Consider the following 288,358-nt stretch of genomic DNA (forward strand, 5'->3'; position numbering starts at 1 on the left):
CTCTTATTGATGGGGGTAAAACTTTTCTTTGTGAGTACTGGTAATGGACTTTTTGAGCGCAAAGAATCCATCTGAGTGTTAAAGATTGGATTATGTATCCTGGTTATTTCACAATTAGAATCGAGGCAGCTATGGCCATGAAGCTTCAGTGTATTGTCTTTATGCTACATATGGGGGCATCATTAGACTTAAGAGTGATTCACTTGCGTTGGAGAAGCGCCAATGTATCACTAATCCATAATGGTTGTTCCTAAGAACGAAGTTAGTAACTATTGACTGGTCACACCGATTTCAATGGTAGTGAACATAATGAGGGTAACGATGAAGAATGCAATACAGGATCATATACATAGGAGTAGTTTTCTGAATCACAGTTTTGTAAAGGAAAATTTTGTTTAACTAACTATTATGATAGTGTCACCCATGAGTTTGTTGCAGGAAATAGTTTGAAATTGTTTTATTTATTTAATTTAAATTTTAATTTGAACTTTAGTACACCATTTGACCCGGTCCCGCACGAAGGATTTCTAAATAAACTGGAACATTATTGGGGTTCTTTTGATGGGTTACTGGACGTTGTAATTAATTGTTACTTATAATGAAATTATATTATAATTTATGCTTAAGTATTTATTAATTATATATTATATAATAATGTAACTAATTAAATTATAATTAGGCATGTGTATTGTACGCTTTTTAGCCAATTGTTCTGTTTGCTGGATGAAAAATCATTCTTTCTAGTATAGATAAATGTTATTTTTTGAGAGAGAGTGAGAAAAGTAGAAAGGAATCACCAAGAAGGAGAAGAATGATGACATCCAGCTCAGGACCCTGGGTTTGCCAAGCCCATGCTCACCAGATGTGAGCCCCCTGGGGATATTTAGGAATTTGTTAAAAATGTTTCTAAGAAATACTTATAGATATTTTGTTGTTTATTTTAATAACTGTAGACATCGAAAATCAGTGAATAAAGAATGATTAGTTTTGGAATATATAAATATTAATACGTATATTAATATCCGAGTACCAAGAAAGTTTTATAATACAGCACTAAATGTGAAAGAATGAAGTCTAAGAGGATTTTCGTTTTGAGAAGCATGTGATTGAAAGCAAAAACAGAAAGCAAAAATGCAGTAATACCCTTGTAGTAAATCATAAAAAAAAATAAATATTTTATGCCCAACATAGTTTATGTATTAACTTCGAAAGAAACGTATGTTTAAATTCTAAAAATGGATAAAAGACAAAGTAGATTTAATACACAGATAACTATTTCCGGTTTGACGAAAAAAGTTTTAATCTTTCTCGTTGGCTATTTTTCTCTGACTTTTAAGATGTTCCTGTTGTCGTTTGTGGTTTACGAAAGGTAGTTTCGGATTGGTGTCTTCAGTCAAATGGTTGTTTATAAATAAGGTCTGGTTTCGTTTTTTGACATTTCTGAAAAAAATAACAAGATTTTTCTGTTTGGACATTGATAAACATTTCCTTCCAGTTAGAGTAGTCTTCCATAAAAGTATATTTATACTCCATCTAATAATAAATCCGCTTTTTTGGAGGGATCTGCAGTACATACCAAGATATATTGCAAAACCCTTCCAACATTTCTTTAGTCCGACGACCATTATATGTGGTGCAGATCGAAGTCACTTTTAACATTTTTTATATTAGAACACATGCAATTTTGAGTATACACTGAGCAATATGGCCTTAGTTGCTGATGCTCCCAAAACCCTACAACAACAACAGCTCCAGATCGCTGGTTCTTGGTCATTTTGGTCCACAGTTGTCTTCACACTACCTTCCGCTTTTAAGCACACTCACAAAATTCCAATTTACTAAAAATCATTCTCTTAGCAACAGTCCCATCACCGTATTCAATGATGGTGCCAAAATCTTCGAGACATTAATTTTCAAGAATTTATCTACTTCATCCTTTCATCGATAGTCACCATTATAATTTTCTTTCTATATTGGTAACTTCCAATTCCGCTGTATTTATTAATTAATACATATTAGCCTTCATAGGAGAAAACAAATTCCTCGATATATTTCATACATTTGATTCTGTTCATCCCGATATTTCCCCTTTAATCATTCTATCTATCTTTCTGATGTATGTTTATCATTATTGAATCTAGCTACCTAAAGAGCTGCTTAGCATCCTCCTTTATCTGTTAGTGTTAAATGAGAGGTCTCAATTCCTTTAAAGTCCCACAAGGTTCTCCTTTAGGACCTCATTTGTTTATAATATATCTAAAGGATTTATCCTTCGTGTTCCGGTTTGCCAACAATTAAAGCAAATGTTTCTAATTGATCTGAAGCTTTACAAAGCGCAGAATCTCAAATTTATAAATTCTTTGAAGTTTTCCCTCATTAAAGCTATAAAAAAAGTGCAAGTAAGCAAAACTTTACTCTGTTGTTGGGGTGGAAAAAAAACGATATAACTCTCAGCGCACACGACCTACAACTGTGACCAAAATGTACTCAGATTCCTCTTGGCCACTGTAAATACCCAGCATGCGGAAGTTTGATTTTTTCTAATTTAATCCAATATTTTTTAGAATTATTTTTCTTGACATGATGTTGTTCTTCCTGATGAGATTTTAAATCCTCCGCTTAATAAAACATACAGATAATCCATCACAGTTTCATCTAGGGTTTCAATAGGAGACCGGTCAGAATATATTAAATAGGACAGAAAGACAGACATCAAGATAAACAAAAGAGAAAAAATAAATAAAAATAAAAAACCACATGTTTGCCAAAAAAATTTCAGATTCCCTTTACTGTTTATTAATGAAATCTGAGCGAAATCTGTATGATGTGACGTTGCTATGGCAGCCGCCATATCAAAACACGCGCAGCGTGGCTGTCCTCCAAGTAATTAGAGAAATAAAAAGAGATATTGCAGAAAGAAAACAAATGTTGGCTAGCTGTTGGTGGAGTGGATGAAAGCGCAACGCGTGTCCTTTTGTTCAAAAGGTTTCCTTTTTCATTCTGCCAGTTTAATAATTGAGCAGAAGGTTTGTTTTGGAAGGAATTTTACCTTAGCAAACTTTGCCAAACAGATAGTTCGCAGAGTCCCATGGTCGTAGGCGTAATTTACCTCCCCTGAGTGCATCTTTTGCTCTTGAACTTTCTTTTATTATCATATAGGTTGCCACTGATTATTTTGTTGTTGTTGTCCTCCGAAGACATATTGTATGTATTCTTTTTACGTTGGCAAACAGATTGTTTAGACGTCCCTTGTCACGAGATAATAACACGGTACTGAACCAGCTCTCGAAACACACTAGGATGTAATTATCTCTGGAGGCAAACATCGCATCCATAATTAGCTCTCTTTCCTGTTTCCAAGTAGCATCATTCATTACGATGTTGGTCTTCTGCAGTGTTTTGATATCACTTGGGATTAGAGGATAGAGAAAGGTGGACCGCAAAAGGAATGCTGTTTAGTTCGGGTTTATGAAGGTTTCCTTTGGCATAATAAATATATCGCTTTTCCAATTTTTTGAGACAACTATTTGAAGATTCGTATATCGTTTCTTTTGATTTGTAATGCTCGTGATATGATAGTAAATAAACGTACATAGAAAGGTATCTGTCATGATTTTGACGTTTTTATAGGTTGGGAGACTGTCAACGAAGATGGCATTGGGTATGAGGGTTGAAGGGGGTTACTTCTGAGTGTAGTTGACGTAATGAGACTTTTTTTGTAGTTTGGGAAGAAAATATAAGTTCCATTACCTCTATGTATGGATGCTTTTGCTGAATGTTCTTCTAGAAGTAATGGAAAGCAGTCCAAAAAAGATGGTATTTTATTTTAGAGAAAAATTGAGACTTATACATTTTGGATGAACGAGTGGCAAAGTTTCTGAAATAGCGTTTTGTTTCGTATGAAGTGAAACAAGGAGTTATGGCTACGTGCATCTCAGGGAAAGTTGCATGGTGAGGTGAAAATGTTCATTATATTAAGGAAGGCGAGCTGAAATTTGGTTAATGGTTTACGTGAAGGACACGAAAGCATATACCTGTATCGTGTTCTGTTTGCAGAATATCTTAAAAACTGTTGTCAGTTAAGGAGCTACAGTTCTTTTGGATAGCAGTACTAAGATATTTCAAGGTTAGACATTTCCAGAAATTTGTAATCTTTGTTAGACTTCTTGCACAGGGTCAGTGATATCCACATTCTGTCCACCTTCTTCCAGGGAGCTGTGCACTTAGTGAGATTCAGTTGGGGGTCTCAGAAGCCACATAGCAAAGTTTGAAAGCTTTGAATGGGAATCAGGTGGTAGGAATTGGGAAGTTGATTTGAATTTTGAATTCGAATTGAACTTTGTAACATAATCTTATTGAAAAGTTGTATAATATGACGAAATATCATGATTGAAATGTAGAATCTTGCCTTTTATATTCTGTATATTTGTTGATTAATTAATTTATTTTATCTGTTTATTAGGGATCACCCAAGCATAGCGATAAAGGCTAGGAGGGTGGATGGTTAGATCGATATGCCTTCAAGAATTTGAAAGCACGTAGATTACATACAGAAATAATTACCGTTCTACTATTCCCTTTCTGGACATTCTTCTCTCTTTTTTTTTGCTTTGCGTGTGTGTGTCGGAAATGTTTTTGCGAACCTCAGAACGAAGAGACGATCCTCAAAGAACGTCCATTAGAATGACACCTAACCAGTCACGCTAATAGCAATTGATCTGCGTCATTGAGAGGCAACATGAAGACGCTTTTAGTGTGAGTAATGACAGATTAGTTCTATCACATTTGGCAACGGTACACCGCACGTAAGATAGTGTACCGATTGGTCCTTGCTGCATTTTCTCATGAGTATAATCCAGTGGAGTTGTAATAGGAATGACTGCAGCGGAAGGGGTGATTTTCATTTTGCAAAGTAGGGTGATGCAATCATTCTTTACCAGTCTTGAATAGCATTGGTTGCTAAACATCGAGTGCTTCAATCTTCATCATATGCAACGCATGCCACTTTCCTGCACACAGGAAGAAGAAAGCCACTCTCAAAAGCGACGTTAAGTTTCTTAGCAAACGTGCAGGACAAAGCAAGTTCGGAATTGGTATTCGAAATTCATTTTGTACAACAGTGGTGAAGATATAAATTCTCTAAAATCCCTACTTTTGACCATTTATATATATATAAAAATACTTTTAACAGTTACCTTAGTAATTGGGCTTCTTTGTGGTGTATGGTGGTGTCAATATTGTATTCGGTTATATTTTAATAAGTAGTTAATTATTTAGAAGAAGTAGGATGTCATAAACAATGAATACAGAAATTTCATGTATTTTGTAATTCTGCTACCCGAATTACAGCCGTACACGTCGTGGCAAGGATTCAATTTGATGTCTGAGGGAGTCTAGCTGCAGATTTTACCATTCTTCCATCAGGATATTTGTCAGCTTTTGTATTGTGGTCGGTGGAAAACTGTGGAGTCGAAATGTCCTTTCTAACATATCGCAGATATTCTCAATTGGATTCGGGTCTGGAGAATTAGGCGATCAGGGTAAATGCTGGAAATTTTGAGAATGTTCCTCAAACCGTTCGGATTCAACTTTTGCACGAATGGATAGTTGCATTGTCGACTTGAAAGAATTTATCGTGCACGTAGTGGTCTCCTTCACCCAATGTTAACCCATTTGAAGAATATCCGAATATCATCGTATCTTGCAGGATTCAAATTTTTGATTATGCTGGTAGTTTACATCGGCTATGGGCTGTTCTAAGACAACAATACCACAGACTACACGGCGTGATTGTGCAGGAGTTGTATGTAGAGCATTCCACAGGAATTCTTCCATGGCATGCACAATCGTCGTACATGAATTTCATCTAGAATTTTTAGGACCGTCTGGAAAGATGCAATCCAGATAGGCCTCAGCAATCAAGAAATCTGACGAGTCTAACAGTTATTTTCAAACAGAAGTGGAATACTTCGCTATTAATAACTGCACCCACGAGTCGAATCCATTACAGGCAGGAGTAGTTATTGGACTACTGTTTTGGTAGGGTAAAATTACTATTTTGGTAGGGTAGTGTACATTAAGGAATATGTGAAAAATATTTTCATTTTCAGCCCTTTCACTTACTTTCAAGAGGTATTTGGCCTAATAATGCCTGATATATTTTTCACGGCCTATACAACTAAATTATATAACGATAGCGTCACTTGAGCTAAGCTTTTACTTTCGCTTTCAAATCACCCCAGGGGTGCGGTCGCCGTAAGGGGACACCACAGTGACGTCACCCGTTCTCCTGAGCGGACAAGAATGTTGATCGAACGCAAAGGTCCGAAGAACGGCGAATTGTTATATGAGTAGAAATTACCAGAACAAGACACAGCAGGTCTTGCATAACAAGACCTTTATAAAGATATTAATTGTCACTACGACGCCGTGCATGGTTCAGTATCAATTTATTTCTCACCCCCCCCCCCGAAGCGATGCAGAGATATATATATTTGAAGGGGAAAAAGAAAGGGGGAACAGAGGCACACAGACAGTGATCTTTGTGCAAGACATGACTGAAGAAAGAGTAGTGATACGGTTGGCCGATTTTTGTCATTGTGTAAAGAAGATGTAAATTAATAATTACGAGGGAAAAGATGAGAAAAGAACTATATTGATGTCTGGAACAGATTCCCCCCCCCCCCGAGGCGTTGCAGAATATTTTCGGGTAAGACAACCCTTATTGTTTAATAACAAACTGTATTAAATCACCCAAAAGCCAACCTATTACCTGCATACGTTTTAATGCATTTATAAGACACCTTTCCTCACATAAATATACCCCGACAACTGTATTATTTTCTTAGTATTCAACTTTAATAATAATGCGACTTATTAATTTAATTGTCAATTACTAATTATACTATTAAGATAATATAATTACCTGTCTCATATTTCGAACAGTGGTATGTTAAGACAAACACTAATCACATTGTACTTGCTAAGGAATTAGTGGAAAAACCATATGAAGAATATTACAACATTGTAATACAGCTAACAGCAAGATAATGCTTGCATTCAATTAATTTGTCTAACAATTAAATACCAATTAATCTACTTTATTTACCAGTTATATTGTACTCATTTGTATACATATATGTTAAATAAACCTTATTTTGTTTGTTATTATTTTGCGTTCTGATCATTCTCTCTAAATTACATAAAATTCACTGAACAATCATTTTTAAAAGAATCATTTATGGCGGCATTTCGAACCAGCCCTTAGCTAAGAGTTGTTTCGGGATGAAAAACACAACGCAATTCTGTCGCTGCGAGTACGCTCACTGTGACATGTTGAGTGAGACTTGAGGGCGCAGGATTTTGTCCTAATTTGAACCACTAGATAGATCATTCGAAACCCAGGCTTTTCTGGAATTCACATGATATTGTGCTGACTTGCTATAGCGAGGATTCACGAGTATATTGATAGGCAAGAGCATAATATGACGGAAAAGCCTGTGGAACACTGGTGCTAATCGTGACCAGGATGAAATGTGCTTTTGCGGGATGAAAAACCTCTTTTTTTATATATGAAAGCTTGTGAGTTATGAGGATTACTGTAAACTGAAGAGCAAAGCACAACAAGAGTAACTAGTGAATAGAAGACAAATAAGGGATTAATGTGGTAATAGAATAAAAGGGAAACGTCTAACACTAGTGATTTTGTGTGTATACAGAGAATGGTTAGAGACATTTTATTATTATTTTTTTTCTTTTTCAGCAATACAAATAACATAGTCCTCAAGTACATACACAGTAGTAATACATACAACTAGAAGCATTTAGTAGTAGTTAATTGATTTGTCAAAACAAATAATAATAATAAATTACAAAAAAAAAAAAAAATTCTAGTTGCTATATGTTAGAAACTCATTTTGTTTTTAGCATTGCTCAGTACTAACTGTTTAGTTCTGTTTCAGCTACGTAAAGGTAAGTACACTATTTTGGAGGGACCTTTCCACCCCAAATTTTACTCAAATATTAATAGAGTCGTCTAATTTAACATAGACACTTATAAATCCAACATGGAAGAACAAATCCCACAAACTTCAACCGACCTTTCTGCCCCATTGTTTGATACGCAACAAACACAATCCCCTCCCGGATCTGACAGACCGCAAGTGGCTAATATCGCAGGTTTTCTTGGCCTTGTGCCTACTTTTTTTGGTACAGATGAAGGTCCATCTGCCCAATATTTTTTTGAAACTTTAGAAAGCGTAGGGGAACTAGCATATTGGCGTGATTCCGAACTCATCTCGATTTGTCGAGCGAAATTTCGTTCTTTGGCCGCGGAATTTCTAGCACAATCCATTGAATTACGTAAGGAAAAAAATTATAACGTGTTCAAAAATGCTTTCTTAGCTCACTTTGAAAAAACGGAACCTATAGTCACTTGTTTAAGCGAATTCGCTAATACTGTGCAAAAACCTGACGAAAATGTCGCCAGCTTTGGAGCCTGAATTCAAAACCTGGCAAGAAAGGCGTTTAAAATACAAAATGAAACCCCTGAAGCAAATTCGATTTTAGATCAGGCAATGTTAGCCCAATTTCTTAAGGGTGTTTCAAATAAAATTAAACGGATAGTCTTGTCACAAAACCCCCTCACTTTCCATCAAGCAATTATTATTTCGAAACGAGAGGAAACAAATGAACTTATTACAGAAACAAAACATAAACCAGTTAATGCCATATATTGTCAATCTAATAATGAAGTCGATAGCCAGCAGGAAAATTATTTCGAAAAATTTATTAAACCTTTACAAGATCAAATACTAGATTTACAACAATCGTTTAAAGCCTTAGCTGTAAGTAACGCGACTTGTAATAATTTACAAACGCCAATTTACGAAACGGAACGATGTCAAAATTTTGATACTGCAGCTTATCCATTTTTTCCTTCCTACAATAACAGAGCGCCCAGTTTTACGTATTCGCAGTCTGAAGAGCGAAGAGACGCTATGCCCTCAGGCGTCAGTAGCAATGAACTCGCCCAGAGAGAGAGACGCGATTTTACACCGTGCGATGCTGGGAAGCATGTATACTGTAACCCTACATACGAAGCAAGACAGTCGGAAAGACGCTATGCCGCTTGCCGTCGTCCGAGCAGCTCCCGACCGACGCCAACTTATTCTAACCATCCGTGCCCGAGTCGCGGAGCGCGTGAATACACTGCGTTACCAAAATATCGGACGCCTTATGTTAATACACAAAGTTGCAATTTTAATGGAAATGGGGTGAAAAATGCAAACCAAATGTATTATAATAATCGAAATAGGACAGATATGAACTCTTACACGGGTGCAACAAAAGAAATACCTAGCAATAAGTTTAATCAGGGACAAACTCACCCTAAAGCGATTTTTGGTAGGCAAATTAACCAGGTAGATAATGTAAGTTACAGACAAGGTAGAGATAGGTATTTCTGACATAAACGGATGTCAGAAGGAAATAGAAGGGACTATCTGCGTCATAGAAATGTGTTACCAGGTCAAAATTATTATAGAGGAGCTAAATCGTATGCCAACCACAAAAATGTGCAACATGGAGTTTATATCTTAGATAACGATTCTCAATTGCCGTTGATCATGGGGTCAGTTCAAAATGTTGAGGCTAAATTTTTGGTAGACTCAGGCGCTAGCGTAACTTTAATTAATACAGACTTATTTAATAAAATTAAACATGATAAGTCTCTAAATCCAAGAACTCCAAACTTGACGGTAACGGGTGTATCTGGTTATGTAGTACCGATCCATACTGAAATTACAGTAAACATTAAACTGGATAATGCAAGTTTTCAAGATAATGTTTTGGTAGCTAATGGAAATTTCACCGGACAATATAATGTTATATTAGGATTGAATGTTTTGAGACGTTTTTCGTTCATAATTGACTTAGGTAAAAAAATGGTTCGCTCAATCCCATTGAATATTTGTTTAAGAGAAGTAGGTGTTAGGGAACAAATTATGAGTTCTAAACCTGTGGTAGCTAAACTCACATGTAAACATGTGCTACCTGGATATTCCGAAAGGGTGGTGACAGCATATTGTAACCAGCTTGCTGTTTCCACAGAACAACTTGTGTTAACAGAGCCTAATTATAACCTTGGTCGTGAGGACTTAGCTGTCCGTTGTTCAGTGGACAAAGTACAGGGCGATGGATTAGTATCAGTCCTAGTGGCAAATTTGTCAACTGAGCCTTTATATCTTCCAAAGGGGATGGGTATTGCTAGTTTGGAAAGGGTTGAAATTAATCCAGTTACTCTTGCAGGTAAGGAAGTAGAAGACAATAAGACATCTCCTGTGACTTTAAGTGATTTTAATCTGGATCATTTGACTGGTGATCAGAAACGTAAACTATCAGACTTGTTGTATGAATATAGAGACATTTTTGCCAAGTGTCCAGCTCAGCTAGGAAATTCAAAGGTATATAAACATAGAATTAAATTGACGGACAGTATACCGGTTAAGCAGTCAGCTTATAGAGTTCCTTTCTTGTTGAAAGATGAAGTTCGAAGGCAGGTGAATGAACTTTCGGAGGCAAACATCATTCAACCCAGCAACTCCCCATATTCAGCGCCAATTGTTTTGGTGCGCAAAAAGGACCAATCATATAGGCTGTGTATTGATTTTCGGAGATTGAATGCGAAAACGGTTTCAGATGCATATCCTGTCCCAGATTTAAATGAAATTCTCCAACTTTTAGGGAAAGCGCGCTACTTCTCTTCACTTGATTTGCGAAGTGGATTCCATCAAATTGAGGTGCACCCAGCTGATCGTCACAAAACCGCCTTCACTACTGGAGAAGCCTTATTTGAGTTTTCTCGAATGCCACATGGATTAAAGAATGGATTTTCGTCATTCTTGAAAGCCTTATCATTAGTGCTTCATGGACTCGGTGAAGAATCAATTTTCGCTTACCTTGATCATATAATTATTGCATCGCCCAACCTTAATGAGCATCTCTTGAGGTTGCGAAAGGTTTTCCAGCGTCTGAGAGAATACGACCTTAAGCTAAAACCTAAGAAATGTGAGTTCCTGAAAGAACAGTTTAAATATGTTGGGCATTTAGTTAGTTCTGAAGGCATCCGTCCGGATCGAGAAAACTTAGTCGCCGTTCGAGACGCACGCCCCCCCCGGTCCGTAAAACAAGTCCGATCATTTCTTGGAATGGCAGGTTTCTATAGGAAATTTATTCCCAATTATGCAGAGATAGCAAGACCTCTCACTTCGCTAACAAAAAAAGAAAAACCTTTTGTTTGGGACTGTTCCACGCAGCACGCTTTCGATCAACTGAAAACTGCCTTGACAACTGAACCTCTGTTGGTTTTTCCTGACTTTACAAAACCATTTCTCTTATCTACTGATGCCTCAGCGTACTGTGTAGGGGCCTGTCTCGAGCTTCAGATGGATGAAGATACAAGACAGCCAGTTGCCTATGCTTCTAGGCTATTAAAGGAGTCAGAATTGAATTATAGTACAACAGAGAAAGAAGCTTTGGCTATTGTTTTCGCAGTCTCAAAGTTCAGACCCTTTTTAGTGTCCAATCATTTCACTCTGATAACAGATCACCAACCCTTGAGTTATTTGCTCAATCTGAAGAATCCTTCCCCCCGCTTAGCGAGATGGAGTATGCTTTTACAAGAATACGACTTCCAAATTCAGTACCGTCCTGGTAAAGTACATTCAAACGCAGACTTTCTTTCAAGGCCAGTGTTAGAAGAGGATGAAAAGAAAAAAAGGCCAAGGAAGCCTAAAACAACTGAGTTAGTGGCTCCCATATCAGCTGATTTAACTATGGAGTCATTGGTGATGCCCCAGCAACAAACCAGGAATTTAATTAAAACCCTGCAAAGAGAAGATCCAATTTTGCAAAACTTAATTGAACAATTGGAAGGAATACCCCAGGCATCAGCAAAAATCCCCGATTCCTTCTATTTATCTAAAGAGGGAATACTATATCATTACACTTTATCTGACCCTGGAGCGACAAGAGAAGAGCCAACAGAACAATTAGTGGTCCCCGTTGGCCTAAAGACAGAGGTATTGAAAGCATGCCACGACAACGGAGGCCATTGGTCTCTACAGAAGACATTAGAGAAGGTAAAAAAGAATTTTTTCTGGATTGGGATTTACAGCGACATTAAGAATTATATTGAGTCATGTCCATCGTGTTTGGAACGAAAAGGATACAATCCGAAAGCTAAAGCAGCTCTGATGAGAGTTCCCAGTGAAAATTCACCTTGGGTGCGAGTATCATTAGATATCCTAGGACCACTTCCTATGTCCTTGAGAGGACACAAATATTTATTGTTAGCAGTGGATAATTTCACGCGTTATGTTGAAGCAGTTCCACTCAAAACTCAGAAGGCAGATGAAGTAGCCACAGCATTTATAAACAATGTGATAGCGAGACATGGAATTCCTAAATACATACTCACAGATCAAGGTACAAATTTCATGTCCTCATTATTGCGACAAGTATGTGAAAAATTGAACATTCACCAAATTCATACCTCTCCGTTTCATGCGCAGTGCAATGCCAAGGTGGAACGGTTAAACCGTACCTTAGCGAACATATTATCCCATGTCATAAATCAGACTCAGACTGACTGGGACGAAATGATTCCATTGGCTGTGGCTGTATATCATGCTGCAACTCACAGTTCTACTCAAGAAACACCCAACTTTTTAATCTATGGCAGAGATTTAGTGTTACCTTCAGATTTATGGCATGCAAAATTAAGGCCAAGTTACGCATCCTTAGAGAACTATTCAGAAGAAATGTGTGCACGACTCCGTAGAGCTTATGATATGGTCTCTGAACATTTAGAAGAAGCAGTGCAGAAACAAGAACAACGTAGAGCAGCAGTGGCTGTGGATAAGAATATTCGAGTAGGAAGTCTTGTTTACCTTTTCACTCCTAAGGTGAAAGCCGGTACCACGAAGAAACTGGCTCGATTGAGTACAGGACCTTACCGTGTGATCAATCAGACCTCTCCAGTCAATTTTGAAATACAGAATATAAATAAACCTAAGGACAAGCAGTTAGTGCATGTTGACAGATTGACAAAGGTGGTAAATAGGAAAGTGTTTCCTGAACTTAGAGTAGAAGAGTCAGAAGAATCAGAAGATGGTGAAATACAAGATCAATCTGGTACAGAGACGGTGCCAAAAGTGCCAAAAGAAACATGGATCTTTGATGACCCCATAATAGAAGAATGTGATTTAATCCCACCCATAGACCCCCAACCTGTGTATTTGCAGCCAACCAGAACTGCACCTATTTCAGAACCTATGATGATGTCTCCAAAAGAGAACCAAAATAGGCCATCAGTGAGAAAACAGTCTGAGGAGACAGTTGAATCTACCCATAGGCCAGCACAGACACATGACTATAATTTGCGCAGTCGTAGTCGTGTAACTCACACACCATATGTGGTAACCCTCAATCCACCGTCACAAAATGAAGTGAGAATTCACGAATCAGCTTCTGACAGTAGAGTAGGAACAGAACATGGAAGCTCCTCTCATGAAGCAGAGATGCAGAGAGGCGAATCTTCTGATCAAAATACAGAAGAACATGGAAGTGCAGATCACGCTGATCAACCCAGTGGATTAGATAGGACTATTCAGTGGATGTTGGGAAGTCCACTTACCGCGAGGTTAAATACACCAAATGATGACAGAGGCCTTGATTTGGCAGGTCTTATAAGAGATGCGTGGAGAGATTAAAACTATAAAGAAGCAAAATTGAAATTTGTGAGAAAGAGAAAACAGTATGAGGAAAAGTTTGTTATTGTGTTTCCTCCATCTTTAAAGAAAAGAAGTCAGTTCTTTTGGAGAGGGAAAGTTATATAAGAATAATGATTCCAGTATCATGCTAAATTGATGCATAGTGTCATGAGATGAATATTGCATTCGGTTGAAGATGATTTGATTATAAGCTAAGAGATACATTAAATGAAGTTTCTGATTAATTAGAGTATCAGACCCATGAAGTTTTTACTTATAAAGGGAACAGAAAGGTTAGTTCTCATCAAACTCTATCATTGTGTTTATCAGCAGTTATGTTAGGGATGATGTAGTGAGCACAGAGAATTAAAGGATACAGGTAGAGAACATGGAAAGAGAATCTGGATTTCAAATAAAAACAAGAGTTATTTTCAGGAGTTGTTTCACGCCAAAAAAAAAAAAGAGAAGGTAAAAGAAGATAAATACTAGAACTCTTATTCAAATTTGACCATTGAGGAAAATATTTTCTTATGGAACCTATATTATCACCCTCATTCCACAAAACATGTTGCAATTGTATAGGCCAATTTTGAGAGGAAGGTTGCAGTGGATACTAGGGCCTTTTGGGTGCACCCCCTAGTTTCTTTTGTTTTCTCTCTCTCTCATTGCTGACTAAAATTTCACTACAAGAGAAAAGATTCTGGAAAAAAATATAAATATGTCTATATATATATTTAGGCTTTTTCTTTTGAAGATCGGATGAAATAAGTGGCCTGAGGACGGCTGGTTCCGCCCAGTTACTGCTTGTTTTGTCGTTCCTCCGAAGAGAAGAGTAGAGTGTAATAAATAGTAACACCTGTGTTTCTAGATGAAGATAGGAGAATCTTTCCTTGTACCATTTTGAAAAAGAATACTCAGCCTCATCCTGAGTTAAAGTTGAAACAATATAAATCAGAGTAGTAGTTCCATAAATAATTATTTTTTTTGAAAAGGAGTATATCCACTAATTACAGTTGTATCACATATGACATTAGAAAGGTTAATGATATTGTATTAATGTAAAGAGAGTTTGGATGGTATGCATATTTAGACTATATCAACTGCAATAATGAAAAGAGAACAGAAAGCAAACTGTTGAAGTATCAATCTTGTGCTCTTGCCTTTGATAATCCAAATAGCTGATGATTAAAATAGTGCACTGATTGAGAAGATCAGTGCTCATTTTTTCAAGTTTAGAGATTGGTTACCAATTCCTTTTTATGGGAATTTTGTTTATCTGTCATGAGTGACTTGTGTGTTTCTGTTTTGGAAAATAAAGAGAAAAATCCATTTTTTGAAAAGAAGTGAAAGGAAATAAGGAGGTGACAGTTTTGGAATGTGATTAAGTACAAGAAAAGTGAGTGGAAAGGTATAGATGAAGGGTAAATGGCATGAGACCTCACCCCCTCTCCTACAAGTCAAAACAAATCTGAAAAGATGAATAAAGTTTGTGAACCTATCAGTTGAACAAATTGTCCAGAAAGAAAAAAAGAAAGACAAAAAGAGAAAATGAGATCCACTTAACATTTTACTATCTTCTTGCTCAGTTGCTTAGAGGATATTTTTTTAGGAAGTCTCAGTTTTATGTGCATGATGGTTGTCCTTCCTCTGAAGGCATGCAAAAAGTTCTCCCATTCAGAACTGTAGTGAACATTTAGTCTTTCTCATGCTCTGACATGGTGTTCCAGTTAATAGTGAAGGACTATCTCCATGAAATCACTCAAGGAATATGATGCAGTCTTCACAGCTGACAAGTGTAATCAGTGGCCTTAAACTTTAAGGATTTGTGAACCCAAGAACTCTCTCTATGTCTGGAGAGTTAGTGAGATATTCTCCACAGATGATGGTTGCACCATCAGAAGGTGCTGAACAGTTAAAACTATACAATTGGTCAGTTGATATAACTGCCTAAATTTTTACAGTTTAGTTTGTAGTCTTATAACTTTGCAAGAATAAGTTAGTACTTGTAGCCATATTTATTCAATGTATTCTTTGATTTTTTGTTCTTATTGCAAATTCTGTATATTAGTTGCAGGAATTTAATTATATTTGAGGATTTATATCATATAATCATTTAATGTTTGATGTCTGCTATGTTTTTCTTTTAAAAAAAAAAAAAAAAAAAAAAAAAGGGGTAAATAAATAAATAAATAAGATAGAATAAGTAAAATAAATGTTCACCTGTTAGAAGAATATTTTTTTTTGCTGTTTACTTGATATATTTTTAAATACATTTATTATAAAAGGATGTCATATGTATTGAACATTTGTGTTGTCTCAGTTGCTAACTGTCATAATGAATAGTATATCTAGTGTCATATTATACTAATTATGTTAAAAAGAATAGATACAGATTCTTTGATTTTTTTGTTGCATGTAATACTATTGTGCGGAGTCAATGCTGTTATAAAGGAAATGTGACCAAAGAATTCTTTGAGAAGAAGTTTCAGTATTTTTCCCTGACCAACAATGAACAATCCTATCAGTATTCCAGTGCTTCAATTGTCCAGTTCAGACGTTTGTGTAGAGAACATTCAGTGCAACATACTACAACAATTTGTGTTAATACAAAAATAAATAAACATTGCTACAATATAGACATTGCATATATGATAAACACCTCTTGTGAAAATTTACTTGCTAATATGGGATTTTGTTTAAGGTCTGTGGAGACCAAGTTGCGGATCAACCAAGGTAGGGTTGTTGAATGTGAAAATTTACATAAAGTTATCATTGTTGTTATTAGAGGACTCAGAAGATTTTGAAAATTGTATGTAGACACATTATTTCTTTGTGTTTGGGGTACCATTTATCATAGTGGAGAACAATCCGAATTCTGTAAGAGGAAAGATGTCTGCCACTTCATTTTTTTTTTCACACCGGTAGAATTCATGTTACACGTTTTTTTTTTTTAAAAAAAAAAGAAACTTGAGAAATTTTGAGCTTGTGAAATTCTCGGCGCTCAGAATTTCTTATCCGTAGGGGGAAGGTGTGTGAAAAATATTTTCATTTTCAGCCCTTTCACTTACTTTCAAGAGGTATTTGGCCTAATAATGCCTGATATATTTTTCACGGCCTATACAACTAAATTATATAATGATAGCGTCACTTGAGCTAAGCTTTTACTTTCGCTTTCAAATCACCCCAGGGGTGCGGTCGCCGTAAGGGGACACCACAGTGACGTCACCCGTTCTCCTGAGCGGACAAGAATGTTGATCGAACGCAAAGGTCCAAAGAACGGCGAATTGTTATATGAGTAGAAATTACCAGAACAAGACACAGCAGGTCTTGCATAACAAGACCTTTATAAAGATATTAATTGTCACTACGACGCCGTGCATGGTTCAGTATCAATTTATTTCTCACCCCCCCCCCCCGAAGCGATGCAGAGATATATATATTTGAAGGGGAAAAAGAAAGGGGGAATAGAGGCACACAGACAGTGATCTTTGTGCAAGACATGACTGAAGAAAGAGTAGTGATACGGTTGGCCGATTTTTGTCATTGTGTAAAGAAGATGTAAATTAATAATTACGAGGGAAAAGATGAGAAAAGAACTATATTGATGTCTGGAACAGATTCCCCCCCCCCCCCGAGGCGTTGCAGAATATTTTCGGGTAAGACAACCCTTATTGTTTAATAACAAACTGTATTAAATCACCCAAAAGCCAACCTATTACCTGCATACGTTTTAATGCATTTATAAGACACCTTTCCTCACATAAATATACCCCGACAACTGTATTATTTTCTTAGTATTCAACTTTAATAATAATGCGACTTATTAATTTAATTGTCAATTACTAATTATACTATTAAGATAATATAATTACCTGTCTCATATTTCGAACAGTGGTATGTTAAGACAAACACTAATCACATTGTACTTGCTAAGGAATTAGTGGAAAAACCATATGAAGAATATTACAACATTGTAATACAGCTAACAGCAAGATAATGCTTGCATTCAATTAATTTGTCTAACAATTAAATACCAATTAATCTACTTTATTTACCAGTTATATTGTACTCATTTGTATACATATATGTTAAATAAACCTTATTTTGTTTGTTATTATTTTGCGTTCTGATCATTCTCTCTAAATTACATAAAATTCACTGAACAATCATTTTTAAAAGAATCATTTATGGCGGCATTTCGAACCAGCCCTTAGCTAAGAGTTGTTTCGGGATGAAAAACACAACGCAATTCTGTCGCTGCGAGTACGCTCACTGTGACATGTTGAGTGAGACTTGAGGGCGCAGGATTTTGTCCTAATTTGAACCACTAGATAGATCATTCGAAACCCAGGCTTTTCTGGAATTCACATGATATTGTGCTGACTTGCTATAGCGAGGATTCACGAGTATATTGATAGGCAAGAGCATAATATGACGGAAAAGCCTGTGGAACAAATAAATAAATTTAAAACTGTTACGTCTTTTTGTGGGAACCACGTACCTCTTTGATTTTATTCGAAATATTTGTCAATAAATTAACAAATCGATATAAGATAATTATTTAATATAACTATCAATAACTGCTAATAAGTCAGGGCAACATAAATGCGTGTTTGAGAGCATATTTGCATGTTTCCGGGATGAAAAACCCGGAATACTTCCTCCTCAAATTAGTTTATCACTGTCTCTATTGAAGAGGACGTTAGAAATTTAAGTACTCCACAGGATTTGAACCTAGACCACCCCGAACGAGATTAAGTCATCACAGAGGATGAGAAGGAGAAGGCATAAAGAAAAATGGAGCAGAAGAGTATAAAGAACACAAAAGCCAGAAAGCAAGGAGAGGAAAGCTATTGGTCTAGAGACCTCTAGACCAATAGCTTTCCAATAGCAAAGGAAACTCAGACCACAAAGTGTCAAGGCCTTTCTGGAACTATTCTAAGTTCCTCTTTCTTCAGGAACACGGAAAAAATCGCCTGGAAAATCCATTTGTGGTGAACGCTTGGGAAATAAACTAGCACTGCGTTCGCTACCAAAAAACTAAGTGTGTCAAGCGACCAGCGGTGATTTCCAATTATACGCTTTTCTACCCACTGTTAACACTAGACGTCATGGAAATTGGATTCAACAACCGCAGAGATCGTGAGTGTTAGGGTGTCCGCCACCTGAACTGTTTACATTTCCACCTACAAAATTAGGGATATAAATTTCCATCTTCTTACCACGTTCTTGCTGTTTCGTGGGAAGATCTAATGAACGTTTCTTGCGTGCTTAAAATGTAAAGTATCCCGAGGCAAAAAGAAAGGATAGAAAAAAAATAATTGCGTAATAGGTTCAGTAGAAGTAATTACAATCTACCGTTGTCTAAATTAATCATGTGGATCGATATTCTGTGACGATCGCAGAAAATCCACCCTCCTACTGTTTCTTGAAGGGTAGTTACTTGGAGAACTTTCAAGGACTACGGCGGCCGCGTGCATCCCAGTAATCTCTATCGCCATAGTTCAAATTTTTAATTAAATAACACATTCTCTCGAAGAAGGACCTGAAAGTGTATTAAACTCCCAAACTTGAGTTACCAAAATATGCAAAACTTTCCATTGTAAAGTATCAACTGACTTTGCAGGATTAATCTGTCGGGCACAGATTAATTTGATAAACAAAATTACCAGAGATATATATTAATTGAGAAAACCTTAATTAAAATAATAATTATTGAATATAAAATAATACAACATTTAAACTTTTATTTAATTAAAATTAATTTGATAAAATAATGGGTACAAAGGAAACAGCATTAAGTTGCTATAACGGAAGATGGCCAAACTGTGGTCCTTTGATATTTGAGGACATGATCTTGAAACTATATCTTGGAAGGCTGGTTGGTTGTTGGGTTTTTAGGCGCATCAGCAGTTAGCCCTATTGCGCCGTATATAATATATCTGTAAATTGTTAGTGCCGTGTGGTCGATTTGCTGTTTTATGGACAAAAAACTATGCTACCATCGTCTGAGACAAACTAACTCAGCCAAGCTCTGAAAAAGGCCCATAAAAATTCCTCGCATCACTGGCTGGATTTAAAAGAACTCAGGTCTTTTCCACCCGGTGTGGGGGGGGGGGGAGGATGATGATAATACCAACTATGCTACCCACGATGGAATGTCTTCAAAGCAATTCAACACATCATCTAGAGAATCCTTGTACTCTGTTGTTGATGGAATAGATTTCTTCCTAATCTTATGGATATAGAAAGTTTATATCAAGTTAAAATAGGATTGGATAAATACTTTAAAGAAATATGTAAGTAAAGGGAGTAAAGATTATTAATTGGACAATGCTATATAAAAGTTTTGCTTTTTGCATCATAATATTTCGTTTTTGGACAGACTGATAATGATACTAAGAAGGATTACATATCAAACTTGATAAATCTAAACACAACTTGAAAATTTGCATATTAGTACATTGAGAGAAATGGGAAAATAAAAGAAAAGGAACAACTCAGTGAAGCGAGGGAAGATACATCACCAACCATTCTAACTTTTCAAAAGGAAATTGAGAAATAAAATTGTAACGAAATGATAAGTTCGCGGTACTGAAAGATTCAACCATATCTTTCACATTTTTGAAGATGTGACAGACTAAAAAAGAAGCTCAAATTGGCACATGTTTAAATCACGTGTTGTTCCTCACCACCGGATGTAAAGAATACATTGGATGGAATCCAGAAGGGGAGAAGTGAATGGGAATGCGTGCGTTTAATATTGACCGAAAGTTCGCTGGAAAGCATTTAATATTCAAAGTTTCGTACGTTTGAAGCACTTTTCTAGAAGGAAACCGGAGGAATTGGTCTTAGAAATATTAGCAAAACGAGAGCCAAGTGTTATTGGAACACAGGACTACTTTTTTCTATGACTACTACAGTAAAGTCCTGTTACAATGAATGCCGTTTTAAACAAAATTTTGCCATAACAAAATATTTCTACATCATGGCGGACCTTCCTTATTATTAGTGCTTTATTAGCCTGGTTTGAACGAAATACACTGCTCGACAAAATTAACAGAACAAAACGTTTTTTATTCATGTCTATAATAGGCATCCAGGCATGCAAATTCCGATATCCAATAGAAATTGATCTACCATCTTACAGAACCGTATATTATGCAAATTATTCATGCCTATAAAAACACGGGTTGCGACAACATCACTCCATTCCCATTTTTGGCTTTCCGAGTGGGATAGCCACATCTCCAGTACTCACGATGGCAAGTCATCGTCGTTTAGATGATTCTTTCAGATAGTGGGCAGTCGCAGGCGGAGATGTCACGTTGGTTTACTGTGTCACGCAGTGTCGTCTCGGCACAATGGAAGCAGTTTCAGGAGACAGGAACCATTACAGGAAAAGCTGGTCAAGGTCGCTGGAGGACTACGTTAACCAGAACAGATCGCTATTTAGCTCTAACAGCAAGACGGAACCCCACGATGTACTGTCATCGTGGGGTTCCGTCTTGCTGTCATTGAGGTTGATGCGCCCAGATGTGAAAACATTTCCAACCGGACTGCGTTAAGAAGGCTCAAATCAAGTGTACTCTACGCAACGAAGCCAGTGGTTTGTATCCCATTAACTCCAGACTACCGCAGAACTTGTCGAAACCGGTGCCGTGAGACTTGGAGTCCTGACAATTGTGGCACAGTTCTGTTCTCTGATGAGTCCAGTTTTAGCCTACAAACAGATTCTCGACGTTATTTTATTTGGAGACAACGAAGAATGCGGTACCATCCCTCCAACATCAGATTAAGAGATACTTACGGTGGAGGAGGTGTTCTCGTGTAGGGCGGAATAAGGATCAACCATAGTTAGAATACTGCAGGGAAGGTTTAAAACTGTATCTTTTTCAATTGCATTTTTGAAACATTTGTTGGTAAGATGAGATCTATTTTCAAAACTGTGCTGATGTATTTAATTCTGCTTGGTTTGGTTTGGTTTGGTTTGGTTTTTTATGGCGCATTGGCAGCTAAGGCCATAATGCGCCAAGTCAAAATTCTGCTTGGAAATAAACAGGATTCGTAGTGTATTTGAGGCTCAGAGACCAAGAATTCTACTGTCATTATCATCTTGTCCATATATCTTCTGTAGGAATCATTCTCGCACATTAAGAATTTACGCTGAGTTGGCTTTGCATTAGCAACCTTACGTAATTCAGCCCGTTCACGTCTTGGCATGGACTGTGTTACAAGAGGTGTCCTTTGGTAATGCTACCGCCTGCGTTGCACAATGTGTCCGGTAATGTCGGCACATTGTCAAGTCTCAAACATCCCCAGCTGTGTTAACATCGATTTAGATGGGCGACCATTGGACGGTGGAGAATTCATTGTCATGTTTCTGAAATCATTTAGCAATCTGTTGGACGTTGTGGCATGGCGCGTTGTCTTGTTGATAGACACTGGATTTGCCTCGATATACTGTCATCATGAAGGGGTGTACTTGCTCATCGACTATAGAAAGGTAGCCGTTCCCATAGAGTCATTAATTAACGGTAATCAGAGGACCAGTCTATGCCACGAAATCTATAACACCACAGCCTCTAGTCTGCCAAATATGAACAGTGTATCCAGATGCTATGGCTTCATGTTATTTTCTGCAAATGCGTGTACTCCCATTAGTGTGCTAGAGTTGGAAACGAATTCAGCAGACGAGGCGAATGATTTCCTCATGTCGGTGGTCCAGTGTTACTGCTAATGTACCCATGGAAGTCGCAGTTTCTTGTTTCTCGCAGTGAGTCATGGGTACACATGACTGCTGTCGACTGCTATAGCCTACATGAGCTAATATCCGGGGAGTGGTCCAAGTGGACAGTGGTTTTGCTTTTCTTACGTTGCACTTGGTAGTAACTGAGCCAGTGTGCTGCATCGCTGCTGTTTTACAAGACGAGATACACGACACTCATGACGGGCATCGACCACACGTGGTTGTCCCACGTATGACCTTTGGCTGGTTGTTCGACTGCTGTTGAGCCAGTCGCGGTACACTCGGTACACCACAGAACGCGAGCACACAAAACCATTCCACGTTAGACATTCAAAAACTGATCGGCAAGTGTGCGAACCACAATCTTATATCAACTGTTCTTAACTTTAAGCCTTCACCAGCGTCACAGGCTAATCCATTCCTACACAAGGGGTGTGCTGCAATGCCAACTCGGTATAAATACGATATGTTGTTTCCAATGGACATTCATAAAGGCTGCAATGTTTGGCAACCTCCACAACAACACCATCTGTGGGAAGATGTCATCATTAGCATAAAAAAGAGAGATTCCCTGTAAAGCTTAAAGCAGTGCTTCGGGTCATTGTCCTGTTGTAATATAAAATTTTTTCCACATAGTCGAAGTCCAGATGATATTGCTTTATGCTCAAGAATGTTTGTATAGCCTTCTTTTCTTAAAATTCCTTCATTTCTGGCGATGTACTCACTCCAGAAAAACAGAAGGAATCCCAGATCGTGATGGAACTACCACCGTACTTGACTGTAGACACTAAACGATTAGGCGCCATTTTTTTTTTTAGTTGATCGTTTCGTCTCGCATAAACTCTATGCTTGGATCCAAAAATTTCAAATTTGGATTCATCCGTCCACAGTACGTTTTTCAACTCTTCAATTGTCCGATGTTAATGGATCTTAAACGAAGCCAACCGTTTCTTTCGATTTTCTGGTATCAATAAAGGTTTTGGACGACTACACGACCATGAATCCTGCTTGCTTAAGGCGAAGTTTTAGAGTGGATGTAGACACAGAAGTTTTTCTATTTTTTCCTGAACTTAATGGTCCCACCATCGCTGAGTTAGTTGATATACTAGAATTTGCGTAGTTTTATTTTCCAAATATACTAGGAGTTTTGTCCAGCAAAACAGACAAACCAACCTAAGAACACACTAAATTACAAATAAAACATATCGATACCTCATATGCTTCTATGACTTTGCGGATAAGGGCACCAGGTCCTGTTCTATCTACCTGCTTTACAAATGTGACATTTTTTCCATCTTCCAAGAAGTTTCCAGGATCCATTCTTATAATGCAGAAACACGGGTGATCTTCCTCTTGTAAACATCTTTTGATAAGATGGCGAATAAGAATTTCCTGAAGAATTCCAGTTTCATTGAGGCTAAGGTGAACTCAGGCCCTCTTAATTTCCGAAATAAACGTCCATTGTTTTTTTTTTTTTTTTTTTTTTTGGGAAGGACTGACATCGAGCAATTTCGAATTTCGGTAACACAATGTGATTCATCAATGCATTTTTGTTAGGTTGTTAAGTAGGCGTTCGTCATTCAACAAAAATTGGTTTTCTAGAATAAAAAAAATAAAATAAATAAGATAAAATTAAGAAATTTTTTTCTCCTCGGAAGTGTCTTTTATGGAAAGAATTAAGGTGAAATTTAATTACGTGTCGAGGCAACTCAAACTAAGGAAGAAGAACAGCAAAAAAAAAAAATAAAAAAAAAAGGTTTTCAGATATGCAAAAAAGTAACAACATTTTTCCTTAAATACTGGGTTAAAATTTTCTTAAGAAAGCGTTTGTGTACAACGCTGCCGGTTAACATTCTGTTACAGATTATGTTTTTCTTTCCTTGGGAGTTTTAAGGAAGTGTAATGAGCATTTTGCTTTCAACACAGCCTCGTGATGGTTCTGTTCTCGCTTCTTTTATTTCACGCTGCTCTACTTCTTTCAAATCATTCAGTTCTGGTGTGTGTGTGTGTGTGTGTGTGTGTATGTGTGTGTGTGTGTGCGTGCGTACGTGTTCACACGCAAAAAATAATTCGTCATTTAATTGTTGGCCAAGTGGTGGTTCATATACAATAAGGAGACTGCAGATAAAAGGATAAAAACTGCGAAGAGTAAAATAAGATTGCATTAACGAAAGAGAAAGATGAGTGCAACAGAAATGGGGAAAATGAATAAATAAATGAAAAGACGAAAGAGTGCGAAAATGGGGGGAAGAAGGAGACAGAGAGAGACAGAGACAGAGACAGAGAGAGACAGAGAGAGAGAGACAGAGCGAGACAGAGAGAGAGAGACAGAGACAGAGAGAGAGAGATAAGGTAAATAGATAACACGGTAAATAAGAGTGAGAAAAAAAAAGGAGAGCATTATAGATAGAGACAAAAACAGAGAGCTTGGTAGATAGAGGAAAAAAAGAGAAAGAGAGAGCATGATAGACAAAGAGAGAAAGAAAGAGAGAGCATGATAGACAAAGAGAGAAAGAAAGAGAGAGAGCAAGAATGAGAGAAAGAAAGAGATAACACGATACAGAGAGAGAGAGAATAATAGAGAGAGAGAGAGAGAGAGAGAGAGAGCTCGTAATACATAGAGATAGAGATAGAAAAAGACTGCATGATAGATAGGGAGAAAGAGACGCAGCATGATAGAGAGAAAGAGAGTGAATGAATGATAGAGAAATTGATAGAGCATGATAGATGGATAGATATTTTATTATTATTTTTTTTTATTAAAACGTGTCTGCTCTGCAACTTCCTCGGTAGGCTCCACTTCAGATGTTGCGCCGATGTGTCGACACTCCTTCTCGTGTGCTTCAAGTAGAAGTCGTAAGCCGCAATGAATAGGAAGTTGCAGGTGGTGTGTGCTGTCTGCTCAGAGTGGAGCAGACAGCACACACCACCAGTAGTCCTCCGGAGTGTGGGCGTGGTTGCAGACAAGCTTTTCTGCATCCAGTGCATATTTGATCAGTTCCTTGTTCACCGGGCATGCCAAGTATGTGTGTTCCAGGGTACCTGGAGTGGCGCAGAAGAGGCTGTAATTTGAGGAGCGTAACCCGAAGATTTGTAGCTTGACTGGGGTGGGAAGGATGTTGTGCCACAGTTTCCACTGGATGTCTGCGTCCGATTTGGAACATTTCGTCCTGTACGGAAGGTACCACTGAAAGTTTGATGGTGGCTTGTGGTGAGTGGAGAGGGGTGCAGGGATAGCTTGGCAGGTGGATGACGGGAAAACCGTGGTTGTATGGCGAGACATGATTAATTGATAGACTTTTTTGGAGGGTGCAGGGGACAGAGGTACAGTGTTTTCTGGTGTTGTGATGATGAAGGTTGGTGCTGGTGAGGATCCGGCGATATCTCCAACCTCTATAGCTGTGGTGATGTCTGGAAGAGCTTGTGCAATCGCTGATTTTAGACGTCTGTGTTTCTGCTTTGCATTTATGGTTTTAATTGGCAGGTCTTCGGAATTTTTCCATTTTAGGTGAGGGGTCAGGAGGTCGGCTATGGTCCTAATTCCTGCCCAGTTCCACGTAGGAAGAACGAAGTGGTCGGCCTAGATAGATAGATAGATAGATAAACGGATAGAGAGAGAGAGAGCGTGATGGGCAGACACAGAATGAGAAAGCATGATAGATAGAGAAGGAGATTGCATGAGAAATAGGGAGAGAAAGAGATTGTACGATGGATAGAGAGAGAAAGAGAGAGAGAGAGAGATGATAGATAGAGAAAGTGAGTGAGCGTGATAGAGAGAGAAGGAGAGCGAGCATGATAGAGAGAGATGATAGAAAGAGAGCGAGCATGATAGATAGAGCTTGAGAGATAGATTTTTTTCTTACCATTTGACCAGTCACTTCTTAAGGCCACACGTTCAATGTGATGAACTTTTCAGTGATGGTGAAGATGTGACCCGCACTGGTCCATTCTCTGTTCACATCAATGAATCCTTCCTCCCGGTCTGTGAGGGTGCGATTCGAGCACAATTCTGCCCTGCAACTTCGTCCATAGGCTCCACACGAGATCTTGCGCTGATGTCAACAGGAGGCACGTCGACCCTGCTCCTTGTGTGCTGCAGGTGGAAGTTGCAAATGATGGCCAGAGTAGCAATTAATAAGAAGTTTTACGTGTTGTGCGCTGTCCATTCAGAGTGAAGCAAGTATGTACTGGCAGTTCACCAGAGTGTTGGCGTGGTAACAAGCGAGCCTTGCAGCATCCAGTTCGTACTCGATCATTTTATTGTTCGTATGACAAGACAGGTACGTGTTTTCTAGTTTTTCTGGAGAGGCGCAGAAGAGGCAATAATTTAAGACGCGTAATCCGAACCAGTGTGGCCTCACTAGGTGGGAAAGAAGATTTGCCACAGTCTCCACTTGATGTCCGAGTCCGATTTAGCACATTTAGTCCTGCACGGAAGGTTCTACCGTGGCTTAAAGGCGTCAACACATCACCTGTAGGTCTTAATCCTGCACAGTTCCACGTAAGAAAAAGGAGATGAGATCAGTTGCCGGATCCATTATGGTTTTATTACAGAAAAGTCGTTCAAAGTACAGCAAGAAGTGATGCTCCAACAAGGGTGTGATGAAGATTTGATTGGTTGTTATACGGTTTTAGGCGCATCGGCAACTTAGGCCCGGTATATAATGTCTGTAAATTGTTGCTTTTTGGGGTCGATTTGCTGTTTATTGGATGAAAAACACGATTTTTTGGAAGAAAAATCCACGTTACCCTCGCCTGAGTCCGACTAACTCAGCCACGTTGTCAAAAAGACCCATAAAAATTCCTCGCTTCATTGACGGGATTCGAACTCACGTCTTTTCACCCCGGCGTTGGGAGGACGATGAGTATATCAATTGTGACATCCACGATGGCGATGAAGATTTATCTTCTTCTAGCGGTTCAGTGCGTTTTCGTAGAAGGAGGTTAGTGGCGTGGTGGTGAAGTCACATCCATACTTAGGAGTGTTGATAGAGTTAGCCTCCTAGTGGCTGTTGTTAAGAGTTTATTCGTAGTAACAGAGTATGTCTATTTCATTTGCAGTGTCTTAGAAGAAAAGTGGTCCGGATTGCTATGATTTTGTCTTCAAAAGAGACCAAGATCCAGTTGGTTTTATTCCAGAGGAAGCTTCGGACGGATGCTTGGAGTGGATGGAGGAAGTCAGTAGGTGGAGCTAGAACTTTGAGAGTGTGCCAGAGCACAAGTACCGTTGGTTGGAAAGTAGCACTCTTTCTCTCTCTCTCTTAGTGAAGATGTAGCACACACTCTTCTCCATCGATACATTCCCAAACATTTGTGTCTCTCTCTGGACTATGTGCATTAATTGCGGAAATCGGTTCTGGCTTTCCAGCTCATAGACCACTGTCTTAGAGTCGTTTAGTTTTGCAGCCGAGGCTTCAGCGTAGCAATCGTAGAAGAAAATAGAAAGAAAGATAAAGAGAGAGACAGAGATAGAAAGATAAAGAGAATAAAAGGAGAGAGACAAAGAGAAAGACAGCTGATGAAGCAGGGAGAAAGAGAAAGAAAGGGGTGAAGCAGAGAGCAAGATGAAGAGAAAGAGGAGAGAGAGAGAGAGGATGAACGAAAGATATACAATAAAGAAGAGAGAGTAAGATAGAAGAAAGAAGCAGCAAGAAAGAGAGAGAATATTTTGTGGAGCCTTTAAAGCCTGTGAAACGCATTACTGCGAGCATGTTTTCGCTTTAAGACAGTTTAGTGTGGTGTTCACTGCAAGCACTTACCACTTTCTTTACTTGCGGAGTGGTAGGAGCAGTAGGAACTCAATATCACAAAGCATAAAGAAGATGGCTTTATGGATTTCTTGCATCTTTACACTGAAGTCTGCGTGCATTGCTTTGGCAAGCAGGGGGTGGGACTATACACGATTCGGAAAGAAGAAAAAATCTTGCTCGCGACATCGTCGAATGTGCTGCAGACACGACCCGGAAAGATGAAGAAGCAAACGTTACATTTTACCAGCCACGTCAAAACACATTTTTTTGTCAGCCGATAAGTCATTCCGTCCTTATACGGGGAAACAGATTTAAAAGTGTTCTCCGTACATCCACCACACACTGCGTGATAGCCACACGGGCAAAGAAATCGCTTATTTTTAGACTGGAGGCGAAAAATGGGTGGCAATAAACGCATTAAATTTGTATCACTAAACTCTCCTTCACTAGCAAAAGTTAAACTTTTAAAGCGGGGCACTCTTTTCTGCATTTCTGCAGTTGAAACATTGATTTCGTCTATAAGAGAGGCAAACCTACATCACTTTGCTTCAAGTTCCAGTTGCTGATGCAACACTGGCAGACTCACTTCAGACAAATCACAAAATAATTCCAGGGATTTATCAATTAATTTATTGTTGGTTGACTTTCCTCATTAGGCCAATTGCTCACAGTGAAGCCAGTGAAAGCTATCATTGACCTTCGGAAGCGTCCATCTTTTGGAAACATTTGATACCAAAAGAGAAGGTGGAACAACCAAGTAAGTTTTCTCAACTGTAACCAATCAGATTTATATTTCACGTTTTGCCATTGCTTTCACAATTGGTGTTTAACCAATCTATCAACAGTGGAATTAGTTTTTCGCACACTGGTGTCTTTCTAATTGTCATTAAATTTCTGTATTTGCAGGCCTTACCATCTTACCATTCCTCGAGCCAAGCAAATTCAAAAACAGAAAGGAAAGGGCAACTCCAGGCAGAGACCACAACGTATCCATCATAGACGACGATGGAGGTCAGGCACTGTTGCACTCCGAGAAATACGTCGATACATGATGTCTGGGGATCTACTGATCCCAAAAGCGGCTTTCCAATGATTGGCCAGTACCACTGCCTCCAGAATATTTGACGAACCACTTCGTTTCTAATGTGCTGCAATGTCGGCCCTACAGGAACTCGTCGAAAACCTCGGCGTGGATTTGTTGGCAATCACCAACAGGATCACGTTGAATGCAAACTGTCTCACGGCAAACGCTGAAGATTTGAATCTTACTAAGGCAATCAGAGATATATTCTGGTTTCGGATCTCAAAAATATTAATTTTAATAGAAATTCTTATTGTTAACCCATTTATGTCTGAAAAAAACCTAGGAAATATTTAATTAGCCATGTATGTCTTAAGTCAAATAAATTATTTGTTTACATTTATACAGATATTTATTCGATTCAAATAAATCTTTCTCTCGACATGAGTGTGCAAAAAAAAAAAAGAGCCCCGCACTCTGACACAAAGCTAACTAAAACTACAGATGGAAAAGGGACATTTCGTGGAAATAATAGGGGATAGGGAGGGGAATTTTTTTTATATCTTTATTCTGTAGAACAGTGTTTCTTAAGGTGAGGTCCTCGAACCCCTAGGGGATTTTGCACAGCTCTTAACGGAGGTCCACGAGTAACATTCTTTATTTATAAAAAAAAAAAATATTGAATACCTCGGGCATCTCCATATCGGAACCAGCATGTCTTGTTCGTTGCTCACATCCCACCATGGTTAAGGTGCACAAAGAATGGTGTCGAACGGTTCAAACCACCACCCACCGGCAGAACTTTACGCAAGGTCGTGGTGAGCACCTTATACGGCTCAATGGCTGATCACTATGTGACAGTTGACATCGCAATACAATATCTCAGTATATTGCGGTATATCCTCTAGAATCTATTAAGTAAGGATGCCTCGAGAAGTGCATCTATAACGATATTGCACTCGCAATCTTTGCACATAGGCCCGATCATACCCATTATGCCATGCCAAATAGATCTACTGTTACCTGTCTGTAGTGCTTTTCTTTCTTGATCATTCCGAGCCCCACTACAGCAAAATGACACTGACAATGACACTTCCCAAATCACAATAAACAAATAATCGGGAAATACTTCGAAATGTCGTGCTCTCCTATGCCTTGGAAATTTGGTCGACCGCACCTCCCACCAGCCTCAAGAAACTATGGGGTCTAGAATTCTGGGTGCTGAAGTGGGTCAACTTGTGGCCTCACCAGATCTGCACCACATCCAAATCTGTACTCTGCTCCAACTTGCAATACAGTCTACAGAGCCCATGTGAGTGAAATAAAGGCATTCCTTCATTTGTGTTCATCTAAGCATGATTACATGAACATTTGGAACACGGTTGGTTGGCGTTTGCCAGGAAGACACATTTGCAGTACTCGCTCTCTGCGCTCAAGGCTACAGAGTTTCAAGCGACACTTTCCAAATGTGACTTTGGACCCTCTCAACTCACTCAACATCGACATTGACCTATTGACAAGTGATATCGAGATGACATTTTGGCCGATCTTACTGTATGTAAAGGACAGGTGTGCAAGTGCCGGTCCTAGTATGCTGATGTCATTTTATATCATTCTGATATTTTGTTTCTAACGGTTATTTTGTAGCCGAACTTTGTATTTCTGTGCTTGGTTACTTGTATAGTTAATGTTTTGTAAGATTCCTCTGGTTATGTGTGCATGGAATCACAAATGTATATGATTTAACTTGTTAAAGAATATTATTATTATTATAAAGAGAAAAAGAGGATGAAAGAGGGGGAAAGAGACAAAGAAAACGAGAGAGGATGAGTGAAAGAGATAGACAAAGAGAAAGAGAGCAAGATAGAAGAAAGAAGCAGCGAGAGAGAGAGAATTTTTACTGTTGCACATTCCTGTAGTTTAGAAGATGAGATTCACTTAAATAGTTTCGAATTGAAGCCCAGAGTGTGATGGGCTTTGAAGTGAACAAATCTATCTCTCTGAATCCTTCCTTCCTTTTTGCATTGCTACAAGCGGAGCCTTTAAAGCCGGTGAAACGCATTCCTGCGAGCATGTTTACGCTTTAAAACAGTTTTAGTGTGGTGCTCACTGCAAGCACTTACCACTTTCTTTACTTGCTGCAGAAACTCAATATAACAAAGGATAAAGAACACTTGGCTTTATGGATTTCTTGCATCTTTACACTGAAGTCTGCGTGCTTTGGAAAGAAGGTGGTGGGACTATACACGATTCGGAAAGATAAAAAAAATCTTGCTCGCGACATCGTCGAATGTGCTGCAGACAAGATCCGGAAAGATGAAGAAGCAAAATGTTACATTTTAACAGCGACGTCAAAACACATTTTTTTGTCAGCCGATAAGTCATTCCGTCCTTGTACGGGGAAACAGATTTAAAAGTGTTCTCCGTACATCCACCACACACTGCGTGATACCCTCACTGGCAAAGAAATCGCTTATTTTTAGACTGGAGGCGAAAAATGGGTGGCAATAAACGCATTAAATTTGTATCACCAAACTCTCCTTCACTAGCAAAAGTTAAACTTTTAAATTGACTCTCACACAAAGCATTATCCGCCTTTCAGAAGAATCTGCTGCGAAGTTCTTCAGGAACACGACATCAGTTCAGTGGCCTCATCAGTACATATGATTAAAGTCACAGCGATATCACTAAATACAATAAAATTTCATTTTTCAGTGTTGTGATTTACTCTGTTCCTTTGTTATTGTATATTTTAACACATAATTGTAATTTTTGGTATATAAAGTTGACAATATTTGCGCAGCAATCGTTTTTGTAAATGGCGATCTCACTTTCGTTTGTTGTCGTTTGGTTTGGTTCCAAACTGCTTACGAGGACCGTATGTGTTTGTAAATTGTCTATGGTCGGTTTGTCTGTTTTGTTGTGTGAAAATATTCATCTCATCCCAAACGGGATTCGAACCCAGAATTTCATTCCATACATTGCGAATGCACGGCAATCGTAACCACTGTAATTACTCGCGAACTTCCCTCTCTCATATTATACGAGGGGCGATCATTTAATTCGGGGACTGGTGCAAGATCTTATCTTAAATTTCATCATCTGAATCGTCTGTGCATTTCTCCTTCTCGAAAAATCTCCCTTGAACTTTAACACTTTCGCCACCGTCGTACCCACCTATTAAATGCGTCTTGCAAGCCATTTTTCGAAAGACTGCGAAGTACTTCCGTTTCGGCTCTGCGAGCATCGGACGCAAAACGTTTGCCTTTGGGAGTTTTCTTCAGATGTGGCAACAGGAAGAAATCACACAGCGCTAAGTCCTCTGAACAAGGGGGCTGTGGCAGAGCCTCGGCAACTATGGCAGTGATCTCTTCGTTTTAATATTATTTAAAATAAAAGCATTGTCTTGATGGAGACAACCACTTCACACCGGAAAGTTTGGCCCGTCTGACACAATAACGAATCACATATCGCTGTTCAATCTGTATGTCCGACATGATACATGCTTCAAAACGATCATCGGTGACACGCGGCTAAAAAAAACTCTTCACGCAACACTAGCTCGACAAGTACTGGCATGCGCGCACAGTCTGCTCAGTAGCGATCAGGAAGAGCGCCTCTGGCGGCAGTTAATTAAAGTTCGAGCTGTAAACATAAAATCTTGCACCCACCATCAGTCCACGAATTAAATGATCATCCCTCGTACATCTCAACAGTAAAGTACCATGCGAGTTCGACTCTCTAATTTTCAATTATGAAGGAAATAATCCTATTTACAATTAAAGTCGTGGTTTAACAGTAATTCATCACTCTTTCTCTATCTGTGATCAGTCTCCTAATCAGTCAGCTGACCTCTGTGCACAGTAAAGTACTTCTCAATCAGTATTATAAATTAAATCTTTGTGCTCGTTGACAAAGCCTTTCCAGTTTTTTAGATTCTTGTAATCCTCCAGCATAATTCTTTGCTTAAGTTCCACTGTCGATGCAAGTTGAGCCATCCCCTTGAGCGCGAGCTCAAGAAGACTGTGAAATACCTTTTCGACATGTGACAACCACTAACTACACGGGGCTTAGAAAGACTTACCAGTTTTCTTTACTGGCTCAGCAAGTACTTCATTGTTTGATTCCTTTGCGAGCTCATAATCTCCACTTGTAATTATTCAAGGGATCATTTACTTAGCATCGCGCCAAAAGAAAAATAATCACACCAGAGCCATTCGACAATACCCTCTGGCAGAAACTTTTAATTAAATTTAAAAATTTTCTTTTCGTTTCAGTGTTTTTGATTTATTGTGACCTTTAATGCCCTTGGAAATGCATGGATCGTTTTCCACTGATGTTTCATTAGTTGGTAAATGTGTTACATTCTTTTTGTTAATGTTAGCAATTTTCAAGCATCATTATTAACGTATGCAAATTTCTGACAGCAATATTAGAAAATTGTATTTTTAGAAAAAATAACGTATGAGAAATTTACAGTTATGTGTCATAGAGGGCGCTGTGATTAAGCATAAGATCAAAAAAATTAAGACTTTTATAATTTAAAAAGCTTTAAAATGGTAATTATAAAATATATTTAAATATCAGCATATTTATTTGTTTATTTACTTTATTGACTACTTTTTTTATTTATTTACTACTTAAAGTAGAATATCAAAAAATTAATGAAAAAGGAACATTTTTTTAAAAATTCATTATTTTGCCGTTTGCTTCACAATGCATATATAAGATTGACACTAGATGGCAGCACTTTAATTATTGTACTTCATGCGCGAATTTATAGGACGGTTTTTTTTTTTTTTCTTGTTTGTTTTCTTTTCTTTTTCATTTTTTTTTTTTTAAATACTAAATGAAGACATGAAAGACGAAAATATAATCGAATTGTAAAAGCACTTTAAGAATTGTTTTGGCTTTTCTACTGATTGATGTGATAAACAGATGTTTACGACTTTTGGCGTTATTAAGACCAAAAGTTAAGGTACAAATTTAAATATATGAAACTGTAAAATTTTAATGTATTTTTTGAAAATATTAAATTTTATTTATAATTAGGATGTCCCATAAATATTTTATATATTAAAGAATATGGATTCTTTGTGTGAATTTTACTGAATAATCCTTCCTTTGAATGTTATTTAAAATTATAGCGAAAAAAATTCCTAAATGCATATTTCAAAAAAACACAAAAAACATATATATATATATATATATATATATTTTTTTTTTTTTCGCTGAAAAGTATTCACCCATTCACTTTACCATTAAATGCTTCTCATCTGCGACAAGCAGTGTGTGTGTCTTGCGTATGGAGTTTAACAAAGAAGCAAAAGGTATTTCAGTAAAAACAAAAAAGCCCTCAGGAAAAAAAGTAATTTTACTTAGTCATTAAGTATTGAGGACCTTAGAGAAATTTCAAGGGAAGTTGAATTACAGATTTATGTTTATATACACATAAATTTTATGTCTTTATGTTTATATACACATAAATCTGTGTGTATGTCTGGTTCAGTCTGACCCCGAAGCTGATGATAGAGTAAAGCTACAACAACTAAATACGTTCAAGTCAATCGCTTATCCTCCACTCCTGCAACAGAAATATGGGCATCTGCAATACCCCACCGCTATGAAACCAATCTTCGCAGCATAGAGTGATTTGACGATGGTGACTGGTTTTTAAAATAGGCCAACTACAAACGCCGACATCTTCCATCAACCTCAAACTACAGAATTGGCAATTAATCTTACCATACCCTGCCTATCCGTCTTCATCCAGACACTCTTACTTCCAATTACAGTTGAGCTCCTATTCTGGGATTTCTGTGGCTGGAGAATCCCGCTTGCATTCCTTGGAACTAACTAGAAACACTTCGTGGTAAATAATCGCTAAGCGTTCCTGTATAAGGTACACCGACAGGTTTGTACCTTATACAGGATGTCCAAGCCCTTGATGCTGACCTCGCCCTTTTTTGACAAAGACAATGCATATAGATATAAAATTCTTGACCCGATCTACCCTTCTTCGAGTATTCGCCGCTCAAGTATTGGTCTACAGATAGTTGCACAAAGCTGAACTATAAGCCATCATCCAGGACAAAAAACTTGATGAGCCTGCGTGGTTACACTGACGAATTTCAGATAACGCCTATGATTGGGAACGTGACCCTATTTTATTGTTTAAATTGTTGGCTGGCAGTTTTCAGTTCAATTGTGTCTTATTGCTTTTTCTTTCTAAAATAATTTATACGTATAGCACGTTAATGTATAAAGTGTCAAAAGTGTCACAGTAGATCAATGTTTAGTAATGTAAACCGAAACGTAAACTATATGAATGTTAAAATTTATTTATGTAATAATCATGGAAATATTACACTCACTGGCCAAAAATTAAAAGCTTTTATTCAATACGTAGTAGAGCTACCGTTTTTAGAATTTCAGTCCATACGCGTCATGGCATGGATTCCAGAAAGTGTCTGAATGGGTTTAGCTCCAAAAAAAAAAAAAAAAAAAAATCATCTATCATCGTTCCGCTATTCCACGGGTCGTCGTATGAAGTCTCGCCACCATGCCTTGTCCGTGTACTTCTCTCCGTCGTTGATTTCACTCCAGTTTCCTCTCTTAATGACATCGGTCTTCATCATGTCCTGCCATCTCATTCTTAGTCTCCCCCTTGGTATTTTGCCCCTTAATTGTAAATCAAACATTCTTCTTGGCAAATGCCTCTCGTTCATCCTCTTGACATGTCCAAATCATTTCAAACGGGACCTTTCAATCCTATTCTGGAGTCTTTCAACCTGAATTCTCTCTCTCATCACATCATTCCTGATTTTGTCGCGTCTTGTCTTTCCGGCTATGCTCCTCACAAATCTCATTTCTGCCCACTGAATTCTGCTTTCATCCTTTTTTCTCATAGTCCTCATAGTCTTCTTACACTTCAGTGGTATGTTCCTGTTGCAAATAAGATCTCTTGTCTGCCTATAGAAATTCCCACCCGCCTGTATCCTTCTACTTTTTATTTCTTCGTCTATTACTCCAGTCTTTGTAATGGTGCTTCCTAGATACTTGAAGTTGTTAGCTGTTTTAGCTGTTTCCCTTCCATTGTAATGTATCTGTCAAGCTCGTCACTCCTCTTTAGACCCATTACTTCACTCTTCTCCTGACTGAAAACCAGTCCAAATTCATTGGCCGTACTAGCCCATATATCAACTTGCCACTGCACTTGTTCCCTGTTCTCTCCCCATATGCAGAGGTCATCTGCGAAGAGCATGACTTTCATCTGGTCCTGCCCAAGTTGTTCCACCACTCTACACTGCACTGCACATCATTCATGACAGCTATGAACAGTAGTGGTGACAGGACGCCTCCTTGCTTCAAACCTGATGTTATTTCGAAGCTCTCCATCAACTTAACCACTGTTCTTACTTTGCTCGCTGTATTGGCGCACATATTCTCAATTCTCTCCACAAGATGTTCCTCTATCCCCAAGTTTCTCAAAACCTACCACACTTTCTCTCTCTTTACGGCATCAAACGCTTTCTTTATATCCAAAAATGCCATCCATAATTCTTTATTGTGTTCATAAAACTTTTCCATCGGTTGCCTGATGCAGAAAATTAGATCCACCGTCGATTTTCCAGGCCTAAAGCCAATACTGTTCCTCGGTCATCCTATTTTCAATTGTTCCTCTTATCTTCCGCTCTAACACTCTCTCATACAGCTTACTCACATGTGATGTCAGTGTGATGCCTCTATAAATGGAACAATTTTCCTGTTTCTCCTTCTTGAACAACGGGATGATCAAACCTTCTTTCCAGTCCTTCGGCACCTGTCTCTCATCCCAGATCTTACGGAACAGTCTGTATGTCCACGCTATCCCTGCCTCGCCTGCAGCCTTGAGCATTTCTCCATTTAGCTCATCCATACCAGCAGACTTACCTGTCTTGATGTATTTCCATGCCTGCACTACATCATTCAAAGTCAAGTCTGTCTGCACTCTCTCCGTATCTTCGCTTTCATCCCCTCTTTTATGATCAACCGTCTTTGTCCCTTTTGCTGGCTGTCCTGCACGTTCAACAGATTTTCAAAATACTTCTTCCATGTTCCTCTTATCTCTTCGTCCTTGGTTATTAGGTTCTCATTCTCATCCATTAAGTATTTGCTCTGTTCACCCTCTCTTCTCCTTTACCTCACCATACCGTACAGCGTATTTTTATTACCGTCGATATCTTGTCGTAGAGTTTTACTCCATTCTTCCAACCACTGTCTTCTTTCCTCGTTAACTATCCTCTTGGCCTCTCTCTTCACAGTTTCATATCTCTCTTTATTATCGTAATTTCTGTTCTGAAAATAGGTCCTGAATGCATTATTCTTGATTTTCACAGTCTCTCTCGTCCTATCATTCCACCATGGGATTTCTTTCGATCTCCTTCTATTGCTTGTCCTTCCAGAAACCTGCTCTGTCAGTCTTTGAATGCTTTCCATTCTGATTCCACGCTGTTCACCACCTACTTAGGTACAACCTTCCTGCACTCTTCTCAGAACATCGCCCCTTTTTCCTCTTCTTTCAATTTCCACACCCGTAGTTTTCTCTCTCTCTTGTTATTTTGATCCTCTTCAATTTAGGGAATCGTAAAACTCCAAAAACTAACCTGTGATCACTACCCAAGGAGACACTAGGAATGACCTTGACGTCCACTAGTCTTCTGTGTCGCTCTTTATCCACGAGTATATAATCAAGGAGGGATTCTTGTTGATCGTCCCAACCGTATCTTTTCACTTTGTGACTCTTTCTCTTCTTGAACCAGCTGTTTCCTATGACCAAGCTGTTCCATAAACAGAAATCCAACAGCCTGTCGCCATCATCATTCCTAGTCCCCAGCCATGCGGACCCATAACGTATTCTAGTCCTTGTCTCCAGATAACGCCTTCAGTAGATCTCTAAAATCATTCCCGACGCTATGTGGACACTGATATCGAGAAGCATTAGCATCAAACCACTTGATTTTTACCTTAATTAAATCTTATTAACTGCTGTTAAAATGGTTAACTTAATCACAACCTAGCTGTTGAAGTCCAGACTTTTTTTTAAAAAAGAACTCTAAGGAATGGGATCAGAACATGAGGTTTGCTGTTCTAAAATGAAGACATTTACGTATCCAAAGAAGAAGAAGAAGTGTTAAACTACTTTTGAAAGAAGAAAATCATTACTACGCGGACTTTTATGCTGACATTGATTTCCTAATTAACTTCTCTTTCTAAAATGACATTTTTAGAATGCTTGCTAACATTCTAAATTCTTCTGTACATGGCAAAGAGGATATGTTCTTAAATTAAAATAGCAAAGTTAACGCGTTCATCTAAAAACATAATCTGTGCTAGAAAGGCTGAATAACATCAACAATCACGTTTTTAAGGATGGTGAAATTTTTTCAACTTTGGATCGATCGATTTTTGTCATTGAAAAATAATTTTCAGGAATACTTTTGCGACAATTTAGATCAGTTCAACTGAATTACTTAAAGTCATTCTACTTTACCATTTTTAAGTTGCATTGATATGCTTTATCAGTGCAGATCCCACCATCTCCCGACTAATTTTAACTGGAAAGAACGTGCCATAGTACAGAGGGATGTTAAGTGTAGCTAGTCTCTATATTAGTACGTGCAAGTGTTGTAAAAAAACAAACAATAATTAATTAACTTGGTTTGTAATTATTTTCTTAAAGTTTCTTAAGAGTTAAGAATTAATTATCTTTGTTCATTAATTACTCAGGGCTGCGATTTAAACTTTTTTTAAGAATTGTTTTGGTTCTAATCAGTGATTTTTCGTAATTCAGCTAGCTGATTCCGAAAATAGATTTAATTTTTTACTCTCTAAGGAATATTTACAAATTGGCAAGAGAGAAAGCAGTAATATAAATTTAATTCTTATATTTTAACGCAGCGAGAATTTTTATCATAATGCAAAATAATAATCGTTTGTTAAAGCAAATACAAAAATAAAACCTTTACAAAATAAAAGAAAGGTGCTAAGTGTGCATATATTGCAATTTCGTGTGTTCTTTAGTTGATTTGTCTGTTTATTTGGCAAAAAATTTAAGTTTTCGGAAGATAAAACCATGAAAGTTCCGTCAGAGACCGATAAACTTGGCCACAATTGGAAAAAGCCCATAAAATTCTTTTTGGACTTCTTTTGGAGGAACCAATAAACATTTTCCACTGAAACTCCTTGCTCATTAATTAACTTAAAAAATATTGTTACAAGAAACCAGTGAACCATCTAGATAGAGAAAAATATGGCATGAACGGTTTTTCTATCAATAAAATGCATTTCTGCACCAGTGAAATGATCTTCTTGGGGAAAGTAAATTCTTAGACCGAAGTTTGGACTCAAAAATTTCTGAAGAATCCGTTGGAAGACTCAAATACCTCACAAACTTCCCAAGTTCCCTTTGTGTTAAAAATTGGGGTTCATCTGACGTTCCAGGTAGAAACATTTCTTTTCCATATAATCGTTTCTGTTGACATAAAATACAGAAGCAGATGAAACTGTATCTAGATTCATCGGTGGAGTAGAATGAGATTCATCAGGGCCACGAAGCTTTTGGCAGACTGAAAGTCCGAATAAGAAATTTCCTTTTACATTAAATGAGTAAAAACAGTGTAATAATAATCTTCTAATCTGATACTCTCTGGATATGAAAAGGCACCTGGAAGTGTTGCTTAAAGTGTTGTGAACACGAAGTCACATATAATATGTGACTGTTTCTAAATACTTCGTTTCTGCAGGTTTTCAAAAAAATCACTAGATGTCTAGGGCTTCATTGGATCTGAGTAGAGATAGATGGGCTGCTTTTGTCGACTGAATTTCAATTCCTCAGGAATATGTCGTGATGTGGAAAAAATAAATAGTAAATGTAGCAACAGCAGTTGTCTGTTTATTTTGCGCAGTTGGAAGTAGATCGTGGGAAGGCAGGTCAGTTACAGATTCGGCCGCAGTTATCCCCTGGAGAGAAACTGCTGGCACAAACTACGCAGAGGATGTTATGATAGAACGGTCTCTCTCTATACCTGTCTATCTATTTGCCGTCCGCATACAAATCTGTTAGGTGTATCGTTCAAGACCTGAACGATGTTCTGTAAGAACAAACAAGTTTCTTACAGCGAGATAAGACTTCTTGGAATTTCTTTAAGTGTTTTTAACCCTTCTTTATGCAAATGTTGTCAGTTGGTTGTATTACAACACTAGTCTTGGTAAATTGTTAAACTGTGGTGAAGGAAGAGGCTCTTCGTATGGTCACCCGTCTGTAGGGAAAGTATTCTTTCTGTGTCGACTCATTTCTATAAGAGCATTCATTTCTCTTTGGTCTCTATGTTTATCATTTGTGCTCAGGTGACTTTGTGAAGCCACTCTACGTTTCTCAAGTTAACCTTAGGTTTTTTATTCTGCTCTCCCGATGATGTCAGATAATATTGGTGTAACATCGTGAAAATAGTATTTATATGCAGATGTAGTGCAATTATTTATATCATTATAAGCGGTTAAGAACACACATAAACACAGCTATAGCGGTAGCACAGCGAATATAAGTACCGTCGTCCCCACACTAGATGGAAGGGTTGCCCTGGCGTGTGGCATAGTTCGTATAATCATTGTCCTCACTACACCGGGAGGAAAATACCTGAGTTTGAATCCCGTTAATGACACGAGGAATTTTCATGGATCTTTTTCACAATGTGGCCGAGTTAGTCGGTCTCAGGAAGGAGGGTAGAATAGAATCTCCTGGAAATTCGGCTTTTTTCATCAGCAAATTTACCATAGAACATACGCAATTTACAGACATACTATATAGGGCATAATATGGCCTAAATTACTGATGCGCCTAAAACTCTACAACTACAACATAGGCGCGATATAGCCTATGCAGCCCTTGGGCCCGAAACTCCCACAACAACAACAACAACAACTGCAACAAAAACTGTCCAGCAGGCCTTATCTAAAAACGTTTTAAAAAGCTTCGTTGGGAAACTAAGTTTTTGGGGGACAAAATGCGTGGGAGGAAGCAAACTTTATCGATAGCCAACCGGTATTTTGTGTAACTTACACTTGCAGAAGAAGGATTGAGCATACTTATTACATCAAGAACGATTTGCCGCGCAGAAAGCTCGAGAAAACAATAGTACCAAGTCCGTCCTGTGCTGCTTACGACACGTTTAGACTACGTAAAAGTTGCCAGTTCTTTCTTAACGGTTCCGAAGAAAGTTGATAATGTTTTCCTAGAATGCTCTATTGGTTTCATAACAATAAAGGTTCAGTGGACAGTGAATGACTGTTTGTATTTCAATTACGATGCTGGCGAGCAAAATCTTCAAAGGAGCAGTCTGAAAAGTTATCCTAATGGGGGGACTAATAAAAGGGAAGGTGGTATGGGAGCATCAAAGAATCTCTTTATGGACTCTTTATTTAAGGTAAATAGCAAAATAGATTAAAGTGCAGAAAGAACCCCCATCCTCTCTCTCTCTCTCTGTTTGGCTATTTGCGTAGGTTTATTTCCACGTCGCAATGAACCTCTTTGATATTTCAAATAGCGGTCATTATTCTTACTTTTATTACTTAGATGACATCAAAGAGCCACGAGCGTGTCTTGAGAGCAATAACACACTCCTATTCTATGCGGCGTCCCATCAAAATACTTAGCGAACCCATTCCACATGACAAATTCGGGGTCATTTTCTTTTAAGAGAAAACTTTCATGTTATCTCGGTCTGCAAGGAAGGCAGCAATTTAGTGCGTTGAGGTAAAAGAAATAACACATTTGCTAAATAGGGCATCCATCTAGTCAATGAAATAACTCAAATGTTAGTCCAGGGATGAAAAAAGAAGAGGGCAAAACCTTTTGTTCGAAGAGACCGTTTCCGTGTTAAACAGACCAGCAAATTGCTAAATCAAGTAGAAGTTCTTGGAGAGGGAATTGTAACGTTTAACTTTTGAAAACGCTGCTAGTAATCTGTGTACATCGAACATCGATTATGAACTATGTGGATTATTAGTGACAATCGATTAAAAAACAGCTAAGCATCAGTCAAATTTTTCTTCGTTTTTTTCGGCTAAAACAAGCAAATTGGCAGCGCTCTTACTATGCCCGTGCAATCGCCAGTATTAGTCCACTCGTTTTCATTATCTACTGTGATTTAATAATCCAGTTAAGAGGTTTAAGCTCATAGCGTGATCAACTTAACACGTGATATGCGTGCTGTACCAAATTGCGATCCGAAATATTAATAATCGTAGTCATTAAGACTGAACTACATAGGATTAAAAGGACATTAACATATGTGTGTGTGTGTGTGTGTGTGTGTGCCCAGACAGTTGCAACTTATGCCAAGTAAACCTACTTTTAGTTTAATTTCTTGACACTCTATAAGCAATATGAAGGGAAGAACATTCTTCTTCACGCAAAGCACTCTTTCTTTGTGGCGTCAACTGGACGTAACTCGCCATCCTGACACAAGCAAGGAATGACTGCAACTCTTGCAGAGCGTGCTTATATAGCTGAAAGTAACAGCTGATGCAATATTACGTCATCACCTACGCGTGTCGATCTGATCTGATGCAATCTGTAAGAAATATTGCCATATACTTACGTTATTTGGACGACAATTACAATTTTAAGGGGTGATGAACTTTCTTTGAACATCAGTCTATATAATATAGAGAAATACATTGTATATCCACTGTAAAGTTTTGAGTTAGGGCTCATAGGATAGAAGAAGTTCCGAGAAGTGATTTGGAAATGAATTGCTAAAACATAAAAAGGAAACTAAGAGAAGACTTATAAAAATGGTAAATTTCTGTGTTAGATTTTCCTACGTAATCTATTACTATCTATTATAGTTTACTTGCAGTTTGATTTCCATTCGCTCCAGAGAAGGATCGATCAAGGAAACTTAATCGGACTGAAAACAGTTTCTTCCATCCTTGAGAGAAGATTTATTGTATGAAAATGTTCTTTTAATATTTGCAAAGAACTCTCGGTCCTTTTATAAAATGGAAACTCGCCCAAATCAATGGTATGAATCTTTAAAATGATTCGTGCAAGGATGAAAGTAGATTCACTTAACACCTGTTATACAGTAAATGGAAAAATCTTATTTTTGTCGATTTTTATAGATTCCGAATGGATGGTTTTGCACATTTGAGTGATAACGGTTGAATTTAGCACAGACAGAAAGAACGTAGTGATAAAAGAAGGAAGGCGTAAGAAATATGACAGAATTCCAAAGAGTTGTTTTTAAGAAATACGCTTGGAACGATCGAGGATTCGATCTACGTTTTGTACACCTACACTCCAGAAAACCAATTCTATCTTAGAAATGATAATAAAACAGAATTATTGCATGTGATTGGTAGGACTGGTTTTCTGAGACGTTTGCTATCTGAACGATCCTTAAAAATGTATGCTTAATTTCCATCACCTGAAGGTCTTCTTTCCTTATTTTTTTAAAGCTAAAATTTCTCTCTTCCTTTCTCGGAGAAAGATTTTGCCTTAGAATATATAACCATCTTTCTTGGAAAAAGAGATGACTACATATTATTGGGAAAAAATGATACACCTCGTTCAGAATGGAAACTTTTAAAAAGTAGTTCTAAGGATTAAACTCTTTTTATATGGCGATGCACTTAAGGCCCTGAGGAATCCCAACTGTCTGATTCCGAATAAAACAGATACTATCTCAGAACTTTTGAAGGTCCTAACTAAAAAAAAAAAGAAGTTTATAATGAAATACCACACAGCTGAGGAAAATCTACTCCTCTTAGTACTTTGATGGTAATTAATTTTAGCTTTACTGTCTGATATTGAAATTTATTTTAAGATTGCAGATCGCAGTGATTTTAATAATTTACATAAATTATAATTTATCTCATTTGTATATCGATGTTAATATACATCTAAGCTGGAATGCATTCTCTGTCTCGTATATATTTTTTAAATAAACGAACATGTAGTCTTTAGAATGATTGTTATTCGTAATCTGAATGACGTTATTCTAAAGATCACGCAATTTATACAATGGATGACATCATTTTATTGATTAACGTGAAAAGAATGCATTCATTGGCATTGTAAACAATAATCTCTGACTGGAAGAAAATACCTTTGTATAAATCAAGTCTTGGGCAGCATATAAAACTTCTCTTAGACGAAGTTTATGTAATGTCATAAACAGCAGCTTATACGATACATTTTATTAATTAGATGTTATCGTACGTATAAGGGTATTGCATCGATGGCTAGGCTTACTGCAAAAAATTCCATCAGGCCAAGAATCGAAAAGCTTTGCGCGATGAACCATCTAATAACCACAAGCGGAAAAGTAAAGAAACATTTCTCCAGCCTCTCTCTCTCGCTTGGTAGAATATCGGCCATTCGTCACTGCTCTGATTTCATCGACTTCCATTGCGACCACCGTTCGCACAGGAACTTTTACTACTTCACCGTTTCTTTTAATAACGCAGAGCGAAGCAATGTACCTATGACTATGTTCATCGACCCTGGACTGAGTTTTATCGAAAAAACTAATAACAGAAACTATACGTTACTTTGCTTAGTTGGAGATCGTGTAGTACAAAACCTTTGATTGAAAAAATAATTTATTTTTTTACCACATACGGCTTAGTAAGAGATTATTGACATCCATAAATTACCACATCTGATTTCCATGTGGTAGTTGCTTAACAACTTGACACCCATTTGAAAACATCGAATTTCTAACGGTCTTTTCACTCTGGCTTGAGGTAGTCTCTCTCAAAGAGAGGCGCGGGTTTTTCCCTGCTTACAAATAAGCAACTGACCCTGAACACACGCTCTTATATTGCTTTCTAGGCGCCTCACACACACAGGCGCAAAAGGCAACCAGAAATAAACGTATATAAAGCTACCTTCTGGCAGATACTCATCATCAATTATTGTCATCTGTTCTTTATTAGCGATTCGTTTTCAATAACCTTATACGCGGCCTCGTAGTAGCTCATCGCTAAAATTAAACGGGTAACAATCGCACGTTGAAGTAACTTCTTATCGTTGTCAAAACTGGAAACGAATAGATATCACACACACACACATCAAACAGCACAACTTTCAGTATGAGCCACTGACTGGTATGGTATCAAAGAGAAATTTGTAAACATTTACTTGGAGAATTGCTTGGAGATATTTCCTTCCTGTTGAAGCAATAAAGTAAAGAAAAATCATCCACTTTAAACTTTAAAACAAAACGGCAAAGTTTTGCACGTAAGATTCCCCTCAGAAAAAGACATTTAAGTGTTCTAGTTGAACGACTACGGTGCTTTCTTTTCCCAGTGTGATGGGGAGAACTGTTATACGTGAGACTGTTAATCCTTGCCACATCTCTCAAGATGTAGAATGTTCTCGGACTTGTTTATGAGATAGACTTTCTCAAAACTGCTAAAAGTTTCAGTAACTGACGCGAGTATTTAAGTACGATACCATAAACTCTTGAAGGGAGTCTCCACTTGCTTCGGGATTCTTTTGAATCGTAGTTTCAAGGTGTTAGTGCACAGTACTTTTTAGAAGTCTACAAATGAACTGTAAATATAACCGGAAGACCAGCTCTATTCAGTCTCTTAAGGAGAGTCTGCAGATCTAAAGGGATTGATGGAATTAATACGGCGTGTAGTGCAACTCAATAAGAGCGAATTTTTTCGTATGTCAGTGATACTAATGATGATTATAAATCCTAATGGATTCAAAATTATAGTGAAATCGTATACTTTTATGAATATTCATATGTTTTGATGATTTTACGATTCTTAGAGTAATCTTAATGTAATTTATTCCCAACAATAATTTTGTGCGATTTTCGAACGAGAATTTATTTCGTTCAGTTATTAAACATCAAAAGCAATGTATCAGGATGTTTTTGTTTTAAACATGATCGCTGAATGGCTAGTAAAGAGATATTGCTATTTTAATGTCCAGTTTCTTCATGTGTGTATGAAATATCAAAGTTTCCAAATCGGGACTCTGACGCATCATTATAGTATGTCTGTAAACTGTGCGTGCGTATTTATGGGATGAAAAACACGAATTGTTAAGAGAGGAAAAAATCCTACACTCCACATCGTCCAACTGGAAGAAAAAACCGAATAAAGGAAGAATGGGTTTCGAAGACATTGTTAATCAAATTAATACAAATTTCTTTTTTAATTACCAGAATACCCTAATTATTCGACGAGTATTTAGTATTTTTAGCATGTATAAATAATAGACCTATCAACATCGCCTCTTACATCAAACAGTATGGACCCTCAATCAATCCTCAAAAAACAAAACTAATGGTGTTTTCCCTCGAATGGTGTTATCCTTGCAATAATAGCCCCAACATTCGATGGAATTGTAATATTTGCCACTCCTAACCACACAGATTTGGAAATAGTATTTGACCCAAAACTTCGCTTCTATGCTCGTGTAGACAAGCTGACGTCCAGAGCAACCTCAATTCGATGGAAAACTAAACAGCAATTAATCTATGTCAAGGATCCGCAAATAACTAGGAAATTCATTAGGACGGAAATTTATTCTCCACTCCTCTATGCCGCTGAAGTGTGGGCATCAGCAGCTACTACAACGAAGAAACCAATCCTCAATCCTCGCCGAAAATTTCTGGCTCCTTAAATGGGCTAACCGGAAAGCTTGTCTCCCACCTCAGCATAGAACTACATCCTTAGCTACTTCACTGGGGATGCAGCGACTATCTGATATTATTGAAGTACAGCAACTGGTAGCCACAGTTAAGATGGTTACAGACCAAATCTCAACACCGTCCATTTGGGATTCATGTTACTGGCAAGTACCCAAGCCAGAACTTCGGTCGAACCCGATCCTCTGCTCGAAGCATCGGAGACTTTATATCTCGAATCGCTTCTTTCCAAATCAAATGCTAACGGATGTACAGCACCTCGATACCGACTGGAACAAGTTCTCACGAATAAAAGCTACAGGAAAAGGTCTTAGCAGCTCTCTCGAATCACAAGCTCGTGCTCCTCTTTACACCATCTTCCACGTTCTCCTGTGATTCGAAGAAATTCGTTAGCTATGTGTGGGGCAAAGTCTCACCATATCCACGCGTCTTTAAACAAGTGCCCATCGATGCGTCTCTACAGAGAAGGTATAAATGCCATTCGTGTACAGAATATTATTGTAAATTTAACCTTACGTGATGCAGCACGTAAGTGTAGTTTATACTGCATTATGTAAGGAATCATAATAATATGTTAAATTTTTTAAAAAATGTTTTCTGTTTATATCTGTTTATGTTCACAATTAATTATTTAATTCTGATGTGAGCCCCTGGCCTTTGGCCGTGAGGGGACAGTTGCAACTTTACTTATCTATATTGTATTCATCTAGTTGCAATAAAGATTTTTTTTCTCTCTCTTTTATTAGCCATATAGGGCAAAAAAGCCACAGGCTTTTGCTGCATGGAAAACAAAAATGAAAACTAATAATAAATAAATAAAATAAAATAAAAATAATAAAATGAAACTAAATAAAATAATAATAATAAAATGAAACTACATAAAATAATAATAATAAAATGAAACTAAATAAAATAATAATAATAAAATGAAACTAAATAAAATTATAATTTGAAATGCGTTCAGTAAACGATTACTTATTTCCAGATAACATACTTAGCCTTAACTATAGCCGCCTCTCTAAGTCACTTTTCTCAGTTCCATTCGTTTAACTGGATTACAGAATTTTATTTTTCCAATAATAGCATTTGTACATTATCAGAATGGCGATAGCAGCGCCCCTCTGTGGGCTTTATCGGATGGTAAGAGAATTTATAAAAATATTAACGGCTGTTATTAATCAACGAAAAATGTCAGGAATTCGTAACTATCTGAGTGTTTTAATTTCTTCCAAAATCTGCCTTTAAGCAGCAAGAAAGAATTCGATTTAAAATCTAGCCACAGTTTTATTTTATTTTATTTTTTAAAATTACCTATTTGTTTTTTATTTTATTTTTCCGATAATAGCATTTGTACATTATCAGAATGGCGATAGCAGCGCCCCTCTGTGGGCTTTAACGAATGGTAAGAGAATTTATAAAAATATTAACGGCTGCTATTAATCAATGAAAAATGTCAGGAATTCGTAACTATCTGAGTGTTTTAATTTCTTCCAAAATCTGCCTTTAAGCAGCAAGAAAGAATTCGATTTAAAATCAATCCAGCCACAGTTTTATTTTATTTTATTTTTTAAAATTGTCTATTTGTTTTTTTATTTTATTTTTTAAAATTATCTATTTGTATTTTATATTATTTTTTAAAATTATCTATTTGTTTTTTATTTTATTTTTCCGATAATAGCATTTGTACATTATCAGAACGGCGATAGCAGCGCCTCTCTGTGGGCTTTAATGGATGGTAAGAGAATTTATAAAAATATTAATGGCTGCTATTAATTAACGAAAAATATCAGGAATTCGTAACTATATGGGCGTTCTAATTTCATCCAAAATCTTCTTTTAAGCAACGAGAAAGAATTCTATTTAAAATCCATCCACCGTGTTTTTTTTTTTTTTCCTTGTCAGAATTTCAACAAGAATCTCTTTAAGAACTTAACGAAAGCTTCCTTAAAACTCTCGTCGAAGGACATTATCTCTTCTCCCTTGGATAACACAAACAAATAGTTTTTGTCATGTTTTTGCCTTTACGCCTTCTTTTTTTTTGCGCCCACTTCCAACTACTTTACCTGCGCTATCGTACTAAATACAAGGACTGATCCATGGGATGCGCTTTTTCCCAATAAATCAAGACTTCCTTTTCTATTAGGTTTTCTTATTCTCTAGAGCCTGTCGCGAGAGGTTTAAATACGAACAGGCGAAGCACTACTACGACGACAATTGTGTCAAGTAAGGAACGGCGCGGTACAGAGATAAGATCCTGCCGACAAGAAAGTTTATTGTCTGCAATTAGAAATAAGTTGATTTGTGAGAAAGGACCGTGGGGAAATTGAAAAAAAATGGAACGATTCTAACACTAGAAAATATTTATTTCATATCAGCGTATCGGTAAGCAAAGTAACTTTAAAACGATCAGATTTACCGTCTTTACTCGCGCAAGAAGCTCATTAATTTATGTTAATTTTAAAATTTAAATTACAAAGGCTTTTTTGTTTATTAACTTAACTGGATTTAAATAAATAATCGTATAGTAATTAAATAAATCAAATAAAATAAAAACCATAAACAATCTCTTCGACGAAATTAAATTTAATTATTTCATCAACTGCCTGGTTTACGAATCTAATGCTAAAGGAATCTTACGATTTCAGTAAAGAGAATGTGATTGCAGCTGTCCTGGCATGACATTACTCGCATTTATACGTATTGCTGTTGATGTAATGCTGAAGACAGAAGTCCATTTTTCATGCAAAGGTTTATAAATGATTTGAAAGTGACTCGTCTGTACTAGACCCCTTGTCTTCTTTGAGCACTTATAAAGCATTGCGTTGACAAGGAATTCCTCCGGGGTATTATCGGAGAGAAAATAATGCCTCTTTAGCGTCAAACCAGGCCTTTAATGACTGAAATGATTTATGGCCGATATCCTGCGAATAGCATGACGTTGTTCAAATTACGATTTCAGAACGTATTGGTGAAAAAGATGAAACAAATTAATTTTCCAGATGCCGATAATATTTTATACCACAGTTGATATGAAAACAAGTTTTAAACATTAGTTTTTCATACGGAAGACATAATTGACCGATGGAAAGAATGGAAAATGGCTAATATATTGCGCATATGCAGTGATCTGTCAAGGGTATCAAGGATTTATAAATCTCCCCAATGGCTGTAATTAACTTAAGTTCTTAAAGGTCAGTTTTTTCCACAGTTTGCTTGCAGGAACAGCATGTTACGCGCACCCATAATGCAAATTATAGAAAACCGACAGCATCAAAAATATTTCCCCCTGGGGAAATTATCTATTTTGATTTATTATGCTTATGAAGTCTAGGGTAAGGCATTGTTGTTATTTTGCAACACGAATCATTTGCAACTCGTGCTATAGGGTGGCAGAAGATGTTATTTCATTGAAAGTTAACTCCATCGTGCTGACCGGAAAACTTAGGTAAGATAAGGAAGGCTGATAAATCGGACCTCGTAGCTCTGGCTATTAAGATGATAATTTAGTTGACGATAACTCTCATTGGAATTGTTATGACTAGACTGGACAGTCTCATTAAAAAACAAGCACGGCTTCATTATTCCATTCTGTGCTGTCCTCGCTGGTTAGGCCCATTTTGGAATCTTTAGATTAATCCTCCAGGTGGAGATATAGACATTGATTCTGCTGTCAGAAAACACTCAACTGCTTCTGTATTTAGCTAGTTTTATAGGCTGAACCTGAATGATGTTATGAGCGTACAGGATCTTTGTCGATAGTTAGTATTATTAGCAATAAGACCATCTCTGCCTTGAAGAGATTATTTAGCGAAGTTCAAAGGAAACTTAGACCATTATGCTCCAGGGTTTTTCTATTTTGCGAAATACAAACCTGAGTTTTCCAGGAAAAAACTCAGGTTTGTACTGAAGACTGGTTACTGATCAAGAATCTCATGGTATGATCAGGAGGATATTGGTGTTTGAACAAGGCCATCTTCGACAACTGAACTGATTCAGTGAAATGAACACGTAAAATAACATTCATGTATCTAGTTGGTTGGTTGGTTGGTTGTTGTAAGGCGTTAAGCTCGTCAGCGACTTAGACCCTTATTGTGTCGTATATATTATGTTTGTAAATTGCGTGTTCTGTGGTTCAGTTGCTGTTTGCTGGATGAAAAACCAGAGTTTCCTGGAGGAAAAAACACATGATTGGGTTGCATCTGAACCCTTCCAAATCTGCTCAACTACTGATAACCAAAAAAACAGTTAAAAATGATGTTCAAATCTTCGTTGGCGAAGAAAGGGTCAAAGGGTAACTTCCCACACAGACCTAGGCCTCACCTGGGATGTTGGACTCACCTTCCAGCCTCACTTTGTCAGGATGAGACGGAAGACGTACGCGGCACTTTGGGCAGTGCGTCAGGAGCTCGTTGGTGTGCATCAGCCAGCGCTGCTTTGTCGGTACATCCTGAGGTGCATTACCCCTATCCTTCTCTACGCATCTGAAATTTGGTCATCTGCTCCTGCCTCCCACCTAAAAAAGTACCTCAGTCTGGAATATTGGTTGCTCAGATGAATGAACAGGGTAGTGGGTCACCCTTTTACTATCTCTAGATCCATCCTCCAAGCTAATCTAGGGACCACTCCCTGGAGACTGCTCATTACCACAAGAAATGCACGCATGCTAGCTCGGCTTATCACAGGCCGAATAGATGCTCCATCTGTATCCACGTTAATCTCTGGCACAAAGAAGACAAGAGGTGAAGGCCGTGACTCCTGCCACCCTCTCCGGTTTACACTTACAAACATTGATTTCCTTAGGGGCATGTTTCCGGCCAACTGCCTCTAAATCTGTAATAAACTAGGCATCAACCCTGATAAGTTCTGTGAGGACAAGCTCTACAGAAAGGAATGCCTCAAGAACTGTTACCAACTATTGAACCTGTGAAGACCGCCTACACCTGGACTTTATGCCTGCTGCATTTTTATTTTCATTTTTTTCTATTTATTTGTTTATTTTTTATATTTTTTAAATTCAGACATCTATTGCTATAAACGTACAAGGGTACATGCGTGCTCGGGTCGAGCACACATGTACTCTTGTACACTGTACATGTGGTTCCTCGCACCTCAGTATGTAAATCTCACCCTCCTGGCACACTGCTATTCCGGGGTGACCCACTGTGTCTTGCGGTTAATAAACGGATAGTAATAATAATAATGATGTACAAAATCATCCTCATTTCTCACAACTTACAGTTTGTGTTCGATTTTCGTTTACTCTTTATTCAGTTTACTGAAACCAGATGATTTTTCTAACTGCCTCCGGAATGGAAGTGGTGGGGGGGGGATGGGGAGCGATTTAATTTTAAAATAGCCCAAGAATGAAAAATTCATATTTTTTAGCATTCTTGAAAAGAAAGTAATAGTTTCTTTAAAGAAGTTTACAGGAATAAATAACACTTTTCTTGTTTTTGTTTTGATAGTCCAGTAATCCGGCGAGTTGGCAAAAAAGAAAAAAAAAAAAAGATCGTTAAAAATCCATTCATCCTTAATGGAATTTTACATAAAAATGTGACTATTAATTCTCTATTGGCATTATCAGCATTTTTCTCCAAAAATTGTATTCAATGTTACGTCTGTTGCTTAAAGCATACGGGTAATTGAGGTACACTACACTGTCAAAAGTTAAGGCGCAATATGATTTTTTTTAAATTATTTTTTTACCAAAATCCAGAGCGGAGAGAAGATTAAATCAACTTATTTTATTGGCTTTGATCATAGCTCAAAACTTGCCTATATTGATATTAGTTCCAATTCGTGATTAACTTTTTACGAATACGTACAACTTTTTTCTGGATTACAACTGCTTTTCTTATTATATCTTTAATCTACTTTCCTAATAGTTTTTCCTTAAGCCTGTTAGCCGAAAGCCCTTTTTTTTATTGCCTAAAAAGTAAACTCCTCAAGTTTCTTCTACAGCTAACCGAAGTCAACTACTGAAGGCATTTTTCAGTTGTATTCAGGGTCAACAAAGCACCGAGGTTGCCAATTATAAAGTTTTTCTTCGCAAAAGATTTCTACACCTATTAGTGTGACTCCATCGCTAGTATAAAAAAAAAAGCTTCTGATTTTTATTAATCCATTTTTTCTTTTTTTTCCTTTTTAAAAAGAGAGGAGTGATGTTTATGAGCTGTTTTATACTGGTCTAATATTTGAACTTAATCCTGTTGAGAAAGAACTTTATTTTCTTCTGAGCAAAAAATGATTTTTTCTATTTTTAGTAGTGCGCAGCTATTATCTGTGAAGGATTACGCACAACTCAAGATTTACTACCTGCCAGATATTGGTCCAGAAATCCATTAGTTCCAGAAACTTTCAAACTAAGAAAATAATAGTGAGAGCAACTTATTCACTGTGCTTGTTAAATTCCACATTCGGTAAAGTTTACTTCTTCTGAAATTAATCTAAATGTTGGTATAAAATAATATTCTTTCATCTTTATAGAATACTGTAGAATTGAACAAAAAGATTTTGATATTCTGAAAGTTAATCTGGGAAGTGTAGACAATAATTTGAAAATTAAAACTGTAACCGAGATTAGATTGTTGGTGTAAAAGGCACCAGAAACGGACAGTTCGTGGAGGAATGTAATCCAGAAGATTTTTCATCTCCAGAAATTCTCCATTTGAAAATTTCGAATAAATTAATTTTCTTCTTTCTTTAAATTCCTTTTGCGAATTCTAGATTACTTAGTTTTGTGATGTTTGGTTGCTCACCTGGTACGCTCGGCTTTAATCCAAATCCGTGTGCTTGGGCAGGTGTGAAACCTTCCAGTGTTCTAGCCTCCGAGGTATACTGTCGTATACCTCTGCTGTAATCACGTGATGGAGAGCGAGCAAATCGATTTTGGAGATAATGAGACCAGAGGACTCCTAAAGCAAACATCAGTTAATTGTTGAAGTCATGTTTGCCAAATAGGCAACTCGCATGATGTAAGAGGCCATTACTATTCTCTCCACTATAATTAAACATCAAAACAGCCACACTGTGATGACCTACTTACCTAAAACTTCTCCTTAAAGGTAAAGCAGTTGATTCTTTGGTAAGCTAAATTTACCCTTTGCCTTCAACCCATGGTGTTTCCAGACTTGTAATTATAACAGTTTCTCTTTAAACTACTAACTGAGGAAAGTTTGTTCTTCGAAGCATAGTGCACGCACACAGAGCCCTGTTTTATAGCGAAAGACATTGCCACAAATCATTGGGTTGATTTTATCGAGGATTTACTAAATTTCCTCCCCCTCGTGATGAAAATTTAATAGGATTTGATGATTATAATTGTCACCTGTCATGCTATTAGGCCTAACGACTATTCCCTAGAAAGGTATAAGGTTTGATCAAAAGGTTCGGTTTTATAATTCTTGATTCATTAGCGGTCGCTAAAAGACTGGATGAGGCTTAACCATACCTTTTGAGATGCGTACAAGTTTTAATTTGTTTTCTGTTTGCTGGATGAAAAATTCGAGTTTACAGGAGAATCGAACTCAGGTCTTTTCCACCCGGTGTGGGAAGGACGGCGATCCTATCAACTGTGCTGCCCACAAGGGCAAGGGGTAAGAACGATGAAACGAGTATGTGATTGCAGAAGATTAAGAATAATATTAACAGTGTACACTTATCAGTGAATGAAATTAATATTTTTGCAATAATCACAGAACTTTTTTGATCAAACTTTATATTTTAAGATTGGAAATTTAAATAGTGGTTAGATCGTTGGTGTATAAGAAAATACTTCAAATTTTTGATATATATATATATTTATATAAATTTCTTTGATTCTAAAGTTGTTGACCCCCTAGATTTTATCGCTTCAGTATTTCGATTTCAATCTCGTTTTGGACGATTTTGAGTTAACTCCAGTTGTATATTTGTGAGAAATACTTAATTTACAATTCATTTCGAACATTAAATCTCACATATGTTATTCGCGTGCATACGTTGTAACAATTATAACTGCTGATGTTCTAGAGTTCCTGAAAGAGTTCATTATTAGTTAGATTAAAATGTGCCCTACAACATGAGAGTGTAAAATTTTAAGCAGGTGAGAAGGTAAAGATTTAGAATGGAAATTGTACGGAAACATGCAATGCGAACAGAGTAGTTAAGCTTCATTTACTGCAAATATGGACTAATGAGGAAATGGCCCATTTCTTCAGCACGCCACATGAGCAATTGCCTCCTTTCACGTTATGTTATACTTAAACAGTCCCCAAGTTAGGCGCGTGGCTTAGTTTCCGATGATTAACGCGAGAAGAATTTGAAATAAGGTCGAGTCTGTCTGCTTACCAAAACACCATTTCCTGTACGACCTTTCATTTCCCGATGATGAAAATCTCCTTCAGATACGTGCAAGTAAAATGCCTCGAAGATTTGTTATATTTGGAAAACATTTCAACCAACTTCCATATCTGGTAACATCAGTATCGATGTTGATATTAATTCATCACCGCCCGCCTCCAAGCTGTCACTCACCGTCCTCCATCCATTATCTGAGAACTGTAATCCCTCCAGCCAGTGAATATGCAGATCTCATAGCTTGTTGTGTAGTGGCTGAGTTCCCCATACACATCGATGATAGCTTCTGTTGTGTTTGATGGATGGGAAAACCATTCGCTTACAAAGCCAGATCAAAGTTAAACGTTAGCAGGAAGAGGAAAAAGCTCTCTATTGCACTTTAGAGTGAATTCATTCCTCAGCAATGTTTGAATCTATGCAAATTAATATGTCCTGGTGGAGAGTAATTTTATCTCCGATTGCTCTCCATCGACTTGAAATATTAATAGGGAAATTCCATACAACAGTGTTTATCAATTCCGATTTGGCTGTCCTAATAACTGGCTACTAAATATCCTTGAAGCCATCATCTAATAGTGCTATCTGCCTGACATCAAGAGTATAACGGAATGTTGAATAACATATACATTCATCAAATCTTAATAATTAATGATGCAACTCAAACTGTGTCACAACTTACTCCCTGGAGAAACAAATTAGGCTATTGCATTAGCTGAGCATTTAGAAGTGGCAATATCTATCCATCCAAGGTCTCAATGGATGAAACGTACTAACATGAAAGTTTAGATGATCAGCAGAGGGATTATCAACTTGCTAATTAAAAGCAATTTTGTGATTGAGAGTAGTTTGTGTACGTAATTGTGCCACTCTTGTAATAAGAATTGCACAATCAATTGTAATGCAAGAGAAACTGATTGCTTCATCGATTTCCTCGGAGGGAGGATGGTTAATAATGTACCGGGGGGTTCCATTTTTCTGGAATATCTTGATTTCAGAAAAAAACTGTTTCAATATGTTTTTATTATAGTAACTATGAGCATACTAACTCGTATATACGCTGCCATACCAAAATGTTAGATTCCAGAAGAAGGTTAATAGCTAGTTGGTAATTAACTTGGCGCTTAAGGGTTTTTCCAACCAATAGCAACTGATTATAAACACTGGGCACAGTTTGGATCGATACTAACTCACATCGGTTGCTCTTAGAGCTGCTCTCACTGCACGAGCACCTACAATCGCTTTCAGGAATTCGTTGATATCGTCTGATGTTCCCAGATGTAGTGGATAACCTTCCCTTATAGGTTAATGAAGGACTGCTCGATAGAAGGCGCTCATATATTGGTGTGTCTGATTCTCTATAGTAAAGACAGGTCTGTCATATTAAATTACGTTCTACATAATAGTCTGTAATATTATATTTGTCCTACAAAATGTCTTTTTAGTTAATATATTTGTATTTTGTTGACGATACGTGTAATATATGTCAATTCAGATTTTCAAGTCTGCATCCCTTTTACCTGGAAGTACCATTTCCACCAAATAACACATCAACTACTCTTAGCCGCAATAAGGATCCTGAGCAGTATGACTTATAAGGTTTTTAACTATTATATGTATTATACCCTCACGTGTCAGGAAAACTGACGTATCCTAAAAGTGTAGATTGGATTATCTGAGCTTTGGTTTGTAAACAGGAAGGGATAAAATAAAAAAATAATCAAAGCATTAGAACTAAAGAACTTTATTTGATGTAGAAATCATCAGGTGACGTCAGAACGAAATTACTAATTTAGGTGTCTTCAAAATGAGTCAAAAGGGATCCTTATATCATCTTGAGAAGCATTCATCCATATTTGGGTCACTGTTCCCTTGGATTAATGGTTCTCCACTCTGGGCTAATTGAGGCACGGATTCAAGTTGATATTCCATCATGTCCCAGATATGCTGAGGCAACTCAAGAAGCTTAACAGACCAGGGAAACATGTCGGCATTGCAGAGAAATTCTTTAACAGCATTAGTGGTTTGAGACCGAGAACAGGTTCAGTTAGAAACTTGACTAGCCCTTTATTAAGAGATATACAGTATATAAAACTACAGATCTAAGAGCAGCTTGAACTGCAAGATTACTTGAACAAAAACAAGTGGCGAATGACCATCATATTCTTCTTTCCTGAATTAGAGATCCCTGTAATCTTTCTAGAGCGTTCTGGGTATATTGCACCTTTATACAATTTTCTTCAAAGGATTGGCTCTACTCACAAAGAAAAATTAGCATCATCATTCTCAGGCAAATCAGTCACCTGCAAATTTCTTGTAAATTATTGGGTCATTATGTTCTAATGTTTGTCTGACTACTCCCAGAAAGTGGATGACGGCTGTAGTCTGTTCAGAATTAGTGTTCTATTGCCCATTATTTTTGCTTCTAATGTATATCGATAATGTATAATCTTCTAATGTATAATCGATAGATTATATACAAATAATCAAACGGGATATTGCTCACCTCACCTGCCACGATAGATCACTTCATGATCTGTTGTGGCAAGTGAGGTGGGCAATATTACTACTATAATATTGCACATTTCAACTGCCAGCTTCAATATCAGCGCTTTAACAAATTACGTATGTTGATAACCAAAACTAACTCAAGATATTTGTAGTAATATAAAATTTTTGAAGTTTTCATAAGATTCCTTTTCTCCAGTAGGTTTTTGTCACGAGACATAACTTAGCTCAGCATTTACTGATTGATATCAATAGGCCGAAATAGGAGAGTCATCCTATTTGAGAGCCTAATGGCACACGAAGTTCGTTGCTGAGATCGATTAATAATACACAACGAGGTTCGACACCGGAAAAGGATATTTTTTTGAGTTCAGACAACAGTGTTTATTTCTGGTGGAGTCATGCACAGGTACTCATTGATCTTTAACGAACCCGCACTTGAGTTTTAATTTAGAGAACTCACTCCATTAATGCGTTTAATTTGCATAAGGCAAATTCGTCCCCGAGCTCTTCGCAAACAAACTATGCAATTAACGAAGACACGAAGCGTTGCTAATGATTCAAGGGAATTGAGATGTTTTACGGAAAAAGAAGGTTTCAGACGAGCCTCTCGAGGCTGTCCTTATGTCACTGTGTCGTATCATGTGATGAGATGAAGTAGCTTGGCCTTACCAGATTGGTGGTTTGTTTGTTTGTGCAATTGCGACCAAATGCGGCTGAACTGTTTTGATCTGGGAGAATTGTTCAGGCATTGTGAACTATTTCGGTTTGTTGAATCCCCCAAGGAATGTGGGATTCTACAAAGGCTGCTTTGATTTGGTATATTTTTTGGAGGAAGAGGTTTCGGGAACCTCTTGGGATTTGTTGATTCTTTTATAACGTCTTGAATTCGATTTATTTTTACTTTAGACCGTTATTGAGTAATTTTTGGCTTTATTTAAGGCATCGAAAACATGGCAGCTGATTCTTCAGGTAGTTGTTTACAACTAAATTTAATAATATCTTTCTGAAAGGATATTTCACAAAGAATGCGAAATATTTTTTAAAAAAATCGTTGGCACTCTTTTAATTTCACTTATCTATTAAGCAAAATGAAAGTCTATCTTTAAAGGTAAGATAGACATTGCATCACAAACATAGGCGCCAATAGTAGGCGTTAGAAACCATCATCTCGTTCAATGCCATATTGTTCCATCGGGACAAATACGAGCAGGTGTGCGAATTGTAATCTTCCAGGTAAGGAATGTGTATTGTGCAGTTCACAATATGTGCTGCTTGGAAGGTCTACATATCTTAGAGTTCAGCAGCTACTGGAGCTTCCATCTGAAAATCGATTTTAGACCAGAGAGCGGAATTAAAGTCCATTGAGTACTGTGTTGACACTCACTAATTACACACAACGCAGTCCATCATACCCTTTCTGTAGATTTCAATAGAACGTCGTGTTTGTTCAAAGAGGGTGAGCCTGCGAACACTACAACTAAGTCAAACAGTGCGCTACAAACACAGAACCACAAGTGTCCCCGGCTCATTTCCTAGAATTAAGCCACGGTCAACTTCTGCACGCTGCGCCTTCGAAGTTTCACATTTTAATTTGAATACGTCCATCTGAAAATCGATTTTAGACCAGAGAGCGGAATTAAAGTCCATTGAGTACTGTGTTGACACTCACTAATTACACACAACGCAGTCCATCATACCCTTTCTGTAGATTTCAATAGAACGTCGTGTTTGTTCAAAGAGGGTGAGCCTGCGAACACTACAACTAAGTCAAACAGTGCGCTACAAACACAGAACCACAAGTGTCCCCGGCTCATTTCCTAGAATTAAGCCACGGTCAACTTCTGCACGCTGCGCCTTCGAAGTTTCACATTTTAATTTGAATACGTTATTAGTTAATTGGATTAGATTATGAGATCGGTTGAAAATCGATGCCGAACTTAATTAGAAAGCAGTAGCATAAATATTTGACTGAATACACAAGAAAGCTGTAGTTCTTACTAGGATTTATCAATCACCACCGCAGAAAACGATCAGAAATAAATACGTGGTCTTTTATTAGCACAAACACGAAGAGACCTCCAATCTTTTTGTTTTATCCAGGTAGGACATATTGGCAATTATATGAGGGATTGCATTAAATTAGTAAATCGGGTTTTTCATCCAGCAAGCAAGAAAACCAACCGGAGAATAGACCCAATTTACAGATATAATCCACGGGTGCCTCATAGCCTTGATGTTTTATCTGAAACACGCAATTTTAGATAGCCACAGATCATTTTCATTCCCTTCACCAATCCTCAAGATTTCAAAATAAACTGCAACTGTACAAGATGCACATACATTTGTCTGATTGGTTTCATCATTCCAGAATATTCGACGAGTGCGAGTTTTTTTAGCGAGGGGAGATAAAATTAGATAAATTAAGAACTTATCTAATTTTACTTCCCCTCGCCAAGAAAACTAGCATGATTATATTTTTGAATTATCACAGGGAACATTAAACTATATCCAATAAGTTCAGCAACCAAACAGTTAAGGTATCAAACTACAATTACTGTGCACTATCATAAGTGCACTTTCAGGGACCCTTATTATACGCTCCTGAATCTGTATTTACAGAATATTATTATTTTCCTACCTCGATCAGAAATGATATACTCAACATTTGAAAGATGTACGTCTCATATATGGGAAAATAAAATGTTCCAGAAATTTCCAATTTCCAATTATATATATATAAAAAGATGAGAAAGATTAGGTACAAAATTTCGGACCAGCCATGCTCTGAAACTCCTAGATTAATATCTGACACAGAGGCAGTAGTAGTGTACCACAAAATATCTGTCTGTTTAAATCCAATTCAACTTGCTAGTGGCATTCGTTGATGTGGGTAAGCAGTAGTCAATCTTACGGACTATAACTATGTTTCCATGGCACTTGATACGGACAACCAGCTCGATATGTTCGAAATCGATTTGTCTGGCACTTTCGGTTGTCCATGAATTACTTATCAATAAATTTCAGATACAGGAGATTCGCGATTTCCTACTCTTCTATGGATCAAAATCAATTTGACTGACCGCTCCTGCAATTTAATCTTTTAGATGAAATTCCATCTTCTCCATTTACCTGATAGACTGGCGTTCCTCAGAGGTCATCTGTGGGACCGTTGCATTTTAATGTATAAGCTAATAATTTAGTTTATGCACTTACTGGTCAAAAGATTAGAAACCTTTTACAATTGACGTCAACAGATAATTAAACCTACGGTATGCTCACAAGTTCTTTAATATCAGATAAATACTGTACTCGTTCCTGGGGCTTCTTAATAGATCTCATCATGTGAGGAGAGGTGATTTTCCGATTTTCAGAACGGTGTTATTGTTGGAGCACGTTCAACAGGAGCCACAATTGCAAACAAATAAATAAATAAACAAAGGAAATCACTGGTGTGTATGTGCAAAGCAACCATCTGCAAAGTGTACAATAAGTGAAAGGGTAAAGGTGAATGCAGCTCTAAAAAAGGAAGAATGCGGCAGAAAATTGAATTGGTACTCTAAGAACAAGATTGCAGGAATTTAAAGTGTATTGTGAGTCACAATGGAAGGTCCGGTATGTAGCAGATGACTGAAAAAAATTAAAAAAAATATATTCGAAGAAAGACCCACCTCCAACCAAACTATGAGGGGGTATTGAATAATCTGGGATTTGGTAGTTGTGTGTCTTTATGAAACCCACTGTTTGTAAGATAAAAAGAAAAAAAAGAACGAAAAATTCGACTAGAGTGGTGCCTCACTGCCAAGACTGGATTCTGTGGAACAATGGAAAGAGATTATATGGTCTGACGCGTCTTGATTTACAAATTTTTCCACCAATAGTAGGGTGAAAGTGTGGCGTGAACCTTATGAAGCCAGACTGTCTCGTGTCCATCACTCTGAAGATGGTATCATTGTATGGGGCATGTTCTGTTGAGATGGACTGGGCCTGTTCATACCATTAGAAGGCTGTGTTACCTCCAATGAATATTTTTCTGTCGTATCAGAGCACGGTACTAAGTACTATAGGTTCCATACCTCTCGTGTTTGGGGTTTACATAAAAAAAAAAAAACTTCGCCCTGCAGTGCTTGACTTTTACTCGGATTTCAATGGATTCTTTCAAGGTGATGTCGCAACTATCCACAATATAAACTGTATCTAAATGGTTTGAGGAACGTTCTAAAATTCTGGTGTCTACTCTTGGCCGCCTAATTCTCCAGGTCTCAATCCAATTGAGAATCTGGGATTTGTTCGAAAGGGCGGTTTGCCTACGCAGTCCTCTACCGGCCACAATACAACAGCTGACAAATATCCTGAGGGAAGAATGGTCCCATTTGAATATAAACTCCCTCAGACGCCTAGTGAAACCTATGCTATGACGTATTACGAGCTGTAATTGGGCAAAAAGGTAGCCCTGCTAGACATTGAATAAAGGTTTCTAGGAACATTTATAGGTTTCTAATATTTTGACCAATGATTGAATTTGACATGAATGAAAAGTACACAAAAATCCTTCGATAATTTATTAATCAATGAGCAGCAAAATTCGAAATATTTCTAAACATACGAAAATCCTTTTTTGCTTAATATTCTGAAACGCTCGTACCACCATAATTAAATCAACGATCCACAGATGCGTTTTCTAAATGGCGCGGACCTACTCGTTCATCTTTAACTGTCCATAAATCTTTTACTACCAATAAGAAAACAAGTCGCAAAAAATCAAACAAAAAAAAAACAATAAACGTTAAAATAATCAACATAATAAGCTATCCACAGCCCTTCAACGCTCACCAAGAAGTGAGGTAAGAATGACTACCAGTTCTGACAAATATAAATGCACCATTAAATATTTATAACTTTTAACTGCCAACAATTTCTTTTAACATTGGCTCTCATTATTGCAAATTCTATAACCATTTAACTTTGACGTTAAGTAATGCACGCCATTACTGGCAGTTTTCAATGCTTCTACAACATCTCATTTGAGTTCACATTACTACAATACGTCACTTTGTCTAACTAATAAAAAATATCTCCCCTAATAGAATTTCACTTATACGTGCTTCCGGATGAATATTTTATGATTTGTTTTCAGTGCAACCATTTCTGAACAGAGGTACGTTAATTTTGATGGACGACAGGTTTTAGTTTTCTGCTCAACGTTTCAGTTTAGATGTATGGCTGCTGTCGCTTGATGTAGCCTGGTAATTCAATTAATATGCATCGCATTTTCCAGTTAATACGAAATAGAAGAATCGGAAATGGGCTAATTTATCAAAGGTACTTCTGTTGCAGATGAATTTTGTAACGTTAAGAGATCGGATACAAACCTGACTTGCTCTAAAGAGAAATTGTAATTTATAAAGTCGCACTTGGAACAATTGCTCTACGTTTCCGGATTCACAAATCTTTCTGTGGACTTTTAAGAATGGACTACTTTCGAAAATTAAGTAATTTTCAAAAATGTGGGAGAAGATACCAAAAAAGAATATATGCATATTAAGGATTATGATTATAAATGAAATTTTAAACATTCATGTTAGTGTTTACGATGGGATATCCAACTGAGCATTGCATTTCAACTTAATTGATCATCTGATTGGACATTCTTTGCTATCAGATTGCAATAGCGCTACTAAAATCTTTTTTAGGCAAAACACATACTGCTCAGTTGTATACGTCACAACTATTTACTTAATTTTCGTTAGAGGACACCACGAACCCAGTAAGTTCATACTTTCCGAGAAACCAAATTAATTACTCATGCAATTTGAATATTTAAAAAGACCATCGAAAGGTAGCTCTCTAACTTTTGGATGGTCCTGTATATGAATAACAGCTCTATCTACGAGATTAGCACTCTCTTTCTAAATATAAAACAACCTAGCTAGATGGATTGGTTTAATGTTTTCTCGAGCATTCAATTAATTGAGTACTGGATGAAAAACCATAGGATCGTTAAAAATTTCTGAGTGCTAAGAAATCAAAATTAGTGTCTTTAGAACATTTATTATTTTAAAAATATTTTATTTAATTATGGATTTAGCTCTAGTACTGAAGAAAGAAGTTCAGATTGCAGGTAATACTATATTTAATTAATCAGATAAATAGACACATTATCTAAACTTACGCATGTTAATGTAAAATTTATTTTTTGGTATGACATTATCCATATTTAAGTACACAACCTTGGGAGACTCATCTATTAATAGCACATTAAATGGTATAATACATAAAATTGTTTCTTAACACGTAATTCAAAAAATATAAGAATATTTACACGTTTTCCCACCCTTTTGTGGTTGGGCCAATAAAATGCATGACAGTGATCCAAAAGTATGACTTCTTTAAACTTCAGAACCAAAGCAACGATGCCCCACTGTTGTGTTGGGATGTTGCGTATATGATTCGTTACACCTAAGGTCACGAAGGATGAAAAACTGACTGTTTTTTGGGATTAAAAATCCAAGTTTCTTTAAAGAAAATATTCTTCACTTAGTCCTGACACCGACTAAATAGGCCATGCTTGAAACCCCTTGAAAAGTGTCCACCATTATAATATGGTAAAATGTTCACATGAAACTGAAATAAAACTGTAGAGTAGAAAAAGAAATGAATAAAAACATTGTACCGAAGGGAAAAATTTAAGATCGATTCTTTGATTTAAGGGAACAGGTGGATTAGATCACGCTTGGACAAATACACCACTTTCTGTATTTCCTAAACTTGCCATTATATTAAGATATTAGGTGTAGCTGTTCTTTCTTTTAGTTGGTGAAAAGTGAAGGATATAGGTATCGGCGTTTCTGTTTTCTTTTGCGGCCTGAAGGCGAATTGACTCGTTTTACAATTTCCAGGTTGCAGTGCATATTTCATAAAACATATTGAACTTTGTACGCAATGTTTTAAACCCAAAAAGGATTATATGTATAGCAAGTAGATATAAGTTAGCGATAGCAGTTTGTTCAAAGTTTGAAGGCACTTGGTATAGGAACACAAGGCCCCCATGGACACATTTGCAACGGTCATAATTAATTTAACTTTTATTGTATTTTCTTTTGAGGATTTTTTCTTTTAAAACTGAGTATACAATTTTAGTTTAATTAAAAAGTAGATGGATATGATTTTTCAACATCTTTTAAGACATCCCAAAATGACTATTAGGATATCCGACCGTCTGAGTTCAGGAAGTGCTGAAGCAAGGATCGATCAAATGTTGCCAAATATTTTCCACTGCTTTTAAGAACAACAAGCGAAAATTATCTATTTAATAAACCAGGTTGTATTTTTAATATTTAAGAGTCAGGTTTACAAGTGATTAATAAATGGTAACATTTATTGGAATAGGAATAGGAAAACTTATTGCTGCTAAAGGAAAGAAGGAATTTTATAGAGTGTTATCAGAAAATGGAGAAGAAATTACAGTTACAGCTTACAATGCAGGAAGATTTTATTTGCTTCCTGTTTGTATTTTTAAAGGTGTCAACAAAAGACTACAATTTGAAAAAGGAATGACTTCAGGGGCTGTGATTTACACGAATAAAGAATTAGGACACACAAATTCAAATTTATTTGTAATATGGTTAAACGAACACAATTCCCCGTGAACCACCTGGAAAAAGTTCTTTTCAAATCAAAGTAGTTTTTCCAAAATTAGCAATAGGTGGTTTGTGACTATCAAAGGAATGAAAATTACCATACAGTTTGGAGGATTACTGGGAGTACATTGAGGCAGAGCTGCTACTGTAGGTAATGTTGTATATGCTTTCAACGCAGAGGAATGTTTCTTTATAGTTCTCAAATCAGATCGCATCCCAAAAGTTTCAATTGTAGTAAGCCTGAAAGAAGACACAGTCGTTGTGGAATCAACCCCATTGATCAAAATACCGATACATCCTCAAATCAATTAATTCCTGCTGAATTTCAAGAAGAAACAACAGCTGGGACTAAGCACCACAATACGCGAGGCGAGCACAACTTTTATCGAATATTTTGCCTCTAGCTAAGCTCACGACAAACAAGGAAAGAATGGGAGTAACAAGTTCTACAGTACATATAGACATCAGAAAATTATATTGAGAAGAAAAAGGCACTGAATGTTGAAGTTAAAAAAAAAGTAAAATAAACCACAAAAAATAAAACAAAGTTCATAAATGCAAATGAAAACATTTATTTATTTATGTTTAAAATGATCTAATGATCTCTCTCTTCAGGGTTTAGACCAAACAAAAGGTACGTCCGATGATATCAATGCGTGCAAAGAACGAAACATAAACTACTTTGAAACAAATTTAAAATGTGGATGAGCACTGTCTGTTATTTTTTAAAGTGGTTTCATGAAAAGTGTGCAATCCTTACGGAGTATAGTGAAGAAGAACAGAAGAGGGGAAAAACTCTTTGCTACGTAATATTTTCTAATGGCTTTTCAAAGATCACAATGTTTGTCTAAAATCTAATAAAATTTGTTTAACGTTTTCGTTATTATTTTTAAATTTAATCGGTGGGACATCTTTACCAAATGTGAAAATGTTAGAAGATTATGTTTAATCTTCCTTTTAGTAACCTCAGGTCACTAAAAGGACATCTCTGTCCTTTTAAGTGATCTTAGTTTTATCTATCATTTCATGTTAATTTTTAAATTTTTTCCTTATAAAAATTCTAGAGTAGATAAAACATATCACAGAATACATGGCTACAAGTTTAATACACTTTTATTAATTAGAAATTGATCATCACTCATTTTGCATTTTGTTCTGTGTCGATGACTATGGCATTTGTAGCCATGTCTACTGCTCGTCGTGGACTTCTATAGATTCATGCACAATTCACGGACAATTCAAGCTCATTGGATTGTCGTATTAGCTCGAAATGGTATTACAAGGTACGCGGTTAGCCCACCTTTTTATTAAACACCAGGCACAGATTGATTATCGTGATGTGGTTCTTTCTCATAGGTTGTTCGATAATCGAATATCAGATTTGGAAAGTATAAACTACTGAACGTGCTCAACCTTGACTTCGTTCAACCCATCAATAAAACTTCTTTAAACGAAGCCATAAATATAATTTTTCTCTGATTTTGGATTGAGGGCGATCTCAGGTGTTACTACTTACTCCTGGAGTGAGTACCCGAATGGTAGCGTGGCGTAGTGGAACCCGTTAGTACCATGCATATTTACAAGTATACATAGTACGCTGTCTTGATTTCAGAGAGGTACAACTTCTGAAGGACTTTTCAGTCGATGGCCAAGTTAGTCGGTCTGGTGCACAGTTGCTGGACTCTTTCTTGCGAAAAGTCGTATTTTTTATTCAGCAAAAAAAAAAAAAAAAAGGCCGTGAAACTTCCGTAATTTTCAAGCGTGCTATTTACTCAGCCCCTGCAGCTTTAGTTCCTTCAATGCTTGTCTAAATCAACCCACATCAGAGGTGTCTTGACTATTGCATTACCATGTCCTCAGTCATTAGTAGAATTCGCCTTTTAAAATTACCACCTATTTAAAGACAATATCACGTGGTCCCACTAATGACACCTGAAAACAACTTATTCAAATAGGACTGTATGATATTTTCACATGTAGTAGCGCTTCGGTAAATATTTAAAGAAATACTTCTAGTGGAAGTCGGTCGTTTTGGCATTTGTAAATTGACAGAAGTCACTTTCTGTCAAGGACCAAAATCACGAATGTGTCCTTTGAGACGCAGTGAAACTGTTTTTATTTACAGAGATCGTATGCAAGCTAAGTTGTTAATGTACGGAGTAAGTTCAACGATCCATAAGGATTTAATTAGTTCTAAGACATCCCCGGCGTCAAGTTTACCTCATTAACAAGATACGGTCTTCCAGATCCTCAAAGTAGTGACGGTAATTATATTTAAGCAATAGTTTGTTCTCATTAGTGTAGCGAGTGTAGTTCTCTGTACCTTTCAGGTGGAAAGGAAGGTGCATATTTTTGAAAAGATTGTTGAGGCGATACACTTCAAGGATCTGAGATTTTATGATTGAATTCACCATGGTATCATGAGTACAGTGGTGTTCAAAAGTAAAGTTACAACCATGGTTTTTTAAGTTTTAAATGCAAGTGAGTAAATTTTTTCAAGGAAATATTTGACGTCCTCATAAATATGACACATCCGAGTACGATCAGAACATGAGAGCTCCGAAACATGCAAATCGGCATGATTATAAAAGTGTGGCCTACAACAGTTTCTTTCTGATCTAATGCGATACCAACGAATTTGATTATGTTTTATCTTTTTTTTTTAAGTGCAAGGGTAGACGTTTGAGATAGTCTAAGTGATTAATGGCTATTGGTAGGATGATGGTAGGATAGGATTGCAAGATGTATTGGTCCAGAATATTAACAGTGCCAAGAATGACAATTTCAAAGAATAGCAGAACGTGGTTCAAAATCCACGTGATTGCTAAATGCGGCAATGTTCTGTTATTCTTTCTTTTGTAAACCCTATTGACTATATGTGTCAGTCCCGGAATTTAAAAAAAAAAATCATCATTGACACGAGATAGGTGTTTTCAAGAAATTTAACGGTTATTGAGTAAACTAGAGCACTCAGCGACTACAAAAGCCGTAATTTAGAACTGTGTATAGAAGGCTTCAGGAAAGGAAGGCTATCCGATTTTAAGGTTGTAATTTAGCTTAAATAAATAAATAAGATGATTATAAGGAAAGTTTGAAATTGGGTGTTGAATATCTTTGGTCATAAATTTGAAATTTCGAAGGTAAGGTTATGGGAAAAGTGCTGGAAGATTCTGTTTTTTTTTATCCAATTGACCACTGTTCTCAACAACCCTTATTTGCTAGCCATATTACTGTGCAAATAAGTCATACAGTACCGAGCACTGCTCCTTGTAATGTCTTGTCAAGAGGTACTCCTTGGAGATGCGATGCATACTGTAGTCTCAATGAAGACGATACACTAGACGTTACGAAGGACACTGGACTTGTTTCTTAAAAACCTTTCAGACTGTCTGTTGACTTGTCACAATCATCAGGAGACCTATTGTTTGATACGGTTTTTCTGATTTGAATTGGTTCCACTCGTAATATTGAAAGCTGTATTATAAATGCCATAAGGTTATTATGAAGTTATCAGTTAGAGACGTATTTTCATTAACGGAATTTTTTTTTATAAAGTTTAGGTATGAGTTATTGAGAATGAAACACAGAAAACTGTTCCAGTCAAAATAACAGCAATTCCGGTATGTTAAACTGGTATCATTATGAACCAGTTTGATGATAAAGCTGAATACCAAATACCAAACGATTCTTAGCGTATATACTCAGTGATCAGTCAATTATGACCAACCACTCCATTCGTAATGGACTATGCCGCATAACTCGCAATATAAAAAGCCGAACTGCTTCCTACACAAGACAGTTGTAATTTGCATCTGGTCGTGCAAGTCGAAGTATAAAGTAGCAGTTATGGAAAGTAGCAAAGATATCACGGAATTTCGAAAGGGCACGATTGTGGGAGCTCGTGCGTCAGCCTCTTCCAAATCGGTCATTCGAATTGTCATGTCATGGCCCACTGTGGTTAAGGTGTACAAAGAATGGTGTCGAAAGGGTTAAAACACCTCCAGCCGACAGAACTATAAAGGATTACGCAAGGTGAATGTTCTTGGTAAGCGAAGGGGTCAGCGCGTTATACGAACTCAACAGCAGGTCATTGTAGGACAGTTTGCATCGCAATACAACATGGAGAATGCAAGAACAACCTCCCAAATTACGGTGCGCTATGCGAATGTTGTGGTGCCAACAACACGTTGATTAGATATTGGAGGTCTGGAAACGAGTGTGCTGGTCGGATGAGTTCAAATGCATGGTGCAACACGCCGACGAACGTCTTCGTGTGTGGTGCAAGCAACAAGTATCCATGAACCCATCATGCATGGTGCCCACTATCCAGGCAGCTGGCGGCGGTTGTTTAATATAGGGCATGCTTTTCTGGTAAGAACTAGAACCCTTGGTGCTTATGGACAAACGTTTCACTGAGGTCTATCAGCAGCTTTTGGGAGACCCTGTGCACCATGCATGTTGCATTTTTTCCCGGACAGAAACGGGACCTTCCAAGTTGATAATACGCCGTGTCGTTGGGCCGCACTGTGCACGAATGGTTCGAGGAACACAGTGAAGATATCACTCATCTTGATTAGCCTCCAAACTCTCCTGACCTCAGTCAGTCCAATTGAACACCCGTGAGATGGTTTGGAATGAGAAGTGAGATCTATGGATACACAATCGTATCTATTCTGACACTGTGGAAAGTTTTGCAAGCAGCATGGTTGTAGAATCGTACGGACGTCTTCATACATCTACTTGAGGCAATGCTTAGATGAATAGAGGCTGTTATCCGTGCAAACCGTGGCCCAAGACGGTATTAGGCATAGTAGGTGGCCATAATTCAGTGATCATTCAGTGTATATTTCATGTTATTAAGTTGGGAAGAGTAAATTTTTAATGTTTTCCTATAAATAGATCCTCAGTAAAAAAAAAAAAAGTAAGTGTAGTGAAGAAATTTAATGGAGGTTTTCATACCTTCACTGACGAACGGTGTTAATTGTGATAAAAGGCAATGATGCTACTTCATCCACTCGTCCATTTTAAAAAGCAAGTGAAATACGCAACTACAAAGGTTTCATTAGCACATTTATACAAACAACAAACTTTTTTTTTCTACAGTACACAGCAAAGGGTTTTCACTACTTTATACGACAAAGCATATGCACATGAGGGATTTCGTGCAAAACAACATTTAGACGCTAGCCAAGCCAGAAAGCTGGCCATGATTATACGATTCAAAAACGCTTTGTTAAAACATGATTTTCATTCTTTCGTTTGTGTTTTGGGTTTTTTAAATAATTTATTTGAAAAACAAGATACGTCAGGCAGCTCATTGTTTTAAAAAAACAAAAAGCGGTTCAAATCTTGATTTAATAGCAGAAATATATTAATTAATTGACAACTTTGGAGTTATTTAACATTTGAACGCAAGAGGCACAACTTTAGTTAAAAAGAAGTAGACAACTGCTTTATTTGTCAACAGTCAAACTTAGAATCTTCACGATTATTTAGGATTCGTAATGGGATATTGAAATAGTTGTTTTCGTGGAGTTGCAGAACTGAATAATTCATAATGTATAATTAGAATGTTGTATAGTTATGCATTCGAACAATCATGGCTAGACTGGCATGGCCAATAACAATGGGAATTCAACAGCAGAGGAACACGGATTGATTGCAGACCCCGCATGTCAGAGAGCTGTGCTGGAGTACATGGAAGGAGAGAGGAGATAGCTAATAATTATCAAGTAAGTGAGCAGTTGGTGCTGGAACTTGACGCTACCAATACGTTAATATAATAAGAAAAGGAGCATTAGCATAACAGAACTTGGCAGAAGGGATACAGGAGACCAAACGTAGGAGGGGCAGAGAGCAGGGGGATGCAGGAACACAAGCTCGTGCACAGGATCACACGGCATCATCGCCCAGTGCGGTGGTGACAGTTGTTGTGTATCTGGTTGGCGCATGCGCCCTGGCTTCTTTCCCTAAAGGGATTACAAAAAGGTAACAGGTTAGTATGCACAATACAAACAACATGGCAGGTCAAAGGATGACACAAACACAAACATTCTTTTCCTCATAAAAAAAACTAACCTAAGTAGACAATGTCGATATACTTAAAATGTTAATATTTGTTTTTTTTTCTTTAACGTTTAGATTTCTTAAAGAATTCTAATTGATTTTTTTGACAACTTTGACTTTTATTGCTTTGAATGGATTGTTTATCATTTTTAAAAATGCCATCTTTTTTTTACTCTTTTATGATTTTTTTTCCGGATATTTGCGTTTTTTTATTTTATGATTTTGACTTTTAGCGATAATTGGCATTTATGACTTTTGTTATGCCAGAAAGTTTTATGACTTTCTATGACGTTTCATGACTCTTATTATGCAATCAGTTAATGACTTTCATTATGCGCTAAAGTTTTATGACCTTCTAACATTTTATGACTCTTATTATGCAATCACTTATTTGATTTTTATTATGCGTTAAAAGTTTTATGACTTTCTATGGAATTGACTTTCTATGAAATTATGACTTTCAATGGAATCATGACTTTCTTTGAAATCCTATGATTTTTTTTTTACGCAATCAATTTGACTTTAATTATGGATTGACATTTTTCAAACTTTATAAAATTCAATTTTAATGACTTCCATGATTTTTATGCATTGCGTTTTTTGAATTTTTATGAGATTTGACTTTTTATAAAATTTTATTTTTTAAAATTTTTATGGCCAGACATTTGACGTCTATTATGAAAATATTTTCTAGTTCACTTACTTTTTATGAAATTCATCCTAAAATATCTTAGAAGTAATCTTGAATGTTAATACAATTCTCCATCAAAAATCAATAATTTAAGACATCAAAAATTTTATCGTGATATCCTTTTGAAGAGTTGTTAGAAATGAACGAAAGAGAAAGTTTAAAATTACATGTTGGATTATCTCTAAGCAGACAACGATTTCTTCGATGTAAAATTCGCAATACCAGTTGTTTTGACAAGATTCTTGTCCTGGGCATTTATTCATTAAACATGGCAGTCAAAGCGAAATTCCATTTACGATGTCATGAAAACACTCGCGGTGTTCTGAAGCAAATTAGCTCTTGCAGACAAATGTTAGGTCTGACAGCTAATGGAGGGGGGTTAGAAGGGGAGGCGAAGTTAAACTGAGGATAAATTTTAAAAGTAATGTGAAATTGGAGCTCGTGTTTGTACGTATTTACGAAGTTTGTCAATCAATTACTTTCTGAAATAAGTTTTGTCGTTTGCACATAATAGTTATCGGCGTTGTATTTATTGGATTTTGTTCTGGTACAGTAAACATTGAGTAACGAACCATTAGTGTTTGCATTAAGGTCCAGTACTTGTTGGGGCCGATCAGGCGAGTAAAATTCCATAAAACCAGATGACGGAGACCCGGAATTTATGAATATTTTTCCACTCCTAACGACTAGTTACAGTCAAATGTAGAAAGTTCTCAAGATTTATGACCACACAGCCAATAATTTTTCTTTTATTTTAAAGGGTTGGTGACCAAGTATTGTTTTAACCTTTCAACTTTTTTGCATGTGAACTAATGTTGCCTATAAAGTTCCCATAGCCAATTCTAACTATTAATTATACACCAATGTTTCAAAATATTAGAGAATAATCATCTAGAATTCATTATGGTTGTTTCAAACGAAGATTGGTAACGTTGAGTATTTTCATTTATTCAACACTGGTTCACTCGGCCTGTGCTTGCGAAGCATAGCTTGAAAATAGGCTCTGATACCTTAAGGATCCTTATCTATTTCTTCACTAGATGCCTTTTTAACTGGCAACGGACTCTAATACCTACGATATCCAGAGAAATAGAGGACGAAACTGATCTTCATCCAAGTTTCTCTATTACTTCCGTGTAGGCTTTCAGGATAGTTTGGAAAATCATAGGACCTTCTGTTCAGCAGGAGTTAATGAAAAGTGGGTGGATCTCTATTCCTCGTGTATATTCACAATATATCCAAAAACCACGTGGATATATAAATCGCGAGAAGCTAGATGTACCAAAATATTGGAGACTATGCCTAGCAAGGACCATTAAGTAGACACAATTTGGCCATGAAAGCACTTATCTCGTTAATCCTAACAAGAACAGAGCAAAGATCCAAAATTAACTTAAAATGCCCTCAGCTGCTACAGGTACCAGCTATGTACCACCAGCGGCAACCTTCGAAGGGTGGACGCTTGGCTAATGCTTGGTTCATGGGGTGAATATTACATTTTTGAAATCAGGAACTACCTGTGGTTAGTTTGAAAAGATGGGCGTACATAGGGTGGTTGAGAATTTTTGAAAATTAACTGAAATGCATGCACCTCTGTATGTAATTATTGTTAGCGCCATGCCATAACTTGCCAATTACTGGTCTACGCCCACCTCCTTCCTCCTACTTGTTTAATCTCCAGATAAAGAAGATCACTTCCCTTCGTGTTTTTGATGGCTTCATTTCTGTCGAATATATTACAGCCCTCCTAAGATAATACAGATAAAGCACTATATTTTACACAATGAATTTGGAAGAAAAGTCAGAGGTGGAGGAAAAGCGATGCGATTTTACCAACTAAACCATTTAAGGTACTCGTATGTGTTACAGACAGAAATAAATAAAGTTTTTGATTCACTATTACTAAAATGATAATAGTGAATAAAATACAGAAACCAGAATTTACCGGCTTATAAACCAGAATTTATAGTCCGATGGCAGGTACCATAAGTATCTTCCTGGGGCTACTAGACTTCGATACTAAACTAGTTTTAATTGGAATTCATCCATTTTTAAGTACTAGTTTTAATTGGAATTCATCCATTTTTAAGTACTGAATCTTGACATCATACTGCTTATGTAAATCTAATAAGTGATATGACAAATATGGAAAAGAACAACCCTACAACTGGATTCCAGCGAAAATCTATATAAATATGGCGGTTGGGTTGGTGATCAAGTATTGTTTTAACCTTTCAACTCTTTTGCATGTGAAATAATGTTGCCTATTACTTCTACGAAAAATAGCAGCATCTGAATAAATAAAGCAAAACAAAAGTTACTTGGAATTTTCTTAAATATTATAGAACAATAAAGTCAACCCTCATAGAAACTGAACAATATTCAGCAATGAAAACCCTTAATGGTAAAACTGTCCTCAATAAGTGTCTGTTGATGCAGAGACAGTTTTTGTTTGCTATTTAAAAATGGCACAGACATTTTTAGTATTGCAAATATGTACAATTATTAAAGTCAGTTTAGAAGTAAGGAATATGCAGTTTCTTGGATGCTACATTTAATAAATTAATTTGATACACAGATATATAACAGTGCATACGCCTAATGAACAGATGAGCAAATCTCTGATTTGATTTAAAATTACATTCACCATAAAAGATATGTTTCTCTGGTTGACACGAAGAGCGATTGAAATTCCCATACTACATTTCCAATAGAAACATATACACACATACAACAAAATTGACAGCCATATTTATTGGAATACAATCGCCCACTTCTGAAATCATATTTTTAAAACTACCTATGCCTGTTATGGAAAGCAAACACATTTGTTTAAAGACATTGTTCCAGCTTTTTCAGCGCATATTAGAAAAGATAATGCGAATTAGGATTTTTCAAATAGCTTTTTGGGAGTTTGTTATTCCAAAATTTGGAATTCGAGATTTTCATTATAGCAATAGAGAAATTACTGAGATTGTTCTTGTCCGGAAGGAAACACACAATTAGGTCCTGAATTTTAATTGTATTTTCCTAAATTTGCATGTAATTCTTTATGGATGGAAGTTAAAATTCAAATTTATTCTCACAAAAGGGTTACCAAAATTGGTCTTCACAAGACCCGACCATGCCTTAAACTTCGACCTCACATCTATCCTTTATTCTCCGATGCATCAAAGTTCTTCCTTTCCAGCACACTGATTAAATATCAATCGATATTTGATCCCCGAGATGTGTGCTACCATCTTAGGCTTCGTAGCGCCAGTAAAAGAAAGCTGCGCTATTTGAATTAAGGTAAAGCTGTCTCAGGCATTTTATTCCTCTCTAACGAATTCTTCGATTTTATCTTAGCGTTACTGTACCTTTTCTGCCCCTTTCATTTAATATTCAAAGCAGTTTTCCTGAAACTTTTGCCAATTATGTCAGTTCTGTGATGGAACGTTTACTCAAGCCAGACTTGTTAAAATCGTTTCAAGGATAAACATGTCTGTTCTAGTTGGGTGCAGTTTTTATTGATTGCCATTGGTTTCTCATGAACAGAAGTTTTAAATTGGTATCGTGCTTGATGTTTACATCCATATACCACGTAGATCACTTATATAGCGAAGATGCTTGACTGCATGTCCTTGGTTGACTCTTCTCTACCAAAGGTAATTAATTTACCATAGGAAAATATATCGAAGATGGAATAAACATTCTGTAACATTCTATAATAACTTGATGGCGTGCGGGTACATGAAGGAGATGTGTGCAGTATAATCCTCTCGGAATTATCAGAGCTTTTGCTGAATGAAAGTTTAGAGAAAAATAATGGGACATAGCTTTTTTCTTATCTTCAGGTATAGCTGGTTTATACAACGGTTACTGAACTTATTTTGAAGAATGAAGAGAACTTTATACTTTACATGCTCAGATAAATCTCTTTTATGAGTCCAGTTATGGAGCAGTATATAATGCTTCCGAAACTTATTTTTTTATATTTCTTTCTGTTTTTCTTATCATTGTTGATTAAAAAATATAAGTACCTTTATTGATAATGAATATACAAGACACATATTTCTGTGCTATACGAATTCAAATCATCATTGTACGTTTTTCTGTTCTTCAGGCTGAGTTCCAGTAACGTATAAGACTGGCAGACAAAATAATTGGAATCATAATTGGTCCATGGATCATGGGGCTGGGAGGGGACTATGGAATCGCAATTAGTCCTTAAAACTTCCCAGGGACCAACGAACCATACGTTGAAAATTTGGTGTTGCTTAGATTTATCTGAAGATATTCAAAACAGTAATCAATGATTAGATGAAGTTTCTCAGGAGAAGTTATGAAACTTCCTTTGAACACACAAAGTTCAATAACGGAAGTTATTCAACTTTGGCTTATTTGCTGATCAAATAACCGATGTTAATTAAAACCCTATAGTGATTGTTCCTCTTAAAGAAATAGTTCCTCTAAAAGATTTCTCGAGCCATGCATAACTTCCGTATTTGTAATTAAATCTCTTAGGGCGTATCAACGCTATCACAGGGTTGTCTTTATGATATGGTATCTTAACCTTCCAAATGATATTATCATAAGATGTGGACTTTTAAGATGAAAGTAACAGTGTATCGTTTCCATACCGTAACACACACCTCAAAGGTATAATTAGGGTGCCCACGAACTACAATACATTGACGTAAGTTCCAAAAATATATATAGCACACCGATTCAGTGCTCAAGAACACTCACGCCATACACCCACACCCACACACACACACACAGACACACACGGCTAATCAAAGTAATTGCTGCATCTGCTCTATTTTACATGACGTGGTGCGCGTGGCCGTAGTGATCATGCTTTGGTTATGACGGACCGATCCGGCCACGCTTGAATAAGGACCCCGGCAGTGGCGTTCCTTCTTACCGCAGGATAACATCCTCTTGAAGGCACGCCTGAACTTCACTGACATGGCGTTGTAAAGGATTGGGTTGATGGCGCTGTTGATAAAAATCATCGTCTTGCAGAACATCAGAAACCATAGCTCCATGTAGCGTTCCTCGGTCAGAGAGTTGTATACCACCAGGACTCGATATGGCAACCACAAGGTGGCAAAAACTGCCACAACCACAGCCAGCATCTTGACCACCTGAAAAAAATAATATAAAAGTGTGAGAGAGAGAGCAGTGAAGTCTAAAATTAGGATAATAGTGTACATGCAACAAGATAACCAGAGGATGAACAAGAAACACGAACTGATATTAGCTTTCTTTTCCTTTGATGCATCTATGACTTTAAAGAAGTGTTATCGTGTGCGATTTCGTCAATTTAACAGTCTAAAAGGATCGAAGGATATAACGGATCTTTAAGATGTTTCAGGAATGGGAAACTGATAGGTATTATGTGCAATTTTTCGTGGGATCGTTAACAAATTACTTAAGGCAATGAAGAGTGGGAGGAATTCAGATAAAATGTTATGATGAGTTACGGTTTCACAAATGTCACGCAATAGTCTTTTAAATAAATAAATTAAAAAAAAAAAAAAAAGAATGACCATCGCAGTATATAATATATCTGTAAGTTGTAAGTGTTTTCTGGATGAAAAACCAGAATTTCAGGGTTTAAAACATGCAATATTCGCCCGAGGCCGACTTACTCAGCCACGATAAAAATTACTCGCATCGTCGACTGGATTCGAACCAGGACCTCTATCTTTCAGTGTTGGGAGGACGGTGTTTATATAATTGTTGTTGTAGGATTTTAGAAGCATCAGCGAATAAGGCCATATTGTTCCATGTATATTGTCTGTAAATTGCGTGTGTTCTGAGCTTGATTTTTTGTTTGCTGGATGAAAAACCCGAATTTCCAGGAAAAGAAACCGTGCTACTGCTCTCCTGAGACCGACTAACTCGGCCACGTTGTGAAAACGGCCAGTAAAAATTCCACCCATCACAGACGGAACTCGAACTCGGGTATTTTCCACCCGGTGTGGGGAAGACGGCGTTTCTACCAACTGTGTTATCCACGAGGGCGTATAATTCGTTTAATTGAAACAGCAAACTCATTGAACTCATTGTTTTATTTATCGAAAGAATCAAAAATAGGGGATAAAACGTTCCTGTTGTTCAAGAACTTTCAAACGATACGTCTTTGTAGATGCCAAATAAAAGACACATCTTTAGTAATATAACTGGTATTAATTTATCACATAATAAACAACATAATATACACTCACATGTGGCTTTACTTTTAAGGTAAATCCGTTTATCCAATTATTCTAATAAATTACCAGTGTATTATTTTTGATCGAGTACTCTGTGAAACAAAATGACTGAATAAAATGTAATGCTAATATTAGATCCATGATAGCTTTCTAGCTATGCCCTCAACAAAGAAGCCATTTTCTCAGTTGACGTGTGCGAACTTCGCTAGAATAAACAGCTCCGGGTTAGTTGGTTGAAATTTTGTTTATAGAAAGGTAAACACTAACCATGGATTTCCGAACCAAACACGACATAGTATAAGATTAAACCCTGTTTCTAGCTTACAATCAAATCTTTGGTCATAATTTTTTTCCAGAGGAAACATTTCTTTTTTTATCCACAGGATTTTAGACTGTCATTCTTATAGCTGCTGCTCCAAGTGCTTAAGAATATGGAACGCTGATAGAACTCTTGCCGCAAGCCATTACAACGTAAGCACTCTACAAATGGAAGGGATATCGATTGCAGAAAATCCTTTTCAATTTCGTGTTCTGCTTCTGGTAGGCGGCGTGATATTGGGCGTCTAGAAACTAAAGTTTATCTACAGCTTATCAATAAAAGAAAGCAGTAGTTCAATTTTATGCACCGATGATACGTAAAATTAATTTCTACATTAATTTTCCATAGTTTTATTCCAGAATTCTATGCAGGTCATTTCAGAAGTTTCCACATGCAATCGGCACAAGCTACGGAACACACGCAATTCATAGAAACGACGTACTAAACGATATACCTCACGTCGACGAGCTTCACTCATCGGTGAGGCAGGCGATCAATCGCAGCTGTAGTTGGCGATACTCGAGAGAGGTCAGTCGTGTTGACGATATTTACGATTCAAGCCGGTGTCCAGGAGGGAGGTTCTTTCACCCGTATGAGAAAGAAACAATGACGTGGGGATAGATTCATTCACTAAGGCTGTGCGCTGACATCTTCGAATTTCTCTCTCAGTTAGTTCATGAATGAATCCGAGGTAAATGTTATTGTCCAGTGAAATGTCAAGTTTTGACTCTTTACACACATGGATATCCTATTAATGAACTGTTCGCGGTAAGATCCTCTGTGAAATTTTTGTTTCTACCCGGTAAATGTTGCAGGAATAAGAAGGCGAGTGCTGTAGTAACTATGAGAAGGAGATTTTTCCTAAAATTATCTTATGGGGAATTTGAAGGTCTGGAGCGTTCGTTTCGCTTTGAAGAGTAGAGCTTGAAATGTTTGGGTGATACTAAAACATTGATATTTAGGAGGAAAATTCAGTCTTTGAAAGTACTAAAGTTTTAAAATTAAGAATGTGATCGTAGAAATTAAAGGTGACCGTTTTACAAATCTTGTCTGCTTGCCTAAAAATACTGGCGATCGATGTAATTTGTAAGTTAAAGTTCATTCTAAAAGTAATGCTTAAATCAGCTTGAGAGAACTTTGTTGATAATATGATGTCGAATTGTGTAACATTTGATGCATTGATTTTTCTTGGTTCAGTAAAGGACATTGAAACATTTCGGGGGATTGACTTCAAGACGATTTTTATGGACAGTTAATTAAATTTTGGATGATTCCATTGTCACTGAGTTTATTGATTGCTTAATGAGATTAAGATTGATTGATCAAAATCTTTAACATCATTGATAAACACAGATATATAATATCATTTGACTGTCAATGTCATTATTTCCAAGGTTATTGATAAAGACGTTGAAAAGTAGTGTCCAAATGGGGAACCTTGTGAGACTTCACACCGAAGGCGAAACACAAAGGAGGTGTCAGGGATTCTTAACTAGAGAGGCTTGCCTCACTTTCAAAGCTCTTTGACTGCAATGCCCAATCTTCATGGTAAGTTGGAAGACCGTCAGTCAGCAGCACTTTGATGCATGGAACCATAAAGCCTTCCTTCAATAGATTATGACACTCACATTGAGATTTCCGATAATACGTGAAACTTAATCACTGCTTAATATCCGTAATTGTGAAACTCAGACCCTTTCACAATCCATGTTGAACACTTTAATGAACACATTTCTTCCAAACCATTATAGCAATGGACAGTCGCACCACACCTAACGGGAGTTCACTTGTGCAAACCATTACACACTTCCATACAGGCAACGTGTAATAGTTTGCATATCCTTTGAAACCTTTCTCGTATAACCCGTTTCGCTTTATATACGCTACTCATAAAGCTTCTAATTTAAAAATTCCCTTAAGGAAATTATGGTATTATTTCTAAAGTAAAATTAGAGGCGATTTTTTTAAATTTAAAGTCCTTTTTCTAGCCTGTGCTCACACAAAATTCGGCAACAGATAAAATAAACTGATATCGCTACAATTGGAGATAGATGATGGTAATGGCACTCAATTTGTTTCTTTCGCCATACCAGTTGTAATTATTTATTGGACTGAAGCCACATGCTATCTCTAGTCGATGAAAATCGATTGCCATCATAACACGAGGGAAAGAGAGAGATTATAGGCAAAAGAACATGGGTTAGTAGCGCTTGATCGAACAAAATGGCGAATATAATTGCATTTAAAATGTATCACAAACTCGAGGAGATAACAGAAAGCGGTCATTTGAGTCCTGAAACAGAAATAATAAACTCCTGGGGCTGACGGTGAGTGTCAGCTTTCAAAATTTTATACATATTTTTTTGTTGTCCTCAAGGCTGGTTAAATAGAGAGCGAGAGAGAGAGAGAGAGAGAGAGAGAGAGAGAGAGGTTTCTCCTTATCTTCTATGTTTATTGGAAGAAAAATTTCGTCAGCTTCTGCCAAAATGGTGTCTGATAACGTATGGAAATCGAATTCTGAGTGCATTTTATGACGAATTCCCATAAAGTTTGTTCTCTGAATCATACTTTGTCGCATTCTAGTCTCCAGAGGTTGCAGTTTGTTGTTTTTCCGGTATTATTTAATCAGCATTGTACATCTGGGTACGTTTTATAACCTTTTAAACTATCCTGTCTCTTTTAAGTAAATTCACTTTTTGTTTATCATTAATTTTAAAAGAAGTTCGTGGATATAAAAAAATGTATTCAAAGTACAAACAAAAACTTAATTTAATTTTTGGATGGCCGACTATGTTTTTGCAAGTGGTAAACAAAAAAAATCTTATTTTTCTTTTCAGACTCACATCGCAAGAGGCTCTGATAATAAATACAGTCAAGCTTTTTAAAAAAAAAAAAAAAAAAAAGAAGAGTGACACGTTTCCACAGAAAACTGGAAGCAAAGTTAATCTTTCGATAAGCAACACTGACTTAGTTATAAATGCCGGAAGTAAACCTCAATTAAAATTTCTCGCGCAGTTTTTTTTTTTTTTTAACCATTTAAAAACACATTTTTGGATGATTAGAAAAAAGAATTATTGGAATTGTTGAAAACCAGCAGCAATTCAAGTAATAATAATCAACTTATACATAATTTCTATACAATTCGATAAATATGAATTATTTAATAAAATCTACCGGAAGTAAACCAAAATATCAAAAACAATTATAAAAGTTTGAAGATTTAAAACTATATAATTAAAAAGAACAAACGAATAATTATACAACTCATTTGCTGTACTAGCGCCCTCTAAGTTTTAACAGTGAGTTCGAAATATAAATTAAATTCAAAAATAAATAAATTTCTGCAAAAATTCAGCGCCTTCTGTTGTCAAATAATCGAAGCATATCGAAAATATAAATTTGTGTTTCTTTTCATTGATAGCATAAGAGATGGTATGGAATTGTTTAAATTTCTGCAACATAAATTTGAACGAGTTAACTATAAAACCTAAATTTAACTTTTATTCTAGGAAAAAAAATTGCAGTGGTGAAAGGCAAAAAAGAATTAGTTTCTTATTGCATCAAAGATCTGAAACAAGTCTAAGGAAGTTTTTAACAGTCATGTTTGAAAGCTCAAGGGAATTAATACCTCGATCAGTCACAAAAATGTCCAGATGTTCGTTGAAGGCTCTATAGCCAGAGAAATTAATATCCCTCCACAGACAATTCAACCAGACGGATCAGAAATCACTTGTCAGTTCTCGTATGGCAAAGGAACAGCAGCAATCTGAACAAAAGATTTATCTCACCAAAGAGAGAACTTGGAGAAAGTGTTAACTTAAGAAAAAAAATCTTTCTAGTTTTTAAATTGGATTAATAGTTTTGATTTCGTAGAGAGAGAGAGAGAGAGAGAGAGAGAGAGAGAGAGCGACAGCTTGATTGTAAAAGGAGTTTTAAAATCTGCCAGGATTGATCGACTGATTTTCTATAAAATATTTAAGTTGCAAAATATCTTATTAAAGAATTGGACACCCGTGACATTCGAAGATGAGATGAGCGCTACCTGGTGGCATAATCACTCTTCGATCTAAACTAGACTGTTAACGATCTTGTGGATCGGGGGAGTTCAATCCTCAAAATATGATAAACATACAACAGCGAAAGAGGGATTTTCAAACAGCATTGTCCTGGGAAGGAAAAGAATTCGAAAAAGGGGCCGGTGAAAGAAATTTTCTATCCTTAAAATAAATCCAAATCAGATGCAGTCTCGCTTTGAGTTTATTTATTTTTTCCTGTTGGATCTGCGTGTCGTGACATTTCAGCGTTGGTTCTTTGAGAAGATTTTCAGTTGGCGATGGAACGGGGTTTGGAGGAGGGGGGGATTCATCTCATCTAGAGCTGTGATAAGATCTCCAAGTAATTTGCATTTATCGATCGGCAGCCTTAACTTGGTGAATGCTTTAATGAAAATAGAAGACGTCAAGAACGAAAGGGGGGCTTTCTGTCTTGAGAATGCGTCTCTAACAGCGTAAAATTTATAACGTAGTAACAATAGTTAAGGAGAGGCTGTCAACTAAAATCCTTTTTGGATTTCTAATTAGCAAAAATTAATGTCCCGAAGCCATTCTCTTATCACAAAGTAATCCATGGTCTAATTGGCTTCTTTAGAAAGGACAAGTGAATTTTTTTTTCATTCTAATAAGCTTTGATACCCTCGCAGTTTTCAAAACTACGTGACGAGGACAGGTGGTTGTATTTTGTTGATGTTATGATATTTACTGAACTACCAGCAGGCGCATATGATTATAATAATTTATCAGCAAAATTCGAGAACATTCATACGAAACTGTTGCAACAGGATACTGTTTTTGGAAATTATAATTACTGTTATAATTTCACTTTGTTTGGAGTGCGATTTAAAATAAAAATAAATCGCTGTGGTGAATATAAATTAAAAATATTAATCCAGGTTGAAAGCTACCTAATCCGCGTTAGGAAATATTTTCTTAAGGAAGAAGAAAAAAAGAATATTTTTCTTTCTTGTCGTGGTATTTGTGAATAAGTTAAAGAACTTATGCTTTGCGTAAGAATAAAAATTTTAACAACTACAGTAATTAAAATGCAATAGCAATGTAGAGAGATTAAAATCACGGCATATTTCCAAAAAGAAACATAACAAGGTCTCTTTGTTACGAAACTGTTCAAGTTAATTGATAATATTTATTTTACTTTCTATTTGCTCTCTTAATTTTTCTTATAGATAAAAAACTAACTTTTTTAACTTTTATAAATACATAAAAAAATTAACTTAGCTTATCCGTGATATTACACAGAAAGGATAGAATTCATGGGATACCTGGTTCCTGGGCAATGCGACGCTGTCACCCCTCTCGCTAGTGGACGAACCCACCGCTTGGCAGGTATATAGGTACACTGCGTTCACGTAGACGGTAATCGATGTCAGTATGGATAAACGTCGTGAGCTCACAGACTTTGAAAGACAACGATAGTGGGTGCACAACGCATAGGGTCATCTATCGCGGAGGTGGTACAGAAATTGCACTATCCCCGTTCGACAGTATCAAGAGTGTATCGGGAATACGCCATTTCCGGAATAACATCTCATCGTGGACAGCGCTGTGTGCGGAGAAAGGTGGTTGATGAACTTGGCCGTCGACGTCTGTCTCGCATTGTTTCAGCCAACCGGAGAGCGACAGTGGCACAAATAACCGCCGACTTCAACAAGGGAGGTGCCAGAAACGTCTCCACCAAGACCATCAAATTATTATTATTTTAGGGTTGCCCGTAATTAAATACATTAACCCGTATTTGTGTCTGTAAATTGCGTATGTTCTATTGTTGATTTGCCTGTTTTGCTGGACGAAAAAACCCCAGTTACTGGGGAGAAAAACCTTGCTATCTACGCCTGAGACCAACTAACTCAGCCACGGAGTGAAAAAAGCCCATTAAAGTTCCTCGCGTCATCGACGGGATTCGAACCCAGGCCTTTTCCACCCGGTGTGGGGAGGACGGTGACGATACCACTGTGCTACTCGCGTAGACTCCACCAAGACCATCAGTCGATCATTAGCCACAATAGGTTATGAGAACTGCCGACCCACCAGAGTCCCATTGCTAACACTACGACACAGGAGGACTCTACGCCTCAACAGGACGAAAGAACGTCGGCACTGGACCTTGGACGGGTCTCCTTCTCCGATGAGTTCCGTTTCCAGTTATTTCGAGCGGATGGGAGCGTGCGTATCTGGTGGAAATCGCACGAAGCAATGCACCCCTCGGGTCAACAAGAAACTGTTCAGACAGGTGGATGGTGGGTAAAGGTGTGGAGTGTGTTCAACTGGCACACGTTGGGACCTCTGGTACATCTCTGAACGGTCCAGGAACGGCCCATCCTTGCAGACCATCTGCATTCCTTCATGGTCATCGCGTACCCACAGAGGGAAATTGACTCTTCCAGCAGGACAATTCGCCTCCCCACAGATCCGTGGTGACTGAACATGGTTCGAAGAGTATTCCGCGGATTTTACTGCCATGGAATGGTCTCCCCGTTCACCGGACATGAACCTTGTGGAGCATCTTTGGGATGCTGTGAAAAGGTCCGTTCGAACTTTTGATCCTCCAGGAATACCTGTGGAACTCTTTCGTGAACTAGTGGACTGAATGACTCGCCGTGTGACTACGCTTATCCCTTGCGAAAGGTGGGCCTACCCATTACCAAGTAGGTATCCCATGATTTCTCTCCACTCAGAGTATTTGAACACCTTTGGTGTTCAAATACGACTTCCATTGCTATTATAACTGAAACCAGTATATTTCAAACCTAATGCGTCTCCTAAATTAAATAGACATCTTCTACACCATTCTCTTTCTTATAGATGACATATTTTTTTAATGGAAGTGAATAAAATAATTTTTTAAAGTTTAATTCATGCATATTTAAACTTAAGTATCGTTATCTTTATTTAACTGTAGAATGCAGTGTGTTTTTACATAAAAAATTATCTCTATCTCCGAAATCTCTTCAATTTTGGTTACTAGGGACATTTAAACTTTTCATTTTTAAAACCAGTTACCCTAAATTCTGGAAAATTGATTATGCTATATAATTAAATAGATAAAAAATTAAGTTCTCATCGCTTTTCAGTGCAAATGCATCTAGCGATACCAATTACAAAGAAGCTAATGCTTTATTTCGCGTATGATAGTAAAAAGTGATTAATTTGACCAATACAGGTAAGGAAAATTTCCAGCCATTTGATAAATATTCTCTGAAATTTAAAATCGATTTAAAACTATTTGAAAATCTTAGAACCATCTTATTTATCATACTTTTTTGTCGACACATTCTACTTTATTTATAATTCCTTTCTGTCCTTACAACACGTGAGGTTCTTCATCACTTTAGCGGTTTATCGGCAGTTTCCAGTTTTTAAAAAGAAATCAGCTGACCTCGTTAAGACCCGAAGATGCGGCTGACAACTTAAGACATCAATCACAGTTTTCCATCGATGCTCTATTGTTTTGTCATTTTGTTTAAAGGAGCAAAACATCTCCCGGAAGGCAACATCTACTTGTTTCTTCATTAGAATGCATCAATAAAACAAAAAAACATCCACTTAAGACAACTTTGTCTTCTCGTAACTGTATCTGCTATTTGTTAGCCGTCAAAAACACCTTTAAGCGTCTTTGAAGGAGTTTTAAAAGGGACTAATAGACACTTCAAAGAAAGCTAATGGAGATAAAATCAGCAATTTTTTCCTTAAAAAACAATACGCCTTTTTTTGACACTCGACTCTACAGCTGAATACGCTATTATAGTAACAGTAAGAAAAAGAATGTTAATTTTGTCAAGTTTCTTCCTAGAAATCAAGAATAAACTGAAAATTATTGAATTAGTATTTAAAAACAAAACTTCTTAAAGTTGTAATCGGTACAACTATGGTTGTTTGCTTTGTTTTTATAAAATAAATAGCTCCTTTCATTCGTTCCAAACTTTTTTCCATCTAAAAATGGCCTCATGGTTTTCAAAAATGACACATTTAATAATTTATCTCGTGCCATCAAAGCGTTTAGCTGAGAGGGCGCCAGTGGGAAAACAATCAAGGTACGTTGTACATATAAATCATTTGTCTGGCTAACAAACCACAGTAAATTTTAAATAACAAACAAAGATGTCGCTCTGGGAATGCTCAAAGTGGCCACAAAATTTCGTGGAATTCAATGAGCGACGATGGGACTGTAACATATGGCCATGACGGTGAGTTCAGAAGAAGTATTGTCCCTGAAATGGAATCGTTTAAAATAAGTTTCTATACATTTGTTTGATGGGAAAAAGTGAAGCGAATGATGTTCTATGTTAAGATGTCTTCTAGAAAACAAACAATACCACGTACAGTTTTTGAAATAAAGAGCGCAAGCGGTAAAGACATTGAGTGTGCTGTTGGAAATGAAAGACCAAGTTTGTTTCCAATGAAAACAACCAATTTTATTATGAGAACGAAGAAGAAGAAGAACGATGGAGCTTTGTATGAGTGAGAAGAAAGAGGCTAGCCAGGCCTTAGTAGTACTATAATACATTTGGGATCCTTTCTATTGTTAATACTCTACGTCAATGGGTTATTTGTTGAAGTACACGTTCTGAATACGTTTCCTTAAAACACAGTGACTTAAATATTCTATTGGAGAAAGAAAAGTTATAGAAAGAGAACTGACAGATGGATACATCTAGATAGGGATTGCCAAGTAAGATGAGGATGTATAAAAATAACAAAAAAACCTCTCTTTTTGTCTGCTTTTTTATGTTTAATTTTATTTGAGTGCAACTTTAAATCTGTATGAAAGTAACATTGTTTTCTGCTATCATATAATTTTTCGGGTCTTCAGAAGCTAATATTATTGAAGGCTAAAAGATGCAGGGAAGCTAGGTTTTAGTTGCATCCAAAAATAAAAGAAAACTTTGTCTATACAACCTTTCATTATACTCTTCTCGAGAAGGTAGCGACCTAGTTGCTCCTTAAATCTCACCAAACCGTCAACTTCAGCATCCCCAGGATAACGGTTTATTCCAGTGATCGACAACACGCTCAGAACAGGTAAACTTCTGGAGCTACAGTCTTTTCAATTTGCACTTCTTCTCCTTTTTGTCAGTGTCTGATACCCCTCAACCAGATGCCCAATATTCCTTGCTTCCAGGTTCTATAACTGTCACCTTTGTAATTTATTCTTATATGAACGCCGCTTTGCTATTCTTAACCGAGTTGCCCGTCTTTGTAGCCTTTCAAGAAATTCAATATCTTTTCTTAAATGCATCCTCCAGACCTGAATACAGTATTGCAAATGCGGTCGAGTAACAAATGTAAACAAAAATGTACATATGTGGATGAGGCGATAAATAAGGAGAATCTTTCTTTTATTTTAATGGACTTGGGTACTCGTCATATATAAGGGCTGTTTCTAAAAAGCATTAAAGCTGTGGCTTAAGAATTAGTACTTCAGAGAAGATAGCAAAGAACGTGTACGCAGTTCAATCGGGCTATTTGGTGATAGAATTGTCAATTGTGAGCAAACATCGGCAGCATGCAGATATGTTTATTTTCGCCTACATCAGTCCACATGGAATAACATTGTGCGATCGAGTTATGTGTTTGCTACAGGTAAAGTGCAAGAGGAACACTCTGTGATGCGTGAAGCCCATGGCGAGGAATATACGACATTTGCTACTGTATTCTATTGGCATTTTCTGATGGCAGGGAATCCATAGTGGACGAATTTCGAAGAGGGCGACCTACAATCTTTACAAAGGAAGGTTTAGTGTACACAACCGCTACCTTTTTGAGAAAATTGTCGCCCGGCTGATCTCAGACTTTCTGTTGAGTTATTTCTCAAAGCTGTAAAGTAGTACCAATACAATCTTGAAAGCTTATTTCGGAATTAATATCTTGGGTGTTTTTATTACCACGCAACTGCCGAATGACAAACAGCCAACGAAAAACTTCCATTTTTCTTATCCTAAACAAAACATCAATATAAAGTGCTCTTAAACATCCACTCACATGCAATGCCATAACACCTGGGTCAACGTATTTCCAAAAACGGCATCAGGATTATACCGCATCCTCCCTGTAGTTCATATTTGGTACCTTACGATTGCTGCTCTTTCCAGAATTGAAGAAAGATCTCAGGTGCAGTTGATTTCCATCAAAATAAGCATAAGAACGTGGTGCTGAAGAAAGCTGGTGCTGAAGGAAGAATACCAGCTGATCGTGGACCAAGAGATGAGATAAGCGTATAACGTTCCAAGACGGATACCATAAAGAGAAACACATTGATATGGATGACTAATTATGATGTGTAATTAAAAACTACTTGGACTGCTACTAGATTCGTTTCCAAGAATCCTAACAGGGGACCAAAAGAAAAGACGCATTGAAGTCTGAGGTATTGCTGGAGAGAGCTGAAACAGCTCTGTAATCGTCCGCAGACTGGAATTATCAATGCCCTCTTTTAAATTTAATCTTCAGACTGCGTGCTAACGAAATTAGTAACGATCTACTTGTTGATAAGCGTAGCTGTTCTCCCGTTATCGGTATCATTGTCTGAACTCTAGTTCCTTGGGTCAAGATGCTGCTAGCTATTCAGTTACTTCGCTAGTCTCTAGACGTTTATTTATATTAATTATTCGGGTTAGCACTAGATAGCGCGCTTTACCCTAATGGAATAAAAGGAAAATATTGCATAGTCATAAACTAAACACGGAGCAACTGAACAGCAGGCAAAGTTCGCACAAAGTCGCTGTTATTGTGAAGCTTCGTAGAGTTTTGTTCTGTGCTAATACTAGTTGATCTTTAAGAACCAAAGATGGATAGAAATCGAAAATCTTCTTAGTATTTGTTGCACATATGTTTTCTTTCTTTTTTATCTTCTGGCAGACGCAAGAAATGGTTAAAGTCATATTGGGAAAAAAAGCCTGACTAAGGGCTTTTAAATAAATACCAGATCAAGGTTTTTTAAATACAGTTTTTTTTTTAACAGTAATCCCAAAACATGATAGGTTGTTGGAACTTACTGTACTCACAGTTGGGCAATAAATGGATGTTGGCTGGTTGAAGGTTCCAACTGGCATGAAAGAAACACATTCTTTCCACACATCATTTTCTTGGCGTATGTACGAAAGTTCGCCTATATGAATGCATCACCAGGGCTTGTAGTACGGCTTCTATAGAGGCTCTTTTGGTGATTTCTGGAAAATTACCTGCAGACTTACAGATTGTATTGTCTGCTTTGATGAGCGAGAAATAATATTAGAAGGTCTGTAATAAGCATTGAGTCTTGTCCTGATGAGGGAAGGCTTTATATGAGATGTGAAAAGTGAAAAAATTAGGATAAAGAATCTCTTGATGTTAGAGTTGCAAAATAGAATTGATGAGTCTGACAAAGGACGTGTTACCAATATGTATCTGCGAAGAGTAGATATTTTCAATATCAAGAAAAATCCTTGGGAGCAATTTGGTTTACATGCTACCTTCCTTATAATAGGATCGGACTGGCAAAAAGACTATTTGAACTGGAACTTGCTCAGAATGATTTGTGTGATTGCAGTGAACAGGAGACCACTGAACCTATAATGTTGCATTGCAGTTGTTATATGGACTATAGGGGCTTAGAGGGGAACAGGTATCCTGTGTGTTATCAGACACTCAGCCTAAAACACTGATGGATCCAAAATCTCTCTATTACAGAAGATTTAGGAGAAGTCCGGTTGGCCTGCCTCCCTAAAATCCACTCATGCACACCTTCTCGATGGTAAGCCCTGTTACGTCACTTAGGTGGCAACGAACGTGTAGAGTGGTTCTCTTCAAGACGCCTGGTCAGCGTGAAGAGCAAAAGACCAAACCCTACAGCAATGAGAGCACAACAATACAAATGGCCCTCAGTCCCCAGCAGCTTTCACTCTCCCTCTTACGGCAGCGAGAGGATCAGAGTGGAGGCAGAGGGTGCTAAGAATCTCTGGGTACGACCAGGCTGCCATGCACGGAAATTGAACTTGGCCTGTTATAACGTACGATCACTCATCGGTGAAGACAGGATATTAGAGCTGGAAAAGGAATTAGAAAATGTGAATTGGAACATCATCGGTTTGGCTGAAACAAGAAGAAGAAATGAATCACTTATAAGTTTATCAAGTGGAAATCTGCTGTACACCAATGGAAACAGTGAAAGGAGTGAAGGTGGAGTTGGGTTTCTGGTCCATAAAGATTTTAAAAACAACATTTTGGAATTCAAAAGTACATCACCAAGGGTGTCAAGACTAATACTCAAGATTTCTAAGAGGTACAAGCTAAAGATTATAATGATTTATGCACCAACATCGAGCCATGATGATGAAAAGGTTGAAGAAATGTACACTGAAATTGAGAGTCTTGTAGATGAGCAGAAAACCCACTACACTATTATCATGGGGCACTTCAATGCTAAGGTTGGAAAAAGGCAAAACAGCGCAGAAAGAGGAACTATAGGAAATTTTGGAATTGGTGAAAGAAATAAAAGAGGTGAAAGACTTGTGGAATTTGCAGAATCTCAAGGAATATCAGTAATGAACACTTTTTTCAAGAAAAGGGTGAACAGAAAGTGGACATGGAAGAGTCCAAATGGATTAACAACTAATGAAATCGACTTCATCCTCACTAACAGAAGATATATTGTGAATGATGTTACCGTCCTGAATAAGGTAAATGTTGGAAGTGATCACAGAATGGTAAGATGTACACTTGATATAGATGTAGGAAAGGAAAGGAAAAAACTGACTCGAGTAAATAATACAAAGGTCTTTGAAATAACAGAGGAGGAGAAAAAGCAGTATGTACTGGAACTTAAGAACAAGTTTGAGCTTCTGCAGACTGCTCAGGACCAAGATATCGACGAGGAATATTACGACTTTCTGAAAGTGATAAAGCCCAAGAAACCTATAGGGAAACAGAAATCCAAAGAAGAAAAAATTAGTCAAGAAACACATGTCATGATGAACCAAAGACGACAAATGAAGAGCAAGAAAAACACTGACAGGGAGAAAATTGAGTATACTGAGTTATGCAAAGCCATTAGAAAGAGACTCAGAGAGGACATAAGAAGATTTAACACAAGAAAAGTAGAACAAGCATTAAGGGAAAACAAAGGATTTAAATCAGCAGCCATGAGCAGTAATACAGAAAGACAAATGATACTGAAACTGAAGAATAGCGATGGTGTACTTATAAACAGCAGAGAAGGCATAATTCAAATAGCAGAAGACTACTATAGAGAATTATACAAGGAGCGAGGGAATGATACCAGCAGTGGGGAAGATGGATTGCAAAGTAGCAACACATACGACATACCCGATATTCTTCCTGATGAGGTAGAACATGCATTGAAGAAAATGAAGAATCGGAAAGCCCCGGGGGAAGATGAAGTTACTGTAGAGTTGTTAAAATTGGGAGGAAGAGACATAACACAAAAACTGGCAAGGCTCTTCACAAAGTGCATTAGAAAAGGTGTGATGCCTAAGCAGTGGAATAATGCAATCATAGTTTTGCTGCATAAGAAAGGAGATAAATCAGAAATTGGAAATTATAGACCAATTAGCTTGTTATCCCATATCTACAAGTTGTTCACAAGGGTCATTACTAACAGATTAGAAAGAATACTTGATGAGAATCAACCGAAAGAGCAAGCTGGCTTTAGGACAGGATTCTCAACTATGGATCACCTTCACGTAATATCACAGCTAATGGAGAAAGCAAATGAATATAAAACACCATTATGCCTGGCATTTGTGGATTATGAAAAGGCATTTGACTCCATACAGCATAAGGCAATGTTTCGGGCACTGGAAAGACAAGGCATAGATACTCCATATATTATGATTTTGAAGAAAATATATGAGAGTGCTACATCCTTTATTAGACTAGACAAAGACAGTAGCAAATTTAAAATCGAGAAAGGAGTTCGACAAGGAGACACAATATCTCCGAAGCTGTTTACTGCTGCCCTTGAGGAAGCTTTCAGAAGATTAGATTGGTCGCAGAAAGGAGTCAATGTGAACGGAGAGTACCTAAACCATTTACGATTTGCAGATGACATTGTGGTCATAAGCCACGATCCCAAAGAATTAGAGGAAAATCTTAATCAGTTATGCACAGTTAGTAAGGATTGTGGACAAAAGATGAATATGGCTAAAACAAAAGTAATGATGAACAAGTATGCCACGGAAATGGAAATAATGATTGAAGGAGCAGTAATTGAAAAGGTGGAGCCATATACTTATCTGGGACAAGTTATTAGCTGTAATAATGATAAATGGCTGGAAGTCAAGAGAAGAATAAATTTTGGATGGATAGCATTCAGGAAATATAGTCACATACTGAAGAGCAATATCCCAGTTTGTCTGAAACGTAAAATAATGAATCAATGTATACTCCCCACCATGACTTACGGAAGTGAAACTTGGGCACTCACCAAAAGAATGGAAGAGAAGCTGAGAACTACACAGCGAAGAATGGAACGAATCATATTGGGAATCAGACTGTTAGATAAGAAGAGAAACACATGGATTAGGCAGCAAACTCAAGTAAAGGACATTCTTATCAAAACTAAAGAACTAAAATGGTCTTGGGCAGGACACATAGCTCGAAGACATGATGACAGATGGACTAAGAAAATAATGGAATGGTACCCAAGAGGAGCTAGAAGAAAACCTGGAAGACAAAGGCGGAGATGGATAGATGAAATTCATGAGTTTTCGAGTAGTAAATGGATGGCCAGTGCTCAAAACAGAAGGAACTGGAAAGTTGCTGGAGAGGCCTTCATCCTGCAGTGGATTGAAAATGGCTGATGATGATGATGATGATATGGACTATGGAAAAGAATTGGAGATTTATATTGGCATGCTGGAACGACAACATCTATGGATCATGTTCATAAACAGAGGCAACTTCAATAAGTTTGTTAGTTCTGTGTTTAAAAGGAGAGCACAAATTAGGCTAGATAGTAGCTTCCCCGCTTCCCCGTGGCTGGGGATGGAAACACGATCCATCAGATTAGGTGAGTGAAGATATATTCTAGCTAATACTGTATTCTCCTTTGTCATGGCCAAGAGGTATATGCTCTCCAATTAATTTTACTAATATTTTGTGCTTTTTGGAGTTAAAATAGTTTGAAATGAAAATTATGTTTTAATAATATATGGAAGCCTCATTCAGAGATTCTGTAGTGCTAAAAATGTGAGAAATTACGTGATTTCCTCTCTGAATCTTGCCTGAAAAATTTTCGATTTAATGTTTTCTTATTCTCACCTTTTTTATCTATTTTATTTTGCGTCCCTTCATAAACGTATTTACACAGAACTTTAAAGAATTTCAATTTCTCAATGTCTCAAGGTCAGAATTTATTGGAATTCGAGTTTCTGAGTTTTTTCCAGAACAAGTTCCAATTCTTAAGTGATTTTTAGATCTATACTAATATAAAGCGGAAAGTTTACGTAAAGAACAAGAAGTCCGATTTTCCCGAAAATTGGGGACTAGATCGGATATGTATTGGAGTAACTTCCAGGCAATTTATTTCCCTGTTCGCCAAAAAAACTGGCTGCCCAGAAACTTATGGCCTTCCCATATAATGGCTTCTATGAATTCTATTGCGAATAACCGGCTAACGTACCATTATTACGCCAGCAGGAAACACATTACTGGGTAAACAACGGATAACGGATGGAGAATTTCTCTGGAAAAACAACGGATAACAGATCGACAAACACCCATCAGATAAACGATGACCACGTGATTACAAACACTTATGAATTTTTTTCGACTACCGTCTTGAAACATTGGCGGACAGCTAATTCTGATGCTGGATCGATGGCCGCTTTGGCGTTCCAGTAATAACAGTAGCCCCAAATTCATGGGAAGGCTAGTCGCACCTTGCAAATCAACCCAATGTATAAAACTCTCTTTGTTAGTTCCAACTGCCCAAACTCGAATGCACGTCGAATGATATTTAATATAAAAATCTCCAACGGCTGCTCGAGCTCAACTGTGAGCTGCATACACCAATCGATCACACGTTCCCGTATTAATCCATCTCCCCCGTATACAAGAATATCAAGGAAATTGCCCTGATGTATCTTTAGGCTTCGTCTTAAAGCCTTACGCCAATAGCCCTTTCTTACCCCATTCTTAACGCGGTCCAGGAAGGAAGGAAGTTACGAGAGTAATTTACCTTCAACTGCCCACATTACAGTGACGTTATTATCTGCATCATGCAATCAACAGAAACTACGTCATAGAATAGAAATCAAAGCCGACACGGACACCTGCTGTCTCTCCTGCGATCCTTATCTACTTATATAAAGTACTCTTCAGTATCTTAGCTATATTCCAGTCTGGCACATCAATTCCAACGCTAATTGGAACTTAATTCTAAACAGATTTAATTCGTGACGTCATGCATAATGATTTTTATGCTTTTGATTGTTGCGTGTGTATAACGTATATGTAAACTTTTCAAAATGGATAGCAATTATATCTTTAATTAGTCCAGGACCACGATTATGTATCATTTTAAGCGTGTTTTAAAATTCAGCCGCAAACAAGAGTTATTGCAATAAGGATAATCGATGCTGTTAAAGCTGCATTACCGCTCTCTGTACAATGAAGCATTAAAGAGTTTGCAGATGGAAGTGTGGTTTCGAGGCACGGTTGAAACAAGCTGGTGGAAGAATTTATTGCTAACGGCATTGGGTTATTTTAAATGGCTTCTCCATTAAGGAGTGTTTATCCAAAGATTTCATTTCTGTGCACAGAAAATTGATTTTGATTTCCCGTGTTGGTATATTGAATTTGATGAGAAAGTTTGGGTATTGCCATCAGTTAAAAATGCTCATCGACCTGCACAAACTGTTAACTAACTATTAATCAGCTTTTATAAATTTCAGTTAGGAAAACGACGAATGATATTCTTCTACAATGACCACAATAAAGAATGAAGGATCCAATATCCATCAAACACTCTACAGAATTTGTTGATAATATACATTGCCCTACTATTCATATCCGGATACTTGAATATCTACAAATAACCTTTATTTACAGTAAAATAATGTGTGTCGAAACCTTTAACCTTTATGACAGACAGCCTTTAATCTCCATGGAACACCCAAACACTCTTTTTGTAAATGTCCTCCTACATTTTCAACGATTCGGTCTCCAAAGCGGCAACTAGGTCAGGGCTGTTTTTTGGGCAGTCTCTCCTTACGCGCACCCGATGATCCAATTCATTGCACAGATTTCGACACGATCATCCAGTTCAGGGTTCGAGACTGGACACCAACTTTTCGATGCTCATATCCTCAAACCAGTCCGTCACAACGTGAGATGTTTGACAGGGAATGTTGTCCTGCTGACACTCGTATGGGCTCTTCCCCACGTGCTGCCATAGAGCATTATTGTCCAGGACGTCTAGTAGACCTCAGCATTGATGGTTTTGTCAAACTACTAACGATCCCATGCTAAACCATAGTTTTGAATTTGAAGGTGTCGGAAATTCTGCCAGACACGATAGGAGGGAGTATATGATGAGAGCCATGTCGATCAATTCGGCCCTGGAGAGATTGTGCAAGGAGGCTCAAGGGGTAGAATTTTTTTCAGCGTGTATGTCTGTGCTTGTTAACAGGGGGGACTACTTCTACAGGGATGGGATACACTTGGATAGAAGGAGTGCAAAAATATTTGCTGATGCTAACGAGACAGTGTTAGGTGGTCGGAAAACAGATAGCTTTGGGGAGATACACAGATTAATAGATTAACAGTGGCCGCAAGCAGAGGTGGAAGTGATTCTAGCACTGCTTCTATTGGAATGATTAGCAGCCTGGAAAGCAAGTTGCTCGGTATTTCAAGAACTGCTGGGAGTCATGAAACAAGTAAATACATGGGCTGTGTTAGAGTAACTAAGAGTAAGAACAGTGCGCGTGTACTTGCATGTGCACTAATACTAGGAGCTGATTAAGTCGTCGAATGCAGACATTGTAGGAATAGCAGAGAGGTGGTGCCACTCAGATATAAGTGATGTTGAATTTGAATATGGGGTGTACAATGTATACAAGAGAGATAGAGGAGCTATGCTCTTAGTTAAGACACATTAAATCTAAGGCAGTGCATCCAGTCAACATTGGTGACCAGTGCAATGCTGAGTCTGGTGTGATATAAGCACTGGGAAAACAAAATTGAGGGTAGGAGTGTGTTATATAGGCTTAATGACTTTGATGAGTACAATGAACAACTGTACAGAGAAATAGAGTGAGCTAGCAAATCAGAATGTCGTATAATGGAGGATTTTAATTTTCCAGATGCTGACTGGAGTTTGTGGTTTGGTCACTCACACACTAGGAAGACTTTTGTAGATTTATTGGCGAATGTTTTCTACTGCAGCATGTTGAACAGACAACAAGAGGAAGCAATACCCTTGACCTAGTTATCAGCAGTGATTCTTCATGCATTAAGAATCACTGGGTCTGCGCGGGTAGTACAGTGGTATCGTCACTGTCCTCCCCACACCGGGTGGAAAAGGCCTGGGTTCGAATCCCGTCGATGATGCGAGGAACTTTAATGTGTTTTTTTCACTCCGTGGCTGAGTTAGTTGGTCTCAGGCGTAGATAGCAAGGTTTTCTCCCCAGTAACTGGGGTTTTTTCGTCCAGCAAAACAGGCAAATCAACCATAGAACATACGCAATTTACAGACACAAATACGGGTTAATGTATTTAATTACGGGCAATCCTAAAAAAAATTTAAAAAAAAAATTAAGAATCACTGGGAAGTGATTCTTAATTTTTCACTCAAAGAAGAAACCATAGAAACTATTAGGCTTTTCATACCAACGAAGATACGGTTTTCAAGCCTTTTCATAGTTTTCAACCTCAATGGATGTCAGATGAACTATTAAGTCCAGTAGTAGAGAAGAAAGTGCATGGGATGCATATAAATTATTAGGTGATACAGAAGCCTATGGTACATACATTGGTGTGCAAAACTTAAGGATCAGTCAGGTTTTCACCTGTATCTTCTCATAGGAGCGGCCTGGATATGGGAAAAGCACACCAAAGGAACCTCGTGTGGTACAGAAATGATGAAGGAAACAACACCGACACAACAACGAAAACAAAACGGTACAGAGGGACTTTATTCAAAAATGGCAACATAGCACTGGCTGCCATGATACAGATGCATCACTGCCAAAGATGGAACACAGGGAAGAGGTGGTCCTCAGTAGGAGATATGGCCACCCCTAATGTCGATGCAGGCTTTACACCGCCTGTCCATACTTAGAACAATGTTGTTGATAAGTTCTTGCGGTAACATCGTCCATTCCTCTATCAGCGCCAACTTCAGCTGGTGAACATTTTCTGGTGAGTGTGGACGTGCTACTAGACGTCTTCCCAGAGCGTCCCATATGTTTTCGATGGGATTTAGATCGGTGGAATGGGCAGGCCAATCCGTACGAACAATATCCTCACTTTCCAAAAGCATATCAACAGCTGCAGTGCGATGGGGTGTGGCGTTATCATCCATAAACATGAACTCGGGGCCAATGGCACCACGGAAAAGACGCACATGGAGAAGGATTACCTCAATACAGTAGCGTGTACCGGTTACAGTACCACCTTCCAGTATCTGGAGTTGTGTACGTCCATTCAAGATAACGCCTCCCCAGACGAGAACACCTCGACCGCCATATCGATCCTTTTCAGTGATGTTTTCGGGGTGATACCGTGTGCCAACCTCTCGCCAGATTAGCTGACGTCCAGAATCGCTGGTGAGACTGAATCTACTCTCATCAGTAAAGAGTACCTTACCCCATTGCGCTGCTGTCCAGTCCTTGTGTTCGATGCACCACTGTAAACGGTGTCTCCGATGGGCAGGTGTTTCTTAAAGCACAAACGCCAAGAGTACAACTTTGCAATTTCTAAAAAGCTTAAACAGTCTAAAAGAATCAATAACAACAAGAATACCAACTTCACCATGGATGAAACTTTATTTAGGGAATGGGCGAACAGTACCTTCGGAATCTCTCCAGACCCTAATTTAAAGAATAACTCTCTCGTACCAGACAATACCAGTTGGCTGGTAAATTACATGAATAACATGACTCCATCCGGATCCAATCTTGATATCAGACCTCTACTAACAGAAATCACCATAACCAAAGAAAATGTAATTCAGGCATTAAATAGTCTCCCAAATAAATCCACTTCTGGCCCTGATATGTTCCGCCTCTTCATCATGAAAGTAAGCAGTCCATCGAGGTCTTGCTACACATATTTAGAGAAACCCTACACACTGAAATTATCCCTGAAATATGGAAACATTATATTGTAAAACCCGTGCCTAAAGTCAAACATCCGAAAGACAAGAAGGATTTTCGTCCAATCTCTATAAGCTGCAATTTACTAAAATTGTTCGAGAAGACTCTGCTGCCAATTCTTGTTATGCATTTTTTCCATAAAAGACCACCATATTTACACACTGTGATTCCAAAGAGATCAACTGTGACTAATCTAATGGACACCCTATTTCGGATCCAAATGACTCTGAACGCCAAAGAACAGATTGATGTAGTATTTTTAGACATTAAAGCTGCTTTCGATAATGTCTCAATCAATTCCTTGATGCCAATACTTGAAAGGCATTTCAGAATACAGGGAGGCCTATTAAAAGTCATCGTTTCCATTCTCAAACAAAGGCATTTGAGAGTAGAACATAGAACCTTCCAATCGAACCACGTCGTCTACAGAGGAGTCCCCCAAGGTGGCGTCCTTTCCGCACTAATTTTTGCTGCCGCTTTGGACCCCTTCCTCTCTACGCATCCTGACTGCAGCTCTTACGCAGATGATATAAAACTCTTCATCTCGTCAAAACACGGTGACAAATCTGAAGCAATCAACGCCCATGCCACTGCCCTAATAGAAGAACTTGACCATTATCTTGAGAATATTGGCCTATCCATAAATCCGACCAAGTCAGCACAAATGTCTTTCACCAACCTGAAGAAGAAGATGAACATAAACATCTACATAAATGGTATTAGAGTGCAAAAGGTTTCTCATCACACTGATCTAGGGCTCACCTGGGATGAAGGCCTGACCTTCCAACAGCACTTTGCCAACACTAAAGCAAAAACTCTGTCAGCAATGTGGGCGATAAGACAGGAACTTACTGGAGTAAACAACCAAAAACTTGCCACTCACTACATACAAACATGTCTTGTTCCGATTCCCATGTATGCCTCGACGATCTGGTCCTCTGCTTCCCTCACTAACATCAAAAAATTCATGGGTATCGAGTACTGGATTTTAAGGTGGTTGAACCGTGTTAATGGCCTTCCTTTCACCATCTCGAGATCAATCATGTATGCTAACCTTGGTTGCACCCCTTGGAATCAGTTGCTCATTACAGGAAATCTGCGTAATCTCTGTCAACTCCTCACCGATCGCTTTGACGCTCCAAATGTCCATAATCTTGTTGCAGGTCCTAGGCTTTTCCCGCGTCCTTTGCAATAGTGCATGGATTCCCCTAAGAAGCTTATTACAGAATTTAACTATGCTTAGAAGATGTTTTCCGTCTAACATCCTCCAAACGTACAACAGCCTGAAGATTGATCCCCACAAGTTCTGTGATAAGAAAGCGTACAGATCTGAGAAGATACAGGACATGTACCACCACATAAAACTGTAGAAGTTTCCTGATTATCTCCTTCAGGATGGAATCTCCCATGAACTCTACCTTTGCTGAAGAATTAATTTGTTTTAAATCATTGTGTTTTGTATGTATATGTATTGGCTGTATATGCACACATTAGGACGCGTATGTGTTTATATGTCTCTACATTTTGCTCGTGTCACTGTATATATTTTTATCTGCTATATTTGCTCACTTTAGATGTTATTTTGCTGGATAAAGAAACTAATGTTTATAATATTATACAGAAACTGTTTCTATAAAATAGAAATAATAATAATATGTGTAATTTATGTACGACTTCTATGTTTGCTGTCTAAGTTATAATGTACAAATGTATATAGGCACCCTCCTAGCTGAAGGCTGTTCAGGGGTGAAGCATATGGAATAAATTGAATAATAAATAAAAAAATAAGGTGTTAAAGGGACACAGCGTACTGGCCGTCGGGCAAATAGTCCACCCTTGTGGAGTCGCCTGGGCACAGTAAACCTCGATATCCTGTGTCCTGTATTCCTGTGCAACTGGTTTGCAATGGATCCCACTGTCTGGTGTTGATCCCTCTTGGCCCATAGGAGTATGTAGCAGTCATCATTGGGCGTTGTTTTCGTGGAAGACCACCACAGGTCTTTCGAACAGCTGTACCTGTCGTTCTGGCCGACCACGCACGTGAGACCATGCTATGGGCGATACCGAACTCTGCAGCCACACTCCTCGCACTTCGAGCTTCCCAATTATTCGATCCCGGGCAAAGTCACCCAGATGTTGTCTACTGGCCATTTCGTTGTCTGTAGCACTGTATGAAACCAATCGAACGTCTGTACTAATCGTGCTCACCACTCGGTAATTTGCACATAACTGCTGAACTGCTGCTTTTAACTGTTTATGTGAGTCCTCTCATCACGATTCAAATTTTTGCATGTGCACCAGCTTTCCAATGAACGGCCACAGTTATGCAAATCGCCACAGGCTGTTTCGTTTGATTTTGTGGCTGTAACCTTTAGAAATAGTTTTGGTCCTTAACATTTGCACACCAGTATATAAATTAGTCTAAAATCAAATCACAAAGGAAGTTAGGCAAACTAAGGTAGATTATGAGAAGTCTTCAGTAAAGAATGGAAAGACGTCTATTCTTCTGTTAACAGTAGAAGGAAGGGTTTGAAGCACATTAGGCCGCTTGATGTCAATGGGTTGTGTTGATGGCTCTGCTCACGTGTGGCATTTATTTATAGTACATGGAACTGGGTATCTCCGGTGCAATTCAATTTGTTGTTTGAATAAATTCAAGGAGAACTATACAAATTCTTGCAGAATATGGATGGATGAAGTGAGCAGTGTTTTTTTTTATTGTCTAATGCTATATAAGATTGCTTTCTTGCATCATTTGCTGCTACTACTACTACTATCTAGATACTATCAGGTAGGTTCCTTTTTAGCATTCAGAACAGCCAGGATTCGTAGTGGCATGGACTCAACAGTTGTGACAAAAGCACACTACAGTAATGCTAGTCTGTATTGCCTCAGTTGCTTCTCACAGTTGTTGCAAATTGAATGGTTTCAGAACGCTACTTTCACCTCGTCCCACAGGTGCACAATTAGATTAAAATCTGATAACTGCGGAGGACATCATAAAAAGCTGAATCCACTCTCATATTTCTGAAGCCATTTCTGTACAATTACAGCCTTGTGACATAGCGCATTATTCTGTTAGAAGAATCCATGGATTTGTACTGTTCTGGTCGTCACATCTTAGTGGAACAATTGGGGTTCCTCAGACCAGGCAAGGTTTTTCCACTTCTCCGCCATTCAGTGTTGACGTTGCCGAGACCATTCGGGTTCGAATTCTGTCAATGACGCGAGGAACTTTATTGGCTTTTTTCACTCCGTGGCTGAGTTAGTCGGAGAGTAGATAACAAGGTATTTTCCCCTGGAAACTCGGATGTTTCGTCCAGCAACCGGGCAATTAGACCAGAGAACACAACTCACAAACATAATACACTAGAGAAGGTGAATGAGTATTCAAGGTGGCTCTAGTGTGGCATTTATTTATAGTACATGGAACTGGGTATCTCCAGTGCAATTCAGCTCCCATGTATCTCCCCTGTACTTGTGTCATTTTCTATGACCTCCTTAAACTCATGGCTGACAACCCTGGATGAGGACACGGATGGAATATATGCAATTCCTATGGCCAAAAAGAAAAAAAAAAACAACAACTCTGAACTCTTTTCGTCAATTTCTGTGGTCTATCTCTCTGAACGTTTCCCAGCTGTACAGTAGTACTAGGACGTTTTCATTTGATGATGACGTAAGCCCCTGTTGATTTAGAACAGTAGTTTCCAACCTTTTTATTTTTACAAGAATATGATACAAATATTGCGCATCGTTAATGGTTCATTCAATTTGCAACAGCTGTTGGGAGTAGTTGAACCAATGTGATTAGCATCCCTCTGGAATGATAGTCCACGTTGCTTTCGACACCTCATTGAGTCCTTGCCAGTAGACAATTATTGGCGACATGACACATTCGTTCAATCTTACCGAGTCGTCGTCGTATTTTTGACCCCCAAGACTACCTAAATCAAGCATGGAATTCTGGCCTGGCCTGGCCTGGCAGTAGACAGTCAGACATTAAGGCCTCCTTCCGTATCTTACAATTTTGTGTTAGTTCTTAGTTTTAGTGTTTCACGACTGAAAACGCAGTCTATCATCGAAAGGAAGTTCAGAAGGGTAGCAAAATATATATAAAAAGCTCATTGAGATATTGCAGAATATTCTTCCACAGTTAGAGAAAGAGCATATTTAATTCTAAACATTGTCTCTCAAGATTTATCTTGAGTTCGTTAAGTCCTTCCATTTCTACAGTACCGAGATTTGATGCATTTTTGGAGAGATTTTGGAAGAACCGCAGAGTGTAAACAACCACTCGAAGTCCTTCATAGAATTAATCGGAAAGTTACTGATCAAAGCAGACTGCAGAGACAGACAGGCCTCTAATAATAGATTCTTTCAGACAAAATTCCTAACAGCATTCTGTCCATCTAACTTCCTTTGTTTTACCGAAAATCTGTCTGTCCATTACAAATACAATTAGATCATGAAATCAAGAATAATAATGTTACTGATACAATGCTGGTACAGTTTCACATTTATTCTATACAACTGTGATAGGCTTTTCTAATGGATTTACGTCTTTCTCTTTGCAACGCTAATACTACAGAGAGAGAGAGAGAGAGAGAGAGAGAGAGAGAGAGAGAGAGAGAGAGAGAGAGAGAGAGAGAGAGAGAGAGAGAGAGAGAGAGACAAAATTCTCAAATGGACAAAGATATCTTAGTTAATCACACTGCTTCTAAAACTCAGTCCTGTCTTATTTCCCAAAATAAGTCTACTGCTTCTATGATTGTCTTCCATAACATTCAGATTTCTAGACCTACAATTAATATCCGGACAACTGCCTTTAGACAAAAAAAAGAGAGCGTTTATTGTGGCGTTTAATATTTATGCTGAAACCTTTTGCTTTTATGACGGCTTCAAACCTTTGCGGCATACTCCCCACCAGCTTTTTATAAATGTCACGTGATACGTTCCTCCACTCGGTCTTTAACGCAGCCACCAGTTCCACCTTGTTCTTTGGGCGATCTCGACGTGCACTTATCCGACGATCCAATACATCTCAAAGGTGCTTGATAGGGTTCAGATCGGCACTCTGGGCTGGTCAATCCAACTTTTCCACACCCATGTCCTCAAACCGCTCTGTTATGACCCGAGCAGTATGACATGGCGCGTTGTCTTGCTGATACAAGGTATGGGCCTTCCCCGAAGTATTTCCGTAATGTTGGAAGTGCATAATTGTCCAGGCTGTTCTGGTATTGCACAGCATTCATTAATTGTTTTGTCGATAACGACTAATGGGCCCAAGCCAAACCATGAAAGGAGCCTCATACCATGACACTGCCTCAACCAAAATTCATTGTTGGGGGGGGGGTACAATCAGGAAGGAACTGTTCCCCTGACACTCGCCACACCCAGGAACGGCAATCAGATTGGTAGAGTGCGAACCCCGACTCGTCTGTCCATAGGACTGTTTTCCTGCTCTACAGTCCACAAAGCTACCCACCCTGTACAAATTTCAAACCCGCCCTATTATGGAATGTTGTTCCCACATCTGGGGCGGTATCTCCCACACCCTCTAAGGTTTCTAGACTCTATCCAAAAGAGGACAGTTCCGTTAATTAATGTCCCATATTTTTCAGTGTCTCTCCATTCTCTGTCTCATAGACGTTCTGTTTCTCCTGCATGTATTTCTTCCATGGTCACTGTTCTTCTGAAATTATTATTATTATTGCCCTTATATTATATTATTTCTCAATGACTGTGGTTTCCGCCTCGTCACGGGTATTGCTACCGAGTACACTGGTGCTACTATTGGTCGAGGAACTCTCTGACTGCCTACAGGTGTTCAGGATTGCGACTTTCTGGAGTTCCTTGTAGGTGTTCGCTGGGACACCTATTGCTGCTTGGCTGTTATGCAGGGTCTTTGGCACCATACCAGTGGTTAACACGATTATCGGGATGGTCGTAACTTGTTACGTATGCCACATCTCTTTGATCTCCTGTCTTAGGTTCGTATACTTCCTGATTTTTTCCCCATGGGTTTTCTGCAGGTTGCCAGTGTTGGGTACAGCTATGTCAATCAGATAGGTAGCCTTTTCCTTCTTGTACACAAGGGTTATGTGCGTGACGGTCTTATCCGTTATTATGGCGCAGTCCCAATACAGCTTGTGGGTTGGGCTCTCTAGTACTGTCAAGGGATCATAATTGTAATAAGGTACACTTTGATTACATTTCCTTGCTAGCTTCTGATGTATTATCCTGGCTACCTGGTCGTGTCTATGAGTGTACTTAGTCTGGGTGATCACCTTGCATCCCGCTGTGATGTGTTGGATCGTTTCTGAGGCCAGGTGACATCGTCGACATGTGTCATACACTCCGGGCCCCTTGGCGATGTATTTTCTATAGTTCCTGGTGTTGATTACCTGCTCTTGAATGGCGAGCATGACTCCTTCAATCTCGGAGAAGAGCGTCCCGCTCGTGAGCCATGCATTGGAAGCAATTTTATCTATGTAATCTTGATGGAGATCGTTGTATAGTTTGCCATGGAGTGTTTTCTCTGTCCATCTTTCTAGCTTCGTTTGTGCCTCCTGTTTGGAAAGAGACTCCTCACTTAGGTTGAGTGGGGTATACCACTTATCTATCTTCCTTATGGCCTGGTGGAGTGCTGCTGTGTGTTTCTGGAAGTAATCCTTCAGGTTAACTATCGCTGTCTTCTGTTGCTCGATGAGGTCTATTAGGCCCTTTCCTTCTTCTTTCCAAGCAATGGTTAGTCTCTCCACCGCTGACATCGGGTGGTGTTCGCGGCTCTTGGTCATCATTGTCCTTATCTTTCTCATGCTCTGTGTTAGTCCAATCTACGAGCCCGAAAGATTGTTATTATTTTATTTCGACATCAGTGAGCACCTCTTGAACAGCCTGGTTTGGCTAGAAGGATGTACATTATGCAAAATCCAGTTGACTACATTGATTGGAATTGCAAGAGATTAAAACAAATTAATTGAAAATACAGAACAAAATATAAAAATCAATAAATTAAATAATAAAAAATAAAATAAATAAATAACAAACAATAAAAAAAACATAACGGTGGATCCAGGGAAGCCTTTGTAGGGAATTCTTTTCACATAATGCTTATTGTTCCTGTTTATAGAGTTCTTTCACTGTCCTCTCTATAGCACTTCGAGCTGCAGAATGATGAGGTATCAATTTCCTGGGTGCTATAGATGTACTGTATATTCCGAACGTATTCGCTGGAAACACTGACCTAAGGTATTGCATGTTTTGCAGAGAGGTTTTGTAGCGTGCTCTATGCCAAGGTTTGAATAGAGCACGCTCCTAGAGATGGTGAAAGGGTAGCCCATTCCCTGTTTAGCCATCTCAGGAGCCAATATTCAACCCCCAGGAATCTCTTTAGTTGAGTAGAGGAGGCTTCTGACCAGATTATCGAAGCGTAGCGCGGTATGGGTATTAAATTTCTTCGAACGTATTCCAAAAGGAACACTCGAGGCCTAAGACCGACCAACTCCTGCCGGATTGCCCAGAACGCCGCAAGCGTTTTTAGCCTGGCCATCTTGAAGTGGTCTTTGAAAGTAAGCTCGTCATCCCACTTCAATCCCAAATCCGTGTGGGTGTGAACCTTTTAAATGGCGGTCCCATTTATTGTGAGCACAATTTAATTAATAGTCCTGCTTTTCGTGGTCATCTGAGCTGCTTTCTGAGGTTTCAGTTTAAGTCCCAGACGTCGTAGATAATCCTTGAGTTCAAACAGTACTATTTGATTTTCATAGGGGACTGTCTCAGCTTTTGTTGGATCATCGGATTTGAACAGCATTTAAGATCAGCGTATGAAATGAAGTTTGGGTGCTTCTCAAGGAAGGGCTCTAGTGTTGCGGCAAAAAACCATGATTAAAGAACTTCCCCTGCTGGGATGCCGACAGAGGTCTCCAATCTATGGTCATATTTAATAAAGATTTGCCTGTTGATGAGGGGCTGATGAAGGACACCAAGAAGATTACCTTCGATTCTGAAACATTGGTTCAAACTTTTAACTAGCTCTGTTGTGCTGAGTGTGTCAACAGCTGCTTGTATGTCTAGGAATAAGATTTCAAGTTGTTTCTTAGGTTTAGGGCTTTTTGGATTGCCCAACTGGTCATTAGTAGATAGATTTGAAACCGTAGACCTTTTAGGAATAACAGTATGAAGATGCTGAGGACTCCCATTGAAGCAGTGATCGACTAACGTGGACTGTATCGTTTTTTCGAACACTTTTAGTAGTCCACGGGAAATTGAAATTTCTCTGTAGCCTCTGGGATCTTTTGGTTTATTAGTTTTTGGAATTGGTAAAACATTCCAAATTGTCGGTGTGCTACCAGTCTCGAGGATACGGTTGAAGATGTGATGTAACAGGTCAATCACATAGAAACTGCATATTTTTAGAATAAAAAGGGGAAATACGTCGAGACCAACTGTAGATTTATTGGAAAGGCTGTGCTGGAGGATCCCCCAATCAGCAGTCCGCTCCACTCCCAAGCTTCTTGTTCTTCCGTCGAGGTTACATTTTAAAGATCGGTTCTTCCCTTAATCAGAAGCTCCATTTGGCTCAGTCATTGAACGCCGACCTGTGCAAAATCATTGATGACAAAAAGTACAGACGGCGCATCCTACATCTGCATGTGTCTTCCACAACTATCAACTGATGTGAGATTGCTCCAGCTCGGCAAGATTTTTAAGGGAAACTTGAATTCAAGAAAACTGTCCAGTGTTATTTTAATTTATTTTATTATTTTAATTTGATGTATTATTGTTATTATTGTATTTTATTTTTAACTAAATTCAATTTGCTGTATGTTATTTATTTATCCTATTATTTATTTATTACATTTCCGGCGAGGTGATATCTCTGCCGCTTGTTAACCCCTGGCTTAGTGCCGTGAATGGTATTGTAATGTCTGGGTACCTGCGTGTATCTTTGCATCTTACAAATGAAGATATTAATTAATTAATTAATTAGACCTGACTAGGTCGGTTGAAAACGTGGTTATTGTATGTACCAGGTCCGTGGATGTGGTCCCAGCGAGGTGGGAGGTGGTCCGACACGAATTTGGAGTTATACGAAATGATTTATATTTGTTCCAAATTGTGGTAGATGCTGTCCAGGATTTGATTTCCTCTGGTCGGTGGTGTATTCAGTGGGATGAGCCCCCAGATCCGCATGGTATCTTCCATGTCTTGCCTTGCATCCTTGTACCTTGGCAGAGGCAGGTTGAAATCTCCTAAAATAGTTGTTTGGATATCGGGGCGTAGGGGAGCAGACATCCATGAAATAAGATCCTCTCTGACTGATGGAGTGTGTCCTGGTGGGAGATACACAAGGCACATTTGGATCCTTTTTTCATTTTTGCTGAAAATTGCAGTGATTGCTTCGTAGTTTGATGTATTACTGCTGTAGACATGTATCTGCCTGAAAGAGGTCTTGTAGAAGATGACAACACCACCTCCTCTTTTATCCTTCCTGGCGTTTGCAATATATTTATAATGAGTGGACGAGAGGAGCAATTCAAGTTGTTTTCCCTCATAAACCCATGTTTCCGAGATGAAAATGAAATCAATGTCTTCCTGGTGGAGCAGGACTTGCAAAGTATGTGCAAGCTTGTTAGGAAAGCTCCTAACATTTTGTAGAAAAAATGTTACTGGCGTTTGCGTTACATCCATTTGCCTCTTGTCAATTGATTGGTGTACACTAGGGGCCTTGTGGTTGGTATCTTTTTTTGTTTCGATGAATGGCTTAATTAAAACACCTGCCGGCCATACTGTTGGAACGAGCACCTCGTGGTGTAGATGTGCCTGAGGGCAAAACAGAACAAACGAGGAATATGATGGGTTCTCAAATTCCTTACTCTCTTCCAAACCATCCGAACACATTTCACAACCAGTCAGCATCCTGTCCAACTTCAAATTCACAGAACCAATTTTTCTTCTTTGTCATGGATCCCTTCAAGTTCTATTTTGTGAAACAACATATGTTCGTATGTATTTCGTGAAAATTACAATCTGCAGAAATTGAAGTCTAGTATCAGCAAGTATCTTGAAGTTTCTCAACCATCAACCGATGCTGGGTACTTTTATGCACTGTAGATTCTAATACCTTTCGTATTTGGGGTTTTAATAAAAAATACAGCAAGAGCCACCTATAATCTCCAAAATGAACTACTTTAAATTATCTTCAATGGCGCGCTGTATTCAGTTATATCAGAAAGAAGAATCGGTATGCATTCTACAGTTTATTTCTTAACCTCGTACTTTTCCACCACTGTCTGCAATATTTTACCAACAAAATTAATCGTTGTGTTTTGAGGGAAACTGATGCAATTCCACGTGCGCTTCAACAGTCCCTACGGCAATTCCTGATGTTTCTGCGTGTGATTGCATCCTTTTAACCGGAAGTTGGGAATATTATTGGTGAGGTGTGGAAATTAAAATAGTTCAGCGAACTCTCGTGTGAGATCTCCCAACTGGAAGTCGACGCAACTTTTGACTTTAAGAAAATATACAACTGCGGGTGATTGTGAACAGCTCGAATTGAACTTCTCGAGATTAGTAATGAACTAATGGAAGGGTGGATGTGGGTTTTTCTGATCTCTGCATTGGGTTTTATACTGTAGAATGGTAAACAAGATTGGTAAACGTAACACAAGAAGTAAGACCTGCTTCTGAATAATTAAATTTCTTGTTTATAGAATATGTTAAAACAGTTACTATTAAAAAGCGAGTACTGTACAAGATAAATAACAATGCCCAATGTTAACTGAAAAAGGATTAAGCGAAACAAAATCTCTGATTTAAGAGTGTAATTTGTGTATGACAGTGAACATTGTGATCAAAAATTCTTTCAATGCCTCGATGTATTTCTTCAACGACTTTACTTCGGAACAAGGTTAAGCTAGGTCTCTCTGTTTTCTTTGTAAAAACTTTTTGCTTTGTTTATCTACACTAGTAGAGATTAATTCACATCCTCTTTTATGTTCAAAATTGGGAAAAGGAAGGATCCATCAGCTTCAAACGAGCTGTGATCGTCAATGCCTTTCTAGAAGGTTCTACAGTACAAAAGACAGTAACCCTTGTTGGATGTTCCAAAGACGGGTCTTATCTGAGAATTGCAACAGTGTAGAAATGTGGAGTAAATAGACACCAACAGGGGCAGTTGGGATCGCAAGTCTAGGGTAAGGTATTCGCCATTTCGCGATGTGGAAACCTTGAAATACCTATCCTTTTATAGTCATTCGAAAGTGGTTAGCCAGTTCCTCTGTGAATTTTACCAAAGTTGCCAGATTTCGTGAACAAGGAATGATGGAGCTCAAGAAGGTAAACTTCATGAGATTTTTTGGGCGTTGTCTGTAGACTCGAACATAATATTCCAAATGACGAATACTGTCTTGTGTAGACAGACGGGAACGTCGTTTTCCACTACCTGAAAAGTGTCCCATAAATCATAGACAGGACACTATGCGTCTTAATAGTCACCTCTTTACACTGCATAGCAATTCTAAATCTTTTTCTACTGGACAACTTTTAATTCCTTCGTCCCTAACTTATAATATCTGCAGGATTTTTGTTACACAGGTGCAAAAACTTATTTTTAAAAGCATTAAACTTCATTTGACAGTTTTAAGATCATATATATGGCTTGATTGGTCTTTAACCACTCTTCTTAACTTTAAATCATCAATAAACTGTAACAGCTTCCTCTATACACCTTCCTGCGTGGAATTTAGACATTTGCTCTGGCAACCACAGTCTCAGATTAACGTAGCATCGATAGAATGAATTGAGGAGATCTTGATGAGCACACCACTCTCTCTACTCATTTCTGCAACAATTATAAAATAATGCTTTATTTCTTCTTACAATTTTCCTCCTGCTGCCTTTAAGAACCTCATGATTTACTGCATGATGTGCCAATTCTGGAGAAAGGTACACTGTTATGACGCGCTCCTAATAAAGTGTCCAATCAGTGTATTTACATCTCCTAAAGAAGATAATAAGCTTAAGTTAAGGAAGCTGAAGGTTTATTGTCGTTTTTTGAAGCAATACATAAAGATCAATAAAGGATACAATCTGTCCCTTGCAGTCGTCCGGGTCATTTCCAGGATACTGCAACTCAAAAGAAGGCAGATTGCACTTTTATGGTTCCACTGAGCCAGAATGAAATTTTTACTTAGTTTTCCTTTTCGTCTATTTGCACGTGGAGGAGCTTAACTTCGTAATCGGTGTGCATAAAACCGGAAGTCGGAAATGGTTTAGGAGTTACTCAGAAAACACAGTGCACCTACTTCCGACATTAGATAAGTACGAATGACATCCCTTGGCTCGCACGCAGGCAGCTCATCGATCTGCACCGTCTAGCGTAGATTTTTTTTTTTTTTTGTTATTTTCCCCTTCCCTACCCCCATTACCACGAACAAAGCCGAACTTCTCTTATGCCTCCATTTGGTCTTTTGTCTCTGCGATAGTAATGGAACAAGGAGGCGAATGTGGCTACCAATTAAAGTATCAGAAAAAGGAAATCGCCATTTGATTGGAGTTATCCACAAAAAGAACTCCAAATGGCCAAAAAAAAAAAACAGGAAAACGGAGGGGAATTCTATAAAACAGTTTCATTGCTTTTGTCGCAGTTTCTTTTTTATTACTAGCAATAAAAGGCTTCACTTTCAAGGACATCACGAAATTCACCTACAATAATACGCTGCTCGACAAAATTAGCAGAACACGTAGAAAAGGTGGTGTAACTCGTGCAGCTTGTGATTAAACGGGACAGAATTTGGTATAGTGGTATACCAAAGAATAACAGTATGGTCACATGACGGCTTATGATCCCTTCCAACAGCTAAACAGGACTGACAGCGAAGAACCATACTCAATATGAGGGTGTTTATAAGATACTGTTGCAATGGATCCCATTCTTCCACCGGCGCGGACCATAGCTCACCATGTGATTGAAGAGTTGGTTGTCGGTGAGCGATGCGACCCCCAAAGGCCTCTGATTGTTCGATCGAATTTAAGTCTTGTTATCGTGCTAGCCACAGCAGTCGTTGGATATCTTCAGTTTCAGGATATTCCTCCACCACTTGAGCTCTTGCAGTGGCGTTGTCGTGTGTGAACAGAAAATCTGGGCCAACTGCACAGCTAAAAAGTCGCACAAAGGTTTCGAGGATCTGTTCTCGTACCTCTGCGCAGTTGCGGTACGCTATCAAAAATATGAAGAGGAGTGCTGCAGTTGATCATTATTCTGCTCCGCATGCGAACATCGCCTCCACCGTAAGTGTCCCTTTCTCTGATGTCGTAAGGATGTTACCGCATTCTTCGTGGTCACCAGAAAAAATAACGTCGAGAATCTGTTTGTAATCTAAAACGGGACTCGTCAGAGAACAGAACTGAATCCCATTTGTCAGGGCTGCAAGTCACATGTTCATGGCACCAGTTTCTATAAGCTCTGCGATGATATGCGGTTAATGGGATACAAACCACTGCCTTCCTTGCGTAGAATCCACTTGAACTGAGCCTTCTTAACACAGCCCGGTTGCAAATGTTTTCGTCTGTGGCCGCAGCAACCCGAAGAGACAGTTTATTGTAGGGTTCTGTGTCTTGCTGTTAGAGCTAGATAGCGGGCTGTTCTGGTTGACGTAGCCCCCAAGAGACTTTGTCCAGCTCTTCTTGTAATGGTCCCTGTCTACTGAAACTGCTTCCATATTGCCGAGACGAAAAAAAACGGAAATTAAGTGATGTGGTCACAACCTGTGTGAATAGGCATGAATAATTTGCATAATGTGCGATAAAAGGTAGATTTCTATTGAATACTCGAAATTTGCATGCCAGGATTACTATTATATCAAATATTCGCCTTCGGTGGCATTACAATAAAATATTCATGAAAAACATTTTGTTTTGTTATTTTGTCGAGCAGAGTATTTCATTTTAGCGAAGTGTACATCGCCCAACCCAGTGAATTCTGTGAACTAGTTTTTTTTGTTTTTTTTCATACTATTAACAACACAGGTATTTTCCTTTAATGTCATAACAAAAACCTACTAATACTAATAGGAAAACACAGGCAGAAATGTTCCAGACAGTGGTACAGCGACCGAGAAACTGTGGCATTTCTGCTATACACAGCTGAAGTGCCACAGAAACAGACAGAATATAAAATGTTTGCTATGAACGAGACAAACGAAATAGTTTCAATCCTGGATCAACTTTTTTTGTTACAGTAAACGATGTCAAACTGATACAGAAACTAAAAATAAAACATCGAAAATGTATAATGGCTAACAGAACAGCTCCTCGTCCACTTTAAGCACTCATCGAGAAAACTTGAAACGGGTTCCTTACGAAATGTAGTGGCAAAGATCTTTGTCCGACATTGACCAAATAAGGCGATTTGTATTCAATGATTCGTTTACAGTATTTCTAAAACAACGCGACAGTTATTCACCACGTATGCTTCTTCAACAGAGCGCACTTTCACCTCAGTGGCAATGTCAATAAACGGAATATTCGAGTGAAATTGAGCATCACACCGTACATTTTTCAGGATGTGAATGTGTTTCCATGACTATGCTTTGGTGAAAATCCTTCTGCAGCTATGGAGACGCTTTTCTTCCTGAAAAATGTACGGTGTGGTGAGCAATTTTATCAGTTGGAATCTCGGACCGGTTTTCCTGGACGACACAGTTAATGTGGCACGCGATCTGAATGCATGGAAGTGAAGAAGAAAGGAACATTTTCCCAGCAAGATGGGGCAAGACTATATGTTGAATGCGATTCTTTATTTCCAGAAGGAACATTTTAATCAAATGGTCATCTCTAATCAAACGACATCGGATTGGATGGCATTGATCACTAAATGCCTAAAGGAATAATTTAGAATTTAAAGAAGGCGAAATAGGAGCTGTTTTGGAGGGCTTCTCTGAAGAAACATAAGCGCTGATTTGGTAAACTTTAATCGACGTCTAAGAATGGTTCTGAATGTCCAAAGATCATATATTGTACGTTTTTGGTTTAACAATAAGTTTCGGCGTCCTCAGTGACACAGGGACTTAATAGTACCAAACTCGATAATGACATCAGCCCAATACGCACATTAAAAATATAGATATTCAAAACTGTTCCATCTTTTCCTGATTGTTGTTGTTGTTGTTGTTGTTGAGTTTTTAGGAGCATCGGCAACTAAAGCCATGTTGCTCTGTGTAACTGTCTATAAATTGCGTGTGTTCTGAGGTCGATTTTCGGTTTACTGGATGAAAAACCGGGAGAAAAACTATGCTACCGTTGCCTGAGACTGACTAACTCAGCTGAGTTGTGAAAAAGACCCATAAAAATTCCTCACCTCATCGATGGGGTTCGAACTCAGGTCTTTTTCACCCTGTGTGGGGGAGGATGGGGATCCTGCCAACTGTGCCACCTACAAGGGCATCTTTTCCTGAAGGTCCTGTATACACGTAATTACATAATCGAAATGCTAGTAATTTGATAAAAATTATATAAGGAAATGATGGCCATATTATCCTACGTAGGCCAGAATTGAATCTGGTCGATACATTTATTCTTGACCTTAAATTCCAAACTTTATCGCAATAGACTCAGCCGCAGGGAGTGCTGTTATGTTCAAAGAGACAGACAGATGGATAAATCGTTGCTAATAGGAGCTGACCGAGTACTGTGGAACCCATTTTGCTCCAATGCGGTCCATGGGAGGAAAATCATACATCTAACGTAATTTCCGATATGAACACTATCCGTTCAAAGTAACACAATCATTTCCCAAGTGCAATCTGGTCGTCCAGAAATACCACAAAAGGCGAGGCCTGCAGAAAAAGGTTATTCTAACAATTCTAAAAACGAAACTTAAGCAGATCTAAATCAAGACCATATTGGCCACCAGAAACAAGTAATGGAAAGACAACAGCAGGCGGCTACTTTGATGCTACCACTGTCGTAAGACGGCATATTAAATAAAACGAGCTTGGAGAATTACCAGCTACCAGCGCTCTTTGAAGTAATGTCCGCAATAAAAAGAAAGAATCTCCCAGAGAGAATTATGACACTCAGCAGCGAAGTATTTCATTACCCAACGGGAAAAGAACACGAACCACAGGTGGTAAAGAGGTGTGGAATAACTATTCTTCATTAAAAAAAGAGAATCACTTCATAACTTCAACGATTTTTACTATAAAAACATGGAATTCGAAAAATGCTTTAGATTTCCAATGGCAAGAATGCTTTCCAAAAAGAAGTACAAAAATTACCACGCGAGAATCAATAAAGTTACATCGTTATTCTGATGCATCATTACAAATGCTTTTACTGAATTGAAAAACAAAAATCCAATTTTATTTCCTTCGTAATCAGATTATCTTTCTTAAAAGGCTCTACAAATAGTAGAGAGCAAGAAGGAGTAGCTATGATTCTTAATTAAATCCTTTCTTAATTTTGAATTTTGTACCAAAGAAATGACCAGATGTCGCCAGCGATAGTTATCTTTTAGCGAGATTATCTGAGATATTTTTATCGTAATTTATAAGTGGTAATTTTTCTTTCACTTTTGCAAGCGAGTCTTTTTTGAGGGAATAACCTTTGGTCTTCCAGCTGTTCCTATCTAACAGTTTTTAATGCGCGCCAACGCTGCAGAGTTGCTGATTAATCTTTCTTTCGGATTGACAAATGTGGAATATATTTGCTGGTAGCGAATCACCACCTGATTAAAATTAAATGGCTGATAGTCATTAGAGTAGCGTATAAATACATTGCTCTAAAAAATTAACAGAACAAGAAGGAAACGTGGCATAAATGGTGCAGCTTGCGATGGAGAGGGAGAAAATTTGGTGTGATGGTGTACCATGAATAACAATGAAATTCTATAAGATTCTGTGGCAACAAATCTCATTCTTCCACCAGGCAGACCTCAACACACCAAGTCACCGAGGAGTTGGTTGTCATCGTGCAGTGCGACGTCCAATGGCGTCCCACACTTGTTCCATCGCATTTCAGTGTGTTGATCCTGCTGGCCACGGCAGTCGTTGGATAGCTTCAGTTTCGAGTTCCACCACTTGAGCACTATGTGTAGTGACGTTGTCGTACATGAAAAGAAACTCTGGCCAACGGCACTCCTAAATTTTGGCAAATGTGTTTGAGGATCTGTTCTCAGTATCTCTGCACAGTTACGGTACACCTATCAAAAACATGAAGAAGGGTTCGGGCATTGATCATTATTCTGCACCCACACGAGGACACCGCCTCCATTGTAAGTTCCCTTTCTCTGATGTTGGAGGGACGGTACCGCATTTATCTTTGTCTCCATATGAAATAACGTCTAGAATCTGTTTGTAGGCTAAAACGGGACTCATCAGAGAATAGAACTGTACCTCATTTGTCAGAGCTCAAAGTCACATGTTCATGGCACCAGTTTCAACCAGTTGTGCGGTCAGTTGGGATTAAGGGGATACAAACCGCTGGCTTTCGTGCGTAGAGTCCACTTGAATCGAGCCTTCTTAACACAGGTTGGAAATGTTGGAAACTTGTGGCCGTAGCAACCTCAAGAGACAGTTGATGACAGGACATCGTACGGTTCCATCTTGCTCTTAGAGCCAGATAGCGGTCTGTTCTGATTGACGTAGTCCTCCGGCGACCTTGGTCAGCTCTTCTTGTAATGGTTCCTGTCTCCTGAAACTGCTTCCATAGTGCCGAGATGACAATGCATGATACATTAAGCCAACGTGCCATCTCCACCTGCGACTACCCATTTCAAAGAATCATCTAAATGACGATGGCTTGCCATTCTGAGTACTGGGGATGTGGCTATCCCACTGAGCAAGCCAATCAACGGGAAAGAAGTGATGTGGTCGCAACCAGTGTTTTTAAAGGCGTTTAAAGGCCGGTCGATTTCTATTGGGGACTCCAAATTTGCATGCCAGGATGCCTATTATAGCAAATATTCGCCTTTGGCTCCAATGTTCCCAAAAAGATATATTGGTGAAAAACATTTTGTTCCGTTAATTTTGTCGAGCAGTATATAAGCCATGTTTGTAGTGGCACAAAATTATGATTAAAAAATAACAGCGGATGTTCTTTTAATAATCTTTCTCTGGATGCAAGCAATTGACCTTGGTTGTGATCTATCAAACTCCGCAACATGCACGTTATCCTTATGCTTCTTTCCTCGCTATTTAAAGAATACTTCTCCGTAAGTCATACCATAGCAGCGCTAGTTTCTTGTGTGCGGTTGACAGGTGAATTTAATCTTTTCACGTTTGTTTTCCAAGTACAGCGTCCTACTAGATTAAAATGAACACCGCGCGAGTTTCATACGTGTGTAAACGAGATTTAGAAACATCGTATCGACTTAGTATTTAGTTTTTATAGAGGGAAGATTTTCATCACGGGTACGTCCACTTCTTACTTTTCTTTCTTGCAGATAAGAAGATGTTGTTCTAAAAATTCTGAAACTTCGTTTTTAACCAGCGATATCTTACCGCTTTAGTCTTGCGATGAATTTATTCAGAGACCTTTTTTTCAGAGATAAGATGGCTCCTCTAAGATAACTGCGCGTAATATTTTGATTAACTTAGGTTGATCATTAATTACTTGGTAGGGTGTTCAACGTGATTGTTCATTATTATGTTAATGAATTGATAGACACTGGAACATTATATCAGGTGTAGATTATGGAAATGATTCAATTTTAAAGGAATTGAACCACCTCAATGTTAAACACTTGCACTATTTATGGTTACGTTTCGGGAACTCACTGTTTCCCGTCTTCGGGACTATGGGGAGAGATAAGCAAGCATCTTTTTGTCCCTTGCGAATATTTTGAGGCTTTTCTCAGAATTTGGAGGATTGGTTTGATGTTTAATGGCGCATTATCAGCTGAGGCCATAATGCGCTAACTTGGAGGATGTCATTTTATTCTGCAGTCTCTGGCCCTCTGGAATTCATGGCCTCTCTAGTTTTCTGTTTCTATTGAGAATCATTGGCTACCTGGAATATGGCAATTGAGTGGATCAAACGTTCAGTTAGTTTAATTGAAAGAAAATTAAAAACAAATATCACAAAAAGGTACCAAAAAACCAAATCTCAATTTATTTTTGTCATAGCCAGTGTTATTTGAAATTATGTGTATATTCGTCAAAATAATTTGTTGAAAGGAGTACCCGGATGGAAACGTCCTACAATATTTGAGGCGCTGAACCCAAAGAGGAGTAATTCTTCTTCCAAGAAAAGGTCAAATGAAGAAACGGATCAATTAGCAATTCGATATTCAACAAAGTGTGAAATTCCTTTCGCTTGCAAGTCAACACCATTGTCTGTTATGTGTGAGTGGTAGGTGGATATTCTTTGGTCTTGTAACGATAAATTTTCCTTAATGCGGGGCCACATTGTGGCGATTAAAAGCTGTTGCACGCAACGTGGGATTAAAAGATGAAGTAGTTTATTGAAACCATCGCAGTTGTAATTCCAGCTCTGTTTCGCTAGAGAAAGCAAACGGGTGGACAGAGATAACTGTTCAATGAGGTTATCCTTCAAACACACGCACAACCTCCCGACGCACGCACACTTGTAGAAAGTGGTGTTTGTGCGCGGAAGCGTGTTAACTAAGTAGATTGTGTTTCTATCATTATGCTTCCAAACACATCCGTCTCTTTAATCATCTTATTACAACCTAATGAACGTCAGGTACGTTGGAATGGGCAGCCAATCCTACAAGCGTGTCTGTCCTCGAGGTTTCATTATCCAAGAATGCATCCAATTTTACCTCGTCTTGGGGAAGAAAAAGAAGATCCGAGAAATAATGACCTCTAATTCGGATGTGACGTCATTTGAGCATTGCTGGCTCGAATTTCTGGATGCGTTCTTCTTATATTTGCATATATCGGGATAGTTTGGGCCAATGCCAATAATTTTGAAGAAAATTGATTCAGAGTAGTGGAAGGTTTGACTATAAATTCGTTTATTGTCAATTCAGCGTAGCTTGCGCTTTGGCCGGAAAAATATCGAGAGTTTACTTTAATAGGGAACTATAAAAAAATGTTCGTTTGCAGTTAGGGGGTTAGTACGACTGTAAAATATTTTCTACCACAACTGCACTTATATATCTCTCTCTCACTATCTATTTTCTCTTGCACATAAATATTTTTATTATTAAAGCGATCGCTGCAACAAAGTGTCACTTTTTATAGTCTAAACTTCCAGAGCTCATTTCGGTTACTAAACTAGAGCGAACCCTGGAAGGGAAATATAAAACTGACGATCGACAGGAACCCAATGGATGGAAAAATATTCATTTATCACATATTTCAACCGAGCTGATGTAGTGATCCTTGAACGATATCCGGTCTACCTTTTTTCACCCTTGAGGGACCATTTCTGAACAATTTGGTGGCGCCTGAATATAGTTCGATGGTAAATAACTGGCATTATATTTAAAAATCACATAACGAACCGCTGTCCAACAGCAGTTCGTTATTTTTAAAAGTGACTTTTATATCTTAGAAGATGTGTGTTATGAAATGTAGTAATAATGGTTTCAGCACTCAGATATCATTGAATTGTGACCACATACTAAATACGGTGTTGGACCATCGTTCGCATGGATAACAGCCACCATTCGTGGCTGAAAGACGTTCGTAGGGATCTGGAACCATACTGCGTGCAAGGCTTTCCACAGTGTCTGAATAGATTATGATTGCAAGTCCATACGCCTCATTTCCCTTTCCAAAATCCCACAAGAGTTCAATTGGATTGAGGTCAGGCAAATCGAATTTGTAAGCTAATCGAAACGAGCCATAACTTCCTCGAAACACTCGTGCACAGTGTGGGCCTGATGACAAGGAGCATTATCGTCTTGGAAGATCCCCTTCCTGTCGGGAAAACATCGTTGGTACACATGGCCTCTTAAGAGCCGCCCGTTGACCTCATCATTGAAACGTTGGTCCATACGTACCAGGGTCTTAGTTGTTAATGACAAAACATGCCCAATATTAAGCAACAACCGCCACTTGCTTGGATAGTGGGCACCGTGGACAACGAGTCCAAGGATAAGTGTTGCTTGCGCCACACACGATGGCATCCTTCGGCATTTTGCACCAGGTATTTGGATCCATTCGACCAGCACACTCTTTTCCAGTCCTCCAGTGTCCAAACAGAGTGTTCTTCAAACCGCAGCTTTGCTGTTGGTGGTGATCAGAGGTGAAGAGAGAGTTTCTTTTTGATCGTCTGCTTTGGGACCCCCATACGTCTGAATGTTTTTCGCAGAACATTCGAACATCAATATTCAATTCTCCTAATGGGACATTGTGTGCTGGTTTTATGGGAAGCAGAATACAATATTGGCATGTAATAGATGGGTGTACTATGAGCGATTGAGGCTTCGAAGGGGTACAATGAAGAGAGGTGGAAGAAGAGTTAATACAGCGTTAATACAGTGGCATAATGGTTTAACTAGATTACCGAAAACTGTAAATAAGATGCGTAGGCGTTCCCAGAGAGCCAGAAGACGTGGATTGGAAGAATTAGACGAGTTAAGGCAAGCGTATATAGAGTAGAAGATATTATCGAGAGATATGAAGGAGAAAAATAAAGTCTGGAGAGATTTTGTGGAGTTGCAAGGGAATCGTAACCCTTGGGATACGCCTTACAAATCAATTATGGATAAAATAAAGGTTAAGAATGTGCGGTATTCTGTTATTTCATTCTCGGTGGAGACACTGCACTGGGAAGATTCCGTCTCTAGGATTCTGACTGAGTTGTTTATTGGTGGTGACCTTGAAAGAGAAAGTGAAGTGTAAAAAGATATAAGAAGAATGAATTATGTGTATCAAAATGATCTGGGAAGGCCCCAGGTGAGGATAATATTGTTGTTGAAGAGGCAAAGGTCTTTATCCAGGAATGGCTCCAGGTAATGTTATTAATGAATAACTCTTGTTTAAGAGAAGGATGTTTTCCGAAGAAGTAGAAAACTATTTGTAGTAAATTTTTGTTGAAAGGAAAGGATAGAGCAGTATATAACCCAAAGTCCTATAGGCCGATTGCTTTATTGTCTGTAGTAGGTAAAGTGATGGAAAGAATGGTTATGGAAAGATTGAATCAGTATTATAGAAGTTAAGGAATGGAATCAGAAAAGCAGTATGATTTCCGGAGGGGCAGGTCTATTGAAGATACGATCTTTGAGGTGTTAGAAAAGGTTAAATATACAATAAAAAAGTGTGCAGTAGGAATATTTATTGACATCAGAGGAGCCTTCGATCCTTTATGGTGGGATAGTGTGATGTGTAGATTGTGCCAGAGTCAGTGTCCTGGAAGTATGTATAGACTTATGTGACTACTTTGCCAATAGAAGAGTAACAGGAACAAGTTTAAGATAGTGGAAAAACAAGTAAATAGAGGAGTTCAACAGGGATCCATAATTAGTCCCTATACGTGGAACTATGTAATGGATGAATTGTTGGCACAAGAGTGGGGGAGATATTAACATAGTAGCTTACACAGATGATGTACTGATAGTGGTGAATGGAGACTCAAGATTAGAAATAGAGAAAGAGAAAGAGAGAGAAGCAGAGAAAGCATTAATCAAAATTCAGGATTAAACGGAGATTCATAAGCTGGAAATATCTGCTGATAAGTCGAAGTGTCTGTTTCTGAAAGGAACATTAAGTGAGACTAGATCGAGACTAGACCCACCGTAAGATCGAGAAGTCTTGTTTTGAGCTTTACCTCTGAAGTCAGTTACCTTGGAGTGGTTTTAGGAGCCAGGCTGTTTCTGCCCTATGTAAGTTATCTAAGGTAAAAAGATATACTGGAAAATCAGAACAATCGCAAGAGTAGACTGAGGAGTTAAAGGAAAATCCCTTGATTTGTTATATAGATGTATTTTGTAATCATGTAATATGTAATCATGTGACATATTACATGATTCTTGAGATGAATCATGTAATATGATGTTGTTGGTTCTCCACGTGCAGCCAAAACAGCTCGAACCCGGCGAGGCAAGGACGCTACAAGATTTCTAAATGTGTCTTGTGGTATCTGGTACCAACACGTAACCAGCAGATCCTTTAACTCCTGTAAGGTTCGTGGTTGAGACGCCTTGCAGAACGCAGTTGCTGTTCCAACGCAAACCACAGATGCTCGATTGGATTGATGTCTGGGGAATTTGGAGGCCAGGGCAATACCTGGAAGTCTTCCTCATGATCCGCGAACCAGTCTCGAAAAATCCGGGCTGTGTGGCATGGCGCATTATCCTGCTGAAGACGGCACCGCCAGAGGGGAAGATCTTTGCCATGAAATGGTGTACCTGGTCAGCAATGATGTTTAGGTGTAAGGTATGTTGATGTCTAATGGCTCCTGAGATTTCTTCCATCTCCGCGAGTGAGCTTTGTATTGGACCAGGGATTTTGAGGTGTGTTGGTTATGTGCTATGTAGTGTGTTGTACCCTTCGTTCATCCGGTCCATTAGCCACCGGACCCCCAGTGGGACCCGACGTTACCACACCTTGCTTCGGGGAGGCTGACCGGGTGTACCATTGTTTCTAAAGTACTCTGGCAGGTCCTGCCACCTACTTTCCTGGGATTTCAGTGGCTAGGACCTAAATAAATGCAATGCAGGAAAACTATGAAGAGTAGACGTCAGGGAGGATACTTAGTCGCTGTTTAGAGGGGCTATAAGGGGACAATCGCTGAAAGATGATACATTTTCTAATAGGTCGGGCATAAATTTTGATGTTTTTTGAATTTTGACATGTGGGATGGACGCTGTATAAGAATAAAGTGTGTGGGGGGAGGTGGAAGGCGGGGGGGTTGGAAGTAAGGGTAGACAGGGAAGGTGACCCCGGTTTGCCAGTGGGGCATGCCCATGCCCCACAAAAAAAAATAAATAAATAAATAAACAAAAAAGGTTCGGTTCAAGGGAGTGCGGAAGTAAGATCGCCCATTGAGCAAACGAGGAGCAGCGGTGCTCCAGGCAATTCAGGGCAGTCGACTAAGCTACCAGATGTATTTTGGGTGCACAAGCACCCCGGAGTCATTAAGTTGGTCACTTGGTAGTTATCGTAGGTTTATCATAAGAGTTTTCCATAATTGATGAGATCTGGTTATTTTTGACTAGTGTTCCAGGCTCTGGACTTATGGTGAAGGAAGAGTTCTTCTTCTTCAAAAAAGCTTCTGGGCAAAACAGGAGAAAGCATTAGGTTTCTTAAGATTCCAGGAGAAAATGCTCCTGGTCTTTAGGGTTGAATTGGATTCTTGTGATTAGGATGCACCTTAGGTCCTCATAGATGGGGCAATGATATATCAGATGCTGCCATGTTTCCGGGAGACCGCAGGAACAGGAAGTGTTTTCCGTTAATCCCATTGTGATTAGCTTCGCTCTAATGGCCCCGTGCCGGTAAGAAGATACGAAGTCAGAAGACTTTAAGAGAACCATGGTGGCACGTCTGGGTGGGTTCTTCGAAGTTCGGGTAGGAATTTCTTTGTTATGGGACGTTTGTTGGTGTCATGCCAGCAGGACAGCCAGGGGTTATGTAAATAGATGGTGAGGCGTCGTTTTTCCCCATCGTAGCTGTTTTATGGATTGGTGGTATAATACCAGAAGGTAGTAGATACCCCTCTTTCAAGGTTAAATAGAAGGCCGCAACGGGCAACCTCCAGGTCCAGGGGGAGAGTCCCCCCCCAGGACCTGAAGGGTATGAGTGCTGACCGTGTAGCAAGCACGGTAAGTGGTCAGCAGGATTATTCTTTGAATGGTGTCCAGTTTTTGTTGATTGACAACTATGTTGGCTTTGTTGAACCACACAGGGCAGCATACGTGATGACAGGTAGAAAAACAGTTTTATAGAAGAGTCTGAGGGTTCGTCTCTTAAGTCCCCAGTCCTTTCTGGTAATTCTTGTGGTCATTGCAGAGTAGTTTTTGATTTTTCTGGGAATTTCCTGTAGATGAGGTTTGAAGGACAGATTTGAGTCCAGTTGTACACCTAAGTATTTCAGTTGTGTGTTCATACGGATTGTAGTGTTTCCGATCTTAATTTGTGGAGATCGATTTGGGTGAAGGTATCCTTTCAAGAGAATGGAGCTAGTCTTGGTTGCTGATATTTGCAGGTTATGATGAGTGGCCCATGTCTGGAGGGATTTCAGGGCGCTGTTTCCGGTGGTTTCCAGGTTTCTTCTGCTGTTTACGGCCAATATAAGGACGAGATCGTCGTCGTAGGCTAGAGAATTAACGCACCGCAGGCCTTGCTGAAGAAACTCATCGAGTATCATGTTCCAAAACATGGGACCCAATATAGATCCTTGGGGACAGCTTCTATGAACTTGGCTATTGAAAATAGGGTGCTGTCACTGGTTGACAGGTATTGACTTTTGTATAAATCTGCAGGAAGTTTTGCAAGTCAGAGTCTTCCCAGGATGCTCGGCCACCACAGGGTGTCGAACGCCCCGGCGAAGTCTATTGAAATGACCAGAAAGTACTTCTGGGTGCAGGCGTGGTGTAATAATAATATGATGTTTAGGTATAGATAGGTATAGGTATGTTTGGGTCTAACGGCTCTTGGGATTTCTTCCATCTCCGCGTACGTACCTGTATCGGACAAGCCAGGGATTTAAAAGTATATGGGTCATGTGGTATGTAGCATGTTGTGCCCTTGTTCATCCGGCCTGTTAGCCGCTGGGCCCCTAATGGGACCAGACGTTACGACACTTTGGCACGGGGAAGCCGGCCGGGTGTTATCTGTAATATATAGAACTCTGGCGAGTCCTGCCACCTACTTTCCTGGGATTTCAGTGGCTAGGACCTAAAAAATGATCGCGGTTAGTCATTAGCTTTTGTTAGAATAATTCAGAAGAAGTTTGCGAGGGGCTATAAGCTGGAATATTTTCTATATGCATAAATGGGTCGGGCAAGAAATTTTGATGTAGTTAAAGTTGGAGACGTAGGGCTGAAAACGCTATGAAACTCAACAGTAAAGGGGAGGAGGCTGAAGACTGGAGGGAAGAAAAGGAAGTAAGGGGCCGGTAGAGAGGATGGCCCATCGTTTGCAATGGAGCAGGCCTGTGCCCCACCAGAGGGAAGAGATTTGGGGAAAAGGAGCAGTGTGGGGAGGACAAATCACCCCTCTACCCACGGGAAGGGAAAGAAAGCACCGTTAAAGAGAGAAACAGTGTATGATGAGTCATAATATGACCACCTTGAAAGGTGATAGACGTCAGAGTGCTCGGCACATGGTGACTGGACCCAGAGTATCCCAGCAGAACATCGCCCAAAGCATGACACCGCCGCCACCAACTTGTTTTCGTCCCACGGTGAATCCAGGCGCAATCACTTCCCCAGGTAAACAAAGAACACGTACACAGTCGTCCACATGGTGGAAAAAAACAAAAACAAACAAACCAAGTTATGATATTAGGGGTCCCTGTAAATGATTACATCTATCCATATATTTATTTTGTCTGTAAATTGCGTGTGTTCTCTGGTCGATTTGCCAGTTTGCTGGACGTAGATAGCAAGATTTTTCGTCCAGTTTCTGGAGGAAAAATCTTGCTATCTACTACTGAGACCCACTAACTCAGCCACGGAGTGAATCCACATGGTGCAACAGGAAACGTGATTCATCAGACGACCTTCTTCCAATCACTCAAACACCAGTTTCGATGCTCGCATGCCCATTGTAGGCGCTGTCGCCAGTGAACCCTGGTTAGCATGGGCACTCGGAGCGGCTTGCAGCTACGCAGCCCCATTTTCAGTAGGGTTCGATGTACTGTGTGACACATTACTCCCGTCACCACCATTCCAATTACCGGGGAGTTGCACCAGAGTCGTCCTTCTGTTGCCACGTACCATCCTGGAGAGCCTTCGCTCACCTCTCGAGCATCGATGAGCCGTGATCGTCCAACACTCACCGGCGGTTCGTGGGTTTCCCCTCCTCGGACCACTCTCGGTAAGTACTAACGACGGCTGACCGTGAGCATCCCACCAGCCGTGCCGTTTCGGATATGCTCTGACCGAGTCTTCTGGTCATTACAATTTGGCCTTTGTCAAACTCGCTTAAGTCTGCTGCCTTTCTCATCTGAAGAACACCACCTGCTTCGATTTGCCTAACGACTCGCTGTTAATGTTTTGGCTCATCGGTGTAGATCTTGAATTACTGCGATGCCAACTGTCGCACAGTGACCAGCGTTGAGCCCGTACAACGCGCTGCAGACTTCTCTTACCAAGAACGTCCACTTTGCATAATTCTTTACAGTTCCGTCGGAAGGAGGTGGTTTAATCCCGACATCATTCTTTAAGAAGAAGAACTCTTTATTGCATACAAAACGCACACATCGTACACAATACTCTACACGGTTACAAGTCAGGGGTACACCTTACACCTTAACTTTGCACACCTTAACGGGTCATGAGCAACCGACAGTGCCGTTTCCGATATGGAAGACCTGAATGAACCCCCAAGCTGGAATTTATTACTCAGAGTTTGGCAGAACAGATGGAATTCTACAGAAAAAGGAGCCTTTACCAAAAAATTCATTTGACCTAACTACACTACTTCCATCATCCACCAGAAATTTTACAAAATTTCTGGCAGTTTTTCAAAAACATACAAAATTTGTACAATGAAGGTTTTAACAGATGTTTCCTTTTTCTGGCTCCTCCATTATTAACACTCTTTGCACAGTGACATCGTCCTTAACCAGTGACTTCTGATAGCACCCCAGATTAACGGATTTACATCTAGAATTTGTTCCTGCCTTGCTGATCTTCTTTTTGGACAACTTTACTGGTGCTCTTTGACTGAAGACTTTTTCTCTTTGTGGACCACTTCGGGCAGCATTGGATAAAGACATGGTCGAGGAGTATCCTTTGTCATACCAAACCTTTTTTTCCTTTATGCTATTTCTTCTTTATTTCTTCGTCTTCTACTGTTCTGTCTATTGGGTGAAAGGGAATGAGCGCTGTTTCCTGCTTGTTGGCACGGAGTTCTTTTGAATGCTTCCAAACTCGCTTTGGATATTCAGTGGGTAACTGTTGAGGTTAGCCATGGTTCTTGCACAGCTGTGACCTACCTCCCCGTGGTGTAGATGGACACTGAGCACGCTTTCCAGCTGATCGCTTTCCTGGTGACAAAATGGCCAGAAACAACTAAACAACAGAACAACCCACACATTGCGCAAACATAACATTTTTGACATTACGTATTTTTGACCTTTACAGCGTTCTGTATTCATCACAGTGTACCAAAGCGGAGTTGAACTAACATTCAGGTGCCGCCCTATACAAGATACTATAAATGTTCACATGGAAGCACCCAACGCACGAGCTCCCACAATCATGCCCTTTTGAAACTCCGTGATATCTTTACTTCGACCCATAACTGCTACTTTATCACTTTGACTTGCAAAACCAGATGCAAATTACCACTGCTCTAGAGTAGGAAGCTGTTCCACGCTTTTTATACTGAGAGCCATGCGATATAGTCCATTACTGATGGGGTGGTCACAATTTAGTAAACACTGAGTGTATACGTACGACTCCTTATGTCTGAGAAGCATGAAATTCGCCAATTAACTGCTTCTCCCTCGTGCATTTAAGATATTTGGGGGTTGTTTATTTTATATCTAATATTTTGTAGAGGACGGCAATCGGATTTTGAAAAAATATCATCATTTGTCATTTGGACAGCTTGTGAAGAAGCACCAGCAATTTAATGTAAATAAAGGAGCCAGTGATGTCTAAAATCGAGGGGGTAAGATGGACGAATGGATATCTCAGAGGAAGAACAATCCCATACTCAGCCATCTTCTATTTTGGTTCATCGTATCACTCCTGAGTATACAGCATACGCGCTCCTTTCCCGGACAGGTATTTCTCTCTTATCCTCTCTTTTTATCTTCCTTGATTAAAGAGTATACACGTGTCAAACGGTTAAGGAGCAAACTCAGACAAATCTATCTCAAAATGCTTTCATGTTTTAACAGTTATCTTTCGATGGTGGTGTGTTTTTAATTTACATAAAAATTGGTTGTTGATTTCTGGAAAAATCAGGTGCACATCAGTAAAAATGAATAAGAAAAAGTGAAATTTAGAATGATGGCCTTGCATGCAGCACAGTGGATTGCCCCATTACTCTTCCACAGCTCGTGAAAAAAGTCTAGGTTATATAGAAAACTGAACCTGTCTAATAGCATGTCGCCAAATTTGCAAAATACTGTTGGACAGGACGAAAGGAACTTTTAGTGGGGTTTTCCACACCGTGGGCAAGTTAGTTGAACCGAAACCCTAAAAACAGATGAATTCATCATAGAATATTTGCAGTTCAGAGTCATGATATACTTCATTCCTTCAGCTGGCTCTTAAAACTGGTAACTGGGGGTCTAAATTGTTGGTGGAAGTGATATTTAGGTGACACTTAGTGGATCGAATTTCAACGATGTCCAATCGTTTTGCCCCAAACGATTGGACATCGATTGGACAAACGATATTGTTTCCCAACCAAATCCAAATGCTTGCAAGTTCATGGTGGTTGGGCCGTTAGTAACTGTGAGTATAATCCCAGTGTGCAAATCTTGAAACAGTGTACCGGACGGGACTATCCAAGTGTGTGTGTGCCAAAGTAAGCATAGGTCGAGGTACACCACTTGCTAGGTGGCAATACTAGGTGGTAGATGACTCATCAACCGGTGCATTACCACCACTTTTCTTATTGGAAGATTAATTTTTTTTAATGAAAACCCTAAACACGAAAGGTAATAGATCCTACAGTATTTTGTACCGTGCATGGCCTGAAGATTGAGAAGATGCAAGCAGATACTTGCTGACATTAGACTTGAATTTCTGTAGATTGTAATTTTCAGGAAATACTTATGAAGGGAGGTTGTTTCAGAGAACAGAAGTTGAAGGAATAAATAAGGAAGAAGAAATGTTAGTTCTGTGAGTTTGAAGTTGAACAGTAAAAGGATGTTGACTGGTAGCGGCACGTTTGGACTGCTTTGGAAGAGAGGGGAATTAGAAGTCAATTCAGAAGAATAGTACCCATGGAAGTATCTGTAGAAAAGGCATGCAACAGAAACAGTACGTCTATGAGACAGCGAGTGGAGAGACTCTGTTAGAGATGAATCATTAATTAACCTAACTGTCCTCTTCTGAATGGAATCAAGAAGCCTGAGAGAGGTTTTGGGGGCACCACACCAGATGTGGGAACAATATTCCATGGCAGGGCGGAGTTGCGATTTATTCAAAGGGAACAGCTGTTTGGAAGAAAAGTAACGGCGAGTGCGAAAGAGAAAACCCAATTTTTTAGATGCAGAGGAAGCAATATTTGTAATGTGCTTCTGCCAAGAGAGATTAGAAGTCAGGGTAATCCCTAATAGAGATATGTGATCTTGCCTAGAAATCGGAGTGTCATCGAAGATAAGCATAGGAGCAGAAGAATCCGTTTTGCGAGATATAAAACAGGACTGAGTTTTAGAAGGATTTATGGCCCTTTTTCACAACGTGGCTCAGTTAGTCGGTCTAAAGTTAGGATGCATGGTTTTTTCTCCCAAAAACAGAAAATCGACCACAGAACACTCGCAATTTACAGACAGTATATACGGAACAATATGGCTTTAATCACTAATGCTCCTAAAACCGTACTACAATAACAACAACCACCCAACCAATCACTGTCCAAAAAATAGTACCAAGTTCATAACTTTTGTACTACTACACCAGTGCTCTCAAGGTATGGTTATAATCACACTGGGTGGTAAAGGCCTGAGTTCTAATCCTGCAATGGCTTTTTTTTAGAGTCTGATTGAGTTAGTCGGTCTCAAGGATTGCACGGGTTTTCTCATACCCTTATAGCCTCAGTTTCTTTGGTACTTAACACAAACACGCACACAATTAATCTCACTTAACTTCTCTAGTCAAGAACAGTTAAAAGAACAGTTAGGTTTAAGTAACTCTCCACAACTGTAGGAGTTGCTTTAAAGTAACGTTAAGTAACTTAAATAAAAAAATAAAAGACCAGTATCTTTTAATCAGAACAAGAAAAACTGTTATCTTACCAAACTAATATGACACAAAAGCATTGAAATTAACCAGAGTTTGCTTCTCTGAAAACTAAAAGTTTCAGAACCACAACAACACGTTGCTGTTGAGGAACTGAACGGCAACATGTAGCTACTGGCTTTTTAACACTGTGTAGTCTTCTTTTCCTCTACCATCACTCTCCCTACCAATTCCCAAAGGATGTATCATACCCGACACCAACAGTTGTATGCACCCTGCTGATAAACAAAAGTAGATCACGTCACCCACACATCCAGCACCTTCAAGCTTAGTGCCTCTTCACCCATATTAAACTCGTGCCTGTCTCTCTCAGCCAGTATTCATCTGACAAGGGGATTTGTTCCGTTGCTATGGCGACGAAACTGACAAACAACGGAAACTGTGAGCCTCTTTGAAAGTCACTTCGTTTTCGAAGAAATTTTTTTAAAACAAAAAAAATGTTTTGTTTTAAAGTCGACCGAAAATATTTCTGTCGATTTTAAAACTGGTTTCTTTCTTAACTTTTTTTCTTGAAAGCGAATTGTTTCTCTTCGAAAGTTTCAGCAACACTTTTAAAGAAGTTTTTACCTTTCAAATACTTTAAAATTTGATTATTTTTGAATTGTTGCGAAAAAACGTTTTTATTTTTATTTTTTTTTTAAGGGAAAGATTATTGAATTTCTTGAAAATATCGATTGGGTTGAATTTTCTTGACACCTCGCTATAGGAACATAACTGACTTGCACTTAGCCCTCCTTGGTAGCTGCACGAAAGTTAATTTGACCGTGATCTTGAGCAACTCTTCGTGTGTTCTTCAACAGGGGAAGCTACTTCCTAAACCTCTTGTGGAACATCCATTCTACAATGTTTTTGAAATCCTTCACGCGGTATTCTGTTCGTTATGAAAGCGGACAACTTTCCGTTCCGATAACATATTTGGTTGTTCAAAACTTGAAAAACTGATGAAAATACTTCCTCTTGGTGTTTGCTTTCCCTTCAATGGAAAAAGGAAAGATAATGACTAACATCAACTATGTTCTCTCGAGTATTAGTTTTGTCCACGTTCCACTTGTCCACTAGACATTCTCCGATTCTTCTGTTTTGTTTTCAACAATGTCTATCTTGTTGGCAAACCGTTCTTAGGAAAGAAGAAAAAATCACAAAAGGCCAAATCGGGAAATAGGGAGACTATGGTACCATAGAACGTGATGTTTCGTCACATATATCCACTTCAAGCTGCCCTTACCGGCAACTGTCACCCTAGACGAACAATGCAGTCTGCACCTCACATCCTAAACTCCAAGGGACACATTTTAAGATTGTCCTGGTTCAACTAAAGATAGTGTTTCGGTTTCCTCTTAACCGAATCACGTTTAAATCTCTAGATACACTGTCCGATTAACCCTCAAGAAGGTACTCATGAAGAATTCCTTCTCAATCGATAAATGCCAACTACATCACCTTAACATTTGCTCGTTCAGGTATTGTAGTTGGAGCGGTCAAAAAATTTAGTTCTTTGACTTTAGTTTAGTTTAGTTTAGACTTTGACAAAAAATTTAGTTCTGTTTGTAAAATTTTACGCGCTTCTGAAGAAGTTTACCGAATATAATGCAAAACATAACAAATATGTAACAAAACATAATATAAAAATCTTCTCTCTAGGAGAACGCTCCACTTCGCAGGTAATAATAGTACAGTCTGTGGAAGCGTGGATGAATGCATCCCACAAGGTGGTTCTCTTTCGGTCCTGCTATTTGCTGCAAAATTTGTTCTACTCATGGATCAAATTCCAGCTTTCTTATCATATGCTGATAATATTCTGTGTTACTTGCCCTGCAAACTCCAGGTTGGTGACTCACAAGCAAGACAAAACTCCTCAGAAACTGTATCTTAATACATTCTGCGAGTATGCTAAATTTTTTGCCCTCTCAGTAAACCAAGAGACGTCAAGCTATCTCACTTTACGCCAAGCCAAATGATGTCTGCTGATATTGCATCATCCTTACTTCCGGAATTAGCAGGAAATGTTCTGACTCCCAAAAACAGTGTCAAATTCCTAGGAGCAATCCTGGATGCGAACCCAACAATGACAAATCCAAGCTCAGTATTCCAAAGCTTTGAGAGCATTTTGGGGAATGAAAATAGATTTGTGCCATGAGCCCAATAAACAACAAATAATCAAGAAATACAGTACTTCCCAACCTATTTCAGTAGTGTGCTCTCTTATGACGCAGAGGTATGGTCTGCCGCAGCTCCCACCAGCCTCAAGAAAATATGGGGTCTCGAATTCTGGGTGCTGAAGTGGGCTAAATTATGGTCTCACTAGATCTACACGACATCCAAACCTGCATTCTACTCCAACATTTAATACACGCCCACAGTCCACAGAGCTCATGTGCTAAAAATAAAGGCATTCCTTCTGTTCTCATCCGAGCATGATCACATCAACATCTGGGACACGGTTGGTTGAAGTTTATCAGGAAGCCCCCGCAGTACACCCTCCTTGTGCTCGAAGCTCCAGAGATTACCGAGTTTCAATAGACACTTCCCAAATGTGACTCTGGACATTCTCAACTCCTCAACATCGACATTGACCAATGGTCTATTGGCAAATCATATCGAGATGACATCTTGGCTTATCTTTCTGTATGCAAAGGACAGGTATGTAAGTACCGGGCCTAGTATGCTGATGTCATGTTATGTGCTGCAAGTGGTCCGATAGGATTACCTAATCGCAATATTATCGAACATGCGAAGTCCATTCTTAGCATGGACTTCATGAAATTACACAACAGTATTTTCAATTTATTCGCAGCTTTTCGTAGTATTTGAATAAATAATCGTGCTCGGAATCTTTTAATAGACCTTAGTAGGTACACTGATCTGGCTTTGTCACCTTTTGTTCGTAACACAACCCGTATCCGCCTTGGAATGGACTCCACATGAGTTTCAAGGTGTCTTGGGTTCCATAATATGTCATGTAATTCCCTCACATTGTCAGATGCATGGTTGTAGCATGCATATCCTTTCCTAGTAGGTGCAAAACATGCTCGATTTCGGTTGAGATCCTTTGAGTTGGATGGCCATGGGAGGACAGAGAATTCATTATCATGTTCCCGAAACAGTTAGCAACCTGTCGGACCTCGAGGCATGGCACGTTGTCTTGTTGGTTGACCTCGGAGTTGTCTTGATACGGCGGGCATCGGCCACATGCAGCTGTCCCACGTGTGACCTTTGGTTGGTTGTTCGACTGGTGTTGAACCAGTCACGGTGGATTCGTGACACCACAGAACGGAAGCACTTAACCATGTTGGCTGTTGTTGAGATACTGGCACCTGCACTTCTTGCCCCCACAATCATTGCATGTTTGAAGTCGGAAAGATCCCAACCTCAATCCATTCTTACTTGCAGACGCTCAAAATACTCAAAAATATCAGCCATTCTCGATTTTTAGTCTTCATCAGCGCACAGATCAGTCCATTCCTACACAAGGGGGTGTTGCTAATGTGGCGTAACTCAGTGTATATTAGCTCTCACATTGCATGGGTTGTAACTGAATAGAATTTAGTTGAATACACAAAGATTTAGGAGAAAAAATTATATAAAAATAACAACATTTTCCAGGACATAACGGTTTATAGAAATGTTATGCACGTGTTCCACATTATTGATAATAAACAAATCGACTCAGATTACGTTACCGGTATTAGGGAATATTTCTAGCACGTACAAGCTTCAAATTGTTCCCTGATGGCCATTATAAGAACTAGATTTAATCATTTATGCAAAAAACCACCCAAAATCTCTTAGCTACTTGTTCGTGACCATCTCACATCTTTATTAAAGTGATTTCAGACTTCGTAATCTGCCTGTGTAATATATGAGGAATAAAGAATTCGTATCTTTGACAGGCGTGCGATAAAAATCCCAATAATCAACCGGTGAACTCGCGTGTAGTCTCGAGAGAGTGTCATCATCATCATCAGCCATTTTCAATCCACTGCAGGATGAAGGCCTCTCCAGCAACTTTCCAGTTCCTTCTGTTTTGAGCACTGGCCATCCATTTACTACTCAAAAACTCATGAATTTCATCTATCCATCTCCGCCTTTGTCTTCCAGGTTTTCTTCTAGCTCCTCTTGGGTACCATTCCGTTATTTTCTTAGTCCATCTGTCATCATTTCTTCGAGCTATGTGTCCTGCCCAAGACCATTTTAGTTCTTTAGTTTTGATAAGGATGTCCTTTACTTGAGTTTGCTGCCTAATCCATGTGTTTCTCTTCTTATCTAACAGTCTGATTCCCAATATGATTCGTTCCATTCTTCGCTGTGTAGTTCTTAGCTTCTCTTCCATTCTTTTGGTGAGTGCCCAAGTTTCACTTCCATAAGTCATGGTGGGGAGTATACATTGATTCATTATTTTACGTTTCAGACAAACTGGGACATTGCTCTTCAGTATGTGACTATATTTCCTGAATGCTATCCATCCAAAATTTATTCTTCTCTTGACTTCCAGCCATTTATCATTATTACAGCTAATAACTTGTCCCAGATAAGTATATGACTCCACCTTTTCAATTACTGCTCCTTCAATCATTATTTCCCTTTCCGTGGCATACTTGTTCATCATTACTTTTGTTTTAGCCATATTCATCTTTAGTCCAAAATCCTTACTGACTGTGCATAACTGATTAAGATTTTCCTCTAATTCTTTGGGATCGTGGCTTATGACCACAATGTCATCTGCAAATCGTTAATGGTTTAGGTACTCTCCGTTCACATTGACTCCTTTCTGCGACCAGTCTAATCTTCTGAAAGCTTCCTCAAGGGCAGCAGTAAACAGCTTCGGAGATATTGTGTCTCCTTGTCGAACTCCTTTCTCAATTTTAAATTTCCTACTGTCTTTGTCTAGTCTAATAAAGGAGGTAGCACTCTCGTATATTTTCTTCAAAATCATAATATGTGGGGTATCTATGCCTTGTCTTTCCAGTGCCCGAAACATTGCCTTATGCTGTATGGAGTCAAATGCCTTTTCATAATCCACAAATGCCAGGCATAATGGTGTTTTATATTCATTTGCTTTCTCCATTAGCTGTGATATTACGTGAAGGTGATCCATAGTTGAGAAACCTGTCCTAAAGCCAGCTTGCTCGTTCGGTTGATTCTCAAGTATTCTTTCTAATCTGTTAGTAATGACCCTTGTGAACAACTTGTAGATGTGGGATAACAAGCTAATTGGTCTATAGTTTCCAATTTCTGATTTATCTCCTTTCTTATGCAGCAAAACTATGATTGCATTATTCCACTGCTTAGGCATCACACCTTTTCTAATGCACTTTGTGAAGAGCCTTGCCAGTTTTTGTGTTATGTCTCTTCCTCCCAATTTTAACAACTCTACAGTAACTTCATCTTCCCCCGGGGCTTTCTGATTCTTCATTTTATTCAATGCATGTTCTACCTCATCAGGAAGAATATCGGGTATGTCGTATGTGTTGCTACTTTGCAATCCATCTTCCCCACTGCTGGCATCATTTCCCTGCTCCTTGTATAATTCTCTATAGTAGTCTTCTGCTATTTGAATTATGCCTTCTCTGCTGTTTATAAGTACACCATCGCTATTCTTCAGTTTCAGTATCATTTGTCTTTCTGTATTACTGCTCATGGCTGCTGATTTAAATCCTTTGTTTTCCCTTAATGCTTGTTCTACTTTTCATGTGTTAAATCTTCTTATGGCTTTGCATAACTCAGTATTTGGACTCTTCCATGTCCACTTTCTGTTCACCCTTTTCTTGAAAAAAGTGTTCATTACTGACAGTCCTTGACAGTCCACAAGTCTTTCACCTCTTTTATTTCTTTCACCAATTCCAAAATTTCCTATTTCCACAAATTTCCACACCGAGAGGGTGTGGAAACATTTTAATATCTGAAAATTCTCGCAAGGGTAACTTTTAATGGATTCAGTTTCAGTTTTGTATATTAAATACACAGCTTGGTTCAAGAATCAAAAGCGGTTTGACAGAAATCATTGAGACTCCAACACGAGTGACAAATGTGAAAATGAGTATATATGGAGCTCAAAGGTCATTCGTTGAGCAATCTTTGTGGTTCGGTACGCAAAGAAACGCGCTTGTAATATTTACAATTTTGCGAAGTCATTCTGATACTACGAACTCAATTGGCTGAACTCAAGTCATGTGATCTATTATCGATTGGTTATCTGCCAAGTGAGGTCATCCAATATAAAATCCATTAAGGAGTCACTCCTTTGTCAATCTATTGATTTCGGAATCTAACTACGATATTTTTTTTCTTTGGGGGAGGTTATGGGGGACAGTGAAGAAAGGATACCCTGGAGAAAGCGAACAAGGAAAAAATATAAATGCCTATATCGTCGAAACCCACCAATCGATGGTTGCTATGTCCTGTCAGATAAAACGATGGCTTGCTGGAATGAGAGGTAGCGACAGAGAGATAGAAAGAATCAGTTATTTGAAGACATCGGGCAAATGCACGATCTTCAGGAAGTTGTTCATGAAATTAGATTTTCGTGTAACACCGGGCAAGGATGATTACGGAATATCTTGGGAAATAGTTGTCTAAGAAATTTTCCTTAAAAGCCATTAGAAAGATCTCGATGCCATCTTTGAGTCACTGAAATTACTTTCGAGTTTTACAGAATCTATTTCAGTGTTCTTGTAGAAAGCTTTCTAAAGCAGCAAAATAAGTAACTTTATGGAAACCATTTAAAGATACTATCTTTCTAAATCGAGATACCCAAAAGGAATTAAATATTGTTGGAATTAAATGTTTATGGAGAAAGGAAAGTGTATCTGAATTGCTTTTAAGGCGCATTGACTCCATATTAGAACCCATTCGGCAGTGTTTATCCTACAATATTTATTTTGGCATCATCTTCAGAGCGCAGGTTGAGCTGGCAGAAAGCAGTAGCGTGTCTTCACGCTCTGCATCTTCGGTGGATCGGCTGACTTCTCGTTCGAAGCACAATGAGAAGCTGACATCGGCTTTCCTATCAGCTGTCACATATTGCGTCATACGCGTGCATATGGCATTCGATTGAAATGCACTCATAGTGGAGGCAGTGAAGAGAATGGTAAACTACCTACCTCAGTGTCTGTGCGTGGGGGAAATCGCGTGATATTTCCACAGCCAAGCGAATGGCATTTTGTCGAAACTTAGAAGGGGGGGGAAGAAGTAACAGGGTTACCAAAGATGATTCTTCGCACTCTGTCTTCTCTGCTGATGGAATTTTGAGACTTAAGATGATTTAGAAGGCTTTCAAAGCATCCGAAGTTTTCAGAAACAGTCTAAAACTCTTAGATCGAGGCGCTCTTCCTTTCTGTTCAGAAGATGTGCATGTTTCTTCTACAGCTTTTTGGAAGGAGTGAAATTGTTTCAGAAGATTTATAAAATAGAAAGGATGAGATGTAAGCCATTTGATTCTTTAACATATCGGTATTGCAGATTCTATTGAATCAACGGAAAAGAAAGTGTGCCTTGCTTTAGCGATGAGTTATCCTGTTAGTTTTTTTTTGGGGGGGGAGGTGAGAGGAGGGGACTATTGATTTTTTCATCGACTACGAAAACCGGATTTTCTACTCGATGGAATTTAAACTGTATTTTAGAACCCATAAAATGTGACCTTCATTACACTATGAATTCACCATTTTCTGCTTTTGTGCTGTTATTTTTCTCTTAGAATCCAATTTGCTTAATGCTACAGGTTCTTCTTAGAGTGCACAGAACAGAGAAAACAAATCGAGGATTGGGATGGATGTCAGCAATATTCCATAATTCCATATTCATCTAGAAAGAATAAATGCATTGAACGAGCTCTGTTTGCTAATCGGAGTTGTATTTTCTATTTTTGTGTTTTTCGATGGCAGAAAAAGTCTTATAAAGCAGACATTACGTAGCACTCGTACTAAGGCTCCATCGTACTGTGCCTTTGTTGAAAGTCGTGCCAATCCATGCGAGATGCAGACCACAGCGATTGCTAAAAAGGAGAACTGGTAGTTCATGCTCACTGTCGCTAGACTGACCTGTCAGACTCTAGTCGCCAAGCTGGATTTCTCTGTAACCATGACAACCATGGAAATTGTATTTGTCCAGCCCTGATAAGTATAGTAGTTGTCTAAATTTTGGTAACTGTTCACATGGTGGCACACAGATGACAATTCGGAGTAGCTTGGAAATTTTGTTACATCCCCATATTCTCTAGAGTTTGCCCCCTTCGTTTGCTCATTTTTGAATTTTGAGCTGCCAGCCTTTTCTAGAGGATGACAAAATGATTTCTGAGAATGAGTTATGGTTTCAGGGGAAATCAGCAGCGTTGTACAAAAATGCTCTCCAGAAGAATGTGTCTTTTTCGATGGTTATGTAAAGTAGAACTAATAAATGAGCCTCGCTTGAACTGAGTGAAGGGTTCTCGGCGAATACGGTTCTTTACTGAACCTCCCCTGCCATCTGCTGTGACACGTTTCACGTGATGACTTGAATATTATGCTGTGTGATAAACCAGGAATAATCATAAAGAGAAACCTTACTTCCTCAGCTTCAGATCGGCTAACTATAGCGTGAATTTAAGGGGACTTTAGAAATTCTTCCATTCATCAACTGAACTCGAACCCAGACTTCTCCAAACGAGTAACAAGTGGAGAATCCACTACATCATCATCATGGAAGACTTTATGTGTATGTGTCACATCACTAGGTGGCAGCGCTAATCAGGCTCTATTCAGGTGCTGGTGACAGGTTTAAATTTATAAAGCAACTAACAGGGTCTACGCCGGAAGTGGTACAAAGTGTTATCGCTTGTTGTTATTCATATCATCACGAACTGAAATAAAATTTAGAGGGAGTAAATTATATAATATTAAAGGTCTTCTTATGGAGAATAAATGAAAATGTTTGACGAAGAAAAAATATTTAAAAAACTTTAAAATTTCTCAGGTTTTTTAAAAAATTTTGAAAGATTTTTTCCTCATACCCAGTCGGTGGCAACAAGAATACTTATTGCGCTATACACAGCTTGGCTTTTTATTGGTTGAAGTCTTTCATCTGCAGATAAAATGAAAACAATCCATAAGAATTCCATGAACTATTCATTTGAAATGTTCCCACGATAAAGAGTCACGGATTTAAATCCAGTGAAAAGATTAGCCAAACAAGAACTCTGCCATGAACTTCAGGAAATCTGTTTGAGAGCACCCGCTTTACACGGTGCTTGCTGTAACAGGCCTTTCTCTTGATGGCCGGAATCAAGCGTCATAAATATCATTGGGTGTCACCGAAATCAAAAGTCATCTGAAAGCTCAATGGCAGACATTAAACGACTGTCTCTTCCGATGTCACTTAAACGGGTTACCAAAGCACTTATAAGTCTACCCCATACTGTTGTGATTAAGTTAAGTTCAGCAGTTTTTCTAAGCGTAGGTTTGGAGGGTTGTAAAATGAACTAGATCTTTGGAAGCTAAGAGAAAAATACAGATCTTCTGAAACAATCAAATTAAAATAACACACTTTAGATGAGATGGTACAAAATAAAGTATTTTGCAGTTGTTCCCTTATCACTGCAATTATATAACGAAGTTACATGTTGCCACGTTGCTTCTTAAACAAAACCTAAAAGTCCTTACATGTAACACGAAAGGACAATAAGAAGAATGGTTAACTTGTCAACAGTTAATCTGACTTGTAAATGATTATAAAAGACATCAATCTTTATATGAGATTTCATTGTTTTTTTTTTAGTAAAAAGGCTTTACATCTGACACCGATTCAAATTTGTTTAGGCGTCTGTATATATTTTGTCTGTAATGGCGTTTATTCTTAGCTTGAACTCAATAACTCGGCCACATTGTGAAAATGGTGATAAAAGTTTATCTAGTCGAGACGAGTCTCAAAACTCAAAACTTTTCCACTCAGTGTGGAAGGAGAAGATCGCGACTGGATTAACCATGAAGGAATGTTTTTGGTTACGGTAATAGATGCACGTGGGTGTACCATGGACTTATTTTTGTTTGTTGTTTCTTAAACAGCAAAGGTATCATTTTAAGTTATAATAATGTACAATATCCTTGAAAATTTGAATGGTCGCATTTTTAGGATAGCATTTCACATTGCCATTACAACTGCTTCTGTTTCTTTTAGACTCGTTCCACCTTCCTGGGTTGGCCTTCTACCAACGAACCTTAGATTGCAACGGGTATAATCCTCCGTTCTTTCTGCTGAACATTGACCAGTTGAGTTACCGATGTGGGACGTGTTGCCCTGGCCCTCACCCGACGTCTCAATTCATCCTATACGTGTTCATTTAGGGTTTTAAATTGGGACACTGAGCTGACCATTTCAACTTTTGTACTTTCATGTACCGGAGGCATGGCATGGGGCATCATCCTGTTGAAACAAACACGGGACTGTAACAAAGACCTGCCACAATGCAGAGAGCACTGAAATGGTCCAAAGTGTTAAACTAGGCGTCGTTGTTCGTGGTCCCCCTGCACAACCATTAAAATTCACAAAATCTCGAGTTTCTGGGAGGGAGGGGGACCGTTATGTCCACGCCTGAGACCGACTAACTGAGCCATGTAGTGTTTTTCACTAGCGCGTAAAATTTCCTCTTTCCTCGCGTCATTGACGGGATTGGAATATGGGCCTTTTCCACCTGGTGTGGGGAAGGGATGGTGCTTATAACATTATGCTACTCGCGCAGAGTAACAGGGTATTTATGGAGGGTAGCATACAGCGGTGTCTTCAAAGATGTACTGCTTATTGATTAGATAAAATATGTTGAAATTCCATAGCGGAAGACGCTGCTTGTAACGTGGTGTGGGATATTTAGCAGGTAGATGCGAGATAATAGCTCCCCACCGATTAAAAAATTCTGGCAGGATGTAGAAGAATTGTATGGATATTTCCAGTGATTTACATGGACCAACATGCAGATACCTTTGAGTAAATTTAACTCTTCTATCCGGATTGTCTTCATTAACTGCGTTATCCAATTTAGGAATGTAAACCTCTTACTTGAGTCTTTTAAAATTCTTCTTCTTTTTGGATTCTTAACTCACTTGAAAGCTTTATTGTGTTATGCTTGAGTGAAGAGCTTACTCAACACGTGTGTATCCTTTATTTTCCATTCGAGATAGTCTTCCGCTTCTATGGACATTATAACACTTCTTATCTTCAAAAAATGCTTAATTATTTGATAGATAGGATGATTGAGGGCGATGGAGAATTAAGAATTATTAAGATTCTGTCAAGATTTATTATAAACATTCACATTTGAATGTTTATAATACGGTTTAAATGCAAGAATTCTACCTTGCGTTATGTCACCAACCATGCGTATAAAACTTTACTTCTTCCTGCAGTTTTCAAAGTTTTTTAAATGTGCACTCTGACTTTTGACTCACCCTATACGTAGCAGTTAACTTTTCAATGAAATTACTTATAAATTTTTGTACTATGACAGCTGACATATTAATTTTCTGGAAGTCAGGCATACGAATAACTTCAGATACGCCTCTCACTAATTCGCTCTTTGTACGGCACCATTTGCCACCTGGCGTGTTCTGTTTACTCAATCCCTCTGCTCATTTTTACTCTTATAGACTCACTAATACTCTGAACAACGAGATTCATCTCGGACTGTTATGGCTTCCGAAATACCTTCGCAAACATCCCACACATTCCACACACAGAATGCGGAGAAATTCTTTGGGATGCTTCAAGAACAAAACAACTCGGGAGTAAAATTGTTTAGTCATCCGCTGGTATTAAAACCCTTTGGCTACAAAACGGGAATTTTTCGGAAGAGACGCGGAGGCAAGTTAATAAATGCGCGCACTCGGAACCAATCCCGAAAGAAGTTTCAAAAAGCACGTCTGTGCAGTATATGAGACAGAGAAAGGCGGAGAGAGATGACAGAGGGATTTCCAATCTCCTTGAAATAACTCATTTACATACATACATACATAAAGAGTGTCGGCTACAAAATCACATCGCATGCAGTACTTGAGAACGGGTATTGACTTCCTCAGTAGAATTTCAATCAGAAATTGAAAAGAAAATTTATTTAGAATGAGTTCTCCATTGCGTAAGTTGAAAGCCTTAGGGAACTTTTCATAAAAGACTCAAAGAGGAGTACTTAAGATTATTCGCTTCGTAAGTTTATAATGTTAGGATACTTTACTATTGTTACAGTAAGAACTCGAATAAGCAATGTCTGAATGAAAGTTTTTTTAAAAGAAATTCTGAGGATCACAGTAAATAAACAAAATTTTTATTTTTTGCTGGCATAAGTACTAGTTATACTTGTACTTATATAGCTGAACTTCAGTTTGGTAGACTTAAACAACGTAGCACTTGATGTCGGTTCGTAAGTTAAATACATATCTGTTCGTAAGTCGAGTTCGTAAAATAAATACGTCAGCATTTGATATAATTCAACTGCTGATGTACTTATTTGGAGGAAAGGCTCCCTGAGTTTGAATGAAGAACACAACAAAATGAATATCAACCTGCAGTTTGATTAAAAAGCCTCTCTAACAACAGAACCCAAATCAGAATAATATTCGCATCCAGACAAGAAAATGCATCCAAAAGTGAAAATTCGAGATCCTACCGCAGTAGTCAAACATTCCTAATCTTTCACCTTCTGATTTTCATATGTTTAGGCCACTTGAAGATTTACTTTAGTTACAGAACTTCTTGGATAATTCAGATGCGATGCATAATTCCCAAAGCTGTCAACAAAACACTTTACTCTCTGATTGAATCAGAAATGTTGTCAGTAGCTGAAATACTGTAATTGGACAGGGTATGTCAGACAACAGAAACATTTTGTTAGTGTTTTCGACATAGAAGTTTCTTCTTTAAACCAGACTGCGTAAAAGTTAGGGAGATCAGTTAATTATGGAAAGTTGGAGGACTGAATATCGTGTTTAATGCGTATAGATGATTTTCGAAGAAAATGAGTAAAAAAAAATGGTGGAATTCCCTTTTTTAAACTAATTTTTATATTAAAAGCATTCCATTCTTAAATATCGCGGTGAAAATTAGCTAAGCAGCGACTTTTTGCTGAAAAAAAGTTATTATTATTACTCGCAACCATTTGCTCGGTATGCATATAATGTATTCTTAAATATCTCAGTTTTTATAGCGTAGGTAATTAATGTTAGATGTCTCTATTACTGGAAGTATCATTCGGTAATTAAAAAAACCAACAAACAACAATCTATTAATCTCTTTAAACAGTGTGGCACTTGAAGTTTAGTAGTCTTTAATGGGATGGTGGATAATTAACACTTTGCTAATTTTCTACTGGGGATGTTAAAGAATATTTTAGTAATTAGCTCAAATGCTTTCTCAGAGATGCTCAGTCAGCCAGAGTACTGATAGATGGTGTATTGTAGTGGCTAAATTCCTCTAATGTACTCGAAAGAGCGCAGGGGGTGTAAAATTAGAGTTTAGTGTGGGGAAAGTCGATATTGGTACGTGCCTCGCATGTTTCTTCCGGGGGGATCTTTTAAATTCTCCCAAGCGTTGTAATACTCTCTCTAGAAATTCTTGATGGAAAAATGAATGTTTTCTGTGTAGTTGGTGCATTTGAATTCGGTTAGCAGAAGACAAAATTCATTCCCCGGATGTGGTAGCGAAGTGGAAATGCAAATGGATGCTAAAAGTGAAACAACAGAAAACATGCTTTAGTTTATAAGATATATTGATTGAAATATTGCATTATAACTGCACTGGAATAAAACTAAAAGTATGTTTAAAAATATAAAAAATCCTCGTGAAGTTTAGGATTAGCATTTTTATTAATTTTATATTTGCAATAATAAAATACTTTCGGATTTACCGAAAAGGAAAAGTTTTGCACACTTTGTTTGATCCGATTAACAACTAGGCTTCATTTGGTGATGAGTATTAGAACCGGTTAACCGCGCTCATAAAATTCGAAGTTTATGTTTTTAATAATCCAAAGAAAGGCCTTGGCGTTGTGCCACCAGTTGTTCACTTCAACTTTAAGGTAGCTAAGAGGAAAGAATTTTACTCAAACAACAAATCAGTTTAAAAGAAACGTTGCACGGAAACTTGTAATTATTTTCCAAATATTTAAACATTTGGAAAAAGATTCGCGTAATACAGTAAAATTGACTTCAAATGATGTCCCTAACCAAAGAAGTTTTCTGTCTACGATGTTTACTTTTATTGATTCATAGCGCTCCATTTAAAAGATTCCCACATTGTAAGATTTTCCATGAAAAAAATGCTTAAATTTATCCAGAATTTCATTTTACTACTTAATTCTTTTAAAGCCCAGTTCAAACCTATTCAAAAGTTTACCACTTCTTCTTCTTGTTCTCTCTTTCTTCTGGTGACTCATCTGGACATATTAGCGCAACAATCAACTGTTTATCAGCACTCAGTGTGAATTAGGGAACGTTCAATAGGTGTTTCATCGCATTTCAAAAGGATAAATTTTGTTGAGCGTCGAATCTGCATCAAATATCGTTCCAAATTAGGATAAAGCACGATGGAAACTCACGAAATGTTAAAAGCAGCTTTCGGAGATGATGCTATGTGTCGTTCAAAGACTTTTCAGTGGTTTGCAAAGTTTAAAAAGGGTCGTGTGTCCGTCGAAGATGATCCTTGCTCTGGCTCTCGCTCTTCAACACTTCAAAAACCAATGATTGAATCGCTAGTATTCGTGATCTGATTAGGAGTGATCGATGTTTAGCTATCCGCGAAATTTCTACTGAAATTGGATTTATTGTGGGACATGTCAATCAATTTTAAAACAAGATTCGGGAATGCGACACGTGTCAAGCAAGTTTTTTGCCTCGCATCCTCATTGATGGTCACAGAGAAAGACAAGTTCTCGCATGTTAGGATTTCCATAAACCTGCTGCAGACCTACGCTTTGTTTCTTCCATCATTACTGGTAGCTGAATCGTGGGTGTTTGGCTGTGATCGGAAACTTTGCTTTCGTCTTTTCCAAGGCCCAAAAAAGAAAGATAATCTTGATCACATCTGAAGATCATGTTTATAGTATTTTCTCATTCACAGTGCGTTGTTCATCATGAATTTTCCCGCATGATCAAATAGTAACCCAAAAATATAAAATGATTCTAGGACGATCGCACGGTACCGTTCGGAAAAGAGGGTTTGAGGGAATTGGCACTAACATCATGACACTGCACACTTAGTGCTTTCCATTCAGGACTTTCTTGCAAAACACTCAGCCACTTTGGTCTCTCGCCTGCCATAATCTCCAGATTTAGTTCCCGATGATTTTTTTTTTGTTCCCCAAGCTTTGAACCCCCTAGAAAGGTCAGGGGTTTGCAAGACTGTTGAAATTGTTCAGAACGCGACACAAGAATTATTAGCAATTCCAAAAGAAGCCTAAAAGAATGGTTCCGGAGGTTACAGAAACGTTGGAGTCAGTACATACAGCATCAAGGAGATCCATCCGAATAGCTTCATCATTTTCCAAATAATAGTTCAATCTTGGAATGTTTTGATCCCACCTCGTAGTAAGTAGAAAATTATTCAGCGAGCTTCTTATCTCCACAACATGAACTGTGACTTTCAGCGATCCATTGTCACACGAGTTATGACAGAAGGATTCAATTTGACATCGCGTAACTATTCTTTGAAAGGTACAATTTCGTTAATATGTTAAGGATCAAATTAATTAGTTGGAATTAAAAGAACTGGAGAGAATGAAGAGAAAAGGGTCGGTCGGTTACTTTGAACAACATCTTCGGGGACTTTATGGATTTCTCACTGTTCTGGAGAAGGGACTCATTTTAATAGAATGAAGTAGAGAAGCGACACTTAAAAGCCATCTTAATTGTAGAGATGTAAGAACACACCTTATCTGAGTAATTTTAATCCAACTAATACCCTATTTACATCTTGTTTCCGTCTGCTTTTTTTTTATTTTAAATTTGGAGCTACAGAGAAAAGATTAATAGTCTTCTAATTAATTACACGAATGTAATTAAAGGTTACATAAATGATGATTGCTTCGCTCGTTAAGAGAATAATCTTCTTTGTCTCTCTGCTAACACTAAAGTAATGAACAACTACAGATAAATAGAAGTGCTACGTTTTAAATTAGTCAGTGGTGACAGCCGCACTCTTTTCAACAGACCCGTACGTTGTACGTTTGCGCCTGCAACATCTGTTATTTGCACGTGCACTTATAAAGCTTTCTCTCCCCCTCCCCTACCTCCCCCACCAACTTGAACATCCTTGTCATTCAAGATTAATCGGACACATTGAGAAACGGTAGAGTTCCCGTATGTAATTATCTCTCTTCTCTATTGGAGAGTCGGATTTTTTTTTGTTTTTTTGAATTCAAGCGTGGAGTTTTCTTTTGATTTTTTTTTTTTTTTCGCGCAATAAGTCTGATTTCACACTTTCTAGAAACCCCTTGTTTCCATGACAACGCATCATCGATGACCCGCCGCTACATTTGTATTATTAACTACGTTAAAGGTCGATATTGCTCCAGATTACAATCGTTTTGTTTTGTGAATTACTTGGGAAGCTGCTGTATTGAATAAGGGCTGTGGGACAGCTAAGGGAGGGCAAAGCATTCTTGTTTAGTTGTCTATGCATTTTCGGCATATGGAGAGTACGAACTGTTGCAAGAGAGTGTTTTGGTATTGCTGTCGTAATCGTACGCGATCAATACACTGTACTTGGTCAGAATAAATAAATAATCATTTTACTAGAATCTAGATTTCTATAATGACCACTCTTATACCACGTGAATATTAAGACAGTTTATTTAGTTATTAACTAAATCACTATACATTAAGGTAACGTTTCGGAAACCTTGCTGGAACTGATCCTCAGACCTCCTATGCTTAACTTTCTGGCCCCAACTCCATAACAGTCTGAGAAACGTCTGGGATGACCAAGCGAGGGATTCCATTAACCTCACTTCCATACAGTTAATTCGGAACACAGAAGTCAACAATTTAACAACTTGAAAGAAGAGCATTAATGGACGTGAAGAAAGACAAAACCATCTTCATATCAAAAGCAGATAAAGGAAATACCACAGTTATCATAGACACGAAGGATTACATCGAGAAAGTTCAAGGACTGCTGAAAGACTCCGACGCCTACAAAATATTGAAAACGATCCTACCAATCGGATTGAAAAGAAAGTGAAACAGAAAATAAAATTTATGCTCGACCACAAGTATATACATGAAGAATTTTACAAGAAATTGAATCCCAACAGCTCAGAAGAACCATATATTTACAAACATTCAAGTCCACAAACTCGGTTTCTCAGCCAGCCCAATCATCAGTGGCAAGCTTCACCTTGGACAGAAAATCTAAAAATGGCTTGTACAACTCTTCTCAAAAATAATATCGAAGAACCAGCACATCTTGAAAAACAACCAGGACCTAATTTTCAGATTTAAAGAGGTAGAAATAAATGAAAATGATATCTTGGTATCGTTTGACGCAGATTCTATATTCACAACAATACCTCTGGATGAAGCGGTCATGCCTTCAAAAAGAACTAGACAGCCACATGTACCCTACTACTCCTTCAACGGATCGTTCTATCCACAGATCTCGTGCCTTTTCTCCTCTCGTGGCAGAAATATTCATGACCCACTTAGAAAATGAATTTTTCGTAAAACAGCTCCTTAATCCAAATTTCTAGAGCCGATACGCAGATGACATAGTTGCAATCTGAAGCAGCGGATCTGAAGAGCTGCAAAAATTTTATGATGCGCTCGACAACTACCACCAGAAGATAAAGTTCAAAATTGAAATAGAAGACAAAGGCAGCCTGCCTTTCCTAGATATCCTAATCACAAAAAAATCTACAGAGTTACAAACGGAAGTTTACAAGAAACCAACAGATACAGGAATCATACTTAATTATAAATATTGCCACCTCCAATCAACTAAAGTCGGAGTACTGAAATCGTTTATCTTAAGAGCTTACCGGATCTTCAATAAATAAAACCTCCAACAGGAAGACTAGCCCTTAGAAACAGATACCCCATACATATCATTAAGAAAACGATAGAGGACAGCGCCAAATCCTTGAACCAACCACAATCAAGTAATAGTAAGAGTCCCACCATCTGCATACCATATATACCCAACATTAGTATTAAGATAGCAAAAGAAGCAAGGAAATATGGAATCAGCACTTTTTTAAAGGGGTCGGAATCCGTAAAACAGATACTAAAATACCAGTACAACTGTCCCAACAATCCAAGGAATCCTGTTTACAAAACAGACTGCAAATGAGGCAGTACAGACGCAGTAGACTTAGTTCCAGAATTAAATAAAAAAAGACGTACACTATGGGAGGATACAAAGACCAGACACAGCCCCTGCATGTGTTCCAATGTGGGGACTGGCAGTTCTATAATACTAGAGTCCTTTCCACATACCACCAGTACAACAAAAGAAATTTTAAAGAAGCATTCTTTATAAAAACGGCTGAGACCATTCCTGTAAACAGAAAACCAGGGGCTGAATTCAACAAACAATATTTAAACACATTGAAAAGACAATAGAAGAAGACCTAAAGAAACAAGAAAGAAAACTCAAAATACCGGAAAAACACTAATCTCAACCCACCCCCACACTCTTCCGAAAATAAGCAGCACAACAATCCGAAATGGATCTGAGAATGAGGTTTGGGTCCATCCACCAATTCACGAAAAAATCATTGAATCCAGGATAATATCCTACTTGGAATCCTGCTATTGGATAATTAATTAGAAAACTTCATGTATAAATAAACTATTGACAGCACCTCTTGCCAGAACGTGCAGTCTGAATTGTGACATTCGTCAAGCACGAGGCTGGCAAGAGGTAAGAAATTCTGATTAACTTTAATTTCGAATTATTCAAATGGAATAAATTAGGTAAAAACTAATAATATATAATGTAATAAATAACATGTAATGTACTACGCATAAATTGTATGTAGTAATTATCCACTAGGAGTTTTGCATATGTAGTATTAATTTTAACTTAATAAGTAATTTGCTTATTCTTTTTCCTTCTGTCCTTAAAAAACAGCCATGTATGGTCTGAAGATGGATTCCAGCAAGGTTCCCGAATCGCTACCTTAATGTACAGTGATTTAGTTAATAGCTAAATAAACTATCTTAATATTCACGTGGTATAAGAGCAGTCATTATAGAAATCTAGATTCCATGGAAAATCACCACGTAATGTCCTTATCCAACTATATTAAATCATTTTATTGCTACAGGGATATAAACAACACCTTCACGGTTCTGAGTTCTAGAAGCAGCAAGTTATCATCTGCTAAATGGGTTTGGAGGTGGCTTTGGAGTCTCTGAATTTTGATATCTGGCTGTAGGCCTGGATTATCTATTGTTTCGAGATCTAATTGGTCGTTAATTCCTTTTTTGCCATTGTATTAGTAGTAGTTGTTGTTGTTGTTGTTGTGCATTGTCCTTCATTGAACAAACTGCTTAGAAGTAGGCCCGAGGATTGATTCTCGATAAATTTTGCAGTTTTTGGTGCTGAGGATCAGTATTCTTGAAGTTAGTTGTAGTTCCGAGTTTAGGAACAGTCCCTCCATCTAGTGGATTCTTGTGAAGTATGTTTTTTAAAGTAGGTGAGTCCTTGAGTCGTCTTTGGCAAGTACTCGGGTGATGAACTGCTTATATTTGGTACGTTGATTATCTGAGAGACGAGTTTAGCCAGCATGATGTAATTTCGCAATCTCGTGTTGTTGTTTTAGTTGGTAATAGTCAGCCAAGTAACCCAGAGGGGAGATCTGTGTTTAATGGTATTTCCGTGTTAACGCAGGGATCATTCATGGTTTCATTCATATATTCATGGTTTGTCAATTAAACGGACACCAGACTAATCACTTAGTTTCTAGTTTCGAGCGTAGAAAGTTTTAAAAATCAAAACTCAATGATTATTAAGTTGAAGTTGACTTCGCAAGAATCCACTAGATGGGCAGACTGTTCCTAAACTCGGAACTACAACTCACTTCAAGAATGATGATCCTCAGCACCAAACAACTGCAAAATTTATCGAGAATCAGTCCTCGTTGCTACTTCTAAGCAGTTTGTTCAATGAAGGACAACACACTACAACAACAACAACTACTGCTACTACTAATACAATTGCAAAAAAGGAATTAACGGCCAATTAGATCTCAAAACAATAGATAATCCAAGCCTACAGCCAGATATCAAAATTCAGAGACTCCAAAGCCACCTCCAAACCCTTTTAGCAGATGATAACTTGCTGCTCCTAGACCTCAGAAAAGTGAAGGTGTTGTTTATATCCCTGTAGCAATAAAATGATTTAATATAGTTGGATAAGGACATTACGTGATGATTTTCCATGGAATCTAGATTTCTATAATGACTACTCTTATACCACGTTACCGAGAAGGCTATATCACCTCAGTAACTTGATTTCGCGTCAAGTGACTTGGCTTTGGGGCATTCTGTAGAACAGCATCTATCTTGCCAACGCTGACAACCTGATGAATTCGAAAGGAAGTCATCTGAAATTCATACCACTACGTCTGAAAACATAGTTTTTTAGCTTGAAACGTTGTAGATCACGAAGGACAATACATTGAATAATTCCAGCTTTAATTCTCTTTCATCATCAGCATCTGTGGTTATTTTTACCCTACTATCAGCACCACATGCTTCCTTGGTAGCGACTTTTGCAACTAATTTGTAGCTTTCTTAGCGTGTGGATTCAATCGTAGCAATTCTGTACTTTGACATTGGTAATCCATAAGTGGTTATGCTTTTTCTTTCATTCGCCATCATAGCCAGAGAAATTACTTAAAAAAAGTGTTTAATATTCCAGTCGTCTCGACAAGATTTATTACATTTCATCATGTGACAAAATGCTTCGCGATTAAATTACCACTCTCTGTAAGTTGCCCAAGACCATTATCTCAGTACGCATTCAATGTGTTCGAATATCGTTCGCACTGTTAGTTTAAGAAATACGTGACTACATGGATTTTCAGGCTTTTTGAGTCCAGTCACGTTTTAAGTTTAAACATTCGTGGCTACTCAGATTTACCGAACGTGCCAACATCACGCACAGTAAAGTATGCTTTTATAGGAAGCCGTTTAAATAGAGAAACTCATGGAATGGACTTCTATTTTTTTCTTTGGTTCTGCTTCGAATAATAATCCTCCTGTGTTACACGTGCCAAAATACAAACAGCCTTTAAAAAATAATTCTAAGATAATTTAATTGGACTCTTGGAACACTTTTGTTGGTTTTATGTTATTTTTTTATTTATTTATTTTTTTTTGTTTAGTTTTGTACGTAATGTCCATAAAATGGACATTAAATTCGGTTACTATCAAACAGCAAGTCGCGCGCTGTTCGAGTCACGTGACAAGGCCAAATTTTGAGCGTTGTTTCTATTTTGAGCAAGTATTCTCGCTGGGTTTAATGCGCTTCATACGCGTAATTCAGTTTGGTTAATATTTGAAAAAAAAAAGTGCAGGTTTATTTTATTACAGTAAATGCAAATGTTCTACACATGTTTTTCAGTAAATATAAGCAATTCTTTACTAAATAACTTGAAGAATCGAGTTTCAGGAAGGGAGATTTTTGACATAAACTTAGCCACGCGTGCACCCTTTTTTTTACCGAAATCGTTGGTGTTTTTTCTATCAGAAAACAAGCCTTTAATGGTGTTTATCAATGCACACCTCTTGCCGAACGGATCACTTTCATTCCAATGAGGAAAACTCTAGAGCAGGACGCTGTTTCCTTGGAGTGAACAGGGTATTTCTGAGAAAGGAGAGAAGAACTAAAGCAGTTCAAGTGACGTAAGAAATTTTAAAATCGTGACAAAGAGAAGTTTTGCGTCTGTGTAAAGCTGCTTGGTTTCGAGGTAATTTTTACAATTATAATTCCTTTCAAACGGTTCATAATGGTCAGAATTCATCACGCAAAATATTATATTATTCCCTCAGCGTATATTTAAATATAAGTCTCAGGTGAAATAGGCAAATTGTTTATTCTTCCCGGGAGAGGGTTGACTTTTTAATATCAAAGTCGGTTTACCTGGATGAAAAACCAGTTTCCAATCGAATGGAACTCAGACTAACAACTCAAACTCAACTCTCCCAGAGCTTGCTCATTCGCATTGCGATAATAGTTTCAGCCAAATTCGAATAAATGGTTGTCTACTTTAAAATCTAATAGCAAATGTTGACAATAGACCCTAAGTTTTTAATATTTTGGTATTACAAGGAAGACCTGGTCACAATAATTCTAGATTTTAAAGATTATTAATGCCACTTGTTGTTTTGAAAATGAACCTAACGTTCTGCTCTGAGTCTTTCACCTCAAGTCACAATCATACGGACAATATTCTACAAATTAGAAATAAATAATGTTCTTATCTTAGCAAACATACGAATAATCCTTGGCGAAATCAAGTATGACTATAGTTCTTGGAGTGGAAATATTGTTTTCAATGTATCCTAGCAACACTTATTAAGTGTTGATTAGGATGCATTTCACTGGACAAAGACATACATAATTATAATTAATTATAAACAAATCTAACTACCTTTAGTATTGTAACAGATAAGATTCATTCGCATTTTTGATTGTGGTAGTCGAGTGTTGTCTACAAATCAATATTTCTTGCTCTTTCGAGAATCTAACAAGTCTCCCCCTTCCCCTCTGTTTTCTAGCTGCACAAAGATTACAAACGTTGCTCTGTTGCGTTTGATTTGTTTTGTTTCCTGAGCTGATATGATTTGTTGTAGATGAGGGAGATAGGACTGAAAGCCATTTCGTCGCACGTGCCCAATTCATATCAATTATCAGCTCAAAGGCTTTTGCCGGTGTTTAGGTAGGTGGAAGGTGTGGTAGTTCTGACATCAGCCACTCCTACTTGGAGATTGAAAATGTTACTTGTAGACAGAATAGAAAGGGGATTTTCCACAAGCCATTAGCCAGTTTCGTCGGGTGTCACGGAACTGTCAGTTGGATAAAGGTAACCTATTTAGTACTTTTACACTTGTGTCTAGATAAATGAATGAGAAAGAGAGATATCTTTTTGTTGGTTGGATGGTCAGCCCAAACAAAAGGAAAAACGTAGGTAATAGAAGAACATAATTTTGCCAATTGGTTCTTTCTTCTGTGAATTAATAACAAATCAAAACACTGTTCATGTATCTGCATGACGAGAGCGATCTACATGATCCTTCGGTTATATATTTCCAGTCACAAAGAATAAACAGTCTCGAGACAAAAAAACACAATAATAAGAAAATGAAAAATAAAATAAATATTGGTATTAAGAGCCCCCAAGCGTGCGCTCATCGTGGTAAATATATATATCTGTAGAAGCGTGTGTTCACAGCAGATCTACATGTTGTGCGGGCTGAAAAACCATACGTAATCCACCTGTGATCCCCTAATTACAGCTCCGATTGAAGATGATTTTAAAAATTCCTTTATTCGTTGACGGGGATCAAACCTAGGCCTTTCCAAACGAGTGGTAGACGGCAATGCGCGTGCCGACTATTTAGTCACTGATGGCGTGTACCGAGACAAACAGATCAGGAGATCAGAGGTCGTTTTCTTGATCAGATACAGAGCCCCCCCCCCCCCCCCAGAGATCAACCGGCTTCTCTTTTCTGCAATTCATGACAAGCGTCGTTGAGGACGTGGAGGCAATAATGTGATCCATTCATCTTCCTGGTTGTAATGCTAAGACTGCTGGCTGTTCTTCTCTTGCATGTGGATAGTTCTTAGGCGCTTTTTTTTAGGGGCATTCGCATATACATATGCGCCTAGTGCCTTCACCATGTCCGTCCGCGATAGGATTCAGATCAGCACTCTGAGCTGGCCAATCCAACTTTTCCACACCCATGTCCTCAAACCACTCTGTTACGACCCGAGCACTATGGCATGAGACTTTGTCTTGCTGATACAGTTATGAGCCTTCCCCGAAGTATTGCCATAACGTTGGAAGTGCATCCAGGCACGGCATTCATGGTTTTGTCGATAACGACTAATGGGCCCAAGCCAAACTATGAAAGGAGCCCCATACCATGACACTGCCTCCGCCAAACCTCATTGTTGGGAGGATACAATCAGGAAGGAACTGTTCCTCTGGAATTCGCCACACCCAGGAACAGCCATCAGACTGGTAGAGTGCTCGTCTGTCTATTGGACTGTTTTCCACTGCTCTGCAGTCCAGGATTCGCGCTCCTTATACCATGTTAATCGGCGTCTAGCATTTGTTGAGGTGATCAATTCTGTTGAACGTCTTCGAAGAGTCATTACAGGCTGTGCAGTATGCCATGGTGCATTATGATGCTGAAACAGAAAAGTTCCCTCCGCACACTGCTACCACAGTACGAAGAACGTCCAAAATGTCAATGTATCTCATGCTATCCATTGTTCCAGGAAATTTTCCGGACTGCAGTTAGCATCATGGCGTTTCTATTGATGATGACATCAGCCCCCATTGATCTGGGCAGGGGGGTTACAGTTTTGTTGTAATGGCATGACAGGTTGATTGCTAATATGGCATTCTGTGATGATTCGCCTGTTTTAAGTCACTAAACGCAGCGCCTCTACCCATCTACTGTGTTTGATTCATCTGTATCTTTCTAGAATGAATTTATTCTAGCTTTAATTCATATCCTTTTAGCTTAATTCGTGTCACGTGGTTGGGATACGCATAATTTTTCCTAAATCCAAGGAATCTCCTGATGCTTTTGTTAATATAGTGTATGCGGAACACTAGTTTATATTACTACGCTGGTCAAGACATTTCTGTGATCTTTCAACGCGATTGTCACAAGCAGAATAAAGAATGTTTAGATATAAATACTTTTTTTCGTGTTAAATCCCCAGAACTTGATATTATTGCACAACTACATGGCTGTGTACAGCTCGTTCACAAGTAGAACGAAGAAAAGTGTGAGTGGAACAGAGAATATGGCTGGACGGATAGATAAAGATGGTGGTAAGAATGGTGAACGAAGAAATTGACACGTGAAAAGTGTGGCGAAGATAAATAGGTATCTTTATGGAGAAGGCTTACAAAATGAAGATCTGTGTACGTGGCATATGTACATTAGAAGAGCAACAAATTTTTGGGCTCTATTGATATTTTTCAGTTCGAGGGACAGAAGAAGGAATAAATAATGATTTATTGTCAATTTGATAAAGAAAAACCTGTCAAGGTCCTATCGGGCTACGAGAAAGGGCTACACGTGAGCGAGCATACTTGTAGATTGGGTTATATTTTATTCAATTGGTGGGATACGAACTCATGTCTTTGCCACCCGGTGTAGGGAGAACGATGATTATACGAATTGTGCTTCTGGGGAGGGCACTGTGTGGTGATCTCCTTACTGTTTTGGCTAGTGTTTGTGCTGAAAGTATCATTTCCTTGGATTGAAATTAACTGATCTGTTTCTTGGGTGGTTCTGATGATGTCCTTATTTCTTTAGTTGGTAATAAAATAATTTCTGATTGTAAGAATATGCAATATTTATTGTTGACGTCAGAAATATTCCAAAGGATGTGGTGAAGATAATAGCAGATGGCACGCCACCTAGCAGTACTCTAATTGCGTTGAGTTTAAAGATATTTTTCATTGAGATTGTTGATGATATTTGAAGACAGTATGAAGGCTTTCTTCTAGTATTTTATTAATTTAAAATATTTGGAAGGATATTTATGGTTATTTTTGTAAGTCTAGAATGTCGAATTGAAGAGTTATTTGTGAATACACGAAATCACATTTGCTCTTTATCTAGAATGCTTGTTTATGGTAATCCTTGTCCCTTTATCATGGACGTCTTATAAAACGGATTACTGATATACATAAAATACAAAACCAGAGTAGAGTAACATTCTGTAGTACTATTACTTTCTCATTAGCTCGTTATCTGCAAGGTGATTTGATTCAGAAATTGTAGTTTCAGTCACTCTGATCAGCGTATAAGACACGTTTTCCAGAAAATGGCTTCATTAGTGCGTTCCATAATAACATCGTCACGTGCATATCGCCACGTAATTTGAGGTAAATGTGGCGTGACTCAAAACTCAGAAACTTCTTTGAATGACTTTAAAATTATTAGCTTGGGACCAGAAATGGCACACACGACTTGCCATTGATAGGATAAGTTGACAAGCGCTGGTCCCGCTCCAGTGCTTTATTTAATGTACTGCAGACGAAGGCATTTTCTTTTGCAGTTTATTTTCATTTGGCAGTGATTTGCTTCATAAAAGGGTGTTGAGGGTGTGTCAAACTATATAAGCGACACACCCTTACAAACAATGAAACTAATTATCCAGATTTATGTGCTTGTGATAGATGTTATCAGTTCCAGAGCCCATAAGAGCAACCTTATGCGAATATCGGAACCTAATTAATTAAACAACTGTAATTAGACGCCTAGAGATCCGCGTGCGTCTTGGATGAGCAACCCCTCCCATTACCCGGTTGTTTATCTAAATAATTTTGACATTTATAGACCGATGAAATTGCTGGATTTAGTTTCAATGCAATTTGACTTGGAAAATCGATACAAATCATTTAACATCTTGCAGAATAACAGAAATAAAACTACACTGGGTTACTATGAATCTCCAGGGTTTCTATTTTTGTATACAAAAACAAAAAAGGGCAACTTCTCAACAGGAGGTTGGCTACTTAGGTTTACCACCTGCAACTTGAATTCAGACAGCGAAAACAAATTTATATTTTTACCACGGATATTCCAAGAGAGAGACAGAGATGAGAAGGAGGAGTTACGAAATGCATTCAGTGTACAAATCTCACAGATAAAAATTGGAATTGCAAAAATACAATTTCCATGGCACACAAGAACGAAATTTTACATTACAGCAGTTTGAAATCACTCAAAGAAAGAATGCAATTTATAAACGCAATAAATGCGAGTGTTTTTTTTCCTACCACAAACAATGAGAGAAAATGTCCTCTTTATTTTTATAAATGGACATTTTTTTTCACGCAATGGAAACTTCCATCTATTTATTGAGCATTCAACTTTATAAATGGGCAACAGTTAGAGAATTTCATTGTATTGATTTTATTTCAAAAACTAAATTTAAATTCGAAAATAAGTGTTTCTAAATATTGACATAAAGCATTTTAAGAAGCAAAATGTAATTTTAAACTTACCTGTACTCTAGCATTGGTACTACTTGATTTCTTTGATTCAGGAATAGTTTGTGTGCCATTACTTTTTCCTGGTGTTTTTGGAATGTCACTGGAAAAAAGTATCCTGGCAATAAGTCCGTACAGGACACAGGATAGAAGCAGAGGGAAAACATAAAACAGTACGAGATCTGCAAAAAAATAACCCAAATAGTGCTGTCTAGTAAGAGCAAAGGTACAAGTTTCTACGTTTTTATGTCCTTTGTAATAGACGGGCTCGGTCTTTGTCAGAAGGAGCCAGGGTGAACAATAGATGCACCCAAATATCCACACACCGATAATAATCTTCTTGGCTCTGTTGACGGTGCATACCAACTGAGCTTTCATAGGGTGGCAGATGGCTATGTAACGTTCAACCGTAAATGCGGTAATAGATAAGGAGGAGACGTTGATCCCAAGAAACTGGAGGAAGATAAATATCGCACATCCAACCCTTCCCCATATCCATTCATCTCCAAGGAGATAATAAGCAATGACCTCATTCGGAACCGAAGAAATGAGCACCATGAAGTCGGCTATGGATAGACTCACCAAGTAGCAGTTCGTTGGGGTATGCATGCTTCTGGTTCTCATCACAACAATCACAACCATGATGTTCCCAAGCACCCCAACGATAAACACAATCCCTTGGAAGATCGTACCAATGATACGATAGTTCATCGAATAATAAGATGGATCCTTATAGATGATGGATGCGTTAAAGGTTTCATTGCCTATCATGTTATCTGCTAGAATGGAAGTGCAGTTACAGTCTGTCATTGTAGATTCGCCGTGGTAGATGCTGCTGTTATGGAAACCTGGTTCGAAATCAGAACCTGGGAAAAGCGCAGGAAAGGGAGTTGTTTTGGCCATCATTCTATTTTTTTAGAGATAGCTACTGGAGCTAGAGTAAATCTACTTCAATATTTACTGGGACGAACATCTTGGTAGGTTATAAGCCTTTTAACCAAACAGTTGAACATCAGAGTCTCGTTGATAGAAGGTTACCATTTCAACACCGCTTAATTGACATTCTCAAGAAAGTACCCAAGAAAGACAAATCTTAACTAAAAAACACATTTGTTTACTTACATCTACCTGGCACCACAAATTCTTACTGTCCACAGATTCATGCGACACCAAGTCGTGTAAGACGTAGCATTACGCACTTGTTGCATTCACCGTCCACGAGATCAATTGAATTTCACTTCAGAACCTTTTTTTTCTTGAGTCTTCCGCACTCATCAAAGTGCACGATTCCCCGTGGCGTTCCATATTTGGATAATGAGCGAACACCAGCCGATCTTTCAATAGTGCATAGGGGCCTGTGTACGGTGTGCGAGTATGTGTGTGCATATGTGTGTGCGCGTGGTGCGCATGGTAGGTGATCCGCTCTGCTCGAATCGGCTGCCAGCGACTCCCTTTAACGGCTCCGGGTGGTTGAGATCACCGGCGTTGTCATGACAACGGAAGCGACGCCTCGCTGGTTTGCCTGCAATAAGAATAGAGAGGGATTTTGAATTAAAAAAAAAAAGACTGGAGTTTAGAAAGACTTGCTGGATTTTATGTGGTTGTTACAATTTATTGCTTACAATCAAGTTATTTTAATACAGAAGAGTATATAAAAAAGGTTGAGTGTATCTATGAATAATAAAGATTAATAATTCAACGCAATAAGCTTTATGAGAGAAGAGTTCTATCCCATACACGGTAGTCTTACTCTGTAAGTGAAAAGATTAGGTTAGACAGGTTTCTTTTTCATTTTTTCCCCTCCAGTTAAAAGGTTGAAATAAATTTTAACACGAAATTCTCGATTGTGCGCATGCCTTCTTATTTATGTATGGATCTAGGTGCTTAGATTTTTGTAATTCCAGTCCAGACGAACTGCAACATGTTTATGGCTTGCTGAGCACTGATTTTGGGGCATAATACGAATGGGTTCTTGTTGTTGTGGAAGAGTTTTAGGAGCATTAGCGACTAAGGCCATATTGATTCGTGTGTACGGTCTGTAAATTTTGCTCTTTGATCGATTTTCTGTTTGCTGAACGAAAAACTTCAGTTTCTAGGAGTTAAAACCACAGTACCCTCACCTGAGACCGATTAACTTGGCCACATTGCGAAAAAGGACCATAAAAATTCCTCACGTCATCTAGGGGACCCGAAATCAGATCTTTTCCACCTGTTGTGGAGAGGACAGTAATTCTACCAATTTGTGTTACCCACGAGGGCATACGAATGGGAAAGAGCTACTTGGCATGTTCGAAAAACCTTTCGCATATTTTTAAAATCGTTTATAATATTTAAAATATTTTTAATAAAAATAGTTTGTTATTAATAGCCATGAATATCATAGAAGTGAGTTTTAATTTATCTTTTTATATGCGATAAGTCCTTCATAGGCGTAGTTTAAACACGATTCTAGATTTAAATGGCGCCGGGTGTATCATGTCATGCTTTTAATTAAGTAATTAATTTTTTAGTATAATATTTTAATACTCCCTTTTAATTAATAAATATTACTAGTAATATTGAGAGGTTATAAGTCACAAATGTTTTTTTTTTATTCAGGAATAATATTACGTACTTTAACGAAATTTATTAATTAAAAACATTGAGCCCACATTTGGTCTAATGATATTAATTTTAATTTCATTGAATAAAAAGAACTGTCTCTGAAATTCGACATTCGGCTACGTCTCTGTATTATACGCTAAATTTTATTTTCAAAGATTTTCAAGAGGAAACTACACGACCCTCGCCTGAGACCGATTAACTCGGCCACGTTGTGAAAAATCCAGTTACATTCTAAACACGAAAATACAAAATTATCTGCAGTAGTTAATTATTTTTGTAATGCTTGTTAAATACTAATTTTGCAATTCAGAAATGGAGTAAAATACTGTACATGTTTGACGTTTAATGGATAATATTTATTTTTGTTTATTAAATATTGATATATCACTTAAAAGTAAACTTTATCCGTTTTTTTTTTGTTTTCTACTTTAACTGTTGAGAAGTGGTTTTGGTCTAGCGCTCAGAAATCTAATTTATTTCCATGTCTTCCATCTAATTGATCACAGAAACTAATCCAAGTGAATCTAATGGAAACTGTCACAGGATATGTTTTTATTTTGGTTTGTATTAAATATTTTTGAAGAAAATGAATTGGTTGAAATGAATGCGTATGTAGTTCAGTATTATATACTTACATCATTCAACATTTTAATTAAATAGGATTTTACTTGAAGCATGAATAAAACGTTGCCTCAGTGAGGACTTTTTCTACAGGTTAATCTTCTGGAGCAAAAGATATACAAGTCATCGATCTTAGCCCTCGGTATAGTTGAACGAAAAGAGAAAAAGAGATAGAGAGATAATTTTTTTTTTTTTACCTTGAGAACACATACCAACTTGTTGCTATGGTTACAGTATCGCCCAAATTGATTTTTCTTTCGTTTTATTTCCTGTCCATCTTTTGTCAGTTTTCTCGAGATTAACTATTTTTGTTTCATATGCGGGGAGTTTAACATTTCCTTTTGAAACTTTTTTTTTTTTAAACGGATTTCCTCTTCTACTCCTCTGTTTCGTATTTAATTTTTCATTATGGAAAGTGTGAAAAGGTTGTCGGGTCTCTGAATAACCTCTGAAACGATCAATAAAAAGATTATGACTTTCGAATGGCAGGAAATGTGTGGTAACACAAATACGAGGTTTTTTTATAAAAAAAAACAATAAAAAGACTTTCCCCGAAACGATTTACTTACTTATTTTTTAGAAAAACGCAGTTAATTGCGTTTTTCTAAAAAAAATTAAGCACTCCTCTCTTGTTTTGTGTATATTTGCTGCCATTATAACTATTGTAAATAAAAGAACAAAAAGAGGTAGTTTGAAACTGAAAGTTATCATAGTTTTATCACAGCAAAAATAACTCTGACAATATCCTTTTTTGACAATAATGATGGCTGTCAAATAAGGATGCTGTCCTTACTGGTGGACTTTTGGTAACTTTGCTATGTTTATCGACTATAAAACAGCAACAGTATTTGCTATTTTTACAAAAATATGATAAAATTCGTAATTTGCGAGTGATTTATCATTCAATAAAGGCGGCAGTATTTGTGATTTGCAGAAGTGACAACATTTATGATTTGAGGAAGTGATAATATCTGTGATTTGCAAAATTTGGTAGTGTTTTTGATTTGAAAAAATCGATAGTATTTGTGATTTGCAAACAATGACAGTATTTATGATTTGCGAAAGTGATAGTTTTGGTGATTTGCGAAAGTGATAGTTTTGGTGATTTGCAAAAAAAAATTACGCTGTTTTTGATTTTGAAGTGACCGTGTTTGTGATTTGCAGAATTTTGTAGTGTTTTATGATTTAAAAAAAAAAGTGATAGTATTTTTGATGCGAAGGAATTTATATTTCAAAAAAGTTATAGTATTTGTGATTTGCAAAAAAATTATTGTATTTATGATTTGCAAAATGTGGTAGTGATTTGCAGAGCGTGATAAATTGTGATTTGTAAAAAGGATAGTACTTGTGGTTTACAAAAGTGATACTTTTTATGATTTGCAAAAGAATTATAGTGTTTATGATTTGCAAGTGATGGTGTTTATGATTTGCAGAATTTTGTGGTATTTATGATTTTCAAAAAGTGATAGCATTTTTTTTTTTTTTTTTGAAAAATGTGGTAGTATTTTGATTCCAATGAATTGATAATAGTCTTGATTCGCAAAAAAGTGATAATATTTGTGATTTTCAAAACGTGATAGTATTGTGATTTGCAAAAAAAGTAATTATATTTATGATATAATTAGGATTCTTACCGAAGGGAAAAATTACTCTGAGCTCTCATATTCAGTAAAGGGATATCAGTTTGTCTCGTTCTCTTGCTCCTGTTGTCTTTTGGTAATCGTGTTGAAAACGAATCAAAATACCACGTCAGAGAAGTTATATTGGACAACACAAAAACTGAAAAATACTTTATTTGCAGCGCTAATTAATTATTAGCATCTGCAAATAAAGAATATTTGCAGATGCTAATAATTACACTTCAGCGAAAATTAAATTTTACTCTATTTTAAGAAAAATTACACTTTTCAGGGACGGTGCATTGGTTTCGTACGTATGCCCTCTGATATCGTGAATATTTGATCAAATGTTTTATTATTGCGACTCTCTGGAGTATAATGTGCTCTCCATCCTTTTATACAAGCGAAGTCGCGCAACGCACAGTGGAGGTACGTAACTGTCGAAACCAGATCATGTGACATGGCCTACCACAGACACTCCGCGACGCACACGAATATTCTACGCAGACTATAATTTTTCATAATCTTGTTCGTCCGCCCTCTGAATGATGTATGAAGTCCTGGGATCGTCCAAAACACGAGATAAGTTAAAAAACGCGCGCATCAAGTAGGGTCTGGTTTCTTCGAGAATTTTAAAGAATTGTTTGTGGAGAATAGGCTCGAGTCTAAACCATCTCCACCTCTTATTTACATCAAACAACTGGTATAATTCTTCTGGTGACGTCATATGTGGACCACATTATGGATCCAACACGTTATTGGTTTCAATACTTATCACTTATTAATTGGGTGTGTTCTACGGTTTATGGGATGAAAAATCCAAAGAAAATCATGTAATTCTCTCTAGTTCGGACTTGGGCTACCTCCGAATCGAATCCGTGTCCTAGTGGCCGATTTGAAATTTTGAAAGGGGAAATGTCATAAGGAGAAAATCGACCTTATCATTACCCAGACTTCGATCGAAAGAGGTCAGAAGGAAAAAACGGGAGAAAAAAATAAAAGATAAGAAAATATTAAGTAACCAATATTCAAAGTTTGATGTCCTCCAATCCATCTTTTTCTTCGTTCATTCATCAAGCATTTAACCTAAATGAGACCTGTCAGATTACTTCATTTTTTGTCGGGCTCAACGTCAATTACCATCCCTTTTACGTAACATCTATCGAAAATTTATCGAGATTAAAACGGAAAAGTATTCCACAGCAGAGCTTAATTGGCAGTTTGAAAAGACCGCATTTCTTCGAAGCATTAGGGGACCATCCGGTGATCCATTTTCTTACTGGAAGCGATAATCACGCATTCAAAGAGCTGTCTTTATCACACGAGACATCGTAGTTGCCCGAAAGCATAAAATGACATCCTTGGTTTTTCAATCATTCTTACATTTTTATGTGACACGAAATTAAGGTCAAGAAACCCAATTTGAAAAAAAAAAAAATCAAATCTTTTCTTGGTAGTCTCGAACTAATCTATAGAGAGGAAACATGTTATGTGATGCTTATCCTTTTATATTATCTAGATGGCTTTTTAATGTTCACTTAAATTATTTGCTGACACGTTAGCGTTCTCAGAAAATGCAATCGATCCTTTCCAGAATACAATGGACATCGTATACTTTCAGTACATTACTTATAAATAATTACTTTGTGTGCGAGAGTTGTTGAAAAAGGCCTGCGCTCGAGATTTGTTTACCAGAGAAGCAAACACTTTGTTTCATTTGAAAGTTAAAAATATTCCTCCACTTTTTGCCTTTTCTAGTTCTGTAGAACATTTCTTTTTGGACTTGAAAGACGAATTATTCTAACATGGTAATACGATCTTCTTGAACACATCAAATTCTTTCAATTTTCGTTAATCTCAATCACAATTTGGCAGTGATATCGGCTTAATGGTAACTGCAATCAGAAAGGAAAAGACGCTGAACAAGTCATTGTCTAGAAGAAGAAGAAATGGCAAGCCATTCTTGGTCTTTTTTGGTTTCGGCCTGTAAAGCAATTTCGCTTTTAACACCCACGTAATAAAGGCTATATAATAAAAAATAGTTTCATTTGCAATTCGCTGTGTCCAATCACAAAGCTAGCTGGAAGAAAAGAACATGGTGCATTCATAACCTTGATTCCCACTTGACTTTAAGGATCGTTTTTGTTTTGCTTGTTTAGTGTGGAGAATTCAATTTTGTTCTTCTACCTATCAGCAGTTCCAAGGGATGGTGAATGACCTCTCTTAACGTAGCTGATATTAAAATATGAGAACAAGGAAACCTTCGCAACAGACTTTCTTAATATCCGTGATGAAAAACAAAATCTTTTCTCTTTAAAGTATTAAAAACCGCCTAACGAGTTAGGTAGAAATTGCTTTATACACTACTGTAGCACAGTAATAGAAACACACACCTATTAGCTAGCAGCTTCATCTTTAGTGGAAAGGAAATCCTGATTGGCATAGATTCGACAGGTGTACGCAGATGATATTTTATACATCTAAGAGAATGGTCAATCTGCCACGTGTGCCACATCAGTGTGCCACAAATGAAAGGAATATAAATTATTTTCTCTTGTCAACCTTAAATGCAGGCGAATGTCTGTTTTGTGCCTTCCTAAGTTTATCCTCACTTCACTTACCTCCAGTTTAGAAAGATGTGAATTCGATTCTTGTGACAGAAAGGGATGATTTATTACAACACGTGACAACTGGAGCTTTTATAGTTCTCTCTCAACTAGTGGTCGAACTAGTCGGTCTTGTGCAGAGTTATATTTTATGCTAGATCAGATTTTTCTTCCTTGTAAACCGACACAATAATGTAGAGGACGTTACAGTAGCAAATGGGTATGAATTGTACTGCATCTTAATCCCATTCCATAAAACGTTCGTGCAGACTGTGACAACATTATTCGTGGAATTTTTCGATAGATGGACTGTCTCGATTGCAACCGATATTATTTATTATTTATCAGGGCTACCTCCCATTCTAGGGGTTGGAAGTGCATTCAATCAATCACTCAGAATTCATTTGGTTCTGTTTCTCAGATTCAAATAAAATTGCAAATCCTCTGGCAGGTACGAGGATAGAATTTCAAGCTCCAGAGAAACTTTTAACCAACTCAAATCTGCTTCAATAAAGAATCATATAGAAGTTACATTACTTCATCAAAAGTCATGAGAAAAAAATGAATAGACCCACTTTTAACCATAATGTCTGCCTCAATACGTTGTGAAAGACTTTTTAGCAATTTCTGAAAGAAAGCTGGAGGTATTGTATTTTACTGGTCCTTAAATCAAGGTGGTTGGGTTGAAGTAAAGAAATGCTGTTGGCACTGGCAGCAGTATTCATAAAAGCATTACACTTTGGATACCCTCGGAGATAGCACAGTTGGTAGAATCGCCGTCCTCCCCACACCGTGTGGAAAAGACCTGAGTTCGAGTCCCGTCAATGATGTGAGGAATTTTCATGGGCCTTTTTCGCAACGTGGTTGAGTTAATCGGTCTCAGGCAAGGGTAGCATGGTTTTTTCTCCCGAAAACTTGGGCTTGTCATCCAGCAAACTGAAAACTGACCACAGAACACGCAATTTACAGACAATATGCAGGGAGCAATATGGCCTTAGTCACTGATGCTCCTAAAATCCAACAACACTTTGGACCAAGTCACTGCATCCAGTTTTCCTCTTAAATCTGTAAAGGGGACCTATTTGCGAATAGCCATCCTAAATTTTTTTTCTGGCTCAAGGATTATTACACCCGCAGGTTCAGAAATACTCTTTTTATGGCTTTAATTTCACTCTTGGATGCTGCCATCAACATGTCACAATGCTGCCGTCACAATCACTGTTGAATATCTTATTCCAGAGCCAAGAGAGCTGATGGTGTCCAGTGCATACAAACCGCTATGCATTACAGCTAAATTTGCTTGATTATGACTGCGCACAAAAGTATTAGAACACCAATAATGTTGGGCCCACCTTTGACTTGGCTTTCAAACTTCGTAGAAAATTTTAAACCAGCTAACTGGAAGTTTGGATCTTTTTCCTCATTCAACATAGTCGCTGCACTGAGGATTTTTGGTACTTGGGCCAGTATAGCTGTTGAAGTGAACTTATTGGTCTCGCCCTGATGCGCCGTTCTATCTAGCCTAAAATATTTTCGTGGTACCGCGTGACATTAAATGTGGTTATTAGTAATAGTCATTGTCAAAACGATAAGTTGTAGAATCCACTGACTTATGTTCCCCAGCCAGAGCTTGGGATCTTGGTTTCTGTACTACAGGGTAATCCTGTAGTACAGAAACCAACGCCCTGTATCTCCAAAAAATACAGGGCCTTTTTCTGTAGTACTCAAATAATTAATATAAAAAAGCACGAATAATTAAATGTAGCGAAGAGGTATCAAAAGGATTTCACATGAAACAGGAACAAAAAGATGACAGAAAACGATCAAAAATTTGGTCTAAAGACCAAAAAATTCAATAAGAAGAACCTTCAAGATTTAGGAGAAGGGTTTATTGGATCAGCTGTTCTCTTTTTTTCTTTGATCGGTTTTTAGAAAGAATTTCGAATGACTTTGATCCGCCTATTGAAATACTTCCTACTAAAACATTAATTGAAAGTGTGGAAAAAACTAAGTGTATTTTGTACTAAACGTTATTCGATCTGACATGGATTCACACCTACATCATGTCTTTAAACTTTTATATTAGAAGTTTCTTATTAGAAAGTATTAAACTCCAAAGCAACTTTCACATCTGAGATAATTGAGTCATCACTTACACGAAATAAGACATAATTTTCTACAAAAGAAATATTTTTCAATATTTCTCTTGCAATGCTTGTTGGAGTTGTCTGATTATTGTACCAAGTCTTGGTGATGTACAAGTGAGGGACAGTTATCCCCGTTAGACCACCATAACGTAGCTTTCATGGCTGTGGAAGGAAACGTTATTTTCGTTTAATAATTCATCGTCCGATCGACGTGGAACTGGGAAGTTCGCCTGGAAATAGGGCGGGTAACAGTATTACTCACAGCTTTCTAGTTTCTCGGTGGCTAACGGAAGACTGCTGTAATTAGATAGGCAAAATTCTCATACATTATGTAAAGATAACAGAATGAAATTTGTAGAAGTTCTGCATTCCAGCCCAGGAAGGTTTTCTTTTCTTTTTAGTTCCGAGAAAGATTAAAGGTGCAATATTCAATCAACTTATCGTACATGCTTTGCGTATTAATATTTTCGTGTCTTGTATCAAAAATAAGGAACGTGAAAATTGAAACTTGGAAGCTGAAGATAAATATACGATATGTGAAAATAAGGGAAATAAATTACTCGAGTTATTGTTTAACTTTCTTGTTAATTTAGATATTTTCTATCACGCATAACACATTAGCAATGTGGAGAAGACACCTTTACAGGGGGAATGTAAAAATATCCAACCAATCTAATGGTATTTATAATTAAGAAAATGGATATAATTAAAGAAATGAACCTACACAGACCTCTGAAAAGTTTTCACAATAAAGAGAAAATAGTTTACTGACTTAACTCGAGTTTTCTAATTTTAAGGAAATGGAAGAGGAGGAAATTTGTTCAAGATAACGTACGATTAAAATTTTTATTAACAATGTTAGCTCCACGTGGTCATACTTTCTTGCCAGAAAGTATGTCCAAGTGGGTTGAGGCTGTTATACAGCCTCAACCCACTGTATAGTATTGGGACATTTGGGACAAGTACCTTTGGTAGGATAGTGTATATATTATGATCATCTTTACCAGCACTATAATTTTCTAATGTCATATACATCAGTATGATTCACGGACGCTATAACCTTTCTCTTACATCAAATTGTACTTGTTAACCTTTGTGTCCACTGTGACCTTTAAGCTTTCAATTGAGAGGTGTTAATATTTTACCCTCGTACTAAATAAATTAATTTGCTTATTAATATCATCAGATATGTATCCTCATCCGTTTAATCCTTAAATGCAATTATATGCAATCAATCTAATTATCAATCTCTCTACTTATCCCAAATTATGCAACTCTTCAGATCATGCAAATGAAGGTTTAAACTTTCTCTAATGAGATCCTTTTGCTCCTGTCTTTGTCTAAAATTTCTACTTAGATTACTGTGTCTATCAGTTATACGATTTCAATAACTTACGTTTATCATTAGTCACATTCTGTCATTTCCAGTTAAATTCAACGTTATTAGTGCCAACTAATCAATCAATAAATCCTCACTTCTGCGTCTTGTCGAAAGTTCCTTACTAATTAAATTTGCGATTATGTACACAGTTAACCTAGGCCTTTTATTCGTTATTCTTCGTCCTCGTATCTCTTCCTGATAATATTCTACAATATGATTAATTAACTGTATTATTTCATTCTCCATTATTTAACTACAGATCGTTTCTCTAAAAAAGATCATCTAGTATTTGCCACATCAGTAGTATAGTAATTTTTCCTTTATCATTCTTAATGAGCTATATGTTTCTACATTTCTGAATAAGATGAAAAGAAAATTCTGATTTTGAACTTCATTATCAGTCTTCGTTCTCCTTTCTAACGCATTTACAGCAGTTGTATATTAACTTCCCTGAAGGCTTACACTGTGATTACTCATTCCCTTATGGTATAGAGAATATTAATTCTTCCTCTCGCTCATTAATGGTACTTAGAGTCTTTATCAATCATAAGCATAATTTAGTTAGTCATTATTCGTAACCTTAGCTGTGATATGAACTTAAGGTCTTTCTATTAATTAAACTACTAGAAAAAAAATAGATAAGTAATGTTTGTAGGTTGTAAGTGACCACTGTGGACTCTTTTCTTTTTTGTTGGCAGTCGATTTGTCTCTTAATTTTTTCATATTGGAGTTATAGACAGTCCTACTGAACATTGCGTCATTCACAATGTATTATGAAAGATTTGAAAAAGAACAGAGCCAAAAATAACAACGCAGATATTGTTGTTCACGATACCCAATGCATTACTGTAAAAAATTACATTAGGGCCACCCGAGAACGATCTCATCTCCCCAAGTATATCATATCCATGAATTGCGTGTGTTTTTGTTGTTCTCTGTTCAATTTTCCTCTTTTACAGGACCAAAAACCGAGTTTGGGAGAAGAAACCTCGCTGTCCTCGCCTGAGACCAACTAACTCAACCACGGGAGTGAATAAAGCCCTTACAAGTTCCTCGCGTCATTAACGAATTCGAACTCAGCACTGTGCTACATGCGAAGACTCTATCACTGTAAGTTAAACCTTTGTTCTGGTGTGTCTGTGATCCGTTCTTCATTATGTAGAAATGAGTTTGTTTTCCAGAAATAAGCTTTGAAAGTTTCATCACCTAAGTACATTTCACGTGTGTACAATACCTTTCACTTTTCAAAGCTTATGCTAGAAGCAATGAATTCATTTTACTGTCTCTGTTCCCTCTACTTTGTAAACTATGTCTACTTTTTTGAAGACACCCAAAATGCGTTGAAGTTTCATCTCCTGCAAATCCACTTTGATTCTTTTCATTATTAGTTCACCAATGAATGTTGAGATTTATACTGCTTCTCATCATCGCAAGGCACATTTCACGTATTGCTTTTTTTTATTTCATCATGTGTAACTATGAAATTGGGATTCATTCTCATCTTGGACTTGTCTTGCCTTTTATGCTGCCAACAACGCTGTGCGCCCATTTATACCAGCGAACACAAAATAGCCGACACCGAGCCACCTTTAAGGGATTTTTTATCTTGCATCATTCTGATGTTTTTCTGACTCCTTTGTGTAATGAACAAAACAGTTATTTACAATTCCAACAGTGTCCCTATGTCACCAGTTTCATCGCCGAGTTCGAATGTTTGTAACCAATATTTTTTAGTGTGTAGTGTTCTATACATTTAGAAAACTTCCCGTGTTTTTGTATACTGTTAAACTCATCTCTTAATGTGTCTTAACTTAGAAACGTATCTCATTTTACACATCATTTATCTATTATTTATTTAGTGGAATAAAAGTATCCAAACAAAAATATTAAATTTCAGTTAAATTTAAACATTGTGAGAGCGCTATCACAGAAAATGAAACATCGATGATCTTATCTTGTAGATAAACAATGAATGGATACAAACGTATACAGGGATTTGTAGAGTGTTTATGGTTTCTCAAACAAGGAAGAGAGTAACTATGGATTAGATTTCCACTCAATGGAAGAAAATCACTAGCGTACAAAAGAAACGTAATAGGTGAATAACAGAAACCTGACGTACTTCACCAGTTGAAATATTGAAACGTTAAAGTAGAGAATCCTCAAACAGCAACCATAATGAGCAGCAAAAGAGAAATTTGTCCATCGAAGTGGTAAAAGAAGAAGATAAACTACAGGATGGGAAGATGCTTTGAAAGCTGTTAAGTCAAAATAACTATCAGATGCTTTTGAGATATCTAGAACATCATCTGCTTTCTTTAATCTTTACCGTGGAAGTTGTATAAAAATGAATAATCTGTGCCAAGAGATCACTTGTGGAGCTGCAAATCCATACTGAGTGGGATGTGTGGAATTTGAATTTATTCTTACCTTTGGGAAAGGTATTGCATTTTTCAGCAGATGCTATGATAAAAGACAAGTTCAGAACCTGAGATATAAAGAAGGATTTCAACTTTTTTTACTCTTTAAAGCGGAAGAGGAAAGTCCTTACATTTTTAAAGTATCTCCTACCGAAAATGGTTCTCCACCAGACCGTGAATAAAAAATTCTTCACATGAATAATTAAGGTTGGCGTACCACAGGGTGCGGTTCTATCGAGACTCCTCTTTATTGTTGTAAACCATCCATATTTAAGCAATCTTAACAAACAGATTTCATCAGCTATGCTGACAGCCTCTGTATCGGATCAACGAAACCGACATCTCAAATACTGCCTCCTCTCCCACATTCAACAATCTCCTGAATTCGACAATATACCTCTCACAGTTTTCCTTAAATACAGAAAAATATTCAATAATGATATTCTCTCTATAATCATATCCAACACAGTTGAACACGGAAACCCATGGAACTCCCATCCCACCAGTCACGAAGCACAGAGACCTTGGGATAATTTATTGACTCAAGACTCATTTTTTAACGTCATCTAGCAGACATCCAGATCTTCTACAGACCTTGTTGTTGCCTTTTACGTGATGGCGTCTCCATACTTCAAGTGTCCTTCCAAGAAACGCCTTTCATACGTCAAGCCATCTGGTCTACAAATATCCTGTTGTGGATGCCTGCTACATGGTGTTTAAAGCTGAGTTTTGAGTCAAAAATGACCAATTGTTCAGCCTGTCATTACCTACTGAGCTGAAATCTGGGCGTCTGTACCAAAGAAAAAAAAAGGTGAAAACATACAACGAGTACTAGCTACTTCGATGTATTTTGATCACAACAATAAAAATAAAAGCGAGCGAAATAAGTACCCCCAATTTTTAACAACTATGCCAATGGAGAACCCCCCTCCTCACATTCGAAGAACCCTTCCTACTCTACTGACTGTCTCATGGAGGCTTAGAAAAGTCTACAGGTTCCTGCCAATAGAAATGCTACACAACGTACAGAAACTTGAAGCTGATTACAAAAGATTTATTGATGACAAAGCCTGCAGAACGTATAATCAGGGAAAAGTTCTCTAAAAGGCTTTCAAGAAATACTGTATATAATATATATGCGTTCAGATATCACGGAATTGTGACCTCCTACCTAATACAGTGTTAGGCCATGGTTTTCACGGATAACAGCCGCTACTCGCCTAGATATTGACTCCACTAGATGGCTGAAGACGTCCGTAGGGATCTGCAGTCATGCTGCCTGCAAGACTTTATACAGTGTCGGGGAATGGATGACAGTTGCGTGTCCATACACCTCACTTCCGTTCCAAAACAAACCACAGGTGTTCAATTGGATTGGTCAGGCGAATTTGGAGGGCAATCAAGATGGGTGATATCTTCACTATGTTCCTTGAACTACTGGTGCATAGCGCGGCCCCGATGACACAGCACTTTATTCTTGGACGATCCCATTTCTGTCCTGGAAAAAAATGCAGCATGGCAGAGTACAAATGGTCTTCTAAGAGTCGCCGGTAGACCTCACCAGTGAAACGCTGGTCCATAAGCACCAGGGGTTCTAGTTCTAGGCAGCAAAACATGCCACATATTCAGCAACCACCACCACCACCACGACCTGCCTGCGAGTGATGCGCATAATCCTGGGGTGGTCACAATTTAGTAATCATTAAGTGTAAAGCTCTAGAGATGATTTTCATCATCAATAAATAATACTACATATTGTTTTCTTGGTATTGCATAAAGAAAAAACTATTACAATTTAAGGAACACGTGGAATTTTATTGATAATTCTGGAATTATGAATGCGATAGAAACAAAAAGATAATATTATTCCATATATGGAGCAGATAGCGCTCCATAGTTGGTATTATATTCGGAACTCTTTAAGGAACGAAATAAATTTACTTTTCAGCAAAAGCAGCATAATTTATTTTGAACTCAATTCACCATCCAAATTGATTTAGCCTCGTTTTCCACATTCCAGTTCACTACACTGCTGTACCAGAAGATGAATCAAAGTAATTTATTTACACTTAGTCTTTTATAAAACCAGCCGTGAACCCATGAACTCGTTCATGGTCTTACAATTCCAATCTCATCAGACAAAATTTTGTTTTTCAATGGCTTGAGTCCATTAGAATAAGAAAATCATCTTTCGCTGAAAAGAAAGAAGAATATAATTAAAAATACCCATTTCGTTTGCCTTCTGTGAGTGCTTCTTTCAATTACATATTCATAGAAAATTACCGAAATAAAACTACAACTCGCATTGCCCATCTCGGGAGATAAAATATAACGTTAATAAGTTTGTTACAATGTCAGCAGAAATAACAAATTTAAATCTTTAATTAAAATTTCATTCAATACTCGCATGTACAGAAGCTTTTGAATAATTTCAGACATCAAATTAACTGATAAGAAAGGTACATTCTTGTTGCTAGGTTATTCAGAGAGATATTTCATCAGTGGTTAAAATTTGAAATAAATTTTAGATAGATTTAAGATTCTTTTGACAGGGAGTGCAGCTTACCCCCATTCTATATTAAAGTGCGATGAAGGATTTGGAAAAGGTGCGGATATCTTAATTTAAGTGTAGATGGTGTTTCCGATCGTGTTTTTCTTTCTTTAAGCGAGCAGGTTTGAGGTTAGAAAGTGCAATCGAATTGTAAATATTTGCAGAAGTACGAAAGATGAGCTGCATGCGTTTATTGAGGACTAATGTTAATCGCCTTGTTACCACTAAATGCTTCAAGTTTGGTAATCTTCTGGGCAGAACGGTTGCTTAATAATTGAAGCGATTTCTATCCATTTTCTCCTGTCTCTCTTGTACGTCGCAAGATGTTTTATTATTCATACTATCCTGCCAACTGGTGTCAGACAATCTCTCCCTGCAGACAGGCGATCTTAATGTCACGGCAATAGCTGTATACGATGTACTTCAATGGACCGAGACTAGGGGGATTACTCTGAGTGCACGCTAGAAGATGTTACTGAAATGCGACCTAATGGGGTCTTAGAGGAACGTGCTAGTACCTGACTAAAACACTAACACTGTCCAAGACCATTTTCGTATGAACTATAGTCTTCACGAGTTGCACATTTTAAGAAGTTCTTAGGGCAGAAATGGTTGTTTGTTATAACATTTATCCTTGCTTTATATTTCAATATTTATGAACATTTTTGAGTTAAAAGAATCATCTTCACTTAAAACTTATTAAAATGTTCGAATGAATATTTAAAAGAAAATTCCTCAAAGGCTGCTTTATCCGGAGATTAAAGATAAGAAGGACTTCAAAATCTCGTGCGGTAACTGAGGGATTTTGAAAACTTAAAGTGGTCTAGATATTTCTCGCTAGAGAGAACAATCTTAATTGTATTTCATTATCTTAATATCTTCTCTATAATTGAAGGCTAAGTATTATCATAGGCATCTTATTGAAGCCCTCCCTCCCTCCTGCGTTGCGAATGAAAGCATATTAATTTCCATAAGCGAAAGGGGCTGTAAACAAGAGAGTGTTTGTTATATTGAGATGCAGAAACTGACAAGCCCAAATCAAGAAAGTTTTCATAGTTGCGGATGGCTCTTGCTGGTCCCTGTAGAGGGATCCAGAAACCAATCAAAAGATACCCCATTATCGAAAATTAAAACAGCCAGTTGTGTTCATAACTGGATACTTCGCAATATTCTTAAATGAATCTTTGCACAAGGTCACTATCCAAGAGAGTGGATCTAAATTTACTTGCAGCGGTATCAAAAGCGACCCAAATGTTCCATTATTCTTCCACCTCTTTCCAAAGCTAAGTGAAGCGACTCCTTCCCATCGACCCCTTCTTTGTCAGTGGAGCATGAAGAATAAACAGGTTCTTTACGAAGTCTCAAACCCCATCATGGTGACATATGGAAGCCAGAATGGTTCCCAGTAAAGTTTGTAAACCACCACATGGGTGTGTATTTTATACTCTAACTCAGCGAGGGTGAAGGATGTGAGTTCGAGCGTCAAAGCTTCACCATCTGTTTCATAAAGTTGATTTCACGGTGAATAGCAACAAATAAGTCCATTAGTGAGTTTATGTATTATTCGTTGTAAAGGGTTGGAGAGTAGATGGTTTTAATTAGCTGAAATCCGCTCCGTTTGAAGAGATAGGGTGTTTCCAAGAATTTTCAGCGCCATAAAATGTTTAAAAGGCTATTATCGGGATTGTATAATGATGAAAACAACCTTCCAGCATTGACTATCACGCCGTATTCATTTAACCAGGTGGATAATAACACACAAATGTCTTCTTCCATTGGAAGCACGCGTATCTCGCTCTTTAATAATAGTAATTGCAATAGCGAGTTTTAGGGCCCCTAATAAATCTTTTATCTAAACAGCGCTCCTTTTGTGTATTATGAAAACGTATACTCGTAAATAGTAGATGAATAAAATACCGGGAACTCAGTCAGTTGTATTGGTAAGTAGAGCTTTAAGAGGAACACATATTTATTCACTCCAGACACCATCACAAACTTTTATAAAGGTATAAAGTCAGCCAATGAAAGTAAAACTATGAAAATAATTGGAGTGCATAAATTCTAAAGATTGTCGTGTACTGATCTCACCGAGGTGTTGCTGTGGTTATCCAACGCCAAGGTCTTGGCCTTCCATTAAACGATCTTTGGAGTTTAATTAAACCGATGTTGATTACTTTTGGAAGTAACTTTGGAGGTTTTAATTAATACATACGACTTACGAACAAAAGATTACCTTGACATCTGTCAGATGTACTTTGGAAACTCATCAATAAATTATGAAACCAATTCAAGGGAAAAAGGCCGATAGCAACGGAGAACAGAAACAGTTCTGACTGCAAATTCAACAGGTTTAGAAGCATATATTTTTATATATAAGGGTATTCATACTTTTTCCCTCCAAGAATGAACGTTGAAGAGTCTGAATAATGATAATTAGATGGAATAGTGTGGAGAGTTTGGCTGAAGAACTTCCCATTTCACGGTCAGAAATTCAATTTGAACAATTTTTACCATATGTGATCTTTTAAGGTGCTTTCGGGATTACTAATGATCTTTGGATCTTGGTTTAATTATTTTAGATACAACAATTTCAATGTTTATCCCCTTCAAAGTACTCTCCAGCCGCGCATATGCAGCGCTACTTTCGCTAATTGTAGGATCTAAAACAGCAGGAGAGGTCTTCGGAAGATACTGCCTTTAATTGCTGCGTTGTGTTCTTCTGGATGTCTTCTAAGTCCTCAAATCGTTTTCCTTTGTGATTGAGAAATAAAGATCTCAAAAGTGAGAAATACTTTTTAATATGACTATTCTGGTCTCTCCACGTTTGGTGAGGCCAAGGTCCCATGAAAAATAGGGAATTAGGAAGGAAAAAAACAATAAATATGTTAATAAAATATATTTGAGTTAGTCGATCTCAGACGAAAGTAGTATGTTCTTTTCTCCTAGGAAAACAAACATGTTTTTCATCCAGCAAACAGGCAAATCGACCAAAGATTGCTCGCCAGGAAAACAAACATGTTTTTCATCCAGCAAACAGGCAAATCGACCAAAGATTGCTCGCCATTTTACAGATACAACACTGGTGCCTCGTGACTTTGGATTCAAGTATCATGTGTCACGTGGATTGCTATTGGTTTTCATAGCAATCACGTGGTAATTGCTATTCGTTAAAAGCAAAATTTGATACGATCCCTTCATGGACTGATATTAAGATTGCATTCACGATAATCTCAGTTCTAAAGAAAAACATTAAATTCAATTAAATTGATAGGTTTAGAAATAACCAAAAAAAAAAAAGTAAAAATAGGAAACCTGATCTTGAAAACGGACGAATTCAATAGTAAGAGGAGAATTCAATTTTTCTGTTATATTCATGAAAGACAACGTTTTATAGATAAAATATCGCGCAGGAAGATAATACGGGCATTTCGGATTACGAAGAATAATTGCTTATAAAATAAGATAAGGGAGGACACGAGATACGAAACTAACGAGCAAAAGAATATTTACAATAAAACAAACAACATTTCGAATGATGCGGTTTAAACAGTCTTTTAATTTATTAGTTTATTACTTTTATTATAAATCAATTTTCAATTTATTTACCTTCTGATTAACCCCTGTACAGCCTGCTTCGCTAACAGAGTGTGCATAAATCAAACAGATACGTGAAAACATAGATAATGTCCATTTTCTGACTAAAAGTGTGGGTAGCGATCATTGGTACACAGGAGGCACATGCAGGGCATTTAAAGACGTCAATATCTGTATGGTGGCTGAAGAAGATTCTGCTGTGCATTGCTTCAAGGTCTTTTCGAAGTTCAGGTCCTCACAAACAAAGTCAGGTTAAGAACAACATTCCTTTATGACCTTGTGGACTGAGTGCTTGGGGCGGTGACCCACTTTCTTCTTGGAGTACAGCGACAACGTTTTCCCTGTGAAGCTTTGTGCGGCCATGGAAAACATTCATCAATGTTTCGTTTGATTAAATATAATGCCTTTAGATATATTTTTTTGAATTATTATTAGGATTTTCTTATTGAGGATAGTCGGTTTAATTCTCTTCTCATAGTGGTATTTTGTGCGATTTATTAGTATTCTTTCATAAGGTACAATCATAACGCTTTAGTTTTAAATATTATTTCTTATTTCTTATGGGTTAATCTTTAGCGTGCCCTAGAAATACTACTTGTTATTTCTGTTAATATACTTTACTTATTCTATAAATATGATTCTAATACCAACAAAACTGTTGGAGAGTCCCCACCAACTCAAGATCATCAAGCTACTTGTGCTTTTAGCACTGACCCTGATAATGACGCTGCTTCTGGTGATGTTTCTTCGGCCAGCACCACTGTTTCTCCTAATGCGGAACCATGGGGTCTTCTGAAAAAGTTGGGGGTCTTCAGAAATTGAGTTTTAAATTCCCAATCCAACATTTGTGCCTCGCTTGCACATTCTCAATCTGTCTGCGAGACTAATGCTGATTCTACCGGTGATTCTTCGACGCCCGATAACTGTGCTTCTGCCACGCAGCCTGAATTTTATGGTTCTATAAGTATTGATTCCATTTATGATACTTCTATGCAACAATCTACTGCATCCTCATGGAGTGCTGATCCTATAATTTCTTCTGAAAATAGAGTATTCGAAAAGGTCTCGCCTATACCTTTGTGGATGCTCCACCAAGGAGGCATCCACAAAGCAGGTGAAAACTCTAATCTAGATACCAGTCAAGATGTTAAATCGTAAGTGACGAAACATTGAAGAAAATTTTAAAGACATTAAAATAAAAGCTACGAGGCTTACTGGTAATAAGGGCGTTGTTATGGAAACCAATTTTGAGGCTGATACAACGAAGAATCCATCCATATCATCTCTGTCGAATGTGACCTTCCTGTTCATCAATAAATTAGATCTCCGAACAGGGTCTATGTTACTTCTGAATCTACTCATTGCTTCATCCAGGCGGAAGTTGATTTGAATTAGACAGCTTTTCTGTCCTTTGGAAGATGGCATTGTTAAAATTAATTTCCAAACCTGGTGCTGCTACTTCTGCTAAGGCCTATCGTCCTACTGCGTTATTGTTCAACTTGGGTAGCATCCTTGAAATCCTTTTTCACTCGTTGAGTTAATCGGTCTCAGGTGTGGACCAAGGATTTCCTTCCGGAAACTCTGGTTTTTCATCCACAAAAACAGGCAAACCGACCAGCGGACACACGCAATTATGGACATATTATGAACGTATTAGACATGAGCAAACGAGTTATTTCCCGGTTTCTATAATATGACATTTTTTCGTACTTATTGGCGTAGGTATTTACAATAATCAGCCAAAGATATGACACGTACGAGTGCTAACAGAGTTCTTTGGTTTTACTCAATCACGAAGGACGTTTAAAGAAGTTTGCGGTATCTCTGGTTTCGCGTTCATTTAAGCAATAAATTTCAAAAGATTCTCACAACAGCACAAAACTCTGCGATAAAATAGGAAAAAAAAAAGTAAATAAATGTTTTTCCTTAATGGTATTGAATAATTGCACCAAATTAACAACGAAGGTCAAGTTCCAGTTTGTCCTAGAGGGCGCTTGTGAAGAGTGAAGTTTGATGGAAACGTATGTGTGTCATTTGTAATCTTTTATCTGTTCTAACAACCGCCATTATTCGCTTTTAGAGAAGCAGCGTGTCAACTGACTCATAAAATAAGTTGAAGGTATTATGACATTTCCGGAATTAGCCACGCTACAATTAATGCATTGTGGAGTCTCTCCTTGATGCCTAAATTCTCTCTATTCAGTAGTTAATATCAATTGTTGTCACAAGCATAATGGGAAAGAGACATTCTGGGAGCCATTTGATAACAAATACACCCAAAACAGTCGGGGCTGCATAAAGGATGGTGTTAGTTGAAGCTGCGTTATACTCACATCGGCTCACTTAACTTTGACCTCATCTATTGGACGCGAGCACACTTGCATCCTAATTACAGTAATTGCATCAACCGTCCTAGTCAAGGTGATGTTACCACACGTCGCAGACACACGGTTAATTCATTATGTACACGCTACTAATCATTTAGAGAATTCTAAACAGTTACGAATTACTATCATTGATCCTTTTCGATATAGAAAGACATCATAAATCTAATTAGAAACACAGAGTATATTTTTATGCTTCAAGATCAAGCACAGTCCTTCATCTCTACTCCGACATCCCTACATATAAATGGGTTACCCTTCTGGGTGCTAAATAAAACATTGGAACTCTAGAGGAAATGTGTTTAAGGATAATTACAGAAAGAAAAATTTTTGGAATTCCGAGCTGTCCAAATTCTGAGCTGTTCATGGAACTGTCCATGGTTTCGATGACTCAGTCCACTCTTAGTTATAAAGTTAAGTATTGCTGCCAAAGATGTGTGTTAATTAAAGATATCTGGAATTACGTATTTCGTCAAATGATTGCCAAACTTCGAACAGTAATCATGGTTGGAGAAATTTTAAAGACAGTTATCAGTCCTGAAAGCCTCTTAACAATATTCAAGAACTCGCTTGCCGAGAATTGAACCATCAACTCAAAACAGAGAGAAACCATCAAGTATAACTGGCGAATTTCTTATAAGTTTTAAATTCTGGAATGTCAATAAGTTTGTCGCATGAGGTAGGAGTGAGAAGTATATATCTAAATGCTAGGAGGCCCAGGTTATTCTATGGAGGTCCAGACGCAGAAACTTTAGTTGGAGGTGAGATTTTAGAATAGATGAGTTTATTCAACAGTTTAGAAGTTAATATCATGTCACTCATAGGACGTCATGAAAGATTACTTGCTTGAAATATGTGAAAGAGAGAGAGAGAGAGAGAGATTGAAGACCAGCTGTTATGCGGATAGCATTTTCCAAAACTGACTCGAAAAAGTAAGAGCTATTTGATTATTATTCTTACGAATGAGGAGTAATGAGGAGACAGCGAGAAACTTGGGATAGGTATAAGAGACATTTATAGAGGTTCTATAAGAATTACCAGAAGTGTCACAATACAGAAGTCGATACAAGATGCTCAAAAATATCGCATGACGTCAGTACGGCATATAATCCCCTCCAACGGCTAAACAGACCCGACAGCAACGCACCATGCTCAATATAAGGGTGTCCATAAGGTTCTGCGGCAATAGATTATATTCTTCCACCAGCGCAGACCTTAGCTCAACAAGAGACCGAGGAGTTGGCTGTCGGCATGCAATGCGATGACCACCCAAGGGTGTTCCACACATGTTCGATTGGATTTAAGGCCCGTGATCACGCTGGCCATGGCAGTCGTTAGATATCTTCAGTTTCAAGATATTCCTCCAACGCTTGACTTCTATGTGCAGTGGCTCTGTCCTGCATGAAAAAAAGAAAATCTTAATCAAATGCACCCCTAAAAATTCGGACGTAGGGTTGGAGAACCTATTCTGGATACCTCTGCCCAATTACGGTATCCCTATCAAGAACATGAGAAGGGATGCAGCAGTTGATTATTATTCCGTCCCACACAAGAATATCGCCTCTACCGTAAGTGTCCCTTTCTCTGACATTACCGGATTCCTCGTTGTCTTCAGATGACATAGCGTCTAGAATCTATTTGTAGGCTAAAACGGGACTCTTCAGATCATGGAACTGAACCCCATTTTTCAAGACTCCAAGCCACATGTTCATGTCATCAGTTTCGACGAGCTCTGCGGTTGTTTGGGATTAATGGGATACAAACTACTGACTTTTTTACGTAGTTGGAAATGTTTTCACCTGTCACCGCAGCTACTTCAAAGAGACAGTTGATGAGACGACATCGTAGGGTTCCGTCTTGCTGTTAGAGTCAGATAGCGTTCTGTTATAGTTCACGTAGTCCTCGAGTGACCTTGGCCAGCTCTTCTTGTAATGGTTCCTGTCTCCTGAAACTACTTCCATAGTGCCGAGACGACACTGGCGATGTGGCTATTCCACTGAGCAAAAAAAACTGGAATGAAGTGATGTGGTCGCAACCCTTTGCATGCCAGGAGGCCTATTATATCAATTTGCCTTTGGGAACACTGTTCACAATTAAATATTCGTGAAATAAATTTTGTTCTGTTAATTTTTTAAGCAGTGCATTTAGTCTACCATATAGGACCGAGTTAAAGGATCGAGACAGAACTGCGAATGAATCTAATGGGAACGGCATCAGATTCATTCAAAATCTTGTCTGATAATACTTTAAAACTTAAATAAAGCGTAAATTACTTATGTCTCAAGGTTCCAGAAAATGATTCAATCTTATAAATATAACAACTTTTATTTCGGATTACTGTTTTTTCTACTCATGTGTACAGATATTCTTCTCTAAAACGTTTAATCGATTGGGCCATGTTTATTCCATTAATTAATAAAGATTTATAAATTTTTGTGCAATTGGTCCTTAACGAAACTTGATGGAAAACTCATCTATCACAGCTAGCTACATACATTAATCTTCACAGTGTTATTCCTGTCCATGATCTTCATAAAGGACCTTACACCTTTCATCTACTGTACAACGTATGGCCAAAGAAACTCTCAGATGAGATTTGAAAACCGTGCGTTTCTCCATTTGATTCCCTCTCTCTCTCTCTTTCTCTCTACACAAATTCGAAATGTTAAAACAAAGGAGTCATATAATTCATGTTCTGGTCCCGCTTCATCCAACTGCTTGTTGCCCAATTATATTTTCATCGTGAAATGAAAGCAAAGAGGCCAAATAATTTCTTAAATAAGGAGGTCCAAAGGGGCCAAATAATGTTGCATAATTTTGCTGGTATAAGTTAAACCATCACTGATATCTAAACCTTGTGTCTGCAACTACCAATATTATGACAACAATTATAATGAGCTGCAGGAAAGAAATCCGGCTTAAATTTTTAAGGATTTTAAATAAGAATTATTAATGGGTATCAAACTAGTCATTATCATCTAGATCAACCTTCTTTCAGTGCTTAATACTATAACACCAATTTGTATCCCAGACACTTAGCGTTCTCTCTCTCTCTCTCTCTCTCTCTGTCTCGATTCTTTCGTTTAAAAAATCCATAAAAAGAAATTTAATGGGGCAATTCTGTCTCTTGTCAGTTACAAAAAACGTTAGAGTTCATTAGGCAAATCCGATTATGTTCTCCCTGACAGTATTCCAGTGATAATCACACGTGTTTTCTAAATCGATCTGAAGAGAATGGTAATCAAGGTCCTCTTTATGTAAGGAATTCGTAAGGTATCCGCTTACTTATAACTACACTTTTCTATTTAAATTTAATGTTTAAGAAAGTATGTTAAATTTATGCATCAGTAAGTTTAATGAGGACACACACGAGCGATTTTTTTGATAATAAACGTCCCAATCCGCTTAGATATGTACCGGTCCAACCAGTGTGCTTGAGCAAACAGAGATAATGTCACAAATTGGATGTTCTGTCTGTTTTGTGATTATCATTGACTCGCTTCGTTTAATAATGTTTTTTTTTGTTAAAGCCTTGAGTTGAGAGTGTGTTAATAAGAAATATCAGAATTTATATCTTCGATATATAATCCTGGGGTTGTCAACTATGTTGTTAGCAAAGTTATCAGGTGATTTGCAGCCTTTTCTTCTGATTTTAATGTTCGAAACTCGATCGGTAGAGTGCGAAGTTTTGCAGCGAGTTGAAAAGATTGACGGTCCACGATATAAAAATGTACCCCACTGACATAAAAAGCACTGTTCCAAGTCTTTGTTTAAAAAAAAGTAATGCCCTTAATACCTGTCCTTGTAACTATATTTCATTCCATAATCCTCTGCACTGGCCGTTGAGTTTGTCGGTATACTATTCCGCTACATTTATTATGTTTGGTGTAGAAATCCCCCTTAATGCACTCTTCTTGTATCGATGGATTTTTTCCTAACTTCATTGACTCTTGGGATTCATTTACATCTCAGATCTCCTCATATATTCTCGCACTCGAGCTTCCAGAAATATCCGGGTCTTTTTTCAAGACAGATTTATCTTCACCATTAGTTTTATTCTTTCTCCAATCACTACGAAAAGTGGTGATTTCAACTGATTTATTTTTGAGTTTAATACGAAACTTTTTTTTACTTTTCTGGGGGCTTAAAATATGCATTCTAATTTCAATGCCTTGTAATAGAAACATTTTCCTAATGATGTCGTGCCTATCTAAATAATTCTGTTTTCTATCAATGATTTACACTGGAGGTGGTACAATAACTATCGAATGATTCTTGGTGAAGACCAAGCATCACCATCATCATCATCATCATCATCATCATCATCCTTTCAAGGATTTAGTCCAGATGGCCTGTTCCGGTCTCAGTCCATCTTTTCTTCGGACGTCCGGGATCTCTTCTTCCAGCTGGCCGGTATTTCTAATCTTATTTAATAATCTTGCTGGTTGCATCCTGCTCAAATGACTAATCACTTGAAGACCAAGCAATTATCTGGAACTGTATCTTTTTTATATAAATTTGTTCCTACTAGGATTTGTAGGGCGTGGATAAAAATCAAAAATATGCGATTAACAATTTCTCTTAAGTAATCCTAAATGTTTCTAAAACCATGAAAAACACAGATGCGCCACGAATAAAACATTAACAATCTCTCTCTCTCGCTATTTTATGTCTCCTTGATTCTGGTAAAATCAAATTCAAACTAAAGGCCATTCATTTGCCTGCAATATTACAGTATACTTCCTCCCTCTTGTCCGTGTGGATTTTTCTGGATTCTTCTAGTTGCTTCTTCCCTTGTTTATCGATCTCTTTCTCTTCCTCTCTCTCTCTCCCCATACACATAGGCACAACCACATAAATAATACGGTGGCACTCTAAGCAGTAAATCTGAATACCGTTACTGAACTGGTGGAGATGTCTGACATGCAGGAGTGGTTTACTTTTGTTCATATAATGCACGCAGATGTGGTTGGATATACCCACAGGGTAAGACGAAAGATGCATTTTTCATTCAAACGACTTGGATATTGCTCCAGGACAGCACATTCTCGGTTACAAATCAGTGTGACATAATTCCCTCCTCTTTCTCCCTCACTTCCCCCAAAGCCAGCCAGCCAGATATAAATATTTAGTTCGTTGGAAGCGTGTTCCCAATGACCTGTCGTACTCCGAAGATGACACCTACATGCGAATATCCACGGGTAGGTTCTTTTCCTAGGAGATTTTACTCACTTTTCTGTAATCGATACGCCTATCCAGTGACTGATTGCTTCACTCCCCATCGAAGATCGTCCTCTCCTTTGGGAGCAATCGATGGCCGATATTCTGCAAAATGTTCTGTCATGATTTCCCTCCTAGGCATAGCGAATTTATCTCCATTTTCTAGAGACAGCCACTATAGCCAGCCTCTAGAGACTCCCCCCGCCTTTTAGTGACTCCAGGACCATTCATTACCCTATAATGATCGACAATATGGTTTAAGTTCATTGTAGTTGATTTATCTGTGGTCTTATGATTAATCGGAAATACAAATTGATCCACTTAGCGTTTTATAACTATACGATTGATTAATAATAAGAAAAACGCAAGTAGAATCCTCTGAGATCATTGGGATACACACAATGGTAAATAGAAACCATAATGCATTGACAACAGCCTAATTTTCATCAACCGCCTACTGATGGATATTTAAAGAGATAATGGCTGTGTTCAGCGCAATAATCAAGTAATGGAAGGGATGTGCCGGTTGGAAATCATTTGTAGCCTATCAGAACGTAAATCGTTTATCATTTCTCGTGTCAAATAATTTCTCTGATGACAGTTCCTTCTGCTGTCATTTCTAATTATTTGTTAGTGGCAAGCTATTGCTGTAGAAGTGTGGAAACTTTTAGTTTTCTGTAAAAATTGTAGTACTTTAATTATTCCTTATTAAGAGACAGTTAATTAAGTTCAAGCGTTCTTAATAGGTTTACGAATAGTTTAATTAGGGATTATTCGGATTCCGTAATTTCATCTTCCCTAATGGTAATCTTATGGGTTTAATTGAGCGAACAGAATTCAAGGGGCTTTGGTAATTAAGATGGCAGTAATTTTTAAGTTTAAGAAATAGGACTAAGCTTCCATAGAAAAGCTGAGAAAGTCGTTTAAATATACTGGTTAATTTGTAATACAGTTTATCCGATGTCCTCAGGTACTTATTGAGTCAGTGTTTCTTATTAGCCATGCATTCTGTGTCTCTTCCAAGTATATTTAATAACCAAGTAGTACATCAGCAGGCAAACTCTAGACTATGAATTTTATTACTAACACATGAGGTATTTTGCTGAGAACACTACATTAATTTGCCGATAACCACTACGTGTCGCTAGAGTAGTGGGAAAGGGAGTTTCAATGGGGAATTGCGAACGGATTCGTGAGTGGTAAAGAGAGAAACAGCCTGGAGGCATTTGGGAGGACGACATCTCTACTGACCCATCGATATCGGATTCTGTTCCCTCCAGACGACACTATGGCGTGCGAATAACTTCTCCAATCTCTGGTTTGCACAGATGGCATCACAGAACAGGTAATTACACTCACGGATCTGTCACTGAGTTCTAGCGGCACTGATGCGAATTTATTATTAATAAAACAGTTCACAACGATTGAAACTCTGGCAGAACATTGCCAGACTTCGCACCAACTGATGCAAATATACGTGATAATACACATAAATCACACGATGTTAGGTATAGAAAGCCAAGCAGCGAGGAAGCAGATAGCTTTAATAATACTGTGTGGTGTATTGGTCGTCTATTAACCAGTAGTCAATTCATTAGCTATGGAAGGATGACAAGCGTCAAGATATTCCCCCTCATATCCACACAACTTTCAGTTCTGGGGGAGTGAAAATCCTCTTGAGTTGATTGGACATGAAAGCAACAGTCTCAAGGATTGTAGCTTCTTTTGTTTTCGATATCGCTTTGCTGCAATATCGGGATAATCCAAATATGACGTTCAATAAGATGGAGGGATGAGGGACTCTGTTGTTTAAGACAGTAGAAGAGCTCAAGACAAGGATCAGAGAGGCTTCTCCATAAATTGATCAGAATATTCTCCAAGAAGCGTAGCAGGAGGTTGAATATCGTTTCGCATTGCTCAAGCCGTTTGTGGCTCTCACTTATGTGGAACTTGTCAAAATCTGTCGATGATTTAAAAGTAGAAATGGTGGTTAATGAACCAGAGGGAGGTATATTTTCACTAGTAGAGAGAGAAAAAAGAGGGATACGAGTGCAACATTTTGAAGAGTAATAACAGAAGGCTGAAACTCATTTGTAGATCGTTGGAACCAATTTATTTTTAGCGATGGGGAAGGTATAAATAATAGAAATTTCCTCTTTTTGGTGAAGGGAAAATAGTTCTTTATCTGGCATTATTTATCCATCATAAGATTTCGCTTTTCTGATAGTTTGTATTTGTTAACTTGACCGACATTTGAGGAATAAATTACAACTGCAAAGATCATATACACCCAATCGTGGCCTCAAAGAAATTAGTTCTTCGAGACATACAATACAACTTATCATTGATAAGCATTTCTTATCTATGTTCGAATTTTTTTCTTATAATCTTTTCTTGTTTTGTATCGTTATATGGAACACGTGGTTTCCTCAGTAGAACTGTTTTTTGTGTCCTCAATCTTCGTCTTTTTCAGCTTGTCAGAGAAATGTTTGGAACCATGACACAACAAGCCGTTTTTTTTTTCCATTCAAGTAATGCTGGGAAATCTTTAATTAAAGCTTGGTTAGAGTGTGGGTCAGCTAACTTTTGCTCTCTCTCTCTCTCTGTCTCTTATCTTCCCCCTTTCTTATTTGCACTGCATACACAAAAATTAAAAGTCAAGTTAATTAGAACGCTGGGTTAATTACAATGCATTTCCTCCGCTGTATGCCTTATAATTACCGTTCTTTTGTAGCCGAGGAAATTCCGTGGACTTGTAGAAGTCACACGAGGGAGGATATTCCAACAAAGAGAAGGAAACACAAAAATTGTTTACAGCTCCCATTATTATCTGTTCGCGCGTGCTTCCAACCTCCACCTTCTTCGATGTCATTCTTATCGGTAATTAGTGTCAGTCGCGAAAGAAACTCCTAACTGCGATTTCCTTTCAGTTTGTTCCGATGATACACACACACACGCATTCTGGATTGGTGGATGGGATGGGGTGGGGAGAATATTTCCAGAGGATAAAAGATGAGAAGAACGACAAAAATCCGTATTTGCGAATAATTAAGTGGAAATAACAGATCCGGAGACAATTGCTTTTCTTTACTTGTGCGAGTGTTCCTGATGGTTACAAATAAGACACTTAAAATATCCGTAGGTGGGAATTACATCGCGTGCAGCGGGCTGCTTTGAACGCCCTTTCAGGATTTTCGGTAACTCAATCATTTAAATAAAGATCCCTAAGCCCTTCAGGCATTTTGGGAAAAAATTAAATACATTCTGTAGCTTGGCACTTTGTTCGCCAATGAGAATTCATCCAAAGGATTAACGTTGTTAGATGTTACTTCTTTTGCTCTGTTTATATTTGTAAGATAAATTAATTCCACTTCGAACATATCTGATTTAAATAATAGAATGTCATAACAGTCTTATTAAGATGATTACCGAGACCTCTTTTTCAAATGTGTTATAAATTACAGCTTTCTTTTGACTTTAATTCTTAGGTTAGCCTGGAATTGAGTTTAGTACGTACAATTTACCAGAATATCTAGACCAACTGAAAGAGAAAAAATTTATAAATTCAATCGTTATAGAATTAAAATTAGAAATTTAGGATTTCGTCTTCGCCATCAAGTTCCAAGAGTTTTGTAATCAATTGGAAGGATCTCTCTGTTTGGATAATACAACAAATCTTTTCTCAAAAAAGAATTACAAAAGTTATTTAACAATTCATGATTCCAATGAACATCCCAACAGTTTTCTGAAATCGATGCGTGAGTTTCATAATCAATTGGAAGGATCTTTCTCTTTGGACAGTACAACAGATCTTTTCTCCAAATGAATATATAAAAGTTATTCAACAATGTATGGTTCCAATGAGCATATTTTGGTCGATTTTATGAGTTTCTTAAAATAATATTTAAAAATCAATGTTTCATTCTGTTTTTCTCGATGTCTGGAGGAACACAATGGAAATGGTTTCAAAGAAACACAGAAGACAGGTGGATAAACACTCAGGAATTTTAATATAAACTGGAATATAGATAGATGGGTGTGCTTTAATATTTGAATTCATGAATAAGAAATGTTTTTCAAAAATTCATATTAAAACTCGTTTGGGAAGTTTATTAGCGTATTTTATAAAATTTTTCCCAAGTATTAGAGTTTCAATGTTCGAATGAGTTAGCCTTCTCAGATCATTTCTATGGTAACAAGACTGGTAATAAGAATGATAATAAGGCTTGGCGCGTGGGTACTCCATTTTTTACTCACAAATCAATAATGCAGCCTTTGTACACAGTATTCTCGAACTTTTTTTTTATCCAGCTTACGTTTCTAGAAATATATTCTGGCTGTGATTAATAATGCTGCCAAACTGATTAAAATCTAGCATATTTTTCAACTAGAAGATGCTTAATAAGCTCTCCAGCCATAAATCACTTTGTTTATTAAATAAAGAAAATTTAAAACTTAAGTTTTCAGGTATGGTTTATAAGGTTGTATTTTATAATCTATTCAATTTTGGAAATTCCATGAACAAGATGAGAAGCCGGTAATCGATTTGTAATGACTTAAAAATTATCAATAGAAAGAAAAGGGAGCGTGAATCTTCTATTACTAACTCACCACCGGAAGATAAAGTGATGGCTATCTTTAGATATAAAAATCATTAAAGAAAAATCTTTCTAACATCTAGGTAATTTTTACTATAAGATCAATAACTATTAGCTTGGAAATGTATAAAACTAACAGCTGGTTCTCTTCTCATAAGTAGTTTTTTTTCTTTCTTAATCTCAGATCCGTTGGTTGGTAGGCCTTTCAGGTCTGAAGCATAATTAAAAATATGATTGCTGATCTCTCGAAAACCATATATCTGTTCACGTCATTTACACCCCTACATGTACATGTGTTGAGCTGAAGCTTTTTGAGGATATTTTCCAAGAAAGATGACAAATATCCGAGAAATTTCAGGTATATTTCATTTTTCCTCAGATCTCTGGAGTTTCCGGATATTTTTGGCAGTATGGTGTATTTAGTTTGGCTTTTATTTTGCCTTTGTGTTGTACTTTAACCAACTGTTCATTACACTCGATATATTTTAAAATAATTGAGAATTATAAGAGTTACTTCACGAGTCAGATTTCTCTACTATAAAACCGAATTTCCCTTTTATTTTCCCAAACAGGTTTTCTTAACATCTTTGGGGGCTTTTAGGATTCTTTTTTAGTAGAATAGTAAAATGTCAGGGGATCCGGTGTCCACATTCATAAAGTTAGAACTCGCATAAAATGGTAATTTTTCGAATGGGAATTTTGGAAGACAGTCTACATAGCAAATAAGTTATGGATTTCTAATTTTTAAAAGCCAGTACGAAGAAGATAATAAAACAGAATAATATTACTTGGCAAAGACAATAAAAAGGATAACTTTTTATTGTCTTTTCGGCAGTAATGACTCTTTCTTTACAGCTATTAAACCAAAGTGGAGAAAAGAAATGGAGAAGGAGCCTTTCAAACGTACAGTTAAATGCGGATATTTGGTTATGAAATATTAATGTAATGTATATATGTGTTCTTATACGTCTAAGGGTTATGCCTGTGTTTCAACTTGAGCTGAGAATTTGATGATATACGAGGTATCGTTTCAGTGGTTGCCCGTTTGCTGTCATCTTCTCGAATATAATGAAATTATTGAGTTACAACTTTGTAATCATCTTACAGTGTGGATTATCAGTCAATGTAGGACTTCGCGTATGCGAGAGACTGAATAAAGTATAGAACCATAATGTTGTCTAAAAAGGATACGTCCAATTTTCTTAGGATCATAGAAACTTCACGATGCTCTCCTGTAATTTGGTTTATGGAGGTTGTAACAATCATATGCCCATTCCTGGAGTATTTATAGCCTATATCACATAATTTATAGAACAGTTTTCAACTGAAACTGTCTAGTATAGTTTTAATTTTATTTTTGGACTAAAGAAAACAGTTTCGAAGCTAACTGTTGAAATTTCTTAAGTAGTTTATAAGATTGATTAAAGTTTTAACTTGTAATCGCAAACAGAACAGTCATTTTTAATTATGAATGTGCTCTATCCAAACTTTCTTATTTAAAAGAGTTAGTCGCTGAGTTAGTCGGTCTCAGGCAAGAGTAGCATGGTTTATTCTCCTGGAAATTGGGGTTTTTCTTTCAGCAAACAGCAAATCGATCAAAGAACATACGCAGTTTACAGACATATTGTATACTAGCAATATGGTCCAAGCTGCTGATGCGTCTAAATCTCTACAACAGCCTACAAGCTTTCATTAATCATGGATTGCAGTCTGTCTTTCCAGATATCCTCTGACCACTCTCTGCAGGTGATGGTAGATGTTTTTATCCTTTAACTTCTACTAACAGATTTTTACTAACGTTCAGTTTTTTATCTAACTCTTTTATTTTGTACATGAACACCCTTCTATATGACCTTCTTCCGCAAACTGTGAATCCTATTTATAGTTTTTCTGATGATAGACCACTATATTCCAGCCTCCAGTTTGGGGAACCTTGCGTTGCATAAATAGCTTCAATATCTCGAATATCCACCACCGATTCGTTAAAAGTTTATATCCAGACTATTCTCCAAGCCTAAAACTACTCTTATCTTTTTCTATAAATACGTCTGTGGTCACTGGTCTTCCGAATTGGCATCCGAAATTTAGTTTGCTGCAAGAACAGAGTCCTTCTCATATAAGAGGGCTATTGGTTGTAAGTCCCTTAACCTCGATCAGCGACTCCACTCGAGCTCAACCTATTTCTACTCAGTGGGAGAATGCAGATATGCTATCCACCTTGTAACCGGTGAGGTCTTCAGAGAGTGATTAAATCAATGAAAGCTGTATATGGTTAATTTCAGCAACGTGATTGTTACGCTGTCTGGGAAGTTATTGATTCAAATAACCGCATTCTTATGAAAGGAAAATAAAATTTGTACTCGTCTTTCAGCTTAATCGATTTTTAATTCTTTTGTTTTTTAAAAACCTTCAAAGCATTTAGACGAAGACTACTTATTTTTGGTGGCGTGTCTTAAGAGCGTCTTATTTTAAATACTTACTTTATTATCAGCGATATAATTCCAAAGAAAATTCAGTCTTTTAACAGCTGTACGCAACCTTCCATTCTTATCAAATGACTTGGTACCCAACAATTCTCGCTGTTGCAGAAATAATAAAATTAAACCGAGCTGGGCTTTCCCTGCTCTGTCTATCTTTTATTTTGTTGCTTTTATAGGCAAGGAAGCGCTAGAGTAAAGCAAAGTCATGTGAAGAAAGACTGCAGGATTTAACCAGCAGGTGGGGTCAATCCATCATGTTTTATCTTTCTCTTATCTCTACGTCTTCCAATCTAATAGTTTTACACTGTTCTTGAGCTCGCTTGCTTAAGAGAATGCTTCAGCAAATGCACGAAGCGCCCTCTGGTAGCACTTATACACCAGATTGCATCAATAACTGACTTGGAAACAGTATTCTTCAAGTTAACAAGATGAGCTATTAGATGTTTAAATTAGACTGACGGATGATGGAGATTTCTTTATATTTTCTTTGGAGATATGCAAAGAAAACATAAAGATACGTGAACTTAAAAATGATTATTATTATTATTTAGTTTCGTTTGCTTTGTCCAGTTTCTATTGTCATATGCTCAATGCCGGACTTGGTAAATTTTTTTTTCAGCGAAATGGGACATTTATGACCGAATAAATTTCAGTCTAGCTCGCCTTTGGTCTTTTACGATCTGATTGACTGCTCAACTGCAGTGTCCACATGGCGATAAATTCAGAGGTAAAAATCACAGGAAGGTCACATTCATAGAATACAGGAAAATCTTTTATAGCGTCCATGAAACAGTTTCAAAAGCTGAATAAGTTAGGACACTCCAGCTATTGAAATTAGAAGACTCTAACTATTGAGACTAGGAAACTACAGCTATTGAAATTGCTTATACAGGGAGTCCTAGCTAAATAAGCTAGGACACTCCTGCTATAAACAATTTAAGCCCAATTTGAAAGCAAATTTTAAAACTGGCAATCGTGCATTTTCCACAATGGTCTCTTCAGATACTGCGATGAAATTCGGAATTTTTAGTCCACTGAACACGTACTTAGGATTAATTTTTGAAGGAAGTGTGAAGTTTTCCTTCCTCAAAAGTTTGGGAAACCCTGGAAGTTTAACGAGGCGACTGACAATGGATGAATTTAAATAAGAGATAACCAAGAAGGAAGATAAATGATTTCTCTATTGAAAAGACACGGATGGAATCGAAATGTGCACCAGAAGTTCTTTGAAATTAATTGATATTCTACGTATTAAAAAAAAAGACCCACGCGTCCAACTGTAAGCGCCATCTGGCTCTCTTTATTACAACGATACGGGGAATGGTAAAACTTTTTAATTTTCTCATCTTCCTGCACAGGTAGTTGATAGAAAATTATCACAAAAATCCTTAATTAGTGTATTTATATTCCATTAATTCCATTAGCGTGTCTGGCTGAATTAATTACGTGGTGGCAGAATATTTGGTAGTCGCTACCTGTTCCCTGTATCTTATCAGCTGACTTAATGAACAATTTAAATATATATTTCATCATAATTAAATCACAGAACTAATTTGACACTTCTGGTTGCGCACTTTAATCTATGGACTTACATAGAAAAGGTAAACTTCAAACAGAACTCTCGCGCTGGTACCCTGGACGGAACGTGGAATTAATTTTTCAGTTAAATGTCTTTTCTGCATAATTGTGGTGTGTAAATTATTGGAGCGTGAGACATACATTATTTGCCAAGTTAATAATGTAGTCATCGTTTAAATAGCTTTTTTTCCAAGGGTCTTTTACCCTAGGGGACTATTTCATTCCATTTATAATTCTTTGAATAAGAAATTTATTTATTTTTCAATTTAAAAGAATGATTAGAAATTCGGAGTATTGTCTTTTTCTAAATTTTCACGTTTGAATCATAATTTGAATCATTGTCAGTGGTGATTAAACCATCGTAAATTTTAATCGATTCATTACCTTTCAGAGAGATCTAAAGGACAACAAGGCTTCAAACGAATCTCATCTTTTTTTTAATAAACTCGTCTTGAATCGAGAGATTACACTCCAAAGTATTCATCAAAAGGACCCTCAGATTAACCCAGAAGATTATTGCCATAATCCGTACAGCGATAGCTGCGATTTCAACTTCTTAAAACTCGGAGAGATTGAATACCCCATTCCATCAACTTTATATTCTCTGCTAAATGATGCAGAATTCACTTAGCTCACTTTCCGAATCTTAACTCCTAAATGACTGAATTATATTTAACCAACAGTCTTAGAACGGTCGAATAATTTCCTGATATTGACATATCTGTCCATCCTCGTGCTGGTCTTATCTGCCACTGAAAAAAGGCTGTTTGGCTGAATTTTGTAATGAATGTATTCTACGATCAGATTTCTGGAGAAAAAACTATGAAGGCCGAGACCGACTAACTGGGCCACTCTAAAAAAAGTTGATGAAGGCCTCTCCTGTTGAAATGGGATTCAATCCGAGATTTTTTCAGTGCGGTTCAGAAGAAGAGCGATTGGAATGACTGTGTTTGCTACTGAAGCACGCGGAAGAAGGCTTTCCAAGTCAACAGCGATTAGATCCCTCCTTGGAGAGGTATTCAAAGACAATTCTTCGTTTTAGCTTGATATCCATGGTTAATGTTTTTACAACTAGAAAGGAAAATACAGTTTGATGAAAAAAGAATATGGAGTTGATGGTTCAACAACCATTTTTTTGCGAGTGAATTCATTTCAGGTGATAAATGTCCAATCTACAGTATAACCAATTCCCTGCAGTAATCTTGAAATTTTCTCTACAAGTATTAACCGATTTCTTACATTTACCAAAGCTATCTATTCTCTGCCTTCTTCCCAGCCAGTGGAACAATGAAAGAAAATGAACAAAGGGAAAAATTTTTTGACATGTGACGATAAATGAAGAAACTTCATTTCCCTTTTTATATTTGCAGTCGAAATAAATACTTCCAGCGAGTTTTGATCGTTTCGCATTGTGTTCAGAATAATAGACTATGAGACGTGTCTACAAGACAGGCTCATTAACTGCAAATGTGTGATCACCCACCAGTGTTTTCTTCTCTAACCAATACTTGATGTGAAAGATTGCAGAGACTTCGCATTTGGCAAAGTGCCCAAAATTGCTTAACTCATCTAGCGCCTGCGCAGTAGACGACAGCTTGCTAGTTTAGCTATAATGCACACTGCAGTAACATCTAATGCTTTCAAACGTGTTTTCTTGATTTGTTTTCCAAATATGCCGGTCGGTTTATACAGAGTACGTACCTAGAAATTATTGAATAATTAATATACGAAATGAAAGTTTTCACTAAGAATAGAAAACAGCAATTAATATATATATATATATACTACTTTCAAATAAATTCGTGCACGCAAAATTTATTATTAAATGTAAGCGTGTCTCTAAGTGACAGAGCCAAGAGAAAATTAAATCTTAATATAAGAGTTTGAAAGGATCTTCTTTAATTAAAATAATTTATTCCACTTCTAAGAGGAAAATACCGATATTCAGAAGCTTGAATTACTAACGTGAAAGATGCAATAAGTATAATAACTTACTGCAGTTGTCTCGATGTGGACGATAAACAAAAAATTAAAAATGTTATCAAACAATTTCCATGTCGTCTTAGAGTGGAATGGAAGTGGAACAGACGAGAGTGAAACAGAATAGAGTGGAACAGACGCATGCGTCTGTTTATACAGTATACCTTGATACAGAGAACCTGCAATTGTGACAAATACCTGGACATGACTAAACCACTGAGGGAATTTGGTCTCCCAACCGTTACCTGCACATCTTCAGTTGTGACAGTTACTTGGACATGACTAAACCATAGATAAGGACCTTGCCGCTCGACCATGAGAAATGCCTGGACGTGAATAAACCACGAGAACTTGATCTCCCAACCACGACCTGAACATCTTCAATTGTGACAGCTACTTGGACTTGGTTAAACCACAGGAAATGACCTTGCCTCTCGACCATGACAAATACCTAGACATGACTAAGCCACTTAAGAGACTTGGTCTCCCAATCATGACCTGCACATCTTCAATTGTGACAGTTACTTGTACATGATTAAATCACAGAAAAGGACCTTGACTCTCGACCATGATCTGTGCGCCAAGTAGCGATCAATGCCAGACTCTTGTCTGGTAACTTTTGACTCCCATTCCCATCTCCCACTCGCCTAGTGGAGTTTACTCCGCCTAATAATTTTGAGGACGCCTTCCTCTACGCCTGAATATTTCTTACTATTTCCCCCCAAACTCAACTTTCATATTTCCCAATCTCTCTCTGTTTTTATTTGTATATGTATACATACCCATTTTATTAGGTACACCTACCTAGTAGCGTGTTCAGCCTCCTTTAGCCATCGAAACAGCCTGAATTCGTCTAGGCATGGATTGAACAAGATGCTGAAAACGTTGTGCAGGAATGGAGTACCATGCAGACATGAGTGTGTCACGCAGTTCCCTGAGATTCGACGGCCTGCAGCGAACAGCCCTTTCCAGCTCATCCCACAGATGCTCAACAGGGTTGAGATCCTGGACTGAGCGGGCCACTGCAGCAAAAAAGGTCATTGTCATGATCCTGGAACCATTCCATAGTGATTCGGGCTTTGTGCACCGGCGTATTATTCTGCTGGAAGTAACCATCTAACTGAGGATAAACTGTCAACATGAACGGATGCACTTCGTTCGCACTTTGTCGCTAACGAAGCCCATTCGCGACAAAGTGCGACTAGTGGTCCGTTGCGATATTTTGTTCTGGGCACCAAGGTTGTATTCTGACGTGATGTGCGACATTGTGGCCCGTCTGTTTGCTTGCACAATTCTAGCCATCCTCCTCTGACCTCTCTCATCAACAAAGCGCTTTTCTTCCACAGGAGTGCCGTTGAGAGGATGTTTTCTGTTCGTTGCACCATTCTCGATACATTCTTGAAACTGTGGTGCTTGAAAAGTTCAGGAGAACTGCCGTTTCAGAGATGCTTTGTCCAGCACGTCTTGCACCTACTACCATGCCACGTTCCAAGTCCATTAGATCATTCGTTTTCCCCATTCTTGCTACAGTTTGTACGCTTAACTGATACTAGAAAGGTTGTTCTGCTGCATTTATATCCACAACTGTGCTCATGTGATTTGTGTGCACAGTAGGGGTGTACTTGATAAAGTGGCAGCACAGTGTAGGTGCTGTCGCTGAATGTTCAGGCAATTAGGCGGCAGGACATGCCAGAGAATAATGAGTAGCCTGGCTTACCTCCTAGTGGTGTCCCATTAGGGGTTCTGCGGCCAAAAGCCAGACCACAACAACAGAACCCAACATAATACTTCTCACATACAACACACGATACTTTTGTCTGGCTTTTACAGAGTACTGTGTACTTCACACGAGTACTTATGGCGCAGTTATGGGAAACCACCGGTGGCGTCCCCTCCCCAAACACTACGCTCACTATTTGCTGAAGTTTTCATTATGGTCTGATGACCTCACATAAGTAATTTTTCTCAATTTTAGCGCAGTACACGTTAGTGTAATGAAATGAAATCCTGTCTCTATTTAATTACCCATACATGGTACTTGTAGGCATTCAACAAGGAGTGAGGAGTGATGCTTCTGATAAAAAACTGCCTGAAGGCAACAAGAATTTTCCCTTAGTTACATGAAGGTAACGAGGATGTTGAGTCTGGGGTGAAATGGCTTGGGGGAAAGGGAAGCCGTTAGGGAGGTATATTATTGGCCAAATGACTCTGAGGAGTATAACAAAATCTCTCTAGGCAGATTGAATGGGCTAATAAGTATGAGTGTCTCATTACGGGCAACTTCAGCCATCCTCTTATAGACTGGAACACGTGGACCCGGAAGTGCATTAAAAGGTAATGGTTTTTTGAACAAACTGAATGATTGACACTCCTCATAGCCTTCGTGGGTAGCGCAGTTGGTAGAATCGCCGTCCTCCTCACACCGGGTAGAAAAGACTTGAGTTCGACTCCCGTCGATGACGTCAGGAATATTTATGTGCCTTTTTCACAACGTGGCCAAGTTAGCCGGTTTCAGGCGAGAGTAGCATGGTTTTTTTTTTCTCCTAGAAACTCTGGTTTTTCGTCTAGCAAATAGAAAATCGATCTTAGAACACACGCAATTTACGGACAATATACATGAAGCAGCATGGCCTTAGTCGCCATTGCTCCTAAAACCCAATAACAAGCAAAATTTAATATAAACTGGGTTATATCTACAGAAACTTGTTTGGCCAAAGGCAAGGACGAAGTTTCAATTTCAACAGGTTGGTTGGTGATTGCAGGGTTTTAGCGTATCCACAATTTATGTGATTTTGTATAATATGTCTGAAAATTGAGTATATTCTGTTGTTGGTTTGCTGTTTGCTGAACGAAAAACCTGAGTTTCCTGGAGCAAAACCATTCTACTCTCCTCTAGCCCCAGACCCACTAACTCAACTACGTTGTGAAAAAAGACGATAAAAATTCCTCGCGTCATTGACGTGTCGAACTTAGATCTTTTCCACCCGGTATGGAGGACGTTCATTATACCAACTGTGCTACCCATGAGGGCAAATTTCAAGACAGGGTGGCTGTAATGGGAATGAGATATTTCTTGGATTCAGTTAACTGAAGACACTTGTTTATACTGTCGGATCCAAATATCTATGGGAAATGTTCAAGTGATTTATTCTCAAAGTCACAAATCTAATCACGCCAGTGGTCATGTTTCGTAAAAGCAAGATGCCAAAATGGATGACAGGTGAGATTAAGAGTTTTTGGGCAAAAGAAAGAGGCATGGACAATTATAGACAATCACCCGATTTTGATCTGTATGAGCGTTATAAGAGAATATGTAACAAAAACTTCTCAATGATATTTGCAATCGAAAGTAAGCTCCAAGTTCTGCGGAATGTTAAAGAGACAAATTGCTGCAAATAAGTGATATAATGATCTTAGAGAAGCATAGAAAAACTAATGGATATTAAGGATATTAAGCTCCAAGGAAAGATGGTATATATTCAGTTGTAATTAAAAAAGGCTGCATATGAGTGTATCAAACGGTGAGGAATGTTAATAACAGCGTAATTACACTCCGAGAAGATCTCCTGGGACTGGAGAAATGCTGATGTCGCCCCAATCCACAAAAGGAAGTAGTAAAGAGGAGCTGGGTAACTACAGGCCAGTGAATTAGACAGCTATTGTAGGGAAGATCATGGAGTCTATGGTTAAGGAGGCCATATCGACAAGTGTATTATCTTTAATAGGTCCCAGATGGATTCACGAAGGATGTCACAGTAATTTTCCAGATCTGTAAATTACTATGATGAATCATTGAACAGTTCGATGCAGGAAACAATATTTATATTATACACCTAGACTAGTAAGCTTTTAATGATGTCCTCATGAAACGCTGTTGTATAAATTCGAACAACTGGAATTACCGGTAAAGTTCTAACCGGGATCAAGGGCAGACTAAACAACAGAAGGCAGAGGATTGTCATGAATGGTCAGTATTTAGGGTGGACTAATGCTGACAAGTAGGATCGCTTAGGGATTGGTATTGGATAACCTCCCGTTCTTATTTTCATAAATGATGTAGACGAGGGTATCCAATAGAAGCTGTCCAAGTTTGTTGATGATTTGAAGGTTGAAGGGAATCATGCTATGTTGCTTCGAAATGATTTGGATCTGTTTTGTTAGCTGGGGGTGGGGAGGAGTTTAAAGTGGTTCAGACTGAAATAGATTTAGGTGCTACAACTCAGATGGACATGGAAATTTCCTTTCAGTGTAAATAGTTGGCTAGGAAGGCCCATGTTGTTCTGTCCATGATTTGTAGGACCTTTGCCAGAAGGGAGAAAGGCGTCACTCCTGTTCTGCACAAGACGATGGTTAGACTACATTTGAAATATTGCATTCTGGTCTGGAGAGGATTCAAAAAAGAATACCATATTAGTGATGTGTGCAAATTGATGCGCATATAAAGAACAGCTTAGACAGTGTGGAATGCAAATTTTGACAACTAGACATTTAAGAGGAGAACTGACTGAGGTATGGGGCGCAGAAGGGATTGAATAAAATTAATGAGGACATTCTGTTCCCTCTCATAGGTGAAATGAGAAGTAGGATGAAATGAGAACAAATATAAAATGTCAGGGAATAACAAAAGGATCTCATGATGGTCACTTTTGGGCAACGGGTTGTCGAACAATGGAATAAGTTGCCTCCCAATGTGACATTGGCAGTGAGTCCAGTTTTGTTCAAAGCGGAATCGAAAGGTTGCCTTGGAGGAATGGAAATCTTATGAATATTCAAATTTTTTTTGGGCTGATGCAGAAAAAGTGTCCTTTCTTGCATTATTTGGCCTGACTATACTAAATGCTAATAATTTATTTATGACATGAAATAAGAAATTGCTTGATGTTCCGAATGTATAGGTGAATAATAAAAGTCCCACTAGGGCCACTCGGAATGTCAATTCATCTGCACAAGTGTATTATGCTTGTGATGTGAATTGCGTGTGTTCTTTAGTCGATTTGTCTGTTTTGCTGGACGAAAAATTATAGGGAAAGGGATCCCTAGGGTAGAGAAGGGAGAGGGCCAGAAGGAGGGAATAACAGAAGTGCAGAGATACGAAATATCTTTTTATAGGATTTATTTTAATTTTTCAATGTTTTAAGGACGTCATCTGCATATGACATTTATCTAATGGTAACTTAATACATTCTAATGGAAATAAACTATTTCTTTCTTTAATGCTTGAGACATTTTATACGACGTAGTTGCAGATTCTTCCAACCGTGTATAAAATCATTACAGCCCGATAAAGAAGAAATTGGAAATTTATTTATTTTATCAGTTTAAAGTGTTTACGACCTCCGGCTACTGCAAATTATATTTATTAACTTACCTAATTAAGGCGCTTTCATTAAAGAAAGAAATTATTGATTATCTCACCGGTACTTTAGAAACTACGTGGATCTTAAGACAAAATAAATCAAGTCGTGTATAGTGGACGGTGTAATTAACCATTTTAATATACTTCAGAGCAAGAGATAATTAAGCAATTATGCTAAAATTATGAACACAGCAGGAAGCAGTGGGAAAAGTATTAATTTTAACTTTAACTTTGCTTTGCGATTTCCTCGGAATATATATTAATGGAGTCAATACTTTGCATCTAGATTACACTCGAAGTCATTAATTTTAAACCAACTATTTCTTTGTTTACTTTATTCAAAGAGTAGAATTCTTACAGCTGTTTTTCTGTGGTGTTCGTTGAGAAGTAATGAATTTAGAATTTTAGGACTTTGGGGATAAATGTTTCATATAATCAAATAAGAGCATGGGTTCGTTCAGTGGAAATCATATTTAATCCATCTGATAATCTGTTATGAAATTGTTTAGAAAGGTTTGATCTTCATTGGAAAACACAAGGTCTTGTCTTAATAAGGGCAAATCATTCGAAAAGAGCGAAACTTAAAATTTTATGAAAATCCATCCACTGGGAGTGGACTTGTTACATGCGGACGGACTTCCAGACGTGGTGAAGAATGCATATATGCTAACGCGCCTAATATCATTTGAATCAGCAGTGTATGAGATATTCAGCTCTGAATTCATCAAAAAAAAAAAAAAAAAGAGAAAATCAAAATCCGTTTACTTTTGATCTGCACGATAAATCTGAAAATTCAATTTCAGCTTACTTGTTAGAAACCTTTGACCAAAGCTTATCAAACATTCTATTTCTGCCTCCCTTTTTGCGATGGCGTGCAGGGGGAAAAAGTATTTCATTTTCTCATTTTTTTATTATTTTATTTTTTTTTAAGCGCACGTTATCCCATAGACAAAAATCTTTCGCTGGAATGCAAATTAATGGACGTAGAGACATGTGCTTTGAGTGACCACTCATCAATCTTCAAGCTGTCAGTGTTAGCTTCGGGCAAATAGTTTTCCTCTTTTGGACGTGGAAGTCATTCAGATATGGGGAGGGGGAAAAGATTAAAAATTGAAAAGAAAGTTTAGCTGGCATTCGCGAGTTACGCTCGATGCATAAAGTTGAATTTTGCAGTAAGAAGCAGATATGTGTCAATGGAGCTGAATTTTCAGTTAAATTCAATTTATTTCCGATTCGCAACAAAAGGATTGATCGAAGAGTCTGCGAGCGACGAAATTATTAGTTCGCACCCTGGCCGACAGGTGGCGCTCGCGTTCTTTCTTTAAAAAATATGAGTCAAAAATAACTTTTTAGGTAGCGCGATAACGATAAGATGTCGAACTTCTCTACTTGGGTGGTTGCCATGGTAATTCAGTCGCTATGGTTACTCCAAAACAATGGAGTAACCATAGCAACTGCATCATATTTTGCGTGAAACCGTATCACTTTTAATAATTTGTAGGTATTTTTTAATTCAGTTTCAAATGTTTGAAACTGTTATTAATTTTTAAATGTTTTAATAAATTAATAAATTTAAATAGTTTTAATACTGAAACCTACGTATAGTGGTTTAGGAAACTTAAGTCAAAAATCTTAATTATTTAAATAATTCGTATAAATATATAAAAATAATGAAAAAAAGATATAAGTGACATTTATTTAATCTTTGATCTTATAGATTATACTCATCTTGCAAATAGGACCTGGAAAAGATTAAACACGTGCTAAGAGGATACTGACAGATTGAAGCATCATATATTACTGAGAGCCATCAAGTTAGGTGTCAGTATGGACTTTACTGAAGAACATGTTTGTCAGGTTTATGGGAAAGACTTTAAATATGATTTGCAAGATCTCCAGCGTCCAGAGACAAGATGAAGGAAAGTATTTGATTGGAAGAAACGGTCAAAAAGCAAAGCCTATTTATAGCTATAATATACAGAGACAAAATGGAAGGTTAATTCCAAACTCCACCATAAGGGGATGGGCCTGTTTTCCAGTATGTAAGAAGAAGAATGTGATGCTACAATGTTATTGGGTTTTAGGAGCATTAGCAACTAAGGCCATATTGCTCCTTCTCCATGCTACCATCGCCTGAGACTGACTAACTCAGCCACGTTGAGAAAAAGGTTCTCACGTCATCGAAGGAACTCGCACTCAGGTTTCCTTTTCCACCCGATATGGTGAGGACGGTGATCTACCAACTGTGCTACCCATGAGGGCAAAGAGAGAGAGAGAGAGAGAGAGGTAAGTATTATCAATGGGAATACAAACAAAGCCTCGCTTCAGTAAATTGAACAAGGATCAGGCGTTCACGCGATCTAATTTGGACCATAATAAAGGGACATGCAGCACTTTCCACACAAATGGATTCCTCTGGAGGTATTTGTGCAGGAATATCGTCATAATGCGATTTCATTAAGCAATCGTGCAATTAAAGAGATGAATAAATGGCAATTAACTGCATCAATGAGCGAATCTGACGAGAGGATGTTCATATAATTAACTAAATAACAAATAACTGCGTGTCCAACTTTCCGGTGCCGCCATGTGGGCTGCAAACTCATCTTTGTCTGCTGAGTCACACGCAATTAAATGGATGGCGACACGTGACCCCTTTATTCTCAAACTCGCAGAAAGGAAAATTGGCACTTAGACAAACACATATAACTGTGCCCTCTCTCTCTCTCTGAAATACTACTTGCATGTCCCTTTCTCCCCATTCATGACATGAATTAGCTGTTGGAAATATAAAGTAATTAATATCATCCGAAGAAGAGGGTGATTCGAAATTCGCCCAAAATGAAACAGATAATTTCTCTCATTTTGCTGACCATACACAATTCTTACAACATCTCCACGTGCAGAACAGTGGTCGTAAGGCTACACTTACACAGACCTATCCATACTGGTTTGTTTGCGAAGAAGCCATCAGGACATACACTGCACTACCATTAATATTCGACATCTGCAGATCTACAAATAACTTTTATTTACAGGAAAACTAGCAAAGTCCTCCATGAATTTCCGCCATTTGGCCTTCAAAGGGACGTCCAGTTCAGTTCTGCTTTTTGGAAACTTGACGATACTAAAATTGAATCTCCCAGAGGTTCTCTACAGGATTGAGATCCGTGCTCTGAACTGGCCAGTCCAATTGTTTGATGCTCATGTCCTCAGCGTCCCCAACAAAACAGTTCTGACACGCAAAACCACATAAAACACATTTTGAATATTACTGACATTACTCTCATTAATCAGTAAATGCTAAAGAATCAGATACCTCAGATGTCAAAAGTGCAGAGCCAGCTGCAGATTTTAGCAAGAAAAATACAAAAACAAAATAAATGCTCGACAAAGAGTCTATGGCCCGAAGAAACCCTACTGAAAACAGACAATCGCACCAACCATGATAAGACATATCACTTTCGATGCGAACTTATGAAGTTCGTAACCCTGGAGGACTCATCTGGCAGTCAATGTATGCCACAACTAGATAACCAACTCGCTCCATCACATCAATTCATTAGCCAGGCGAAAAAAGAAGAGACTCAGCAACTGGAGAGAAGCAGGCAACACAGCCACCCTGAGAAAGAAAAGAAACTAACGAGCGCCCCCTCATCGGTAATTGAAGCTTACTAAAAGACCATTACCCTTTGAATGACGCTTCAGACCCGGGTTGCACCATCTGCCCACATACATCCTGTGCAAGAAAGTTACCAAACAACACTTGCTGTCCTCCACAGAAACAATTTTGCTCATGTTGGAGACAGACAAACGCGTAGCATAGCGCTGCTAACAACAAACAGGATGCAAATCCCACCACTCATCCCAAGTATTTCGTACATAGAAGACCCATCTGCTTTCCGACCTTCAGAGAGCAGACCTACCCCTCAACTGAATCACATGGACGCCCCAAGGAAGCAAAGCAATAGCCCAAAAGAAATACAATCCAAAAAAACTGATAATGATTTCATCATTGGAATTGATACAGGATCGTGCATTAAAACAGCACCGGGAAGAGTGAGACTCTTGTCCACTAGACTTGACTCAACTACAACAGTGGCCCTCCTTTGATCCCACATCAAAGACAAAACTGGAATCATTGTTGACATACGTCAAATGAAAACCAAGCGTAGCATTATGCATCATTCCTGATAACTGACAACAGTCTCCTCTGCCCAAGCATCTGGTCTCTTGGTGCGAAGGTCAAGAACTTTGTCGACTACGCCCAAGGGAAAAAAAGAAATGGTTGCCATAGCAACCAACGAAAGCATTTCAGAGGCTTGAAATGCTTTCGTTGAAGTTGAGTACCGCAGACCCCTTTCTTCTCTTCACTCAAAACGTCCGGTGCATTGCAAATAAATTGCACACACTTCAGAACTTTTTACTACTAGAAGACGTCACGTTTATCTGTCTAACAGAAACCTGGTTAACCATAGACAAGAAATTAAACTTCCTTACTGGAAACTTTGCATACCACATTACCTCAAATAAATTTGGCCCATAAAAGTGGGGGGTAGTATGGCTGTCCTTTCCCACAAAAGTCTTCACATCACAATCCCCTCTGGCTTGCATGCTCTACAAATGGCGATTGCAACTACTTGATTGCATTAAGTTGATTATGTAATGTGACAGTAAAAGAATTAATAAATTCTAATTACTGATATCTGAGTTTCATGAATTTTATTTTGAGTCAATCTATTGTTGAACAAGTTGGTTAATGTACGCAATATGTTATATTTAAGGCGCATTAGCAAATGGTAATAATTCGTGATTTATAACAAAAAAGCAATGAATTCAGACTGGTATTTACCCCGCTCACTTCAAATCAGTTAATGTTATTCCTATCCCAAAGAGCAGTGCAATCCACTCACTAGAGAATTACCGTCCCATCTGCCTTCTGAACTCGCTGGCAAAAATCCTGGACACTGCCTTTCACAACCCATTAATTGAATATTTTCAGCACTTCATCTGCGACTGCCAACATGGCTTCACCAGAGGCCGATCAACTACCACTAATCTTCTCACTATCTGGCAGCAGGTTCTAGACACCGTCGATCGCGGAGGACAGGTTGATGTGATCCACATGGACCTTATTAAGGTTTTTGACAGTATCCTGCACAATCAACTTGCTAAAAAACTAAGCCACTTTGGAATACTTGACCCTTTATTATCCTGGTTGATGAGTTATATTTCATATCGAAAGGTGGTCATCGGACAAGAAGTCTCAAGGGAGTTTTTTCCATCGAGATGAGTACCACAGGGATCATCTCTTGGGCCTCTTTTATTCATCATCTTTATCAACGATCTACCGCAATTTGTTGAGAGAGGTGAAACTATATTCATGTATCAGCAGTCAAGATCATGTAGTTAACCTTCAGGCTGCTCTCAACTCTTTCGCTGATTGGGTTGCTTTGAATGGTCTGAAGGTTAATCCCAGGAAATGCAGCGCTAGGAAATGCAAAACTAAGGCTTTAGTTAATCAATATTACATCAAGGAGATGCCGATTTCCAGAGTTGACGAGTGAAAGATCTGGGAGTTTCTTTTACCGCTGCATGTGGGTTTGATAAACATGTTAGAAATATATTAAACCAAGCGAAAACACAAATTGGTTTAATTAAACGGCAGACGTACAGATTTCAAGATCCTCAGTTCTCTATGCTCCTATTCAAGACAACTATACTCTCTATACAGGAGGTTGCTTCTCCTATATGGAACCCACACTATGCATACTTGATACCGCAAATAGAATCGCTCCAGATGCATTTATCCACTATCTTTCCAGACGTAACCCCATGTTTTACCACAGAATCTTCTACCGGAATCTCTGTTCCTACTCAAGCTTCAACCTTTGGAAAATCGACGTACTGTTCTTGGTTTAAAATTGTTGTACCATATCTTCGCTGTTTCAACCTACCTGCCGGATCTTCTATGCCATGTTGATCTTCACTCTCCAGCGGTGGATACTAGACAGAAGACTACATTCCACATCAGTAACTCTAGATTAGAGATATCCAGGAACTCCTTCTTCAAAAGAACATCACTCATGAACAAGTTTGACTTTGACTGGGATATGGATGTGAACAAGAAACAGTTTCACAGAACTATTTGGGGTAGGTTGACTGGTTGATGGATGAGTTCTGGGCTAAAGATGTCCTTATTAATTCGTATGTGAGTGATGATGTCTCCTTCAGCAACTTGCTCTCTGCGATTTTTCATTGCGCTGGACTTGAATTGGACTTTTACCGTTTTAATGAACTGTCATTGTATAAAGTGAACCTACTATTTATTTTTATGTTTTGTACAATATTTGTTGTGTTATCTTTTTTTCTGCTCTGTTATGCATTTTAACTAGGCGCATGCCAGTTTTGTATATTATATGTTAAAAATAAAATAAAAATAATAAAAATTCTATGCGCAAACTGAGAGAATTTTATTTCAGCGCATATTCCATATTGCCCATTCCTTTCTCCAATCAGTGCATGGTAGAAACAAATTAAATTTGGGAATGCTAAACCAATCGTTGTGAGAGAGCCAAAAATAAAATTTTATGAAAATCCGTGCAACAGAAGTCAAGTACTACATGCGGACGGACAGACCGATAAAGGAATAATAATTTCTTGATTTCTATCGGTCCGATTTTAATAAAATTGCGGATTACTTGACAGATCTTTCTAAAAAAAGCCAAATATAGAAATGTATGAAAGTCTCTCTATCAGGAATCGAGTTATTACATGCGGACAGACAAACAGACAATTGGTGAAGACAATAGGCGCCTTACACCTAAACAGAGATACATAAGGATTTCCTTTGAACAATAGCGTTAATCTCTTGAGAAAAATGGAGAAGACGAAGAAGGGGGAGGGAAGACAGAGAGAGAGAGAGAGATTAAGAAAGCGTTGTGGACAGAATAGAAACAGGGTGAAAGATAAAGAAAGACGGATAAAGTGACAGTGACAGACAACCAGATAGAGGAAAAAGAGGAGGGGAGGAAGATCCCTGATGGTCTTTTTCTGCGAGTAGGGAGGCAGCTGTTGTGTGTTACTGATGTGATGCCCGAGCATGATAAGACATGGAACATTAACTTCGTGTTACTGCAACACTTGATAAATGACACCGACACCAACAGAAATAAAAGCAAGGCTACAAAAAAAGGGGCCGGAGTGCATTTCAGTTGGTTTGTGCAAAGGGCAGTACTAAAAGGGCAAATCAAGCGTAGAGTTGTGAAAAATTTCAATTCAGCGAGCATTATGGCGATAAATGGATATGGATGTGTACGTATTTCGTGGAACCCAACAGAAGGTAAAGCTAAGCTACTACACCACGATGTTTAAAGGGAATTAAAAGCACCACATCGAATACCGCCATTAAGCAGCAGTGGCGCCCTCTAACAGCTATACTGTCTGTACAAATATATACAAAAATAGTAGAGACCAAAGGATGACGCGGCATTTTCTGTTAATTTAGAATTGTCCCACACCATTCTGGCAGTCATCTTTTCAAAGGTCTGACGAGTCCCCCAAAGGACGAAACGCCAGACGCAATTTGTACAAGAATAGCGTCTCGTTACGAAGAAGTAACCGCGCAACGACCAAAAGAAGATGGAAATGTGACGTCATCGGCCGGTTGGAGTGACTACTCGATAAATAACGAAGGAAATGGAATCGGGGGGGAAGCTAAAAAGTTGGTCGTGTTCGGTTTTAGTTGGCTGACGATTAGTCGGACGAGACATTTGTTAGCGCGTGTCACAATCTGCAGCTTCCCGCCATATGGCAGCCAGTTCCCAAAGTTCTCCTGCGGTCGGACACGTACGGAAATACGGTGACACGGGCACCGGCTGACGGCGCATTACTTCTCCTTCGCGCCCTTCAATTACTGCTACGACGACACATCGCTACAATACCTCGAACCGATCGACCTGCGGATCAACGAGAGCGTGCGGCGATTTTTTTTAATTTAATTTTTTCTTTAAATGGAGTCTACAGTCCTCCCTCCCCCCCATCCCCTCCTCTCGGTTTCTTGACTGTGATTGATGCGTCGTGAAGGGCACAACGCGAACCGAAGGGAGGGCATTCTTCGTTAGCCCCAGGATATCTTTCTTTCGGAATTAACAATAAATAAGAAAAAGGAAATGTTAAATAAAGGGTAGAATGATTTAATATTTTAAACGAGAAAAGTGATTTTGCACATTTTTTGAAAATATCGTTTCGAACAAATTTTATAATCTGCAGTTAAATTTTAATTCATCCATTTTCGATATTTGTACTCTGACATCAATTATGAAGAATTCTACATCTCTTTCTCTCTCTCTCTCTCTCTCTCTCCCTCTCTCTCTCTTTCCTTCTGTTTCTCTCTTTCTGTCTATGTCTCTATCTTTCATCCTGGCTCTCTTTCATTATATCTCTTTTCTTCTATTTCACTGCCTGTATCTCTCTCTCTCTCTCTCTCTCTCTTTTTCCCTCTGTTTCTCTCGTTATGTCTGTCCCTCTCTTTTTTCTATTTCTCCCTTTCTGTGTCCGTCTCTTTTTCCCTCTTAGTCTCTCTCTCTCTCTTTTATTTTTCTCTCAGTGTTTCTTTCTTACTTTCTGTCTGTTTCTGTATCTCTTTCTTTCTTTCATTTTATTTCACTGTCCCCCCCTCTTTCTCTTTCTCCCTTCCCTTCTAGTTCCCTCTTTCTGTCTCTCCTTCGGTTTGTTTTTCTCTTTCTGTCTATGTCTTGTCTATGTCTCTCTCTCTCTATCCTTCTATATCTCTCTTTCTCTATCTGTCTCTTTTTCTCTCTCTTCTCTCTGTTGCCCTAATTCTCTCTGTCTTTCCCTCTTTCGTATTCTCTCCCTCTTTCTTTCTTTCTTTCTTCCTTTCCTTATTATGTTGTGTTATCTCTTGTTATGTCTCTTTCTCTTTGTGCCTCTGGTAATTTTCTCTGCCAATATCTCTCTGCCCCTTTCGGTCTCTCCCTCTGTTTTCTGCGTATCTCTGTCTCTTCGTCCTATCTCTGTGTCTCTTGGACACGCTGTTTCACTCTTTCTTTATTTGTCTATCAGTCTTTCTTTCTTCCTTTCTGTCTGTTTCTGTCCCTCTCTCTCTCTCTCTCTCTATTTGTTCAACAGTCACTATGTAGAATACTTCTAAAAGCCCAAAATGTTTAACCTATCTTCCCTCGTTTGTTCGTTATTAATCCATCTAATTAATCATTATTGTTAAAATGATAATTAAACAGTGGAATTTCATTCAGCTTCCTTTAAACAAATTTTTCCTTCCAAATTTTCTAAATAAATATTAAGAGAAACGAAAGAACGGACAAAAGATACGATACTTTTTTTTGTTGGTGGCATCTGGCAACTCGATTATTCATGCCATCTCGCAATTTCGAACTTAATCTACATAGAATCATCAAATGTCGGGTTTCAGAAACAGATCAGAGCAGCGTGAACTCAAAGACACGAGATCATTAGACGCTGCAATGTGTGAGGGATGGGTCTGGCGATTATGGTATAAAGAACGCGAGCGCGTGTTCAGTGAAGCGGGCCCAATGGAACAACATCGCCGTGAAGCCCATGTGACAACTGTAAAGCAAGGAACCGAATTATCCGAAGCAAGTCGTGGTGAGGACGCAGAAGCCGAAGTTTCTTCTCTACGATGGCAATCTTCTTAAAAGCCAGAGTCCGCTATCATAAATAATGCACACGTGACAAGGTAGTTATTTATCGCGGGATCCTTCACCTATTGTCAAGAGATGGAACGTCGCACGCGCTGGTAAATATTCGTTACCCGCAAGGACCACGGACGAGTTCAGAAGGCGGAGGAAAGACAGCAAACGGTAGGCTGCATCAGATAAATTCGCCGTTTATACGAAAGCAATCCTGTTCATAATTCAGAGAAATCCTTCCTTAAAGATACCGTTGATTTATGACAAGCGACGTTTATCCGCAGTTCTCGTATAACGTGACGTCATTACGATGCATACCTGACCGTGGATTACAGGTAACCGGCGAAGACTCACCATTTACAAATTCTATATGGCAGTCCATAAATCAACCGGGCAGTGCGTTCCTGCAAGTATTTGGGAGTGGAGAAGGTCTATGACTGGGTGGATAATTGTCAATAACATTGATCAACCCGTGGGCAACCGCATGGATTTATCAACAAACTTCCAGAGGTCATCCATGAATGATTTCATTCTCATTTGTTTTCTATTCATTGTACACATTCAAGATGACATCGCTACGATCAGTCGCCCCAGATGCAAACAGTCCCAGGACTTTCATTGATTCCTCCTCACTGGAAATCAATCCTATTGGAAATTCCCTTCTCCATTTTGGCCATCTGGTTATTCGCCAAACTTTTATTTCCAACCATTTTACACCACTGCAATAAAACAATAAAAATAGAGTAGCATCCATTGCTGACTTCCTACAGTTGCTGTGGTAATTCATGCTGTTAGAGCATTTGATCCATTATCAGACAATCCAAGTCCAATTTCGTACAAAGACAAGACTATTAAGTAATTTGGACTAAATAATTTGTTTCTCCTTTTATTTTTTCCATCATTTTCGTACATTTCCCACAAATGCTATCTCTTCTGTCCCCACTCTCCTCCTCCTTTCTCTCTCTCTCTCTCTCTCTCTCTCTCTCTCTCTCTCTCTCTCTCTCTCTCTCTCTCTGTTTTCCTGCCCGTCTCCGTAATACTCCATACAACTTTTATATACTTCTTTTACAACATTTTTACAACGTGTAATCTAAAAATTTTATTCTGATGGTCCCCGTCCATCGTGTTTCCTCTACATCATCCATTAACAGCAGCCATTTATCTTCCCTTACCCGACATTCCAATGCAACATCGTGCAATTTCAATGCAAAACTACATCCACTCACGCTATCTCCAAGCCACTCGTTCTGTTTATAAAACTTTTATTTCCAGTAACACACCACGTCAGTCTCTCATAAACCGAAAAGAACGAATTACATCCCCCAACTTTCTTAAGACGTATAAACTTTAGATGGAGATTCACATCGGTATCTGCTGTTGGACAATATGAACGCGCAATTTAAATATACATTACAGAGTATCGGAAGTTAAAGCAGAAAAGCAGCTCGTAAGAATTTGAAATTCTTCGAAGTTGCTGACGAGGCCTTTGGATGCAATGGTTGATTCATGGCACTTGTTCTATAATAAACCTCATACTGCGCGTGATTTTACCATATCGAAGGATATCAGAGTAGGAATTGTATTGTATTAATGCATAAGACATGGAGCATATGGAATAAGGGAGGTTTAAAATGACACTTGGACGGGAAAACGCCACGAGATTTGGTTGCTAGGGCAACTGACATACAGAAGCGTGACCTGACGCTCCAAGACCGTGACAGTGGATCAATCAACTAGTTTCATCCAATACTTTTTTCAAGAACCCCCCACTTTCTGACTATCTCCTTTCTACACAGGGTCCTCTTCAAAAGAAATGTGCTTCGATAGAAAAGAAAATTTTCAACTTGCGTTCAACACTCGGACTTGGCATTAAGATTTTTTTTTTTTTTTGCTCCTGGAGCATAAGCTTTTCAGTTACACTCAGTGGAGCGGCAGAGAAGCAACGAGTAAGAAATTCATCGAACTCAGGCGCGAGATCATTAGAGTCTACAAGATGGTTTAAATCTTGGAAACTAAAGAAAAGATTCTTAACTGGCTTCCGGGTCATTCTCGCTGCTCTAAATTGAAACGTAGGGCAGCTCCAACCCTATATTGGTCATTATATCGCGTGAGTTACCCAATATTGACGAACACGAGATTCTTTAATCACATGACGTTAAATTTAATGTCTTTATCTTAGGGTCTGTTAAACAAGGCTGGATGTAACTTTTAAGACCAGAAAGAATACATATTTTTGTCCAATTAAAGAATTTTTAAGTCAAAGATTGTTTAAAACTGACCTTTAGCATTTAGATATTCGTTTTTCGCTTTTAGACTTTGAAGACAATAACAAAGAGCAATGCAAATATTGCAGAACAACCCATGAATAAGCACGTCTGCATGGTTGCTGAAGAGCGAGCCTCCTTCCCTTCTTCCAGATGGCCGAATGTTCGAATATTGTTCAATTAAAACATTGGAGTAGACCAGAGAGTTGGTAACTTCGTCGCCCTGTCGGTCCTGCCCTTAAAATACTGTATTCTTATGTTTATTTGAAAGTGTCTAAGGCCTTCAAGGTCACCTATTACTGTCTATGACCTTTGAAGGTCGATAAGGTCTATGTATACGATGTTTAGTTCTTTATTAGTACTGCGTGTCTTATCTCCAGTCATTTTTTTTATGTCTGTAGACGCTCAGGCTTTTTTCGATACTGGAACTAAAAGCAGTTGTCATACTGGAAAGATATAAATCCAGACTTCTTCCTGTGAAGCAGTGTCGTTAAGAGTCAATATATCATCTAATGACATACATAAGCAAATGGAAGGAAGACTTTTTCATAATGAAATATGGACCACGGTTAATCTTGACCTCCAACCAATGTTAACATTAATCTATTAGTAAAAGAACTGGGCTTTAATGGTAAGTTTAAGAATTACATCATCGGAGAAGAAACTCAGTCTCTAATAATTCTGCAGGTTAAAAATTAATCAAAACTCAAGATAAGGAAACAATTGCAAAATCAATGAGCCATTTATCAATATTTTTTTCTATTAACCTTGGAATTCATAGTGATCAACGTTACTACGGCAATGCTTGAAGTTACATCTTAGATGCGCCATCTTGGGGGAAAAAAAAAAACAAGTGTCTGAATATGTTGTTGTAGTGAGGTTTTAGGAGCATCAGCGACTAAAGCCGTATTGCTCCGAGTATACTGTCTCTAAATCGCGTGTGTTCTGTGGTCGATTTTCTGTGTGCGGGATGAAAAACCAGAATTTCCAGGAGAAAAAAACCACGATACCTTTGACGCATGACACGAAGAAAACGGCAGCCATATCTCTTATTACAAGCGAAGTTTATACTGAAAGGGCAGAATTCATAAGATACCTGGTTCCTGGGCAACGCGACGCTGCCACTCCTCTCGCTAGTGGACGAACCCACCGCTTTACACTGCATTCACGTAGACGGTAATTCGATGTTAGTATGGATAAACGTCATGAGTTAACCGACTTTGAAAGTGGGATGATAGTGGGTGCCCGTCGCGTGGCTTACTCTATCGTGGAGATGGTACAGAAATTGTACTATCCCCGGTCTACAGTATCAAGAGTGTATCGGCAATACGCCATTTCCAGAATAGCATCTCATCGTGGACAGCTCTGCTGGCGGAGAAAAGTGATTGATGAACGTGGCCGTCGACATCTGCCTCGCATTGTTTCAGCCAACCGGAGAGCGACAGTGGCACAAACCACCACCGACTTCAACCTGCGACAACAAAGGCTATCAGAAACACCACCAACACCAAGTCCGCACCCAGGAAGACGTTGCTGCCTACACCACATCTTGTGGTTCTTAAGCCAACCACTACTGACACTCTTAAAACTAGCGAAGAGGTCAAAAAGAAAGTCATTGACTCTCTGACGCAAGAATTCAAAACAGCCAAGATTAGAGCCATCAGGAAAACTCGTAACACTGGGGTAATAATCGAGACGGAAACAAAAGATGATGCCAACTTGATCATAAATAATGCCAAGATACCGACGCTCGGACTCTCTGCTGAGCTGCCTAGAGAAAAAGGCCCCTCAATTGTTATATTCGGCATAGACCCGGATCTGACCCCCACTTCCATCTGCGAGGAGATATACACAAGAAACCTCCAACAACACCTACCAGACAGATACCACGCAAGTGTACTGGTGCCTAAACACCAAACCAAGAGCGGGAATGGCAGCTCAATAAACTGGGTGATCGGACTGGCCCCCGAGGCATGGAGGGTGATAACAAAACAAGAGAGAATATATATAAACTGGAGCTCCAACACATCGCGGTCCCAAAGTGCTTCCGGTGCTGCCGATTTGGCCACACCACCCACACGTGCGTCCAGCAGGAGCCTACCTGTGGGCACTGTGCTGAGAAGGGGCACAACTACGCAAACTGTCCAAATAAAGAAAGAGACCCAGCCTGTGCAAACTGCAAGTGGCAAAAACTCCCCCACACACACTCGGTCAGAGATAACAAACAAATGCCCGGTATATATTAAAGCAAGAAGCGCCCAACAATTAAGAATTCATTATGGAGACTCTGCCTAAAAGTTATAACACCACTTGCATTAAATTTCCTCCAACTCAACGCTCAGCGAGCAATTGCCGTAGCGGGACAGATAAGGCAAAAGGCCGAAGAAGAAAACCTAGACATCGTCCTGCTGCAAGAACCTTACACCAGCGCTGGGGCTGTCCGGGGGTACCCACTCAGCTATAAGATCGTTCAGGTGGATGGAGCAACCCCATGGGCTGCTGTCGTTGTAAGAAACCCGAACGTAACCGTGTCACCAGGATCTCACACCTGTGCCACGAGTGGGCATCTTGTGCACACATCGTTAGTTCCCTAGGAGAACTTTACGTCATCTCCTTGTACTGTCGTCCAGGGGCGGACATCCTCCCAAACATCCAACATCGACACCAAGTGCAAACTGAACTAACAGGAGCTAAGATCCTCATATCAGCCGACCTGAACTATCGTCCACCTCTGTCTGCGCGTTTAGCACAGTGGTATCGTCACCGTCCTCCCCACACCGGGTGGAAAAGGCCTGGGTTCGAATCCCGTCGATGACGCGAGGAACTTTAATGGACTTTTTTCACTCCGTGGCTGAGTTAGTCGGTCTCAGGCGTAGATAGCAAGGTTTTTCTCCCCAGTAACTGGGGTTTTTTCGTCCAGCAAAACAGGCAAATCAACCATAGAACATACGCAATTTACAGACACAAATACGGGTTAATGTATTTAATTACGGATAACCCTAAAATAATAATAATAATAATTTTTCGTTCACCTCTATGGCACAGCGAGACCCAGGAGCGTAGAGGCTCTATAAACGGACAGCAGATGGAGGAGCTCCTAGCCAACAGCAGCTTTGTCGTCATCAATCGCGCCAACAATCTTCCCACATTTAGTTCGACACTCTGGGAAGCCACCCTGGATGTCACCATGGCCACTAGGTGTCTAGCTGGTCACCTCAACGATTGGATGGTGCAAGAGGATTGGACTACTTCCGACCACAGGTCCATCACCTTCACTATGCATAGGTCACTCTATCGAATCCAGATAAACAGCTACAAGCAGGAAAATATGCTGTCAATAAAGCAGACTGGAGTAAATTCAAAGAGGCGATCACCAGAAACGCACACAACCTGTCATCCAACCAGCTCCAGAAATAGACCTCTGACCAACATCAACGCGCTGTAACCAATGCCATAGTCAACACAGCTAATCAATCAATTAGGAGAAGGACCTCCCAGCCGGGAGCTGTCCTATGGTGGTCGCAAGAGTTCGACCAGCTTAGAAGAGCAATGAACGAGAAGAGACGCGCTTTTCAAAGAGCCAGACGGACCTGGCCACCCTCTGAGACGGATACTCTCAGGCAACAGTGCAGGGAGGCCAGGAACACCTATACTGCGATGATCAGGCGGCGGAAAAAGCTGTCCTGGGAGCATCTGGTCTCTACTGTCGGCAACTCTGATCCCTGGAGCATTATCTACCGGATAACCACAAACAATCTGCCTAGGGGGGGAGGTAACCCCTTCCACCGTAACACCACAAGGTGTCATGACCAACAACTGGCATGACACAGTTAATAACATACTAGACGCCATTTTCAAAACAATCGAATGCAACAACACTCCTGAACAGCAACTGCTATGCCAGGCCAATGAAGTATACAAATCCCCCAGAACGGAGGAGCCTTTTACCCACCCAGAACTACAAACTGTCATAAGCAAGATAAGAAATAGAAAAACTCCAGGGCTAGATATGCTTGAGCCAGAGCTGAGCTGGTTAGGAAAGTGGCTGAATATAACCCAGACCTGCTCCAGGACCTTTACAACCACTGTCTCCATTCAGACTGTTTCCCTCTCGACTGGAAAGTGGCAAACATCAAATTGATCCTAAAAAATCCATCCAAACCACAGCATAAACCAGACTCCTATCGACCAATTGCCCTACTGTCTGTGCTCAGCAAAGTACTGGAGCAGCTGCTCAGACAGAGGATTGAAGTGCACTATACCACTGCTAGCTTAACAGCCAACAAACAATTTGGATTTAAGCCAGGAAATTCCACCGTCGACGCACTGGAACTCATCCTTAACATGGCGGAGAGCTGAAGACAAAAATACTTTCTCCTCATCTCTATTGACTTTGCGGAGGCGTTCGACGCCCTTTGGTGGCCGAGCGTCCTCGCAAGACTCAGGGCTGCCCAACTGCCGACAAACCTCTATGATTGCGTAAGAAGCTATTTGACCAACCGACAGGTCTTGGTACAGGCCCTCTATTGCAAGGTTGACACACAAATACACCGGGGATGCCCGCAGGGCTCTGTCTTAGGACCTCTCCTGTGTAACTATGTACTGGACGAGTTCATCTCCCTCGACTGAGGGGGCGTACAGGCATTGGCATATGCAGACGACCTGTCCCTACCCTTACTGCAGATTCAAGAGCCCAACTAGAAACTCTCGCGAATGCAGCAGTAACCACACTGCGAGAATGGACGGAAATGGATCGACTCACCATATCGGCCACCAAGACCAAATCCATCTTACTTAAGGGCTACCTAACCCCAACTAGACCGCCACAAATAAGAATCAAGAATAGAACAATTCAGCTAGCCACAGAACTAAAGTATCTGGGTGTTATCCTGGACCCTAATCTATCTTTCATCCCACACCTAAAATATATACAGGCTAAGATGAAAAAATATGTTGGCATGCTTGCGAGAGTCACACGTCGCGACTGGGGCCTAAAAAGGTGCACCATTGCGATCCTTTATAAAGCAGCCATTATTCCAGCACTCACATACGCCTCCGGTGTCTGGTTTCACAAAGCCTCAACGGTGGTAAACCGCAGACTGGATATTATACATAGACCCATCCTATTGACCCTCACCCGAGCATGCAAGACAGTCTCTACCCATGCACTACAAGTGATCCCGGGCGCTCTCCCTCTTGATCTTGAGGTGACTCGCACCGGCATGCTTCAGCAACTCAAACGCGGCAAAGCCATAACCTTCCGGGACCACACCACGGACCCGGAAAATAATTGTAAAGCTGAGAAGTACAGGCTGCAAATCTACTTAACATCAATATGGCAACAACGCTGGACGATGTCTGACAAAGGAGACGTCACCCGAAGGTTCCTCCCAAACTTCCAACGAGTATACCCAAAATATCCCTCATGGCTCTACCCTGGTCTCCATGTCACCTACCTTCTCACTGGACATGGAGCCATCCTCTATAAGCTTAACCTCTTCGAACTAACAGATAACCCAGCATGTGCGTGTGGCTCCCTTGAAACCTGGGACCACGTGCTGCACGAGTGTGAGTTGTATGAAGATCTTCGGGGTAACTTCATCACACGAGTCCGCTTCAATCCTAAAAACTAAGAGCACTACCTACTAGAAGACGAGGCAACCTACAATGCCCTCACTAACTTTGCACAGTGCTTATATGCAAGACGACAGACTCTACCTATGCCACCAAACCCAGAACAACCAGAATAAAGCAGCATACATACATACATACTGAAACTGAATATTGATCCATAGACGGGACATTGATCCCATGAGAGAACTGAACCAACGAATGACATAATCTGCATGGACTGCCATCCTGGCTGACTGTCCAGATTTCCTACTTGCCGATCTATGGACGGAGTCACCACCGACGAGGACAAACTCGCTGAACAACGGACGGGACTTGTATCCCATGAGTGAATACGTATCCAGAACTTACATAAATCACTACCAAACCTAGACCAAAACCTTGGATTGAAACACCCTCGCTGGGTTCCTGGATGGCACAACCCTGTTGCCTTGGCACCTACCCTGCAGCCTCTTGCATCCATGCCCTATTGGCGATCTGGGCCAGTCCCCTTGACTGGCCTACTATTTTTCTCTCTCCCTGCGCGGGAGGCGGAGGAGATGGTTTTGCTGTCTCCCCCCCTTCTTCAATCCCTTTTCCCCTCTAGTGGGGCATGGGCATGCCCCACTGTAAACTGGAGTTGCCTTCCCTTTCGGCTCCATATTTCTGTCTATCTCCCTCCAGTCTTCGCCTTCTCCCCACTCTATCTGACAGCAACGTGAGCACGCCCCAAACAATCTAAAGTCACCAATCTAAATCTAAATTAATTTCGCCGAACATTCTGGACTTCTCCCTAGCGCTTCAAGCGACGCGTATGCGATCATTTTTTTTTTTTTTTTTAGGTCCTAGCCACTGAAATCTCAGGAAATTAGGTGGCAGGACCTGCCAGAGTGAACTATATACTAGTGGGTACCTGGTCTGCCTCCACGGGCGAAAGTGGGACAACGTCGGGCCTCTGTAGGGTCTGGAGGCTAAATGACCAGATGAACAACGGTACAAGGCATCACACATATACAAAGTCCATACACTTTTAAATCTCTGGCTTTTCCAGTCAACTGGTTCACGCACAATGTAAACTACGCAGAGATGGGGGAAACCCCTGGTGCCGTTTGACCCTAAACACACTTTACACTTTACACCGACTTCAACGAGGTAGATGCCAGGAACATCTCCACCAAGACCATCAGGCGATCATTAGCCGCAATAGCTTATGGGAGCCGCCAACCCACCACAGTCCCATTGCTAACACCACGTCACAGAACTCTATGCCTCAACTGGACGAAAGGACATCGGTACTTGATCTTGGATGATTGCACACGGGTCTTCTGGTGCGTTGAGTCCCGTTTCCAGTTATTTCGAGTGGACGGGTGGGTGACAATCTCGCAGAAACCGCACGAAGCTATGCACTCGTCACGTCAACAAGGAACTGTTCATACAGGTGGACGGTCGGCAATGGTCTGGGCGTGCCCAACTGGCACACATTGGGACCTCTGGTACGTCTAGACGCATCGCTGAACGGTCCAGGTTGCGTATCCACCCTTGCAGACCATCTGCGTTCCTTTATGATCATCGTGTACCCACAGGGCAATGGACTCTTCCAGCAGGAAAATGAAAAAACTCCCCACAGAGCCGTGGTGGCTAGAACATGGTTCGAAGATCATTCTGCAAATTTTACCACCATGAAATGCCCTCCCCTTTCACTGGACATGAACCCTGTGGAGCATCTTTGGGATGCTGTGGAAAGGTCCGCTCGAGCTTTTGATCCTCCAGGAATGAGACGGAGTTATGGACAGTGGTGCATCAAGCATGGATGGAAATACCTGTGGAACGCTTTCGTGAACTAGTGGACTCAATGCCTCACCGTGTGACTGCCCTTATCCGGGCGAAAGGTGGGCCCAATTTTTTACTCGGTAGGTGTCCCATAATTTCTGTCCACTCAGTGTATACACTACCGTGATATTGTATCTATTGAGAAAATTATTGGCATTTATATCTATTTGTAATAAAGTAGATATAAATGCGAAGAAAAAAAGCCTTAAGGAGACAGATATAAAAATAAATCGAAGGCAACAGAAGAGAAGAAAAAAGAAATGAAACGAAAGAATGAGTGAGCGAGAGAGAGAGAGAGAGAGAGAAAGGAAGATAAAACATAGCGAGGTAAAAGAAAACGAAAGTGGAAGAACATTTATTTCGTTTTGAATCGAATTTTTGTGTTCCAATGTCGACGAAAATTGGGTCGAATCTGAAGCAGCCATCAGTTTTGGTTAGTGTAGAAGGTGCCCCATTGGTCAAAGTCCCGAAGCAGTATAAAATATATTTGAGCAATCCATCAAAAATTGCCAACCTTTATCCACCTCGACTAGCCAACGGCTATTATGCTGAGACAGCAAAATATCAAATGGCTTCCTTCCTTTATGTGGATTTTTAAGCCATAAAAACCAGTCTCACAAAATAAAAGAAAATTGTAGCGCACACCAAGGGATTCTCATTCATCAGCTGTCCTTTACGATCTCAATTCTGTCATATTTATTTTTTTTCATAACTGGGACAGCTTTTGGTGAGTCATAATTTGAGTGCAGAAAATTGAATTTCTTGACTAAATCAAGATATATATGCGCTTGTCACTTTTTATTACAGATTTAGAATGGATATTTGCACGTTTAAGTTTGAATTTTAATTTTGAGATTTGAACGATGAAAATGCTTATGTGTTTTTATAAGAATTTTAATCAAACATTGAGCGGACCATTTTTATAAAAATTGATTTCTTTGCAAACTTACGTGCGTGTAATTTCATTGAGGCTATTCTGGGAATGATGCATTGAAAATTCGAAAGATCGTTGTCTGTACAATAGACAGACATACACTGTACTCTAAAAAGTATGCGGATGGTGACTTCATGATAGCAGTAATCCTTCGGGAGTATTGGACTGATTGTTTTCAGCTGCACTGGAAGGGTATTTTGACTGATTCTGTAGATTTTGCAACTCTGGTCTACTCAAACCATGGACTTTCAAACATGGCCCGAAGAACCCTAGCTCAGAAAAGTGGTTGACTGTTTCGTTTGGAATAAGCAAAGAAACATCTAGGACTATTTGGTGTCCTTACCGTTCCTGTAAACTAAGCGTATTTTATGTCACGTTTAGCCGTTTACTGGATGAAAAACCTTAGTTCTGGGAGTAAAACCACGAAACCTTCGCTGTTACCGACTGACTTTTGAAATTTCAGTTTACATCTAAAGTTTCTTTCAATGATTAAGAAATATTTATGATTTGTAAAGAGCAATTGTCATCACTGCCATGGAAACACATAAATGTACGCTACAATTCTTTCACTACGAAAAATGATTAATTTCGGATAATTACGAGTTTAAGTTTGCTTAATATGTATAATTATGGATGCATAATTATTTTAAAAATACTAAAATGTCCTCTTTGGGCAAATAATCTTGGAATCTGAGTTGGAACACGTATAATACCACGAACTATTGGATGGCTATCCATTTATCACAGATTGAAGACTCCTTAAAAAGCGTGGTGCATTGCCGATGGAGATCACAATACCAGTCCTCATGGACATATAAATCATCTACGCTTTCAAGCATGACGATGCTAACCAGAACAAATAAATGAAGGCAAAACTTTGCCGAAACCGATGCAGTCAATATTAATGATGGGATGTGGACGAACAAACAGAAGATTAATGATAGCTTTGGCTTGGCATCCTGTTGTCATTCCTTTGCATTTTCAAGCCCAAAGCTATTTCTTAACCATGGGGGAAGGAAGGTGTAAAGTCGTTAAATGTGACGTTAATGCGTTTATTTTCTACTCTCTGTTACGGTGACAATATGTGTGAACGTATAACAGAAGACTTTTAGAATTTTCTTTCCTTATACCATTCTTTTACAGGAATATCAAGACGTTGATAGTGTGTAAGAAAATTGCGGAGAAATTCATATTTAGCAAAGGTCTGTTCAAGGCTTTGAGGTATTGGAAGATAGTGAAAAGTTCTGTTGATCTCAAAGAGGTGCAGCAACTTTGCTCTTTCTTTAATGTTATCCACTGTCATTTTATCCTCTGATCATAAAGTGCTTCAACCCCAACGCCCTGATCGTAACAAGGATCGTGAATCTATCGGCCAAATCTTGCTGCTAAAATGATACCCAGCATTTTCCATATGTTCTGAAATCGAAGCTATCCTGGTCCACATAGGAAACAAATGTTCATAGAAGATATGCTTGAGATGGGGATAGCTACACCAGGACTATTATAGCTGGAGTCTCACAAGGCTGAGTCCTGTCTGGTAACTTGTTCTCAGCTGTTCTTGTGCCTTTTGTGAATGGCCGAACTGACATCGTCACTTTTGTTGATGACATAAACCTCTTTACTCTTATCAACCCTGGAAACACTGCTGACTATATCAATGCCTTAATTCTACACAAAATCCGGAACCTCGAGGCCTTCCTCTACGGGTTTAGTCTTTACATCAATCCTGAGAAGTCGCAACGGTTGACATTCTCGCTCAAACGGAACCCAACAATGTGCAACCAATTTTAAGAGGATCCGCGAATTCTACTTTCCATCAACATACCGATTTGGGTGTTATATTGACCAAAAGCTCTCCTTTCTATCACATATAGATCACCTGCAAATGAAGTTCTGCCTACTCCGGTGGGCAAACTTTCGCACGTCCATGACTAAGCTGTTGAGTACAGAGATGCATTAAGACCTGTATAAATCCGATTATACTCTATAGTACCGAAGTCTGGACTTCAATTGCAACGACGCATTTTAGACGGATTTTCACAGGGGAATTCTGGTTGTTGAAGTGGGCCATATGGAAATTTCCTCTTCCGCCTGCACCAAAGACCACCCAGAAGACGGCAGCTCTTAACATCAGATGTTTGTTATGTTTGTTATTTGGTTTTTAGGAGCATTAGCAACTAAGGCCATATTGCCCCGGGGATATGCGGTGGTCATTCCCTGACCTTTCCGCATCCTCCGTATTTGGTGGTCACGGGCTCGAACCCCTGTCTAACCAAGAAGCGTGTGCTATGCACTGCTGCTCCTGCCTACCTGACTACGGAGGCGCCACATCAGATGTCTTCCTCCATTATGCACGAGAGAGATGACTTGTCTTTGCTGTTAAAATAATGGTTGGATTATTTCGGAACCAGAGATCTGAGCTAACTGCGGATGGAGGATCCCAGTCCCAAGCCTAAGCGCCAACCCCGTACTTCAGGTCACCCCCAAACCGGTTAAAGTTATCTGAACGGTTTCTACCCGTGCAAATGCTGCAGTACATATGTTCCTCGGACGGCTACCTCTACAAGTTCGCAGTGAATAAAAAAATGCAGGCAGAACTCCATCGACTTCCTTCTCAGACCCACGTCACAGAGTATTAGAACCTGCTCCCGAGGATCCCTCCATCACTGCCATGGATCCACCACTCCAGTGTTCCAACCGTTCTGCGCCTGCTCAGGTGACTATGAGACCATCCTTGGACTCAGGGGGAAGTCCCAACTGACTGGAGATGTCCAAATGTATCTCTAGTTCACAAAGAGGGATCTGAATGTGAAACGAGTAATTACAGACCAGTTCAGCTAGTTTAACTTCTGTTCCGGGGAAAATAATGGAGTCACTGGTTAAAGATGCATTGCAGGATCATCTAGACAAGACTGCAGCAATAATTCAGACACAGCATGGGTTTGTTAAGGGAAAGTCTTGTCTGACAAATTTGATAGGATATTATGATGTGGTTACAAAGCAACTGGATGCAAAAATAATTTTGATATCATATATTTGGATTTCAGGAAAGCTTTTGACACTGTTGCACATGGAAGACTGCGGTACAAATTGGAGCAGAATGGTATTAAGGGTAAGTTGCTACAATTGATAAAAGGATGGTTAAGTGGGAGAAGACAGAGGGTGGTAATCAATGGGTGCTGCTCTTCGTGGACTAATGTTATTAGTGGAGTCCCACAGGGTTTGGTGTTGGGTTCACTGTTGTTTTCTGTATTTATTAATGATATTGATGAAGGTATATCAGGCTTAATGTCGAAGTTTGCAGATGATAGAAAGGTTGGCAGAGTTATTAATGATATTAATGGCAGGGTGCTACTGCAACAGGATCTAGAAAAGTTGGGCAGATAAAGTGGCAACTGAAGTTTAACATTGATAAATGCAAAGAATATGGATAGAACTAACCCCAGAGAAACGTACCAAATGTGTGGTACTACACTTAAGGTGGTAGAAAATGAAAAAAGACCTGGGAGTAATTGTGCAGTCAGATACGAAATTTTCAGACAGTGCAGACAGGCTATCAGAGCAAGTCATGGGGTTTTGTCAATGATATACACGAATTTTGCTAGTAGGGATAAGGAGGTGATTGTGATTATCCCTCTGTATAAAGCAATGGTCAGGCCACATCTTGAATACTGCATACAGATCTGGATGCTTCATTTTAGGAAGGATGTAGAGTTGCTTGAGCGAGTTCAGAGATGGTCAACAAGATTGGTGAGGAGAATGAAGGGATCCTCCTACCAAGGCAGGCTTTTAAGTTCTACAAATTGAGCGTCTGGAGACTAGGCACCTGCGTGGTGATCTGATTGAGGTGTTTAAGGCCTTGAATGGGTTGAGGAGGCTCAATTCTGATGGGATTCTTCTTCTTGCTCAGATTACAAACCTGAGGGGGATAAATTCAAATTGAGGAAAGACAGTTATAGAATAGATGTGCGGGAATTTTCCTTAACCCAGCTGGTAGTTGATTGCTGGAACAAACTTCCTTCTGTCGTTATGGAAGCTGATAGCTTGAAATTGGAGTTTTCAAAAAGGAGTTAATCCGACTATAAAACGAATGTAGTTTGCAATCAGAATACACTGACATCTCATAGACTTAGTTATATTTGGAAATAAAATAATAACAATAAGTATAATGCTTCTTTTTGCGTTCTCAAACCACGTTATATCCACACGGCTATGAAGGCCCAAAGGACATCCCAACTTCACAAATCCTTTCTGGCGCTGGAAAGTATATTCAGCAGGATTTCATGATACCGAATATCAACGATGTACTGAATCGGGTCTAACTTCCATCTCTTCAATCATAATGAAGTCCCTGGACGTCGATCCGATGTCTCTTCCGTGAGTTGTCTTTCGACATTATTTTGGACAAGTGTAGTCCCAAGACATCAGAAACGCTTTGACTGATATTATAACCTGAAATGAAATAACATGAAGTATAATTCAAGAAAGTACTGAACAGTACTTTCCAGCTGAAAAAGGATCTTGGATCAGATTCCGATAAAGGATTTCCTTTGATCCATCTTCGAAACAAATATATCACTATGGCGTCCCATAAATGTTGTCTTTCTTATGTTAAAGTTCATTATGGAACCGCATGACGAAAATATCTATAAAGTAGGCCTGGCTGTCCAGATTAGGACTTTTTAAACGAAGCATCCTTCTCAGACATACACTTCAGCTTACATGGAATTTGATATATTTCTAAAGACGCTTGAAGAATAGCATATGTGTATAGTTTGAACACCAGGCTTCCGAATAGCCATTGCTGATTAAATTGCGTATCTTTACTAGAAGGCTACTTTAAAATAGTCAACCGAATTCACGACTAATCAAAACCATCTCGAAGTACGCGATCGTGACAATTTCAGAAAAGAGAGTGTCTACAATATCTGACGAGTTTCCTTGGAACTGCAAATGCACTCACTGTTTGCAAATACCAGGGTTCCCCGTCAATCAATAGAACAGAAAGGTGCGTGCCAATCCGCACCGCGCTTCTTCCTGACGTAAGTGGCGTATTCCATTTAAACAAGACCCATCATAATGCTGGACTTGGCAACAAAAGATCAAAAGTAGGACACGACATGTGTTCATATGTCCTTCCCCCCCTTCTGCCCCATAGAAATATCAAGTTCGATTTGCCGGGCTCTTACAAGAAAGAAGCACTTGAAGACATGTAGTTTCTGCTGTGGTGAGAGATGGAGGTTGAAAAGGATACAACGTGAATGAGGATATTCTAATGTTTCTTCGAAATATATCATCAATAATTGATTGGCCCGCACTTCACAATGAGGAACACAAAGCCTTTTTAAGGTTCTTGCATTTGCTAGCGATGAACAGCGTGATAGCTGTGCGTGATTTAACTCCATTTGTGTATAAGGGTTTTGTCAATGCTCCACGAATAACTCGATTCTCTTCTGTGTCTGCTCAAAGGAAAATGAAACACCTCGGGAAAGGTACGAACGGCGCAATCGAAGCTAAAAGCAAAAATAATCACTGGCAGAGACATTATTATAAGCAACAGAAAGAAAAAGAAAAATTACACCCAATAACGAACAACACATTAAGTAACTTTAACAGAATTAAGTAGATGAGCAAAGAAACTTTTAAACAAGACCCATTACAAGACCCAAGACTGGGTCTAGTAATCATAACTGCGAAAGCAAGAAAATTCTTCAAAATAACAAAATTATCGTGAAGAAAAGAACGAGATTGCATATTGAATGATGAGGTTGGTTAAAAAACAGTGAAAGTATTTTTTTCTTTTAACATTTAATGAACATCCGAGTAGCTGCGTTCCTTTCGGACTATTAGTTTCTTCGTGACATCCAGTGCTTATTTTGATCCTTATGTAAAACACGAGGTTCTACAATTAAGTTCCAGGACTGCTTTAGTTTAAAGAAAACCAGATATTATGCATTGCATGCATTAAGGTGTAGACTGAACACTTTAATGTACTCAATGCGTTACGTTTCAGGAGCGTTAGATTTTTATTTATTAAATTAATTATTTTTATAAAATTCTATGGGTTTTTTTGCGATTAATAGAAGCAAAAATAAATAACTAAAAATTGTCTGGCTACCAATTTGGTATCGGTGAAAGAGAATTAGTTCTAGGAGATAATTCGGTGACTTTGGATTCAGCTCCACGACTCCATGTTTTGCAACAGTCCCTTGAGAATCAGTGCAGAATGCAGCCTAGTTTTCTCACAATAGTACAACAAGATCTACAACTTAGAAAAGTAATAAAAATAAGTAAAAAAATAGTGATAAATCATCTGGTAGCGAAATCATCGGCGTACACTCCTCCAAGAATTGTTCTAAGAATGAAGATTAACTCAAATCTGCAGTGATTAATGGAAAATGGAATATGAAGGTTGATACCCCTATGAAATCCAAGATTATTCCACAGAGAGCATGAAAAGTATCAGGTATGAAAAATGGTGAATTAGTGGAAGCAAACACAAGTTTGTTTGCACAAAAAGAAGCGCCTACCAATCTTTCAGATCCGATGCTGAAGAAATCATGGAGGCAGCTAAGCTACCGTGAATTGTCCCGTCTGTTTCAATCTCCGAAGGTTCTTATCTTCTTCTTCCTGAAGGCATGTACTTAAAATACATTATTACACCACCCCAATCATTAAGACAAGGTACTCATGAATATTACCATGATGCCAATGATACGAAATGCATTTGCCATCAATAGCTGAGTCTACTGCAACAGATTATCACGGACAATTAGGGCATATACACATCTCTACAAATTGTCTTAAATAGACTTTCTTTTATGTCTCAGTCTGCACATCTCATCTCCAGGGTACAGGAAAGGCGCTTCTCCTAGAGTTCACTACATCAAGAGCATCAAAAATGGCTCTTCTTCTTCAAACGTCTTCTCTACCCGATTTAGAGATTCGGGACAAGGCCTGCAACCTGTGGATCCTAAAGTCCATTACCTACTCCTGTTCGTTTTTGGCACATACGTCAACGTACCTGTAAATTTATGAAAAAAGGTATATCAATATTTTGACAGCTCTCCCCTCCCCAAATATCCTATTTCATTTAAATCTATTGAAACATAGGGTCAGCTCCAGAACTCCTGAAAACTATTTAGCCCTGTGTCTTTAGGAATCAGCTACATGCATCACGACAACTCAGAGTAGAATAGACAGCATGTTCCAACTTCCAAAAAGCTATTCCCAATCAGGAAATAATAAGGTTAAACCTCATCATTTAATAGCAGCCACCCGAAGGATCACAATTACTAATCGTTTGCCTAATGTTCTCCAGCACTGTCTCACATATCTTCAATAAAACCAGGTTTTGCACAGAATTTGGAAAAATACAGGATTATTTCCCGAAAATAGATTCGCTTTCTCAAGAGCACGTCTCTCTCTCAATGATGAATACTTCTGCATCACACTGGGAAAAGGGAAGCCCCCTTTCTTCAATACTTCAGGTGAAGATGGATGGAACCTTGACCCAGATAAATGGTGGACTTCATCACCGATTTTAAAAGACACACCAGTAGCGTCTCGCTACGAGGCAGCCCAGAACTTTGATTATAACGCACTCTGCTCTATAACCATCAGAAGTAAAAAGCTCATAGCTACAATCTCTTCAGCCCACGGGAAAAGTTGGAATTGATGGCATTCTACAATTTATCATTAGAAGTTTCAGTCCCTTTCTGATAGATATACTTCTTTCAATTTATAATGATCTGTTAAAGAAGAACATGGAATGGATAAGTGGTAAAGTAAAAGAGTTGTTAATTTCAAAATTCATACATGGATAATCACCAATTAGAATGATTTCCAAATTACGTTAAATCCTAGTATGACTACGAGATTCTCTCAGTCTCTAAGGTTCAAGTTTATCGTTCCTCACTTTTAATGGTGTCAGGATGCATTATACTGTTAGAATATATGAGTGCCATCCGGAAAGAGAGTCACCACGACGGGGTGCCTGATCAGCCACAATGGATAGGTTGTTTTTAGCACTCGGAGTGCAGTCTAGGACATAGGAGTGATATCTCTGCGCAATTTGTCCCCGTACCCTCAATTACTGTCCACACAGCATAGCAGATGCCATGTAGTGCCTTAAACTACCATGGTCTCCTTTTCTGAAATTGAAATCCTTGCCTTCAACTTTAACTACTGCAACATCATTCTCCATCTTTCAACTAACGACTGCGTTATCACTGCTCGCCAATGGTTCCTGTGATGTCATCCAATTCGTGATTAATAAAGATGTCAAGAATAATTATCTAGTTTATTTAAAAATGTCATTTCCCATGCCATGGTGGGTGAGGTTCTCTCACCCACCATGGCATGGGAAACGACATTAATCTTCCCTTAATTTATTGGTGAGCAATAATACCAATCAATTAAGGGCAGATTAAAGTCGCCATAATAAGACATTCACGCTTGCTTGCCCATTCCATCTGCATGTAAAGACTCTCGTCATACTCTTCACAACCTTCTGGTCTGTAGAATGGTATTATAACTTCGTAAGGTATTCACAACTTTATATCCAAAATTAAAGATGCGATTACAAGCGAACTTTTTTAATAAATGAATGCTGTGATCAGTCGAAAGTGGTGTACAAATGCGTATTGATGGACTCTTATGAGTGAGCGTACGTTACAGATAAGCCACCGAATTTCACCTTCATATTCATCCGAATCTTCTCCTCTGCAACTGGAATTTCATTTTAGCTGCAGCGCTGGAAACTGCATATTTTATTTCCGCTAACGTGTCATCACTGTCTTTACGCATATAGAAAAGAATTTTTAAACGTACTAAAGGTGAAAGGTAGGAAGGTAGAAAGAGATCCACGAAAAATGAAGTATCCGAAGCACTTGTATTATCGCTGACTCATCCTGGTGTTCCGAAACGGGCTTGCAGAGTAAGCGATGGCATTAACAGCAAGCCCTGCAAAAAAGTCTAACTTAGAACTGTGTGTCTAAGCAGATTCCTATATTCAATCGAACGAATACAGGAACATCCCCACAAATTGTTATTTAGATAGGAAGACGTTGTCAGTTTGGTCTACAAAATCGGCTAATAAAGATATCAGAGAAATTGGTGTTGAATAAATGATAGATAGATAAACCATCTTGCAGTAGATAAACACAAAATCAAAGATGGATAACACATATACTACACTCACTAGCGAAAATATTAGAAACCTTTATTCAATGAAAGTATGGTCACATTTTTCCAAAATTGCAGCCCATACACGTCATGGAATGGGTTTCACTAGCTGTCTGAGGAAGTTTATCTCCAGATGTTACCATCAGGATACTTATTAGCTGCTGTACTGGTTGCTGGTAGAGAATTGCGAAGCCGAATTGCCTTTCCCAACATATCCCAGATATTCTCATTTGGATTCAGCTCTGGAGAATTAGGTGGCCAGGATAGATGTCGGAAATCTTGGGAATATTCAAATACAATTTTTGCACGGTGGATAGTTGAGTTGCCGTCTTGAAGAAATCCATCGCAATCTGGGTAAATATGAAGCATTACAGGATGAAGTTGTTCTGATGTGACAGAAGGATATTCATTAGAGGTAACACGACCCTCTAGTGGTATGAGTGGACCCAGTCCGCACCAACAGAACATACCCATACCAGGATACTCCTTCCTCGATTTATCCGGTTTTGCAAAAACCGGAAAATCGAGGCTCTTCAGACCACTTCACCTGTTCCACTATCCAGCCTTGGCGTTGGCTGTACTACTCCAGCCGAATCTTTCGAATTTTTAAAGAAAGAGGTGGCTTTTTCGTATAGGCACATGAGTACCAAATTCTAGATTCTTCAACGTCGTAGTTCGGTTGGAAATGGGTCTTCCTTTTCCTAAATTGAACCTTTTAGTCATTTGCTGCTCACTGAATCGTCTATTCTGATGCGCACTGTTCGCTTTAAAGTCCTGCGGTCTCGTCCTTGGAGTACCGACTTTCAGCCTCAAGAAAGTGTACAAAATTTATCGGAAGAATTTGTGATCATACCACGAGACAACTGACATTTGCATTCCGTACGTTTAATTATCCGTTGACGTTAATTGTAAAACGTTTCTAATATTTTGGTTAGTGTGTATATAATCCATATATTCGTTGTTTATTAGAAATAACAGAAACAATACTCAATAATGGGCTGGTGTCCGCATACTTTTGTGAAGATAGTGTAATAAGTACGTTAAATGATAGTGGCAGAAGACAAATCTACCAATACAAAAAGAAACTGTAACACGCGCGGTCTGTTGTACATTTGAAGAGTATTTTATATCTGCTAGATGAAGCAGAATTACCGGATGGCTCCAGCAGATGAAATAAAACATATTTAAGTCCACTGTAGACTAAAACAGGTCAAGGTAACTTGTACATGTTCTTGGCGTCATGTGAGCCACTGTGAGTCTGTCTGGTTGTATGCTCACGGACGGATGCAAAATGTTGGTCAATAATTTATAAGAAATTAAATCCGACCTCACCAATGTTCCATTGAGGCTATAAAAAAAGTTGAAAACGTCTCCAGAGAAATCCTTAGACTTCTTGTTTATGTTGGTTGCTGACGGCAGTTGTGGACAATAATTTTGGCAATCTGTCTTTCTGAAACCATCTAATGAGCTTCGTGAAAGCATCAAGTTTTCCTGGCGTTGAAGGCGATGAAAACTGGGCACACTGCCAACTTTTAGATAGTATCGAGAAAATCTGGAGTAAAGAAAGATTTGAGGAAGGAAAAGGAAGGGGGGTTATCACCAGCGGCCAAATGGTTAAAATTTTAAGCGAAGTTCCCCCACCCCCCCTATAAACAACCCAAAAAAACTTCGAATTTCGTAATTTACACCATAAAACCGGAGCAAAAATTCTAAGTACCAATTTCCTTTTGTAAACGACGCCGTTTATAAAGTAAAAGAAAATGGCGGGCATAAAAAAAAACAAAGATTTATAAGCGCATTCAGGAACAGAAGAACTAATAATAACTAATAGAAGTGGACTATTTATGTTGGATTGCATGAAGCAAATGGTTAATTTCATTCGCAGGAGGGGCCCTTTGAAGAACTGCGTTGAGGGATGGTCGCAATCAGATTACGGCCTTGAGGGCGAGAGTAAGGAGGGCTATCCGGATCCCCGAAGGTGAGATATGGAAGGACGTAAAATAGAAATTAATGGCCCACGCTGGGATGATGTGTAAAGGGTGGCCAGCAAATTGACTCTCGCACAAACAGCAGGAAGATGCAGCTGGTTCCTTCGAAGGAGTCATTAGGGCTGAGGAGAGATAACCGTAAAGATGCGGTGAGAGTGGGTGGGAGATTTGCACTAAGTGAATGAGAGTGCAGGAGAGGTCAAGGCACGATAGTGCAGACACATAAACAGGAAATTATCAAGTTCAGGGAGGGTAAGTAGGGTTTCCGGGTGGATTATAAGATGACATCGCTGTTGACCTCTAAGCTTTAGTTCTGACACCTCTTCAGAAGCTTAAAATGTTATATTTAAGTGCGATATGGCTAGTGGTAAATGAGCATCCCCTACCCCCTTTCCCTACCTAAAAATAAAGAGAGAGACCGTTTTAAATAACACCCTATATATAGACTAAGTTATAAAGTTATATTTTGATAAAGTTGTTAATAAAATTATATCTGCGTGCATTTTAATACACCCTAAGCTTATCGAAAATAAATTAAAGGTTTAAATATAAAGTAATTTCCCAGTCACGCACTGTTCAACCAACAAATGAAAACAATCAGGGAATCTATCCCAGAAGCCGTTAGTAAGCATCCTCCCCCTTTCGACAATCTGTACCACCTCGAAAAAAATAAAAATAGCTAGCCCGTTCGTCTTACACTCGATATACAGTACACAAATCGAGGATTCAGTTAACGACCTTCGCAGAGATTCCAAAAGAAGAATTCTCTTTTATTTCATGGCCATCAGTGAAAAAGCACATCAACCGCATCAAAGATTTTCAAAGACCCTTTGGTACATTCAGCATTAATGAACATCAAGTTCAGCAACGTTGGTTAATTCATTATCCAGCGTGGAGAGGCCTTACTCTCACTACGTGATTAGGTTTCCAGAAACTTTCTTCGTTTTAGCAGACAAGAAAGAATTTCTCCGTTAGATCGAGAGTCTCAATGAAAGTTCCCCACTTAAAGGTACTTCCTTGTCTTTTACTCCATTCTCTATTCCCATGGTAACGATAGAAAGTGAAACCCGTCCCATTTCTAATCAACTTGCACGTAAAGAAAAGCTGGCGAAAAGAAGTAAAATGGTATGCTAAGGTCACCGAGGTGGTACTACTGATTGCGAAGGATGGTCGCTTCATACAAGGAGAGACTTTCATTAGCTGGACAAGACGTGACCTTTGGCTTTGCGGGTTATTTGCAATGTAATCGCTTAAAGAAGAAATTCTCCACCGAAGATCGAGTCCAAATGACCTTGAGAAAGCGGACGATCAGTGATCGAAATTCCTATAGGCTGCGAAGGTCATAATCGTGATTGTCAATCAGTTTTAACTGCCGAATCAAACAACATAACAGATGAAGACAAAAACTCGAAAATCTCTCAGTAAATACCAATGTGATGGAGGGGGAATTAAGAAGATAGTTTGAAAACGACATTAATGAATTCCTTAAAGAAATCCGAATCGAAAATCTGAAGAAATTTGGACAAATTCAAAGTCAAAGCACTACAAAGTAAGGTTAAATTCAAAGAGCATTTCCCAATGGACTTTGCGCGAAGATCACTCCCACTTCGCATCCACATTCTGCCAACAACACACAAAGATAAACTGTTTATCGGGGAGCTAAAACAACACGTGCTGACCGTGTTATCCTTTTCGAACCTCTAGTGTCCGCATTTGTTTTCTCTTCCGATGTTCTGACACATTGCAGGAATCAGAAGCGAACTGTGAATAGGAATTGTCTAAAAATCAATAAAGTTTCTTCTGATTTGTGCCATTCCCTCGGCATTTGCCTATAAAAATGCATTCCAGAGAGTTTTCTCGTAGTCATGAAAGTTGCGAAGCTGATTTCGGACATCGAGTAAAGCGTGGATGTATCGCGACAAGTGATCGATCATCTGGTTAGGATGCAGTTTAGAGATGCGCAGAGTGTCTGATGCTTGCTTTTTTTTTAAAAGCAAGCATTTCATGCTTGCTTTAAAATCACCCTACAACGAAGGCGAACTCAGAACCCTCTTATACGTCCCTTACTTTAAGATTCTCTTTCGAATTATTTATTAGATGGCTCTTGAGTTTTTCAAGAAAACTGTGAATCAAACTCCAAGAAATCGATTGCAATCTGAATGAGCTCCGGTTGCTGGTTGTCATATAAGTTAATTCATGGGCACATACCACAGCAGACCATTTGAATCTTCCAAAGTTAACCGTGGCTAATGCTACGAAGAGATCTATGAATTCGGTGGGTGATTTTGCAGTTAAACCATCATCCAGTGATTCAAGAAGATTGGTACATCTTCAAAGCAATTATGACCACACAAACTTCGAAAATAAAAATCACAAACATCAAGAATATGCTTCCCAATACTTTTTGTAACGTTGCGTATCATTTTAAATGCATATTTTAGTTTAAATAATTGATTTAAATTTAAAGTTGATTTTTAATGTAAATCGATATCTAATTTTCTATCTTACGTCAGAGCATTCCTTTTTTCTCTGTTCTAAGCCAACCCTGTAAATAAATAAACGCAGTGGCGTTCCAAGCACTTACATTAATGTTTTATTCTTCGATACTGAAAAACGTAGATCAGAAAATAGGCGCTCTTTCTCAACTTTTACGCATCTTAGGAGTTATTAAATGTTGAAAGTAGTGGAGGTCCATGGGCACCGAGCGCGCGCTGGTCATATCGTAAAAGACAATTTTCCACATGAAAAGTGAGTTAGAACATTGATTCAAATGGCTATTTTTGTTCAAAGAACGTGTCGCCGTTATCAAGATAGCATTCTGTAGTCCCATCTTCTTTAACTGGATCATCTGAAAATCGATCTCCTTTCTACGATCAGTGATATCCATTATCAGTTGCATATGAGAATGGAGTAGAGAGAGAGAGAGAGAGAGAGAGAGAGAGAGAGAGAGAGAGAAAGGAGGAGGAGGAGAAGGGTTGAAATTATATCCTTATATCCACAGTAAACAGCACACTCTAAGAATTAAAATGATATCCCGTTGAAAATACCGTAATTTTTAGACTATAAGACGTACCATAACATTGAATATCAAATCAAAAAAGAATCATATACGAATTACAAATATGTATTAGATTTCTACACTGCTTGACAACTTTATTGAAAGCATCAGCTAATAGCGTGTTGGACCAATGCATCCCCGAGTCAATACACCCCGGCACTAGGTGGCGTGGGATCAGTAAGGCGTTGAAAAGTTAAACGCGGGTATTGAATAATTCATGTAACAAAGCCGCCCTCATAACCTGGGGTGACGCGGACAGAGGACTGTGCTGACCATCACTCCTTTTAATTTCTTCCCAAAGATGAGTGGGACGGTAAAGGTTGAAGGCTTCCTCGCTTTCCTCCAAAGATACACTTGAAGCGATGGATAGTGTCATTATCATCATGAAAATAACCGCTTCCAGGGTATACCTGATCCGCAAGGATCAGGAAAACAAGAATATGTCACAAAAATATGCACCATGCCATTACCTCCTCCAACTGGATGGTCCAGTCTATCCTTGATGTTCCTAGTACCAACGCAGCCATATTTTTTGGTTGATGTCCGAGATCAGTTTCTTCCTCGAAAGTCTCCTGCTCTGAACAATATCTGAAGTTAAAATACTTCATATGTATAATCTTTCTACACTGCCTGACCACTTTATTAAAATCATGAACTAATAGCACGTTGGGCAAATGTTTCCCTCGATCAGTTTCTTCTACACAATGAGGTAATTACACTTGATAATCAGCTCCACATGTAAAGCAACTCGTTCCACCACCTTACCTTTTGGACCGCAGTTGTGTCCGGTCACAGATGTTTCGTGGGTGCTTTCCATTCGTTAAAACACTCGTTTTTGTTCTGATACTCCCACCATACCCTCGTGGATAGCGCAGTTGGTAGAATCTTCCATCTTCCCCACACCGTTTGGAAAGACCTGAGTTCGAATCCAGTCGATGACGCGAGGATTTTCTGATATTCTTCGATATAAAAATCTCATGCGACCGAAATGTTTTTCAGTGTGCCAGAGTTAACCAATGAGTTGGTTTACTTGTGGAGACTACACAAAGGAGAATGCGTTCTTTTAAAACACGTCGAATAAAACATCAAGAACATTGTTCAAGTGAACGTTGTTCAGGTGTTGAAACCCTTGCTTTGAAACCATTGAACAGAAAAAAGAGCGCCATCACCACGAGCAACAAGCCTGCTCTTTTTCATCTCAATGCAGGATTTATCGAACTCTTACAACGCAGACCGAGTATTTTGTAGAGTGTCAGTAGCAGGACTGGAGGATATTATCTTCAGGAACACTGGAGATCCCTTTCAAATGGGGCCACAAAGGAACTCTACATTATAAGAGGACGCTGTTAAAAGCACCATGACAGTAACTACATTTCTCAGTCCAAAAAAAATTCACATTTTGTACGTAGAGTTCTGTGGTATATTGGAGAATGATTTTTTCATAGCAAGAGTTATTGACAGAGATGTAGATGCACAGAGAGTCCAAAATGGATGGAGTTGAAGAGTAGGATGAGCCAAAAAAAACAGTGAATGGCTAGACCAATGACAGGTTTGTTTGTTGTTTTTTTATTTATGAACTGAAAATTTCAAGAGAGAAAATCCAATTTCAAACTGGATTTTTATGTGGAAAAGTGTCTTTATTTCATTTTAGTTATTAGAATAAAGAAAAATATATAGAAATATAAAATAAAAGAATGAAAGTTACGATAAATTTAGAATTAGAAATTTTCGCAATCTGAAAAAAAAAATCATGAAATATTTAAAAAGCTTTCTTAGGACGGTATCTAGGAAATAATTTAAGAAAAATGCAAGAAAGAAAATAAATAAAGAAGGAAATTTATGATAAGAAAATAAATTGAGAAGAAACAAAGAAAGAAGGAATTAAAAGGAAGAAAACAAATGAGGAAGGAGTTATATTCGAAGATAAAAATAAACGTAAGAAATTAAAAAGAAAGAAAATAAAGATAGAAAAGAGAGAAAAATCTAATAAAAATAATCTTTAGAAATCGAAGAGGGAAAAATAAATCTAGGAAAGAAATTAAAGAGAAAAATATAAGAAAGATAATAAAGAGAGGAATATAGGAAAAGAAATAAATAAAGGAGGAATAAAGGAAAGAAATAAAGAAAGAGAGGAATATAGGAAAGAAATAAAGAAAGATAAAAGGAGAGGAATATCTAATAGAAAAGAGAGAGAAAATCTAATAGAAAAAGAGAGAAAAAATCTAATAAAATAAAGAGAGGAATATATAATAGAAAATAAAGAAAGAAATGAAGAGAGGAATATATAATTAAAAAAAAAGAAAGAAAAAGAAAAAAAGTGTAAGAAAGAAAAGGAAAAATAAATCTGGGAAAAACGTAAAGACAGAGAGAGATCTAAGACCGAAAATAAACAAAGAGAGAAATCTAAGAAATAAAAAGAAAAGAAGTGGAAAGAGAAGAAACGAAACGAAAGGAAAAGAAAAGAAAAAAAAAAAGAGAGATCTTTGTAATTTTAAAAATCCTAAAATATTTCAGGCGTTTTCTTAGATTTCTAAGAAAGATATATAAAAAAATCTAAGAAAAAAAACTAAAACAAATTATATAAAAAATCTTTAAAAAATCTAAGAAAAATCCTGAAATGTATTTAAGGAATTTTCTGGATTCGTAAGGAAGTCAGCTAAATAAGAGCTAAGAAAAAAAAGCAAAGGAATTTTAAAATTCTAAGAAAATTACTAAAAATATTTGAGCAGTTTTTGTTTGATTCTTTTTTAGATTACATCGCTAGAAAATTTTCAACTTTTCTTTTTTTATCTTTCTGAAATTTTCTAATTCGGTATTTGAAAAACTTCTCGAAAAATCCGTTCAAAGGCAAAGATCATCTGTGGCTGAGCCACCGGATGCACATTAAGGACTCAAGATGCATCATCTCCACAAGAAACAAGACCGCGTAAAAAAAATGGAGAAAAAAAATCATTTTTCCAACAACAAAAAGACCTTACCTTTCTTCAAGATCCTCGTCCGAGTTGATTGAACAAAACTTCGGAACGCTCTGACCCCTCGGTGCGAAAGAGCGCGGAATGTTTTTCAATGAGGACAGGGATCGAGTTATTGTTCTCTTCAAACACTGAACACAGCCGCGAACATCGGCGCTTCGTACGACTGCGGAACAGAAGCGGTTCGAAGAATTCGACGGGGTGCACGCCGCATTCGCCTGCCTTGGCGGTCACACTTCGGTGTCAATATGTAAGGACCTTCGAGCCAGTCCCTGGCTGCAGTGCCCGTTTTCATTTGCTCGTTCTATCGGTCGCTCTATCACTCCGCTTCTTAGCTCGACTCCGTTCCCGCAGGTTCACGATTGGACGGCGAAAGCGGAGCGTGCATGATAGTGTGACGTAATTCCGAAGGCGGAGATGAGAGAACGCTGGAAGATGAAAAGAAATAAGAGTTCGGGGATGTCGTTGATGCGGGGATGGTGGTCAGAATAAAGTAATCCAAAGACGCCATGGGATGCAGGAATTAATTGAAAAACCTCGAGTGGTTTTATTTGGGTCTTGGTCTCCACCACACACACAACTGTTCCAATTCGTTTCTTCTTTCTCTCTCTCTCTCTAGCTCTCTCTCTTTAAGAGGTTCTGATGTCGGAATCTTGGCAGTGTTAAGAAAATGACGCGACATATGTTCTTCAGGTTTCGATGGGATGCAATGATGCGGAAAAGTTCTAGAAACTGTCCTCTGGGTTCGTTTTCTTTGCATTGGCCCTCATCAATCTCCGTGTACTTTATACAGAGTTGTTAAGATTCTGTATTTTTATAGGCAATTACATAATTTATTTCCATTTTTTAGGAATCGTACTTTTAAATATATTCAGCTTTTTTTTTTTTAAACTGGATGCTGGGTACTCTGTATCCACCATCCATTTGAAATTTCGGAATCGTGTCTGAATAACGACCTTTACTGCACCCGCGAAATAAGACGACCCTTCCAGATAGTAGAGTTCAAAGGGCCAAGTACCGCCAGCTAGAAAACTAGAGACGATGATTAAAAAGGAAAACACGAATTCCATCGAGGACTCCAATAAGAAACTGATGTACCAGAATAGCGGACAACAACACGAAATGTTAAGCGGTGTATTAGAAGCGGGATAATTCATAAATTGCCAGCAAGTACGATTGCAAGACCCTACTTATGAGGGCCGTGTCACAGTTGATGGATGTGGCTATTACCAAGTGCCGAGTCACTAATCAAGTTCCAGGAAGTCATAATTCGTCTTGTTCCATCATTGGCTGCTGCGTGTAAAAGAGAACCTCCACTTGTCTCTCATTATGCGTGGTTCCGGCCCGTATCTTTCAAAGACATATTCGAGGACATCAACAAGTACACGTCCGTGCATCACTTCGTTATGTTAGTAAACGAGTCCGTGTTCCCTAATTTCTATTTTCGACCCTCGCTCTTCCCGCAGAAGCGTCTGCAGGCTGCGCGTGGCAACGAGAGATGTTTTCACTCCGTCGACAAGATACAAAGTTCTTCCTGACCAGCGCACATAGATTCGTCGCCAGATAAAAGCTGTCAAGAACTTCTTTCGGTGTCAAACCGAGACACGAGGAGTCGTGTGTGTGTGTGCGCTGTGAAACAGACGGGCTTTGCCACCCCCCCGTAGACAATCATCGTAGTGTTTGGTTCGTCCGTCTGAAAAATAAACTTGACGGTGTCGAGGGACGTTTTTAGCTTGCAGAGTTATGAAGCAACGTTGGTCGAGTGGAACCTTAGGAAGATTGATTTTAATGTTTTGTTTTTTTTTTAAATTTAATTCTAAAGTCTGTTGAAAAGTGGTTATTTGAGCCAACCACCAGGTCCAGGTTAATTTTATTCTCAAATAATGTTATGAAATTCTGTTAAAAAAAAATGCTCCTACTTCTATTGAAAATCTCTCTCTCTTTCTCTCCTACTTCTATTGAAAATCTCTCTCTCTTTCTGTAGTTTGCTCTTTCTCTCTTTGTCATTCTCCCTTCCTCTTCCTCTTTTTTCTCTCTCTTTTTCTCCTGTTTCTCTCTACTTCTGTCTCTCTCGCTATCCCACTCTAGTTCTTTCTCTCTGTCTCTCTCTCCTTTCCTTGTATTTTGTTCTTTCTTTTCCCAGTCTCATTCTGTGACTCATTTTTTTTCTTTCTTCCTTCCTTTTTCTCCCTCCCTGTCTTTGTTTCTCTCTTTTCCTTTTCTATTTTTTGTCTCTTATGACAATCTCTTTGTCTTTTTTCTTTCTTTATCTCTTTCCTCCTCTTTCTCTTTCTGTCTTTTTCCTTCTTTAGCTCTTTGTCTTTTTCTTTTTCTTTATATCTATCTCTCTTTATTCCACTCTTTCTCTGCCTTTTTTTCTTTATATCTCTTTCTCATTCTCGCCCTCTCCGTTTTTTTTTTCTCTTCACTTTCTCCCCCTCTTCTCTTTCTCTCCCACTGTTTCTCTTTCTCGCTCTCTCTCTCTCTCTCTCTGCTTCTTTTTTCTCCTCCACTTTTGTCTCTTATGCCACCTTCTCTTTCCCTTTGATTCTCTCTCTATGTTTTCTATTTTTTATTCTCTTTCTATGCTGCTTCTATTTTTCTTTCTTTTTCTCAGCCTCTCTCGCTCTGTCTATTCCTCTTTGTATTTTCCTCGTGTTGTTCTGGTTGCATGCCTCTCGGATCGATTCTGTGTCTGTGCAAGAATATTCATCCCACTCTTGCATTTTTGTTGAGAATAGAGGTTTTAGTTTTGATTAAAGAATATCCTGAACACAAAAAAAGCTATCCGAGCAAACACAAGGACACTCGAGCTATGATTCTCTTAGTTTCATTCAATTCCATTGCTGATAAGAATTATTCTGCGAATTGTTCGGAAAAACAATTCTGTTTCCAAGCGGGACAACGAATTTATCAGAGGTGGAATCCGGTTTGACACTCAAATCTGGAGGGAACAAAAGCGAATCACAAATAATCAAAGTATATTACGATGTAATCACTCGTCTTGTACCATAATGGCCGGAAAAGAAGAGAAAATCGTTAAGTGGCAAAGGATTCGTGTTTTGATAGAAGATTTAACTACAAAGAGAAGCTTCTCACAAGACAGTCTTCCCATTAAGACGCGGTGAGAAGTGGCGTAAAGAAAGCGGATAACAAACTTTTCACGGGGGATTACTCGAGTCAGGCTGTCCTGTTTTAAACCATATTTATGCTAAAGCATTGCTGCTGATATTCCACACCACCGCATTAGACGCCAGGGTAACTCGCCGCTAATATCCGGAGCTGCTTCTTGCACTGTGAAATGTCTTTTTCTTCGATTTGCTTTGGCGTCTTACGCTGTTCCTCAATTTATTTTCTTTAAAACTATGGTGTTTCGCTCGCTCTCTTATTTTCCCCTTTTACTCTTTCTCCTTTTCTCCCTCTTCATTCCTCTCTTCGTTTAATAATAATTAAATCTTCCTTTTAGGTTTTGACCAGTTAATACTTAAAGGGCAGTGTACAGACTCGGGCCTCTTGGAGACTTGGACCTGGACAGCGATTACCCTTTAAATGGTCATCATTACACAAAGCGATACAAAGCAGGGTCGAATTTATTTTCGGTTTACCAGGTTTTTGAAGGAAAAGAAAAACGATTATACGACCTCCACCCAAAGAAAAGACCTGAGTTCGAGTCCAGGCAATGAGGTGAAGAATTTTTAATGGCCTTTTGCACAACGTGGCTGAGTTAATCAGTCTCAGGTGATGGAAGCGTGGTCTTTTCTCTCGGAAACTCGTGTTTTTCATCCAGAAAACAGAAAATCGACCTCAGAACTCACGCAACTTACAGACAATATACACAGAGCAATATGGCCTTAGTCCGTGATGCTCCGAAAACCCTGCTACATTATCAACAACACCCAAGGACAGCTCTTTTCAATAGGTAGCAAATTCACGCATTGCTGTCCAGACTATGAATCGAAAAAAAAAAAAAAAAGAATGTTCTTTAATAGACAGAGATGTAAATGAAACTGGTCTCGTTTAGGAAATCCTGAATTCAAGAAATGTGTAGGTGTTTTAGATCGCTTTTCTACAGGACTGGTTGCTGTTTAAAACATATCATGGACAACTTGAACATTGAAGTTAATAAAGCGATAGAAGTAGTAAGAACAGAATAGTAGCGTACACTCAGTTCCACTTCATTAGGTACATGTCTCCACGGGTAGCACAGTTGTATCGTCAGTGTCCTTCCCATACCGGGTGGAAAAGGCCTGGGTTCAAATTCCATCAATGACGTGGGGAACTTTTATGGGCTTTATTCATTCAGTGGTTCAGTTGGCCGGTCTCAGGCGTAGATAGCAAGGTCCCCTTCCACGGAAACTTGAGTGTTTCCTCCAGCAAATCGACCAGAGAACTCACACAATTAGCATTACCATCCGGTCACTCCAAATGTTTGTCTACTTTAGCCTTAAATTTAGTTGAACTATCAACTTCCAAAACAACAGATGGAAGTTTATTCCAGCAATCAACACCCGCTGGCTAAAGGCAAACTTCCACACATCTATTCTACAACTACCTCTCCTCAATTTGAATCTATTCCGCCTCAGGGTCTTAATCTGAGAAAGCGGAAGGATACTGTCAGCATTGAGACTGCTCAAACCATTCAAGGCTTTATACACCTCAATCAGATCACCTCGCAGGTGCCTAGTCTCCAGATGCGGCAACTTGCAGAACTTAAACCTTTATTCGCAAGCGCACCCCTTTGTTCCTCTCGCCAATCTTGTTTCCCTTCTCTGTACTCGTTCTAGAAACTCTACATCCTTCTTGAAATGAGGCCTCCAGACCTGTATACAGTACTCAAGGTGTGGCCTGATCATTGCCTTATACAAAGGGATAATCACCTCCTTATCCCTGTTATCAAAATTCCTATATATCATTGACAAAACTCCATGACCTGCTCTGGCAGTCCGTCTGCCCTGTGCAGAGAACTTCATATCTGACTGTACAATTACCCCCAGGTCTTTTTCATTCTCCATCTCCCTGAGTGTAGTACCACACAATTGGTACATTTCTCTTGGGTTACTGTTACCCATATGCAGTACTTTGCATGCATTTGTCAATGTTAAACTTCTGCTGCCACTTCTCAGCCCATCTTCCTATTTGTAGATCATGTTGCAGTTGTTAGTACTGTCATTCGTGTCATTAACAACCCTGCCAACCTTTGTATCATCTGCAAACTTGGACATTAAGCTTGATATACCTTCATCGATATCATTGATAAATACACAAAACAACAGTGGGCCCAGCACCGAACCCTTAGGGACTCCGCTAATAGCATTAGTCCACGAAGAGCAGTGTCCATTGATTACCACCCTCTGCCATCTCCCACTTAACCATCCCTTTATCCATTGCAGTAACTTGCCCTTAATGCCATACCTCTTTAATTTGTACGTCAGTCTTCCATGTATCAAAAGGTTTCCTGAAATCCAAGCATATGATATCAAAATTATTTTTTGCCTCCATTTCCTTTGTGAGCACACCGTAGTATCCAATCAAATTGGTCAGACAAGACTTCCCCTTTACAAATCCATGCTATGTCTGTACTATTACTTCTGTCTTGTCTAGGTGATCCTGTATCACCTTCTTAACCAGTGACACCATTATTTTCTCCGGAACAGAAGTTAAACTAACAGGTCTATAATTATTCGTGTCACCCTTTGAATCCCCTTTGTAAATTTTGGATACATTTGCATATCTACAGTCCATAGGTACCTCCCCTGAATCCAGGGAAGCTCTCATAATTATGGCTAAGGGTTTTCTTACTTCCTTTGCTGCCTCCTTTAATATAACTGGATCGATCCCGTCCACCCCAGGTGCCTTCCTTATGTTTAACTTCAACAATTTCTCCTCCACTTTGCTCTCAGTTATCACAAAATCACTTAGCTCCCTGTTAGAGTTTGATAAACTCCTGGCACTCCCCTCATTGAATGACTCCTCATGTGTTAATGTAGATGCAAAATATTCATTTAGTTTGTTAGCTACCTGAGCAGGATCATCAATAGTCGAACCATCTATGTTAAGTTGATCAATCTGATTCATCTCCTTCCTTCTAGAGTTTACATAAGTAAAGAACTCCTTGCTATTTTTCTTTGCATCCTTTGCCAAAGATTTCTCGTAATCTGCCTTCGCCTGCCTAACCTCCTTTGTGACTTGATTACAGACTACCTTATATCTGCCATAGGTTTCTGTGTCGCCTGATAATTTATACGCATCCCATACATTCTTCTTCTCTGCCACGAGCCTCATTAATTCATCCGACTTCCATTTAGACCTGAACAGTATTTCTTAGTTGGAATGAAAAGCCTAGTATCCTCCAAGATTAAGTCCCTGAAGGCTTCCCATTTAGAATTCACCGTTGGTAACACCATCAGTTGGTAACATTATTAGTTAATCCCACTGTACAGAATTTAAAAACTGTCTGAGACCTCTGTAGTCGCCTTTACGAAAACAAAAACCCTTCCCTTAACCCTTGATGGTAGTTACATCTTTAAGTAAATCGGACATCAGTACAATGTGATCACTGTGACCTAGTGGTTCCTTTATCTGCAAATTCCTGATGCATGCGTCATCACCGCTGATAATCAGATCAAGAGCATTACTCATTAATATTTAGGTTTTTATTTAGGTAGGTATGCTCAATAAAGTGTCAGTATCACAATGAACAAACAGCTGTCCCAAAGAACACACTGATTTACTAAGAGGAAGATGCGTATTCAAAAATTTTAATCTCAACATAAATTGGGAAATAGCTACAATGGAAACCCGCTGAGAGCAAATGCAAAGTCTTTGCGAGTTTCCCCACGCTGCGACTCATGAGGGATCTGCTAATCGCCATTGAGGAGAAAGCTATTAGACAAGTTCCATCTAAACTTACTTATTGGTTCCATTATGCGAATGACGTGTCTTTTTACGAAGGAACACGAATAAATCGAATTATAAATATTCAAAGACTATATAAGGAACACGGAGCAATTAAAATTCAAATTAGACGTCGAAAAGACAACTCCCTGCGTTTCTTAGATGTCAGAATCATGAAGAAGGAAGTAGATTAATTATACAAGTTCACTGAACTAAAAATATACTGATTACAGAAGTTTTCTTAATTTTAATTCAGACGATTCCAGTAACATACGAAAGGGGGTTTTCAAAACATTAAACTCAGAGCAACCGGTTGGTTGTGCTGAAGGATTTTAGGATGATGAATAATTGGAAAACGTATTTTGGACACAACTAGATCTTTAGAAAGGTGGTTACCACAAATTTTGCTGAATAAAGAATAATATGAAAACCCAAGTAGGTTTACTCTTAAGAAAGCGTTGGTATTTGTTTATGGTAAAGGTATTTGAAGAAAATCTACAAAGGATTCTCAAAATCCATGCTTTGCAAGTATTATATAAACCTTTTAATACGATGCTCTTTTGCTGTTCAATCAAAGATATGTTGTCCTTGAAAGATGTCAACCGATCTTAAATTTTCAAAGCAGCATCTTCTATGTCGCAAGACACAGAATATATTAAAATCCTGCAGACTATAGAAAACTGATTTACGCCATTGATAAAACCGTTAATGTAAACTGCGTACAAGAAACCCAACACCAGTTTCTTTTGCCATCTAAATTTAGTATTCCATCCATGTTTCAACCCTTCCGGTGATATTATGAAGCAAGCGGCAAACTATAAAACTTCCATCGCCCTTTTTTTATGTAAATTCTTTGTTTTGGAACTAAAAACAACCATTAAAGTGTATTAGATTTTTCTTTATTCTAGAGGCCACGCAAATCACTCCTTTCCAGATAAATTGTGCCATTTTTCGCTATAAAAAATCCATTTGGTGGCGTCCAAGTCATATATCGATTCGTTTACTTTTTCATTGGAAGAATGGTGTAAAAAAACTATTTTCAAAGAGATTTCCACTTAAAAAAGTCATTTCTGCGAATATGGCTTTCCACCTTTGCATTTAATCACGAAGAAATCAAAGGGAAAATGCGAAGTTCGTTCAAACACAAAGACGAGAAAGAGAGAGACAGAAAGTCGATCATCCTGAAGATTGTACTTACCCTAACGTTTCTTATTTCGTACTTTTGTTTTGATGGGTAACTTGAAACCCATCGTCTTCTATAGATTTGAAATTCAAGAGAAATGCCTTAGCCCTTCGTTCATTTTCTTGGTGGTTTCCAACTTCCTTCCCAGAAAGCATCAGTCCTGTACTTAGTGCCGGTCAACAAGAACACCCAGTAAAATATTAACCTCCAAATAAAAGCAGTAATAACTCCGGAACGCCAACAAATGTCCTTTCCATCATAACTTAAGCAATATTGCCCCCTTCGTCTTTAGTTATGGTCCGAAGAAAAGTTCGCGAACACATTTTCTAGGAAGTATTACGATCTCGTGGTGATAGCCAACCTCTTTGGTATAGCATCCTATTTTTGATCATTTTTCTGCCGTTCTAAAAGAGTACCCATTTATCATAAGCTGGACTAATTCTAGTGGCTGTACTACTAAACTATTTGCGAAGATAAAGAAAGATAAGGAAAGATAAAAAATTGTTTTGCCATTCATATGAAGAGCACAACGCGAAGAATTCTAACGACACCAAAGAGCAGGATGCCTTAAATTAAAATATATTACAAATATCGACAACGTTATTGTTAAAAGAGATTTGTATGAGTGAGGGCTTCTCTCCAGTGGAGCCTCTGTCCCAAGGTTATTTTCGGCCTAATCGTTTGGCATTACATTAAGAATGTGAAATGAGATTATCTGCATTATTTCTATTCTTGCTTTGCTTGGCTGGACTACGGTTTTAAAGGTACTGATCCTAATATTTGACCCTCTCGTATTCTTGTAAGATATTTCTCATTAAATCCTAAACAATTGTCTTTTAATTAAACCACAGTGTCCCCAAAATATGCCAAGACTGTTCGGGATAAGAATATAAGAGACTGGATCCACTGGAGATTTGGATACAAGCCAATACGTGATATAGAAAATCATGTATTGGCTTGTATCCAAATCTCCAATTTTATTTTCTGCCTCTAGTAACGATTGCAACAGTTGTAAATTAGTTATGTGATATATATGGGTTGAGAGCTAAACACCGACTTCTAACTAACCATCCTTGGCCTAAACACATTATAAATATTGCTTCCTTTGCATCGAAAGAAACTTTGTTTTTTTTCTTTTGTTTTGAAGAAAAGACGTTGCTTTTCTTCACCTGAATATTGACTTGACAAAGAATAAATCTAAAATCCAGTCACTCACGGACTGATGAACTCACATTGTTCCCATAAAAAGGTCCTCGGGTCATTAATGGGATTGAAACTCGTGGCTTTTCCACCCGATGAGGAAGGACGGTAATTATATCCATTGCTGTACCCTTAAGGCCGTGGCAAGTTCAATTTACAACTTGTTCCTTAATGTGTTAATGACAAGCTATATAACAGAGTCCATTGAAAAATGGATCGTGTATTTTGCTACTGAAAGGTTAATTTAGGTTTAACAGGAGAGTTGCGTTGGATAGCCAAAATTTGTAACAAGACTCCTTTTAGTGAATTAAAAGGTAACTCCATTGCTTACAGATGAGGGTATTTCCTGTCTGAAGTTTAGCCACTAATTATTCCTTCGAGCTCTGCTAATTCTCCAGAATTATTAATTTTATGGTCAAGTCTACTCCACAAAGAAATCATCAATTTTCACAAACTAAATGCAAAGATTATCCCAAGCAAGACCAAGAAGTAGTTCCTAACACTGTCATGTATACCTAGAAGGTAACCATAACCGTATATCAAGTTTATGTATCCAAAGTGTCGCCTAAGCTAAGAACTGGGTACGCTGTAGCTCTAAAACTACACCAACAAATCATTAAAAATTTACGACCATCCTCAACCAGACGGTTGCCTGGACACAAACATTCATTTACCACCGCTCCAGACGAGGTGGCCAATGGAAGCACAAATCACCAACCTGTGCCTTACCTTTCGAGTATTTAATAATCTACCATTTGCTCCAAGGGACGGCAGGATGATTAGTGATCATTCGCCGCAAAGAACAGAGACGCGGGAAGCGTTTAATTGACCTTTAGCCTCCCGAACGACCTTTTCGCGGGGTGGGCATTGTCTTTAGCGGTCGACATGTTGCCAGTAGCTGAAGATGCTAGTTCTTTGTCATCGGCAGAAAAACTATTCGGGAGAGAATGCAGACTTTGAGAAATTGCCGGTGTTTTAATGTGCACTCGGATTACGGCGTCGTGAAGCAGCGAGAAGTAAGAAAAATGACCATAATATGAAAAGGATGGTTGTGATGGAGTAGCTGGAAAAGTAAGGAGACTAAGAGTGAGAGAAGCGGGATAAGATAAGAGGCTATAAGAAAATGACTTTGGAGGACTAGCAGTAAATCAAACTCTGCCACTTGGAGGCTAAATTGTGAACTGTGATTCAAAGACTCGATGGTGAAATCGATAACAGTTCGTTCTCTGAATCAGAGTGTATGGACGTTTAATAGAACTTGCGTGCTTTGTCATTCTGGATATTCTGTTCACTATTATACGAATTCAGTTTATAATGGGGGCTGTTTCAGTAGCCATAGCAACAGTGGGAAACTTGTAACATCGCGTCAAAGGGGTTGGACGTTACTACATTGCTTTGGTGCATTTTTATCGATGTTTCTATCAACTCAGTACTGAATCAGTATGTCTCAGGATAGAGTAATGAGGTTTACCCTCTTTTGACCCCACTGGCTTCCTGTTTTACTTTACAATATTAACACGAGCTTCTTCAATGGCTCTGCAGGCATTCTCTTTCCTGCAATACATTCAGTTCCTCACGTTTCTTTTTCTTAAAGTAATCCAAAGTTATTGACCTTGGTGGAATAAAAACTTATGGGAGTCAGCCAAGGAATGGTTCTTCCTCGTGCAGTCTAGCCATCAGTTGAGTGGTCGTTAAGTATTGTTATGACTTCGCTGTTAAAATATGGTGGCCCGCCATCATGCTAAAACTTTTTTCTCTTGTAGATTGGGAATCAACCACAACTGTTGCATATCACGGTGAGTGATATCGTTATTGATTCGGTAAAGAATGTTAGGCCGTAACCTTTCTCAGCAGCAATTGCACAAAACATATAAACTTTAGCGCTTTCATTGACGAATTTATCGTAGGTATACAGATTTTTATTTTTATACACTGTTCTATTAAAAATTAAACTCAATAATCCACCTTCAATTGTTGCTGTACTGGTGGCTCATTGTACAGTGATTTTCTCTTGTAAATGCATCCGACTTCAGTAAATATTTCGATACCATTCACAAAGGGAGTGTCCACTTTGTAAATCTTTTTCTTATTTACAAAATTCTTCTTGAACTAGAGTACCATAGATTTTGTTGTGTGATCTGCAAGTGCACAAAATACAACCAGCCTGTAGCTGTTATTTGGGAGCCCTCGTGGGTAGCACAGTTGGTAAAATCGCCGTCCTCCCCACACCGGGTGGAAAAGACCCGAGTTAGAGTTTAGTCGATGACTTGAGGAATTTTCATAGGCTTTTTTCACAACGTGGCCGAGTTATTCGGTCTCAGGCGAGGGTAGTAAGATTTTCCCTCCAGAAAACTCGGGTTTTTCGTACAGCAAACAGAAAATTGACCTCAGAACACGCGCAATTTATAGACAGTATACACAGAGCAATATTGCCTTAGTCGCTGATGCTCCTAAAACCCTACTACAATGACAACAACAACAACATGTTCCAGGAATGTCACTTCCTTGCTTGGCTTAAGTTGCTGATTTTCATAAATAAAGCCTACAATAACCAACCGGTTTTTGTTCATTTATTCATAATACATTTTTAAAATCGGGACAACCATTTTAAGCAGCCTGTATGATAAAGAATAATATTTAATTAAATTAAATATAATATAATAATACAGATATGTACATAAATAAATTAATACAATAAATTGCGCTTCGAATTAGTTTCCTATGTGTTCATTACATGTCTTTGGGATAAAAACTTCAAAACCAGTCCCTGCTATTATTAAAATCTGTTTCAGAACAACTTCTAAAGTGATAAAATGCAGTACTATTTAAAAAAACACACACACAAGAAGTTATAAATCACCAGCATTTAAAATGTGCTTGAGGGAGTTTCTACTTAAAATCTTATATTTCTTTATTAGCATATTTTAATCCATCTTTATAGAATATGTCAACAATTAGCTACTGTAAGATCAATTATTTATTAAATAGGATAGCACATATAGTAATTAATGTCTACTTTCCTCTTCGGCAAACTCATTAAAACGAGAAGGATTCTTTTTTTTATCCCTCTAACGTAAGATAGATTAAACGACACCGCCTTCAAATTTATCTTCCATCTTACCTGACTTAAGTCTATGTGAGAACCTCTGAAGAGCCAATGTTGAGCGAAATTTCTGCTAATTAGACACACTTAGAGTCTGGGAAAATTTATAGTGGAAGCTCGAATTGCAAATACTGGACTTGGATATTCAGTTCAATGGTAATTATTATAGTTTCAACGTGTAATTTATCGACCTTTATGGTTGGCAACGGATATTGGAAGGTATACTGGATGAAAAACGTATACTCATTAATTCAGCATTAAGTATTTAATGTAGAGAAATCTAAATTTATTAATTTTTATTAATATATATAGATTCATCTTTATTTATTAAATTTATATCAATTAAACATTTATATTAATTAAATTCAAATATTTTTGCATAAATAATATAAGTACTTTAATAGAATCATAACATTTTATTGGTAGATGAAACTAACAGGATCTGTAATTATCTATAATTAATTTTATAAATTTAATTTACGTATAATGGTTTTCTTTAATATTTAATATTAATTATTATTTTTTTAAATTTAAGCAATGGTGTAAAAATTTATTTCGTATTTTATTAGTTTAATTAAATAATTTTTAAATAAAATAATAGTGATTTACCTTAATTTTAAATAAAATAATTAAAATGATTAAAATAAAATGTTAATTTTCAATTATTTGGATCTATTAATGTATTTTAATTTTAACTTAATTTTAAATATAATAAATGAGAAGAAATTAAAACGAAATTTAATATTGTAAGTATAATAATTATAATTTAAACAATATTAATTTTAAGTAAAATAATCGCAATATATGCATAAAATTTATTTAAAATAAAATAATGGGAAATAAATAAGAATCAATTTCGTGTAATTTACATTAATTTATTTTAAATAGAATAATTATAATTTAGATTAATTAATATTAAATAAAATAATTGTAATTTAAATGAAAATAATTTTAAAAAAATACTTAAAATTATTAAAATAAAATATTAATTTTAAATTCTTTGGATCTATTGACACATTTTCATTCTTAATATAATTTTAAATATAATAAATTTCGAATAGTGACAAATGGGCCTGGAGTACTGGGGTCCATAGTTTAATAATTTCAAATAGATATTTACAGTATACCCAGTTATAAAATATAAGTACAAATTCAGTAGCTTTCGGAACGCGTGTCCCTTTATCAACTGACAAATTTGAATACATTACAAGCAAAGTGTGGCACGTTACTCATGCGTCATTGTTGTAGCACGGACGTGTGCTGCCTTACGCCAGTGATCATCCATCAATAAAACGGTTGTCTCCAGGATGGGATGCAGACGCATGCCTTTCTGGCGATTTAATGCCTTAGGGTTGTTTATTATGTTTAGTGACTCTAGCCATAGGCGGTGGCGAAAGTGTCGCGCGTGGTCCACTATCTCAAAGTCGCGCTTGGGGTTAAGATCGTGGTTGGTAGCCCAAAAATGTTCTGCAAGCGCGGACTGGTCAGTTTCGGCAAACCGGATTGCTCTGTCGTGTTCCGTGAGGCGATCCTGAAGACGTCTCGATGTCTCACCTACGTAGCAACTGTTACAGGCCCTACAGGTGATACGGTACACTACATTGCTGCGTAAGACAGGTGTGACAGGGGTCTTCACACTGGAGACAAGTGAACGTAGGTTCCTACCTGGTAATTGTACACATTTGATGTTGTAACTTCTCAGGATCTTCGAGATACGTCCTGACACTCCTGGATAGTACGGAATGTAGGCGGACGATATGCCGACTTGCTTCGGAGGTCTTGGGTTGGAAGTAAGTTCTTGTGCCTGTAACAAGCATCTGTTTAGTACATGGGATGGATAACCGCATCTGGTTAGGTCCGCCTTCACACGGGAGATCTCGTTACGTCTAATTGTGTCGGTGCTGGAATGGCTCCAGGCCCTGGAGAACAGGGTGCGGGCAGTGCTATTGAGATGGCTTGGAGCGTGGCCGGACCCGTAGTTGGTGAATTGACCGCACCACATGGGTTTGCGGTATACTGAGGTCTCTGGACGTGGGCCTACGCGATGCACTAGCACGTCCAGAAACGGGAGCGAACCGTCCACCTCTGATTCTACGGTAAACTTGATTAAATTGGATAGAGAGTTGAGGTGTTCTAGTAGTACCGTTTCAGAACCACGTGGTATTATGGTAAAAATATCGTCGACGTATCTACACCACGTTGTAATAGGTGTAGGTGGGTTCTGGTGTATCTGCTTCTCCAGATCTTCCATGGCGATGTTAGCTACTACGGAACTGACAGGGGCACCCATAGCAGTGCCATGTACTTGTTTGTAGAGCGAGTCTTCAAAGGTGAAGATGCTGCTAGAGAGGCATAGGTTGAGGGCGGTGCAGATGTCATCAGTGGATAGTGACGTCCTGGATTGGAGGCTTAAGTCGCTCTCAAGGAGCCTTCTGGCGCAGTGCACGGCCTGTTGGACGGGAATCGAGGTGAATAAAGAAACCACGTCAAATGATGCCATGACAGAGTTATCAGGGATTGAAATGTCCTTAATGATGTTAATGAATTCACTGCTGTTTTTAACGGTGTGAGATGTATTACCTATAAGAGGCGAGAGGAGGCTCGCGATGTGTTTGGACAGTTCATACGTTGGGGCACTGCAGCAAGACACTATAGGTCTGAGAGGAATACCCGGTTTATGGATCTTTGGTAATCCGTAGAATTGCGGTAGTTGGCAGCCAGTAGCACGTAGAAGATGGTGAGTCGCGGTCGGGATCTTCTTATCTTTAAGCCATGCGTGGACAAGTTTATTAACATTTGCTTCCAGACGTTTCAAGACTTTAACGGGAGGATCAGGTAGAGGTTCATATACGTTAGGATCGAGTAAAAGGGTCAAGGCTTTCTCTCGGTAGGCTGATCGGTCCAGCACAACAGTCCGGCGCCCTTTATCCGCAGGAAGTACAACGATGGAGTTGTCTTTTCTTATAGATGACAGGGCGGCACGCTGGCGGTGGTTGAGGTTTGAGTACGTTTTTCGAGTATTGCGGAGGCCTGCGGCAGTCTTGAATCGGATCTCGTTGGCAGTTTCTTCGGGAAGGTTGGTAATACTGGCTTCTATGCCCATAGCGAGCTGTGTGATGGGAGGTTTCGATGGTATAACGGCGAATTTCATACCGTTTGATAAAACACTCAGATGCTCGTTGGACAGTTGTTTGTTACTTAGATTCAAGACGAAAGAAGTCGTGTCGTCTGAACGAGTGTTCGCCTTTAAGGAGTTAGCTTCTATGCTTAAGTTTATGAACTTGCTCTGTTGGCGTAAACGGTAGGTATCCGAGGTCTGACTAGCCCGATGGCAGATGGTATGCATAAGGTTTGTAAATACAATAGGCGAGACCTTACCTTGTAGATGTTGTAACAGTCTGGACTTGTTGTAGTCAGCGTTCCTGATTTCACGGTGGAGATGGGATATCCACAAATTTAATGTGCGTAGGCTGAAGTTAAAGCAGGCACGATCCATATGAGAGTTGTGGAACGGGGCTTTGTAGCGGAACCCTTTAGGTATGAGACGACACGACTTCTTTCGTCTTGAATCTAAGTAACAAACAACTGTCCAACGAGCATCTGAGTGTTTTATCAAACGGTATGAAATTCGCCGTTATACCATCGAAACCTCCCATCACACAGCTCGCTATGGGTATAGAAGCCAGTATTACCAACCTTCCCGAAGAAACTGCCAACGAGATCCGATTCAAGACTGCCGCAGTCCTCCGCAACACTCGAAAAACGTACTCAAACCTCAACCACCGCCAGCGTGCCGCCCTGTCAGACAGGTGTGACAGGGGTCTTCACACTGGAGACAAGTGAACTTAGGTTCCTACTGGGTAATTGCACACATTTGATGTTGTAACTTCTCAGGATCTTCGAGATACGTCATCTATAAGAAAAGACAACTCCATCGTTGTACTTCCTGCGGATAAAGGGCGCCGGACTGTTGTGCTGGACCGATCAGCCTACCGAGAGAAAGCCTTGGCCCTTTTACTCGATCCTAACGTATATGAACCTCTACCTGATCCTCCCGTTAAAGTCTTGAAACGTCTGGAAGCAAATGTTAATAAACTTGTCCACGCATGGCTTAAAGATAAGAAGATCCCGACCGCGACTCACCATCTTCTACGTGCTACTGGCTGCCAACTACCGCAATTCTACGGATTACCAAAGATCCATAAACCGGGTCTTCCTCTCAGACCTATAGTGTCTTGCTGCAGTGCCCCAACGTATGAACTGTCCAAACACATCGCGAGCCTCCTCTCGCCTCTTATAGGTAATACATCTCACACCGTTAAAAACAGCAGTGAATTCATTAACATCATTAAGGACATTTCAATCCCTGATAACTCTGTCATGGCATCATTTGACGTGGTTTCTTTATTCACCTCGATTTCCGTCCCACAGGCCGTGCACTGCGCCAGAAGGCTCCTTGAGAGCGACTTAAGCCTCCAATCCAGGACGTCACTATCCACTGATGACATCTGTACCGCCCTCAACCTATGCCTCTCTAGCAGCATCTTCACCTTTGAAGACTCACTCTACAAACAAGTACATGGCACTGCTATGGGTGCCCCTGTCAGTTCCGTAGTAGCTAACATCGCCATGGAAGATCTGGAGGAGCAGATACACCAGAACCCACCTACACCTATTACAACGTGGTGTAGATACGTCGACGATATTTTTACCATAATACCACGTGGTTCTGAAACGGTACTACTAGAACACCTCAACTCTCTATCCAATTTCATCAAGTTTACCGTAGAATCAGAGGTGGACGGTTCGCTCCCGTTTCTGGACGTGCTAGTGCATCGCGTAGGCCCACATCTAGAGACCTCAGTATACCGCAAACCCATGTGGTGCGGTCAATTAACCAACTACGGGTCCGGCCACGCTCCAAGCCATCTCAATAGCACTGCCCGCACCCTGTTCTCCAGGGCCTGGAGCCATTCCAGCACCGACATAATTAGACGTAACGAGATCTCCCGTGTGAAGGCGGACCTAACCAGATGCGGTTATCCATCCCATGTACTAAACAGATGCTTGTTACAGGCAGAAGAACTTACTTCCAACCCAAGACCTCCGAAGCAAGTCGGCATATCGTCCGCCTACATTCCGTACTATCCAGGAGTGTCAGGACGTATCTCGAAGATCCTGAGAAGTTACAACATCAAATGTGTGCAATTACCCGGTAAGAGCCTACGTTCACTTGTCTCCAGTGTGAAGACCCCTGTCACACCTGTCTTACGCAGCAATGTAGTGTACTGTATCACCTGTAGGGCCTGTAACAGTTGCTACGTAGGTGAGACATCGAGACGTCTCCAGGATCGCCTCACGGAACACGACAGAGCAATCCGGCTTGCCGAAACTGACCAGTCCGCGCTTGCAGAACATTTTTGGGCTACCAACCACGATCTTGACCCCAAGCGCGACTTTGAGATAGTGGACCACGCGCGACACTTTCGCCACCGCCTATGGCTAGAGTCACTAAACATAATGAACAACCCTAAGGCATTAAATCGCCAGAAAGGCATGCGTATACATCCCATCCTAGAGACAACCGTTTTATTGATGGATGATCGGGAGTCTGCTGACGAGGCCACTAGAGACGGTCGTGTTCCAAGCCCTAAGTGGATTTTTCTTATTTATTGATTTGAAATTATTGTTTTTCTGAAACTTTTGATTTAAATTTAGTAGTATAACATTATTTTGTGATTTTCTGATTAACTTGGTGTATTTATTCTTTACTCGGCCTTGTAATTGCATAAAAGTATCGGTAAAGGTTTCCACGTGTTTCAACTCCGCTACCGTTCGTAACTTTCCCGCCATTGTGATACGATAGTTGTATGCCGTACTAGATAGCGTTAGTTGAACTTCGTTAGGAGTTAAATTGTACGTTTAAATAAATACATATAACGACTTAGATTACAAACGTAATATAATTAATTATATTTAACATAATTAATAACATAACATAATTAATTAATAAATTAATAGAATCATGACTCAGACCAGAGCAGCAAAGCAAAAGGCTCAAGCTAATGGAAGTGCTGTGGCTCAGAGCAGAACTGAGGGGGGGGGGCAGTTGTCCTCTGACTCACAGCCTTATAAAATGCACTGTTTGCTTGATGTTTGCAGAGCAATCGGGTACGGGACATGATACTGCCATGGGGGATGTCTTTGTGTGTGCGCGATGCAAGGAGTGTATCGATATCAGGCAACAACTCGGCGTTCTTGTGGGCCTATATGAGAGCTTGAAGGACAGGGTGGATGCCCTCGAAGAAACTAAATTGAGGGGCCCATCAACCTCTCAGCTGCCCACATCAACGCCAGAGCTTGCACTTGGGCATCGCGTGACACAGAGACAACCTCCAAGGCAGAATGCGCTGGTCCCGAAGGAACTAGTAGTTGTTGGTGACTCTATTGTCAGGGAAACGGGGAACATGCTTTGTAAAAAAAATAGGTGGAACAGGACCAGAGTATGTGTGCCAGGGGCAAAGGTTGATGACGTTGTAGAGCGAATATCATCTTTTAAGGGCACAAAAGGTGATATAGTTGTACACGTTGGCACTAATAATATTAAGAGTAGGAGATCGGCAGAATTACTTAACAAGTACAGGTCACTGTTGAACAAAAGCCGAGAATTAGGGTTGAATTTGAAAGTGTCTGCAATTCTGCCCAGACACGATAGGAGGGAGTATATGATGAGAGCCTTGTCGATCAATTCGGCCCTGGAAAGATTGTGCAAGGCTCAAGGGGTAGAATTTTTTTCAGCCTGGACTGTACTTGTTAACAGGAGAGATTGCTTCTACAGGGATGGGATACACTTAAATAGAAAGGGTGCAAGAATATTTGCTGATGCTATCGAGGCAGTGTTAGGGGGTCGGAAAACTGCTAGCTTGGGGGGAGACAAAGACCAATAGATTGACAGTAGCCACTGGCAGAGGTGAAAGAGATTCTTGCACTGCTTCTATTAGAATGAGCAGAAGCCTGAAAAACAAGATGCATGGTATTTCAGAGACTGCTGGGAGCCATTGCGGTACAAGTAAACACATGGGTTGTGTTAGGGTAGCTAAGAATAGAAACAGGTGTAGGTATACTTGCGTGTACACCAATGCTAGGAGTTTAGTAAATAAATTTGATGAATTTGAGGTATTGCTCAAAACATCGAAGGCAGATATTGTTGGGATATCAGAGACGTGGTGTCACACAGATATAAGGGATGCAGAACTGCAATTTGGGGAGTACAACGTCTACAGAAAGGATAGGAAGGGGGGAGGGGTTATGCTATTAGTTAAGAAACACATAAAAACCAAGGAAGTGAAGCCAGTCGACATCGCTGGACAGTGCAGTGTTGAGTCAGTTTGGTGTGACATAAGCATTGGGAGATCAAAATTGAGAGTAGGAGTGTGCTATAGGCCTAATGACTCTGATGAGTATAATAAGAAACTGTTTGGAGAAATAGAGTGGGCCAGTAAATCAGAGAGTCTTATAATGGGAGATTTTAATTTCCCAGATATTGACTGGAATTTGGGGGCTGGTTACTCACACACTAGCAGGGCTTTTGTGGATTTATTGGATGATTGTTTTCTAAATCAGCATGTTCGGGAGGCAACTAGAGGGAGTAATACTCTTGATTTGATTATCAGCAGTGATTCTTCATGCATTACGAATCTGCAGATAAATGAACCACTAGGTGGCAGTGATCACAGTGTGCTGAAGTGGGATTTACTGAAAGAGGTAACTACCATTAGGGGTAAAGGGAAGGGTTATTGCTTCCGTAAAGGCGACTACGATGGACTGAGACAGTATTTAAATTCTATACAGTGGGACCAACTGATGATGTTACCAACAGCAAATTCGAAATGGGAAGCATTCAAAGAACTTATCTTGGAAGCTACTAGGCTTTACATACCAACTAAGAAATATTGTTCAAGGTTTGGGCCAAAATGGATGTCAAATGAACTAATGAGGCATATGGCAGAGAAGAAAAATGCATGGGATACTTACAAATTAACACATGACACAGAAGCCTATGATAGATACAAGTTGATATGCAACCAAGTTACAAAGGAGGTTAGGCAGGCGAAGGCAGATTACGAGAAATCCTTGGCAAGGGATGCAAAGAAAAACAGCAAAGAGTTCTTTACTTATGTAAACTCTAGAAGGAAGGGGATGAATCAGATTGGTCCACTTGATATTGATGGGTCAACTGTTGATGATCCTGCTCAGGTAGCTAACAAACTCAATGAATATTTTGCATCGACATTCACACATGAGGAGTTATTCAGCGAGGGGAATGCCAGAGGTGTATTCAACTCTAGCAGTAAGCTACAGAATCTTGAAATAACTGGGAGTAAAGTGGAGGAGAAACTGTTGAAGATAAACACAAGAAAGGCACCCGGGGTGGATGGGATCTATCCAGTTATATTAAAGGAGGCAGCAAAGGAAGTAAGCAAACCCTTAGCCATAATTATGAGAGCTTCCTTGGATTCAGGGGAGGTACCCATAGACTGGAAATGTGCAAATGTGACCCCAATTCACAAAGGAGGATCAAAGGCTGACACAAGTAATTATAGACCTGTGAGCTTAACTTCTGTTCCAGGAAAATTAATGGAGGCACTGGTTAAAGAAGCACTGCAGGATCATTTAGACAAGACTTCAGTTATAGCTCAGACACAGCATGGATTTGTTAAGGGGAAGTCTTGCCTGACCAACTTGATTGCATACTATGATGCAGTCATAAAAGAACTGGATGCAGGAAATAACTTTGATATTATATACTTGGATCTTAGAAAGGCTTTTGATACTGTTGCACATGGAAGACTGCTACACAAATTGGAGCAGTGTGACATTGGAGGCAAATTGCTGCTATGGATAAAGGGGTGGTTGAGGGGGAGAAGACAGAGAGTGGTAATCAATGGACACTGCTCATCGTGGACTAATGTTATTAGTGGAGTCCCTCAGGGCTCAGTGTTGGGTCCATTATTGTTTTCTGTATTTATAAATGATATTGATGATGGTATATCAAGCTTAATGTCCAAGTTTGCAGATGATACAAAGGTTGGCAGGGTTGTCAAGGACACTACTGACACTATGCTGCTGCAACAGGATCTGGAAAGGTTGAGCAGATGGGCTGAGAGGTGGCAAATGAAGTTTAACATTGACAAATGTAAAGTACTACACATGGGAAAAAGCAACCCCAGAGCAACGTATCAACTCTGTGGTACTACACAGACAGTGGTAGAGAATGAAAGGGACTTGGGGGTGATTGTGCAGGCAGATATGAAGTTCTCTGAGCAGTGCAGACGGGCTGCAAGAGTAGCTCATGGAGTATTGTCAATGATATACAGGAATTTTTCCAGCAGGGATAAGGTGGTGATTATTCCATTGTATAAGGCAATGGTCAGGCCACACCTAGAGTACTGTATACAGGTCTGGAGGCCTCATTTCAAGAAGGATGTAGAGCTGCTGGAACGAGTACAGAGAAGGGCAACAAGATTAGTGAATGGAACAAAGGGGTGCTCTTACGAAGAAAGACTTAAGTTTTGCAAATTACAGTGTCTGGAGACTAGGCACCAGCGAGGTGATCTGATAGAGGTGTATAAAGCCTTGAATGGTTTGAGCATGCTCAATGCTGATGGGATGCTTCCTCTAGCTCAGAAAAATCACCTGAGAGGGCATAAATTCAAATTGAGGAAAGACAGATGTAGGATAGACGTGCGGAAATTTGCCTTTAGCCAGCGGGTGGTTGGTTGGTGGAACAGACTTCCATCCCTTGTGGTGGAGGTTGATAGCCTAAATAAGTTTAAGGCTCAGATGGACAGGTATTTCGAACGAACAGAGGGGTGAAGTGGAAGTGGTTTTTTTTTTTTTTTTTTTGGCTGATGCTGCATAAGCTTGCTTTCTTGCATCAAATGCCTCTACTAATGCTAATGCTAATGCTAATGCTAATCACTGGCGTAAGGCAGCACACGTCCGTGCTACAACAATGACGCATGAGTAACGTGCCACACTTTGCTTGTAATGTATTCAAATTTGTCAGTTGATAAAGGGACACGTGTTCCGAAAGCTACTGAATTTGTACTTATATTTTATAACTGGGTATACTGTAAATATCTATTTGAAATTATAATAAATTTCATTTATTATATTTAAAAATGAAATCCATAGTGGATGTTATGTCGTTATTTTGACACGTGAGATAAATAGAATAATCTCGTTATAAGTTTCATACGAGAAATTTCAAATATTTTTATAAGAAAGCCTGGAGTAAACCTGAACATATTTAAAGAATTCTTCAAGGAAATCTTCGTTGAAAGAAAGCAATCTTGAAATTTTTACTATAAAAAGAAAATGATTGCCATCTTCCCAGAAGATTGGTATCGATGAAGAGGACAAGAGTAGACAAAGAACTTTTATTTTTTAAATTTTTTTCTTTAACGTCATAAATCATTCTATAATATGTAAGGGTCGATCAGTGACAGCTATTATAGACTAGAGAAAGCAACGTAAATGGTGTTTGCCGCATTTTTCGACACCAATGACTCACACAACAGCCCTCTGGGTGATTTGGCTATCTGGGTCATGACAGCTAACCGTTTACACACCCAGAGAAAGAGAGATTCTGTGTGCTGAACTTGGTCGTGCCACTGTAATATGAAGACTTAACACATTGCAACATGGAATGCAAAAAAACCTCTTTGGAGAGGTTTCATCGCCAGCTAGCAAGTCTAGATAATTGCTGTGATGAATGATCTGGTTAACTCTTGCATCTAACTTATCTTTCTTCCTTCCAAGAATGAAATTAACGGAGTCAAGGAGCAAGCCTGAAGATATTCTTCGGCTATAAGTATAATTTTGTTTGTTAAATTGCTTATTGTAATATTTATTGGATAATTTACATCAATTTACACTTCTTTTGCCTACGATAACAAATTTTTTGAAATGATAAAGATGGTTAAATTGGAGATGGGATTTCAAAATTTCGATAAAAATAAGATTTATTTCAAGAGGATACTAAAATATCAAAATAGTTCAACGAGGGAACGAAGGGGACCATATTTATTTTTTTGGTTTAGGAGTATGCCATTCTGACGTTCGATTCTGAGTAAACATTTCTTCAGATTTATACATTATCTGGTCAAGTTATTAGGACTATGAGTTACTAGCAAATTACTGCTCCGACAAGACGTGACTTGGAGTCAATGAGGTGTTAGAAAGTGATACCAGGAGTATTGGGCTGTTCATGTAACAAAGCTGTCCTCAGTGCCTGGACTTGTGTGGGCAGAGGATTATGCTGATGAACATCCTTTCTAATTCATCCCAGAGATGTGCAATAGAATCTGGATCTGGTGATTGGACTGGTTAGGACAGATGCTTGAAGACTTTCTCGTGTTTCTCGAACCACTCATTGACGCATTTATTGTTTCATTGTATTTTGAAAATACCATTGTCTGTAGGAATAAACGCAGAACATTGCTAGGTGTACTGATCCGAAACGATGTTCAAATATGTTCTGGTGTCCATGGTTTCCTCTAGGAGTACTTATCTGTGCATGTCGATGATCGTATCTTTCCACAGACTGTTGCATTGTTCGATTCACATATTTTTGCCAAAGCTGCTATATTTGTATTAATATATCTTAATTACCAATTTTGCGTATCTAAATTTCGCAACACCCTTCCAGTATGGTGAAACATTGTAGCGGGATTTCACGTCTAAGCTTTTTATCGCTGACCTAGGTTATTTTTTTAGTTCCTTCGCTTCCAGTCCACAAATAACTGTTACCTGTAGCTTAGGGCAGGGCACTAAAGAACTTTAAGTTGCTGATACTTTTTTCAACCTTTCTGTTCTTTTAATTAATTAAGGAAGGAAGTCGCTGCAGTCGTAATCCTACTAAAAAGAACTGGGACTGGGACAAGTGAGTCGGCGTAGTTTATGTGGACTCATGTTTTCCATTAGACACGTCTCTTCGCTGGATCCGTTCAGCGAATTTTAATTGACTCGTTTTTCTTTCACTCTGTTACTACTGTGGATGGAAGAAGAATAAAAGAAGTCTAAGAAAAGTTACACGAAGGCAGCAATGGCTTAAAATTCAGTCATGACTAGGATGAAACGAAATCTCAGTACAGAAAAGCATCTTTATTTATTTTTTTCCCCTCTGGAGAAGATGATTTTCTTTTCTTTGTAAACTCAAACTATGCATTAGTTGTCATATGCATTTTTATTTATCCCCAGGATACCTGAAGTGTTTTCAATTGGTGGAGGAATTAATATAAACTCAAGATACTTTCCGTCTATGCTCATGCTTTTTGTTGTTGTTGTTGTTGTTGTTCTAAAGTACAGGGTGAGACAAGGAAATGGGCGATTTTATAAACTCAGTAATTAATTAAAGAGTTTGTGTTTGCCAAATCACAAATAACCATCTTAAAGTACACAGCATACCGTTTATTTTTTGAAGATGATATCCACAAGGTGACCTCCATCACTGCGCAAGCATTCTAATATTCCACGCATGTTTTCCATGACGCAGCGTAGCATCCCCAAAGGAATTCTGGAAATTTCTTCAAGAATTCTTTCTTTTAGCTCTTCAATATTGTGTGGGAGATGAAAGTACATCTTGCTTTTTAAATGTTCTATAAAAAAGCCACATGCTGACAGGTTTAGGGTCCTTGGAGGCCAAGAAATGTCACCATTCTTGGAGATGATAACTGAATGGCCTCATTAACTTGAAGAACCCTAGTAGCTCGTTGTTTGTTTTTAGGTTTTAGACGCATCAGCAACTTAGGCCATATTGTACCGTGTATATTATGCCTGTAAATTGAGTATGTTCTGTAGTCGATTTTCTATTTGATGGACAAAAAACCTAAGACCTTTCTCAAAAACTCGGCTACTTGCAAAAGGTCCATAAAAATTCCTAGCCTCATTGAGGGGATTCGAATTCAGGTCTTTTCCCTCTGGTGTAGGGATCCTAGTATCTAGTTCATCAGTCAAAAAGTTATGATCAAGTTAACACATCGGCCTGACGTCACGTTTATTACCCTTCCGTTATCATCTTCAAAAATATGGATTAATAATGGTGTGATATGAAATCGCACATCACACTGTTACCCAATCACTGTGCAGTGATTGCTGGTGGAACTGGTGAGGGTTTTCTTCCAACGAAAAACAAAAATTCGGTTTATTCACAAAACCATTTAGATGAAAGTGATCTATTTGGTTAAAATTTCTTGACAAAAACGTTTATGGGCAAGGAGATGGCGAGGAAAAAATTCTTGCAGTACATGTGCCTTGTAAGGATCGAAATTTAAGTCCTACAGCAATATTTGTCCTATACTTCCGCTGAATAAGTTCAACGACAGTGAATTCCGATGTGCAAAACGCTTTGGACTCCATATGAGAGTGGTTGTGACAGCTGCGATGTTTCCTTGTGTACTGGCACGTTTTATAACACTCGGAGGTGTTTGAGAACAGAACCAATTTATTCAAAATTACTTGTTCCCTGTTTTAATGGCATGAGCAGACGGTACAAGATCTTGGCGATTAAGCTTAAGTGAAAGCGAAATAAACGTCAGCCTCTTAATTGTCTTTGTTTTTTGTAAAATACCTTGAGGGCGAAAGATTTTGTGCACCACTCCACTGTACCATGGTTATTAATGGCATGATGTGGACAAAAGTATGTCGAGTGACGCAATTCTTCCCACGACACAGGCACCAAGAAAACCGGTTTAAAAAAGTCACCTGTTTCCCTGTCCCACTCTGTACAAGGCAGTTTTATCAGTCCGGTACGGTAACTGTTCTATCCATCTATGAAAAGTGTTTTGTTTTGATTACCCAAGGACTTATCCAAGCTCTTCATTCCTGCCTCTCACTTGCAGAGAATCATATTTTAAGTACTCTCACTCTCAGAACAGAACCTTCCAATCGTGCCTCTTTACCCAACCAAGATATTTCGGACCAGCGTAAAAACAAACAACTCTTTTTAACATAACTGAAGAATCCAGGAAAGAAACCACTTCCACAAACAGGTACAACTCCATCCCACAAGGTGAATCAGCTGTTCCAGCTGGATAGCACTGTTGGTAAGATAGCCACCTCTCCACACTGTTGGAAAAGACCTGATTTCTAGTCCCGTCGATAACAGGAGGAATTTTTATAGGCCTTTTCACAACGTGGCTGATTTAGTCGGTCTCCGGCAGAGGTAGCATGGTTTTTCATCCGAGAAACTGGCGTTTTTCGTCCAGCAAATAGAAAATCAACCTCAGAACACACAATAAACACGGAGCATTGTGGACTTAGTTGCTGATGCTCCTAAAATCCAACTACATCATTCCTTCTTTCGCAAGGACTCGATATAATTTATCGATGTTTGCAAAATGGAATTGTAATTTATTTAAACACTTAAATATAAATAAATATTCTCTTTATATTTTAGGACTGCCACAAGAACGCTCTCATTTCCGATGTTTCCTCATGCTTTGATTTATGATTGGCTCTTGAAGTACCCACATTTCCAGGAATTCAGTTAAGTGAAATTGAACAACTGCTTTCATTTAAACAACTGGAACCACGCTGTGCTGCTTCAGAATGACTTAGATCGGATAAACACCACAGCGGTCTGAAGCATGGCAATCGAAGTTTAATCCTGCTAAATGTAGATTTTGCATTTGAGAAAAAGAAGTCCGGAGTCCCCTCCGGATTTCTTTTCCTCAAAAGATTTCTTTTTTCTCATCTAAAGGACACTGAAATAAAGATGGTCCAGGATGAGAAAGATTTAGCGGCTATGCCAAGAAAATATAAAGTTTTCATTGAGGTTTAAGCGGTAGCGACCAGGACGACTCACCCTCATGGAGAGCAAAGTAGAACACTCATTTAACAAAGCTGTTTTATCCCATTAGTTTGTCTTTCTAACTATCTATATCTTGTTACCTCAATCAGTATCCCTTTGTTGGCAAATTTTATGAAAGCTAAGTAACAAAAAAGTCAATACAACGGAAAGTTCTCCAAAGGCAAAAGACAAAACCATTGGAGCAGAAAAAAGAACACGAGCCAATACTTTGTCATTGCATTGATCCTTCGCTTCGTTGATCTGAAGCACTTAGCTGATGTTTCTTGAGAATTTTCTTTTAATGTCTGCAGTGGATTTTAAAATAGACATTGTCTCGTTTTCAATAGTAAAAGGCTGTAAATAGGTTGTACAGAATCATAAGTTCTGTTGAGCTACAAAGCCCGATCAAAATGATGTTTACTAAAGCATTAGTATAAAAGAGCCGTGTCTATTTGGGATTAACTGAAACGTCTTGTGAAATGACATCAAAAGATGGCATTCGGATGGTATTCCCAAACTGCGTTGTAAATGAATGTTTGCATTGTGGACTGTAGTTCAGCCTGTAGTCTTAACTTCCGTGATCACTTCACAATTCTGTCGGCTTTTCACGGTTAATAATAACAGACATCTCTTAAGCAATTCTCTTTTGCCTGAGGCTATCCTAGAAGTCTCAATAAGCACGATAAGATGCTGCAGTAATTTAGCGAGTGCTCTCATCTCAATTTCTATTTCTCTAATGATTAAGATTTTGTTTTGTTAAATCTCAGACAGGTGTTCACGAAATGAAAACGAATAAGAAAAGGGAAAATAAATGTCACTGATGCTCTAAGTCCATAATGATAAAAAAATTATAAGAAATATATAAAATAGTTGTGTATCAGATTATTTGTTGAATTTTGAGATACACTTTGAGATTTTGGCAATAAAAATACGCTAAGAGACAAAAGTTGGGTTTCAGAAGAGTTTGGACACCCACAAAATCCAACTAATACACATTTATATATTTCAAATTATCTGTATGTTCTTGGTCTTAATAACGTAGGTTTTTATTCAATATCGAATTAATAAAGCAATCCTGAGTCCATACATGCGTTCACGTGTTTAATATTTTGGAAAATTTCGAATAGTATTTCAATTGTGTTCTCTAACTTTTTTAACTGAATCTATTGCCTGAATCGCGCCAATTAAAGTGATTTATTCCTTGACAAGAGTCTCCCCAGTACAAATCAGTTGCTGTCACGTATATCCATCTAACGGTCTTTGTTTGACATCTCACTAATTACTGGTCTGTGTTTCTCTATATAAGTCTCATTGGTCTTGGGTAGTACGTGGTAAGTCACTTTGGGGATAGGAGACGGGGGAGAAAAGGAACACGGGAAGACAGGAAATTGGGGACATTCTTTTATCGAGTCCTAAGACGACAATGCCATCTTCTCCGACAAAAGTACTCTTCTAACTAGTAGGTTTCCATCGGTGTTTCAGCAGCGTTATGCGTCAGAGGGAGGTTAGTGGAGTAGAGTAGGATTACAGAGGTGTGAATATTGCTTTTAAATAATTTATTTAGTATGTTGTAAAGTTTATTTTGATATAAGTTTGTCTAATTTAAGGACCAGTCAGATTTTCACCTGTAGCTTATCATAGGAGTGGCCTGGATATGTGAAAAGCATACCAAAGGAACCTCGTGAGGCACAGAAATGATGAAGGAAACAACAACGGAAACAAAATGGTACAGAGGGATTTTATTCAAAAATGGCAACGTAGCACTGGCTGCCGTGATACAGATGCATCATTGCCAAAGATGGAACAAAGGGAAGAGGTGCTTTTCAGTAGAAAATATGGCCACGACTAATATCGATGCAGGCTTTGCACCGCCTGTCCATACTTAGAACAATGCTGTTGATAAGTTCTTGGCATCTCCTCAGAGTGTCCCATATGTGTTCGATGGGATTTAGATCGATGGAACGGGCAGGCCAATCCATACGAACAATGTCCTCACTTTCCAAAAGCATATCAACAGCTGCAGTGCGATGGGGTGTGGCGTTATCATCCATAAACACGAACTCGGGGGCAATGGCACCTCGGAACAGACGCACATCGGGAAGGATTACCTCAGTACAGTAGCGGGCACCGGTTACAGTACCGACTTCCAATATCTGGAATTGTGTACGTCCATCCAAGATAACGCCATTCGCAAACGATAACACCCCGACCGCCATATCGATCCCTTTCAGTGACGTTTGCGGGGTGATACCGTGTGCCAACCTCTCGCCAGATTAGCTGACGTCTAGAATCGCTGCTGAGACTGAATCTACTCTCACCAGTAAAGAGTACCTTAAGTAAAGATTTTGTGGTTGTAACCTTTAGAAATAGTGTTGGTCCTCAAGTTTTGTACACCCGTATAGCTTGATTTTTAAAATACTATAAATATAATTTTTTGAAAGTTATTTTCATTGATATTTAGTAAATTTTACAACGGTTGTTACAAGATCCACCTTGAACACTTCGTCCGAGGGTATCATGACTCATGCGGAAATAGACGATGGAAATTTCCTGGTGAGTCATGATTTTATCCATTGCAGAACCTGTGGCATGTATTCCAAGGTCACCCTAGTGGATCATCATAGCTCACTCGGCGATTCTTTTCTTTGTCACCTTTGAACAATTGAATCACTGAAAAAAAAGTAAGTTGAAGGAATCTGTTTTGTAGAGACGGGATACATTTAAACAAAGGTAGTGCAAGAGTTTTTGCCAGTATTACTGAGGATACCTTAAAGGGTTCAGGGAAACTGCTAGTTTTGGGGGACAAGGATAATATAGATACGTGTTTAGCTGATAATATTGATCAAAGTAACACTTGCACATATCTCAAGAGTTCTTGTTTGTTACCATAACAGAACGTATTAGCAAGATGTTCTGAGGGCAGAAATGTTTCAAATGAGCGGGCAGCTAATCCCAGGGGAGCGAGGTTAAATAACTTTAAGGGGTGTGTCAGGGTAGTTAGCTATACAAGAACACTAAGTCTTAATTGTGTATACAATGTTAGAAGTCGTCAATAAAATGAATGAATTCGAACTGCTCGTTAGGACAAGTAACGCTGGCATAATAGGCCTTACAGAAAAGTGGTGCCACCCGGAGATAAGGTATAATGAGTTTCAGTACGGTATGTATAATGTATTTAGGAAAGATAGGGGAGGTAGAAGGGGGTGATGGGGTCATGCTTTTCATCAAAAGCAGCCTGAGCGCAAAGAAAGCTTTCCCGGATTCAGACGTTTCGCATGCTAATATAGAATCTGTATGGTGTGAAATTGTTGAAAGCAAAGGTATAATGAGAGTGGGAGAAATCTACAGGCCAGGTGATTGTGAAGATTACGATGAGAGCCTCTACATGCAAATGGAATGGGCAAGTAAACATGAATGTCTTATTATGGGTGATTTTAATTTGCCTCTAATTGATTGGAGCAAATGGGAAGGAAACTCCACATTGGGGACAAAATTTTTAAACCAACTATATGATTGTTATTTGTATCAACATGTCATGGAAAGTACTAGGGAAAATACTCTAGACCTTACAATCACCCATGAACCAGATGACAAAGTAGGACTGACAGTACAGGAACCAGCAGCAGTAGTTAAAGGCGAAGGAATGGGTTATAATTTCAGGTAAGGAAATTACGATGGCTTAAGGTGCTACATGGCCTCTATTAACAGAGAGCGAATACAACTGAATTTGGTATACCATTAAACATTAATGACAAAAGCCTTGAATGCGTATATACCATTAAAAAGATACTCTACGAGGATGATTCCATTTGAATGAATAAGGAAGTTGCCAGATTATTTGAGCAGAAAAAGACTGCATGGAAAAATAACAGAGTAAAAAAACGTACTGAAGCCTATAACAGCTACAAATTGATCTGTAATAATGTCACAGAAAAGGTTAGGCTGGCAAAGGCAGATTGATGAGAAATTGCTGGCAAAGAGTGGGGATAAGGAATTCTTCACATATATAAATGCAAAGAAGAGAAGGACAAACCAGATCGGACGTTTATGTAATGGATCTGGGATAGTATTAGATACCACAGCTGATGTTTCAGATGAACTTAACAGTTACTTTGCATCGATATTTACAGAAGAAAAACCCTTTAGGTCAATGAGAAATTCTGGGAGTGAAGTTGGAAAAAATGTATTTAATGATGTTGAAATTTCACACGTTTATTTAAAGAAAAAACTTTCGAGTCTACAGGCCAGTAAGGCTCTTGGGGTTGATAGCTTTTACCCTATAATCTTAAGGGAGGCAGCAAGTGAGTGCATTGAACCATTGAGGCTAATTATGAGAGCATTACTGGATTCTAGAGTGATTCTGTTGGATTGGAAAAGTGCCACTGTATTTCCAATACATAAGGGCAGTTCTAAGAGTGAAGTGGGAAATTACTGGCCGGTTAGTCTAACTTCAGTAATAGGGAAAAATTATTATTATTAAAATCAATTTATTTCACAAGAAACCTTGGGTCAATCCCCGGGACGGCTGTGTGCCAGAAGTGTGTGAATATTTACAGACTAAGGTGCGAGGAACGCATGTGCAATAAACAAGAGTACATGTTTGAAACATGCGTGCTCGACCCGAGAGATTTACAGGATTAAATATAGAATTTCATGAAGACAAAACAAAGTTTTTGTAAAATACAAAGAGGCAAGTTAAAAAAAAAAAAAACCCAGTCAGTCATGTCCAGGAGCAGGTGAATATCATAGAATCATTATCTGGTAGCAGTTCTTGAGGATTTCCTTCCTGTAGAGCTTGTCATTACAGAACCTAAGAGAGTGGATCGTAAATTTATTGAAGATCCGAAGACAATTGGCTGGAAACATGTTTCTCAGGGAATCACTGCTTGACAGTATAAGACGCAGAGGGAGGCAAGAGTCGGAGTGCTCCCCTCTTGCCATCCTCGGGCCAGAAATTAATGTGGATACCGATGGAGCATCAATTCGCCCCGTTAGAAGCCGTGCAAGCGTGAGGGTACATTTTTTGTCACGATGAGATGTCTCCAGGGAGTGGTGCCCAGATTTGCTTGTAGGATCAAACTGGAAATAGTTAGAGGGTGGCCTACCACCCTGTTCATCCATCTAAGCAACCAGTACTCTAAATTGAGATACTTGTGGAGGTATGAGGCAGGGGCAGATGACCAAATTTCGCATGTATAGAGAGGGACTGGCGTAATACACCTCAGAATGTGCCGAACAAGCAGCGCTGGCTGATGCACACCAACTAGTTCCTGACGCACTGTCCAAAGAGCCTCGTACGTCTTCTGCCTCATCCTGACAAAGTGAGGCTGAAAGGTGAACCCAACATCCCAGTCGAGGCCAAGGTCAGTATGGGAGGTCACTTTTTGCACCGGTTCCCTACTAACAAAGATTTTGATATCATTTTTGATTCTCTTCTTGGTTATCGGCAGTTGCGCTGATTTGGAAGTGCTCAGATGCAGCCCAGTTGTGGCAAGATAACTTTCTAAGCTCGATATCTGCCTAGAAGCTTGTTGGTTGATATCATGAATCTGATGATTATGATCTGAGCTCACGGAGAACTTCAGATCGTCGGTCTAAGAGACAAAGTTAGGATTCTCAGCTAGGAAAGGCTCCAAAACTGCTGCAAACATGATAGCTGACAGCACGCTTCCTTGCGTGGTACCTCTTGAGACGTCAATAGTTACCTGGAAGTCGTTGTGGGTCACAGACAGGTGTCTAGGAAGTAAAATTGACTTCAAAATTTCAAGTAAGGTATCTGCCAGGCCGAAGTAGTGTTTCAGAATGGTAAAAAAAATGATTATTATTATTTTAGGGTTGCCCGTAATTAAATACATTAACCCGTATTTGTGTCTGTAAATTGCGTATGCTCTATGGTTGATTTGCCTGTTTTGCTGGACGAAAAAACCCCAATTACTGGGGAGAAAACCTTGCTATCTACGCCTGAGACCAACTAACTCAGCCACGGAGTGAAAAAAGCCCATTAAAGTTCCTCGCGTCATCGACGAGATTCGAACCCAGGCCTTTTCCACCCGGTGTGGGGAGGACGGTGACGATACCACTGTGCTACCAGCGCAGACTTTCAGAATGGTAAAAAGCTGGGAGGTGTATTTTGTCATAAGCCGATTTAATGTCCAGGAGTATGATATCAATCTGTGATTTGCTGTTAAGGGTCCGCTGAATTCTGAAGAGGGTATCAAGAAGATTGGTAGTTGTCGATCCCCTGTGCAGAATGGTATGCAGGTACTTGGGCCTGTGTGCAAAGCAATGCTGGGCAATTGTTGTCGACTGAATTACTTTTTCAAAAATTTTGGGTAAAGAAAAACTGATGGAGATTGGTCGCAGGTCTTTAGGAGATTTGGGTTTCTTGATCTTTGGAATGGGTTTAACATGGTAAGTTCTCCAAATTGAAGGAACTATTCCGGATTTCAGGATTTATCTGAAAGGGTGAAGGAGAAGGTCGACTATATATGGGCTGCAAATTTTGATAATAAAGAGTGGAAAACCATCCGGACCCACAGTAGCTTTGTTGGGTAGTTTATTAATGACATCAATTAGGGTCTCGCTAGTTATTTCGATGTCAGTCAAGTGTTTCCTAGGTAACCAGTGAGAGAGAGGAATCAGAATCAGAAAAATCTGCCTGCAGAAATCTGAACTGTGCCCATTCCTGGACAAGCTTTTGGTCAATGGCAAGATGACGATGATGCGAAAGGATCCTTCTACCCCTCTTCAACCTATCCAGAACAGCTTGGTTAAGGACTTGCCTTTTCCTTTTCAAGAAACATGCTCTTTCTTTCTTTCTTAAAGACGGAAAGGTCTGAGGGAAATTGGGTTTTCTGCCATTTCCGGTAGGCCTTTTGCTTCCTGATGAAAGTCGTCTTAGTTTCCTTATTAAAACCCCGATTTGACCTGTTACCAATCCTGGTGATTCTGGCTGCACCACATAGTGCTATTAACTTCAGTTGTTCGGACAAGAGCGTAATGGCATCCTCCAACGGCTCAGAATAGAAATGTCCCCAGTCAAATCGAATCAAGCATTGGAGAATGATCTCTGGCTTCAGATATTTAGTAGAGAAGGCTATCTGAGGCAAGTCAGCGGAGTACTCGTCAGGGAATCAAAGGGAATTGCTCTGTAAGGATAGTTTACATGCAATTGGCGAGTGATCGGATTGGAGACTATTATCAAGGGTGGAATTCAGGATCACTTAAATAGAAATGGAATTCTGAAGGATACTCAGCATGGTTCTGTAAAGGGAAAATCATGCTTAACTAATCTGGTTAGCTATTTTGACAGGATCACTCAAGAGCTGGACTTTGAGAATAATTTCGACATCATTCCTTTGGATTTCAGCAAAGCATTTGACTCAGTCCCACATGAGCAGTTACTTTAATAGCTATAACAGGTTGGAATCACAGGGAAAACCCTAAGATAGATAACAGGGTGGCTTCAGGGAAGAAGGTAGAGGGTTGTGATAAATGGTTACTCCTCAGATTGGGTTGATATAAGAAGTGGGGTTCTGAAGTTATCAACGCCAACCATTGATCATTAACTTCAGACTTGACCTAGATAGACTTCTTCAGACTGACCTAGATAGACTTCAAGGATGATCAGAAAAGTGGCAGCTATGCTTTAATCCAGCAAGATGCTACACCTGGGGACAGCTCCCCCCAAATTACTTATACATTTGGTGGAGATGAACTAAAGCCGGTAGTGGAGGAAAGGGACTTGGGTGTAACGATACATTTAGACATGAAGTTCTCCGAGCATTGTAGACAGGTCGCAAGGAAGGCCCATGATGTCCTATCGATGATTTATCAAACATATTCTAGTAGAGATAAAGACGTCATAATCCCATTACATAAGGCTATTGTTAAACCACACTTGGAAAACTGTGTTCAAGTTTGGAGACCGCATCTAAAGAAAGACATTGAACTTATTGAAAGGGTCCAAAGACGAGTAACTCGTCTGGTGAGATCGGCAAAAGTATGTCCATGTGAAGAAAGACTTCGAATATGTGGGTTGCAGAGCTTGGAGACTAGGAACCTTAGAAGAGACTTGATTGAAGTGTTTAAGGCTCTGAGAGGCAAAAGTAAAATGAATGAAGACGAAATTTTCACGGGTATAAATGGTTCTAGAATTAGGGGCCATAATTTCAAGTTATGGGGTGAGATGTTTAGATTGGATTGGAGAAAGTTTTATTTTAACCAGCGAGTTATAAATTACTGGAATAAGTTACCTACATGGGTGGCAGAGGCTGACAGTTTGAGGAAATTAAAACGCCAACTGGATGGTTACCTGCGGGAGGAGGGAAACGCATAGGTATATTTCCGTTTCTTTTATTACTTATTTATTTATTCTTAACTTTTCTTCTTATTATTATAGTCTTTTTGGCTGGTGCAGCATAAGCCATAGGCTTTCTTTCATCACGTGGCCATTGCTAATACTAACTGTTGTCTATCTTTTGAAGCCTCAAGATAATGACTATTTGATGTCCAAGCATATTATTAAGAATAAATCTTTTCACGATTTACTTTCTAACCATATTATTAAAGAATTTTTATAATTCATTACGGTAAATATTGTTCGCTTATATCTGTAGTGGCGCCATTTATAGAAACTATATTACATCCAACATTTAGTGAATGAAATCTTAAAATGTGATGTTCATTAGTAGAACGGTACACGGAACGGATAAAAATGAATATTTAAATCAACTGTAATAATGTTCAGATTTATGACATCACTAGTGTACTCATATATCTTTAACGCTGTTTATCCCCCTCCTATTTCGTCCATTCTACCGGCTGCTAAAAGTGGATTATTATGTCCAACAGTAATCCAATGAGGCAGTCATGGAAGTACAAGCAACTGCAATTAGCAGAAAATGACAAGCAGGATTACCTATATACCAAATTTCAGTATATGGCTAATATACACCTAACAAGAACTTAATTATTATTCACAGCGAATAACAGCACGTATATTCTATCATTATAACAGTATTTATTGGTAGAAGCCTCAATTATAAGCCTCCATTACACTTCCTGGATTTGAAGTAATTCTCGTGTCACGCGCAAGTCAAAAATAATTTTAATATGTTTTCCTCGTTATTTTAAACCTCAGTTTAGATAATTTATGCAAAAAGTGTTTTCGTTATTTATTGAAACAGAAATAATCTATATATATATATAAAGAAAAACTTAATCTAAATTTAAATTTATGAAAATGTTAAAACTGTTCGCAGAGTTTATATTAAAATTATTAGTGTCTAAATTTAAATTTAAAAAAATGTTTTTAAATAATTAAGTATATTAATAACGTTAAACGTTATTTAATCACTAAAATTAATTAATTAATTAAATTAAATTAATTATTTAAGATTAAAATTGTTTAAATAATTAGGTATTTTAATTTTTAATTATAATTTTACTAATGTTTGAATAATTTGAGTAATTACATTTAATTAATTATGTTTGAAAGATTCTTCCTTATAATAGACAAATCTTCGTGTTTATTTTCAAGTCTGTATTTGAAAAACAAAATATATCAGGGTTTTTTTTTCCACAGTTTTTCCCTTTGAAGTAATTGTTTCCAGCAGTCTCACTAATTTTAAAAGAATGACATCTTGAGAAAAACCAAGTTCCTGCACCTCATCAGTGTTTTTTGACGGCTGCAATCTCTTTACTCTGTCAACGGCCTTAAAGTCTGTAAGGTGATCTCAGCACGCGTCCATCAATTTCATCTTTCACATCCTTCTTAATTAAAGACAATCACATGCGTCTGAAACAGCAGGTAAACTCTTTTAAGAGACATGGTAGTGATGGGCAGCTGCACTAACGTGTTTCTTTATGAATATTACAGTAGCAGCAATTCAAAAACAAGAAAGAAGAATACTCTACTCCTGTGTCTCTCCGTGCCCGTGTCTCCAATTTCCATTCATCAACAAATGTTCGTTACCTAGGCAACGAGTCCACACTAAACCTAACACAGCATTACTCTCATGAATAACATATAAAGTAAAGAAAATTAAGTCCGCTCTCTCTCTCTCTCTCTCTCTCTCTCTCTCTCTCTTGCTGACTTCTTTCATAGTATTCCGCCTTGAAAAGGATCTTCGTTGTAGGCCTACTCATTGTGCCTTTCCAGGAGACACAATACCATTTTAGTCTGTAAAGTTTGTCTTTCACAAGAGGTATCGCTGCCATTTTCATTCTTTTATAATGTTTATTAAAATAAAACGTGTACGGAAACGAAGTTGTGGATAGAAATTCTACTCATCATCAAGGGAGCACAGGAAATCCAATTGGCTGCATTAATAGCACTAATATAGCACGCACTGTATTGTCAAAAGCATCCTGACACCACTGAGATGGTTCTTTTATCCAAAAATTTGTGATAAAAGAACCACGCTAGCTATTCACGTGTCAGATCAGGTACGAAAGCAGCAGCTGTCTTCACACTACAGATAAATAGATGAACAGCAGATGGGCATTAAGCTCATGCGATTCCAAAAGTGTCATCGTAGAATGTATTAGCAATCAATCTGTGATATTGCGCAAAAAACTCATGGTTACTACGCGTAGACTATAGAAATTGACGAAAAGAGACTGGACGGCACTCAGAAGAGTAATAATTAGATCATGACAGTTCTCGCCCAATATTATCAACAGGAGTTCAAGAGGCACAGCAATAAGTAACAGGTTATTAGTAGAAACTAATGCCATGCAGGGAGCTCCAATTCTATCGGATTTTACGGAGCAGCTGCAGCACATAAACAAACGCCACAACACTCAGTGCACAGCATGGACCTACTGGTCTAAACCCCATTGTAATTTGTCCTAGCAACATTGGAAAGGTGCATTATGGAGTGGCAAATCATGGTACATAGGTTCCCGATATGATGGCAGAGTTTGAGCCTGGAGGATGCCCAAAGAACATTATTTCCCATAGTGTCTCGTGCCATCTGCGAAATTTAGTGGTGGTGGTGCTATCATTATCAAGGGTTGTTTCTCGTGATTTGGATTTGGAAATTGTCCTCGTTCCTGGAGCGATGAATTTCATGCGGTACATTGACATTCTGGACAATTCTGCTCGTCCTCAGCTGTGGCAGCTGTTAGAGGTATCATTTTCTGTTTCAACATGACAGTTCATAATTTCGTAGTGCGCGGCCTGTTTTGAAGAAATGGGCATGCAAAAGTTCCATTACTCTACCCAGAGTTTCACCTTAACCACGTCGAACACCGTTGAGAAGAGAAGAACTGGAACTTCGCTACCAATAAACAAATTAGCTGCTGTGTTGAAGGAGGAATGATCAAAATAGAGTCTTCTTGTTATGAATAATTTGCTTTGGTATCTACCATGCAATTACTTTTGGCAGTATAATTAGATTACATTTACAAATAAAACTACAAAAATACTCTGAATCTAAAAGAAGCTTTGATTGTACTGGAGACCCTTCTATTACAGCAATTCGCTTTTCTGTAATTCGTAGCTCGATTGGCACTTAGTTAGTTTGAGATGTTTATAAACGGTTTAACCTCCATATAAACCCATAAAAATCATTGGATGCAAACGAGAATTAACGATCTTCTCAATTGCTCCAATGCGTGTGCCAATTGCAACACCTACGAGGATCGATTTTTAAAGATATAGACTGATAAAAAAAAACTTTAATTTTAGATCGGAAACACATATATAACATGAAGAACACACAATCACAACTTAAAGCACAATCATTTACTGAGACATCTCTTGGTCGATACAGCAACTAAGGCAGCCGAAAAATTTTATATGTTACAGTTCACTTCGGTCTCCCCCTTAATACACTGAGAGTTTAGGATAAAAGAGAAGGAAAATATTTACAATTTCTAACAGGTTAACACTCATAAAATACAAGAAGGATCATCTTAAGCAAACAACTTAACTAGCCAGATGGCCAGTAAACTGGCTCATTATTAAAGAATATACAGCACAATTAATTAGTTTAAATATGCATATACCACACCCAAATCTTACACAAAAGGCATAAGGCTACAGTAATAATAAGAGTGACATTACCATCAGAATAAGTTATTCAACCAAAGAATGCACCAAGGCCCTTTTCACAGCCGGGGAAAAGTTTGGAACTGATGATTCCAGTTCAGTTCTAAGATCACAATAAGATGGACAATCAAAGAGAACGTGATCAGCAGATTTAACAGCTCCACAAAGACAAAGGGGAGTGTCAAAGAGACCAAATTTAAACAACTTCTTATCTAAACTACCGTGTTCTATTAGAAGAAACATTCCATACAGACTCGGTGACATCCAGAGTAGATCCTTTTTGAGAAACTTTCACCTCAGGAAAAAAATTTCTCGTTATAGAGCCGACCGAAGAAGAAGACCAATCCTGTTGCCACAAAGAGACGAAATGAGTACGCAGCCTCAGCCTCTTCTTTTCACTATTTAAACTTTCCTCTAGGTTTAACTGAACACCACCAGGTCCAGTTGGATAGAGGGATTCCTTCTCAAATGAAAAAGAAGGTACCTGTATTGTATCTCGTACTGAATTGGGAGTTTGCCAAGTAGGACCTGTAAGGCAGCAGTGGACGAAATTTTACAAGCCCGTGACATCAAAAGAAGAGCAGATCTTTCAGCCTGCTGCAGTTGATTAATAATCACGATTTTGTTAGCGCGAAACTCCCAAGCTCCCGCACCATAGGAAATAATTATCAAGAAAATGCAGTTTTAGTAGAGACGCAACATGTGTCCTTTAATTCCCCAATCTCGTTTCGCAATCTGCCTTAGTTTTACCATCAGAACCTTACATTTATCTTTGAAATACTTCACATGCGGCAGGAAACTGCGATGATCATCCAGTAAATATTTAACCGTAGAACTATAGTATATTACATGTCCATTATATTTTATTGCAGGGGGACGATTAGGAGCTAACCTTCCTTTCAAAAGCATCTAGAACGTTTTGACAGACGAAATTTGAAGTTTATGAGTTAAGGTCCAGTTGGATAATTCCACTAATACCGAGTTTGCAGTGTCCTCCAGTTGTTTTCTAGAATATCCGCTGACCACGATAGTTAGGTCATCAGCATACGCTACGATTTGAACATTAGAGAAAGTTTTACTCAGCCATTTATCAAAAACGATGTTCCAACACAGGGACCCAAGAATATACCCCTGTGGGAAGCCGCTGGTAACAACTCTCGAGGTCTCATTTAAGTCACAACTTACTTTGATGAGACGGTCAGAAAAGTAAATCCCGAGAGTACACAATAAGGGCATAGAAACCTGGGCCTCTCGGAACCTCTTGAGGACACTTTCATACCAAAGAGTGTCAAAGGCCCCCTTGAAGTCCTCTAAGAGACCCAGCAGATATTTAGAGGACGTCTGGTCACAGTGTTCAAGCAATTTATGTATGGCATCTTCAGTTCCACGTCCCTTCACAAACCCATACTGACAAGGAGAAGAAAGTCCGCTAGACGAATAAGCAGAAATAAGTCTTCTGGCAGTGAGTTTTTCGAAGGCTTTTTCCATAACAGGCAACAAGGTTATTGGCCTGTAGGAGAGAGGATCGTTTGCCAGTTTTTGAGTACCTTTAATGAGAATTTTCAAAGTGGCTATCTTCCAAATCTTTGGGAAAAGACCAGCCGCAGACAGGAGTTAAAAAGAAAGATTAATACATCAGGTATAATTCTCCAAGCTCTTTTAAGGACTTCCACTTCCAGTCTGTCAAATCCAGGACACTTCCTAGATTTCCAGCTCATAATAGTACAATCCACCTCGTCCTTGGAAAAAGGCAGTTCAGTAGAGGTGCCAAAATAATTAAGTTTTCCTCTATAATAGTAGACTGTTCTCTATTAACGATTAAGCCATCATCTTGATGTATGATGACATCGAATATTTTATTTATCGACTCAACCCAAGAGAGTGCTTCGGAACCATCATCAGAGCGTATTGATGTAAAAACTTCACCAGGAGATAATTTTTCGTTGACCAATTTATAAAATAAACCCCACTGGTCAGCATTTCCCTGAGAGTTTACAAGGCCTTCCCACGAAGCTGTTTTGTGTTTGTAGATCTCTTGGTGGTAACATCTTCGGGCATTCCTATATCTGGTTTGTAAGACTGTAATTTATAGAATACTACGATAAGGACACCTCCTAGCCCTCTGGAATTCTCTTCTAATGGAAAATACACAATATTCAGACTATGTATAAACACCTCATAGCTTTAATTTCTTTGGCGCAAATGACAAACCCTTCCATCACAGATATCTTTCCGAGCAGCCCTATTTTCAACGAAGGCCCCCTACTGAAATAAAATAGGAACTCCTTTTTAATAGAAAACACGACAAATGAATGCATGAATTTGTTGTACTCTTTGCGCCATAAAATTTAATTAATCTATTTAAATATGGAAGGAAATATTACAATTGTACAATTCCAGTATTTCGTATTTAGTTTTATTTAGTAATCAATGGAGTTGCTTTCTTAAAATGTGGATCATCTTTATCATCCGTTTTTATATTTACAAGGGTATTTCCACTTTTGAATCGAATGGAATTCCTTTTTCTTTCTTTAATCCAGTGGAATAACTCGCATCAATTTCATCCAGGCATATTGCTATACCATATTTCTTATTCATGAATACTGAAACTCCCAGAAGGAATGTATTCGATTTGAAATCTCCCATATTTCATAACTATCCATTTATAAGTGACCATTATCGAGAAAATCGATCCATTCCTAGAAGTGTTATACGCTCCATGAATTTATTAAGAACTCATCCAGTGAGGAGTATTCTTTATCACAATAATTCTTTCTGCTACCAACACGTGTAAATAAAAACAAAACTCCTTAACCATAGTTTCTATCCTCAAATACTGAAGACACTGGAGAAGATTTTGAAAACAAAAATCGTCCGCGGTAGTTTGAATAATAAAAATCCGTCTAAAACAAAAACATATTTATTTTGTTTCTATATTAACTTATTACTTTTAAACTTTTACAACTATTCTGTCTCCTGTGCTGTGAGCACCATATTCAGTCCCCTTGTCCCCATCTCCCCACCATCTTTCGTGTTTTGGTGATTTCACACACTTCCAATTTTTCCTTAGAATCGACTCATGCTTGAAGAAGCGCAAATGACACTGAACCATGAAAGATGAGGAGAACATTGAAAAAGAACGGACCGTACAAACATGGTATAAGACTTTTTCTAGTCTTATTATTTCAGTTTTCTTATATTGTTCAGGTAGTCATCCTATGGGGTTCAGAAAAGAGTTTAAGCACATTTCATCGTGGCACCTATTAAGATATGTATTGGGTGGAACCATGCATGCGCACAGTAGCATTCATTCTGCAAATATCCAACGCAAATGATAAAAGTAACTGACCATTGCAAAAGAAACTATTCTAACAGATGCTCTCTAGTGGTTGTCACCTTAGGAGTGCCTCTATTGGTGATAACTGGAACAGCATAAAGGAATTGGGAAAGAAAAGTTTCATGGTATATTTAAGGTATCATATTATATGAAAAGTATTTATTTTGCTTGTCACTCTACTTTCTTTTTTAGTCAACGTATCTCTGGAGACGGCTTCGTCTTTTTGCTGGCGAATTTTTGTAACTCTTAGAACTGAGATATCTTTTATTCGAGAGATTTCGTTTTTCATATCCCAAAATGCCATATGGGCACGAGAGCGCAAGTTTGTTACAGAGTGATGGATAACCTACTCTAACAACATTCAACATTCCCAAGTTACAATTTGAGGTTAAGATAAGTTATCCATCACCCAAAAAGAGCCAATATAAAAAAAAATATGGCTACCAGTACAAATAAGAAACAAGCGTAGCTAGTAACATATAGCACGAAAATTTCATGCATTTTTCTAGTAAGATTTTGTCATCCCTATAACGTATCTGTCAATCAAAGGGATGTGATATTCAATACTTTGCAACACTCCACGTAAACTTTCAAATCATATTTGGATTGAGGAGAATAAATCTGTTAGATATTTCATAACAGACTGACAATCCTCGAGAAGAAAGGGCAAAGTCATGGCCACATTTTGACCACAATTTTAAGGGAAATATGAAAAGACTTAACTTTTAAATACAGGGTGCTCCAAGAGCATATTGCTATACGAAAATTCAATAGCGCTCTTCTCGTATAGAAGCAGCAAGAGGAGGATGAGGTCACAGCAACGGACTTTGGTGACAATAGCAGTTTGTTTATTGTATGACTTGTCTAGTTGAGTTCTGTTGACCACCACGATTTGATTATTCATTAAGTACGGGTTATCATTTGGCGTAACCCCACAAAGTAAAACCTAGTTCAAGGGGCAGAAGTTCGTTATAGGTTTGTGGACGGACTTATGAAAAAATATTTTTCAATCACTTATAAATTATTCACAATTCAAGAAGTATGTTGCAATTTTAACATTTTGAATTGTCAAGTGGACGCCGGATTATTTCAGTTTGAATGGACCTGTTACCAAATACAGTTAATGGTATGAGTCATGAGGATCTTCTTTTCGAAGACGTCCAGCCTCAAAGTGATCCAATGATTATAGTCTGAGAAGCCAATATAAAAACTATGGAAACTACTTCAAATAAGAAGCTATCATGGCTAGCAATATATCATGTGAATATAGCCATCGTGGATAGCACAGTTAGTAGAATCGCTGTCCTTCCCACACCAGTGGAAAAGACCTGAGTTCCAGTCCCGTCGATGAAGTGAGGAATTTGTATGGGCCTTTTGCACAACGTGGCCCAGTTAGTTGGTCTCGGGCGAGGGTAGCATGTTTTTTCTCCCGAAAACTTGTGTTTTTCGTCAAGTAAAACAGAAAATCGACCATAGAACACGCACAATTTACAGACAATATGCAAGGCAATAGGCCTTAGTTGTTGATGCTCCTAGAACAACAACAACAACAATAAAACAACATTTTTCTAGAAAGATTTAGTAGCAATGAAATGAAAAGCGATATCATCTGTATATGAAAAAACGATTCTAGCTCCACACTTCTTTGATGAAATTTTTAATGGTGACTCATGTTTGATAGGTAATTTGCAAGGTGTGTTGGAAAATGGAATAATGGAATAAGAAAAAGGTTTAAAATTACTTCAATGGGTAACGCTTAGTTTATACGGATTAACAGACGCATAAAAGACAACAAGAAATTCAATCTGAACATTTGATGTAAATTTTTAGCATTATCATCATATGGCTAAATGATAAGGAACCGGACCATTCTTGTATTTTCAAAATAAAAAAAAAAAATTGAAAAATTGTATCACTCATATCTTCTCTGTCGCTATAAGGTGATTTGAATTGTGATTTGAACTTTCCCAAAATCTCCGCCTCGACCACTGTGTCAGGCATTTCAAATTCCAGCGATCTACAATATGCTGTCCGAAAGTAAACTTTATGAGATCCAGCCTTCTATTGTATTTGTGCCCTGGTTCTTCTCTCTTCTATCAGTGAAAATATATCTCCTTCGTTCAATTTACTCCATTCAGGTCCTTATATGCCTCTATTTGCTTCCTCTGCCCTAGGATGTCTAGTTGCCAAGCTCTGAAGTTCGGAGTTTCTAAGCCTTTTTAATATGGACATCGATTAGTAGCCGTCTCCAATCTGCTTGCCCTTCTTTGAGTCCCCTCTATAAGTTCTATGTCTTTTTTCAAGAAGAAGAAAGACACAGAACTTTGCAACTTCTTGGCAACTTAGACCAAAAACTATCCTGATATTTAGCATTACTAATAAGGAACTCAAATAATGCTTACATCGTTAAAAGCAATACTACTGATGGTTTCGTAAATAGTTACATATTTCTGTCCTCAGATTGATTGGCTCTCTGAGGATCGAAATGTGTAGTTATCTCCATCGTCCATCGTAATTTAATTGGTGCTCCTTAATATTAATGCTACCTTAGTGCCTACGTAATGTCTTGGAAATTGAGAACGAACATGACATTTATCTAGCTCTTGACTTTCGAGAGATAAAGTAATTCCTTATGTCTGAGTTTCTGAAGAATTGTGTGATTTTTCCTAAGAACTGGGGTTTTTCATCCAACAAATCTGGCATAATGCATAATCTTATATTAAACTGACTTTAGAAAATACGCAATTATACAGAAACTATATGCACTGAGTGATCACTGAATTATGAGCACCCCTATGAAAATTGAATGCGAACCGTTGACCAAGTGAGGTCGAGAGTGCGCAGTCAGTCGACCTACGTAGCATAGATAAGATGTCAGGAGTTCAGTAGGTACTAAAATTCCGAGCGTGATGGTAAAAGGAATGTTTCATTTGACTTTGATAAAGGACAGATTGTGGGTGGTCGACGAACTGGTGCCTCGATTTCCCAAACGGCTGAACTGGTGGGGTGTTCGAGAGCCGCCATAGTTAAAGTGTACCAGGACTGGCGTAAAAAAGATGAAACAAAGACCCGACGGCAAAACTGCAAAGGTCAACGAAAGGTTAATGTTTGAGGTGAGCACCGAGTTCGATGACTCGTACAGGCGAACAGGCGCAGCACTGTTGAAGAGTTGACTACACAATACAACATGGGCCAACTCGGAACAATATCTGGCATTACCATGCGTTGCACGCTCGCCTACGGCATTCTCTCCTAACCAAGGTTCATCGGCGTAAAAGACTCGCCTGGTGCAAAGAGCATGCAAGTTGGACGTTAGAAGACTGGAAGAAGGTGTGCTGGTCGGATGAGTCACGTTATTTACTCAACACCGTCGATGGTCGTGTATGTATTTGGTGTCAACAACATGAGGCTCTTGATCCATCATGCATGATATAAAAAGTGCAGTCCGATGGAGGCGGTTGTATGGTGTGGGCATGTTTCACTGGCAGGTACTTGGACCCCTGGTGCATGTGGAACAACATATCGGTGGCCTCCGCTATGGTCAACTGCTTGCTGACTGTGTACACCCCGCTTATGTTACACTTTTTCCCGAATGGCAATGGTGTCTTCCAAGATGACAATGGGCCGAGCCATCGGGCACTTATTGTGCAGGAATGGTTTGAGGAACACAGTTCTGACTTCCAGCATATCGATTGGCCTCCGAACTCCGCTGATATCAGTCCCATAGAGCACTTGTGGGATGCTATGGAAAAGCGTATCAGGCGTCTGGATACACCAATCATCTCCATACCTGCATTGCTGACCGTATTATACACAGCTTGGTTGGCCATACCTCCCGAACGCTTCCGACATCTTGTTAAATCAATGCCACGCCGGATAGCTGCTGTACTGAGAGCAAAAGGAGGACCTACGAAGTATTAGGTAAAAGTAAAAGTAAAGTGCAGCCATTATCAACCCACTGCAGGATGGAAGCGTCCTCAACAATTCATGTTGAGGGAAATGGACCATAATCTGCCACGCTGGTCCAGTGCGGGTTAGCAGATCGACCGTATTCAGCAGTCAGGGGGCTTGAACCCCCGTCTAACTCAAAGAGCGTGTGCTCCTGCACTCCCGCTCCTGCCCACTCGGATACGGAGGCAGGTGATCATAATTCAGTGATCACTCAGTGTATGTTGACTCCTCATAACTTTAGTATCCTGGACGCAAATCTTAAATCACCCAACTGTGACCATTACCTTCATGCGCAATCTTATATTCCATGGGTATCCTTACAATGGTTAACAGCCAGATAAAGAAACTCACATATGCGATGGCTGTTTTAAAAATTATTTCCTAATGTCTGAGCGATGTTGTGTATAGCAATGGTGGCGATATATTTCTTTCCATTTTGCTGCTCCTTTTCCATGTTCATTGTCCATTCGAAGCACAGAATGAAACTGGCTGTCTGCGCGCACTCAGAATTGGACCTCATGATCCACTCAATTAGAAGATTAAAACTTTTATTGGCACATCCATCATTGTGTGATAATATTTATGGCAAGACTAGATAGTAGATTGCTTAAGCGACAGATTACTTTCTGGATGGTAACATTGCGTATAATGAGTAAGAAGGCATTTTGAAATAATTAATGCTTCAATAAACAACTTTGTAATTAAGCCAAGGCTAAGTAAGTGGATGTAAAATTCAGTCGACTGTAACTCAAGAATTTATTTGTTGAGAAATTTGAACGAATGCAGATAATTGAGCTTACTCCTTGTGGAATCGATTGTCGAATAAAATCCATTTCGACATTTACTTGAAGCATTTAACCAATGGTCATCTGTTTTCTGAGGACAATATGGTCCTAGCGTGGTTTTGAATGTGAGAACTTTTAATAGAAATATAATCAATATGCGAAACCATTGATATTTAAATATCTGTAATCAGCTGGTACTTGAATCTCCACGTTTGATATCGAACTTTCTCCCGAATTATTTGGATTAAAAGGAGAGAATAACAACGGACGAGGAAATTCTAAGCAGACCAACAAGAAAGATAAGAGCTATTTGGATGGTGAATAGAATTTTAAGTGACATAAAACCGTTTCCTTTTCTCACGCAAGCGCTATAGCATTCGATAAAAGAGCTTGAGGTCTGTATAAAAGCAATTCTCGACATTACGCAAATATCTTACTATGAAATATTGGATTACAATCTGCTCCTTAATTAGGAGGCACTGCAGAAGAGGAAATTCCTTCCTTACTAGGTAGAAGAGGAAATCATCAATTCTGTTAAATTTTTACTTGAATTCTAGTAGACTGCCTCTATAATTGGATACTTGCAATATTCCGTTGGAAGACTTGTAATTTCTATGGGATCCATATTGTATTAGGTTACCCTGATGGTGGTCTTAATTTCTGTCCGTGATCTTGTAACAAAGATAGTTGCCGTTGCTTATAATTCGAGATCCACGTTGGAGTGTGTTGTGGCGGTTTCAATCAACAAGGTTACTATGATTGTTGATTCCCATCTGGGGCCAACAAACGCAGAAGCACACCAACTTGACAGTCCACTTGTAGTATTTGTTTTCCACTTTTATTTTATTTTTCTGCTTTCCAATGGTCCTCATATTTCTTTCATTTATTTTTCATCACAATTGCGTTACAAGGTCGTTCCATTTCTATACAAAATAATAATTAATACGTTTCCATGGCAGCGAGTGAGAGATAAATAGAAAGAGAGAATAAATAGAACGTGGAACACGGCTGTTTATTCTCTGGCGATGATATTACGCCAACGGGACTGTAACAAAGACTACCGAATAATTGATGTACTGTCCATTGAATAACTCAGGTAGTATCTTAGGAATAAATATTGAACCGTATCTTTGAAGGTATTACAACTATGGAACCCAACAAACAGCGCAAGACGATTCGTTCCCTTCACCCACTCTACAAGATTAGTTGTATAACTCGAAAAATAAGAAAAGATTGTTGAAATTCTTCTCGTAAACACGTCAGAAGAAGTTTACAAAGGACCGGGACTTGTGTCCACAGGAGGTGACTGTCCCTAGAAGACCGGAGAGTATAGAACCGATAAATGTAATCTCTGTAGTCCTCTAGAAGAGGAGATTACCTCTACAGTGGCGCTGTTACAATTTACTGCGCATGGGCCTACTCTCTTCCAGCAGTTATTCTTGCCTTTCCCATGGTGACCGAAGAATTACGTAACAAGCTTTATTCTAGCGGTTCCCAAAAGTAAGAAGGCAAAGTTTGCCAAGGGAATCGCAGCGAGAATAGCGTAAATAAATCCATCTTTCATAGACGTCTTTGGCGACATATTTGGTTCAAATATTGATATTTGTGGGACTCTAGAAAAGTTCGGCATTTATCCAAAATGCAGACACTTTCTCTCGGAGTAGTTGCGAAACTAGGAAGAATGCAAAAAGCAATCGTCGAAATAGATTTTCGATAAGAAAGGAGGGGAAAAAATGAGATATTTATTTCTGGAATGGTCGGTTTTCAGGGAGGGGGATTGAACGAGATATATTGTATGGAGGAAAGAACTCAGTAGAGAAGTAAGGAGAGAGAGAGAGAGAGAGTAGAATGGCGAAGGCTTACATTACTTTCAAGCATTTGTCCATAAAAGGACTCATATGACGTTCTTATATAACGAAAACTCAATGGACTCTTTTACCAGTTCATTATTTCTTTAAAGAAATGCATTAATTAATGATAATTATTGCCGTTATTAATAATGATCGTAAGTTCCTCTATTTATACGCATCTGTTTGGTATCTGCGTATTTCAAAGGATGGGTGGAGAATAACAAAGTTCTACAATTCACCAACTGGAAGAGAAGAGATCCCAATGCAAACCATGAAAATTGCGTGACGTATGAAGGTAGATTTTCAATAATAAAATGTGGCCGCTCTTCGGCCTCCTCTTGCTACGAAATTACTTCAGATGCATAACTCAAAGAACTGACCCAAGCGGTGAAATAGTTTAAAAAAATCACGAAAACAATCGATACACGTTTGGATCAGGAATGCTGCTATACATCACTGACGAATGCATTCCACCTATTCGTCTTGTTCCATTTATAAGTAACATTTCTTGGCACGATAATCTTAAAACTATTGGTTTTTATTAGTGCCGGGCATAATCCACAGGCCATAATGAATTATTTCGATCGATTATAGCAAACCATTCTATTATTTCGATTATATCATTCAGGTATTTCATCGATTATATCATGCGAATGATTCGAATAATTCGAACACCATTCGAATTATGTCATACGATTATTTCATTCGATTATTTCCTTCCATTATTTAATTTGAATGACATTGATCGATTATTTCATTTCAGTGATATTAATCGATTATTTCATTTGAGTGATATTAATCGATTATACCATTCGATTATATCATTCGAATAATATTAATCGATTATATTATTCGAATGATATTAATCAGTTTTATATTCGAATGATATTAATCGATAATACCATTCGATTATATCATTCGATTATTTCATTCGATTTGTTTCATTCGATTATATCTTCGAATAATATTAATCGATTATAGCATTCGATTATTTCATTCGAATTATGTCATACGATTATTTCATTCGATTATTTCATTCG

General features: G+C 38.5%; 1 protein-coding gene across 2 annotated transcripts; it reads right to left on the reverse strand.

The window, feature by feature from the left end:
* Nucleotides 1-70,992: 70,992 nt before the first annotated feature.
* LOC150089957 (thyrotropin-releasing hormone receptor-like) lies at nucleotides 70,993-238,398 on the reverse strand. 2 transcript variants are annotated; one of them, XM_090368923.1, is made up of 4 exons: nucleotides 238,110-238,398; nucleotides 157,449-158,955; nucleotides 77,158-77,380; nucleotides 70,993-71,460 (listed from the first exon to the last, which is right to left on the reverse strand). In XM_090368923.1, the coding sequence occupies exons 2-4, from the start codon at nucleotides 158,337-158,339 to the stop codon at nucleotides 71,384-71,386; spliced, it is 1,191 nt and encodes a 396-aa protein (XP_090225049.1). In that variant the 5' UTR covers nucleotides 158,340-158,955; nucleotides 238,110-238,398; the 3' UTR covers nucleotides 70,993-71,383. The 2 variants fall into 2 exon arrangements, with proteins under 2 accessions (XP_090225049.1, XP_090225048.1); XM_090368922.1 differs by lacking the exon at nucleotides 70,993-71,460 and having other exon boundaries at nucleotides 76,617-77,380.
* Nucleotides 238,399-288,358: the final 49,960 nt, after the last annotated feature.

Source organism: Mastigoproctus giganteus, chromosome 2, assembly GCF_048544385.1.
Source record: "Mastigoproctus giganteus isolate SK-2022 chromosome 2, ASM4854438v1, whole genome shotgun sequence".
Lineage (NCBI taxonomy): Eukaryota > Metazoa > Arthropoda > Arachnida > Uropygi > Thelyphonidae > Mastigoproctus > Mastigoproctus giganteus.

What these genes read in the sequence shown, in the direction of transcription:
- LOC150089957 (XM_090368922.1), bottom strand. Translation starts at nt 158,339, where the DNA reads ATGATGGCCAAAACAACTCCCTTTCCTGCGCTTTTCCCAGGTTCTGAT. An exon ending in GTACCAATGCTAGAGTACAG is followed by an intron (nt 77,381 to 157,448) that starts GTAAGTTTAAAA and finishes TATTTTTTTCAG; the next exon opens with GTGGTCAAGATGCTGGCTGT.